The following is a 287,347-nucleotide window of genomic DNA, read 5'->3' as shown; positions in this document are numbered from 1 at the left end:
GTTTGTTAAAACAGTACACTACTTCAACTAGTCTTCAAAAAACTTCAAAAGGTTCAAAGCTGAAGACTCCTGCTGTGAGTTTTAAGCTTTAAGACAATTCTGTGTTGCGTTCTTGATTTGAGCAAACTCACCAACAATGAAAGGCAATGGAGCACTAAGCACATCAGAAAGGCCCAACGGACACAGTGGGATGTAAGGGCATTGCCAATGGAATGGGAACATCAACTGCAAGGAGGGAAGAATTGGGTTAGCACTATTTTATCACCAACTTTAGTATGGAACATGAAAGAACACTAAAAGTGAATCGCAAGCATATTCAGTGATGCATACTGAGCCTAATAGCCTAATTTCTTTCAAAAGGAAGAGAAGGAGACCAAGGATGTCAGCCTTGCAATTTGACCTGGGAACAATCAGGGTGACATAACAGGACAAAAATACCTTAAAAATGCTAAGACATACACACATAAAGAAAACAGGTTACAAAAACTATTCGGCTTCAGCAACTTTGGGGCTGAGAGCAACTTTTCTGAGAGTGAACAGCCAACTCAAAAAGACTGTGTTGTGATGCAGTCGGATTGTTGTGATATTTTTTTCTACTGCCATTTTTCATCGGAAATAATGCCTATAGCAATAAACTGTTTATAAATAGAAAAAATGCAACTCGTTATCACTCTCAAGCAACTAAGAACATTCTCTATTCTTTAGGTTCTAGTTTCCAACAAAGTAGCAAAGGTATATGATATTTACTCAACACTTTTATGTAGTATTAATAGATCAAAACATGTGTGGAAAAGGCATCAACACATTGTACAACTTTTACAAACTTTGAAGGTACTAAATTATGCTGCCATAAAAAGAAAAAGAAGAACAGAGAAAATAAGACAAGAGAGAGAGAGAGAAATGACACTTTGAAGCTGTTGGTTGCCAGAATTGTAAATGACATTCATTATCGTAAATGACATTGACATAAATTTAGAATCTATCTCTATGAAGCATCTTCACAGTAAATATTTAGTCGAATCTTGATAACTTGAACTTAAAAGGGTCCTGAACCACACCTCGGGATTGCTGAAATAACCTAGTCTATGAGTACCATGCACTGCTGTGAACATCTCCGCCAAGTTTTGCTGTCAGACGCGGCGCATTGAGCTTGCAAGCAGAGCACGAAGTCACCTTTCTCACAAACGCTCTCTTTTCAACAGAAGCCTGCACCTCAGTCTCTTCTGGATGCTTTATTTCGTAATAAAGTGGATTCCCATATGCGGTTGCTATAGGCAGCTGCAGTCTGCTACATAGTGTAGATGGCGCGGCCACCACATGGTGCCTTGACGCATCCACTGGCTAAGTGCAGTGTGGCTCACTGAGGACAACTGCGTTTGGCTTATGTTAAGCACATCGCAGGCACCAAAATCGGAAGTAGTGCCGTCTATATTACTATCTAAAATGAAATTTGAGCTGTGCGCCACAGCAACGTTTAGAAGGCGAAGCATTGTGGGCATGCCCTGCTTCACGTAGCCTTTGCAGTGCAAGGCATTGAAGAAGGAGTGGAAGCACAGTGAAGGCCATGTTTGATGGCCAATAACTCTGCCGCTTCTGCTGAATGCATTGAAGTACTTTATGTGGCAAAGTATTTCTGAAATAGCCTATTTTAACTTCAAATGCATTTCTGCTCTTCAAAGAGTGGTTCAGGGCCCTTTACAAAGATATTATGGAATGAAACGAAGTTCGAATTAAAGGAAGCTCACTGAATGGAGAGTTTATGTGCATCAATGCACAAGACGGTGCATGTTCAAGTAGCTAACACATGAGTTGCAAGTTACGAAAGTGTGGCTTCATGCCAGAAGATGATCTTTACTGCTGTGAAGCAGCCACATGAAGGCAAAATACACATATAACTATTGTTAAATTGTTTGAATCTTTGATTTGGGCTATATAGGCGAAAATACAGTTGCAACAGGAGACAGCAGCAGCAGCCGTCATGCGGCCGCACTGCCAAGAGCGTGTTCAGTGGCACGGTATGTTTGAATCAACTGTCACAAGTGCTTAGCATTTGAATTATCAGGCGTTCTCATACATTTAAATAGACATAATTTTGACAGGACCACAGCATCTGTTCAAATAAGCCAGAAGTTCAAATTAAATGGGTGCGAATTAACACAATCTCACATAACCTTTATCAACATATCTGTTCATAGTAGTTATGTGTATTCTTCATATGTTGTGACCTTATAGTACTTCTGCAGCCCACTGAATTTTTTTCTCACTTATTGATGTATATGAAGTGTGAACTACATACTTGTATAAATAGATCATAGTACAGTAACTATTATTGTTTATATACATTTATTATGTATGCCTAGTTATGTACACATTACACTTATCTTTACTTGAATGCTTGAGGTATGTGATTCTCCGTTGTAATTACTGTCTTTTTATTGCCATTGTTGTAATTTGCTCTTTTGCACATTCTGTCATCTTGCTACCTGTTCTTTTTTTTTATCGTGTTACTACGCTTATTTACTAGTACGCTTATAAGCTTGCTACTACTGTATGCCATGATTCCGAGACACAAACCCAGTCAAGCCTTCTCAGGCTTTTTGTTTGTGCCCCACACACCAGAAAGATGTTGACTAAAGATTTATTTATTTATTTATTTATTTATTTATTTATTTATTTATTTATTTATTGAATGATTGGTTGATTGATTGATTGATTGAAATGTGTGTTCTATACATAATGAACAAGCCTCAATGAATGTTCCCTCTTGAGTGTATAGCAGCGTGCCTGTTCCGTGCATTTCAGACTGCCATGCAGCAGGCAGCTGCCCTCACACCACACAAAACGAGGCACCTGCATGCCCCAAAACACCTGCACATGTATGCAGCCCAATGCCTGTGCAGGGCCCTAACACCATGCCCCCAGTCGCAGCCTCATTTCTAATGCTGAATGAACATGTAACCACATGTCATTCTTGCACTTTTTGTCAGTGTTCGTTCTCAGTTGATTATTTATTTATTTATTTATTTATTTATTTATTTATTTATTTATTTATTGGATACTCTCAATCCCATTCTCGGTCTCATTACAGGGAGGGTAATGTTCAAATATCACTAATATATAGTACACTGTAACACACACAAATTCACTGATACACAATGGGCAATCAACAGAGGAAGAATCAGCAAGCAACAACAAATGATCAATACAATGGAAAAGCAACTAAGGAAAACATATTTAGCAAAACTCTGAATACACAGTTTCCAAAATGCACATATCAAGTGCATGTTCAAAAGTGGCAGCATGTTCATTGCTGACAACAGCACCAGGCAAACTATTTCACATTTCTATTGCATTAGGGAAAAAATATAAACAAAAAGCATCTGTGCACGTGGAGTAAGGCTGAATAGCTCTGCTGTGGTTTATACGGGCACATCTCCTTCCTGGAGGTTGCAAAACCACAATTCCTTGTTTACTGTTGTGTGTCATTTTACAATATTAAAAAGAAATTTAGCCAATGCTTACGTCTGCACTCATCCAGTGATTCTAGATTACAAGATTTTAATGTGATCCTCCCTACCACCATGTTATCGCTTTCCACAAGACATGCCTACAGTATCTGAAATTTCTCTCACATTGTCGCTGATTCTGTACCAAAGGGGGCATGTCTGATCAGATTGCCCACACGTCGCAATCACTCTAATGTATGGTGAGACATGTATCAAGGGCAAACACACTTGACATATAGGATTAAATTTGATGGCCGATGACTGTGCTCACCATTATCATTGTGCTTTGAATACTTCCAGTCTTTCTGGGTGTATGTTTGCCCAATAACAAGTTAGGCTCATAGCTCACAGTTTTGATGTCTGGTTCTTAGCTAACACTACAATGTGACAAACTAAAGGGAAAAGTTTGAATGCATTCTAACATCCCTTTATTCAACACATGCATGGCCACTGGTCCTTGACTCACATCACCTTGTCCTCTTTTCATTCAAACAGCTCATCACCCATCTCTGTATTTGAACTGACTTGGAATAACCACAGTCATGCCATTGAGCAAAGGGACAAATTGCATGCAGAGAACAGTACACCATGAGGTGCTTACCGCCACCAAAGCTTCTGACACACTGGTAAGCACATCAGGCCGCAAGGAGTGGAACAGCATCTTCTGTTCAGTCAACGCCAGAAGTAGAACACATAAACAGTTGTCAGGTGCCAGTGTCTTTAGAAACTCCTTGAAGGATGCACCACTGAAAAACAGAGTGATGCATAACATTTGGTGTCGATGCAGCACTGTTAACAAGGCGAAACTTCTGAGCAAGAGAAACAGCAAGCAGCTCTACCTGAGTGGGAGTGGTGTGTCTTCCAGCTGAGACAGTGAAATATGATCGTCTTCCAGCTGAGGACAAATAAGAGCTATAAATCATCATGTTAACAGAGGTCGGACTGTACTGATATCCCTCACCTGTATCCATATCCTTGGTCGCTGGACAGAAGGGAATGGGATGTCCAACATGAAGTGGGAGATGTACCTGTGGTAAAACAGAAGTGAACTTAAAAGAGTACCACTTTTTTATAAGATTCTGGCAACAGTTACAGTGGAACTTGGATATATCGAGCTCGAAGGGTATTGCGAAATAGTTCTATATATCAATAATTCGACATATAAAATAAGAATTTGATACAAAATTCTTCAGTGGGATTTTACAGCTGTTTGTTATACACAATAATTTGTTATATCAGGGTTCGATATACCCGGGTTCGACTGTATAAGCATGAAACACTTCTTTACTTCATTGTTCATCAGCATATGTTACCGTTCATGTTTTACGTATTTCCTCCTCTATTATGTCTGTAATACCAGTATGCATAAGTATTGACGCATTACTGTGGTTACAGCAAAGATCACAAAGATCAGAGCACCATGCATCCTTTAGGATAAGTGTGGCAGACAGTAGGCTGACCAAGAATTGCACATTGTCTCCGCTAATCTTTTTATGATACTGGAAGGACATGGAATACTCACAAACGTAGCGCACATTCTAATTGTTCTTGCTCATTTATCACCTTCTTTACTGTCCAACACTGGCAACGTGGTCTTCCTTAATTTGCTTTCCTTTATTTTGCTTTTTCATCACTTGCAATTCTCATTTTACAGCACAAAAAATGCTGCTAGCACTATGCTGTGGAAGTGAACCATGTACCATTGGGTGCGAAACACTGGTGCACAGGGTCACAACATAGCTGCACAAAGTCGTGTGATGCATGCCCTGCCCAATGTCTGCTACCCCTGTGCACCATTTTCTCAGCTAAATATCTGCCACAGCTAGTGAAGCAGCAGCAGCTTTTTTTTTTTTAATGCCATTAGGTTAGTTGATCACATTGCTGGTTTCTGAAGAGTCTTAATGGATTTCCCTCACTTTCACTGAGTTCTTATTGAAATTCATTACTTGCAAATTGGAATGGCTTAAGCTGAACTGAAACTGAATGAATGACAAAGACGGGACGCAGCACTGTGTCTCGTTTTTTTTTTCTTTTTATTTCGTCCATGTGCTTCTGTGCAAATAATGTCATAACAACTAGCCCACCAGTCTGTCCTATTGAGCTTCATGGCACCTCCTAGTTTGTATTATACTATTAGGTAATTAAAAACCTTTTTAATTAAGTTAGATAAAATTGTACGGTTTAATATTGCAAAACTGCACAGTGGGTTATGAGTAACACCTCAAAAGAGGGCTCCAGGTTAAATATGATCCCCTAGGGATTTTTAATGTGCACCAAGAGCATGGCATACAAGCTTTTTTTAATTCTGCCCCATCGGAATGCAGCCACCACAACCAGGATCAAACCTGTGACCTCTTGCTCAGCAGCATAGCACTATAGCGGATTATTTAAATTGTCTATCACACGACATCACCACTTGCTAATGTACCTTTCTTGAAACATTACACACAGCCTCTCTCATGATCATACAGTTTCCTTCCAGTTTTCATCCCTTGATTCCTTTCTCAGACTATCAGCTTAGTAATAATGTGAGCTAACATGGTCAAGAGCCTTTAAAAGCCAGTTCCAACAGAAATGCTTCTAAACACTTTGTACATCATAGGCAAAGAGTATAAATTTAAATACCAAGTTTTAATAGACCCAGATTTCATTTATTGCATGCATTTGAGTGTTTCACATTTATTATAATTTCACTAGTCTCATTGGACACAAAAACGGTAAGGAGCCCATCGTTGTTTTTAAAGAAAATCAGACCCCAAGATTTCACTTTCTGAACGTCACTTCACAGACAGCTTATAAAGAGCTCACCTTTCCACTGAAACACGGGGGTTCTTGACAAAGGACAGTCGGTAAAGGAAGCGTAGGAACTTTTCAAAGGTGCGGAAGAAGGGCCAGTGTGAAAGCAAGCAGATGGATTTATTAGCTGAGAAGACCTCCTCCTCAGTTGGCTGGGGCTGGCCTGACCTGTTACTGCTACTCAGCTGGGCTCTCTGAGCATCGGTCAGCTGCTCCTCAGGAAAGCGTTCATAGAAAGTGATGGATGCTCCGTACACCTGCACACACACGCATATACAAAGGGTATGTATATAGGCAATCATAGGTATGAAGCAGACAGTACCACAGATACAACAGAGCCTTCACAATCACAGCATTTTATGAAAAGTCCTGTAATTGGCAAAGTGGCAACCATAATGCCAAAATTAATCAGTTTACAGAAAATATTTACAGCTCCTTGTTGAATCGCCACAGCAAGTGCCTAGACATTTTGCCTTGACCTTGTTCTCAGTTGGCCACTTGACATCAATGCCTCACTGCACAAATAGATGTTCTTCAAGAAGCACCGACAAAGTTTTCTGTTTCTTTTTTTTTCTTTTTTCCTTAATAAACAGTAGTCAGCCCAGTAACTATGGTATGAAAACTCACTTCTTCAAGTAAGCAACAAATAATTATTTACATCATCTTTTACAACAGCCTCTTTAAAGCAAACAAAAGTGCACTGCTGGGTCTGGCATCAAGTCGACAGCGAGTGATATAGAGTAAATCAGACGCAGTGGTCACTTGCTATTACAAACCACTCAATGTGTCAGTGTACACCCATCAGCCTGGTGTAATAAATGCATGCCATGCCTTGACAGTGTTACCAAATGCCACGTACTTATGCTGAACCTTGTGCACTGCCAATGCAGACTTCCAGATCTGCCTAACTTGACAAAGTAAGAGGAAAGGGAAGGTGAGAGAGACACTTATTATTCCCTAGAGAAGCAACAGCTTAATATCATTTAATTTAGGTCTATACCATGTTAAAGGTGAAGAAATGGCAATGGAAGAGGGATGGAAGAAGTGCTTTGGTGGCACAGGAAATAGAGTAATTCCTCGTTATAACAAAGTCAGTGGGATGGTGAACAAAATTTGTTATAAGTGGTTTTCCAATATGTCACCATTTAAGCAAAGCTAAAATAGTCGAGATCTACTTGCATTACAACTGCGAGGAAGTCAAAATACAATGTATTCAGTGAAGCAAAACTTTATTCAGGAGCAAAAAAGGCAGTGAGCATTGGCTGTTTCCAAGCTCTTACCAGGTGCGAGCAGCCCCTGCTCTAATTTGACAAAGCACTGCATGAGGCCGGGGTCGCCGCCCATGCATTCAACCTAATTTCACAGCAGGCGTAGGTATCCCACATCTGCACCATAGTTGGCACTTCACATGGCTCTTCATCTGCCAGCTCTTCGTCCTCGTCGGGCCCACCAACAGTGCCAATTAGGATCTCCGCATCTGTCGCTGGGGCGACCAGTGGGAGCAGCAGCGTCAGCCAACACGCATGTCTCAACGTGACCTTCTACCTCTTGGCCAGCAATATTATAAACAGCCTCGTACAGAACGCTGCAAGTCCAGTCATTGTCAGGCCGGTCATCGTCAGGGTCGTCGATGACAGCACAGGTAAAGCTGGTGTGTGCAAAGCAGTTGCGACCTTTGAAGGTGCAAGTTCTTTCCATGAAAAGTTCAGCAAATGGACCGCACCAAGCAAATCAATGTGCATCTCTTGCTGGCATCATATGCTGTGAGCACGCACTGCAAAAGAGCCTTGTGCTACAGCTTCTGGGTGGTCTCAATGATGCCCTGATCCATCAGTTGCAGCACCGCGGTTGTGTCTGCAGGCAAAAATTCAACAGTAATCACCTTGAGGTTGTCCATTTTCCCGTGGCTCAGACAATTGTCAGTTATGAAAAGCACTTGCCGATTCTTTGCGTCGAACCGTCTATCCAGAAGGCACAAGTAGTCTTCAAATATAGCAGCAGTCATGCTCACTTGTTACTTCTGTAAATGCATTCCTTGGGATTAGTTGCATTTCGGAAGCACTGTGGCTTCTCCACCTTCCCCAGTATCAACAAGGGAAGCTTGTCCTCGCCTGTTGCATTGGCGCCAGACAGCACTGTGACACACTCCTTGCTCCGTTTTCCTCCAAATGAGGATCCGCCAGTGGTAGTAAACGTGCGATTTGGTAGCACCTTGTAGAAAAATGCAGCCTCATGTAGGTTGTATATGTCTTCGTTTATATACTTTTCAAGTAGAGCTTAAAGCTGATAAGCTGGCACCATATGTCCACAGTGTCACGGCTCATGGCTGTGATTTTGCCAACGATCGACTTCGAGGTCACACCGTGTTGTTTCTTGAACCACTCAAGCCAGCCATTGCTGCACTTGAAATCTTTATGGCCCATTTGGAGGGTAGGAGCTTCGGCTTTTGCAGTAAGTGCAGGTCTATGTATGGGGAGATTTGCACTCCTGGCATTCTTCAGCCACTGTGGAAGTGCACCTTCCACTTTGGGGTATTTTGAATCGTGATTCCTCTTTCTCGCTTTGCCGAGAAGCTCTTTTCAAAGTCATCCAGCACAGTTTCCATGTTTTTCAATACAGTTGAATAAGTAGACGGCGGCATGCCGAATTCCTTCACGATGTCAGTTTTCTGCCAGCCATCCTTTTCCACTTCTTTTATAAGCAGAACTCCCTGCTCCAAAGTCAGACACTTTTGCCTGGAGACTGACGGAGCCATTTATCACTGTAGACCCAGACCACAAAAGCACATGCGAGGCACAACCAACGAAGCACTCTGAATAACACACCCTCACATGGCCTGCAGCAAGGATCCAAAGGCATGCGCCGTCGACGCCAAAGTGACTGAATGCGGTGGGCGACGCAGAAGGCAGAAGCTTCAAAATGTCACGAGGGCATCTCGCTTTCCTCATCAGTGCGCGTCCGTCATGGCAACGGTTGCAATGGCAGGCTTAGCATCGGCTTCATATGTAGCGGGAGAAAGGCGATCAGAGTTGTGGAGACCAAGAAGCAGGAACCGAGGAAGGGGACCCATTGGAGGAAGATTGCGCTCTGGAGGGCAGGCCGGAAGAGGGCAGCTCTGGAGGAGCAGTGACATCAAAACTGGCTGCGAGGAGGCAAGGAGTTGACATGAAGGCAAGCAAGAGGAGTGACTGACTGGGGTCCAAATGACTTGCAGACTGGAGAGCGAATGGGGAGGGGAAGGCAGTGGCCACTTTTATAGGGAGGGGTGCAGAGTTCATGGAAGACTACGAGAGTAACATGCTGGAAAGCGCCGCAAATGCAGTGGCTCGAGTCTGAGGTTATGTTTGTTGTGCTCAAAAAACGATCAGCTGCTCATTCTGGGTACACAGCGCAATCGTGAAAACTGAGCGGTTTTGCAGCAGGGGCTTTGCATGATCACTGGGCAATTTTGCCCCGAGGTGTGCAGCCGTGAAGTTTGCAAAATGAGTTTTTTGGCACACCGTTGTCGATGACACTGTGCTAATTCTACGGTTCAAGTGACAGTGTTCACGCACTGTTGCGTCTGTTTTTTTTTTTTTTTTTTTTTTCTTTAAGATTGTTTGTCCAAAGTCGGATGACGCAAATCGAGCATGACCGGCTCGAGAAAATCGCCAGGGGAACACCAGCTTGCATTGACCCGCCATGTTGACAGCTGGACTCGCCGGTGGCTTCACTCGGATTTTTTGCATTTTCGGCAAGTTATTAGTCGATTTGCACTGTCAAAAGTGCAACAAAGCTAAGGGCGGTGTTTTATTGCGATGCAGGCTGACTATGGCGAGCGGCAAGGAAATTTCTAGACCAGCTTCCCCAAAATCGTCTTCCCAATTTGTTAACATAACTCCTCACAACAAACATGGCACTTATAATTGGAAGGACACTTCTATTGTGCTTTTGGCATGTTTCAGTGCCAGCAATGCTCTTTAGAGTGATAAAACTTTGCTCATCGAGCGCACCTCATTGAATGCTATGGCACAAGTCTGCCCGCGGTTTTTTGCCATTTTTCGGCATCCAAGAGACTGCTGTTTTCTGGCATCGCAAAGCATCAGGAAAACTTTATTTTTGTGTAGATTCTATCACGAGGGACACCAGCGATGCGACTGCGACTGAGACAGCTTCCATTCACTCCACAGTAAACAGTTGGGAGCACTTGGTACTTGCTTGGTACCTGTTACTAGGCAGTCATCGGTTGTGGGTTTGGTACTTTTGTGGCCTGTTCTGTGCCTGCACGAGACTAATTCGTCGGCGGTATTAATTAGACACTGCATGCGCAAATTGATGACCGCTGTTTTGTGGCTGGCGATGCCTCCGCTCGCCGCTTCACTTTAAGTGGGTCAAGCTCTTTGTACGCTTCGACTAATGCGACTTAAAATGCATGCGTTTGAGTCGGGACAGGAAGAAATTTCGAGTAAAGCGATTTCGTTACAAGGAATTACTGTAGTTCAATGTATTCTCTGCTTTAGGCAACATGGTGTTGCCTTATCCCCCACTGCATCAGGCAGAAAAGTGTGTTAGTCTGTCCATATTTTGTGACACCACCTGACCGTCATCTGCTACTGACACTACATCAAGTGCGGCCTGCTTTATGCACAATGCCAAGCTGCACTTGGGGCACATATGGAACTGGTCACATTAAAAGATGATATAATTCATCTGCTGCACATTCAAGCATTAGCTAAGGCTTTATACCGTAGTAACAGAGTCAGCACATACCTAGTAAAACAAAAGAGAAAGTGAAACACAAAAATGTAGTGGCCACATTCCTTTAATGTCAGCAAACTTACACCGCCTACCTTACAATTCCCTTGACAAACACCCAATATAATAATAATGCAGATGGAAAGTGTGCCTGCCCACAAGTTTCTTTTATCACATATGTTTTCAATGCCTTAGCCAACCAAACAGATCCGAAAGTGACATCCCGTGGGCTCAAATAATGTAACGCGAACGCGAACGCCATTTCTTTTTACACTTCATCAGCAGTCAGAGTGATTATCGACAACAACTGCCAGCCGTGAATAGTGGACGATAAAAGTTGCATAGAATTGAGTGGAATGAATCGATACATAATATACTACATAATATACAGCAGCAGCCACTTGAGAACAGGGACTCCGTTTGCTTATATATGTAAAAGATGTTCTGCGCATATGCTCTCATTGTTTCTTGACAATAGAGCGCAATAGGTATTATGAATGGTAATGATCCCAGTACCTTGTCTGCTGAGCCAAGGGTTAGCACAAAGGTAGAGAAGGTTGGCCTAGGCTGGCTGGCCTTCTTGGGCCAGGCCTCCACGGTCGCACCCATGGGAAGGCAGAAGAGAGCCACCTGCTCGGGCAGGGGAAAGCTTGCGTAGTCTTCCCGTGGGAAGCGCTCCAGCACAGCTGAATGAAAAGTAGTGAGCACCGGGACAATGAAAAAAATTGAACAAACACAATGCTTGCTAGTTTCTGTGGAATGAATGAAGCTCTCGCTTTGATGCTGTTGGCTGGGCAATATTATCACACCTTTTCAACTCAGTGCAAAGAACTGCACTGCACGTGGGTCACCCCCCCCCCCCCCCAACTGCATTCAAATAATAATCACACTCTACATAGCTTGAGCAAGTGCTCATTGAAATGCCACAAATAATCTTGAATAACTCAAACACCTTTACAAAAAGAAATTTTAAAAGTCAGTGCAATGTTCAAGATTGGGGGCTGTGAGGTGCACTTGCTGTGAGAAATGGTCATGGCGATTGCACTGAGCCTACCATGCATGACTGCCATAGTCATGTTCAGAAATTATCACTAACAGCACAAATAGCAAAACCTTGGTGCAAGTATTTAGTGTACTGCTGACAAGTGTTTCAATGTCAGTAGAACACCCTGTTGTTTGCATATCAGCAAGTGCAACTACATCTTTGCAACACTCTTGTGATACCTGACAGCAGCACTGCCATGAACTAGCATTAACTTGCTTGAGATCAACTAGATGTATATAGTACAATTCCCTTGTACAAGTTCCTTTCCACAGGCATTCAGCAGCAGCAGTCTCATTTTCATTACTTAAGCACTCCACACAAAAATAAAAGGGCAGGGGGAGGGCAGACATGCAAAGTTGCTTATATATCTTATCATGACTAACTTAACCCCTTATGAGTAAACTTTTTCATAATTAATTTTTTTTACTTGCAATAGCATGTTATACTGTATGTATCTTTACAGCCCCTTATATATATCTTACAGCCCTTTATATGTGATATATGCATCCAAGATGTACAATCACAAAATTATAATTGCTACAGCAAGTCACACTTATTGTTTTCACTGGTTGGCATCATTTTGTCTCAAGCCTCTTGCATGTCATATGCCTAACCATTCCAAAAAAAAAAAAAAAAACCCAGAAATTTAAAGCAGGGAACAGCATAAAAAGACACAAAGCTGTTCGATGCTTCCGCCTTTCGCTATTCCATAAAATCTACCACCACAACCCTTTGTTGAAAGAACAGCTTATCACCCAACCGTCATACATATCATCTCGCTCTGACCAGTTTCAAAGTTGGTGTGCCGTCTTCACGTACTAAACTTTGTAGTAATGCATTCATCCCTAGCACAAGCAAAGATTGGAACCACCTCCCCTGCCACCGTTGCAGCCATCCTGGATACCGACACCTTCAAAACCGGCATTCATGAAACGCCACATTGAATATGTCTTTGTATATTGCATAAATGTTTTGTTATGTTCACCCACTCCTTTCTGTAATGCCTTCAGGCCTTGAAAGTATCTTAAATAAACAAATAAATAAATAGATAAAACTTTAGAGGTAACAGTAACCATTCACTGAGCACATGTTAGATGGCACCACAATACCTCATCGTAGAAAACATAGAAATTTCACAAAGGCACCCAATATTGGTGCGTTGTAAGGCAACCAATATTACCTTCAAAATGCACATGAAGTGACAACCGCTGACCAATAGCACATGAGGCAGTGGCACACAATGACTTGATATGGCAAGCCTTTTCAGTTGCTTTATGCAGAGCTATTCGTTTCTATTTTCTTCATCAAAAAGGAGACAGCTATCTGAGCAAAGCATTTGCTGTGTGCCACTTTAGAAAGGTTGCAACTTTAGAGGGAAGAGACAAAGTGATTACAAGAAAACAGGTGGCTTACCTGGCTCGTAGCAAATGAGACTAGGCCTGTTCATGGACTTCTTGTAACAAAGAAAAACATCTGAGCCAACCTGCAAACGTGAGAATATAACCCCATTAATAGGATGTATTGACAACCTTTCTGTTTTGTCTTATTCTAACTTTAACTGTGAGGCTTTGTGAAAATCGGGAAGCCCAATGAGGTTGTGGTAGTTGGGTAAACAACTACTCAAATGCAGTGGCTCTCAGGGTACACAGGTTACAACAATGTGAACTATCATATGTAATGTTACCCTAGAAGTCACAGCAGCTATTATCATCACAATTCATCCTCTCCTTAACTTTCCACCCTGAGAATTTATACAAGAACTGTCAGAAATGAGCGCAGCTTGTTCACACAAACTTCTGCAGCTAATTAATGTCATTAATGTGACTGGCTTGTGCAATACCTTCAATTGTTTCCACAAGCTACATCCTTTGCCACCAAACAGAAATACATGGTGAACCATGGTAAATTAGCAGCAAATTCAAGCTTTCCTGTGCCCATTTGTGAAATTTCGCAAACATGCAAGATGTGGTCCCCAGTTTTATGTCTCCAAATTGATAACGTACAAGCAACCTTCTTCCTATGGAAGTTCCTGTTTTCTTTCCATCTATGATATGCAGAAGTTGCTATTAAGGTCATGGACATTTGTACATGTTGCAGTTTTAGAGTTAGAGATGGAATGAATTTCGTTTTTTTTTTTCTCCCCAGTATCATACATGCACTCTTATAATTGTGTAATAGTTCCATTCAAAGTAAGTATGCTTGAACTTCATAATTTTGCTGGTGCTCAAAGATTTAGGTATGACAAGAACCGAGCATTAAGAAACCTGATGCACTCACCATGCCTTTATTGAGATTGCGGTCAATCTTGCAGTACGCATGAGGTGGCGTCTCACCCTAAAATTAAAGAAGGAAGACATTGCCTGCTTTGTAACCAGGAAATATGAGTGCTATACCTTCAATATTGGCCAGCATCTGCTGAAGAATTGCAGTACAACAAACACAAATTTGGGCACACTTTTCCTGAAATTAAATGTGTGATTCAAGAACTTTGATTGTACATTCCTTTAATTGCAATGTTGTCCCATACACCTGACCCACTTCATAGGCCAATTTCTTTTTCCCACAAAAGTTTCTGAGCTTGATTCTGAAAGAGCAACTTTGTTTGCTAAGCTCAAATACTTTCTATCTTTTTTTTTAATGCACAATAAATGTTGCTCTCCACAATTTCTCAACATCGTAACCACATTTTACAAGAATGCTTTTCCTTGTTGCTATCAAACATTAAGAGGTATATACATATATATACCAGCATTTGAAAAAACACAAGCAATCATTGTGTGAATGCTTTTGTGAGCTGTTAGAAAATACTTTCAGTTACGTGAGGGTTCTCCCCAGGTATTTTGAGGGGTGGATATCTTGTGACCAAAGGGAGAGGAGGGGTTACAGCGCAATGAATCCATTCTATCTTCTATTATGTTTATTTACAATACGACCATTCTGCCATTCTTAATTGTAAGTTCACCAATTTTGCATTTTGGCCGCGTTAACGAAACTAACACGAGTTAAGTTACCACAAAAAGTAAATGATGTAATATACAGGCAACTTGAGTAAAAAAAAAAAAGCTTGCGTTACCCTGTGTGAGCTAATTCCTCTCTTCTACTAAACTACGTAAAGCACTCACAAGGCTTTGGACAGTAATCTACTGGTCAAGAAATAATTCACTACCTTTGCAGCAAGAAAATGCTTTGTTCTGCCCTGGTCTGTGTCTGCCTAATCTCATCAAATGGCTCTAATATGTAGAGCATTAATTATAAAGCTTGAAACATAGATCACCAATCCTGTTAACTTTTTTTGGACAATGTCACCAGGTTGTACGCCAAACGCTCAATTTTTATGAAAAGTTGCTAAGTGACAATGATGATGACTTGCTCATTAATTTTGTATTTCTTTAATTTTTTTTTTGTTTTGTTCCTAGATGACTTCCTTATTACTTTTTTTTAAATGTGGCTTTACGTTACTCACTGTGGTGGCAAGCAAGTTAATAGTCAGAATGTGAAAAGGCAACATTTTCTAAAGCAATATCAGGTTTCTTAAAATCAGGTTTTCTAAAACAATACGAGATTTCAAGATTTTGCTTTACCTAGAAAAGCAGCTTTCATGCAACCAAATGGTTCGCTAATAAGACTTTTAGTAAGCCTTTTGAAGAAGTGACAAATGGAGGCACATGTTCCGCCTTTAGGATAAAATCAAGGCGAAGCACTGAATTTAGCCAAAGTTCCTTGAGGAATTTTACCAAGCAATTTATGGGCTATCCACATAGTGTGTAATTTTACATAGATAGTAACGCAAGTGCCTTAGTGAACTATAGGACATAAAATCATTTTATTGGAAACTGCCAATATTCGCATGGCCGAATCCACCAGCGCAATACAGAAATCTCGCAATTTACAAAGGTCGACAGTTGGCTTTTTTGCTGGTCCAAGAAGCAGTCATTCTGACAATGCCACAAGAAACACTAAGGGGACCACAAAAAAACTCACTCAAAATGTTGGTAACACTCCAAGAAGACAAAGTTGTCATTCAGGTCACTGATAACTTTCTCAATTTAGCAATTTCCTTGCAAAGTTAGCAAAACAGGAAGTGCTTACCTTGTTAGCGAGAATGATACAGAGGTCAGTGACAACCAGCTGATTGCACGGGGCATTTTCAGAAGCCCTGCGAAAAGTGAGGAATGTTCGAGAGCCACTGTTGTTGACATTGGCCGGCCGCCCATAAGGTGTCTTCTTGAGAATCTCGCTGTCAGCCATGACACGCTGCTTGTTTTCGTACAGAACCCTGCTCCAAAACATAGAAAGGAAGAGAGAAAGCAAATGATGCTAAGAGAGAAATAGAAGAAGGAGCAATACATAAAATTCCCACCCCAGTTACGCAGGGCACTTTCGATCGCGATCAAGCCAGATCGGGATTTAATTGCTCGATCACAATTGGCTCCTTTGCGCAACCTGCGAAAGGGAACAAATCGCGGTAGACAAAGTCGATCATGGGCTCGATTGTGACTGTAAGTGCCTCATGTGACAGGGGTATTACATGCAAGCGCACCAATCTGGTTTCTTAAGGATGCTGCTGTGACTGCTACTATATGCTGCTGTAGCCTGCTCTACTATTATCCGCCGCGTTGGCTTAGTGGCTATGGTGTCCTGCTACAAAGCATGAGATCACAGGTTGAACTGCTAGCCACCACGGCCACTTCTCCGATGGAGGCAGAATGCAAAAATGCTTGTGCATTTAGATTTAGGCACACGTTAAAGAATCCCAGGTGGCTGAAATTGATCGGGAGCCCTCTTGCTACAGCGTGTCGCATAGCCTATGGGACATCAAACCACATAAGTTACATTCAGATTTCACTTCGCTATCCTATTACCATGGTCAGGCACAATCATTGTTAACCCTCAATTACAAATGCAAAATTTGAAATGAAAAAAAAAAAGACTAGTGTTAACATCTAATATTGCAGCTCGCAAACAATGACTGCAGGTACACATAAACAATAGCAGCCTGCTTACTCTTGGCAAATTAACCAGCTGCTAAATATACTGTCCAAGGCATACTTTGAAGACGATGTTTCATGAAAAGGCTGCAAGGATGAAAAAAATGTAGAGTGCACAAGATGCATTTAGATCAAAAACTTAGAAAATAATAAACAACTAATGCTGTGGAACCACTTTACTTAAACGGGCAATTAATATCTGGTCCTCCACTCAAGTGTATGAATGCCTGTGAGATGCGACCTCTGAGCTGACTTTTAGTATCTGTAGAATATAAAAGAAAATGTGAACTTCTACAGAATGTTTATAGTAGGTCATTTATTTATTTATTGGCCTCACGGAACCAATGGCCTTATGGAACACTTCAACCGTATGCTCAGCAACATGCTTGCCATCTACATCACCTCCGACCACACAAATTGGAACGTCATTCTGCCCTTCGTGACCTACGTGTACAGCACCGCTACTCAGAGCACCACCGGCTTTTCACCCTTTTTCTTACTGTATGGTCATCACCCGTCACACACCATCGGCACTATTCTACCATACTGGCTGGATACATCTGAATGTACTCCTATTTCTGCCACAGCAAGACATGCTGAAGAGTGCCGCGATCTCACTAAGGCCTTTATCTCTGATGAGCAAGAGCACCAGAAGAGCACTCACGATGACACCACTTCTGCACCCACCTTCCTTCCTGGATCACTTGTGTGGTCCTTCTGCTACACCTGGTCTCTCTTCAAAACTACTACCCAAGTGTGAAGGGCCCTACAATGTCATCGAACGCGCATCCCCTGTCAATTAGGTGATCGAACACATTGAACCGACTTCGGACATGTGCCGTCGTGGACGAGACATTGTCAACGCCAACCGCCTCAAGATCTACTATGACCCACTCAGCGACAAGCTGTTAGGTCGCTGGGTGGCTCTCTTTTCGTTCCCGGGAGTAATTGGAGAGGAGGATTAGAACAGTACAGTGGGTTGTCCTCTCCAGTGCTTTCTAGTGGGTCGTTCCCTTCAGCACTCTTGCTCGGGAAATGCTGCTCGTGCTGGGAGTCCCTGCCCTGCTCTAATGGTAGGTGGCTAATAAACGCCTTTACAATTTATTTATTTATTTATTTATTTATTTACGCTCCTCAAGCATTTTACAAAGATAACATAAAACCAGAAAGTTTCACAAAATTGAAGCACCAAGTTTACTACTTGGCAACAAAATTACATTGCAGCTACATAAAGTGCATTTGAAAGAGCAGGTAACATTCACAAAATCTGCACATTAGCTCAGAGTTTGTATGAAACTCTTACTGCACCTTTGTTTATAGAAGTTTTGTAAAATACCTAATTACAAAGCAGTGGCATCTTCCAGAGTGATATGCTATATAGCAGTCTGTCGGCTTTGGGTACTCTATGATATGCGGTTTACAGAATGGTAGGATATATCTGCATTTACTGTGGACTTAATTATGAATTTGATGCTCCAATTCATTTTTTTATTATTCTCAGACATTACATTACATATTTAATTAAGCATGAAGGTTCAAATTTTAATACTATTTTAGACCACTAAAGGTAATTTTCTTCACTAATGCAATAAATTTCATTGAAATCAGTTGAGGAGCTATTGTGATAGAACACTTCTGTTTCTTGCACGAATTTAAATAAGGAAGGTCCAAAATAGAGCTTCCTCATCACACGGACATGAGTGAACCTGAAGAAATATGTCCTATCAAGTTTACCACACCTCCTAAAGGTTCCCCAGCTGTTAAGCTTATCAGAGTATTCAGCCAATAAGAATTTGACCTAAAGAAAGCCTGCTGTCCAGTACAGAAAGAGGAAAAGTTGGGAAGGTTATGTAATGCAGAGAGAACAGATAACCAGTCGTCCTAGAGCCACGTAAAAAGTGCCAAGGGAAGCGAAATGCACTTGAGGGCAAGAGAAAATTGGATAGAACAGAGAGACTACGAAGTCTGTGGGCACTGAGAGGGTACAGTTGATGCAGGACAAGGGCGGTTAAGGTTTTTTTAGGAGAAGCTTTTGTCCAGCAGGGGGCTAAAATAGCTTGCTGATAATGATGATCATTCACATACATGGTTGTCCAGTGTTAGGCTACATTCACACTTGGAAAGCGGCAAGCAGGCGGAGAATCTTTTCCGCGCATGTCCAAGAGGTTCACATTTGTTTCACCACTGCCGCTCTCGCCCACATCCATCTAGTCTGCATATGTTTGTCCGCGTGGTAGCGCTGTTCGTCACACCATTTCAAACAGTATGTTAATTCATTGACTCATCAGCTGTTAAAAGTTATCACTTCGCACTACTGCGCGTGCAGTCTTTAACTTTCGTCTACCATGGAAGAGGAAGAAGAAATAGTTTTGATACATTTAGTTAGTTGTTCTTCCTAAAAATGGACAATGAACAATGGAAGATGTTAAATTTTACAACCAGATGTTTACATGCTAGTGCAGCTTCCAGTGAAGCGGAACGGCTTCCCGATTTGCCATGACGAAAAAAATCGCTCCGAGATCGATCAGGCTCGTCGCCTGGTTTTCCGCCAGTTTTGCCGCTTAGATGGGTGTATTTTGTGAAGTTCTTGCCACTTCCTCCTGCTCCGAGACCAAGTGTGAGCATAGCCTTAGGGGAACATGTTATTAATATTCAAGTATGCACAGTAGCTGCAATTTTAAGTCAAGCCTGCAGGACAAACTTTCATTTGTAGTTATCTGCATTAAGTGTCTTTTCAGCCACTTTATTTCAATAGCATTGATAAAATGTTGGCGTATTATGTTAAACACTCTATAGGTGCCCTTTCCCACCCTTCCCACCTCCACCAAGAGTGGATGACCCAGTACACAAGGAAGAAGGCAACACCTCACCCAATGTCCACAAGTGGAGGTTTGTCCCTGCCCCGGCGGTAGCAGAGGTATATGCTGGGACTCCTTAGGCTTCCGTGGTTTAGGTCAGCTGGGAAGCCGAACGGAGTCTGCTCGATGCATTCAAATCCGGGTGGTGGCATCTCACCCTCAGTGCGCACAATCACAGCAATGTCTGTCACGGGCATAGACCCAAAGCTGGCCCCTGAGGGCTGCATCGCCACGCAGTCCTCTTCCAGGGGCCGTGGATTGGCAGGCAGCCCAGCTACTACAAAGTAGTCTGCCACACGCTTCTCCTCCATGGTGCTGTGCAGCCTTGTCTCTGTGCTACAACTTCAGGTGGCAGGCAGCAAGCTGCACAAAGTCTCACTCCTCCTTTCTTGCAGTGATGTCATTTCCTGGTGACAAAATATTTGTGATTTAAATGGCTAACAATGATTCCATATAACTTTTTCTACAAAGCATAAATAAAACAAAGATCTCTGGAAATAATGAGCAAGAGATCCACAATTCAGCCATCTATAGGAACAGACAAAAACGGTATGAGGTTTCGTAGAGCTACAGCTAAATTTATTCTTCACTTATAGTCTCTTCTTAAATTCCACTGACATGTACCATATGGAGCAAGCTTCGAATGAAGGGCAGAGATGGTCTCTCAAATGTGCCCTCACAAGCACTTGTGTAGAGGAAAGGAACACAGAAGCACAACAAGGCAAATGCAAGAGACAGGTTGCTCTTTGTAGGGAAACTAGGCCTCCCTGTGATATACTTTTCAATTTTCTGCAATCCTGCATCTTGTAAATTTCTAGTCCTTCCTTTTCGTGCACTTGATTTTGTGCAGCCGCTGTAATCCACAATTCTGGACTGGCTTTTTCTGATTATTCATGTTGATTGGGTGCCACACAAGACAGTGACAAATTGCGAAAAGAAATAAAACTGGAATACAATTCTGGTCACAGATTCCCTTCAGGCATGTACAGGCCCAGACAACACCTGAAATGGCCGAATTGTGACACTGGCAAAAAGGTTTCATGTTCATTCACAATACTACATGTATTAAAATAGTTGCCCTAAATGATTTGCTCCAGAGTAACTGCAGCATGACATTGTGGGAAGTTTGCGCAATAAATCTTAAATTACAAATATTTGCAAAAATACAACCCAAGTCACACAGCGAAAACATAACTGCTGGTAAGGTATAGATGGAGAAACTGTTATAAGCACCAGAAATTATCACCATTACTTGTCACTTTTCAAAATCAATTGACCTCTTCTGAAATATGTATGTTCACTAATGACTGTGTGCTTTGGTTACCTACACTTCCCATCATCATAGGCAGCAATAACATAATTCCTGATTACAAACACCTCTGTTTATCATTTCAAGGGTTCCATCACACAACTTATTGCACTATATTATGACAGCTATAGCTGATTTTCACAAGCAAAACATGCACAAATCAGATGAAGTCTTATCAATAGTTGAATGTTATGACTCTGATAAACCAGTTAAGAGCCTGTCATAGCCATCCTCTGAAGTGGATTCCTGCTCACCATGGCGTGTGAGGGCAGCACAGAGAGCTTGCATATTCATCTGCATCAAATTTTCAACATTTTCTCAACCTGTTATTTATAAATCACCTTTTATGGTCTGCAGGATACCATATTGTGACCAAAAGCATTAATACAGCCAATTTTCTTTATGTAGCTGAAAAATGGTGCTTCAAGATAAGCAGAGCCTGAAGCCCTTTCAAACTAATCACTCCTGTCCAAACTTACCTCAACGTAACAGTTATGACCACATCAGAGATGTGGTGAAAAGATGAGAGTTTCGCTCACACATTTATCGAAAGAGTAAAGCTAGTCACCATCACACCAAAAAGTCATCTATACAGCTATACAGATTCTCCAACTCGGAACAGTGAAATCAGCTGGCATTTTGATGCAGGCCTCTGGTTAAAGTCTTATTATGTACAAAAAAACTTCTATCTGACACATCAATACACTCACATGTGCCACACACTCTACCAGGCATCAAAATTTGCTAACTTGTGGTATAAAGAAGTTCTGCATCTGTTGTGTCTAAGTGTGAGAGCCTTATGTCATAACCAATAATACAGCTGGGGTTTGTATGTGATTAAAGGGACACTATAAAGTCATTTAAGTGACGGATTACTTTTCCAAAACTTTATGTGCACTTCTGTGGGAAGGGACTGCTTACTAGTAAAGAAAATTATGGCTCGACATCTACTTCTTAAATTGTGCAACAAAATCAGAGCACCAATGATGCCACCGTACCATCTCTTATTTAGCAATGACTTTCATGCATTACAGTTATATTCAAGTAAGAGATGACTACAAAGTTGCCAGATTAAGTTGTTGTTTATCCAAATGTAACTTAGTCCTTTCTTTTTTTATTGGTAAAGAAGTGATTACCTTCTGGGACATGTTCTTAAAATGCCTGAAACATAGAGAGCTGGTATCAAAATTTTCACGTACTGTTTCTTCCTGCCTTAAGTTTTTGCATTCTTTCTGGCATATAAAAGATGTGCTCATAACAGTGACCAATCTGCAGTTTCATAAATGTAATATAAAAATCTAGTTCAGCCTAATGTTTTTCGCAAGTGTCCCATAACATTCGTGGTAGTGATCAACGATAGGAACAAGCGCTATACCTCTTGTTGACAGCCGTGCCCTACAGTTGTACTATGTGTCGTCGTAGCTCAGGCCTTGCATCTATTACAATGTGCTAGTACAATGTCTTAATCTATGACTAAGAACCGACTAGACGATCTTTTATTTTTTTTCAGTAACAAAGCCTTTTGTGGGAAAAGGAAACGAAGAAAACTACACATAATGTGTTTCTCAAGTAAAAACTAACTTAAACTAACTTAATTAAAAGCATAATAACATGCAAAAGTAATGGACTCCTCCCCCTGTCCTCTGGTTTTGACCTCCATTTTCGCATCAGCCAGGAAAGATGTCATCATTGTTTCTAGTTAAGGATTTCTTCAGGCATACGAGTACACCTTAAACTAGAATGAATGGCAACTGTCTTGTCATGTGATGTCCAGTTGCAGTTTTTAGAATTGTTGAGCTTCTGCTACTTTTGCTAACGGCAGTACATGTCAAAGCTTGCACGCCACTCACCAAGCAGCAGCATCACCAAAGTGGGTGATTTGCTGTAATGACTTTAAAATTGAAGGAAAGAAATTATAAAGATAGCATGAGACAAATATGAACAACATCCAGCTGTTTAAACCTGCTGTCATCTGTCACGATTGTACACGCAAACAAGCAGTACGCAAGGCCCTACTTCAACTTCCATTTCTACATGCATATGTATTGCCCTTGAACCATCCACAACACTGCAAAATTAATGCTGAACATTATCCCTACTGCGTGGCAAAAACTGAAGGGTTTTCTTACAACAGTGACCACACCCACCTGTTATCTTAATATGCAATTTCTTTAATCACTCTCTCCATGCTCCTGTACAAGTTCTGTAAAGGTGCATCACACGAAGTAATATATGTCAAATGATGGTGCTAGTAGAACAGAAAAGCAAGCGAAAGATTCATCAGTGTGTGAACCCTCCAAAAGAACTAGATGCCATTTTTTATAGCAGCAAAACACTTCCCTGTCCCATGTGTTTCAACTCACTAGTGATATTTAATATTTCACAAACTATTAATGTTTGTAATTGATAATGAAGTATATGAACACAAATTTCGTAATTCTTTACACCGTATTCTTTTTTAGAAAGAGGATAGTTAAGCCAGTGTATAAATATCAATGCTAATTCACAGCACTATTTGGATCATGACAGTCTTCATGAATCCTTCAGAAAAATTTGGTTGAACAGCACGCATTTGACATATATTACACCTTCACGGCCACGTGGGTTTAATAATTAGTAAAACTACGTATGCTCACAAATGAAGCGCTCCTCTGTCTTCCGCATTACAAATATCCACCAGGTTAGGTTTCTCTCGCAGAGGCATCTTGTCGTTCATTCAGGGAACCTCCATGCTGACTTTTAGACGGCGATCCAGGCGATCTCTGCACAAGTTTTGAAAGCAGGCTTCAAGCGCTGAACCGGTTCACCTCACTTGGTCGAGCCTTCTTGTGAATCGTATCAAAAGCAAGGATGCGCTTGTTCAAAACATGATCGATACCCCACCTTTATCTCTAAAGAATGCCCGCAATATCTGCGCGCATGGCGACAACAGGCGCGTTTTGTACGTACGTCAGCCGCGTCGGTGAAGCAAGAGATGGGCGAGTACCACACCTCGCAAGTACGGCGGTACGCAAAGCGGCAGCTAACTCACGTTGCTCAAAACACGCGGTAGATAGCAAAAGCTAAACCACGCCATTAACATGTTGGGGAAATTGTATTTAAGCAGTTCCCTAAAAATAAGTGAAGTCAAAACTAAAGGTGCGCACTAAATTTAGGCAAAGAAATGCGCGAATAGTTCATTAAAAGCTCACAAGTGACCATCGGGCGCGTACTTTCGTTACGCCAGAAGAGCGAAAACCAGAGTCCCTAAACTTGTAGTGTACACGCAATTGCACAGAAGCTTTTTTGAGAGAACGAAACACAATTAATCAGCCAGTCGAAGATCAAAATATAGCAGTGCGACACACGCTGCTCATTGTATGACATCGCTGTTGACAAATATTGTGGCCGTGCAGTGACCCTTTGAATCAGACTGGTGATGTAGTGTATGGGCTGGACTGTCATCTAATCACTTTAGCACTTAGATTAAGGTCTCATTGTAAAGTTAATGTACGCGAATGTCATTTTTGCATTGGTACAAACGCCGAAAATAAGCCTCGCATTTCTCGCTTACTTGTGTTTGCCTGTTTATCCGCATCTCACGGGCACGACGCAAGAGCACTTCTAAGAGGCCATAAAGAGAGGTTGTACCTCATAAGGTCACCGAAGACAGTTTTGCGGTTATATATGGTGCTTTCACTCTGATTTTTTTTATACACACAGGATCTCACGAGTATCACCGCACAGGGCATGAGTCATTCAAAAATCACCTTGCGCACACATGCCTGCCATGTTTGTTGAGTTCCGTTGTCTTCAAAGGTTTCCGGTTTTCGGCTTCGGCTACTAATCACACGCAGTACGTTGGCGCTGCTTGACGGGCTTGACTTCGTGCCACCACAGCCACTAGGGTCACTAGCGTTTCTCGGCTGCGCAATGTGTCATTTGCGCGTGTTTTAAGCAAATTTCTTGGTGGTTTTCCGCGTGGGATTACTCTGCATGCTGTAATCACCTCATTATTAGCTGTGACGCTGCATTTTTTTTGCTCGAGCTAGTCTACCCGCACGTTATATAATTTCCTGACGAAACTCGCTGCGTCGGCACGAAGTGGACTGGGAGCGTAGAAATGGGCCAGACAGAGTGCGTCGACCATTTCTTGGAGAAAATAAGCAACCTAGAACGTCAGCTGTCCATCAAAGAGCACATAACTAGGCTAGAAGGACACATGTCGCTGGTCAAGGACTTGCACGACAGTGCTACCCGCATCGAAACTGATGTGCGATGGGTACTGGGGCAGCTTGCTATTATGCTCAGTGACGTAAAAGTAAGTGCTGGGCAAGAGGACGCAAAGGACGCTGTGTTGCTCGACCTGGCGTTGTTGGCCAAGGATGGTACCGGCGACCGCTGCTGCCCGTGCCAGTGCCATGCAAAGAAGGAACCGGTAGCATCAAATAGTGGTGATGGCACCCAAGACTGGAAACCACCAGAGGGTTCAAATGTGAGAGCCATACACTAGTTAACTTGACTGGCTTTCTGGAAAACTTGAGTTTATTTGTATGTTGTGTAATACATTGTTGAACGGACAATGGTTGTAAATATACGCACCTAGGCCGACAGAAGATTGGCGGCATTTGCTACACCCGGCGACTGTGCTACCGCTACAATCAGAACTGTTTAAGATAAACTGTAGCAGAGAACCCCTCTTTCACAGCCCTACGGGGAATGCCAGATAGGGTACACTTTCACGGTGGAAAACTCTTTTCTACAATACGATGAACAACACACATCGTCGTTGCTAAAATGCCACAGCAACGTGCACTAATGTTGCAGCAGGAGGTCCAACCATGTAAAGCCACACTGATTGATAAGTTTGTTGAGTATGCAGATGGTAAAGGAGAGTGCCAGAGTGAGCTCGGCTTTGATAAAATGTCTTGTGCTGAATTCATGTACAGACTAGTTGCATCAAAACACTGGTATTTGCCAGTGGATGGCTATATCATTAGAAAAACCCACGCAAGATTTATGCTTGAATAGAGCTTAGTTGGGCAATTTTATGCATTGCAAACATACATCAAGTTTGAAGTTAAAGATTACAGTACGAAGACTCAGAGGTGCATATCGGTTGGCGCTCTTCTTGTAACTCTGTGACATTAGATTGTTATGTGATCATTTAGTGCTAAACTTAATGTACAGTTGCATGCAATGTGAACTGCAACACCGGTCCCATGGCCGAAGGGACTCCAAGACTGCACAGCAGCTCTGACGAACGAAGCATTGGTGTAATAAATACCAGTAATTACAACCGTGTCTAGGTCTGCAATCTTTCATATGTCAGTGCAGCCGTGCAGTATTGGAAAGCCTTTGACCACAGGGCAGCTCATATTGTGTGCAACTGTACTTCAAGACTTGCAGCTAAGCATGAATGGTGCAACTACTTGAACATCCTACATACACCTTAATTATTAAGTCGTCAAATCACTTGTGCAAGCAGTTAGACATAGCCTCACCTTATGTTTATCTCATGCACTCACTGACTTTGCTCATGATGAATTTCTGGTTACTAGGCTTAAAAATTTTCAGTCCTGCAGGGAGCTAATAGGAAATGATTGATATAACTGCCAACGTAAAATGCTACTTGTGCAAACCACCAAAGTAAATAAATGTGGGAACAACACTTTTGAAATTAGGTGGTTACATAAGGCAAGGCCTTCTAAATCACTATCTCCACAATAATACAAAACTGTAGAGAAAGCATCCTTTTTAAAAAAAAAACATGCGCTTTACAATTGGCACCATTATTCCACTTTAACCTAACACCATTCTATGCTAATGCAGGTATGTTACTGTGTTTCTATTAATGCGCAGGTCACAGTAGCAGATTTGGTGAAGGCGGCGGCACAGGAAGCTGTTGACTCTACCGATTATGTTTTCAATGAAGAGTATCAGATGTACTACAGTGTCTCAACAGGTTGCTACTATGACCCAGTAAGTCTTCTGACAGGACCTACTGCATAATAATGCTATACTTATAATAGATTGCTTATCAACACATATTTAAAAGTGTTGATTTGTGCACAAAGCCTGTCGGTATAGTGTGTATAATGCGGTATAGTTGGCATATAGTACAAAAATATGAGTGTAGTGCAGGACACATGTCTTCTGTTTTACCCATACCTTCTAAAACTTTGAAGTTAATTTGTTTCTTTTTTTTCTCCTCAGTCAACACAGCTTCTTTATGAGCCAACTTCAGGTACCTACTACCGCTACAATGCAGAGGCAGGAAGCTACGAAGTGCATTCTCAAGTACAGCCCAGCAAAGCACGCAAAGTTCGCAAGCCAAAACGCAAGGTTGGTTGCTTTTACTCCATATGTATCGTGCTTGGGTTAGGGACCAGAGGCACTGTGCTCACCAGTAATGCATTTTCATCTTTTACCATCAGGTGCATGGTTGCTGGCTGCTGAATTTGGATTCTTCATTAAATTCTGCGTTTGATAGTGACCGACATTTTCTACTTTGGTAAAACAGCTTCTACTATGAATACTGTGCAGGCAAGCACTAGAAGACTAGGACTATATGTAAAGTACACGTAAAGACGCATACAGGGTTGCACTAGCAACTGAAGGTTAATGCATTTCACATGTTCACGTAGGTACGTTATCAGAAAGAAAGATGAAAATTATTGTCTTACTGCTGCATTCAGGAAGCATGTTTCTTCATAAAAAGCAAATGTACTTACACTCATGGGATCCTTATTGATTATGGCTTTTGTTTCTGTAATTTATTGTGTACATTTACATTTGTGGGAGCTGATTATGTTTCACTTCGAGAAAAAAACATAATATATCCACAGTCATTGCAATATACTGATATGTGCCCATCTTTGTAACACTTTTTGCTTTCGCTCTCTTAGCTGGTGTTTTGTACAGTGGCCTCTTTGTTCTATGTATTTACGGCCACATGACAATGGCACACCATAAATCACTCCTTCCACACAAAGAATGGACGAGCTCTGAATGGCTTCTGGCATCATTTCAGCATTTCTCAGTTAGGATCAGTGAGTAAACAAACAGGGTCTAGGTCTTCTGGTGCTGAGAAAACAAACTTTACACTGACCTAACTGCCCACTTTTTTAATGCAATTATCATTCTTAGGATACTTCACCTACTTTTTCATATCTGTGCTGGTACCCAATCATTTTCCTTTCACGTCAACTTAGGTTACTGGGTACATGCACTCCTGGTTATGTGCCACATTAACATTTTTAGGATCCTTCACACACACATCACAAGCGGCCGTAGCCTAAAGAGATGTTTATAGTGCTACAAGTGCTACTGTGCTGTGTGGTGATGGTATACGGTGACAGTATTTGACTGTGATTGTATGTCTATGCTCCCTTTCTTTCTTTATCTCCACTTTGCTATCACTTTACCTCCCCTCTCTCCCCAGCAGAGGGTAGCAAACCGGATCTACCCATCTGATTAACCTCCGCCTTTCCCCCTTTCTTCTGTCTCTCTCTTCACACACATCCCAGTATCTGTGCCGGCATCTAACCGTTTTCCTTTCACATTAACTTGGGTCACTGGGTATGTGCCACTGGGAAAAGGTCATTCTTCAGCAACAAAAGAAAGAAAATCCCTTAAAGTTTCTTGAGTTCTGGGAGGCATCAAACCCGTGTCGTACACAGTAGACTTCTGTTAATTCAACTCCAGTTAATTCGATCCCAACCAAAGGTCCTGGCTGGCACTTATGCATTTCTATGGGCCTGAAATTTTGTTGCTTCAAGCATAAGATTGGCCTTCACTGGATAATTCGAACTTGATGAGTCGGCATGCACGAGCGTTACCCTTATGGTGATCCTAATAGCAACCCCTTTAGTGGCATCATGCCTCGGCAGAGCGGAGGGGAGTGTGAATGCATTGAACACTAGTCATTTAATGGAGACTTAATGTAGGAGATTTAACATCTGTTCGACATTATTTTTCTACTTTGGACACATAGAAAGCAGGCGCGCATTTGATTTAGAGGCACCCGTGGCAGTGGCTTAGCGGTTATAGTGTTACGCTGCTAAGCATGGAAGTCACGGGATCAAATCCTGGCCATGGCGGCCACATTTTGATGGGGGCAAGATGCAAAAACGCTCGTTTTCCGTGCGTTGGGAGCACACGTAAAAGATCCCACATGGTGGTCAAAATCAATCCGGAGTCTTCCATTACATGTGGTTTTGGCATGTAAAACCACAGAATTCATTCATTCGATTTGGGGGTGTGTTATGATTGAGCAAGTACTGCCAAATTAATGAGTGGTGTGTTTTGTCTTTCTTTCTGCATCTTGTTTAATTTGACCCACCAGATAATCCAATCAGTTTTGTCAGCCACATCAGAGTCGAATCAACGCAAGTTTACTGTATATTCAGAGACTTGCCATGTGCAGAATTCCACAGGGAAGTGTGTGAGAGGAGCCCGGCTGCAGTAAATGCCTCAACCATGATGCGTTTTGGAGGTAGCAATAAGGTGTGTTGCTACATTGCTTCAATGCTAATCACATTAACATCAACAGTCATCCTGAGATAGTTTCTTCTGGGATTTTTTTTTTTCAGTCTCTGTGAAACCTTGTGCACATACAGAATGACCACTAGCATCAGCTATTTCCTTGATGCGCTTGTGTAGTTGCTGTCTGGGTTTCATACTTTTTTCAACATTTTACTTATGACACAAAAGATTACAGACAAATGCAGAAGTAACATAGCCAAGGTGTAAGTTTGAAAAGGAGGTGGAAGAAGAAGCTTGCTTAATAATGTAGCTATAATCCGGTAGGGTCACTATGTCCACATGCAGACTTTACAATTTAAGTTGGTATAATAATAAAGTGAATGAAAGCACAAGAAACAATATAGTAATTTGTGTATCCTTTAGTTGCCTATTTTGTGCCTTGTATTTTTCTGGACTGCAATAGTTAAATCAGTAGTGACATGTGCAATCACTGTTAGCATGAATGGCACACAGATATATGAGCACGAACAAATTATGAAAGAGTTAGCAGCAATTACTACGTGGTTCTCTCATAACCTGCTAACACTAAATATTGACCTAGCAAGATATATTACTTTCATTCCAGGAGAACAAGTCTTGGTTATAGTTTGCTGAGCTTGCACGTTACTAACAACCCCATAGAATGTGTTTTCACATTTACTTGGGTGTTGTAATGAGAAATTACGCTGCAGAAAATAGGTTAAAAATGTATGTAATGCATGTTTGACACTTACTTAAGTGAGAAGTTACTTTTAATATAACTACGTCATTTCTTGTATATTTTTAAACTTCATCCCCGCTTAAGTTATCGTAGTGAAAAATGGGACTTTATTTACATACATAATGTTCCTAACACTGGTAATGCAATTAGAAAATTTCACTATTGAGAATTATAGTAAACCCTCATTACTCGAACTCGGGTATCTCAAAATATTGGTCAAGTCTATATTTTCTTCCTGGCTCGGTGTCGGTTTCATGTATTTTTCACCTCTTGAAATTCTCTTGCACCATACTCTGGATATCTAGAAATCTCGACTGCAAAAATGGCGGGAAAAGGTCATTGCCCAAAAGTCTCCATACTTTGTGCGAAGCTGCAATATTGTCAAAGAGAGACAGGACCACAACTTTGTAGCGAATTCCACTTCTTTCTATGCCACTCTTATCATCTACTGATCGTGGATGACTGCGATCGCATTGATAATGCGGGCAGAGTGCTGCTCTGACCCCTGACAAAGCATGATGAGCGCGAGAATGTACCTGTGACCACCGCAACATGCATGCTTACGTATGCGCAGAGGGTCGTCAACTTACTTATTCACCATGCTCTGCATTTCTATGTTTGTGTATTCGCACTCTACGCCAGCTGCATTGAATGTTTGGCATGTTCTTGGCATTTTCTCAAGTAACAAGTTCAGGGCTGTGATTCTGTAGCGATGGCTTTCCTAATGCCATTTCTTATCACACTTCTTCAGTAGTCTTAGCAATGCTCCGTCAGCATTATTAATGGGGTAAGGCAGCTGAAAATGGTGGATGAAAGAGTGACATATAATCGAGTGGAAGGCATGGCTACAAAATTGTGATCCTGTGGCAGTATTCTCGGTTAATTACAGTTTTGTGATACGAGCACTTTTATGATATTTTGCATCGCTATAGGCTTTGGACATGTAGGTGCCTATGTGCAACAGCGTTTGCTTGGCTCTGTGCAAAGATCGCTGCTGCCTGTAGATGCCCGTGTCGGGTATCACACAATATCTCGCAAAAGTGATCTACCGAAAATACCTCTCATGATATAGTAAGCTTTTGCGAGAAATTTAGCGCTACTGGCGCCTATTTTGAAAGGGTCTGTGTGATCTATATTTGGCCAAAGGCTTATATTTTCATGAATTCGCTAATGTAGAAACTCCGCTTATCTCATAATTTTTCCCAGCTCATAATTTTTCCCAGATTTTTATTCTGCTCGTTGTCCAAGCACTGCATTGTCTGCACGTGCTTGAATATTATTGTTCATGTTTCAGCAGAATTATGCATCAGTCTTTCGGTAAATAGTATAGTCAACACCAACTTTCCATTACCCTTAAGTTCGTTTTCTTTACTAACGCATAGCACAAGACACACAGCCAGTAGCAACATTAATCTCCCCACCTGTAAAAACACATATGACAAAAGATTAATTAAATCCAATGGCGCTAAAATTGGGAACTCCATTCCACTCGAAATGAAACTTGCATGTATTAATTTAAAATTTTCATGTAAATTTGATTTCTAAAGTCTTGTAGTAATTAAACTAGTAATGTGAATACTATGAAGTTTGATATCTTTGTGTCCTATCTGTATCATGTTACTAAATGCTTTCAACAGAGATCATTTGTAATATTGAATGCATATGCACTTTGTAGTTTCTTCTGTATGTTGTTCATAGTGTTATTGGGTATTGCAATTCAGTTAGTAAGTACACCTATTTTATGATTCCTGCTGCAATCTGTGTTCTTGTGATTATGAAGTCACAAAGCATAATTTTTATGATCACTTATAAGTTACCTATTTATTACATTTCTGTTCATTCACATGGCTTGATGACCATGTTGTGTGTTCAAGTTAACCGATAATTAGCCATATAGGCTTACTGTCTAAATATTTACGTATTCTTTTTTTTAATATAATAAACTCCCATTTTATTTGATAAAATGGCATCGGGCACCAATGCCAGTTGTCACCCAATTTGCACTTACCAACCTGACCTTGCTCGTATTCTTACAGCATGATTAAACATATGTAAATTTGTGCGAGTGTAATCCTGCATTATTTATTGAAAGGTGTACTTATTTCATGCTTGCACGTTTCTGGTAGAGAATGTTTTGCCACTTCTCAAACACTATGCATGCAAAATGCTGTAAAGACATAGTTAAAAAAAAAAAAGACATACTGAAGTGTAGTATAGGCTGAACAGAAAGTAAACAAAACATGCTGCTTTCACGTGCACATTGTGCGTGCCAATCCACTCCAGAAACATGGCTCCTGAATAGACCAAGTATGCATGACGATGCGCTTAGGGCTTATAATTGTGTGTGCATGATTTTCTTTCTTCTTTTTTTCTTCTTCTTTCTTTTAATACTAATTGCACAGTATAGTGAGATGATTTTGCAGTTGTTGTGAGGGTGGACAGCATGAAATTGATGTGAATAAACACATAAAAGAACAATGCAAGGATTACTCTGCCAATACAGGTAGGCATGCAGCACAGTTAAAATTATCAAAGGATTTGTTCCTTAATGTGATATCTGCCGAATATTATCCTGAGAATTGAACAATTTCATTTTTGCACAATCATATTTGATCACAAGGACAATAGAACCAAGCGTACAAAAGAACAGCAAGCAAGTCGTTATGGTAGGCCACTGTAGAATACCTACTGCTTCCAACAGCGCAAGAAGCTCGAGCCGAGAGACGAGTCCGCTGAGGAGCAGTCTGTGGAAGAAGGGGAGGTGGAAGACAGCTGCACCGACGAGAGTGCCAGTGCAACCGACGAGAGCAGCAGCGCAGATGAAGAAGATCCTGCCAGCCAGCAGCCTCCGTGCATTCGTCTTGTACTAAAGGAGCCACAAGACTTGGTGCAGCATAGGCTGTACTTGGTGACACTTCCAGGCGCCACTTTGGGAACCCACGCTGATCACGCACTCTGTCTTCCCAATGTGGACAGCGTAGATGAGGCATGAATACCTGTTGTTTGAGATATTCTCAGGATTTCCTTGTTTTTGCCTGGCCACACTAGTTGTCTGCAGCAAGTACCATGATGCTGTTTATAACGGTGGGGGCACCAGTTTGGTACGTCGTAATGGAAGAACCCCAGCCGATTTATTTCCTGTTTATAGATGAAGCCGCCAGTGGAAGGCTTCTCTTCTCATCAGTTGCATCAAAAAAGCAACAAAGCATAGCAAGGAATAAAGTTACTTTACTTTGGTTAACAATGGTACATGGTTCTTCAGTTATCAGTGTATTTGCTCTGTAAATTCTCTTTTTTCCTTTCTTTCTCCTTCTTTTCAATGTTTTGTTTTTTCAATAAAGAATTTTTTAAAAATGCAGTGATTTTTGAATAAACTAATGAACACAAATTCAGAAGCCATCATGTGTCAGCATTATATCTTTCTGAATAGGTTTGCGTGCTTTAAACCTGGCTAGCTTATATGTACATCTTCAGAGCCAAAAGAAATATTTTAGCCTGAAAAGTATGCTAAACTACAATATGCGAGGGCTAGGAAAGGATGTCTTGCTGTAGACATTTCATTTCGCTTTGCCACTATCCTCTTGTAATGTGTGCAATATGCTCTCCATGGTCACCTAGTGCCCATTTTCTTCACACACTTGTCGCAAGACATCTACTGCATATGGTACTAGCCTAAAACAGTCATTTTGTATTCCAGACTCATGCAGAGCTACGCTATTCTGAAGATCAGGGGGGTTACCTGCTCAAGGATCTACAGAGCCAGGCTGGAACTTCATTGAATGGCGTTCCATTAGAGCAGGTTTGTTTAGAGCAAGTTTGCTAGAGAGGACTGATAGTATAATTTGTTTTGCATAGTGTAGAAACAGTGCCAAACATGAAGCGTTAAGAAAAATGTTGCAGTTTTGCCCGAAAGAAGCATCGATTGCGACGGCAAATTAGTACACAGCTATATGAAGAAAGCATAATGGTTTTATCAGTTGTACAAACTCATTAACATTCACTTACTAATTAAATTAACAAGCATGGTGTCACGTGCGCACAAGCAAAGAGAAACACATCTCACTCTGTGAGTGCGAACACTCGCTGTCAAAACGCTGACTTGAGGAAGAGCGGCAGCAGCAGCAAGTGGAATGACATTCGTGGTGCTTGTCACTTCAACGTGAACTAAGCGGTGAGAACACAGCACATGGGAAGCTATGAGCCCTCGGCGAACCTAGACTACTCATCGCAGATCGCTTTCAAAATAGGGCTCGTGTGGCTCCGCTCAGCCAGGTGATACACAGCCGCCACTGGAGTAGAAAATGTTGCCTAAATGCATGTTTAGCTGAACACCGTAGTAGGGTTAAATGGACTGCACTGAGACAATTTGGGCTGTATTGCCGTCGCTGTTGAACAGTATGTCAACTTGTAAATTGTGGAGCACTGTAAGAATGTGTTGTCACAAAGAAGCAGTTGATTTTGTAAGCGTGGGGTATTCTTGAGTTGAAGAATGCTTGCGTAAGGAAGACGTGTGTAAATTAGCTGATAAGTAAAGGGTGTGAGCACAAGTAGCTGTTCTTTGTTTCATTAGCTACATTGCAGGTGCTACATATTTCATTCAGCTGCATAAGTGCCCAGTTTTAAATCAATGTACTGTCTTTCATCTTTACTTTATGCGGCATGTATGGTGCTGTTTCTAAATTATTGTCCTTTCGCAGTTGTAGTGTGCTGCCAATGCCACTTTTGTGGTCTTACAGAACTTGTTTCCAGAGCAATAGCTCTGTTAGGGTTGTACACAATGTGCAATTCGCAAGTAGGTTTGGGGAAAGGGGCAAAACACTAAGAGCAAAGCTTTTGACTCGTGAGCGTGTGCAGGTCATAGTTGGTATAGTCCTTACAAGTAGACTGCTCTGCAAGCTAAATTTACTAGGGTTCTTCTTATTCGTATCTGCGACTTGAAGAACTTTGTTTAGTTGATGGACCTTCTAATGCAGCCTAAAGCTTTCTTTGCCATCTGTGCCATGCGTTACTACCTCTGGAATGGCATAGTTTTGTAGCTGATGCCGAATTCAAGGTTCAGCATTTTTTTTTAACAAATTAAATATTTTCCTATCCCCCTAATTTATCGACACTTATTCTAATTAGCAGAGCAATTGTACTAAGGAGGAATAGTCTTTGTATGCCTTAAAGCCCAACACATTTATGTTTGTGGTTCCACATATATACCTAGGGCTGGTCTCTCCAACGATAATCAGCATGAGGCACCTGTGCTGAGGCTCTTCACAGTTATGTGGCTGTCATCATTTGCAACTTTATCATGGCTGCACATAAATTTCCCACATTTGTTGAAGATGGCAAGGAGAGGGACTGACAAAGTGGGAAAAGAAGCACCTAATCACATGACAGTATACCTGTCTGGATTCCTCTTTTACTAGAAAGTGAAGCATTCAAAAGCTGGCTGGCCAAAAACACTTTTCAGGCGAGTGTTTCTCAGTGGTCCCTACAGCTTTCAGTAAGTTGTCTGCTTACAAATGAACTAATCTTGGGGTGTCATTTAACACATTGGTAATTACTTTATTCATTCAAAATACAATTAATAAGTTCCATGGAAAAATACTGATGACTAAGATACACACGACTGGCAGCAAGGCAAATCTGCTTCTCTTTGCTCATAGTTCCGAATTATTTCTTTAATAATGATGTTCCCTTTCATTTGAGGCAACCTTTCTAATGGTGTCATTACAGTGTCGTAAAGGAAAGCCATGCCATTGTAGTCACTGTGGCTGTCTCGGTTGTGGCAGGGCCAAGAATCACTGGTGCAACACATGGACAGACTGAAGCTGGGCTCAGTCCAGTTGGAAGCACACATCCACAGAGGCCACAACACGTGCACTCGCTGCGAGCCAGGGCTCATGGACTCTCCCTCAGAACAGCAGGAGTCACAGAGGGCCCCATCGCCCAGTTCCGAGGCCAAACGCCGAGCGCAGCTCAAGAAACTTAAGGCTAAATACGGTCTGAAGGTAATTTTCAGTCACTAATACCTGTTGGTCGCTGTGAGTAACTGATATTTGTGAATGGTATACCTGTTATTCACTGATACCTGTGGCACATTGTGCAGAGACTGCTTTCTTGCTCACTGCTTACCTGTACAGGTATTTATATTCGACTGAAGAGGCAATAAGCAAGGATAGAGTAACAAAAGCTTTGTCAGTAACAAATTATGTGCTTATAATCTCACAGTAATCATAATGGGTTATAATATAGAAAGAGTAAACAAAATGTTTTTGAATACCTGTGTCCAGCCTTTTTATGTCACATGCAGTGCTTTTCTGACTGACTTCTCTTTGCCTTTGTATATACTTTCTGTGGCTGCCATGGCTACCATGCTTCACTGCACTAGACTGCAGATTTGCTGGGCAAGCACTGCAAAGGTTAGGACAGATGTTGTCAACTGGTTCCTTCTAGCTAAGTTCCCTACAGATGCTATTTCATTGCTTGTATGTATGAAGTAGCTGAGAGCACAGCCAGCATGCTCAAGAGCCTTTGAAGCAGCATAAAGCAGTGGTCCCAACAAACTTATGCTTAAGACCTTTCCAGTCTTCCTTAATGCACTTGCAACTACAGTTGTTCCTGCAGCAAAATTTGCCTTCTAATAAATTTAGCAGCACTTGCTTGTGCAGCACTTTTGTGCATTGAACACCTATTTATATCCTGCGCCGTAGGTCATGTTCTGGCTTGTCGGTTGCTTGTGGTGCAGTAGAACTAGTGTACATGTTTTTACACTTTTAAACAGTGGACATTCACTGGTTGAATTATAATATCACTGCCTGCCTACCTTTTTTCTCTCTTTAAGCATGAGGAAATGAAGATTTCGCACCTACTGATTGGATATAAATTCAGAAAAGCTGTATTTTCATGCGCAGTAGTCTAAACTGAAATATTCCGAGAAGCTATGCTTTCAGTGGTTAGCAGTGTGCATATCTTTACATTTTTCTTGTGCATCTTAGCTGTTAGTTAATTTTGTTTTTGTTTTTTGACAGCAGAATAAAAGCTAATACTGTAGTCTGAAAATACAAAGGCAGCGCATTGCAATGGTTACTTTTCTAACAACCATAGAGTATTGCACTGGTAAGCAAGCAAGAAAAGGACAACATCATCACAATACAATTCTCTTGCTTCAAAAGTATGCAAGTGTAAGGTCAATGTTTGTTGCTTTTGATGCTGATGCGCAGGGCATGGAGTATGTTGTGAGAAGTCCACCAAGAGGTTATCAGGATCGTGCTCAAGAACGCAGAGAAACTCGTGGAAGCAACTTTCCTCACGAACGGGACTCGGAGCCAGCGAGTGTAGACAAGTGCGATCATTTATTTTCACTCTTTGCTCCTCTTTAAGCATGTGGGCCATTAACCTAGATGTCACACTGTTTCACTCATGCTCCTAGATAATAGTTCTTTTGGTTACTTGATATCTAGAAGAGAATTACACATCAACTACAATTGACTTCATGTGGCTGAACGTCTGATAAGACAGAATTTTATGGATGAGATTTTTCACTTAGAGGATGCCTAGAAGCTGGTTACACAAAGAGGAAACTGCAATAGAGTGCCTTTGAGTTAAGCTCCATTCTCTAATAAGCTGAGCAGTTAACGATCTTTACTCGGAATATTTCTGCTAAGCTATATCTCTGATAAGACAGATTTCCAGGTTCCCTTTGTCTTTGACTCAGAGGGAATCTACTGAGAAGTCACCTTGCCATTTACTTGGCCATTATTCTGGTGGAGCATGTGACAGTGTGCATTGGTTCCAAGGCTGCTTTGCAAAATATGTGCGTCATGTGCATTTACTACCATTTAAGCTCTGACTTGTGCTGTTAACACATACCTTTGTGCAGACCATTGCAACAAGACAACATAGGCTTCAAGCTGCTGCACAAAATGGGCTGGAAAGAAGGTGCTGGCTTAGGAAAAAATCAGCAGGGAGCCACTGAGCCTGTGAGTAGTGTGTCCTATGAAAACACTAAATCAGAGCATTAAGTTGAGCTATACCGATCAACTACATACCCAAAATACCAAATGCACGATTTTTGCCAAGAGCAGAGCCAACAGTTCGAAAGAATGAACAGAGCGTAAACACGTAGTCTGTGACGTCACTGGCACTACTGCAAGCTTGTGGAATATACAAGAAATGATGCAACTTCTTTCTGGCAAATATACCAAGGGGAACATATCTTGAAAAAGTAAACTGTTGTTGCTTCAAAGACTTGCCCCTCATGCAAATGCTTTGTCAGCTGCGGCCTTTTTCTATTTAGTGCCACCTTAAATGTACAGTAAAATGGATTTCAGTTTTCGATGTTCATTGCTGAACATGTATATTAAGTCAGTGCTGAAATGTGCTACTTGACTTCAGAGCTCTAATTTATTTTTAAAATGTGAAAAGGAAACAGATGGTAACCTTATTGGTACTTGCTTTGAAGCGCCTTGCAAAGAGTGAATAACGTGTGATTAGTTGATACCCTCATATTTTTCTAGCTTTGCCAAAATTCATTGCATAGTTATTTGAGGGGCTCCCATTTCACATTTGTATCCATGAAGCTTTAAAAAATTCGAAGTTGTGGCACGAGACTTCTTAAGAAGGATGCTGATCAGCGGCAATATGTGGAATTCGCCCTGGGTGCATTTGAGTACTTTCTTCTGTAGTACACAATTTGAACTTAAGATGGTGCCAGAAATATGCTCACCAGGAGGTGAATTGAAAACGTTGTAATGAGCCACAGCATAGTCTGACGTGCGTGGGAGCCAGCACATTTACGCACTAGAACAAAATAATTTTTGTGGGCTGGTATTTTGCTTGGAATCCGGAGATGACACTAACCTAAGACTCCAGATTCTCATGTGCACTTAAGAGAGACTTTCACATGCACTCATGAGAGACTTCATGAAAGAAGGCACCTTTTGCCAAGTCATTTGCATGTCTCTTTGTGTAACTCAATTTTAAAGGGACCCTGAAATGCTTTTGACGATTTTCTACAAACGTATTGAGTCGTTAGAGTAGGTCCTTCTGATCATTAATTGACACATCTAAGTGCTCCGCGTAAAGCGTGTAATTTATTATAAGGTTTTAAATATGCACATCGCTGCCGATCGCAGCGCACTGCTCGGCGGAATTTTAAGCCGCCCCTACCCATATGACCGAAATCACCCATACGACGTCAGTGGGGCGAGCTATCCGATTGGCTGACAAGGGCGCGTGATCGATAATTTTTCCAACTTTATGGTAAACAAATGATCTTCGTAATAGTTGGAATGTTAGTTAATTTGTTTTTATGAAAAGAAAGTAACATAAAGAGAATGCACAAAAATAATATTTCAGTACAGTTAAGCACTTCCGGCACACAGCATGTGTCGTCTGCTTGTGTTACAACGTACTCCATATTGAAGAGAGCTCCGCGTACAGAGTCGGTCTCAGTCTTTTCGCGAGCACTATGATTCGACTTTGTTGCCTTGTGGACTGCAAACGTAGCGGCTGGCAATATGTCAAGCTGCGACATCGTGTCCTCTCCTCTGTACGAGCGAACTGGCTGCTGTGCATTGGACTGCAGCTATCCGATCGACGCCAGGATTTTCGCGTTTGTGGCCGTCACTTTACACCGGAAGATTACTGACGCAATAGCGTTTCCCAAGTCCGGTATTAGGGAAAACGCAAGCGCAAGGGGACAGAGTCTGGCCGCTTGACTTTGCGGTAACGGGATGAGCCATGAGATGAGCAGAAGGGCAAATGCGAATGGTCTGCACGGTGCAGCCACCTGGTGGCACAGAGCTCAACCATACACAGTAGCAGCAACGAAGTGTATTCTTCTTTGCTGCTGGCGTGTATTTTTCGCAGGAGTGTAATCATGAACACATTGTTTTTATAAATGTTTAAAATGTTTTACACTTGGTTAGAGCAATATTAGCGCTTTGTTTGGCTGGTTAAGCGCTGCACCAACAAGTGTATGGACCGTGCAGACCAATCAGGCCACTCACGTACGTCTACACTAAAGTTCCTTCATCAGCTTGAGTTTATGCCTACAGTCATTTGCCGAAATGACCAGCTTGCCTGTGGTTACCGGAATACAAGACACGTTCGGCGCTACGACAGAATGCTCGCAACGCACGCTGCTTCGATAGCTCTCGCTTGGGGTCGACGGCCAAGCGGCTAGCGGAGCAGTCTCGCGCGGGCGGGGGCGGGCTCCAAAACAACCGGAAGTGGACGATGTGACGTCGCATCGTGACGCTGAACCAGTGAAGGCGGAGCTTAGCCCCACTCGCTCGGCGAACGAGTTGAGGAGGAAAAGCATAGCTAGGGAGGAGGGTAGCTTCTAATCGCTTGTAGCTCCATTAATACGTAACGCTTCACTTAAATTGTGGTGCGAATTTTCTACTTAAGCTGTACCCTACGCGTCTACAAAATTTGTCCGAACCGTTTCAGGGGCCCTTTAAGCAATGCTAGCTATGCCAGTATAGTGTGACTGGCTAAGCAGAAGGCATCACTTTGTGCTGCTTGCATGTACTGCAATTAACGTCACACAGACCCATTGTCACTTTGTAATTTATTACTCATTATCATGAGCACAAGAAATACAGTACAAATTTTTCAGCCATAGTTTTTCAAGAATTCTGCACTTAAATTAGTGCAAGAATTGTGAAACATGGCATGGCTGCTGTAGATGCAAATTTTATAGAGCATACAAACTGTCAAGCTGTTTATTGACAGGGTGCACAAGGAATGAGAGGTCGAACTTTGTGCGGCAATCAGAACCCTGCGAGCAGTCAGAACCGGCCCTGTGTGTAAAGCGCTGGTGACGTAACTGACTGACCGGCATTTCTTCTTCATTGTGTGTAATATGCTCGGGATATGCCTGACTAACTGGCGGTTCTTCTTTGTTACAAAACGAAGATATATATAAAATGAAATCTCATTTAGCGTTATTTCTAGGCTTTACTTATGCTTAATTTGATGCAAGCACTCATTTTGTTTTCAGTCACTATTCAACTTATGATGCCTTAATGAAGTCAGTAAAACTTGTTATGGGGTACTAATACCAGCGGGAGCACTATGTCAAGTAACTAGTACTTGTATATGACACCATGTCATGACTGAATGACTACAAAGGCAGTGAATTACATACTAACAAGCAAGCTGTAATATTCTCTGCCATTTGACCTGGCCCTGAGGATGGGGTTTATCTGTAGGAAAATTACATTCCTCAAGCAGACTTAAACAAGAACAAGGTGAAAGCAGGAGCCAAGATTTTAATTGGACTTGCCTTGAAGAAGGTCCACTTGTCGAAACGTTGGCTCCTGCTTTCACCTTGTTCTCGTTTTGCTCATTGTCTTGAATTTCCATCTCCCGCCTTCCCCGTGTTTTCTCAAGCAGACTTACTAACATATCTTGTTTGCATCCTCCCCTTGGTCATCACAAGTGTGATTTGTGGAGTATGGGTATGAAACTTTTGACTTGTCATTCATTCATTCATTCATTCACTATGACAACATTATGATAATACTGTACTATATAATACTATAATACTATAATTTACTTTGATAGTACTTGTTTGTACGAACCGGTTTAGCTTTCATTACCAAGGGGTGCGCGTGCATCATTATACATCGACTTGCTCTGTCTCTATGGTCCCTCAGCTGTTACAAGCGTGTGCAGCCAGAAGAAATGTGCATAGCACTCATCATTTGTTTTATAACCACATACCTAGCCTTACTGCAACACGACATCAATAAATTTTGCTTTGTGCCATGATGTCACAATCATCTCAATGATACGTCTGGCATTTTGAGACATACTGTAGTATCAAATTAATGTATAAGCATTTCTCAACCTTTGTACAGTAAAATCTGGTTACTACGAACACCACATTAACGAACGTTTCAGATTTACGATTTTTTTTTAAATCCCCACCAAAATGCCTATATTTTCAATGTAAAAAACTTTCAGTACTATGAATTTCAGATTACCGAATATTTCAGATTACCGAATATTTCAGAATAACGTACGCAATTTAATCCCCTAATCACCAAGATGCTTCGTTATTATGAAATTCCGTTGAAGTTGAAGCACCTCCTGAACAATATTCAACTGAAGCTGCCCACACAGTTAAACATCTGTCAAGGTGCAGAAATGCCTACAGGGTCGTGGTGGAATGTTAAAGAAAGCACAATCAGAAACTGCTGGCGAAAGGCAGGCCTTTTAAAGGCTTTACCTGCGCCACAAGACTGTGAGGACACAGAAGAGCTCAACCCAGAACTGTGGAATGAGCTTACCGAGAAGCGCCCCGTCGATGCCGCGGTGACCTTCAATGATTACATTGACAGCGACAGCTACGTCCACAGAGCTCACCAGCGAAGACATTGTGAATAAAGTGCATGAGCAAGAAGATTGCAGTAGTGTCGAAGACGATGCCGACACTGGATCAACACACGGAGAGGAAGAGACTGTTTCCAGCTCGGATGTTTTAGTTTTACTAGAAAAAAACGCGATCCTTCCTCGGGCACTGTAAAGATGTCCCCGATGACGTTCAGAGGAAGGTCAAGTATGTGGAGACGTTCATCCTGCAGCGCTTGCTGTCTACACGCCAAAAGATTACAGACTTCTGCTAGCAATAAATTGTAGTTAAACTGTGCCCAGTGTTCTCGTTTATTATTTACGTATGAGCACGCGCAGCTGCTGCAAAGGCATGTAATTTTTGTTGTTGTGTTACATTACTGACATGAAAATATTGGTTTTTCAGTACAATAATTCAAATTAACTAATTAAATTTGGCAGTCCCGCAAGGTTTGTTGTAACGACATTGTACTGTACTTCCTTAGTCTAATTGTTATCCTTTCGTGAAGTGTGTGGTAGAATTTGTACAGCTTTAAAAATAGGTCTCACTGCCCTTTTAAGCTTGAGAAAATGGAGGATGGGGTTTAACAGTTGCACAACTTCTGGATTGCAGGTCAAGGTGACCTCCAGAAACACTCGCAAAGGTTTGGGCCACAGTGGTCCCAAAGTGGAAGACCAGCGGAGCCACATTCTCAACAAGACACGGGAGCGGTATCAGGCTATCGCTGAAAAGGAAGCCACCACTGGGTTGAGTCCAAAACAAGAAAATACTTGACGCGCCTTATCAGCATGCGCTGCACCTGTTGTTGCTGCGAGCCTTTTAATTTTATTATATAATTTTCGGATGGAATTGGGGGGGCTCTTACATAATGTACACCCTTGCAGTTTTTACCAACATAGTATGAATTTAAAATTGGTTGAAAGTGACAGAGCTCACATGTACATGGTGATTGTGTACATAGTGCATGTGATGAAAATAAATGCTGTGGTGAAAGGCGCGCATGTGTGTGTTTCAGTTATGATAACGCCCGCACTCTTTTATCCATATTATAAAATTAGTAGGTGTGGAGGTGTCTTTCCCATCAGTCACCATTCATGCAATACTTAATACAGAAGCGCATCTGTCCTCAGTGCTTCTGGCTGCCAGTCTTGTGGTTTTTTTCATGCAAGTACCATACAAAACAGAACTGCTGCCATACATAAAAGAGCAAGAAGGCTCAGTTGGTTTACTGTGAATTTGTTAAGCTTGTAAAAGATATTGTTGCTTCCATGTCATGCTCGTATTAGGCTACTGATATTAGTCTGACACAATGCGCAGGGCATGTTATACTAGTATACTTGGATAAACATAAAATGCTTGTCATGTGGAATCATTTTCTTAATTACATTAATTGAGGTTGTATATCATTGTTACTTTAGCTACAGACAGTTCACTGTAGTAGATTTAAAATTATGAATGTTGGAGCAGTACCCTCAACTGTGATGCAGTTGTAGTGACTGTATAAGTTGCAACACAGCAATATGAAACATCTATTAGATTAATTACTCATCCTGCTGCAACAAGACTAAAGCAAAACAGCACATATGCAGCAAACATTGTGCACATTTGCTGTGCATATGCATAGCTTAGCCTTAGACATGGGTCAACCAGCCCTCGTGAATATAACCTGGTCACAACTTGTCTAGAGTAAGCTTGTCGAGCTGTCAAAATTTTAAAAGGCACACTTCAAGCTCACTATGTGCAATTATATGCAATTATGTGCACTGCTATTTCAAAGTTTGGGAACTACACAGCATCTGAGGGTTAAGAAATTTCTACACCCTCATCAACTTGAAATAAATAATAGAGCGTATGTTAGGGCGTGTTGGTATTCCATAACTGAGATTTTTTAGCGCACGAAAAGGGACGCCGTGTCTGCGTCTTGCCACTGTCTTTCGTCCCTTTTCGTGCGCTAAAAAATCTCAGTTATAAATAATATGTCTGTTCGTTTCACCTGCATCGCCTGAACCACTTGACGAGGTGCTGCACCCTGCCATTAGTTTCTGTGGCACAGCAATGGCACCCTCTGAACCACGCTGTTAATTTCAAAAGTGCAGGAGAAGTGCAGGGCTGGTTCACGATTTTTCACTGCCCTCCCTACCGACGGTGCCAGCCTAGTGTAGACATACAGGTGCGAAGCAGCAGTGCAGCAGATGACGCAGCGTACAGGTCTAAGTGTCGTTAAAACCCTACTTACATGCATCTGTTGTGTCTGTTGTTTATGTGCATTTTTGCACATGTGTACCCTAGCATGTTGTGTGTATATTTGCCATAGTGCATTTAAGCTGTCCGTGCTGATCAAACCAACACTATTTCAGATGGAAAAAAAAAACATCTATCCTTCAATATCTAAGTGCTGGTGGTTTTCCTGTATATTTATCTCTAAAACCAAGCTGAAAAAACTAAAGAAGGAAAATATCCTGCATGTTCGACCACGAAAGCACAGCAAGTTCAGCTCAAGATGTGCTATTATACTGGGTGTTGCCCTTAGATATGTGCTGTCGGATTTTCTGATGTGTAGGAACTGTTGCTGTCTGTTATTTTTAATATTGTTATGCTAAAGCTACAAAGCGAATGGAAGAAGAGGAGAACGAAGTGCGCTTGTCTTTGCAGCGGCTCGGTGTCGGCGCAGCCCCTTTTCATCAATTCATCTTTGAATAAACGCACCCCATCGCAACAGTTTTGGTGGACGGTGCGGGGTAAAACAATGGCGCCCCCGAAAAACGACGATGAACCGTCCGCAAAGCGCAATCCATGAAGCTTCACCGAAGTTGCCAAATTGCCGGTCTGCCACCACACATGGCTTCCGATGGCAACAACCCGCCACCTTCTTCCAGCTACCCATGACAGCCCTACATCGAACCATGAACCTTCGCCGGAAAAGCCGGGGAAGACGTGGACGGATGGCTCAGCTTTTACCAATGTGCAAGTCGGTTCAATGGCTGGAACGCCACCAGCCAATGGCTGGAACGCCACCAAAGGGACCCTGAAACTATTTTGACAATTTTGTACAAACGTACTGATTCATTAGAGTAGGTCCTTCTGATCGTTAATTGATGCATCTAAGTGCTCCGCGTAAAGCGTGTAGTTTATTACAAGGTTTTAAAAATGTACATCGGTGCCGATCGCAGCACACTGCTCGATGAAATTTTCAACTGCCCCTACCTATATGACGTCATTAGCGCAAGCTATCCGATTGGCTGCCCAGAGCGTGTCATTGGTAATTTTTCCACCTTTATAGCGAACAAATGACGTTAGTAATAGTTGGAATGTTAGTTAATTTGTTTCTATAATAAGAAAGTAACAAAGAGAATGCACAAGAACAATTTCTCCCTACATTTAAGCACTTCAGGCACACAGCAAGCGTCATCTGCTTGTGTTATGATGTACTCCATTTTGACGAGAGTTCCGCGGTCAGAGTCAGTCTCAGTCTTTTCTCGAGCACCATGATTAGACTTTGTTGCGTTGCGGACTGCAAACGTAGCAAATGGCAATATGTCAAGCTGCGACATCGTGTCCCTCTGCAAGGCAGCAGACGAGCGAACTGGCTGCTGCGCATCGGACTTCCGCTATCCGATCGGCACCAGAATTTGCATGTTTGTGGCCGTCGCTTTACACCTGAAGATTACTAAGGCAATAGCGTTTCGCGAGTCCGGTATTAGGGCAAACACAAGTGCAAGGGGACAGGGTCCGGCCGCTTGACTGAGCCGTAACGAGATGAGCAGAAGCACAAGTGTAAATGGTCTGCACGGTGCAGCCACCTGGTGGCGCAGAGCTCAACCATACACAGTAGCAGTAACGAAGTAAATTTTTCGCAGGAGTGTAATCATCAACACATTGTTTTTGTAAATGTTTAAAATGTTTTACACTTGGTTAGAGCAATATTAGCGCTTTGCTTGGCTGGTTAAGTGCTACACCAACAAGTGGCTGGACTGTGCAGACCGATCAGGCTGCTCACGTACGTCTACGCTAAAGTTCCTTCATCAGCTTGAGCTTATGCCTCCAGCCATTAGCCGAAATGCCCAGCTTGCCTGTGGTTACCGGAATACCAGACGTGTTCGGCACTTCGACAGACTGCTCGCAACACACACTGCTTTGATAGCTCTCGCTTGGGGTCGACTGCCAAGCAGCTGGTGGAGAGTTTGGAGAGGCTTCGCGCGCATGCTCCTAGAAAACCGGAAGTCGACGACACGACGTGCCGTCATGACGCAGAGCCAGCAAAGGCGGAGCTTGGCCCCGATCACTCGGCGAACGAGTTGAGGAGAAAATGCATGACTGTGGAGGAGGGTAACTTGTAATCGTCCGTAGCTCTCTTAATATGTGACGTGCCACACTAATTGTGGGGTGAATGATTAACTTTAGCTGTACCCTACGCGGCTACAAAATTTGTCCGAACCGTTTCAGGGGCCCTTTAACAATGTTGCCTTCTTCCTGAAGGGAACCGCGTCTGTATGGCTTGAAAACCACGAAGGAAGCATGACGACGTGGGAAAAGTTCATAGACGAAATCGGGAAGTGCTTCGGAGATCCAGCAGCTAAAAAGCGTGCAGAGCAAACCCTAATGCAGCGAGCCCAAGTTCCCGGCGAAACCTGCACGATGTACACTGAGGAAGTGCTAAAGTTGTGCAAGGCCCTGGACCCTCAGATGACAGACGAGGACAAAATTGGTCATCTTTTAAAAGGGATCACCGAGGACGTGTACCAGTTCCTCATCAGGAAAGATAGTCTGGACTCTGTAAGTGATGTCATTCGGCACTGCCGTACATTTGAAGCCCTGAAAGCTCGGCATATCACACTGAAGTTCGGCCGCCTGGCCAACGTAACTAACATCGCTAGTGTTGACGTGGTCCCAGCTCCAATAGACTTTGCGTCAGTTATTCGGCAAGTGGTGCGCGAAGAGCTTGACCGATGTGAGGCGGCTTCCCTCTCGACTCCGCGGGCTCGAGAGCCCTTTTCTCACTGCGATTTCCGTGAGATCTCCATCTACGCTGCGTTTGTAGACGCCTACAACTTCGCCCCTTGTTCAAGAGCACCAAACCCTATTACGAACGTGCATCCCGGTTATCAGTTCCACGACGGTTACTCACCCAGACCACCTGAAGTTTCTCAAGAGTGCGACGGCCGTGCCAGTTATCCTGCTATGTACTGACAATTTCGGTGTGTCCCGTGAGTGCCCCATCTCCTTTCGATGTGGTATTCGCGGTCACATCGCCAGATTTTGTCCTCATCGTCGTTGCACGTCACCACTATCCCATGAGCGACCGCGCACTTTTTATCGGCACAGCAATCGACACGGCAACGGGACATGCTGGCCTTCTGACTCTGATAGCAGGACAAACCACCAGGCGAATTACCGTAGCGACTCACCAGCTTCTGTGCGGAGCTTGACGCCGCCGCCTTCACGCCAGTGCAGGTCCCCATCTCCACGACGACGTCTCACATCACTGCCGCCGGGAAACTAGGCGGCGCATCCAACGGAGGTGAGGTCGCCAGTCATCAACTACACGCCCCTATGCCTCTGCCAGTCACCATGTGTCATAACAAGATTCTTGTTTTAGTGTACAATGTTGTTACGTTGGCTTTAGTGGACACAGGAGCAAGTGTCTTCGTTATCAGCCTAGATTTCAAAACCCAACTAGGCCATAAAGTGATGTTTCGCTGGGATAACGCTAATGCATTTCATGCCTAGAGTGGAGAGTTGCTCCGACCTATTGGTGTGTGCACCGCGAATGTTTATTTCTCCGATAACGTGTATCAAGCCGAATTCGCAGTGCTTGCTCAATTGACTCAACGTAATTCTCGGCCTTAATTTCCTACAACAGTGCGGTGCCACTGTTGACTGCAGTACTGGCGAGCTTTTCCTGTCTCCTCTTGCCGACCAACCTGCTACCCGTTCACGCGCTTCGCCTCAGCTGCTCAACCAACAGGTAAAAATTGGTTTGTCATCCAAGATGGCCTGCTCTACAAGAAGAATTATGTGGCTGATGGCGCCTGCCTCCTCTTAGTGGTCCCTAAGAATTTGAGAACCCACGTGCTCCGTGCTATGCACGACGACTCAACTGCTGGGCACCTAGGTTTTACCAGAACATACCACCAGATTCAGGGCCAGTTCTACTAGACTAGTATGCGATGGGATATAGAAAAGTATGTGGCCAGTTGTAACAAGTGCCAGCAATTCAAGCGCCCTAATACTGCTCCGGTCAGACTCCTTCACCTTGTGGCACCATCATCATCTCCTTTCGAAATGGTTGGAGTGGACCTTCTCGGCCCATTCCTGCGCTCAACAAATGACAACCGTTGGATTATAGTCTGCATCAACCATCTGACGCGTTATGCTGAAACCGCAGCGATGCCAACGGCCACGACTCTTGATGTTTCGAGCTTCCTCCTGTCCTCCGTTATACTGCATCATGGACCACCTCGTGTTATTGTGAGCGATCATGGTCGCCAGTTCGTGGTCGATGTAGTCAAAGAGCTGTTGTGTCTCTGTGCTTGCCAGTTTCGCCACGCGACCCCGTATCACCTGCAGACAAATGGTCTCTTTGAGCACATTAACAGAACTTTGACCAACATGCTTTCGATGTACGTCGATTCCAGGCATAAAAATTGGGGTGATATCTTGCCTTTTATCACGTACGCCTACAACACTGCAAAGCATGTAACTACCAGCTACAGTCCTTTCTATCTTCTTTATGTCAGACCACCCTTAGCTTCCTTGACACCATTCTACCTTTTAATCCACATGTGGACTTTTCTATTGCCCAGACTCTCTGCCGTGCTGAGGAAGCACGCCACATAGCTCAGCTCCGCACCTTGGCATCCCAGGACCGCTCCAAGATCAGCTATGATTCACGCCATAAGAATGTGTCCTACGACAAAGGAGACGTAGTATGGCTTTGGACACCACTTCGCAAGCGTGGCCTGTGCCAGAAGTTTGTGGCTCATTACACCGGGCCTTTCGTCATAACCAGTCACCTAACTGATGTGACCTATTCAATTGCTTCTCTCGTTTCCAATGGCTACTGGTCTAAGAAGACGCAGCTTGTCCACGTCGCCCCCCTGAAACGCTGTCATCCCCGTGACTCCAAGTGGACATAAGTTACTCGCCCAGCGGGCTTCGTCTGCGAAGGGAGGAGTGTTACGCTAAAGCTACAGAGAGAACGGAAGAAGAGGAAAACAAAGTGCGCTTGTCTTTGCAGTGGCTCGGTGTCGGCGCAGCCCCTTTTCATCAATTCATCTTCAAATAAACACAACCCATCGTAACAATATAGAACTCCTTGGAAGCAAACGATATCAGCGGTTCAGGACCCGTCACTGTGCTTTACCCCACCTCTCAAACTTTCGCGGACTGCACACATTACGCGGACAAACATAAAGCCTGCACCACATCTGCGCCTCGGCATTCGTTCATCATGTTGCACTCTGCCTGCACCACTGAACTCAAGCTCCACAATTTCTGCACTTCTCATTGCCTCGCAGTGAACTGGTTCACAATGGTGCAGGCATATTGAATGCACCTAATGTCTGCGCCCGATTGAATGCTGATTTAACAAACCTGTTACAATTTTTTTTTTTCACATATATAAGCCTGTAGAATGCCTCTCTGAAAAACAGTACTGCACATCATTTCTCTCACTTTTACATTGCACTTTCAGTGCAGTGAGATTGTAGATTGCATGAGCACTTAGGCAGCCTCCGTGAGAACAAGCCACATAGAAGTTGCAAGCAAAGTTCCATCATTATGCCATTTGCTGGCCTGCACCTTGCACCCTCATTGGCAGCCACATCAGGCATGTTCCAGTTGCACTCATGGGGCCCTTAGGAACCACTAGTGGGCCAGATGCAAGCCCCGTGAACTAACAGCAACAGCTGAATCAAGCTGCAACTATTATTTTGATATTAACTATATGGACACTCAAGGGGGCACTCACACCATCGCCATCGTGCTGTCCTGGTATCGACGGTGCATGCGTGGCCTGAGCATGCTGGATTAGAAGGCCTCCAGAGATACACAGTGCATTTGGCTGAAAAAGTGACAAAGCCAAGTGGCCACACTGTTGCACTCTGCTCACTTGGTTCTGCCAGAGCCAGGCCAGGATCCTGGCTTTCACTACAGCTGTGAGCTTCGTGCACACACATAGGAATTCCTGTCGAGGAGCTGTGTGCATACCACACCTGGTAAGTACGCTGGTCTGAGCATGACAAATGGTAAACATCTAGCTAAATCAATTTAATCCTTTCATTGGGCACCAACAAACATTGATGGTTTTCCATTGGCCCTATTTCATGCACTATCGCGGTGCAATGCCTGCAATGTTGCTGCCGACAACCATCACACCAGTGTTGTGGCATGCCAGGACACTGATCCTGCTGCTGTATGTCTCATGTGCTGCGTTGCGCCATGTTGCCTATACGTATTGTTAGAATACCATGTGATGAGCTTGAGTGCAATGCTAAACCTTTCCACTGCTTTCAGTGCTTCACCTTCGAGCAAAACTGCCATTTTTTTTTTTCGCTGACTTTTGTAGCCTTTGTAACAGTAATGAGTCGGACATTATAATAAACAATAAGTGAGGCAGGTCTTTGCAAGTAGTTCCTGTGCACTAGTGCCATCGCAGTGAAGTTTTTAAGTATGCAAGCAGGTGTGTTATTGCACCTTGATCCATTTGCACTTAGGCAAATGAATAATGCATGATAAAGGCCATTCTGGGTCATCATGATGCTTGTAACGTGCAATGTGCACATGCTCCGTTTGTTTTTAGGCTATCTCATGAGGATTTGAATGCTCCCTTTTAGATCAGTATAAGTAACTAGCCCAGGCCCCCCATTTCTGGGCTTTAAATAAGCTACCTTCATGTGCTTCATTAATATAGCTAGATGCTGTTTTGGTGTATGGTGGTTAGTATTGTGGCCTCTCTTCTAGTATACTCGTAACAATGCAGACGCATTGTGTCAGTACACATTGCGTCTTTGCTGTGTTGAAGAGTACAATGGGACGGTGCTGCTGGAAAGTCTGTGGTCTGCTCTGCTGCAACCTGAAGCCCTACGTTTGTTCATATGACAGCATTTGCTATCATTTGACTTGCTCTATGTATGGAGAGGAAGCCACTGGGCTGCAAGCATAGATAATTCTTATAAACAGTTTTACCTATCTCATTGTGTTGGACCTTATGACAACTTTATTTCAAGCACAGAAGAAGGGCACAGTTCTTATTCATACAATGTTTAATTCCACACATTTAGATGCAGGAAGAACTTTACAATATTCACACAAGCTTAACAAAGTTGCAGTTGGTGTCAACAAGACTCCTCTTTTAACAAGTGCCAAGGATGCCACCACATCCCACTTCACATTCACAGCAGCACTTCAGACCACCTCCTAATAACAAGAGATATCTCTCCAGGTCCAAATGCAAGTCCTTCTTCCGATGATATGCAAACACTAGTGTCAATCAGACAAGAGCACATATTGAAAACATGGAATGTCAATCTTACAGACGTCTTCCCGACCTTGTGTATTCACTAGATGCAGCTCGAAGTTCATCCAGGAAGCTAAGAGGAGACATAAAAAGGGTCATACAACCAGTAAAATCATAATCATGCTCAAAACTGCATGCTTCACACAAAAACTTGCAATTCTATGATGTTAACTTCAGATCTGCAACAGGACTGTATACATAAAAAAACACTGCAAGTCATCTGTATGCGGTAAAACTACATCAAAACAATTTTATTTTTTTATTTCTACATATTAATGTGAGTCAAACCTAGTCATAAATGTATTAAGGAGTGCATCGTACAAACTTAGTGACTCACAAACTAGTAGGAACGTGGTGGCAAAAGCACTGTGAAATAATTTTGTGCAACACCAACCAACTTTAGCTCATTTCCCTTCTCTTGCTTGTGCAAGGGTGTGCTTGTACTACAGGTACCACCAGTGAACAGGAAACATATAAAAGAAGGAATGAAGTGGATGAAGTGAGTGCCTGCATTCACATTATCACTATATCCACTTGCTGTCCTCATCTATATATAGGCATGTGGTTGTGTGGCTTACTACTGGGTGACAACCTCCCATCACTTTCTCTGCATGACTTCCACTTCCGCACATGACACCATGTTACTTTTGTCAGTCCTCGAAACAATATAAGGGTGCACAGTTAAGGGCACACAGCTTGTGTGTTAAATCACAGATGATCCCCAGAAGATCATGCCCAGACTTGCTGCTCTGCAGTTCTTGTTAAATGCGGCACTGCTTGTGCTGTCACACATGACAATATGAACCCCGATTTTAAGAAAACCATACTGTGACACAGGATGCCTCATTACAGCATAGCACTTTCTTAAGAAAACTTATAGGTCCTCACATTATACCTAAGAAACTGCAATGTGACAGTATCAGAATTGGCACACCCATGTTTTCGACTGCACTGCTTTAGGAATTGGCTCACTTTACAAACTGCATAAAACCCGTTCGAGGACAAATTGTGCAATGGTATTAAGACAGACCCACCCATGAAGTTGCTAACACCACCTCTGGCATTGGCCCACATTATTTTGCATCAGCACAAACAGTGAACGCTGGTGAGTGTGTTGACAAGCTATTGGAATGCTGTTGAGTTATTGCATTAAAAGAATTAAAAACATTAAACCAATGAACATCCCATTAGCAACTTTAATCAAGAACAGCTTGCACTAACATCACATATAAAGCTCTTTTTTTAAAAACTCCCTTACCTTGAGAAATTGTGGACACAAGTTCCCCCCAACATGATGCGAACTGTAGGGTTCGCTACATTGAGCTTGTATACAGAGAGGGACTCCTCATAAGTCACTCCACCCGCAATGAACACTGTTATGTCTTGGTAGCGCAGAATGTTGCTGCTGTGAAGTAAAAGACATGTCTCACTTGATGCCTCGTGACAATAACCTTCAGAAAGCTCACAATACAATGAGCAAGAAAGTGCAACAGGAAAGAAACCCTAAAGTATGGAAATAAGGAGATTTATCTGAGCATTTATGGTCCGCTCAGACCAGCATATCCTAACAATTTGCACACAGCCACTGTGTAGGAACACTAATGCGTGCCCTCACAAGGCTCATTTCAGCAGTGGAAGTCAGAATGCTGCCTTCGCTCTACTGCAGAACCAACTGAGTGGAGCGTGGTGGTGAATCTGTTTCTGTGACGTTTCACAGCCAACCTGACTGCACGGCCCCTGGCATCTCTCTAAGACTCACTTGTAAAAAAATTCAAAAATAATGTATTTCTTTGCAATGCCCTGGCGCATGAAATGTTCATGGAACAACACTCAACTAAAAAGGTCTAATATCATGATAGTTGCTTGTGTGTGAATTTGTTAAAACAGAGCTAGAAGTGAAGCTAGAAGTGTATAAAGGTACAGCACACTATGCTGACAGTGTATACTTAGTCTGCAAGAAAGCTGTAAATTCTTTTATTCATTACGAGATATTGAATACTGGGCTTTCATAGCTTAATGCAAGCCTTTTATCCTCCCATTTTACTTTTCTTGCAAAATAAAGAAAAAAAACTGTTCCCTCATAATTCTGCCAAGCATGTATAACTCAGCAGTAGCTCCGTGTGTTCCTACACTTGTAAAGGGCTGCATATAAAGCACTGGCTCCACAATTTCTAACATCACTACAGTGCACACTTACGGTTTACAGTTCTGTGCTGGCATTGTTTTTAAACAGATAGTTGCTCTAGTCTCACCTGTCCGATGGAGCATAGGCTTGAGGATAAGCACTGTCTCTTAGCCGACCTCGCATCAAGTCTTCTAATATGTCGTAGACAAGTGGCACATGCTGTGTGTAGATGTTCTCGACACCCTGTAAACGACATTCAAAACGTTTTAAAAAGATTGAGCATGAAGCTGCAATAAAAACATGCACAACTTCACTATTAACTCCTCAAGGCTAATTTCCTTTTTTTTTTCGCACAGTGCCATAATGGCTCATTTTATTTGGAATTAAATGCTTCAGTGAGATGCTTAAAAAACACAAACATAACAGCAAATCTTGCACAGCAATGAATAAACGTTTATTTGCAGGCATGATTCACCTACATTTTTTTCTTTGAGCTCTGTAAAACGGGACACATTGTTTTGACTTACAGCAGTAAAGTTTCAGCAGTCCTTCACAGCTGCCGTGCAGACTACTGGAGACTGAACACGGTCAAAATTAATGAATAGAAATCTAGGGGTTTTATGTGCCAAAACCACAATATGATTATGAGGCTTGCCACGGTGAGAAAATGCAGATCGATTTTGATCACTTTGGGTTACTTAATGTGCACCTAAATTTAAGTACATCTGCGCTTAGGCATTTCACCTCTATCAAAATGTAGCCATCGGGGCCGGGAACATAACCTAGGGTGTTCCCGGGTGTCTAGGGTGTCGCTGCAAATAATAGTATGACCCTGGAATGTATGGAATGCTTGCCACTACAGTTGAGTCCCGCTACAACGAAATTGACGAGGCACACGAAAAATTGCATTGTCGCGGAAATTAGTTGTCGTGATATTATCAAATACATAGGCGATACGTGACTCGCTGATGAAAAAATCAAGCTTTAATTCCAAAAATCGGTCAGGTTATCTTGTTTACTGTTCTCGCCAAGTGATGGCACAAAGCGACTCTCGCATGCCGCCAGAAGAGCCATTGCCTCATCGTTGTCCTGGGACCTGATGCAACGTCTCATTCTATCGAATACGTCCATGACCTGCGATGTAGTCAGTGGTCCAAACTCAGGTTGCGCGGCTGTTTCATCTTCGTCCGACGAAATAGTCTTCCTCGCTCTTCAGGATTTCTTGGTCTGTCAATTCTTCACGCACCACCACGCACAAGTTGGCTTGGATGTACTCGTTGGGATGTACATCGGCATGCATATCTCCACTTTCCTGCAGGACTGCCCCTGCGTCTGTGACTTCATCAGACGATGACCCTCTCCATCGCTACCTTTGTTCTCAGAGTCTGAAGTCTCGGCAGACTGCGCAGTGAACTCAGCGTGGCAGGTTCACTGCGTTCATGGCGGAAGCAGTTGCAGATTATGGTGCTTCTCGTTGCGCACCACGAAGTGGCAATCATTCGGAGTGCCATAAAGAGGTCCACTTTTGTTTCGCAGCCCAACTGTGCGTTCAGAAGCAGCCTTTGAATAAGAAGCTCACGGTAGGCCCTCTTGACACTCTGGATAACCCTTTGTTCGAAAGGTTCAATGATAGAGGTGCAGTTCAGTGAGAAAAACTTTAACTGCATGTTTTCCAGCTCGGTGTCCTCTATGATAAACAAGTGTGTAAAAGTAGACAAACCTTTCGGCCTTACCTGCCCATGCTGCGGTCGAAGGCTTTGACCCACTCTCCGAAAATAGCCCAGGTCATTCATGCCCAAGTGTTAGCCACGTACTTCACGGGAAGGCTCAGATTTCCTTTGAAGCAGCATGGTTTGGCACTTTTTCTGATGACCAAAAGAGACCACCTGTCCGAACCGTCCACATTAGCACACAGGAGCACAGTTATTCTCTTCTTACTGTGCTTGCCTCCGTGGCAGCGCAGCCCCTTAAAATCCAGGGTCCTGGTGGGCAGCATCTCGTAGAAGAGCCCACTCTCATCGGCATTGTAAATATCCGATGGTGCGCAGTACTTCAGGATGCCTGCAAGGCTGGCTGAAATCCATGCAGTGGCACCGTCATTATCCGCCGAAGTGGCTTCCGCACGAAACTTTGCCGATGATGCTGTGGTGCGACTTGAATCTGTCCGGCCAACCTACGCTGGCGTTAAAGTCATCTATTCCTAGAATGCAGGCATAATCCAGCACTTTTTGCCACACATCATCACCACTGAGGGCAATTTCCTTGGCTCGTGTCTCCACGAACCATGTGTAAACTGCCTTGTCCAAGGCCTCGTTCACCGGCTGAGTCACTTTCTTGTGCATCTTTGACGTCCCTGCAGTTAGCGCTTTTGTAATAGCATCCTTGCTCTTCAATATTGTTGAAAAAGAGTTCACCGGAATTCCAAGTTCTATGCGATGACTGATTTTTTCGTTCAAGCTTCAGCCTGGGCGATAACTCGAACCTTCTCTTCTAGCGACAAAAACTTGCGTTTCTTTGTCAGCTGCGACATGCTTCAGCTGACGATCCAACAGCTTCGAGAGACAATGACCAAATGGTGTGTAATTGTTCATTTTGAAGCGTGGATTGCCTGAACACCTCATCGCACCCGGTACCTTGCAACTGCTACATATAGTAACTGTTGTACACCATGTGGGGTTCTCACACCCATGCTCTTGGGACAAAGGATCGACAACACAGTAGTGCAAATAATCACAAGGGCACTTATTGCACCTTTCATAGATCAATGCCTGCTAGCCGAGTTGCTTTCCACAAAACATGGCGATGGGCGCGCGACAAATCTAGGAAGTCGGACTCACCGCGACCGGATAGCGAGCGAATATGTTCGCCCCATGCTGGATCCCAATGCCTGGTCGTTCGCGTGTACGGTCACGCGAACGGTGGCGCGTTCAAAGGCGGCCACGCGAGGCGTCTCCGAGAAGCATGGATCGGCGCACGCGCCGCACGGTACGTCCGCACTGCATGCTGTCCCGAACCAAAGAGGAAGCGCCTTGTCTTTCGGTGCCCAAGTAACCCCACCTGTCGGCGGCGTTAGCAGCACAACACTCGCACCCTCTCTCGTACTGCGCCTAAACCACTCCGACCGCCGCGGGCGCCAGGCCATGCGGCGAAGCCAGATTACAGGAGACGCGCTGTGCGGGAAAAACATATCAGGGGACGCGCGAGAGTCGCGCATCCCCACAACCGGAGCCATTTTCACGAAACTTTGTAGAAGATTAATAATTAGAAATACTATAAAAATAAAATTATTGCGTGTATGCTATTCGTACGTGCACCATTTTCCTAACCAATATGATCCAAAACATTTCCTCAGAGCTCAGATGCTCCTCCATAAGAGCACATTGCATCGCCATTACCAACGCAACATGGCAGCTTTCTGTTTTGTTTATGTTGTGTCATGGCCCGAGCAGCTCCAGTTTTTTTGTTTTTTTTTGCGTGAATGTGTCTCTTTTTTTCTTAATGCTTTCAAGGTCAATGGTTTGTCAAAGCATGAAAAAAGAATTTTAGGGGTTTCAATGAGCTACAGTTTAAATAATTTTGCTCACGTCTGCTCTGTAAAAACTTCGTTGAAGTGAAAATGTGCCTGCAATGTAGTTTGTCTGGGAGGGAATTTAGGTGCATAATTTCTATGGGACACTGACGGGGAGTGAAAAAAATCTTCATTGTGGCAATAATTTCACACTTCATTGTGCCGTGATTCGACTGTATCTGTAGTTTGGAAAATCTAACTCAATAAAAGTGATGACAATGATAATGATAAAATGTCTATTGCAAGCTATGTTGTGGAAAAAAGCACCACTTGATGTATTTTGCATGCAACAAGCCATTCACAAAGTGGTGAGATACCCATCAAAAGGCAGGTTCGTCATAAGCCGAAACGTGATGATTGCTCATGACAAGCTGAGGTTAAGATTTAAACAGGGTGTGTAAACCATAGTCCTGCTGTACATGTTAAGTTATGCCTATTATACCTTTTAAGTCTTTTGGTAACTTTCACCCAACACTGCTGCGATTTTTGAAAGCTACCGGATTGAGTGGCCATCTGTGATCTGGACTGAGTGACCACCACTGATATAGAGGGACCAGGAAACTGTTACCACATCGGCGACATCCACAGTGGACTTTCTCTTCTCTTAATCTTTCCCTCTTCTTTCTCTTCCCCCAGTGTAGGCTAGCCAACAGGGTTAAGTCCTGGTTAACCTCCTTGCCTTTCATTTATCCTTTTCTCTTTCTTTTCAGCCAACATAAAACTGGTACGATTTCCCAAGCCTAATAGGAAGTGTTTTTCATTATGAGCGATCACCGACCTAAACATATTCAAGCATGAGAAACACACTAAAGGAGATGTAAAAGAACTAACCTTTAGACCTTTAATGACTTTCTTTGTAAAGGCACGCACATTATCAGCACTGAACTTATCGTTAGGCTGGAGCCTGCGTTCCTGAAAATCAAGTGCTGCCGGTATCATCTGAAAAAATAAATAACTGATTAAAACAGATGAAATAAATTTTGCTAGATGCCCTATGTCTCCAGTGCAAGTATCAAATGGCAAAAACTTAATTAATATAGGCCTGACAATCAATAATGTATAGTAATTACAATGCAAAACAACAATACAAGGCACATCGGCCAGTTCTAAATCCATTCAGAACGTCTCAATCTTTTGAATGTCCACTGAAATCTCAGCTCAGAGGCATTCTTGCATTAAGCGCTATGCTGTCTTGTATTGCTGCCAGTAGCTTCGGAAGTACAGAGGCAAGAGAATAGGGGTGGCCACACCAATTCACTGACTCCACCGTCACTCTGTGCAGTATTTGTCCAGTATTGACATGGGGCAAACATTAGACTGGTGGGAAAGTTACAGCAGGACCCTTTCTTGCCTTGACTGGGAACCCACCCCACAATCCACGCAGATTAGCTCAGCTGATAAGTAACACATTATGGGTTGGGGAAAGAAAAGGGGGGGGGGAGCGGGGCTGGAGTCCCGTCACATTGAACAGCATTGTTTTGATGATGCACCATCTAGGCTGAAATGTGGCAGCGCACAACACTATAACGCGCCTGAATCATCGGTTCTGAACTCCCACAACTAAAACGTGTCCGAAAAAAATTATGCAACCATTTCTTCTTTTACAACTCTGTTCTCACTAATTAATAAATTTAATTCTGGGGCTGCAGGCGTCAATAGCATGATATGATTATCAGGTATGCTGTAGTGGGGGACTCCAAATTAATTTGAACCATCTGGGGTTCCTTAACATGAGCCCAATGCACGGTAGTACATGAGCAGTAGTTGCTGGTGCTTGTATAATTCAATAATGTACAACGCTATTTACATCATTCAGACTATCTGATTAAACAAGGCTCTTGCACTATAGAATTAGTGAGAACATTAACTAGAAAATGTCCATTCCAGTCAGATGCCAGAAAGCGCCTGACATGCGTGCATGATTGCGTTGTGCCGGTTATTTTGGTTGGTAGCGCCAACTTTGGAAACTCTCCTATGTCTCCAAATGAGGGCAACACTTTTTTTTCCTTCCTTCACGCTTGAAGTAATTTTCACACAGTTTATGGCATGAAGTGCCAGTAGGACGGTGCCATTTTTGTGCCGCACCCGTCTTGTGGATGAAATTCACAAAAGTTCTGTGAACCAGACAATGATTTTAGCACCGTAAATAAATATATTTCACCTTCAGATGGTCAGAAAACCATCCTCGGAGGAGAGTACATTAGAAGACAACAACTATGAGGACCCTATAGACTTGCAAGAGAGTGCTTCGTGTACTGCCACACAGTGCTCAAGTACTGTTGAGAGCCTCAGGAGTAAGTAAATTTTCCGTAATCAATCACTTACCATGCGTTTGTTTACCCGAGTGTTTTTTCTGTGTGGCATCTAAATGCACAAAATCGCTCCTGACTGGAACAACCACCAATTGTGAAATTGTGCGTGACCGCAAAATACCAAAAAAATTTGGGATACACTAGAGCAATAACTTGTCAACAGTGATGATACAGTGAAAAACAGTCAGCAGCAAAAAGTAAAACAAAGTATGCATCAAAATAAACCTTTCCATTTCTAATTTGAAGATTTCTAAGCTTTGTGAGTGACTCTGATACTCACTCGTAATAGATTTTCAGGGATGCCTCTGTTTTTCAGGAGCTGCACTAGGCCACTGATGTCGTTGCTGCTATGTTTATCAAAGTGCAAGGCATACAGAATGACCAAACGTAGGCTGTCGATGTCACGCACTTTGCTGCTGCCAATCAAGCTTCGCACTCGCTGCAGAAAATGAGAAAAAATCAACGTCAACTGTTATAGTCAACTTGAATTTTGGGAACCATGAACAACAATTGGAAATCGAGTCAGAAAAAAGAATTAAAACACCAGAAAAGATGGCAGACACAGATCTCAGCACATTGGGATTTTGTAACATAAAGTGCAGAGAAGTCAAACTTTAGGGGTGCATCTGTGAAATTACTTTCTTTCAAATGAAGAAGGGTGAGACGCAGAACCATGAAAAAGTACAATGAGTCGTACATCGTACTGTTTCATCCAAGTGCAGTAGGAAGAAACACAGAGTTAGCGGAACCAAAAACAGCATAGAAATAGTACTACTCATCTGCACTACAAAATCTGACCATTGGGCAGATATATAATCAATGAATGCATGGTAGACTCCTTATAAGCTGAATTCTGCGAAGTCATGTTCTTTGATCAGCTAAACATTCCAGGGTATAGCACCTATATATTATGTGTACACTTCTCTTAAGTTAAACGTGTTAGGGTTTCAGCCTCCTGTGCGTGTACTACAGTAGACTTCTGTTAATATGACTTCAGTTAATTTGATCTTTCGGGTAATTCGATCCTGACCAAAGGTCCCAGCTGGTGGTGCCCATGCACTTATATGGGCCCAAACTTTCGTTATTTCAATTCGAATATTGGTATTCATTGGATGATTCGAACTTGACTAGTCAGCATGCACGCACCTGACCCCCATGGTTACTTGAATAGCAACCCCTTTAGTGGCAGCATATCTTGGCAGAGCTCAGGGAACAACAAACACGTAAAAAAATCTCCCGTCTAGAATGCCTATTTTTGGTTTGCCCTAGGAATATTTTCAAGCAATAATGATAGCTCACAATGTCCTATTAGGATAATTACCTGATTCTATCACATGCCCTTTTCTTTCTGAGAAAATTGAGGTGGAAATAGTCTGCGCAGTTCTATCGGATGCAAAACCAGAAGCGAGTTTGCGGTGGTTGTGTGCTTTACTGCATAACACAGCTGCATTGCGGCAAAGCTGTCTTTACGAAACTGACCGCCACTGCGCAACACATATTAGACCTTTGCCTATTTTTCGTGCTAAAGAATCAGGCACGCGTTGGATTTCTAGTTTGTTTATGAGCTTTAATGTCATATCTACATTAGTTTTCTACTTTGGACACATAGAAAGCGAGCGCGCATTTCGTTCGGGATTGTGTTACGATCGGGCAAATGCTGCCAAATGAATGAGCGGTATGTTTTGACATTGTTTCAGTGTCTTGTTTAATTCAACCCGTCAGATAATTCCATTAATTTTATCGGTCCCTTCATCGTCACTTTATTGTAAGTCGACTTATTACAGCTTACAAAACACCAGAAGACGTAGATAGCAGCAACAGTGCCGGCAGCAACATCTCAGACTCCCCATTGAGCCACATGACAAAAAAAAAAATTGGGACAAATAATTATTTCCTATGCGACTGTTCCAGTGCCTGTTGGCGGCAAAGTAACCTTTACAAACACATTTCTGGCTGTTTTGATGAAAACAATCGTACAACACAAAAAAACATTCCTAAAGTGACCATCACAAAAGTCATCAACACTGCTACTGCTGTACACATCTTGGTTAACCAGCATTCCAGCATTTCGTAAATGGTAATACAGGTGTACCAAGCTAAAGCCTACTAAGGAGGACACATTTACGAGGTACCTTGAAGTTTACTTACCATAGTGTGTTTCGTGAAGTCAGTAGAACATAAATATTAACTTCCATTCAATTAACATACAAAATACAAATTATTAATTTATTAGGTGTTGCTAAGAACATACCTTGAGAAGGTCTGAGTGGTCCCTGGTGGCCACAATTTCTTGCTCGACTTCAGACACCTCTAGTAGGCTGTGGGCACCAACTAGGCGTGACAGTTCGCCAACCAATGTGACATGTTTGGCCACCGTCCCCTGAATCTTCTTGAACTGAGGGTAGTGCTCCACAAATGCCTGTCCAGCAAGGGAGAAACCACCAACTTGATGAACTCCTTTCCTGTTCTTTCTCTATTTTTTTTTCTTTCATAGTACTATCTTATCTCTTCAGAAATCGCAATGCAGGACTACTGTTATGCGTAATCAGTCAATACGGTTGAGGCTGCACACAATGCTAAAGTGCCTCAGACAGTCAAACTTCGCCTTAGGTGACTACAGCTACACAGAATTTCACCAAAATTTCCTTAGTCATTTGTCACGCACTAAAGTTATCTATCAAGTTATCAAGTTATCAAACTCTATCAAGTTATCAGGGCATAAATGAGCACACAAAACTGCATGCCCTGCCAAGCATGTGTATCTGTATTCGTCATACAAAATCAAGGACCACTATTTTGAACAGCTCAGTCATCCAGTGGTTGAGCTTATCATGCAGTGAAGGGTAAAGAAAATAAAAAAAGAATCCGATTTCAAGTATGGTTTTAAACATATTGCAAGGTAGTTTGTTAAGATGTCAATATCACAGAAATTGTGTCATTTTCACACAAATATCATATGTCAACAGTGTGCAAGTTCGAGGTAGCTGGTCCCATAAAACATGACATTACCACATGGCTGTTGTGTGCAGACATTGCGTGTATGCATTTGTCTAGGCTGCCGCACAAAAGGCTACAAGCTGGTTTAAGTGCAAGCTGAACACCTGCCTATTTGCTTGACTACCTGCTTTCTTAAGATGCCTCCCATTAAAAAAAATAAAAAATCATAGCAATGTCAACATTGGGAGTGAATATAATTTAAATATTTAGTCACTCAATGAGCAATAACTAAGATTTCAGAAAATGTCAAGTCTGCTGACTTGCAGCTCTAGTATTATCAACTGCTGAAAACTTTGCATGCCACATACCTTCATGTCAGCTATGGACTCAACTTTATCATGACTTTTTGTCTTGGCTTGGAACTCTTCCATGAGGTCCTTGATGTTAGAACCAATCTCACCAAAGTTCTTATACATGTTCTGCACAAAGAATGAACCATGATTACAACAGGTGCTTCCCTATAGTAAACACTGCACAAAGCTTACGTTGCTGTAGAACTCGTCATTATCTTCTGACAGCACCATGTCCTGCAGGTCGCGTGAGATGCCAGGAACTTGTGAAAGGTTGACTCGATTGTTTTGGATTTTTAGCAGCTCGTGAACCATTGCCTGATATGTCCACTGCAAAAGAAAAAAAAAATTTCCATAACACATGACTGGGTAACAACCCATCTTCTAATTGAAAGCAGTTTACATCATTTCTAACATCACAAGCACTCCATGAAAGCAAATTCAACAGTAAAATCTTAATGTGGTGATGATCAGTCTTAACTGCTTCAAGCTACCAAATGGAAAAAGGTACAGCGATTTTGTCTTTATTTCTGGTCCAAACCAACGAGCATCCCAAGAAGTAGGCGTGCTTTTATAAACCAAGCAAAGTGCTTGAATTTGAGATCCAAATGAAGATACACTCTAAAATAAGAAAAACAAATCAAAGTTCTTGTGCCTAGGATGTTTTGCTGAATGGTCAGTAAGAGACTGAATACGCAGAAATATGATACTGTTAGGCAGAATTCCTTTTACAGGAGTGAGGAAAAATGAAGGAATCAAATTGTACCAATTATTTTATTCATTTTCTTTCGGAAGTTTGTGACCCTTATGTGCAGTATTAAACAATCAATCTGCAGCTTACCTGATTTAGGAGTGGTGTCACTACGTCACTTCTGCGGTCCAAGATTAGCAGCAAAGGTGGCACCTCCGGTTTCCTGAAGTCAAAGAGCTTGGCTTCTCTTTTCATCCATTGCTGCAGATCAGATGAAGGTGAAATAAAGGCTGAAACATGCTGACCACAATACGACATTGATCTATTTCTGATGAAAGAAAAACAAAATTACGAAAATATACGAGAATGAGCATGAAGGCACAGCTCACTCCATGAAGTGTACACGTGATTACTCGAGATACTCGTAACATGTTGTCACCGTTAACATTTTACTTTGATTACATGAAGATAAATTCTAGAGTGCATGTGTTTACGGCCAGTAGGCAGCAAATGTTAAAAGTAATACCATATGCTGTTGCCACAAACAACCGATACAAAGTGCATTTGTGTTGCATCGAGCAAGAACATTAAGAACCAAAGGCTTGATTTTTGTTAGTTATGACCACATAAAAGCAATACTCAATGAATTCAAGAAAAGCACAGGACAAATTAACAGTACTTTTACTGGCTCTAAGTCTAGAAATAATAAAAACAGAAATTAAAGGGAACGGCATGACAATTTCCCAAAGGTGGGAGCCAAACCTGCACCTTCTTTCTTACGTGTGCATTGCTCTACCATTGAGCTGCTGTGGTGGCCACTCTCCAGTGAACATTTTTGGGTGTCTGTGCATGTGTACTAGGTCCAACCCTGTGAGCATTAGCCAGTGTAACCCATGGCCACTCAATGCTAGAGCATAGCACGCCTAATGTGGAAGGCATGGGTTTGGCTTCCACATGCAGCAAGTTGTCTTTTCATCCACTTTTATTTCCCTCCTTATTAATTGTATATTTCTACAAAAAGAAAAGCAATTAAAAGCAGTTTCTTTCCTTTATGCTTTACTTGGCTTCCTTGTTTGTTGCCATCATGTGGTTACAACTAATAATTTAGCACTTTTAACTTTGTCCTATGAATATGTTCACTGTACAACAAAACTGGTATGAAGTGAAAAGTCCCTGTTATGGCTGCTAAGCATTATGAAAAGCAAAAGTGAGCTCTACCACCCTCTACCACCCATGCCACAACATAAATGATGATGACACCAGTCACCCTTTCTTTTTAACTATTTATGTCACACTTTTTCTCTCTCATAATCCCGTTTGCACTAGTACACATTTTTTATCACTTCCACGAACAGTAACATCATTACCTAATGACCCAGTGAAAGGAATGCCTGCGCACTGTGTAATCTTTTTCCTTGTGAAGTTTCTAGTATCTTTTCATATTTGGATGTTTGCTTTTTTTGGCATTCTTTTAGCAACACTTATCATGTTTTATAAATTTCTACACGGGAGAAAGGGACCCTTCAACCTCACAGCTAGGTTTTCATACATCTACAGTGCCAGTGTTTAAAAAATTCTCTTAGAGCTGCATCACTTTCACTTCTAATAAATGAACTACAATTTAAAGTACGGCTCTTGTGATGAGTTCAACTGTACACATAGTGCACCAACTAACATATGCCAAGATAAAAAATTATTAATAGTAAAAAATGAGGCCCCCTATGCAAATGATACCAATTCCACATTGTTTGCAGTCACGCATAACAGATGCTAGTACTTATTGTATTTAGTACAATCAGTCGATTAGTAAGCATTAATAGCAGATTTTTTCAAGATATTGATGTCACATTGCAAACTAACATGATGAAATAATTCAGCATATTGTAAGCTAAGTTGAACTCGCTGCTTTCACCATGTCACAATTAAATTCTTCAGACACTTGTTGTGGTTCTAGACTTCCTGATGTTCGAGCTTCTTAATCCAAAGCATGGCAATTTAATGTATACACAAACATTCACAAGTCTTCTTAAATGGCCCTGTTGCAGACAGGTATATTTTACAGGAAAAGAAGTAATGATTGTAATTACAACTACTTTGTTTGAAAACATTGTAATGTCAGAATGTGCACCAAATGGTCTACAACAATTTTCATCCCTTCGGAGGACATTCTAGTAGATGACGCACAGTTGGCTGAAAATGGGCCTTACCGAGACACCTTCAGCCAGCCGCCGTGCTGGCTCTGAGTTGCACTGATAGCGCACCACGGGAGCCTTGCGCAGGCTGAGCAGCAGTGCCACCAGACCCTGAACGCTCCTCTCAAAGGCAGCCGTGCTCCAGCGCTGACCCTACGTGCACGGGGGCATAGATTTAGGCAGTTGCATGAGGAATGTTGCAAAAGTGAGCGCGACAGGGCGAGGGACTGGGGACAAAAAGAAAGCAACATTTTTTTTTTTTACAGAAAAGACATTACAGAAGCATATGTTTAAAAAACAAGTACTTTTTGATAAGACAATCAATTTTGTGCACAGATCATAACGAACTAGCAATACTATTCCACAGCTCAGCAACCACAGGATCATCATTGCATATAACCCCTCCTGACAGTCGTATCAGAAGCAGACCCTTACCCGGGGTTCATACAGAACATTCGACTCAAACTTCAAGCACAGTTCAAGCATTTCAAGGATGCTGAAGGCCGAAATTCAAGGAGGGAGAAACAAACCTAATTGGTGCACATACACTGAAACATACTGAAATCTCCTTCATAGCTGCAATTTCTTGCAGCTGAGCAGCTGCTGAGTTGAAGATATACCTCAAACCCTTCAGTGGAATTTTTCAAAGTTTACTTTTCCATTGCAATGATGTCAATCGCCTTCTAACATGATGGTTAGTAGTGTCGGACATTCGCTAAAAATATGCACTGCATTTAAGCCAAATGGCTGAAACTTGCGTTCCACCATGCATATATAGAGTCTATAGGGCTCAAAAATGCAGCCAGAGATGGTTGGAAAATGGAGAATGCTGCAGTATAAACCAACTAGCAAAACAACAAATATAGCGATATGGCTTGGTTGCTTTAGCTAGCTTCGTCTAGCTCCAAGATGGCAATGACAATTTAAACAAGCCTGTCCCTGGTGGATCTGGATATGCCACACTGCATCATTTAGCAGCACTGAAAAGAAAATTTCAAGGATCATTTTCCTATATACAATGTCCATGGCATAGCCCCGATGCGGATTTTGTTACACTGAATGTTCAAAAGTCGTCACTCAGCCCAATTTTCAAGGAATTCAAGGAGCACATTTATTTTCAACGCGTTTTAAGGACCCTTGAATCTTTATTTTCCAAGCTCAAGGGTTTCCCAGGATTTCAAGGAGGTGTACGAACCCCCGAGACCCATACCTGAAAGCAGCCAGTCAGGTTGAATGAAAATAGGTGAGGTGCCAAGGCCACATAATCACCAAAGAACTCCTTGACTTCCTGAATGCACTCTTGGTCATCAGCCTCCGCAAGCTCTTTGATGTCACTGCGGTTAACTGTGTTACTAAAATCTGCAGATCAGAAACATCAGGGCACACATTTAGTTCCTCTAGAGATCCCTATTTCTGTTTTCGCTGGTCGGGCATGCACTAGTCATGGGTGCAAATGTGCACTTTACTCTTCAAAGAAAGCATTAGGTCTACAGAAAAAAAATTATGTAAAAAGTTCATCTATGTCACTGGCAAGCTGGCTAGCATCTCCAAGTAATCATGAGCTTAGCAAACTTGCAACTATTTGCTAACACTACCAATAAAGCATAAAACCACGGACATCAAAACTGTATGCTGCTCCTTAACAAAAAAAAAAAAAAAAAAAACACCAGGTTTTCAGAGCTTGCTTGTGGCCAGAAAATTGAAGCCAGCTCTTCAAAAATGTGATGAAGACATTCAGAATAAATGTATGCTTGGAGATAGCGGCATGCTCTCAATAAGCTGTTATGCCAGTAATGTCCAGTAAACACTACTTATCAAAAGTAGGGGTCTAGCAGAGCCACTGTTTGGGCGAACAGAACCTATGCAGCCAAACCAACTAGCTTTAACTATCATGCCTCCATGCTCAGTTTTACTCCTTGAGGTAATCACTGCACCACTCTTCCACGAAGGGTAGGCCTGTGAACCTTTATCACCAATTATAGATGCCTGGTTCCTTCTTTCTATCTGGCATTATCAATTGTGACTGAGCAGTTCACAAAAAAAGAAATTGCAATCTTCTTCTAAATTGAAGGCAAAACTTAAGAACCTTTAAATTTGGCGAATGGGGATGGTTTGAAAAGGTATGTTTACTGAGCTGCACTTCATGCAGAATCAGCACATGCTGTATTAAAATTGCAGAATGCACTGCATCACTTACATAAGTAACATACATTGTAATGGGCATGCACTAACTCGAGAAACAACACGACAGAGCTTGTTCTGTGGTGGAGAAGAGATACACATTGACTCACAGATATAGTATTGACCGTAGCGGGGATTTCTCAGTTCCCGGACAAGTAGCTCCACATTCTCTCGAATCGGCCGCAGGAATGCTATGCATTTCATGTGCTTCATAGCCTCAGTACCAGCGCACACGTCAATTCTCTCAAAGAGGTACACTTCCTTGAGCAGCATTTCTGACTGAGCATATACGACACTCACTGTGGTCGTCTGAAAACATTCAACAAGGTGATTGTTTGGATTAAACAAAGCATGCATGTTTCACAGTATAAACAGTGCTACATTTAGATGAACACTGTAATAATCAGCAAGACAGAACTACAACTGCATTACCTATCTTGGTGCACAGTGTGAAAGGAAACAATTGATTTGCATGCTAGACTATAGGGTGATCATTTCAAAGTTTTAAAGAATATTTCAAAAATTGCCTGTGGCAGAGAGCATAATTCTAGTCCTTGAGATGGATTATTCAAAAAGGCATACATTACTTGCACGAGGAATCAAAACACATAATCAACTAATTAATGAAGATTCACTAGTGAACTTCTTAATTAATCAATTTACAACACATATTGCAGTTTACAAATTGTAGCCGGTTAGGTTGCAAGGCATGTCCTTGTGGAACAAATTTTCAGGATGGCACGGGTTCTAAGATGTATGCCATTAAACTTGCAGTAAAAATGCACTGTTCCACTTACTTGTTTAAGAAAAAGCATCTTTATGCAGAGCAGAACAAAAAAAAAAAAAAAAATTAAATTTGGGTTTTTTTTTTTGTGCCAGAACCACTTTCTGATTATGAGGCACAGGTGGTGGGGGACGCCGGAATTTTGGACCACCTGGGGCACCTAAATCTAAGTACACAGGTGCTTTTGCATTTAGTCCCCCTCAAAATGCGGCCGCCATGGCTGGGGTTCAATCCCGTGACCTCGTGCTTAACAGCCCAACACTATAGCCACTAAGCAACCACAGCGGGTGATTGCAACACAAAAGTAACTGGAACACACATGTATTTAGTCACATATTTGGCAATGAATATCTCGAAGCTGTGTTATCCTTATCATTCATTAAAAGTGGATAAGCCTTGCGAATTCCCCAGTTACAATTCGTAAACTGCAATATGTGCCATGAAGTAATTCATTAAAAAGTTATTTAGCACTTTGTTAATTAGTTGACTGTGTTTTGATTTTCCCGGCAAGTAATGTCCACTCCTTTGAATAATCCAGCTCAAGGACTAGAATTATGCTATCTGCAACAGACAATTTCTAAAAAAGTAGGTAAAACTTAAGAATGATCGATTGGTAAATTACATATATATTACTACATACTATGCCCTTGCTTTCTTCAATGAAATGGTAGTACCACATTGATGTGACACCTTATTAACACAAGAACTACACAACATGTTGCATTACAATTGTACCTTTGCAGTAATTGTTGGAATATTATTTGGGTGATGACCTACCACAATTTTTTTTTCAGCCACCACAGGTGGATTCTAATGCAGGCAAAATGCGAAAGCTTTTGTGTACTGGGCATTGGATACTTCAGATGGCCAAACTAATTTATGACCTTCCACAACAAAGCCTGCCCTAGCCCATGTGCCGCTATGCGACACCAAGCCCTGAATAACAATCAGGTGTTTCCCTGAATACTGGCACCCTCTGCGAATTTATGTAATGATAATAGCACAGAAGAATAAAACAAAAGTAAGCATGCTGTCACATGGCAGTTCCTAATTTCCACATAGGGCTGCCAATAAGAATGCAGCAGAAAACAGTTAGTATACAAATCATGTGGACCTACCACAAGGAACAAGTTTTCGATAAATTTGCAACGTCCATGCCAGCTTGCGTCATGCGCTTTGCTAGCTGCTTTGTGTCACCTTGCTAGCAGCATCACATGCTTTGTTAGCCACTTTGGTTCCTTCGGGTGTCAGCGATGTGATCTGACATAGGCAGACATTGGTGTTGAACAAGCATTGCTCCGAAGGTCTCATTGTTCTCGACGATGCCAAAAGTTAGTCAAAAATTTGTTCCTTGTGGTTGGGGGTATAAAGTGCTAACAAAAACACTTACAGAAAACCAATACACAACAGTTATACAGTCACGTGGGGCTGGGCTACAACTGTAGTAATGACACCAAGTTAGTGCAACACAACGTCGAAGGAAATACAAGTCAAGCAAATGAGCTGGGCATGCACAAATTAAAAAAGAGGAGCCACTTAGGCTTTACTTTCCCTAGGGCGAGTTTGTTCACCTGAAAAATGGCATAGAGTGCAAATAGCGAAGGTGCAAAAGGACACAAAGGGCAGAGTGGGCGAGAAGTTCTGTACTATATTATTTGGTGCCTTATTGTGTCCCATCCACTTGCACAGTCTGTCGTTATATTTATAACACGACTGCAATATGTAAAAAAGAAAGAGAGAGACAGAGAGAGATGAGATTGTTGTACAAATGTAATTTGTCCGAGCCTAGCTCTAACAAATTTTATATAGTGTATAGAATACATTATTGATGATGTGTAGTGTTTAGTGATGTGATGTGATGATGTGTAGTGTTTAGTGATATGTAGTGTTTATTGCCAAGGGCCAGACATAATATGTTACTAAGCCAAAATTAAATGCAAAAAGTAAGAAAAGTAAAACACTTCTTTATCCTTGATTAGTCGAATTCACAATGTGCTATTGTGCTGTGACTGGGAGCTGTACTCTAGTTCGTTCTCAGCAGTCAATGTTACATCAGCTGTGCAACTAGTGCAGTCATAGAAGCCACACTCCACACGTTTTGCTGTGCAGTTATCTATATGAGATGCCTTCTATGTAAAAACTACTTCACATTTATAACTACAACTTGCGGACATAAGGGTACGTCAAATCACAGATTATTTATATTCCCTAATGCTTCCAATATGTGACGTGCTACGTTTTGGTGCACTGTAGCCACTGTTCCCAGGAACGTGTCGCTCTAATCTTTCAGCGGTAAATAGATTAAGATGATTGCATCATATCTTGCAACATAAATGTGACAGATTTACTGTTACACTGAATTACACAATACATAGCTATACCTTGCCTTCATACGTAATGCACTATTTTTTTTGTCTGTGAATGGGAGGGGTTAGAGAAGATTCTCGAGCCTTCATAGTGTTGCCTGCTATGCATGAAATTGAGTACTATACTTGGGCTCTATGCCCAAACTACGCACCTAGCTGTGAGAGAATCGCACCACTGTCACACGTGCTGACAAATGTGAAAAGGGAGATGTACTTTCTAGTTTATTTTAGCATGTCCACATTCTAATGCTTCTGCCAGCACTATAAAAACACAATATTGCCACGACCTCGACACAGCTGACAGCCACATGGTGCGATTCAGTGCCACATGCTAGGCATGTTGGGTGGCTCGCAGAAGGAGAGAACGACGGTGCCAGGACAGCGTTATATAAAGAGATCTATAGCGTCGACCGAAGTCCTTTGTGGCTTTGTCTGTGACAAAGTTGCACATGGATGCCAGCAACATTGGCCTTGGTGCCGTCCTCGTACAGTGGCAAGATGGTGCCGAGCGCGTCATTGCGTACGCAAGCCGCACTTTGTCTCCAGCTGAAAGGAACTATTCCACTACGGAGAAGGAATGCTTGGCTGTTGTGTAGGCAATTGCTAAGTTCCGACCATATTTGTACGGCCAATCGTTTCGAGTTGTGACGGATTACCATTCATTGTGCTGGCTCGCCAATCTGAAGGATCCATCAGGCCGTCTTGCACGCTGGAGTCTTCGCTTGCAAGAATACGATATGACGATAGCGTTCAAGTCCGGGCGTAAACACACCGACGCCGACTGCCTGTCACGTGCTCCACTTCAACCGTCGCCATGCGACTTTGATGAAGAGGACGCATTTCTGTCCATTATCTCAGTATCAGACATCAGCAAGCAACAGCGCAATGATTCAGAACTCCAGCCTCTCATCGACTACCTTGAGAACCGTCTACCAGAGCCACCTCGTATGTTCATCCGCAAGTTATCCTCATCTTTTCTCCACGATGGCATTCTCTACAAATTGGTTTTTCACTCGACCACAACTGCCTGCCTCCTTGTAGTGCCGTCTTCACTATGTGACGACATCCTGCGGGCCTCTCACGACGAGCCATCTTCGGGCCACTTGGGATTCACACGGACGTTTTTACGCATATGCCAAAAGTACTTCTGGCCTAACCTTCGCCGTGACGTAAAGCAATACGTGAAGTCATGCCACGACTACCAGAGACGCAAGACACCACCCGTGCGTCCCGCCGGACTCCTCCATCTCGTGGACCCTCCGCGGATCCTTTTTCAGCAGGTTGGCATAGATTTGCTTGGTCCATTCCCCACGTCAAGGACTGGTAACCGTTGGATTGCTGTTGCCACAGACTACCTTACACATTACATTGAAACCCGAGCTCTCCCACAAGGCACTGCTAATGATATTGTGAACTTCTTTGCACATGGTATCGTACTCCGCCACGGTGCTCCAAGAGTGGTTATAACCGACCGGGGCACAGCATTTACAGCGCAGCTCACCGAAGATATCATGCTTCTCAGAGGTACAGTTCAATGCAAAGCCACTGCTTACCATCCCCAGACGAATGGGCTCACAGAAAGGCTAAACAAAATGGTCGCTGATATGATTTCCATGTATGTTGACGTCGACCACAAAAAGTGGGACGACGTTCTCCCATATGTTACTTTTGCATATAATACTGCCGTTCAAGAAACCACCGGCTTCACCCCTTTTCGCTTGGTGCAGGGCCGGGAAGCTGTCACAACGTTGGACGCAATGCTCTTACCCACCTACTGTTCTAATGTTGTCACTGATGCTGCCGAATTCACTCGATGCACCGAAGAGGCGCGCCAGCTCGCACGAATGCGTATTCGCTACCAACAACACAACGACGCCAACCGATATAATCTTCGTCACCGCGACGTCACTTATCAACCCGGTGACATAGTATGGGTGTGGACACTGATCCGCCAGCGTGGTCGGTCGGAGAAACTTTTGCGCCGCTACTTTGGACCTTATAGGATCGTTCAACGACTCGGCGACGTCACATACGAAATGATTCCTGAAGGAGAAGGCACCACTTGCCGTCCCCGACACCCACGCCTGTCCGATGTTGTTCACGTCTCTAGATTGAAGTTATACCACTCCCGCTGAACGCAAAGTTCCACACCTCTCTCTTACCATCTACGTCTCTCTTAACAATATCCTCGTGGCAATCTCCACTGCATCAATGTTCCGCATCGAGATGATGCTTCTAGGGAGGGGGGTAATGCCGCGACCTCGACTGGTGCGATTCAGTGCCACATGCTAGGCATGTTGGGTGGCTCACAGAAGAAGAGAACAACGAAGGTGCCAGGACAGCGTTATATAAAGAGATCTATAGCGTCGACCAAAGTCCTTTGTGGCTTTGTCTGTGACAATATCGCACTTCTAACAGCATGAGCTACAGTATTTTTTTTTTTTTTCATAAATAAAGTAAGCCATTCGGTTTTACCAAGTAGCTTTCTTGGCCCATGCACAATAGTGTCATCAGTTTAATAGAAACAGAGACATACCTTTTGTGCTAGTTTGTCAACTAACTTGACACATTCCAACAACAATATTACTATAAAATGTAGCAATGGAAATATTTCTCTGACAGGTGCCATCATCAATGTGTTGTAACTGGGTTTGTATGCTGTCCATGACAAGTGTTCATATTAGTGGGACTTCTAAAATCACAAATCAGCTTGCTGTTATGAAAGATTTGGTGGTCTTAGTTATATTTTGAAAGGGTACCATGTAGAGGGCACCGGAGGAGCATACACACTGACAGTAATGAGTCAGACGTGTACCGCACGGTGGTTTTAATGTCTTCAGCATATAGATGCTGTTGACACAAAGATATCATCAATGACTGTTTGATTACTCAATTTGATTGTAGTGCCACTGCTTCAGTATACCAAACCTTAACATGTACACCGCGGATATTTTTCAAGGAAAGCAAGCTCAAGCCGTGCATATACGAAACTAACTATGCAGCAAGTAGCATTACTTTTATATGTAATGAATAGATAAGTTTCATATTTTCGCAAAGGCACAAAAAGGTATACATTTAGAAACCAAGAACGGTCTCTGAACTGCCAATGATACAGGATGCTTTTTTCTCAGAACAGATGTGCTTAAGTAGCACGGCGTGCGGCCTTTTATGAACACAAATTAGCATATAGGTTCCAACAGCCTCCTACTGTCTTTTGACTAAGCAAGTTAGCACCAGAATTACTAAATATGCTACAGCGTATTACCGGCATTAATGGCATCACCATTTGGAGAGTCGCACAATACGCCCCTTGGAGGTCATCTTGCATCGTGCATGCACACCAGTTTTCTGCGACGTTTACAACATAGTGAGGTTTAAGAACGACTAAACGGCTCGAATACGTGGTTAGCTTACGGTTTCCTTATCCATCATCAACACTTTCATTCCCGGCCCACTTTCTTCTATCATCTTGTCAATGTAGAGTCGAATTGCAGCGACGGCACTCATCTTGATCCTTCGTAACCGGCTGTCAGTTCAAGCCGGTTAAAGAAGTCTGGAATGTTACTCAATATTCAAAAACTTAAGCAACATTTAGAATGTTAGGTGTTTCGACTTGTCGCTGGGAGAGTGGAACACCTGTCTTCATGGAGACGTGACGCAGTCGATCCCTTGACGTTCGGTAGCAAACACAACCGATGCTACAAAACGCGATATGCACCGAGAAACGTTTTGCACATTCAGATCACATCTGTGCGCTCTGAGACAGTTATAGCTGCATAGCGACAGGAAAACACTTTTCGCAAAGTGTGAATAGAGCACCGAAAAGATGAGGTGGAGCCATTGCCAACCATTGATGTTTACATCGGTTTACATATGTACCAAGTTGATGCAGTGATTTTATGCACAAGAACTTAACGACTCGGCTGCACTGCGTATATATCCGGGTTTTGCCCCTTCTCCCTTAGTCGTGAGGCGTTTTAACTTTAAGAAAAGTTTAATTTTTTTGTTTTGAGAATGAGCGCCGACTCGCACGCTCTCGGGCTGCTCTTGCATCCAGCGACCGGAACGACATCGAGGTCAGCACAAACATACGCACGCACTCCGCTGGTACTCCGGCTGCTCCGGCGAGCTGTCCGAGTCTTTTGAGTTGTGTTGCCGGGCGGTGCTGTATAGCATGCTATCCTGTCCTTTCTAGCGTGCAAACGTGATTATGGAAGTGTGTGCTCCTGCTTACTGTATCGGTGCAGTTGCTTACGCTTAAGTTGCTCACGTAGCCGATGCGATGGAGGTGTATATCTGGAAAGGTGACTGGGGGCTGCCCAGCATCGACACTGCGTGTCTGGAAGTCATGGTAATTCATTCGCATCTGTCCCAATCGAACTTCACGTACGCGCTGTGTGCAGAAATTTTGCTGCTTACAATGTGCTAATTTGTTTGTTCCTTTCTGCGCAGGCGTACGCAAAATTTTCCGGGGCGCCACTGAAAACTAGAGAAGTCCGTCGACCGTGGTTCGGTACGTAAGTACCGCTGGCAAAAATTGCTTTGCTTGCGTCTAATTCTTGCTGTTGTCCGAAGCGATGAACTTGTGTTCTGGAAATTCGCCTTGCTGGCTACCATCGTTATGACGAAATCGCATTGCAGGATCGTTGCCCGTGATGCGGCATGGACCTGAGACGAAGCTCACCAAGTTTCAAGATGTCGTGGCCTACCTCCGAAAACAGGCAGGAAACACGGCATAGTAGTTACGGAGCATAGTGCATTTATCTCCCCCGCCGTTTTTTCTCTCTCTTTTTCGATTACAGAATTATAGCGCGGATGTGCAGATGACGCCACAACAAGCCTCAGATGCAAAGGCTTACATTGCCATGCTAAGACAAAAACTCAAGCCCGCTTTGGTACGTGTAACTTGTTCACTAGGATGTGAAGAATTCGCATGTGGCATATATTTTGTGTCTCACATGGTTCTTATTGCTTCATGCATAGATCACGTAGATCATAAGAACTTTAACATGTCATTAAGATTGTCACTGTCATTTAAGTTTTCGTTAAGGGCAACATTGTGGTATTGCGTAAGTGGGCAGGGTGCAAAAAAAGCATTAAAAATATTGGCATAGGCCTACACAAATTTGTACTAAAGAACCATACAATCAAATCAAAAGAGACATTGAATGGGAGGGTATGTGATAAAATGTTAAATATTTAGCCTTAATTTTTGTGGAATTAGCTGAGAGTAGTTTTACACACTCAGAACGACAGCAAGCTGGGCTAGTTGGTAAGGATTCATAATTGCAAAAAAAAAAAAAAAAAAGGGGGTAACGCGTGCAGACACAAGAGAAGTGTAGTGGACAACATGAACGCCGTTCATGTTCACTTCTCTTGTGTCCGTGTCTGCATGCCTTACCCTTTTCTTGCATTTTTCACACTTTATGGCGGTATGCTCAACATTTAGCTTGGTAAGTTATTTCATTCTGCAATCATTGTATTTGTAACCAGTTGGCTAAAATCTTGTGACAAACCTGTAACTGCTCTATGCTACGAGTGTTGAAAGGTGATGTGCTATGTGTTATATGTACTTGCTAATTTGCATGCAGAGCCACTTCCGGCACCATATCCTAGGTTTGTCTCTGCAGGATCAGACTCAGTATATATCAGCATGGACGAATCTGTACATGCACGTACTATCACATTTATTGCACCTCTATCTGCACTCACCTAGGCTCTCCACTAGCTCACACATGTAGGCTAAGTCCAAGGGGTGCCGGCTTTTAGTGCTATATACATATAACTGTGCGTATCATACTTTTTGGAGCAAAATGCAGCACCTTACAAATAGATTGAAAATGCACATAGCACTATGTTCCATTTGTCTATGTGCTCCCTCGTTTTATTGTACAATGGCCTCATAAATAGTGATTTCAACCTCCTTTGCCTGCGAAGTATAAATGAAAGCCAGTGCTACTTCTTGGAGCTTCATGCTAGCTTCAAAGCAAATGCCTTCTTCCATTCCAGCTTTACCAGTGGTGGGTCGATGCCCAGAACTTTGTGGAGCTGACAAGGCCCTGGTACGCTAAGGCGCTGGGCTTTCCCTTTAACTACATAATCCCTGGACAGATGCAGCGTGCTGCCACTGCTGTACTCAACTCAAAGCTGCAGGGCTTTGACCTTGAAGGCGACCAGGCACAAATTGCGGTTAGTGTACATTCTTAACTGTCAACTTTAAGGGAACTGAGAACCAATCATAACACATTGTGGTATCACGATGCAGGTCAAAAAGTCATGTTTCTCATTGATAGAAACAAGCATATTACTATTCCTTATAGCTCAAATTTATTTGTAAATAAGCTTGTAAAGTTGTGTAAAGTGACACACGTGCCCCCACAGTGAACTTTTGTCATTAAAACTGTTCATGGTTTACATGAATGCACATCAGTGTTCATGCATTAGTCATTTCAAGAAGCACTCTGCTTTTCATCTTTAAAAGTTGTTGTTTTGATAACCTGGCAAATTTAGGTAACTTTTAATAGATGACACACAAGTAATACCTTGCTGTACTTTCTTGTGTTGCTGTGCTTTGCCATACTGCCATGACTTTCTCTGGAAAGTGATACTATAGATTACTTTATGCTTGAAGTGAATTTGTCTCTCAACAGAAGTCTTTTAAGAAGAATGAGTTTCAGGTTTGTTCATAGCCATGCACCCATATATTTTTTTTTGGGCTTCTAATACTGTTGGAAGTAATGTGAATGATTCCTTTCAGCTTTTCAAAGAAGCGCAAGAGTGCATGACCACACTATCTCAGCGGCTTGGAAAAGAACCATTTTTCTTTGGCCAGAGGTGAGTGACTTGTTTGCCAATTGCTCCAGAAAGAAAGCCTTGCAGAATATTTTAAGTTAGTTCATAAGTATTCCATAATTTGTAGTTTTCAAATGCCTTTGGTTTCCAGCATTGGAAAACTTTCATACTCTTATAAGTAAGGGCTGTGGTACCTCATCTATGCAAGAATTAAGAAAAGGAGTAAGGCAGTGTGCCATATATCGTGTTGTGTATTTCCGAACTACTAGACTGTAGTATTAGCTTCAAAAGTTTACAAGGCACAGGGCCTGTGAGAAAGCATATATTTCTACAGCACAAAGTGTAGAATTGAGATTTTGAACCCACACTAAAATACGCAACCAGTGTAATTTTGTACTGTTTTGCTTTACACAAACACAAAATGTGTGATAATTCAGCACTTTTGTGGAGCTGTCACTTGATACTTATACTGAGCACTTCACCCAAGTATGGACACAAAAGGTACTGCCACACTTTAAAAAAACTTGCAAGTAAATGAAATCATTGTAACATGTAACTACCCTTCTGATAGTTTTGCTAAACAGGCAATATATATTGCAAAAAATTGGTGGTGTCAAATAAGTAAAAAAAAGAAATGACATGCAACTCTGACTGCTTACATCAGGGACTTTACATAAACTTTATGGATCTTTTGCCATGTAAGCAGTTCCAGTGATTTTTGCACACAGCCGTGATGTGTGCCTTGAAGTTATTCAATCAATTCTTTAAATCACACAATGCAATACAGAACAGGATAGTTTTGCTCTGTGATTTTTTCATTTGTTTGCTTTCTTGCTACATTTGCAACTTTACTTTTATATAAATAGTACATACTTCACAGCAATTAAATATATCAGCAAAAACATCCTTTGGCTAAAGACTGGAAAGCCCAAATGAGTAACCATAGAAAAAAAAAATGCATTTGAGGCACCACAAAAAAATTAATCTCTTTTTCCCTTGCAGTAGTATATTTTCTCCCATGATTTGAGAAATGTTCCATGTTTTTACAGTGCTGATAATAATTGTCAAGCTTCTGGTATAAAACATAACTTTTACAAGCTACCAACTGCATGAATTTGCCAACTTGTGCCAATGCTATTCCAGCCCCACTTCATTGGATGCCATCGTGTTTGCCCACCTGGCGCCTTTGCTGCGTGCACCATTTCCAAGCTGCGCCTTGCAGAACCACCTCAAGGCATGTGACAACCTGGCAGCATTTGTTACCAGAATTATGCAGCGGTACTTCTCTGTCAAGGGTGGGTTCTTCTGCATCATTGCATATGGGCAGCGCCACTCATTTGTCACCTCGATTTACAGCATAGAAGGTGATGCATTTGCATGATTCCCTTGAAAGATTTATTTTGTTTTTATGTAGCAGGCTCGGCCGCTAAGCATCTGAGCCATGAAAAAAAGCCAACCCTAGAGCCCATGTACACTATTTCATAAGTTGACTTCTTCAGACACCACAAAATGTCATGCAGCAGGGTGTACTGGTGGCAGTCAAGCGAGGTTGTCGAGAGCGCACAAACCTCTTTGCAAGGTTGCAGTACCCATGAGCAGTAAATGATAGGGCTAAGCAGAAATTATAGATACAATGAATGAACAGTTATGAGGATCTGTTTTACAAGTATCTGCTAGTGCTATACTTATTAAGTTATTGGCTGTGGTTACTGCATGCAGAGTCAAGCCATGTTATAACTGCAGTGTAATTTTGTGTGTGCATGCACATGTGTTTGTTTCCACAGTACTTGTCATCACATTATAGGTATGTGTGCAACTACAGTATCCTTAACGCCAACCATTTACATGGTGGGCCAACTGCCTTGATTTTGTGCTACCGTGCGTCACACCAGATTGCAGCTGTATAAAGAAAACACAGCTGACCCGGGACAGACTTTCAACCCACTTGGTAACTCTTAGAATGCAGGCAGATTTTAATGCATACACATAGAACAAAATGAGCAGTTTTTTTGTGCCACCTCTGTTTGCCTCTTCTGTTCGCATGACAAGTTTCTCGAGCTAACCTACTTGGAGCCAAAGACAGAAATTATTCCACAGGAAAGTCCACACTTTATAATATCACTGATATTGTGAATCTGTATACGTTCCATTACCAAACTACACAGCATCCACTTGTGCAAGTTACCTAAATGGTTTGGTGCCATGCTCATGTCTGTCTAGTAGGGTATGTTCTCTATGCTATTTCAGCTTTATGAATAAATGTTCTGTTGTGAACATTATGCATGTTGATATGGAACAATAGGTGTTGGAACGGAGCAGACAACACAAGAAGGGTCTTTTGGTTCTTTTTATACGGTGTGGGTCTTTCTGATCAGTCTTGCTCATGCTGGAGGTTGACCAGTGTAGCCAGTGCAAGCCAGCGTCAGCATCAACAAACAAGGTCATTATCACTTATGACACTCCTTTGTCAGTTGTGCAGTCACTGAGGAAACTAGTGAGCAGAAGCTGCACCTTAATGTCTGGAGACACCCCATCCATCGAGGCACTAGGCAATTGTGATTTCATTTTATATGTTGTCAGCAGCCAGTTTGATTCCATGCATGTCATGGGATCACAATAAATTGTGTGTCCACAGTGCTAACATGCTGCTACAGTTTTGCGCATGTCAAAAGAACCTTTTTTTTTTTCCTCCCTCTCATCATTGAGTTAGGGATTATTGTTTCTGGTAGGTTGCTGATAGTAGATCAGTGATTATTGTTGCATCACAGAAAATTTGAAAGCCACTAAATTTACTACTGCAAAATGAAACCTCAGAGGGAAAATATTTTGTGCACAATTTGCAATAAGCATCATATGGTTACAGGTGACACTTGCTTCACTTTTTTGCAGATACCGGTAGCGGAGACTCTGCAGCTGCAAAGGTGTCAACAGAGGAGTTTTCCTTCTCATGGCTCAACTCATTGATATCAGTTGGTGTGGCCACAGTTGCCATGCTTTCGTATGCTCTGCTGTCAGGGCTTGTACAAGTAAGTACAAAACATGTTTATGAAATCAGGAGATAGATGAGCTGCTTTTGATTGAGTGTTTAGGTTTCTGGAAGTTTCAACCTAAGTGAAAGAGACACTAAAGGTTAATATTAAGTCAACGTGGACTGTTGAAATACCATCCCAGAAATCTCGAAATGCTTGTCTCGTGCGAAGAAGAAACTTATTTTAAAAGAAAATGCGTTCTGAAGCATCCGCATACCTCTAGCACTGTTCAAATCACCTGCCTTCTGATCGAGGAGTATTGACATCATGGTCTCATAGTGACATTGTGCCGTCGGTTATGTTATTTTTTCTTAGAATCGAACAGAAGTAGACAACCAGCATTTTCTTCCGTCATATAATATAATGAAATGATCTAATACGAGTAGTTGAGTACTAGTGATATAAATTATGATGAGGAGTGCCTTCGTCATCGAGCTAGTACCGGAATGTCGCTGGGGGGTCTCAAATTGTGTCATGCATTTACCTAAATTCCTCAGTTACTAGAGCTCTGTCCACGATTATATTGACGCCTTAGACATTCTAGAGCATTGCTTTATCACTTTAACTTGACTTTCTGGTAACCTTTAGTGTCCCTTAAAGAAGTCTAACCAACTTATGTAGAAGCAACGCAACCACAACACTTGTCAATTACTGTTTCAGTTGCTTTAACTGCCATGCTTTAACTTATGGTGCTACATGCCACAAAAAGAACTGAAATTTCAAACCAAACATTGCATGCCTTCTCCTTGAGGCAGCCCCACTCCCAAGCCAAAGAGTCACGGTCACACATACAAATGCCTCTTCGCCATGCATGTTTCATCACTAACTGTAGCTAGTCATCCAGTGTGGAAGGTGGAGCTCCATGTCTCTCAGCTCCAGTATGGAAAAAGACAAGAATGGATGGAACACTACTTCAGAAGGTTATGTTGAGAGAGAGAGAGTGCCTCCATTGTCAGCGGCGCTCGTCTTCTGGTGGCTCGTTAACAGGACAGTTAATTTGTGTTATCTCCTCCAATAATAAACTGACTTTAAAAATTATTTCGGAGAAAAACTTCTTAGATGGCATTTTACAGCTTGCAGTGTATGTATAACCAAAATTTGTGATGGGGCCTGGTGAGGGGCCCTTTGACCAAAACAAGATCAGTAGTCCAGCGTGCTACAACAGAAGAAAATAGAAATGATACTGGCAATTTTTACTCTGTCCATGACTTATTGTAAGAAGGCATGAACAATTTGTGTCTTCATTAGCCTTGAAACACTTGCAATCAGAACAAGAATCAAGTGAAAATAAAGGTCTGTTGCTAGACAAGGCTACTGTGACGACCTGTAATGTTCGATTTCTTAACGCTTGCTTTATGTTTGCACGTGGGGCACGTACGTTTCTTATTGAAGTTAAATTGTCGCTACTTGACCATTCTTGTCTCATCATATTGTATGTATACTTGGGCTTTGTTGCCAGTACATGCTATGGTTGACAACACCTAAGTCATTAGAGAGTTTTAGAATAGGGGCCCCAAACGTTTTGGGGCCCCAAAGAAATAGCGTCGACGCCACTGCGCATGCGCGAGACGCAAACTGCGTTTGGGTTTTGCGTTGGGAACGCTATTTCACCGATTTAGCGGGAGCCCAAATAGCGGCCCCAAAAACTTTGCGTCAGCAAACATGGCGGCACCCATCGAAGCGACGCCGCTAACCTAGCACTAAACTGGGTTCGATTCGTGGTAACGCGTGAAGTTTGCAAGCTAAGAGAAGTGACTGCGGTTATCGCTTTCTCTCAACTAGCGTGTGTTATGAAGATTGATTCATTAGACGCCGCTGATTCCGAATTCGCTTGTGGATTTTATGGCTCGTAGGCCTAACCCGGCTAAGCTTAGCTGGTGAAGGCACGTAAAATTGGTTTGCTCAAAACTAAGCGCAACTAATTGTTTGCTGCTTACAGAATAACCTCCAAATTGTAATTAAACGCGAATACACACAAGTCAAAATTACTATTCCTAACATAAAATTGTATATTTTATTTAATTATTTCTAATAGCTTTTATTTGACGCCGTAGTGGCGCTGTCAGCGCAAGACGCTATCCGCAAACGTAAAACCCTATTCTAAAACTCTTCACTCCTTCGTGCCCCAACGCTAACACCCGCAAAGCTCTTTGGGGCCCCAAACTATTGGGGCCCCTATTCTAAAACTCTCTATTATTTCTTTGAGTTGTTTATGAACGTAGCAATCCTCAACTAACAGGAAAATGAAGAAACTGTTTTATAAATGTTGTACTTGCAAAATTTAGCAGGCAATTTCAGAGATCACATCACAAATCTTGGAATCCATGTTTGTTTTCAAGTACCAGCCTTTTGCAAGCTAACTGGCAAAAAATTACGGCTTGCACTCAAGTGCCTGGGATCCCTTTCAGGTCGAGTATACGGAAGAAGAACCACCGCCCATGGACAGTAGAGACAAGGCAACAAAACGTGCTTCAGATTGACAGTACCCTCACGAAGTGCATCACATAGTGCAGTGGTGTTCAGCGCTGTGCAGGATCCTGGTGCATTTTTGCATTGCAGACGACTTGTCAAGCATCAGTTCACCATACTGCAACCTGACATCAATGACCTGCAATGCTTTTGAAGCGACACTGCAGCATGCAAGAGGCACAGATAATTTGTGTGTGCGTGGGGGGGGGGGAGTCGTTTGCCTTGGAACGGTGCCTAAATGTATGTGGCTTCATTTGAGCCACAGAAGCACACCAGCGAGAGGTATTTGCTAATGCCAACTACAAACAGTGCAAGAAACTTGTTTTTGTGCAAAGAGTGCAGATGTGTAGGCAACAAGGAGCAAAGAACTTTCCAGTTAAAGCACACAGAGAAAACCGTTCATAATACTGCAAGCATCGACTAGCAATGTAAACTGTGGAGGAGGCTAACTGGAATTGGTACAAGGCCATTTTGAAAAAACTTGCGTGTCTCTTGAACACAACATGAAAAACTAGATGCTGTACATAATGCTGTCAGTTTCATGTTCAAAAAGCAAAAATACTTTTTTGCTGTTACGGCAGAAAAATTTTTTGTTGCAGCATAAATATATATGCTGTCTCTCCATGCACAAGCAGCTAGCTATATCCACTGCAATGAAGTTCTTTTGACAGCATTGGAAGTCAGTTCATTTGAGTAAAAGCATTAACTTACCTGAAGCTTTAGTAGTTTGACTCACACTTATAGTGACCTCCACCCATCGTTTTAGAACAGCGACCTGAACCTTGACCACGTGCTCAGATTTTGTAAGTTTATATTTGCTCGAGAACATACCAAGCTCCAGAACTTAAACCCGTATCTCAACAGCAAAAAAGATAGCGATATGCTATGGAGCGGAGGAAAACGTTGCTATGTTGCTTGCGGAAGAAAACGTCAACCTGCTGTGAGTCAACTTGGTAGAAAACAAAATCTTCAACAGGGAGCAAGAAAAGTATCTTAAAATAGACCAGTGAAATTTACTTCTAGCCTTTGCACTGCAGAGAAGAAACGGCCAAATAGATGTGCTGCACAACAATTCCACTGCTCTACTTTGCCACTGACTAGAATCAAAAAGATGTCTTTGAGACATAAAACTTTTTTACTCTACATGCAGTGGCTATATCACTAGATGAAGTACTGTTGTATTCATGGTATATTTACATGTTACAGTGGAAGCTACATCATTCATGATGGACCTCAATATTTCGGTGCCACTCCATACTTGCTGACGATGCATCCAGCACTGTAGTCGGCTCGAAACTACATAGTTTTACTCTCTTTAGTGTCCTCTGTTGGTGCCAGGGACTAGTGCTTAGCTTTTTAACCAAACTTTGCAAGCAACTGGCAACACTGTGCAGTTGGACAAATTTTAGAATTTGCTAGCAGAGAAGCAGCGGTGACTTGGAGGGCTACGAGATTAACATTTCTTTTTGATCATGGATAGGGCAGGTTTAAAGGAAAGGTCACATTGCAGTGACATAGTCAGCAAACATTCATATATACTGAATTCATTGAAATAGCAATATTTTGTTCTAAGCAGTATTCTGTTAAATCCAAGGAGGCACTTAAGGCAGCTGTAGTGAGGTGAAAAATTCATCCTAATGCAACACAAGTTAACAGAACACACGCATGAGCATAGAAAAAAAAAAAACACTTTTTACTTGTCATGTGGCATTTTTATTAGCATTTTATTGAATTTTTTTTATTTTATTCTTTAAAAACAAACGGCCGAAGAGAGAGTTACGCATGGTAGGGACGCGCCTGACACTTATAATGAATGAAAAAAGTGGATGCAAATAGTGTGTGGATTTCTGTGAAGTGCTGTTAATTTTTTACTTTTGTGTATGACATAGCTTGTTATTTTGCATCCACTAAAACTACACTTCACTGTGTTATTAGGCATTCCTGACCAGGTTCAACCATACAAATTTACATAGCCACACAAGTGCAAACGCTTACCCCTACGTTTTCATTGTACACTGCCATGACACGCCTTCCCGTCTTATTTCCTTCCATCTGTATCCTTTCTTCTTTTTCCACTAGAACCACTTTGTAGTTTGGGTCTGACCCGCCACGGTGGCTTAGCGGCTGTAGTGTTGTGCTGCTAAGTATGAGGTCACAGCATCAAATCCCGGCCACCATGGCCACATGTTGATGGGGGGCAAAATGCAAAAACGCCCGTGTCCCATGCATTGGGGGCACGTTAAAGATCCCCTCATGGTCAAAATTAATCTGTAGTCCCCCAGTACGGCACGCCTCATAATCAAATGTGGTTTTGGCATGTAAAACCCTGGAATGCAATGGGTCTGATTGCAGCACAAGTTGGTAACAGGCTGTCACCTATTGCAAATGAGCCTTTGGAATTAGCCTGTTTTCTCACACGTCTTCTGAAACAGCTATCAGCATGATATAGTGAGGCCAGACACATTATGGTACGGCAGTGACTTTTTTTGGCTTTCCTGCAGTGGCCCAAGTAGAGCATTTGAAAGCAGAGGACCGTTGGCACTCCTTCAGGCAGTTCTGTGGCTTTTTTCATTAGCTTATAGTTCTGGCTCCATTGATGAGATGACGAAGTAAACTCTCATGTTTGTACAAAAGCTGCACCGACTTTAAAGACACTCTTTGAGATAAACCCACTGCGGTGGCGTAGTGGGTATGGCATTGCTAAACTCAAGGGCACAAGATCAGATCTTGGCAGAAGCGGCCACATTTCGCTGGGAGTGAAATTATAAAACGCCTGTGCACTATGCATTAGGCGCACATTATAGAACCTCAGGCGGTTGAAATTCATGCTGCCTCGTAATCATATTGTGGTCTTGGCACATAAAATCCCAGAATTGTTATTCTTCGAGATGAAGAAGGGACCCTGGTATCTGCCTACCTTACTTGACATTCAAGTGAACGCAAGCACACTGGGTCCATAGATGGTAAATTAAGGTTCTCGTACTGTTGGCTACTCATAGAATTGAGCTTATAGGTCTACTGTAGTTCATTTTAAGACTGTCAATTAGGACCATATCATTTCAATTCAGATAAAGCAATTCTGGTGTCGGAAGGATTTAGTGTACTTGGTGGTTGTAGTGCTTTTCAGTGTTGGCAGTCGCACGACCAATCTCATGTGCCTTTCATATGTCGGTGAGCTTTTGACCATTTGTTAGGCTTCAGTTCATATGCAGTTATACATTTAGTCATTTACAAATGGTACGGGATTGAGCCAATACGGCTGTAAATGTGGCAAGTGCAGCTGACTAGAAAACATTGTTCTATTTAGAGTCACTACTCATTTCGACCATTTTACTGCAAATAGCAGTTATGAGCTGGGGAATAGGCTGAATGTGTCCAGCCATTTGCAAGAATTTTGAGTTTTTCTCATACAATGTAAGAAAAAAAAATGCAGGTCCAATGCACATCTTGGAAGCCTTTATAAAGAAGTGAATCAAAGGTTATAAATTTGTCAATTTCATTCCTGCGTCCTTGGCATAACGAAAACTGCCATGCATGCATATGCTCTTGCGCACCCTTGCTATGCGATGTGACACACATGCCGCTCTCAAAGAGCTTGTTGGCGTTGGCACAGTAGTATGATTGTGGCCTATAATAAAGAGGAAAAAAAAGTGATTGTGGCCTAGTGGTTAGAGCATCAGGCTGCTGTGCTGGAAGACCGAGGTTCGATCCCTCCATCATGCATGTAATTCTTCTTTTTTTTTAATGTACGTATGAGTTATTTGGCAAGACAGCAGCAGCACCCAGCAGTCACAATGATAAAATTCCGGGAAGGTTCGCAAAGGAAGCTTTGCTTTAAATATTGTTCGCTGGTGCGGGGAATCAAACGATGCACTTATGCGTATTCAAGCCAAGTGTCTCGCCCACTACTCCACACCTACTTTCTGATGCAGTAAACTGCTATATGAGCTGGGAAATGGGATGAGCATATCCATCCCTGGCTGAGCAGATTCTCTGGCCTGTGAAGACTGATGTGCAGTAGGGTAAAAAAAAAAGGCTTCAGCACGGTGGTTGTGAGGCCAGACATGGCTAGCTTCGTGCTAGTTCGGTGCAGTATGTAAAAATAACATGCTCACCATCGGAGTTGAGAATGGATGGTTGCAGCTGGAGTTTTTTACTTGGCTGATCGAGGCTAAAAATGTAAAAGCTTGAGAAACGGCAGCCAGGTTGCGGATGTGTGCTCTTCAAAAGTGCCAGGCACAAGATTGTGCAGTAGCCTGAAAGAAGTGAACTGCCAAAGGAAAAGAGCTGCAAGAGAACTCGTAACTGCTGTTTGCAGTAATTGAGTCTTTCACATGGGGCAGCTCAGTGGCGTATATCCCTGGGGATTGAGATATTCGTTTTGTGATGTTTCAATATAGCGAGCTGGTATTGCTGTACTGTTGGCACACTACTGCCAGCTGCAATATGTAAATGTGATTGCAAAATATAAGAAAATGTTTTTCATTGCACTATTGTTTATGCCGCAGGTAGAATATGCAAAGTGTCAATTTTCAGGTGCCTAGTTTATTAGGTCACTTGCAGAGAAGCAGTGTATGTTGAAAGGCATGTAGAAATAAAGGAAATGTTTCATTAAATGTCATTTTCACTTAAGCATGTCATCAGTCTGATCCCACCAACCAACTGTGAATTTGGAAAAGTTGCAATGTGAAAACAAAAATTATTTTTAATTTTATTGATTTGTCACGGTAATCTGCTCTCATCTGCACAAAATGGTTTGCATGAATTGGAAAAGCGTTCCCAAATTTGCTAACTTAAATATGGATATAAAAGGCGACTATGCCCCTTCATAAGTTGCAATCACAAGTTTTAATTCTCTGAACTACTACTACAAATGTTTGAAACGTCAGATTAGATGTTTTTGGAAGATTTCTTATACGTATTTTGAATAAGGCGAGTTGCCAGTTAAGAGTTTTAGACTAAAATCCTCTGTATCGACAAGAACACAAACACCTTTCAGCATGTGCATTCACGCTGGTAGTCCAAAGAGCATTGTGGGCATATTTGTGACATCTGAAGCTACAACAATGCCAAAAGTGATTTAAATGCGCTTTTTCCAACAAGATGGCCATATTTTACGAAAGCTTAGAGTGGGTTCCTCTAGTATGGCACCACAGAACTACATTCCTCGCCATGCCCAAGAGGCACTTCACTGTGTGTGCCACCACGTGGCTGACAGTGGGGAAGAAAACATTTTTGCTGCAATGCTTTGTCCTCATTACCATTCTGTGTACAATCGGTGATCATGAAAATGCCGAAAATGAGGTGTGTAGCACGGCCCCTTGAAGGCCATGTGACCTTTCTTCATTGGCCTAGAGCCCAAGACAATGAAGAAAGGTCACACGTTGCCTGGCATCCAACCTTTGTTGTGCTCACCACCATGTCCTGTATAGCTCAGCATCCAAGATTGGAAGCGCAATGGAATCACAGAGAACACATTGCCTGGAAAACTTCTCAATTGTTTGTTGCATGGCAGCTCACAATAACATTTTTAACAGTAAATAACAGATACAATTATAAGATGACAGTGTCTGTTGTGCATTTGCTCACGAAATGTGAGGCTACTCACAGCAAAACATGAACAGCACAAATTGTTGTGAAAAAAAACTGTATTTTCCAACACTGTACAACATACATATACAAGACTAGCAGTTTCATTTTTACATTACTTACACTGTTCAGTTTTTTTTCTTTAATTTACATCTGTACTTTTGGCTACTGAAAGGCAGTTAAATCGACCAGGTTCTCACGACGCAAGTCACGCAGACTCCAGAAAAGCAGCTCTTCGCCAGGCAGTGCATCCCACGCAAACCAGTGCCACCCTGCGCAATTTTCAAGCCTTCATTATAGTTCTCAAGTAAGTAGTTTGCCTATGTACACACATTAGTAAACTGTCGTAATAGTTCTGCAGAAGCCTGCACGGTTGAAAAAAGTAATTAATAAAGTGAAAATCAGACATCCACCCGTTTGTACGTTCATTGTACACTTTTGTATACAAGTACAGAAGGCAAACCTAAAGAGGCCCTGGGAAATCCTTGTAGGCCAACTTCAATAAAATTTATGTTTGGCTAAACTGGCTATAAATGAGTGGTGTATAGGTACTATTGAAGCTAACTTGGCAAAGCTCCAGGGATGGTAATTGCCTACTTTTCTTATTAACATCCTTTAATTAACACCTGAGAAGACTATGCATGTGCCCACTGTTGATCAGGTATATAGCAAATCTTGTACCATAGTCTCCAAAATTTTCAATGTGCTGTGGGCGCTGCCTGTTCATGGAAGTCATGCTAAGGAAGTGCCGCGCTGGTTCTCAATGAGCCTGTTCCGATTATCAGTCTACGACAGTCCCAGACTGCCCGAGGCAGCACTTTCAGCCAATGAACATTGCGTACGCAACATCTTAGTAGTCCTGGACAGTCGGGGACAAAAAAATCAGCGAGGCCCAATGTTTCAGGTTCTGCGTCATTTATGGCGAGCAGTAATGGCAGAGTTTTTTTCAACTTCATTATCAAGAACGTCTGTTTTTGCTGGCTTTTCCTGATGCATCGGCCCGTATTTTAAACGTAAAATTTTGCAAACAGGCTGCTTTTCATCTTGTGGGGACACTTGACTTTCATGCGTCCCCTGATATTGTTTTCCCTGCATGGCTGCCGTCTCCTGTAATCCCGCTCTGCCGCGTGGCTTTGCGCCGGCAGCGGTTAGTGCTGTTACAGACTAGTACAAGAGATGGTGTGAATGTTGTGCTGCTAATGCCACTTAACGGCGGGGTTACGCGGACTCAAATGGGAGTAGGCTGTTTCTCTTTCGCTTGGAGTTGGCGCATAGCGCGGACATTCCACACACTCGCCCAATTGTTCACAGGACCGTCCTGCATAAGGCTTACGAACAGGGCACTGGAATGGACGAACACAATCATTTGAACGCACCACCATTTTCGTGACTGTACACGCAAACGATTAATCGTTGGTGTGCAGCATGGGGGCAAACATATTCGCTCGCTATGCGGTTGTGGTGAGTCGGACTTCCTCATTTGGTTTTGCGCCCATCGACACGTCCTATGCGTAGTAATTTGGCTAGCAGGCATTAGTGTATCAAAGGTGCAATAAATGCTCTTTTGATTGTTTTCACTACTGTGTTGTCATTCCTTTGTCCCAAGAGCATGTGCGAGACCCCACAATCTACACTATCTGAAACTAGGCTTTTTAAGTGGTCCAACATCTTGTTGTAATTGGTTTTGACATGTGTTCACTCAGAAGGTTCCCAAGCGACAGTATTTTGTGTAAGTTCATTCAAAAATCCACTTGTTTCAAGGAAACTGACTCTGGAAAGTGAGAACAGCTGATACTACTAGTACTAATTTCTGGATAATATGAATATATTTACTGTTACAATCTGAACTTCATGCACTGATCACCTTTTTACTTAGTAAGTGGAGAGGGCAGGTCATTTGAGCTACATATGTTTTGTGCAATCTTCAGAAATCTGTGTCGTCAAGAATCCAACTGATCTCCTACCACGTCCTTCCAGGTTAAAGGATGCTCACACGTGTTGTGGTTATCACAACCCAGTGATTGCCTTTCTCGCATACATTTCTTCTTTGTCTACCAAAATTCTTCACACCATTTCACCTAAGTTCTAAAGCAACGCGTGATCACACTTTCACGTAATGTCTCTGAATGACTGATGGCTCACAGGACAGCAAAATTTGCATTTTTCAAAAACTTTGCATTGCCATGTATGGCACTACAGTTCGTGAACAACAACACTGGTGTTAAATGGTTAGGCAAAGTATGCATTACAACTGGCACGATACTAAAGTTTTGAACGCCATCATGAAGTTCTTGATTTTGGCATAGCGAAAGAAATGCCAATAAAAATGCACATTCAGCCAAATTGTATACTTGACCCGATTAGCCACACTGCTGTCAAATGCAATGCACACGTCCATCAGTTTGACACAAGCAAAACAATTTGCACTACAGCATTTCTTCTTGCACTTTATCTAAGACATTTTTGTTTTGTTCTACAAGCATTAATGTTAGCAAACTATCCACACTGCTAAGGCATTCAAGATATATTAAGTTCTGATTAAGTTCTGATGTTATTTTCCATACCCTGTTCAGGCTTCAGCTGCAGTGAGAGCAGTGTGCTGGTAGTACTGAGCAAAAACACTCCACAGTACATTAAGTGCACCTCGTAACCTGTGCCATTTCTCAAATGCACAAGTAGGAGACAAATATGTGCACCGTGAAACATACAGTACAGCCCACTGTTGGTGCGAACACTCTAATGTATAATACTGTACAGGTGAAGTTATGTCAATTCACTACTCAGGCATGTACAAAGCTGCCAGCGTTGCCAAGTGAAAGTAGTCTGCTGAAAAACAAGCCAATCACACACTTGCCAGAGAAAAAAAATTCACATGTACTCGACACTCATGCCCCTTAAGAGGAAGCTTTAGCTTGGGTGCTCCTATGTAAATACATGTAAAAGGAGAATTCGTTTTTCTCGGCAACCACTGCATCAAATTTGACGAAGTTTGTTGCATTTAAAAGGAAAACTTAATATCTAGTGACTGTTGGTTTCGAATTTTTGATTTAGAATGTTAATGTTTCATTAAAAATTGGCAAAAATAAAAAATTTTCAGAAAACGAAACTATGAAGTTTACAACTCAACAACAAAAATGATAATACAATTCTGTGAATTGCATATACTAGTACATCTAAAGCGGACAAAATTTATATGTTACACATGAATATAAAAAAAATTAGTAATATGGAAATACAGCTTTTGCAGAACCCTTGTAACCAATGTAGCAAATTCACGTAAGATGTAAAATGACATATCAAATTTGTCCGCTTTGAATGATTTAATGGATGCCGTTTACAGAACCGCTATATCTGTTCTTGATGCGGAGCTATGAATTCGTAAACTTTGTGCTTCCATTTTTTTCAAACGGTTGAATATTTAAAAACCTTTTTAACAAAATTCAAACCCTAAATTGAAATTCCGCTTCCAACAGTCACTATAATTTAACTTTCTCTCTCAAATGCAACAAATTTCATTAAAATTGGTCCAGGAGTTATCTCAGAAAAACGTTTTTGTGTTTTACATGTATTTGAATAGGCCGCGTCGGAGTTGGGCCCGAGCTAAAGCTTCCTCTTAACAGTGGATTGCTCTGTACATAAATGTTTTGTTCCTTCGTGGCCTCTTCATTCGTCTGACTTCACATTACTCATGCCATAAACAAACGTTTTGTGTGCGGCACAGCACAGGTATTTTCACCTCCTACCTGTGCATTTGAAAGATGGCCCAGTAACATGCACACAGTCAAGTCGTCTTGGAGGCTACAGTAGATTCTTGCACTGTGCTGCTGCACAAGTGTTAACGCAATTTAACTTAAAGTGAAAAAAGAATTTTCGTACATAATATGTAAATTAAGCATAGCATCACAGAATCTAGGAGTACCAAATTACAACGATGAGTTGGTTGTTAAAACTTCATGTCAGCACTTCTCTGACAGGAACCTGTTTTGTACTGATGCACGGTTCCCGCGACATCAACTGCTGCAGTTACTGCAGAGGATCACTTCACCTGTACATACAGCATCCTTGGGTGCAGTAGGCTCTGCTGCTGTCTCAGCCAGCTTGCCCACCATGAATATGTTAACCCAGTGGTATCCCTCGGACACTTGCACCATCTCCACCACTGAGCAGACACATGGTTCAACAAGAACGAGGCCAGTCTCCTCCTTTGTAGCGCGCACGGCGGCTGCCTCCCAAGATTCACTGGAATGTAAGAACAAATGGACAATGCGACAAATTTTTCAATGGGGGCGGCTGTATGGGGGAAGCAGTGCAATTATACACACGATAATGAAAGAGAAGACGTACACAGCACAGGTGTGTGTCTTTCTTTTCCCAACATCCCAGTCCTAGTTATGCTGTTTCCACAAATCGTACTGACATGACATTTTTGACTTGTCATATTTTTCTGTTGAATGAAAATCCAACCCTTCTAAACCTTAGAAGAAATACTTATAAGCACCAAAGCAACCCAAATGATTTACTAAGATACTTGTTTCTAAGAGCCAATTTCGTTTTCAATATAACCAGAGAGCTTTCACTGGGGTTAGTTGGTAGTATGACACAGTAATAGGCACTGTTCACTGCACCTATACTGTTACATAAAGAACAAAATATTTCACCTTTTGTGTAACAATATACTGCAGTGAACAGAACGATACCCAGAAAGCGGGTGCACCACAAAGCCACTATATACACTGGCTTGCTCTATTCCTGTGATAGCTGTGGCTGCAAGCGCAGCCAGAAGAACATGCGTGGCAATCTCATTAATTTCTTTACGAGCAACACCATCATGCCTACCCTTATTGCTGCAAATTTTGCTCTGTCACTGTCGCAATAATGTCAATGACGATAGGTCCGTAATTTCTTGACAACCTTAGTAACAAAATGAAATATCCTGTGAGCGTTTTCTGATCATCTTACTTAGTAAAAGTGATCCTTTGACGCATGAGAAATGTGTGATAAAGTTCCTACAACTTAAAAAACTATGTGCTCTTTTAAAAGGGCCCTGCAACATCTTTTTTTTCTTTATATGGTAAATAAATCTGTCGGGCTGCTACAGATTGCACTGATGAACACCTGAGGCAAATATTACTTCACATGCCATAGGGAACCTACAATTTCACCCCTTTCTGTTAACTCATTAAAATTTCTGCCACTTTTCTCATTCCCTGCGATGAACCAATGAACACTTTTGAATCAAGAATGGAGAAGTTTCATAAATGCTAAAATCGCCAAATCAGCCATTAGCTTTCACTGCTGATCTTATCAATTAAAGTCAGTATGTGAACACTCCTGACCACGATATTAACTTACAAACGAACATTTAATCAATGAAACACAGTAAAACCTCGACATAGCAAATTCTTATTTGACATTAAAGCACCTTCGTTATATCTGACATTCACCATAAGCATATATTACGTATGCAGTATTCTTTCCTATGTATTTATGGTCAGTGTTTTAATGGCTATTTAATAAAATGTCCTATACTGGTCTTCAATGTATTCGGTTGATTCTTTTTTTTTTTTAACTATGCTATTCTGGACACCTTGGTTCAAATCAACTTCCTGTAAGTAAGTATGTCGCCTTGAACAAAAGCAACACAATAGACTTTTTTCATAATTGTGCAGCCAGCTTTCCTGCTAGGCAGTTTGCCCTAGTAATGGTGGTGTACTTATATTTGGAAACAATGTGTACAAGCACCAATTACTTGTATTATGACATGGAAAATGTGGGCATGGGCATTCCTCTCATGACGCTGCCATGCATAGGAAACAAGCCCCACCATTTGCAGCTAGAACTCCGTTTTCATATTGTCACGTTGTTGTGACAGCATAGAATAACACAGTGTCAAAAGTGTGACTTCAAAACGTTAACTCTTTATTGGGCGATACCGTGCCCAACAAAACAAGTGGCAATCAAAGCACAATGATACCAGTGAGCACAGTCGGAGACTGACAAAATCTGATCTGCAGACCAGATGCTTCAGCTATTTATACATGACTCTATAAACCTGCCAGCATAATCGCTCGTGCTCGTGTAAGTTCTAGAGTATACATATAACAATATTGCGGTCGTGCACATAATTTGATTACGTGAGACTCGGCAACAACATAGATAACAGATGGAACAATCAATAACATTAGAGAAACTTCCAATACAAAAAGGCACCTTGCACTAAGTGATAATCTTTAACATTTGTTAGCCAGTGAAATGCGGTCACCAAATAAAAATAAACAAGTAGTATGCACGTTAATATGAACAATGACTGGTGCCTCTATAAGTTAGGCGTATTTGCTGTGCAGAGAAGCGCAGTTGCGAATGATGGAAAGAGTCTACAAAATAAGGTGTGCAGTCAGTGTACAAGCAAATCTGTTGGCTGCCGAATGTGCAAAGAAATGCACCTGCACACACATACCCAAAGTGCAAGAAGTCCCCGGGCACCATGTAGAGACCCCTTGCCCATGAGCACTTGCTGCGCAAGCCAAGCAGGGTGCATCCTGGATGTTTCCTGCTCAGCAAAAGGACCTCCACACGGACCTTTGGCTCTTTTGACATGCCTGTTACAAAGGAGCAACAAAAGAGATGCAGCACTGGTTACATTTAACTCATTGAGAACAAGTTTGGCAGTGCCAATGTTAACAGTCTGGAATTCTTTTTACGCCTAACAATAGGGTGTGGAGTCTTATTTTGAAGCTTGCATGTGGCTCTTATTCACTCACGCAGTTATTCATAAAAATTTACTTACTACTTTTTCAGCTACTCACATAAGCTGCGTGGGAAGGCACAATGTGAAGAATGTTTTACAGGAGGCAAAACTGCCATTTGCCTGACTAGCAAACTAATGCAGGTACCTTAGGTTTTAGTGTCCTTTGGAGGCGAACTTCACAGTGCAAGAAAAATCTGTCCTGGTAAATGGGAGTTAAAACAAGGTCAGCTGCTGCTCTGACCAGCAGCATAGAAGATATTTAAGACCCAATACAGTTCGGGAGATGCCAAATCTTTCTGACTTTTCAAATTAGCATGACGCAACAATTGAAGTTCTGTTGCCTTTATGAGAAAAGGGATATGTCTATGCCAAAGGACTGTTTTCAGCAATAACTCCAGCATTCTTCCCTACAAAGGACAAAATGAAAACTTATGGCTCCTGGCAGCGAGCATAATCATGTGGGCATTAAAGGGACACTAGGTTCAAAGCTGGTTTTAAGATGGCCAATGCATTTTTTAAATAATTGCTGTAGCAAAAGGATTCAACCCCAAAACTAGAATGGCACATTTTCTATGCAAGTGGGTATGTAGTCAAGTGCATTTACAATTTTTAGCCACACTGTATAGGTGTTAGTTGCGTGACTCGTCTTTCACAGTTTAGTGAATGCCAATTATTTTAAATTGGTGACAGGCAAGCATATGCTCCAAGTGAGTACAGTGTTCATCAATCCTACTGGGCTTGCTGAGCCCCAACATCCTGGTGAAAATAGAAGACAAGATGGCAAGAGAATACCAAGTCCTCTATTGTTTCTTTCTTTTTTTTTTTTTTCATCAGGGGGTGAGGGTGGGGCATCGTTTGCGAATCTGTACAAATTATATACGATTTGGAAAAATATGCATATAAGAAATAAAGAAAGAAAGAAACTTAGCTCTGGATTCAATTCATAACACAAGATTTCAAAAAGCCCACACTTTTAAAATTTGCTTGTCTATCGCTGCTTAAAATTTGAAAAATTTTTCAGAATATTAGCACAGAATAAAATTTCATACAAACTAAAACAGAGTGCCCAAAACTAAGGGCCATTCACTGTATTCTGGTTATTGAGAAGGCAGACATGTACACAATGCTTGGTGATAAGTCTGTATTCTGCCTGAAGAGATCTTCCCATTCATTATGTGCTTTGAATTTCCATCTCCTGCCTTCCCTGTGTTTTCCCTAGGTGCCTAATATACGTAATATGCATTCACAGCACGACATTAAATTCTTAATAATTAGGCATAATGTACTCGAATGCAATTGTTAAACTTAGGCATTCTGCAGCTGCCCTGTATGTGTGCGAGAGCAGCAAACACTGGCCCATCCTCCCAAAATGTTTTAGTTGATTACATGAGTTAGGGGACCTAACTGTACATACTCACATGTATTACCTACTTGATTAAAGTAACAAGCTTTCTTGAAGTGATAGGTCGGATTGATCTTACGGTCACAAAGCAACACCACCTTAGCAATCAGATATGCAGGGTGGAGGGCACTAAAGTAACTTTCACCACCCTGGTTTTCTCAACATGCACTTCAATCAAACATGGATGCTTCTGCACTCCACCTCCTCCAAGACACAGCTGCTGCAGCCAGGAATCAAAGCCATGACCTTGCTCAGCAGCAGAACATCATAGGCACTGAACTGCAGTGGTGGAGAGTTCCATTATTCTCCTGTGGTAGGTAACAATGAGCTGTCTCGCTTACAGCAGGAGCTGGCCTGGCCATAGACGCGGTCGTGTTGATGACAACTGAAGAATCAGCAAAGAAGGCAATTTCTCTCATGTTCTCAGCACCACGTGCCGGGTGAACTTTATCCTCGTTGCCACCACAATAACAGTAGTGCTACACTTTCATTGGCTACATTACATTGTCTATATATGCCTCTAACAAGTGCATCGCATCACTAACAAATAAGCTGAACGAAGACCTTGTTGAAATCTCAATGTGGTGCGAACAAAATAAGCTGCAAATTAAACATGAGAAGACCAAATTTGTCATTTTCACTTCGAATCAGCAATAGCCTGAACCATGCTATTTCATGCTATTTACATTAACCATTACTCGATCCATGCAATTAACCATTGTACTTATTTAGGAGTGGAATTTGATTGTCACTAAGTTTAACCTTCACATAGCTAACAATAACAAATAAATGCAGCAGATCCAACGAGATGGAATCTCTATACAGCGAAGCTTTGTGTGAGCACATAAAGAGTTAAAACATGAGTATATGCACGCACGCATACACGCACATTCCCACAAGCACGGGCATACACAAATTGTACTGAGCCTTTTGTTAAGTGGAGTTGCTGACTAGCGAGTATGATGGACACCTTAAACGCGCCATGGTTTCAGAGGCCGCATGCTCATATGTAAATGTACGTAGCGCAATTGAAATGCATTCTATCCGCAAGAAGCATTTATTTCCCCGTTACCATGCAGCCGTGGGTGCACAAAGGCAAGCTTTCTGGTTCTTTTTTGTACTTCTTTCGCTCACATGACCGGTGCCGTCACTGCTACGGATGCGAGCACCATCTGGTGGTGCTGCAAGGAACTCAGCGGTGCATGTACTTGTGGTAGCTTTGACGGGGCGGCTGGCCGAGACCTACGGCGTGAGACCTAACGGCCGGGCGTGAAGCGCCGCAAAAGAAGAGCCGGACCGCTCAAGTTGGGGATCAGACAAAGAATGAGTTTATTCCAGTGAGGAGAAAGGAACCATGACAAGGTACACATACAGCGTTGAGCACAGATTAGTGCTAGCGGTCATAACCATTCAAAACTGAAACAGGATACCACAGTGCTCCGCTGTGACTGGGTGACCTATTCAGCAAGGTAACCGCGAGGCCGCAGCTCCCATGATCATGAAACCCGGCAAAGTTCATAAAGAAAAGCTTCACTTTTAAAGGATGGCATGGAAAGTATGTGCTCTAATTAAAGCTCACTGATGCTTTTCACTATCAACTCTCATGTTGCTTTATTGCGCTTTTGTTCTCCCTCATATTAACTGCAAAATAGTATCCTAGGGTAACACTTACAGCAATCACCTAATGTCACTGCAAGCAAATGAAAATTAAGCAATTTGTATAAATAACATTTTCCTCACACAACACCTGCATAAATCAATTATGAGCAAATTATATTCTGTACATAACTGATATTGTTAACTATAACCTTGCCATTTTTATTTTCAGGTATTAAACAATAATGTTCAGCCACCCCATCAAAAAAACACCTATTCTTAATGCTAACAATACAAGTTTTGTATAGAGTATGAACGTCATGTTAGAATGTGTTCAAACCAACTATAGCAAATGGTTGGTACATTTTTCAGCCTTATCACTCTGGAACACCCTACGATTTCCTCTAAAATTGCAAAAGGCTTGAAGATTTCAAACAGAACTAAAAAGCTTTTTTTAGCTACTGAAAAATAATTTTAACTTCCTATACTATAGCATTCACTGTTTTTACATTCAATTTGCCATGTCTATTTCTTTTTCTGCAGTATTGCACTCATGTTCTTTTGGTCACTGAATTATTGTACCTATACATTTTTTCACTTCTGACAATTTATTCATAGCCATATGACGTATTTTGATCACTCGTACATTGTAACATTTTGTAGGATTTTACAGTTACAAGTTTCACAAGTGTTGTCACTGCTGTTACATGTTTAAGTAATTCTTGTCATCATGCACAGGAGATCCCAATTCAAGCTCCAACGACCTCCTCCTGTATACATATCTCTTGTAACTTCTACTTCAGTACTGATATAAATAAACTGACTCTGATACTCCCTATCACTGGTCACTACAATGACATACAAAAGAAATCACACTTACCTTCATCTTTGCTCAAGTTCACAAACGGAGTGAGAGCACTGACCAGTTGCTGCTGTTTCTCAGATGGCAACATCTTGACTTGACGAATAACACTGTCCACAATGCCATCAGTGCACTTCTCCAGGGCCTTTAGCTGCCTGTCCTTCTCAGCCAACTTTATCTTAAGCTCAGCACAGAGAGCTACATAGTGGCGCAGTGAATCAGCCAATGGTGGTGCTGGTGCCAGTGGTGCTGGTGGTAATACTGATAGTGGTGATGATGTTAGTGGTAATCCTGGTGTTGATGCAGTGTATGCATGATCCACTCTCACTGCACAAGTACAGAGTGTAAAGAAGTGTAAAAAACATTAAAAGGAACGAAACTGTAGACACAGTATGCACACAAACATATGTACATGCAAGAGGAAAGCAACATTGGTAAAGGAGCTATGCATGCTAAAAAAAAAATTTACTGTTATGATCTATACAATATAACCTTGCAGAAAGGATACATCGAACCAATAAAAACTATACGAGCAGTTTTTACCTTCTGCTATTGAGGGGTAGCTAGTAGGAAGGGGCACAATGTGCGCCTAGTTGCAGCATAATGCAGAATTGACTATGCTTTTTTGCAAGTGCCATATGTCAATGCCAATGGCTTGGCCATTGCTGGGTTGCTTGCTTCAACCAAATGTGAAATATCTGCCTCCATCTTGCCTCCACATGTCATCAGCAGACAAACTTAATGTTAGAATGTAAGAGAGACAGGTATATGTGCAACAAACAGCAATCTGAAGATGTGTGACCTGCTCGAAAGTGTTCCACAGGTGGCTTGCTTTAAAATATTTATTTTGATTAAAGTCACAAAAACAAATATATTTTTTACTAAAAGTCTCATTTATGGCTTAATGCAATTTATACACTGAATCTTACCAGCTCCCTCATTAGGTTCGAAGTCTTCCAGCCTGCGTACATCTTTTCCAAACAATGTTGGAACAGCATTCCAGATGAGGCGCTGGTAGGTGTGTGCATTCATGAACTGCGAGTCGTGGAAATGAAGCTGGCACAACACTTTGGTGTACAGGCTCTTTTCGGAGTGGCTCTTGAGGTCTTGACGATTGCAATTTGCGAGCCACTGGTTGCGCCTGCATGCGATAGGAAAGTTTGAGACATCCTCCCTCTCAAAGTCCATGTGAAACAAATTGCACTGCACATCACGGTGCTGATATTCTGGTAATAGGCATAACACGTTAAGAGACTGAGAGATGACTGTGTGAATTAAAGAGAATGTGGGTAGGGTTACATTCTTGCTGGCTTGTGTAATGCAAATAAAAAATAAAGAGAGGGAAAAAAAGACGGGGACAGTCAAAAGTGAGCCCAAGAACACATTTTCACAGTAATCATAGCACAACATTTTGATACAGAAAAGTGATGTCAGTCAGCTCTGAAAGAAATAAACTATTTGGTTCGATGAGACAAGTTTGAAACAAGCTCTGACTGTATATTCATAATGTTTAAAGAGGCAAATGACTCCATTACTATGAACATATAACCCTACGATTTCAAAAACAAAGTGGAAGAGAAAAGTAGGGTGGCCTTGCCTTTGCTCATCTGAAGGCAGACGGAAATAACGCACACGTCTGCGTTCTCCGATGCTCGGGCAACCTGGAGCTATGCACTTGTGGTTTTGAGGCTTGCCAATTTGATCAGGGAGCAACGCCGTATGCTTCAAGATGCTTGTCATTGCTTGGCAGAGTGCAGGGAATACAAAATTAGGCAATCAGAAAAGACTTAAGACCACTGTCACGTGCATTCAAGAAAATTGAACACCAACGGAATACTTTTTTTTCATGACATGCACAATACGTGTATTAATCCCGCTATGGTTTTATTGTCAAGCAAAGATCACAGAATGATTCATGGAAAGAGTGAGAAGACATGGGACAGATTACTCTCCATAGAGAGCATAAAAATTCGCAGTTGCACCATAAAGGCGAAGCACCGATTGCAATAGCAAATTAGTAAATAGCTGTGCAAAGTAAGGATAGTAATTTTATCGGCTGTATAAACTTGTAAACATTCGCTTACTAACTAAATTAACAATGATAGAATGTGTACACGTGACTCAACGAGGACATAGAAAGAAACAGACACACAGAGACAGTGCCATTTTTGCGTGTCTGCTCCTTTCTACAGCCTTGTTCAGTCGCGCTTACACATTCTATCATGGATTCAAACCAACTAGCCCGTCAAAGTGTTTTAACTAAGTTAACAAGCACGGTGTCACGTGCGCACAGGTAAACATGAACTCATCTTGCTTGATGAGCACGAAAAATTACTGTGAAAATTATGGAGTGAGAAATAGCAGTTTGGGCGTCCATCCTGGTGTTAACAACACAATATGTATAAGGGACACGAGACGACGAAAAGACGGCACCACAAGCGCTGTGGCATAGTCTTCTCGTCTCATGTCCCTTATACATTTTGCGCTGTTAACACCAGGAAGGAGTGAGGAATCGCGGCAGCAGCAAGCGAATTGACCTTCATGCATCTCTCGCTTCAGCGCGAACGCAACGTCGAAAGCACAGCGCATGCGAAGCTACCGGCACTACGCGCACTATGCAAACATTGCAGATTGCGTTGAAGATTAGGTTCACGCGGGCGTGCACTCTAGCCACGTCGCCGATCGCTTTCAAGGCACACGAGCGCCGGCAACGCGTCCCTACGGCTTCCGCGATTCGCGTGGCCAACGCCGTAGTAGATGCCGCGGTTGTCTCCACTCTGTACGGAGCGGCGGGCGAGGACAACGAGGCACCGTAGCAGCCGCTAGAGAAGAACGCCCCTCGTCCCTCGCCTCACCCCCCTGCCTCGCGCGCCACAGGTGAGGGCACGCATTCGGGCCGGGTTCCTCGCTGGCGCACGCGACATTGAACCGCGTTCACCGGCTCACCCTCACACGCTTTCACTCATACAGAACCTCACGGTGATGGCTACCGCAATAAAAGACAGTAGACGGCATCCTAAACTAGCGAACGGCATTCTCTTGCATGGGCGCACTCCGTAGCAACATAAGGAAAGAGATGTGTTAACCGACACATTAAAGCACCGGCCACAAATTGGTATGCAATTTAAAAAAAAAACAAGTTAAACGTACAGTGATAAATATGTAGCTTATGCAAAAATTTCCTAGCTATGGAAGGTTGTGAGCCAAGCATTGAATTACCGTCTAACGAAGAGCGGGGATCATGCAATTGCCTTATCCTCGTTGTGTTAAAATAAAGTAAGCGTCTGGCAGCCGCAAAGAAGCTACGACGGCAACTGGATGCTAATAAATGAAGTCGTGCAATCACCAGCAAGCTGACGCTTAAAGAACTGAACAAGTAGTCGTCTGTCTTTTACACATGCGTCTAAGGCTTCAAACTTGTTTTGGATCTAAACGTATCCGTATATGTGTGGTACGTTTAACCAATCAACGAACACTCAGTGTTCAGAACTACTTACCAATAACTTATAAGTTTATTTGCACAAAACTGTTTAGACGTGACATGTAAGTTAATGAAAACAAATACATAAACTCCGGCTTTGCGCGGCTTGCTCTGAGGCTTCAATACAGACGTGACAGACGGCTTCTGTTCGATGAGCCCTGGCGGAGCAGACGAAGAGGTTCCACAGGGAGGTTCTTTGAGAAAAGCTAACGAAGTAAGCCACGACTTTGCTCGACATGATATATGCTAGAAAATGTTACATTTCTAAGCATTACATAAAGTGCTGTGTTAACGTGCGCCTTTTTGAACAGGAGGTAGCCCACGTATCCACGGCCGTTTGCATTGTGTTGTACCACTGGTTCTACCGAAGCAGCGCTCGATAGATTTCACGAAGCGACCAATCGGAGATGTCCACAGAATGAACCTGTGCCTCTATCCTTCCTCCTTTATATGAAATGCAAAAGTTTTCGCGCATTTGCACGCATATGTGCATGCTCAGCATGCTAATCCGTGTACTTCCCAAGCAGTCAGCGCAGTAACATGTGCGATCATGCTTCCATTTGGTATGCAGTACGCAATTGATCTGCCATATGTGAAAACGTTATTTTCTACGCGTCTGTTACGCATACACACACAGATACTACAGTTTGTCAGTGGAGCCTTGCGGTTTTTTATCTTTCCGATTTCCGCGCATGACAGGCTACATGTGCTTGACGAGCGTGCATAATTTTAGTCTAGTCCTCGTGCACTGCTACCGCTTCTTGACGATGCCCGCCACCTGCCAGGCGAGTTGCGCGCATTCCGAAGGTTCCGTGCGCCGCGCGTACTTTGTCAGAGGCGCGAGAATGCAGAGCTGCCGGCGCTGCGCGCCTTTAGAATAGAAAGCGTCGGTTACGGTCTAGCATAGCGCAACCTCGCAGTACTTTGTGCGCGGATCAGCTAACAGGTGCAAGCTTGCAGTGACTGGTTTGGCGACACTAATATATTTCTGCTAGGGATAAACGGCCTAGTGAATGCTTCACGCAGAGCACGCTTGTGCGGGTTGGTTACCTGTTTGTAACTTCAACAGACCAACATTGCATTTTATCTTCGCCAAATATGTTTCGAAAGGACACGCATCGGTACTACGGCTTGGCGATTGGTCAATAAACATTTTGTCTACTCTAGTTGTGCTCTTTTTGGAATTGCAATACAAGATCATGTATGCAACTCCAGAAAACCAACAAACATTGCATTTTGTCTCTCACCTGGTTCGAAAGTGCACGAGATCCATCAGTAGCAAGGCTGGGAGTTAACATTTGAGCACTTAACATTTGGTGTAGTCTGTTTCCACTCTATTTAAAGATATTATATTCGAAAACACTCATTTAAATCACTTCAGGAAAATGAGGCAGTGCATCTTTGAATTCTGTCTGCATGCAATCACTTGTCTGCATTTTATTGCATAAATGCATTGCATGCATTTCTTTCCAGCACTACGATTACATAAGAATGAAAACTGTGCTCCAAGTGCTAGGAGAACATGTGCTCTAGAAGGTACCGTCTATTCTTGCTCGCACAAAGCCCCCTCCCGTGCCAACAAGCTACAGTGAAGTCCACTAAAGGTGGCCCACACCGTTTGTAAATTCTCTGATGCATAGATGTCCGTGCTGACTGTATAAAAGAAAAGCACCCAGAAAGTTTCAACGAGATAATCAGCTTCACTATCGTAAAATGGTCATCGGGTTCTAGAGACATTTTCTATCTCGTCGATCAATAGAAATACATGTGTCGTACAGTCCTTCCGCCTTTAGCATCTTTAATGCAGTTTGTATTTAATATTTGTGAAATCCTTAGCTACAACAGCACAAAGATGTGCTTATTTTTCTGCCACCACTCCACATTTCACTATCAAGTGTCCAACTAAACACTGCATGGCTGCACACCGAGAAAATACGGTTTTCGCCTCTACTTGCTGTAGATGGCACCACACATACGGATTGAAAGTGCAGCGCGTGAGGCCTACAGAAACATTCGTGCAGTTTTGTTCCCACTTATTGCACTGCACTTGTCATTTACCAACAATCCACATGCAAGACAATTTATTGGGCAGCAAACATGAGTCTCGTTTTTGTGCATCACATCATGCTGTAATTTTTCGTTTTGCAGATTGGGCTAGGTGTTATTTCATGATGTAACTTCTTAGCGCGAAAACGAAGGATGCAACAGAAGGGAAAAAACATAAGCAAGCGCTAACTTCCAACTAAAGGCTTATTTCTGATACAATATAACTTATACATGAAAAGCCTTGTGCGTCAGCCACATTAATATCGCATAAAGGGACAGAAAGTGAGAGAGCCATAAAGGAGAGATGCCTCGACCTGCACCACTAGTGTATCGCAGGTCGCATAAGGGGACAAAAAACAAACCAGCAAGGACTGCCGCATGTTATGAAGAAGGAAAAAAAAATGACAAAGTTCAAGTAATGTGCGAGAATCTGCCAGCCATTGCCTACACACGACACCTGCAATTCCTTGCTTGACAGGGTGATAGACAGCACACTCACGCACTGTTGGCATGAGTGCAAGATGACAAGCCCAATTGCCAATTAAGAGTCAAAATGCTCTATGAAGCATTGGTGTCCATTTTGCAGAGTGTAAAAAGGCTGCGATATATACTTTCTCTTTGTAATGTGGTAACCGATGTGTTGGACAGACCGGGCGTTGTCTAAATTCCCACCTTCGCAAACCCAGCTAAAACATTCATAATGTATTGCAAGGATATGTGGGGATGAATTGCAGAAGCTGTGTGTGTAAAGCAGAGTTTGAAAACTGCATCATTCCTATATTCACATGCTGACCAGTGGATGAGAGAAAGTCAAAACTACAGAAATGGCCATTGGAGATAATCAGTGCACAAGTGTGCCGTTATCGCCTTGTCAAGCAAGGAATTGTGCTAACTAGGTGTCACATGTGTAGGCAATGGCTGGCAAATACACTCTGGCATGTTACTCGACCTTAGTTTTTTTCTTCATAGCGCCAAGCAGTTCTTGTTGGTTTGGCTTTTGTCCCTTTATGCAATTGTAATGGTGGCTCATGCACATGGCTTTTTATGTATTGATTTTACTTTATCAGAAACAAACCTTTAGTCGGAAGTTTGCATTTCTGCATGTTGTTTCTCTTCTGTTTTGTCCTTTATTTTCGTTCTGCGAAGTTACATCACCTAATTTTCTATCAGGGAATGACGATTCACGGCAATGAATTCCAGCACTGACATTACAAATATGAAAAATAGGCAGACTTGACGAGCTTCACTATTATCGTGCGAGCTGGCAACTGTGTGCCCCACCAACGCACATACATTTTTGCTACTTGAGCAGTACAAATTTCTCTTAATGATTAGTGTTAAAAAATGAAAAGCATAAGTATTTTTGGCGCAATCAGATGCCTAAAAACGACAAGGGTGCTACAGTGTCCAGATTTCTCATTCACTGCTAGTAGCCTTACTTGCAAAATCATCAGAGCATATCTTTTCAGCTTGCAGCTCAATGGAGTTTGTTATGCACAACCGGGAGGGGAAGAGCACGGCATCCATCCTGTTGTTTGGCGACGTGACAAACTGTAGCGAACTCCGGCAGCTGGTGCTAAGTGGAAGCCTGCAAGTGTGCCTCATCAGGGCATCTCTCGTGGCAGACATTTTCCAAGTGCAGTGTGCAGTAGCAAAGGCATTGGCAAATCATTCCAGTGGCCGCATGAAAACAAGAAGCTTGCTCTCCGAGATTCTCTATGTCCTGGGGCCCACTGGCAGCATTGGCGACTCATTACGCCAGATGGGTGCGCAGGACACCGACTCGACAATTGTTGTTGTGCGCCTTGACGACCCAGGAGACAGTCATCTCAAAACACTCATGGAACGCATCAAGGGCCGTCAGCTGCCCTTGGACAGTATTCCACAGTTCACCAACTCTCAGGCACTTGCAAAACTTTTCAAGGTGACTGAAGAGGAACTCACAGTGGGCAGCTTACTGGATGCCGTGGTGACACGAATTGCTCTAAAGGATACAGTGTAGGGGTGGGTCAGTTTGATAAAGTATATAATGTACATTTCAGGAAACAAGCAACTTGCAATTGGAGATTTTTTTTTAGAGAACAAAGAAGGGAAAGCCCTGCGATAGGTACAGGAGACTAGATGAACAATATACAAGTGAGCAACTGATACAGAAATATGTAGAGTAATAAAGTTTCACTGGGATGCATGTGCCTGAGTGATAATGCTGCACAATGCTCACCGGTCCATGTGCCATGTTCCACACAGAGTTTTTGCGTACAGCCATTCAAGTCTGTGAAATTAAATTTCAAAACATAACTCAAATAAATAAAAGCAGACACTCTACTGTCCAGGTCGTAGTGCTCCTGACAATAACATTGTGGCAAGATTTTTCAAAACCACGTTTAGAGATCACCACGTTTAGACATTCACCCACAGCGCATAGCAGCACAACAGTCCTTTGAGTTGGCTTGGTCAGCAGTACTGTCCGAGTTCATCCATCAACAATTCCATGTATATCATGTATATCAATTCCATGTATATCAATGTGATTACAATTGCACAAAGTGAAACAGCATTTCTATATACATGCGCAGCAACACCTGCCAGCACTTATTTCCCACAGGTCCCACAATGCCCAGAGCTAGGGGTGTGCTAATATTTAACGACATTCAAACATAATAAATACTATTAACTTCATTATCTTCTCAAAAGAAAAAAAAAAGAAAAAAAAAACATGGTCACATATATTTCATGTTGATGAAAATAATGAGAACATGCAAATGCATTTTGTGTTAATATGCTGATGCTCCTCATTCATATTCAAAATTATATAATGCTGTTTATGAATCAATAATGAAGTAATGTTGCAGTCAAAAACTAAATCTCTGCTTAAAACTTTTTCATCATTCACTTAAAAATTTCCACATCTTAATGCACGCTGTCAAACACCTGAAACTTTACCTGTGTTTAGCAAGCATATAGAATAGCCAACAAGGCCCACCTTAAGATGGAGTAAAGGGGGGTCAACGTGCTCTGAGGTCTTTCAGTTTAAAGACCAGTGCAACTGTGTTCCCTATTTGAAAAATATTTCAACGTAATTGAAAAGTACGCAAAAACATTAAGTTATATCCAACTCAGTACCATAACTATTCCATTTCGTTCGCTTTCGAAAACCAGCATTCACACAATCCTACCAGTAGGCATTCTGGCACTGCTTGATGCTCTACACTGCTTGCACACAACTCTTAGAGAGGTGGAAAGCAATGCCATTCCACGGTATGGGCACTAATGACCACTGATGGTAACAGCAGCAAAAAATCAAAATCTAGACTCACTCACATAAATTGACAAAGGTACGCAGTTCTAATGCTACATATGCAGATCATCCCTACCACAACCAAGGTATCCGTGCCTTTGGCTCTAGGTAATGGTGAGGCTTCCATACAGTTTCCCAATTGTAGTCCTCAGGAACAGATTAAGTTACAACGCTGCTTTGGAGTCTGTCTTAAATGCATCAGCACAGTACTGCCGTTCCTGCCAGGTGCACTATGTGAAGAAGATGATCTCTGGAATCTGGCCATCTTCAACAGAAGTGCCATTGTTGTTTCCAGCAGCATAGGTGAACTGGAACGTAACCTTGCTCCCACGAGGGCAGTCGAGCGTTACCTTGCGCAAGCCCTTTGTTCCATAATGAGAGTCTGGTCCCTGCAGGGAGAGGAAGGTTGCTTTGTCATTAGTGTGCCTGGTTAGGCTATCAGTTCGAACATGATAAAAACAGCCCACTGTTTTTCATAGAAGAGACACACTGAGGTCAGCAAAAAAAGAGGATGAAAAGGCTGACATGTTACAGTACAGTAACCGCACTTTCACAAAGCTATACAGATTTAATGCTCATATCTCAACGTTAACCAACCATTCCAAGCCTTAAACAGTGTAATCCCAAAATTCAACCAGCTGCACGTTAAACAAGGGTAAAAGGCTGACATCTGGCAGAAATACGTCCAGTTTGGAAGAAACAAAGAAAGCTGATTCAATTCCAACTAAGAATACTAATGGGCTACCTAACGTTCTGAAGACGAGGCGAAGATGCAACGGCAATAAGTTTCTGCAAGGTCACCATTGTGACACTGCACAGTTACATATACATGCCCATGCATGTTCCAGAAGGTTTGATTTTTCCAGTCATTTCATATACGCTACAACCATGCCTACCTCCCCACTTCAGAGCAAGTGTTCTGTTAAAGTTAACATGGTGTTTGAACACACTACAGTATTTTCCTGCAGTTCCCCATGTGATGCCACTGTGGCGAAGATGGTGGTTCCTGTGCCATCAGATTCTCATGTACAAATTATTTTCTTCCACTATGTTCAATGTGTAGTGTAGCAAAGAATTCGTGTTCTTTTTCAATGGGCTAGCTGTCGTTTGGGTTTCCAAGGATAGAATAGTGAGCTCAGAAGCGCCTTGTCCTGTCGTTCCTCTGTATTTCGTCTTTTCATCGCATTTTAAAAAGTTCTGAAGTGGGCTCATGGGCAACATCTGCACCTAGACCATGCAAGCTCAGATCTCCCTTGCATATAGAGGATGCAGATGCAGCACTGCTGAAGGGGAGTGTCATCTGCTGTTGACCATCGGTCTTTGTTGAAAAAAATTAAATTCTGTGGTATTACATCCTAAGACCACAATCTTATTATGAGGTATGCTGTATTGGGGAACTTTGGATTATTTCTGACCACCTGGTGTTCTTCAACATGCACTCAATACATGATACACAAGCATTTTTTGTATTTTGCCTCCATCAAAATTTGACCTCTACAGTTGGGATCGAACCCACAACCTTGATTTATTGTAGTGCTTCTAGCAGCAAAGAAACAGAAAATGCTATGCGAAAAATTTTTTTAGCACGTTGGCAATGACTGCTGCTTCTCTCCCTCTCTTTTTAATTATTCATTATTTTTAAAATCTTACAGTGATGGTGGGGAACAGACTACTCTCATTCAGTTCATGAGGCCTTTTAATTAAAATTAAACCACAATACGATTATGAGGCACATCGTAGTGCCGGACTTCAGATTAATTTCGTCCACTGGGGGTTTTTAGCATACACCCAATGCACAGTACCACACAGGTGTTGTTGCATTTTGCCCCCTTCGAAGCGCAGCTGCCGCAGCTGGGATTTAACCCCGCGTCTTCTGGCTTAGCGGCACAATGCCATAGCCACTACGCCACCACGGTGGGTCATCAGACTTTCCTACCAAAGATTTGTAGCATGTTGAATAGCACAAATTGAAGGTTATCATCCAGTGCATATGGATATTTTAGTAAACTGAAAGGTGTAATTTGGAAGCCTAGAGTTTAGAGTTCAGGTCAGAAATATAAGAAATATTTTAAATAACTGAATTTAGAAATAACATTCACTCACAGCAAATAATAATAAAAACAAATTCTGGGGTTTTACATGCCAAAGCTAAGATCTGATTATGATGCATGCCATAGTGGGGGCCTCCATATTAATTCTGGCCACCTGGGATTTTTTTCATGTGCACCCAATGTAAGGTACATGAGCAATTTTGCATGCCGCCCCCACATGGATGTGGCTGCTGTGACGGGGATTGAGCCCATGAACCCACGAGCCATGCGACCACATAGCCCCTGAGCTACTGTGGCAGGTTCGCTTAAGCAAAGTAGCCGGCAAAGAATTGGAATGCTTAAAACGAAGTGCTATGCTTGTGCACTACACTTTTGACAGTATAGTATAGTTATGTCAGTTGTGCTCACCATATTATGTAGTGCTAGACAGCTAAAAAAATAGTGCAAATATTTACTGACCTTGAGTGTGGCACAAGCTGTGTAGTTGACATTGGGAGTCACTTCCACTGGGCTCTTGAAGAGCACACGAAATCTGGTTGGTGATCCATCGCTATTAAAGCTTGTATCATGTGAGCCAAGCACTTGGCCAGAGCCTGTCTGAATGAGCTGAATGTTGACATCATAGTCCGAAGGGCCATGAATAGACCCATATAATCCATAGCCGAGCACAAAGATCTTCCTGTCCACTGCAAACCTGAGGCAAGGGAAGGTAAACATGATGGTTCAAAGGTCAGTGCACCCAGCCAGGCCTCAAGATTTCTCGACACAATGAATTATACCAGTGTCAAATTGCCGCTTTCAATCATGGTGGAGCCCGATTTGGATCAAAATTCTTGACCGTGACTGGCTCCCTTCCACAGATTGAGTGAAGGAGCCAATTGCGATTGAGAAATCCAATCCGGATCGGGCTCGATTGCAATCAAAAGTGCGCTGTTTGACACCCATATTATAATAATAACTTATATTAAGCCAAATAGATTCAGCTTAAATTTGTCTGTACTGAAAGAACTAAATAGGTCTCTTCTATTTGGCCGCACTCTGTGCTAGCTCAGGGAGTGCAGCAATTTTATCCTCAATTTATCAGAACAGCATGTGTGCCACATGCTTCAGTTTGGCATTGTGTGAGAGACAGTTTAGCACGAGCCCACAGTTCTCTACCTTTGGAAGTGCAGGCATGGTGTTAACCCTTGGTAGCAGACATAGTGTACCAATAGTTGATTAGCGATGCACAGACGGAACTGGCTCACACTTAGGTTACAACAGTCAGTTTAGTTTGCATAAGGAAGTGAGTTACAAGTTCGATGTCTCAATAATTGTCAGGACACATTGGTAAAGGCTCATGATGCGCTAAATTCCTTTTGTTTGAACAGCTATTCACGGCTGCCAGTTTGATGTTAGCATGCAGTACAACCACAACAGAGATCATTGCAATAACAGAAGGAAGCTTTTCTTAGCAATCCAACATGCACATTCATTGGAAAGACTCAGCCATCCTGAACAGCCCCCATCTGTGACTTCACTCATAAATATAAAGGAGCGCAACCTGAAACACGGGCAAAGAAAGAGGATGGGACGAGCGCTGTTTGCTCGATTTGGACTGCACTACATTTGTCTCGATTTGCTAGTGCCACAAGGCATACAGCTGCACTTGCACAATGTGATTGTACGTGTCAACACACATGACACTCTCGAGAACTGCTTGAGGGAGTGCGGCCAAATTGCAGAGACCTAATAATTTGTTACCAGCTGCAAGGTCAGGCAAAGTCACCATTTGACAGAGACTGATCTTAGGATCAGTCTTAGACCAGTTGGACAAATTGGATCTTAGGTGAGCATTGCTCTCTGTGTTATCCACTTGCCAGCAGTGTCACCCTCAGGTGCTCCCAGACATGGCAATGTGAAACAAGCAGCACCACTTGGCCTACAATGAAAATTTTCACACCATTTTTTGCAAAACTAGTGAGCAGCAGTGAGCTTATATCCAAACTTTCTTTATTTATTGATACAGTCCAACCTGGATATATTGAATCTGAAGAGGAACACAAGAAAGTTTGATACATAGGTAATTCAATATGTAAAATAAGAATTTCAGACAAAATTTTCCAAGGGGATTGTACAGCTGTTCGATGTGTACAATAATTCATTATATGTGGGCTCGCTATATCTAGGTTCGACTGGACACGCAATCTTCTAGATATCACGCACATTATTGTAAGTTATGCAAGCCATGATTACATTAAATTTAGCATGCAACACACAAGCAATAAATCTTGAGCATTGTAGCTGCTTATTGGCAAATGTATTGTTACATCAAACCTGGGCGTGTATACAAAGTACATATACAATATTCACTTGGTCATTTGGTAGCTCTTACTGTTGAATGTGCTTAGATAACTTTTAATATGCTAAGTTACATTTTTCGTTGCCTATCTTTCAGAGGCTATATTTTTCTACATTCAAAAGAAAGCCCGCAATTAAAATAAAGGGGTTGTGTGCTATGGACTAAACCTATACTTGCATGGCCTTGCGACACCATATATACGAGATGTTGCCTTTAATAAAGGCATCTGCTCTGTGTGTGGCTTCACATAACATGACGAATAAAAAGTGCATACATTAATTCCCACTAGCAGGACATTAATGGGTTGCATTTTGTTATCACACAAATTGTTGTGCAGACCAGATTCCAGGTGGGAAGGAAATGTCCAGCACACATTTAGTGACCACACTAAACAGATTATTGCCTGGTTGAGTTTTCATTTATTTTCAAATGCCATGGATTCATTATATCTAATGGATAATGGAATAATTTGTGTCAAGCACTGGCACTACCTATGACATCACAGGCAACAAGTGCTGGAATTTCAAAGTCCATCTTTATACTTTCATGTTGTTTCTCAGCATGCACAGTGTACTGCTACTGGTGAAGGTCTCCTACTAGTACCGATGGAGGTGTAAGCTACAAATTCAGCTGAACATTTCTTTGTAACATTATTTTCAAGGAAATGTTCAAAAGAGTGACCTCAAGTATGTTTCAGCTACCCATGTATCTAGAGCATGCTTCTAGATATTAGAATAACATTTAGTTCTTTATCCCTCACAATAAACTTGTTACAGCACGTTTGACACGTCTGAGTAACATGTCTGTGCATTGGAAGCAACAACTGAGCCAGTGGCTTTACACCAGGCTAAACCAGGTGAACCTCACCGTATACGGTCAGATGTTCCAGAGTAGCCCCAACGGCTCTCAGTCTGTTGAAAGCGTGCCACCACCTGTTCTTTGCCCAAGATGCAGCAGCGAGGGCTGTCCGGAAACATCACGGGTGGTTTTGGGTTCACCGTAAGGTGTAGAAACAGGGAGACCAGCTCCCTGTCCGTCAGCAAGCCACTCTGTGCTGGCCCTAGTGCAAACTCCTCGATGCTCATGAGTGGGAAGCGCACCAGAAATAGTGCCCGACCCAAAGCAGCACGCTTGTTGTCTGCAGTGACAGGACGTCCTGTTCGCACACACTCTGCCTCCGCCCAACGCACAGAAGCAGCAAACAGTTTCACCTCCCGGATACGGAGTGTGTCTCGCTCGAGCACAGCACACAGGGTGTCCCGGTCAATGTCCACAAAGCCTTCTGCTGCGAGGGCTTCTGCTGTGCACTTGTCGATAGTGTCGAGACAGAGTGCTGCCAGCTGAGGCTCATCAAATAACCGTGCTTGTGCTAGGAGCAGAAAGGCATTGTCACTACTCAGCTGTCGCTGTAGGAAGTCAACACACGCCTTCTCCAGAGCAGGCACTGCATACTTTTTTGCTGTGTAGAGGGTGGTCATGACGGTCTCAGCACCAATCTGTACTTGGTCAGAGTACAAGAACTTGAGTAGGGCCAGGAAAGCAGCAGGTTCCACATCAGGAAGCTCCACCTCTTCCGCATTTGTCGCCAGGGCCCCATTAAACATTGCGTCAAAGACGGCACTTCCCACGGACAGTACAAACTTGTGAGCAGGCAACCGTTGCTGCTGCGCACCCCGGCCAACCAGGAAACGTACGTCACTGAGGATTTCCTTGTTGAATAGAAAAGACAGCCGTTCCTGCACGGTGCTTTTCGAAGCTTGCCAGTTGAACAGCACCTATGTAAGCAATGAGACAATGAGGTTAAAAGTTGTTGGAAGTGTGATCACTTGAACTGCTCATAGTGAAATCCCATGTTCAAAACTAGCATGTTGAGTACATCTGTACCCAACATTCATTAGACAATGTCAATCTCCCATAAGCAATGGTGATTGTTAAATTTGCTATTTGCGATTACAGTGTTAACTTTCACAATATTATAGGACTGATGGTATTGTCTCACAAGCAGATGGAATGGTGCCTATTTCTATTTCACATTCATGTGCTTAGAGTAAACACACTTCTAGTAATGGAAAAGTATTGCACCATTGTGCTGTAGCCATCAACACCTGGCACAAACTTGGCACTTACTTGGCCACTGTTTGATCCAATAGGCCCCAGTGTATCGTCACCACGTGCTCGCACACCGTTGGTTGTAAGACACTGTGCGGCATCGCTGCCTCGGCAGTTCATTGGTGGTGAAGCATTTGCAGGGCTCTCAACAGCATGTTGGTCACAGCAGGTCCCAAATGATTTGCTCTGTGAAGGGAGCATATCAAAGAATAATGGACATTCTTTCAGCTCTTGTAACAAGCACTCAATTAATTGTAGCAGACAAAGTTCAAGCCAAATGAAATGATCATGTAATGATGAGTGATAAAGTAAAAAATAAGAGTCCCTTATTAAAGTAAAAGTAAGACAAGTTTATGTCTGCAAAGTTCTAGAATTTCCATGGCACAAATGGAGTGCATTAAACTTTAAAATATGTTAAAAGACTGACAGCAATTACCAATTAACCAGTGAAATCAAGACTGGCATTCCACAAGCAACTACCAACAGTTGAGCATCTGAGAAGATATGCTCAGTTTGAAAGCCTGACCTGGACATCAGCTATTATTCACATGCGTTTCTAGAGCAGCCAGTCAGGTAAGGCAAATGGGAAGATATCTAGGTACAAACACCAATTGCTAATGATCTACCAATAATTTCATTGCCCCTGTGCTCTTTACACTGAGCATGCATATGCAAAATCATGGTTAAAAAAATCACATGAACAAAGGGCTGACCACCACTTCCAAGCAGGTGGGTGTGTGTGTGTTAAGGAGCATTGTTTAAACCTTGTTAGAATGTAGAAGACCACTAGCTCAAATTACCATAGCCCCGGAAAACAATGCCTTCACAGAGTAGCTGTTAATCTCACAAACACAGTCAAATACGCACCAAGGCAACTTCTTGTACACCTACATCAAAAGGTGTCGAAACTGTACCAAAAGTAAATAGAGAAAATTAAAAGCAGGCTGCAAAAGGAATCACTGCAAAAGTTGATGGCATGCAGTACTTTTACAATATTTCTTGTCATGTAAGCACTGTTACATAACACAAACAGGATTATGTATTAGCATGCACTTGCGCGAAAACATGTTTACTTAAAGAAACACCCATGTACAAAGGGTGCTATTTTATAAATAAATATTGTGAAGGAAGGAAACGTGGGATCTGGAAGGCATTCGTAATATGGAAAAATGGAGATATGCATATGAGCACATACTGTTCCTGTATGAACAGGAATGCGCACGTCTGTCATCCTGTGCTTTTAGTGTGGTCAACAGTGTTTCTCCCCTAGTGTATCAGGATGCAGGGCCAATTTAGGTCCTATGTAGGGACACACTGGCCCTACATTGGGTAGTGTTGCCTAAAGAATGGCCCTGCTCAGTGCTACTTGGGTTGTTTACTGTTGCTTGTGCACCATTGAAACAAATAAGCAAACAGGTAATAATACAAGTGGCTGGTTTTCATTGCCTACTTTTTGTCTCTTTCTTTAATGTAAAGTTTACACATTGCTTTGCTTTAGCCATACATACCAACCAGCTCACATGAAGACAATCTTGTAGCCATGGACATGACAAAAATTATTAGAAAGGACATAGATTTTGCCTTGTTTGATATTCTAGGGGAAGATAACCAGGAGTACCAGAAAACCTTTATTGTGTGCAGATGCAGCCCTAACACATGTGTTAGCAATTTTGTTGATACTTTGTGGATTAAGCAACAAAATATGTCTGATGTGCCATTTATCAGCAATGTGATAAAAGGGAAAGGCAGAAAAAAAGGGGAGGAGGAAAATACACTGTGCCGGAGCTGTTTGGAACAAAATATTATGCAGATCCAATACGCACGTTGGAAACTGCGAAACAAAGCTTTCTTGAAGCGGTTAATAAAATCCTATAAAAGTAAATGTGATGCATTTGAGCATAATGTTGAGCGGTGAATCCCGCTCAACATTATGAGCTATTCCATTAAGAGGTCAGTGTGCTTTAGAGATACCCATGAGGTGACAATATACGTGCAAGTTTTATGTCATGATATAGTTTGATTACGCAAAAGAGAGGTGCACTCACTGGTACTACTTTGTAAGTAAACACGCAGTGCTACTATAAAGGTCGGCTTGCAGGGGGGCTTGCATTCGGTATCCGCCGAGATACTGGCCGACAGACAGACGGACGCGAAACGGTGCTAGGCTAAGCAGGGAAAGCTTCGGTTTAAAAAAGCAGAAATAAACTGCCCTACCTGGCCCGCCTGGCTAGCGGCTGTATCACTTTCACTCGTCATGTTGCTGGGAGTGTCCTCTCCAATACCAGCCATAATGCAGGTTCGGTGAGCTGAACACCAGTTTCCTATACGAGAAATAAACAAAGTAGAGGAATCTGGTTAACGTTACAGCTGATGTGCACAAGCGTATCGCTCCAAAAAAGAGACGATGCCAAAATATGGGTGTATGTACGGTCACCCACTATTCGCGCTTTTACATTTGCGTATGATAAATAATGAATCTTGCGTGCGGCAGCTATGAACGCAATACCTTAAACGACAGTGATTACGAACGATGCCGGGCAATCACATCATTTGAACGATGCATGGAGACTCCATTCTCCAGCCTCCTTTACAAGTAACGGAAGCAATGCTCCAAAAAGGGGTGAAAGGTATCTACCGAACCCGCCGATCGAAGTGATCGCGCAGCAGTCGATAGCCTACATTATCATGCAAACAAGAGTTTACATGACAAGCCTCTCAATGCTGGTGATGCGGGAAGCAGCTGTGCTAGGTGTTCTGTGGTTCTGCCCGCCTGTGCAGATGCTGCAACATCTAGCGAAGGCACAGGATGCTGTGGATCGCTGTGGATCCTATGATGCGAGCGATGGGATTGCACGGATAGTAGAGTCGAAAGGATGTTATAGTGGTGTTAGCTCCTGATTGGAATTAGCTTTTGAATTAAACAAAAATATTCACGGCACAGTATAGTTGGCTTCGGTGATTGCATGCAGAGTATAAAGAGGTACAAGAAATGTAAGTGTATTAAATACTAAAAGGCCTTTAAGATCGGCATCACTTATGCCAATCACGGAGGCCACAACTTGCTGACGCGATTGCTCTACGTGCCGCTAGGTGAAAGCAGCTTCCCCTTTGAAGCGATGGAGGCAGCTATTATAGCTGTCCACGTACTTCAACACATTGTCGAACTGTATACGTCCATTACGCACTTTATTGTCGTTGTCCATTCGTTGTCGCTGCCTCCCGCCTGTGGCTGCCTCGCACATGCATTTTACTTTTGTGTGGATGCCGTGAACAGGGCAGCGTTTATTGTCATCGTTAGAGCAATTCCCGCAAGTAGAAGGTTGCACCTTATGTGAAAAAGGTAAACCGTTAACTCTAAAGCTTCTAGCACCCAGACTCCGTGGCCGACCGCTTTCTCAAGGGTTCCGCAACGTTCAGTCCGACATGCTCGCAAACGCCACGCAACTGCGCCTGTGCGGAAATAATTTGGTGAAACGTGTTCCTGTGCTTGTGCGCCTGTGCCACAAGGAGGCCGAGCCTGCACCAGTGAGCACTCCCACAAATGCAAGCGCTGGCGAGAAAAGCGACTCAAGTTCATCTGACATGGATCCATTCGCTCGTTTTCCTGAAAACACCAACCCAAAGACTGGTGAAGTCGGTGGCCCCACCGGGCCCGAACCAACTCGTTACGGAGACTGGGAGCGGAAGGGAAGAGTTACGGACTTTTAGCATAGACTGTGAAGGCGAGGCAGGTGAATCGTATTAAATTGTGAAGAGCACTGTAATGTTGACATCAGTGTGTCTGTGTCATCGTTTCCATGCCGTTGTTGCCTTGTGGCACGTGCCCGTCAGCGCATTAAACGTATAAACTGGACATTCAGTTGAGAGCAGCGTGTTTATTTACAATCAGAACGACAGGAGAGCCACCTTTTACCAAAAGAATACAGCGAAAGAAGAAAAAGGTTCCCAGCTGGCATTGAGCTACTGCAGAAGCCGCCAAGCTGACGGCAAGAGCCGCACCCACAGGAGTGAAAAAAATAAAAGGCCCAGCTATGTACAAGGACAGACCTTCTGTAATGTGCAGCACAAAGCACACCGGGGGTCTTTTGCAGTGTCAGGCAGCTGGAGCTCTGGATTAGCACAAAGGTTGCCTCCCGCGCTCCCTTGGGAAAAAAAAAAAATCTGGTCCAGTGCTTGGGAAAAAGCTTTGGGGCCAAAATCTTGGAGTGGGCAAGCACTGCCCAGCTGGGGGCCACCCAACCTTGTTGCAAGCTTTCAGTTATGCAATACACTATGGCACTGGGCATAGAAACAACAGAGGTAAAGGATATGACGCACAGACATGGCTTTTGTCTCACTTGTTTCAATGAAGTAATGTTGAGGTAACGATCACATGTTAGTGCCATAACAGCACCTGAAGCTTCAACTTCCAGTAATAGTAACAACGGCACAATACTACATTAAGTGCCTGTAGCTTTGCAAATGTATGGAGAATTTTCACTCTTATTGCCTTGATTTCCATGACAGCAGCACCAATGTGTATGAGAACTGAAAGCTTGCAGCTCCTGCCACTACTCCCCCAAGGACCGGGCTTGCTCCAAAGAGAGGCGTTATGACCAGAGGCACTCGGCAGGGCTGGAAGTGTGCCCAAGAAGGGCACTCCACCAGCCCACTATCTTCCCCTCTATCCTCCTTCAGGGTGCGGGGGTGGTTGGGTCGTGGCTGCATCACTTGACAAAAGCAGCAAAGACACCCCACATGACCTCGTTGGCATTGGGCTTGGCTGCCTCGGCCTCCATGTCGAGCTCGAGCAGCTCGCGCACCCGGCGCATGGCCAGCTCGTAGTCATCGTCTGAGAGTGGTGCAAAGGCATTCTCCAGCACGTCAGAGGCATGTGCCAGCACCAGCAGTGCCAACAGCCGCCGGTCCATGCGCTGGGGGTCATTGACCCAGCGGCTCAGCACTGCCTCCTGCACTCGGCGCACCAGCTTGCCCTTGGACGTCTGGTCTACCAGCGGGTGCGTCGTCATGTCGAAGAGCAGGAAGTTTTGCTTCTCTGTGGTCAGAACTCCCTTTTCCACCAGGTTCTTGGCTAGACGCTCGCGGACATTGCGCAGCTGGTATCGCAGCTTCAGAGGATTCCACGTTTCACCTGCATACAAGCAGACCCAAAAGTGAATGTGCCTTTGTACAATGACTGACTTTAATTCCACAACTACAACATGCATTGTAAAAAAGAAACAAAAAACTGCGGAGTAAATATCCAATAATTATATCAGTGTCCCGGATCTGCAGATCTCCGGTGCAGTGAATAACGCAGTGCTGAGAAACATCACTATGCAGTTTTCAAGAAAACATCTTGGCAAAACTACTGGCATAGCAAAGCTTACGTTCAAAGAAGCGACATTCCTACCTGGACAAATGCAATGCTTCCATTACTAAAATACCTCCTTCACACAACTGTGCAAAAAACAAGATGATTGAAGGAAAAAGCTACAGTAACAATTTTAAAAAGTTTGATTCAAGCTACACAACATTCTGGCTTAGCTGCATTACGTGACAATTTTATTTCGTCATCATTTTACGTGTCATGATAACTCTTACAAATCTATGGGCTGCAGTGTACTAGTACAGATGAGGACATAAAACACCCCATGACAAAGTCTCCCAGCAGATTGTGTCTACATATCAAACCCTTATGGCCAGCACGGATGTGGCTGTAGAAATAAACTACTTGGTATAGGATCCAACATTGGACCTCTTAACCCTGCGACATGCTTAAACCAAGTGCACAGCAAATGCCATTGGGCACTAAGAAAAAATAGTGTTCATTACAGACATGGGGAACAGTAGTGATGCTGCTGTTCCTTTAGGCCTTGTCCTCGGCAGCATTACACGGTACTCCTATTCGTTTTAAATGTGAAAAATGCCACTAAAGCATGAGCTGAAGACTGTCAAAATCTGTGGTGACATGAGAACTGCTGGAGGACGGTTCTAGTTTCTTCTACCTGACTTTCAAAGCCTCCACATACTGGGCCAGTATAACATAAAGCTATTCCAATCTGTTTTTCTTCCAAATCCGCCATTAGCCTTTCGTGATAGGAGAGTGTAGCGCACTGCTATGTGCCACAATGGTCCGGTCACAAAAGACGACGACATGTCCAACTCGCTGACAGTGCGCGAGCAGTGGAATTGGCGGAATCGGGCTTTTGCTTGATTGAGCGGGCTCAGCTAAAATATAATTTGTGGTCACCAGGCACCAGCGACTTCATCCACAAATTAGTGGCTCCAGACTTTGCGTCATCGCTGTAAGCTCCTGCTGCCGCAGCCGCTTTGCTAGGCCTGCCGCCACAAGGAGCTTGAGCCCTGCTGTATTCACAGTCAGCCAGTCCTCGGTTCAGCTATCCAGTCAGCCATGGCCTCGGATTCCCCCAATCAAGTACTGCCGTCAGTGCCACTACCCCGCAATCCCGAGGAATCTGCTCTCAAGCTCCCGGAATTCTGGTCGCCGGACTCGGAACTTTGGTTCATTACCATGGAATCCTTGTTTCGTCACTATTGCCTCAGTTCGCAGTTGACCATGTTCGACCACGTCATTGGAGTGCTTACACCTACTACTGCTGCGATTGTTCGCGATGTTCTACGCTCCCCGCCCATCAACCGCCCCTATGACCACCTTAAAAAAAAATAGCAACGCTCATCCAGTGCACCACTGAAACGGAGCAGCATCAATTACAGCAACTTCTTACATTGGAGGAGCTTGGCGGCTACAAGCCTACCGACTTATTGTGCCGCATGAAAGCCTTGGCGAAGACCTGGCGCCTTCAATTGATGGCGCACTTCTCAGGGAACTTTTCCTGTGGCACCTTTCACCGCAGGTGCACATGACCCTGACTGTGTCTTCATTCTCGACGTTGGAATCTCTGGCCCAGTTGGCCGACAAGATTATGGATGTTGGTTTTGCCACTGTGGCCGCAGTTCATTGCCCTCCTGATCCTCCATCCCACGGCACAGCCGCTGGCGACAGCTATGCGCAGCAAGTAGCCTGACTGACAGCTGAGGTCGCTGCCATCAAAACACACCGTCCATGTTCTTTGTCATGACTTCGCCGCCCCAGCCTCGGTCACCCTGCACACCGTTCTCCTCTCCCGTTACACTTTGCTGGTACCATTGTCGCTATTGCTCTCACGCAAACCAGTGCCACCGGCCCTGCTCCTACGCAGGAAACGGTTGGGCCGAACACCAACGGCGACCGCTGTTCCTGACCCCAGATTCAGTCACCTTTTCCACATCCCTGACCACATCACCAAAGTCTGCTATCTCGTCGACACTGGCACCAAGATTTGCCTCCTTCCTCCTACATTGGCTCAGCGCTGCCATTTTCCTGACTAGCCTCCTCTCACCGCAGTCAATGGATCGACCATTCGGACATACAGATGGAAGTCAGTGACTCTTGACATCAGCCTCACACGTACCTTTCACCGAATCTTTGTTATCGCAGCCAGGTGCCAGTCCATCATCGAAGCTGACTTTCCTTGGCACTACAATCTCGTCGTCGACGTGCAGCACAGCCACATCTTGCACTCTGAGATGAGCTTAACCGTCCAAGGAGTTTCCTATTGTGCTCCACTGTTTCGGCTTCTCCAGGCGCACATGGCTGTTTCCGACACTTGGTCAGCTGTCCTTGCCAAGTTTCCGGATGTCTTCCAACCCCCTTCCTTTAGTCCTCGGTTGCTTGGCGCTTAACATCACAGCGTGGCACTTCATATCACCATGACTGGCCCTCCTGTGTTTGCTCGGGCGCATCGCCTCGCGCTGGATCGTCTAGCTTCGCCAAAGAAGAGTTTCAACGCATGCTTGACCTCTGCTTCATTCCTCCTTCCTCCAGTCCTTGGACCTCGCCACTCCATGAGGTGCGCAAAAAGAATGGTGACTGGCGCCGCTGTGGCAATTACCATACTCTCAACAAGGCACTGTCCTAGACTGGTACCCAATACCTCACATTGAGGACTTTACGTCGGCACTGCACAGCTGCACCATTTTTAGCAACGCCGACCTGGTGAAAGCCTACCACCAGATCCCTGTGGAACCCTTAGATACCCCAGACCGCCATTACAACACCCTTCGGCCTATTTCAATATCTGCGCATGCCTTTCAGTCTTCGTAATGCGGCCCAGTCATTTCAGCGTTTCGTTGACTAGGTATATGTGGCTTGACATGCTGCTTTGCCTATCTTGATGACATCCTCACCTACCACACTACCGTCGAAGCTCACAAGCTCCATCTACATCAAGTGCTTGCAAGACTCTGCAAGTTTGGCCTTGTCGTTAAGGTTCTGAAGAGCAAGTTTGGCGTTACGGGGTTGGATTTCCTCGACCATTGTGTCAATGCATGCAAAATTCGTCTACTCCAGATGCATGTCACAGCCATCCATGAGTTTAATCAGCCATCCACCACCAGGCAACTGCGTTAATTTCTTGGCCTCACCAACTATTACCGCTACTTCATTCCTCACAGTGGCAATATACTGCAGCCTCTACACAACCTTCTCTTGGGCCTCAAGACAACGAATACTGCCATGGCCTGGAATGACAACGCTTATTGTATGTTTAGAGGCATTAAAGAAGCCATTGCTTCTGCAACATTCCATGTCCACCCCAAATGCGACACCCCAACATATGTCATGGCTGACGCATTGGACACCGCTGTTGGTGCAGTCTTGCAGCAGTTCATTGCTGGTGCTTGGCAGCCCATCACCTTCTTTTCCAAGAAGCTTGCACTCCCTGAGCACTGCTACAGCACACTCGGCTGAGAACTGCTCGCCATCTATTTGGCTGTGAAGCACTTTCGACATTTTCTCAAGGGAAGTTCCCTTCATGTCCTTCGACTTTTGCCTTAGCATCCAGCAACACCTCCTACGCTCCCCACGAAATCAGAGAGCTTGCTTACATTTCTGAATTCATCAGCGACATTCGTGATGTCAGCGGAAAATCCAACGCCGCCAACCATGCAATGGACCACGGCTGACTGGTCATCGACTTCACGACCATGGCTACCACCCAGAGTGTCGACATCGAGCTCCAGCTGCTTTGCACAAGCGGTACCTCTCTAGTGTTTGAAGATATCTTGCTTCCTCACTGCGACGTGCCCCTTCATTTGTGATATGTTAACCGGATGTCCGCGTCCTTACATGCATCGCCCATACTGCTGGACCGTTTTTGATGCTCTCCATTCTTTGGCTCATCTTGGCATTTGCACAACACAGCGACTCGTCACTTCTCGTTATGTGCGGCCCAGTATCAACGTAGACATTTGTCGCTGGTCACGCGCGTGCCTCAACTGTCAAGTCTAAAGTGCATCACCACATTGCGACTCCTCTTGGCACATTCCCGCCCTTGAATGCCCGCTTCAGCCATCTGCACGTCAATATCGTTGGCCCCCTTCCACCCTGTGGGAACCGTCACTACCCGTTAACTTGCACTGACAGGTTCACGTGATGGCCTGAAGCGGTGGCCCTCCTGGACATAACGGCAGAGTCGATAGCTTGAGTACTCATCACACTCTGGATTAGCCGCTACGGTCTCCCTTCCATTATTACGACTGACCGTGGTCGTCAATTAGATCCAATCTATCTCAGCTACTCGGCATCAATCCCATCAATACTACCTCCTACCACCCAATATCCAATGGGATCATCGAACGTTTTCACTGCCAAGTGAAGGCTTCACTCACGGTTTCAACTTTTCCTGCATCATGGATAGAGCGTCTTCCTTTTTATATGCTTGATATCCACACCGCTCGTCGCAGTGCCTCTTCCACCAGCACCGCCAAGCTTATGTTAGGCACCACTCAACGAGTCCTTGGCGGATATTTAGAAGACTCGCCCACCGTACCTGAGACTATGCCTACCGTCTACGCAGCGCTACGCATAGCTCCCCCCACCCCCCGGACAATGACATTCTTCCCGGTGTGTATACGTCAGCCCTGGCCTTGAGAACTGCATGCGCGTCTTTATGTGCCACAACGCTGTGCATCCTCCATTACGGTCTCCATATGATGGCTCGTTCAAAGTACTAAAGCGTGCAACTAAAAACTTTCTATTGCTCATCAATGGCCGGGAAGATACGGTCCACGACAACCGTATGAAGGTGCCTGCTTGGACTCAGATGCTTTAGTCACTTCTGCTATCACACTCCCTCCCAACCAGGCCAGTCCTACTCGCCGTGTACATTTCATACCGCTGCCATCCACGCTTTGCCATGCGTCCAGCTCACGGCTTCCTCGCTAGAAGGGGGGCCCTGTAGTGCACCACTACATGCCACAATACGTGGTCCGGTCACAATAGACGATAACACACCCAGCACGCTGACGGTGTGCAAGCAGTGGAATTAGCGGAATGAGGCTTCCGCCTGATTGAACGGGCTCAGCTAAAACATAATTTGTGGACACCAGGCACCAGCATCTGTCTGGTTTTTCTTCACCCACAACAGTATGGTTTGGGTCCACCCCATATGGACTGGCGTTACGCCCATATGGGCAGAGCCTGAGCCATTTTGACCTATCAGGGAGGGAGCGCTAATGGCCAATTTGGAATAAAAACAGATTGGAATAGTTTTACATTATACCATCCCTACCTACAATTCCTTTCTTGGTGACATAGTGGTACCAAACCCATGCTACACTAAATGAAAACAAAAGAGACAGAAAATAAAATACTAGATCATTAGAAAATACCGCTCCTGGCTGCCTCAGCTGACAAAGTAACTGTGCTGGACTTGCAGAGGTCCTGTATGTACCACAATCATGGACATGTCCAAACTTTCTTATGTTGCTAAGTTTGCTTTTCAAGAAATTAGTTCGTTCCATTTGCAGCATTCAGCTACAATCAGGTGGAAGGTGTCTGTTTTTTCATGATATGTTGACGTGCCACTGCAAAGCAGATGTGCATGCCAACATCCCTTGCCATTGGCACAATGGTCACCTGACCCTTGGCCTGCTGCCATGAGCTTTGATGCACGTGCTAGGCCTTTGATAAAACCCAGCATCTGCTCTCCTACCACTTAGGTAGTCAATCCAGGCCTGCAAGGTCTCGGGGGGTCGAGTCTCCTTGAGGTGGCGCAATGCTTCATCTAGAAGTACATCGCCTGTAGGTGTGTCCGAGCGTAGCAGCACCTTGCGCAGCAGCAGCGACCGGCGCCGCACCCCACATCGCTCCAGCTCAATGCGGCCTCGCAATGCCAGCTCCACCAGGATGCACCCTCGCAGGCCCGACGAAATGCAGTCATTCCAGAAGGATGTGTAGCCCTGCATGTGCCAGCGACCTCCAAAACGTCAGCAGCTCACCACCACATACAGTACAGGCAAACTATTGTATCACAACTCAAAATACATTCGTGTACACTGTGTTAACATCGTATGCATTTCATAAAGTACTTCCCTAGTCCAAGCAAAATAAATCAAGAGCACATGTCTGCAGCTATTTCAGTTCAAAAAATTAAAAAAATGTAAAGGAAACAATGACACCCTATATTATAGGAGGGTGAAATAGTTTCTATAAAGATGATGCTGTGCAAGGTGGTTCTGCTCTTTGGCTAGACAGTACTTGTACACCGCTGTTACTTCAACTGAGGAACCCAAACTGTTCTAAATTTTTTTGTAGGTTCTGTGTGAAAGAGGTAAGCTCACACCAAGAGTGGTGTGAAACAATAGACAATGACATCCTGATAAAGTTTGACTTATTGGAACGCAACACACATGATATGACAGTTGCAGCAGTGAAGCCTATGTAAGGATATTGCCTAATTTCTATTGGCAGTTTGGGCTATATTTAAGAAATTGCTAGAAGTAATTGAATTAATGGTAGGTCATCATAAGAATGACATTAAAGGCTGCACTATTCAGATTAAAGAACATAATACGGGATTTTTGTTAGTGCGTGATAAAAAGCTTTGGTAAGGTAGCAATTATTAGTTTTGATCTTAAAGCCGAAGCATAGAAACATAGCAGTGTCTTCAGTTGCAGCTCACTAATTGCGTTCTTGCATAATCGCTGTGTTATACAGCTGTGTGTATTCCATTCATGTCTTCAGTTGCTGCAGAATGTTCATACATTTTTTAAAGTTCTGTGTACCCACAAACAACACTTCATTTTGTATCTATCTACTGTACCTCACTCACGCAATAGCACAACAATGGAGCCTGTGAAGGACATTAAATAAATAAATTCAAATGCTTCTGCATTCATCCTGACCAGAATGTGGCCACCATGGCTGGAAATTGAACCTGCAACCTCAGTTCAGCAGCCTCAGCCATAGACTAACGAGCCGGCTGTTCCGAGCCAGTCATAAATGAGCCAGCTGTTTAGTTAAAGGGCTCATCTAAATCGAGCTCAATTTTTGGTCCAACATTCTATACTGTCACATCATCTTCACATGTGTCAAAAAGTACTTGTCGTATGCGACTGTTACTTCAGTGTAATGTCTCCAGCAGTTTTTAGAACTGTAACAACAGACGGTTAATCTGAACTCCACAACAATACAACAAAATCCAATTTGATGACAGTTGATCACGATCCCATTTTTAAACCACCTCTTTCATTAGTCTTTCTTTACAGACAAGAAATTTGCCCTGCAAGGAGGTTGTAGCAAGTTTTGGCAAGTATCATCACCACCATTTCAAAATATATGAATATAGCAATAACTCGAAAATGTGCTCCTCTGGTTTCGAGAGACATTAGCAAGTTTTAGTTTTAGCATGTCTGTATATGTATCACTATTGGCAGAATACTACATTACTAGAAATAACGCGAGAAGCTGCATTGGTGGCACCATCTTGTAGTTTTTATCCAGAGAGGGACAGCAGCTATTGCAGTGACCAACCGTATTCTGCTTAGTTGCTGATGTAATCTATCAGCAGCAACATAATTTTGTAGTCAAGTATTTGATGGAAACCTGTCTAGTGAGAAGGTTGAAATTGTTGAAAAGTTGTTGAAATTGGATGCCAACCACAAAAATAGAAAATATGAGAGGTTCTGGCTTTCGTGTGGGAGCCAAAATGTCTTATTTTTAGTTTTAGTGGACGGCATCCGATTTCAACAACTTCCCAGCAAAGTAATTGTTAACATGCAGCTCTTTTTATTTTCCTTCGAGAAGAACGCACATGAATAGCAAATGTTTCTTGTGCACTGAGGTTTGACAATGCATTACAGGACCTTGCCACCAGCGTTTTTACTGCTGTCCGCATCTCAGGAACGATGTGTTCCGTGATGGGTAACAGTTAACGGACAAGCCAAAACTCTCTTGAAGGGCAACACCAAATCAGTTTAGACAAGTGAAGTATTTTTCAAACACTTCACTTCCGTTTATTTTTGGGAGGAAAAGTTGATTACCAGCAGAGAAAAATAAAAGCCAAACTTCCTGTTTACTTATTTTCCATGCAAACCATAGTGCCGGTGACATTTATTAATGCCACACACCGAGCAAATTCGAGCTGGTTTTGCATGGCAGAAGTACTCAAATGTTGCTGGGTTAAGTCCGATTCCTTTAGAATGCAATGCTTGTTTATCACTAAGAACTTGGCTAGTCCTGAGCAGATGCTGCTGAATTTCATGATGGCATGAAAGCTGCTGGGACCTTCCAAGTTCGTGTAGCCATGAGTTTCAATTTTGCATGGCTTACAAACATCCTCTCATGACAGGAATGACGTTTCATGGTTTTCCATAAGTGCAAGTTACACATCCAGCTCTACTTATATTCCATTTGACGGTTTCTTTAGGTGTACAGCTCATTAGTGGGTTAGCTTAGATGCAGAACATTAACGCCTTCACTTACTCTGTGCATTCCTTAGAATTTTATCAATATTTCTGAATTCTTTTCCAACTTAAAGACCATAATTATTTCAAGAATAAGAGTAATTCTGCTATTTATTTTATTAAGGCATATCTTTGGGTGAATTGGTATTTCATGAAAAAGAAAACTTTTGACTCCATAAAGGAAAAAAATGGAGACAAGTTTGAAACAGCACAGACGCTAATTTCCAGGCAAGTTAATTTACAGCAGTTCAACATATATATGCTAGGTGTTAAAAACAATGCATGCACACAGCAAACACCGTGAGGCCCCACTCTATCTGCTGACCTCTAGCCAAGAGCACATTAAAAAAAAAGTGCTACGCAAGGTTCTCCATCTATTGGCCAACATTTGTGGAACTGCATAACAGAAAAACATGCATGTCTATCCTGCTCTTATCAGCCAGCCCTAAAGACCAGACAATCCTGTTGATAACGAAGGCTGAGTGCCTCTTGGGCTACTTTCACCATGATTATATGTCTCGCTTGTGCAGACTTGGCCTATTTGGTTTTTTCCACCCTATCAATTATGCATATATTTTAACTATGCATACCACCATATGGTTTAGCATACCCAACTAATCGAAAGAACAACTTCAATGCAAGCAATGGTTACGTGGGGCATCAAATTAAATTCTTTCCAACACTTATTGCCTTCCTTTGATTTTACAAGTGTGCTATAAACCTTGCGAATTTTCCATAATTCGTTCCCCGAAATTTGGAATAGATGGGCTGCCGTTGCCTTAGAGATGCTGCTCAATTTTACAAAAGTAAGGCCGGCTACAACAACCAGTGGGTTTTACCACTCAATAAATGGCATGAATCTATTTACAAGGTATGAAATTCGAAACTGAAAATGTATTATTGAGTTCCATCAGCTCCCATTAATTCGACCTTTGTGGGACAACATTTGGCCAAATTAAAAATGGCGGTAAAATGAACACATTCAAATATTTTTGTACTACTTGAGGCTGAAGTACGACTCAATCAGCATGCGGTAACAAGCACCGACATGTATAAACGCTGTGCGCAACTAAAAGGAAAAGTAAAGCTTTGAAAATAGAAGTAAAGAAGTGCCATCAGATGAAAGTCTTGTTTTTTAAGCCTTCGTAGCCGCTGCATACTGAGAGGAAACTGGCCGGGGTCAAATTAATTGCAGCGGTATGTTTTCACATTCGAACTATGCAGTTGTTTTTTTTTTTTCATAGCTGCCCCCCCCCCAATGTATGGCCTCTCACCGGGACTTTTCAGTACGTTCGAATTATGCGAAAGTTCGAATTAACCAGCGTCGACTGTATTGGGAACAGAGTTTGTGCCTTGCTCATACACAAATGTCAGCATTTCTGGAAAACATCCGTCCAAAAATATATTAACTCTTAGGTACACATGCTACTTATGCTTGTACAGAAGTTTACGCTTCGCATGCGCTCAGCTGCAAGAGCGCTATTTATATGCCCAATTACTGAACATCAACAACGAAAGTAGCAATAAAAAAACAGGCATTGCAGTCGCTCGTCGCGTGCTGGTTCTAGTAACGCAAGGAAAGGCCGCAGGCAACGCGGAATTCCCCACGTAAGAAGAAACGCCGATACAGGTACGCCGCTCAACGAGTTCGCGGCTGTCATGAGTGTGCACGCCGCTTTCGAGTTTCAACACACCGCCGGACTTCATCAACGTCTGCCAATTGCAGCGTCGAAGAAACGACAGGGCGGTGATACCCGCGACACACACTTGAAAAACGCGCAGCTGCTACGATGCGAGGCAGGCGCACAGCCAGGCAGCTGGCAGAGGAAAAACAGGTGGACGACAACAGGCCCTCAGAAGCACCATTTTTTCGTTCAGAAGCCTCACGGACGTCACTCGCGTTCCCTACGCAGTGTCGCTAGTGTGAAACGACTGTAGCTCGAAAGGTTAAATCACATGAATTCATTGCCGTGCAATTCAGCCGGCAAGGCATGTAGGACGAAATCTTTCTGGATCGAACGAGAGTTTCAACAAATTATTGCGATGCAATGCCGCTGCCACTCCTTAAGCTACATTTTGAGCGGCGCCAGAACAGCAAAGTTCGGGTACAAAAGGAGCAAAAGCATCCGCAATCACTACGTAACCAACTCGGCGGCCCTGACATGAGGGCGGCTGCAGAGAGCGCTGCGCGAGGTTCCGTTGTGAAAGCTTTAGGCAAAGCGAACCACCGGAAGGAGACCCCAGCACTGTTATCTATACATTAAAATGCGCCAAAGCGGAGTGTACTTCACAGCATAGAATTACTTGCCTCTTTTTCTTTAAGCCCCAAAAGAAGCACTTCTTCCATCAGCGTTAGGCGAGTCTCCTTTGAATCGACATCGTCTTCGCTCTCTGGTCGGTTCACAGACTCGTCCACGTCTTTGCCCCGACCGTCCGGGTTCGAACAAGCGTTCTTTCTTTGAACAAGTCCCTCTTTGCGCAGCATTGTACCTGATCGGTGCGAACTGCTCAGAAAGTGGGCATACACAGTCCTTCCCTTATAAGCAGGGTTTCACTTGCCAACGCGTTCTGCACAAACACATAGCACACACTCCAATCACGTATACAAGAAAAAAAACTGAGCAGCAGCAGTAATGGCGGACAATGACGTCAAGAATCACCGCTTGACACCGCCTAGTAAGCGGTGTCGTATCAACAAAGAAAAAGAAAATGAGACATTTGAAGTTCCGGCATTTAAAAGCAAATTAATTTAATGCTTTTCAACTCTTTTACGCATCTATGAACAAGCCAACGAGAATTACAGCAAAACAGCCAACAAAAATTTTATTTAGCGTTCTGATGAACACATCGCCATGACATCGCCGAAACCGAAAGTTGCGGAAGTTGTCGCACTGTTATGAACATAAATGTCGCCACACGCATGCATGCTGCATGTAGTATGTATGTAGTGTCCAGCCTATGTGTGCTGTAACACCGCAAACCAAATGGGCCGAAAGCGTGCTGCACACATATTGCACATCAGCCATTTTTCGTAATTATTTGGTACGTATCACTGCACAACGGACGCACGAAGCGAGCTCCTGAAACAGTGGTCATGCCGCAGACAGCGTCGTCGCCCGTAGAAGTGCTCCAACAGCAGTTAACGGTATGCAGAAGCGAAATAGCCAATTTGCGGTAAGTGTCAACGTTTCGTTTATTTTTATGATCATTGACTGCCACGGTTTATGGTGGAGACGATTGGTCCATCTCATTATTGTGCTGATCTTTTGCAGGACGAAACTGCGGGCAATGAGCGCACAGTTCAACAGACAGTCTAAGGAAATTTTGCAGGCACTGAAAATGCGGAGTGGCACTACTGAGGCTACGCCTCATCATGCACGAGTCTGCGGTACATTTGTCTCACTGATTTTTGACAGCGAAGTTGTTACACTTTCACTAACGTTGAAATGAGTACTACCATGATAAAAATTGCCTTAGCATTTTTGCAAGTTGTATTTGTTTGCACAATTCCGTCTTGCAGACTGGTATTCCCTAGGAGGAATAGATGGATGTTCATAGTTGAGCATGGAATAGCAGCTGTCTTGAATAATCGAATGTGCATGCCTATTAGACCAAAACTCTGGTTACTACTTCCCTGTGTTTCTGCTCAGCTACGTGGTTGTAAGATACGTCTTATTCAAACATGTTTTGACTGTCGCCTCACTTTTTATGCTATAACCTTTGCATGCACCTTTAGGTGGCCGTATTATTTTTGCAGTAGTGCCATGGCAACTGGCAAATACTTATTTTCAGAACCGGCGAACAGCAGCGATTTTACATTCCAGCCTATAGGATATGTTCAGACAGCATTTCCCTTCAAGAATGGAACACCTCGCCAAGGCTGCATTTGCCCCGACAGCCAGGCAGTTCTGATATTGGACAAGCAAGTTTTCACATGCCCCGAGCATAGTCTGGAGGGCCTTGACAAGTTCTCTCATGTATGGTAAGTAGTCAGTCATGGCGCACATTATGTGCTTGGTTTGTTCAGTGTGGCAGAACACAGTCTGCTGAAATTGTGAGTAGCATGGTTCAGACTACTTGCGGTATTAAAGTATTCACCTGTCAGTGTTTGCCCTTAATCTTGTTTTCTTATATATAAGTGCCAAAAGCTATAAAGGTCCTTGAACAAAAAAGTTATTGCATGCCAGCATGAAAGCTAGCACAAAGAGAACGGTACTAACAGGACAACTATGATGAAATGTAAAGTTGTCGCATCCAGCAGCAACGTGTATTGGATGAACACGTCAATGGTGCTTCTTTGTCTGGTTCAAGTATCCACGCAGTGCAACTTTTTTGATGAGGAAACCCCTCCCTTTTCAAGAGTGGAAGTCCATCTGTCATGTTGTGTTCGTTAGTTGAACATGCATGCATGCTCCTCTAGTAGAAGGATGCTGTGCTGTTTGCTACAAACTGCTTTCTTGCTAGCATATCACAATACAAGACTTATTCACCAGTCTTTGCAGATTGTATGTATGGAAGTTTGAATGAAAGAAACTTAAGAAACTTAAATTTCCTCTTAAGGTTGTTTGACAGGGAATGACAGCTTGTTGCATACATGCATGAGCACTCGGAGGCTACCTTTCGGTAAAAATGCACAGTTTATTCTTTTCTTAGGGTGAACGTAGTTATTGCAGTCACATTTTTAGTATTACCTTTAGCAGAAACACTTGTAACAAAAGTTTTAGTGTGTGCACTTGGTGGTTGTCACTATGATGAAAGTCCCAACACATCACCTCCAAGATTTCTTCAGCGCAGCGCAGGCAGCTGCAGGCGCCACATTTTCATGGAGACCATTCTGATGAGCCGCTCGCTCTAGATCATGCATCACTTCCAGCAAGCACTAAGGGCAGTCTTTTTTTTTTTTTTTTTTCCCAGTTTGAGCATCAAAATAGGCTATTTTTGCTAGCTTTTCATGACTTTCACTCTTGTTTCAATCATAAGGTCTTGCACAGAGGTGCCTTTATATCTACAGTATCTTAAGCTAGGATATTTGCATGGTTCAAAATTTTATTACTGGACTCTTGTGATGCTTTTTTCTCCCCCACCACTGGCAGCACTATATTAGGTCCCTGATGCTGTATGGCTCATATAAAACGCATTGTCTGCTAAATCAAACAAATGTTATGCAAAGCATTTGGTTAGTGGCTTGCTATCAAATATTGTTTCGGGCTCTGCAAAGCGTTACTAGATGGACCAGCATGTTTATGTGAAGACAATATCAAGGTGACTACAACTACATTACAAATTTTTTGTATTCTGGTGAGAAAACATTACAATCTGTTCCATTCCTGCAATAGAACATGAATTGCTTTGGTAACATTTTAAATCTAATTACATCTAACATGCCTGTTTTTGAGGTTCAAGCGGTGCACAATCCTCTTGTTCTGGTAGATGTTTAATTGCTTATTTACTCTGTCATTCTTTTTGTCTTTTCGTCCAGTGCGTCAACTCAAACCAGAAAAATTTAGGTACACTTACGGTGATTGCCTTGGGCTGTATACCGAGTTTCACAACTATGATTGGTCTCAAATCCGTGAGATCAGGAATGTTGACTCGTGCAGAGTTACCAACATCAGTTGCACAAGGATTAATAAAAAAATTATACCGCAATGTCATCCGAGAAAGCCTACATACCCTTGATGGTTTTCTTGCTACTTAAAACGCTACTTGAAGAAAAACAGTGATATCACAAACTGTACGTAAAATCTAAAAATGAGCGTTGACACCAAAGATGTTAATTATGTAGACAAATTGTGAAAAAACTTATTGTACACATTGAAGCTGAATACCATAAACTTGTTGAAAAGAACTTACTTCTATATAGAGCCGAACTCTCTTTAAACTTTTGTACAGAAGCAAAGTAAAGATAAGGTCAGCGCTTCTGTGTTGAAGATGTACGAGTGCAGGATTTATGCCAAACTTTTGCCAACCACTTTAGCTCTTGCTTTGTCCGCCCTTACACAGCAGAATCACTGTTATCACCTTTGATGACAACATTGATTGCTTAGCATATGAAAATGTCTATGAACATGAGGTTTTATTGGCGATTCAGCTTAAGCCAAAATTACCAACAGGTGTCAATGAAATTCCCAGCTTCATAACCAAAGGATGCACCTACATTTTTAGTCCTGCTTTGGTGTATTTGTACGACTTGTCCTTGCGCACTGGCATTTTTCCTTGCCATTGGAAGCTGTCAGTAGTTGTTCCTGTATTTAAATTTGGCAATGCTTGTGATGTGAATGATTTTCAACCAGTGGTCACTTATTTGTCTTGCAAAAGTTTTTGAAATGGTAATGTACAAACATGCGAGTTCATATTTCAGACAGAAGATCTCGTCTTTGCAGCATGGTTATTTAAAAGGGCGATTTGTTGATTCAAATTTATGTGCCTTCCTTGGATACAGTGGGCCTCACACGTTTAATCGCGGTCAGGTAGACACTATCTACTTTGACATGACTAAGGCTTTCGACATAGATTCTATGAGGTACTTCTGATGAAGAAAAATACGGACTTTGCCCCATGTACTGCCTTGGCAGCCGCCATAATCTGGTCAGATTTTCTAGCTGTGTGTCCAACAAAATTGTCCCATGGTTGGAAGTGCCTCAAGGCTCCAACCCTGGGCTGTTGTTGTTTCTAGTTTTTACCAATGATTTGCCGCTACATGTCATGAACTCGAGGGTTTGTTTTTTGCAGATAATTTAATTATTCTGCAAGATAAAGAATTTAGAGGGCTACCGCGGTATGCAGGCTGACATAGGCTACACCGAGAAATGGTACTTGATGAATAGGCTTAAATTGAACATTAAGAAAACTTCTGTTATGTCTCTGACTAGAAAACACAACTCAGTTAAGTTTGATTATACTCTTTTGGCAGAAAACTATCTCGTGCTGCCCATGTACGAGACCTCGGTGTCTACATGGCTTGATTTTTGGTTGCATTTATCTTCAATTGTTTTGCACACATTGAGACTTATTGGTGTTATTTCTAGGTTAACAAGAAAATTTCATCGATACGAGTGTGCGCACCCTTTACTGTGCTCTGATGAGACCATGTCTCGAGTTCGCGTCAGTAGCCTGGAATGGCACCTCCCTTAGCTACTCCAATCAAATTGGCAATGTTCAGTGTAAATTTGTACACATCCTTTACAAGATATATTGGTTAGCATCGTTTTCATAAGTGAGTCTTTCCTAGCAGATCTTAGTATGTCAACTCTTCAAGACAAGCAACTTGTGCGTTGCATGCAATTCCGTCACAAAATTGTGCGTGGCTCCATCGATTGTGACCGGTTATTGATGTCACTACGATTTCGTATGCCATTTGTCTCACGTCTTGTTTGCAGATCACTTTCAATCCTTTTATAACGTGGACGTATTTGCCTGAACTCCTGTTTTTTCATCACTTTTTTTTTAGATGTTTTGTCTATATTGTTTGTGATCCTTTTTTTCTGTAATGTGTGTGGTTCATGTCATGGTTAGTATTTGAGCTAGTGTGCACTCGTTTCGGGCAATGGCTGTTGATGAACACTCAAAATAAAATAAAATTGAAAAATTGCAGCCTGGACCAATCCAAGAACAGTAGAATGTCGCATAGTATTTCAAAGCGCTGGCTGCCACAAGGGAAGGATCAATGAAACTGGCATGCTGTTGCTTTTATAAGCTTATAAGCAACTTGTTGCTATGTGGTGTGATGCACATTCCTGTCTCTGCAGCCTAATAGAGACTGGTGCACATGCACCTGCTGTCGCCTTTTAAGCAATATTTGTAATCTGCTGTGCAATACACAATAAGAAAAGATACAAAAATTAGGACAGAGCGCTGTTCCATTACAAATATCGTTCAGTGTGAACTAACTACTCCGCAACAGAGTGCTTCAGGGACAAGTTTTTTCTTGTTCCTATGCAACGTGACACAGGCACCATCGTCTCACAGTGCCAGTTGGCGTTAGCACAAAAGAAGTATGCATGTGTCTGTGACCTATCCAGGTAGGTAGAGAGAATAAACTGTTTAGAAACACCCAGTCGACGTTTGCCCACTTTATTCTAGCCGTTATCTGCCAAGTTTAGCTGCATGATGGCCTGTACATATGTAGTTGATGGTGGAGCCTGACAGCCACTCCTTAAATGTCGCAAGCCTATGGGTGGGTGCGAGTTTGGCCAGGCTCGCCCCTATAGCGAGACATGGTACAAGCTCTTCTGCTGGGAACACTGGTTCACTCCCAACATTGGAAACATTTTACTGAAGGGGCCCACAACAAGGCAAGACAAAAACCTACTTGCATACATGCATACTGCCTGGTATGAGGCAAACAAAGCTTTGCATTTAAAAAGGAAAAAAAGATAGCATATTTAGTGTCAAGAAGAGTAATGGACAGCAAAGCAATCATTTCGGTGGTTGAAGCCAAGAACAAAGTTCATACGATTTGCAACAGTTCAAAATAAATCTAGGCCGAAACTGTGAAAGCACAATTTCTAATTCAAAGGCCTCTATCCAGACTGCACTTGATTAGTCGTGTTTGATTGTGTCTTGCAGTCAATTGTGCTATGAAGCTGTTCCGTCGGCTGCACAATAGCTCCATCGTCTCAGTCTCTTCCATGTTCCTTGTGCAGGCTGCTGTCAGTGTTCAACCACAATACCAAGAAGGAAGACTCGGGGGAGTTTGCATACCGAAGCAAAGTTCAACCACCCCGCCTAGGTGGCCAGACATGGGGTGTCCTGGCCAGTCGCTCCCCACATCGACCTTGCCCTGTGGGGCTGACCTTAGCCCGGTTACACTCAGTCCAAGGTGTAGCCTAAAGACCTTTCAGATGCATTAGCATTTATGTGCATCGAAGTTTACTTGAGCATGTTGGACAGAGAAGTTACATTTAGCACGGCCTAAAAGGAAATTACCATCCCAACAGGCTGCAATGACAACACGAAAGCAATACCTGGGTTATGACGAATGACATAGCAGAGGGATCTAGAGCAGTTTCGACCAACTGGGTCATGTGTTCATTGTGCAGCGATCATGTCTGTGCTCTCTGTATCATTTACCTTTCTACATCCCCCTTCTGCCAGTGTAAGGTAGCAAATGATATTTTATTCTGCTTAACCTCCCTCCTGCCTTATGTGCCTCTCTCATGACCACCAGACATTTTAATGTTCACCTATGTCTAAGTACATGTTTATTTTTGTCTTCAACCGTATTGAAATGAAGCCACCATGGCTGCATGATTTATGATTTTATCTATAGATACTACAGTCTTAGTGGAGAGACCACAGCAGCGCGGTAATCACATGAAAGCAAGGAAAAAGACATTAAAAGCCTGTGACCTTGCATTTAGCAGCAGAACACTGGCACCATTGAGCCAGTTTGGTGGACAACATTGTAACATAGCAAGTGCATATTGTGCTGTAGCAAAATCAATACGGGATTGCTAGATACTTTCAACTGTCTTCATATATTTTTGTACTAATCCTCCCGATATACGTTAACAACTTCACTTGCCACCTTTGGCCAGAAAAACTGTGCAAAGAAAAATTGTGGAGCATGTTTGTGCAAATCGCCACTTTTTTTCACTTCATCATTCAATTGTTCCCAAGTCCTCTGGCTTAAACAACATTCTTATGATTACCACCACCCTTATAATATAATATTAGTAATATTATAATATTTTAGTAAGATTCTCACATTTTTTTCATTGTACTGAATGGCCGACCCCTGAAAAGGCACGCATAAGAGCATATGCATGACGATCTTGACAGAACGGCAAGCAGCAGCGTGTGCAAGATAGTGAGGGAAGACGGAACCTTCAAGCCCAGAGTTAAGAGAGTTTATAATTGTGCTATAACTGTACATTCCATACATGCAGAATATTTGTCTGTGTAATTTTGATACCAGGTGATTGCAAGTGTTCAAGGGTAATTGCTGGCATGTGTTCTGTTGTGTAAACATGTCTGTTTTCAAGCAGAATGCCACTGCATGCTTTGTCCTGCATCGGTGAACCTGTACACAAAAAGATAGCATGGACACTATTTGCAAACGTGAAAATACATCAGCTGCCAGCCCTTCAAAGTTTATATACAGAGTTGTCCCTCGCTGCACTATTATCAGCATACACAGAGACAACTTTTGTGAATCACAGACAGCTGCCTTTTTCCAAGGACTGTGTTCCAGACCATACCCCCGGAACAGTAGGCAGCACAAACACCCATTTTTGTTAATTGCAGCAATTTGTCCTCAGATTAGGCAACCCTTATCACTTGTACCTCAGTTGGGCTTGTACAAAAGTATACATATTAGCAAGGATTTGCCTCGGTACTAAAAAAGAAACTGGTTGTGGCTGTATCTCGGGAGGTAGTGGCAACCAACCAGATTGGGCATAATATACGATTCTCCAATCGCCGTTTGCTGGTCAAGGACCTTATCCGGTATTTCAAGAGAAGCACTTGGTAGTTGTCTAGGTGTGCTACCTTTATTTGAGCTTTATGAAATTATTAGAACCAACCTTTTCGACAGTTGCTAAATTATGTATGTAAACTTTTCACAGAAAATCTGTTTCACTGCTATGTTTTTCTTTACGTTATCACCATTGACAGTTGTGAATGTATGCCCACAAGCTGTGGTGTTATTTTCACTCACTTTTGCAAGACTAACGCACCAGATGCGTTGATGTCCGCAGGCAACAGCTGGCACAATGCCAAATATGCACTCAATAGTAGATGCATCCCGTACTAGTCGCGCAATATTTCCTTTAAAAGTATCCCCAGAAGTTATTGCCTAAGGGTGGTGGTTCAGAGATAATTTTACTATGAGATAAAGACACACTTGGCAATTGAGATATCCACGTATATATGGCTGACATTTCTGGTGCTATCAGTTGAACAGTTGGCAAATACAGTGCAAGTCTCACGAAAGGTAAATTGCCTCTGAAAGTGAGCGCCCAAGAATGGAGAAGCCGGACACTAGGTAATGCACAAGGTGGCACATACACACTTATACCACAGGAACACAGAAGGGATTTGTGGAGATTACAAGCTTTAAAAAAATGGGGGGAAAAGTGTTTTGCCATTCAAAAAGTGTTGTGTGACCAACCTTCCTTCGGGCGCACCGACTATACAACACGGGTTTTAATAGCAGTGCACGGGTTTTGATCGACAGTTGTATGCATGTTGCATTGGGCATTTTGTTTATTCAAGATGCCTTACAGGCCAATCAATGGGCATCTAGAACTAGGCATTACTTCACTGATAAGAGTGGCTTTTAAGGTCATTAAGCGAGGTGTTGCTGCTTCAGAACTGGAGTCTACCCATCTTCTAGAAAAGTTTTTGCAACATTTGTAGACTTAAGCTACACTTATGTACTAAATACACAATTGTTGGACTTGCTATCATACTGTTACACAGGTGTTGCACGACCAACCTCATGGCTTTAAATTAATAAGACTGCCACTAGCATAAGCATTTATTGCACCATTCGACAAGTTTGCGAACACAGAGAACCATCTGCAACTCAACAGATGACCACTGGAGTTGGCCTCGGCTTGTAGCATGCTGCAAGACTGTAGCTGAAATTCTGCACCACCGAAAGCTGGAACCCCTTTTGTAACCCCTTCAGTGCCCACGAGATGGCCAAAATAACCATCAGTCTGCTGTTTTAATGCTGCTAGTTGCCTCCACAGTATGCAAAGAGTTTGTTTACAAAGGCTTTAGGTGAATGTTAGCCGTGGCTGGCGACAGCTATGCTTGTTGTCTTCAAGTACCAGGTATTCATTTCTAAACTATGCAGGCTCTGAGGTGCACCTGTCTGGAGTGGATCTTGTGGACGGAACGCCAATCCTCGACATTAAGCCCTACTTGCCTCAGTACGACAGCCCCCAGCAGGGGACCTTAGACGAGACACCAGAAGTTCGATGGGCAAGCTGGATTGAGGAGGCCGCCACACTGGCAGTTGACTTTACCCCGAGGGCACGAGAGCAGCTCTCTCATTTTCACGGGCACAGCAGCCACCCGGCTGATGAAAGACCCTGCGCTTGGTGCTTGCACCACTTTGAGGACTCGCATGCTGCAGCCAGAGCTTTGGAATGCCTTCTGAAGGCCGACCCACGTTCTATTCATCGCAAGGACAACTGTTCAGATAGGCTGTACTACTGTGTTCTTGATAGCATCCATGTCACTGCGTGGTTTGATGAAGGGAGGGCCGAGGTGCTGAAACTAAGGCCTCGTGCAGAAGATGGAGGAGACGAGCCTGCTTGTACAAGCTAGCTCCCAAAGAGATGTTAATAAAAGAAAGCTCCTACGCCTTAATCTTCCAAAGGTAGTAGCAGTTATAAGCTGCAAAAAGTGGGTTACCTTAAAACAAAGGCCCAATTAAAGAAAATGTGCACCTCACCGTGTTAAGCCAAATACAGGTGTTGCAAGCAGCACATTACAAAATGGTGGCACAACTGCAATATGCCATACTACCCGTAGATATGCCCCACCCCCGAAAGAAACCCACACGTTTCTGGCTTGCCTTGATTTTTTTCCAGAACAGCAAAATATAGCCCACTTCTCGTAATCCCACTGCCTCAAGGGGTTGGTGCCTTTGCCACCACCACCAATGGCAAACACTGGGTCATAAGGAACAATGCTGACAGAATAAGTCTGGCTCATCCTCCTTTGTTGCAATGGTGACCTTGGCAGAAACTAGGTGCCATGGGAGATTTGCAAACAATGCTGTATAATCTCCAAACTTTGTCACTTCATCTTTAGTCACTGAGCAGCAAGGATGTCTGGATGCACATGAGAAGTCGCCACTATTTTGTTCGACAGTGATGGTGACTGCCCTTTTGAAGGTTTTGAGGAAGACTGAACACTGGCATACAAAAAAACCTTCACATCCTTTGCCTACAATTTTTCTCAATTGTATACCGTAAGGTAGCCCACTCCCTCCTTTTACACAAATTACTCTAGATTTTATCTGGGCTATACCTCTGGATATCACGGTAGTGTTGCCCTGGAGCCTACAATGAAGCCTCCATTGAATGTAAAATAGTATTTTAGAAGTCAAAATTTCGTCTACCTATTCTAATTTCCTCGCAGTTGCCCACAGCCTTCATGAACATCAATGGATCAGCTTAACCGTGATGCTTGTCGTTATGGCCTTTGTTCCAACCAAAATGGGTGAAATTCAGCATTTAGTAAATACAATTCGCCATTAATTACCTGACTATGCTCGCAGTCAACATTTAGTGACTATGAAGGGAAAGCTATGGATGCAAAGCACGTACAAGCGAGAGCTTCTGAAAAGAGCCCGCGTTTTCATCCACATTAGTTTGCTGGGGACGAGAAAACACGCATTATTAGCAACAGCTAAATAAGACAAACGCATTACTTAATCTAGAAGTTTACTTATTTTGCACTTTTTTCTTCCCCGTATGGGCAAGCGCGAAATGTCGCACATGGAAGCTGCATTGATTCACCATCTGTTCCGAGCAACCAAAAGCACTGTCAAACGCTGGCAGATTACTTGGCGCGGTAACACATTTGCAGAAGCTCTGCCTACATAGCCGAAGAACGTTGTCCACAAGTGTACCTACATAACCTCAATATCCCAAGCCAATGCTACAGAATGCTACCTGTTCTGTTAATTGATCATGTTATATCGTAATTAACATTGTGCCAAATGGAGTGACAAGAGCAGTAGGAGAGAGTGATGGCACTTTTTACCCTGCACATATCACATGGGTATCCACTCGCACAAATTCGCAATTTATAGAACTTTTCTCAACTTATTGCTTTCCCAATTTTGTTTTATGAAACAATATTAACAGAATAGTTCACAAGACGTTCAACTTTATAAATGGAGGTTCACTGCACACCTGAAGGCATATGGAGCATGGGAGACTATGTATTTACCCCTCACAAATTCTCACTTTCAATGACCATTGTAACTAAAGCTATTGAAATACCATTATTTGTTCAATTAGGTGCAGTTGGGGGAGGAGGGGGCAAGAAAGAAAATGACCAACCCTTCCCCTATTGGAAAATGGGGGTAAGTGAAGCTTGTCCTGAGCACATGTAGCCTTCATCAAAGTTAAGTAACCCACAGGTAACGGTGCCGGGCTGCTCCAGCCTCCTGCTCCCTCAGCTTGAGATCTTCTCGATGCTGTCTGATTGCCTGGGCTCGGGTGGCTCCAACAACTGTATACCTTTCACAGGCGAATTCTCGCCGCTGCTTGTCGAAGGCTGCCTGCTCTTCGGGGGAATGCAGAACGTGTGGCTGTCCTATCCATTTTCCAATACTAACTGAAAGCAAACAAAGCGAGCGCAGAGCGCTTTCTTGCCCTTTCCCTTCCCGGTGGAAGCGAAGCGATTGGGTGCGTGCGTGGCTTGAGCGCACACATATGCACCTGGAATCCTTGCTAATGGCTCGCCCTCCGGCACAGCTGTCAACTCATCAAACCGCCCTTTCTCGCAGCTACTCTGCTTTGGGAGCTACTGGGTTATCGCGAGACCACGACAACTGCATGTCCGAAATACTGAATTACCAACACTGTCAAAACGCAACATCACGACCATAAATAGAGGGAAGGGAGCTTCAATACGTGGGGTGCACATTTGCAAACATGCGAATTTTGCCTTTCAGTGTGGTTTAACAGCATCGCAGCGCGCACTGCCATAACGCCACACAATAAGCGGAGATTCACACTGCCATGAAGCCACACCGAATGGCAAAGTTTGCGTATGAAAGGTGGGAGGAGAAAGGATTCTGGGCAAAAAAGGAATTTGTTATTTCGAATAAATACATGCATGACCCCCATCTGCCCTCTGAGAGGATGCAGAAGGGAGACAGTCAAGGCTCATCTATTTCAATGAACATCGAGCATGTCAGTAGTATCGGGGCTGATGCAGACAGGCGAGCCGAGATTGAGGAATATAGCAAGTTAGGCAGGCCATGTAATGCATGTAGCCTAAAACCACTAGTCTCGTAGCGGACTTAATTAGGCAGACTGATTAAAGGACAGATAAAAATAGAGCAGTCATGTTAATCTGTGCTGCAAATGAAATTGCTCCCCCTGCAACCACTGCACACTACGTTCGGCTGCACTGCAAAGCAGTGAGAATTCCCATGCTCCTATAACTTGACACACAGTCAAATTCACCTACAACGATTCAGATTTTTACATACTGGATATAACCGTGAGCAACCATGGTATCAATATTTTTAGCAGTAAAATAAACCGCTTACTACAATGCTCTCATTCCGCATTTTTTTATTATAACAATTAATAGCTACTAGGGTGTGCGCACCCAATGGAAAAGAACGCAAAACCCAGGAAAATGAAAAGGCCGTCACACCTGAATTTACTGTACCGCCTGCATTCTGCCCTCCACCTCTTTGAAACGCAAGCCGCCAAGGTGGAGTCGACGGGTGGAAGGGAGATGGAAGCGCGCAATTCCCTTTTTCCCCAGATATCTCGTTTTCTTTAGGGTGCACACTGCGGCTATGTATACGGTTTTTACCATAGAACACACAAAAGTTGCCGCTGCTGCTATTGTTACATTCAAATATTGTTAAAACTGTTGATGCTACAAGGGGGTTCATTTTTGTCTTGACATCTGTCCCCTTCATTACTCTTGTGTGATCCGGTTACAAAATTTTCTTGGCAATTTGATTGCTGCGATAAGTGTGCTGACTGAATAAGTCACTTTTCCAGTACTGCTACAGCTACCCACTTTATAAGAGGTGATCACATCAAATCAATTTCCTGGAAAGACTTCTAGCCAACACTAAGCAGGACCCATCATAAAGTTTTAAAAAGTCAGTTGAAAAAAAAAATGGCATGGCATTGTTCAGCTATCATAAGAAATACAGAGTATTACAGCTATTCTTGCATAAGTAAAACAAGCACCCAACGCGCTGCTAGTATATGCCTTCAAAGAGCACAAAAGCTTGCAGAGAGATTGCAACAGAACCATGCTTCTGCATGATACATTCAAGCTTTTGAACGGGCAGGCATGGGCACACTTACCTTTGAGGCAGATATTCTTTTGCATGGAGACCAGGCTCATGTTTTCCCAGTTTCAAAGATTATGCCTGCAGATACTTTGCTCAGAGCAGGACACAAACTTCTTTGAGGTCAGCAGATGTCAAGGACAGGGCAGTTAGCAGCATGCTTGAGTCTATTTCATAAGCAATTTCGTTAATTACGACAGCTGTGTGAAACTGCAACAACTGCAGTAAGAATGGTCATTTTTACCAAGTTAAACCACATTATGAAAACTATAATAAATAGTACATGTTGCGGCCAGTCAGTGACATCTACAACCGCAGAGAAGCTTGCACTTACCCATTTCAGGCAAACAAACAGCCCAATTTCAAATTGTTGCACAGATTCCCTGCAGCAATGGCATTTCACATTTTGCAGGTCTATGTATGTAAAAAATTTGGCCCTCCACACAAGCGTACTGACAACATTTGAGTGCATTTAACTTGCTCCTGCACATAACCTGAGCCCTCAATTGCAATTATGCTACCCTGTAGAAACAAGAGCATACAACATTGGGAATGAGGAGCGACCCTATTTACTATGCAACGTGTTCAGAAATATTTCTGCCTCATGCATGTTCAGTCACAGCCAATTTCAATGCTACTTCGGACAACGGTTCCGCTTCAGTGCATCGAGTGAGTGCATCTATAAGCAAATTTTACCTTTAGCTGCAGCTTCAGGGCAATAAAGCAACCATAGCAGTGAAGCTTGCACGTGAAGGAAAAATTTGTACATAACTCACATATAGTGCACTTCTTTTTTGGGGATGTGTTACATATGCAAAGATGGTATATGCACAATCAAGAGAACCTTGTGCTTTGAGGCAGGAGACAACAGTCTCCTCTGGCAACAAAGAAGTCCTGAAAGTTGCTTTTCTATACCGAAAACATTCAAGGAACCCTCCTCTCTATGCAGAGAAAGGCACTGCCGTGCCGCCATTTGGAATGGCTTCACAGTCACAAATGACACAATGAAAACGAGGCTGAACGAGTCTGTAGGCAAATGAGTGTATAAAAAATCCAGGGTGATGAGGTGGATCTTATTGAGAGGACGAAAAAAAAAAAAGAGGGGAAGGCGTGAGGAATGTACACTCGCTGGTGCCTTCAGATTCACCTCCGGTAGGGATGGTAAGCACCATCAGTTTGGCCGACTGCAGCACCTGCCATGCCATTGGTGCTGGGTGCGTTGTAGCCACCTGCACAGAGCCAGATATTGCAGTGTTGTTACAGGTTATTCCATTTCTCAAAGGCAGAATGCCAACTGACCTTTGGCACATAAGCATGTAAAGCTCGTTCCACAACCCCACCAACACATCAGAAAAACACCCAGGCAGCCCAGTAGTGATCTAGAACATTCATGAGATATACATGTGCCCTGATGCCAGACATGCAGGCTGGTTGAAGCCACCTCAAGTTTAGGCAATCTTTAATAAGACTAGATAACATCTAATTAGGCTTTTTGTAGCAAGGGAACATTGTTCCCTTCCAGTTCTTGAATTTTGTGCCAAAACACCAGTGCCGAAGTGACACTGCAAATTTTGTAGTATTTTTTCATATTTAGGGCATTGTGGCGCAGCAGAAGTTCTTGAAACTTGCCGTATTCAGTCTTTGGCGCCCTAGAATACAACACAGTGCTTCTTCGGTGATCAAAATTTTGCTAGGCATGAGGAGACAGTTGAAATTCGAGACGTTGCCATCTTGTGCGAGAACTTTCCACCACCACCACCGATCTTGCGTTGTTGCGACTTTCCTGGCTTACTAAGCCTTTTATCATGGTAACAGTCACTTTTTTGGTAGGTCAGTTGCCACTGCAGCTGAAAATGTAACTGAATGCAGATCAAGTGAGACAAACTGCACTTACCAGTAGCTGCTGGGGTAGCTGTATATCCATCACTGTAGCCAGTGCGCATGGGTCCATAGCTTGAGGGCTGCTGCTGTCCATATGATCCTACAGAATCACAAAAGATATGAAACTACACAGCTAATAGCCACATTTGTGCTGTGGTAATCAAGTAATGTACCATATTTGCATGATTCTACAGCACACACACTGTGTTTAATGTGCAGTTATATTACAGCCCAAATATAAAAAAAAATAACATGCTGCCATGCAAAGTAACAAAACTGAGTTCAGGGGTACAGTGTTGAAACAATATTATGGAACATAAAAGGCACACAGACACGCACACAGCGGAATCTTAGCAGCTAGTGTCAAATGACACCTATTGATGCCCACTGACCACAGAAAGCCATATTTAGTTCAATTCAGCACCAGAAATGTCACTTCTGGAGGCTCGTGCAACCATTGCCTGCGGGAGGGCAATCCATGCACCAATGACCCACCTTGCGATGTTTCCAAGCGTCTTAAGGGGGAACGCGGCTTTCACACCGTAAAAAAATTACCAAAAAATCTATTTTTTTAAAATCACATTTACAGTTTCTATAAGCCATTTTCTATCTGATACCCAAATATCTTCACTGTAAGCCACTTAGAAGTGCTCTAAACAATTCGTTTTATCAGCCAAGGTGGCGAAAAATCTCGCGAAAATCAGGAAAGAATGGCGTTTTTCACACCACAATATCTCCAGAATGGCGCTACCGAGCGCCGCAATCTTGGTCTCATTGGAAAGCGCGTTTCTCAGTCTTCAAATCTGCCACTTCAGCGATCTCCTCCATACAGAAACAAGTGCACAAAAAGCAAATGATTGAAGGTAGTGCCGGAGTCTGCAAATGGCCGCTCCCGCCACGCGACTCCAGCGCTGTTCGCCATTGTTCCGGCGCTCGCGTCGTCTGCTCGGCTCTTTGCACCTCGCGAGTCTGGACATCTCCACTCGCTGTAATCTCGACATGTCAAAACGGGCGCTACGTGGACATCGCAGTAGCGTGGCCGATCCCTACACTTGTGGACGTTTCAGACTCGCGGTTAAGCATTCCGAGCGTCGGCGACGCGGACTTCGCGACAGAGATTCACGCGCGGAATCCTCGGACATGCAGCTAAGCCTTTCAGCACTCTGTGTTGCTCCTGCGCACGCAATCCGCGGGCACACAGCTAAAAATTTCCCACACATAGTACTGCACGTCACTTGGTTTGAAACCTAGGCACCGTGCTCTTTGTAGAGCAGCAGCAGCAAAGAATGCCCTGTAAAAAGAAAAACGGGGGCGGGGGGGGGGGGGGGGGGGGGGCAGCACACCAAACCAGAGGCCACATGTACAAGAAGCCCCATATCACACCCCAGACTACAAATTTGGTGCCTTTTAGATAACTGAAGAGAAGGTCAAACTTTGAGAGCTGTTTTCTCAAAACTGTTCTTCTGCCTTTTTGCTCAGTTTCTGGAGCTGATTTCTTTGTTACCGTTCAAGGGGGGACGCGGGTCTTGAAATGTCAAAAAATCGCAAAAAGTCGATTTTCGGAAAAGTGCATTTTCGCTACATTTATACATTCAAGAATCCTTCCACGAAATCTAGAAGCTAAATCTAATCGGAAAATAATAAAAAATCGCGCTTAAAGGGGCCAGGCTGAACGCAAAATCTGCAAAATTTGGTCAAAAATGTTCAAACTTCGCGCCATCGCAATTTGCGAATGTGGTGGCCGCCACCTTGCGCTTGTTTTGAAGCTGTTTTCTTTGTGCGCATTTTGCACCAGTTCAAAATGGCGTTGGTGAAGGGAAACCGACGCTATCGCGTTATTTCTGAAGGATGCGTCGTGCCGCCGATTGGCCAAAGCGCGCACACCACCCGCGCGCCTCGCTCCTATTGGCCCGGCGCTCATTGGCGCGCGCTCGACCGCTCTCGCGTTTCGCTACATTTGTTTATCTCTAGTTTCATTGCACCGTTGTCTACATTTGTTCAGCTGCTTGTTGCGCGACGTTATATAAGGTGTTCATTTCGCTGCCCGGATGGCTGGAAAAGATCGTCGTCTCAAAGCTACTACGCGTCAAGCGGCTGTGGAATGCGCGACGGAAGGCGGCTAGGCCTGTCATACTCGCGGAGTTGCCGGTTGCTGGTCTGCCTGGACATTCTACCGGATAGAGTTCTGAGCAGCAAACCGGCACGTCTAGCGTCAACACTTCGTCCGCCCACGCCACGCGTGTTGGCACAGTATCATGCAGGCACCGTTTCCTTCATGACTGAAGAAAGTAGCGAGTGCCGGAAAACGTGCCTGGCGTCGCAGTCTGCAATGGAATGAACGAACGTTCAAGCTGCTGGGTGTCGACACGAGAGAGGACGACAACGACAGCGGAAGTGAATTTGCAATCGTGGATTTATCCGTCGCACAAGAGTTCCTTGGACTCGTGCTGCATCACGGGTGTGGCTAGAAAGTGGTGATGCTTTCAAGGACCCCTTAAGGAGTACGGGCTCTCAGCAATGTTCTGACAATGTTCTGTCGTCACAATGCTGCGAGAGCAAAGGGAGAGCCTGAACCTAGGCACCACTACAACTGGCCAGAACATGTGGCAGAAGCAATGCTGCCTGTATATACGCGGCTATCTGAAAAAACCCTGCTCCAGAGATGTTCACTCAGTGATTTGGAGTGTCTCAAAGGAACAGCATGCATCTTTCTTTGCCGTGCAAGCTGCTGTTGGGGAACCTGTCCTACGCTTCAACACTGGGAACCTGCTTGCGTCCACTGCAATTCTACAGCAGCTACACATGAATATTCCTGGTACTGCATCTCAGCAAGCAAAGGGGAAACACGGCCATCGAAGTGCGAACTCCAACAAGAAGCCTCTTTGAGCACAAGGAAGCTGGCCAAAAAGCGGCATAAGGATAGGATGCATCCAGTTTATGCCCCTGGTGAATTTCCTTGAAATTTTATTGTATTTTTTTGTAAGTTTACGATATGGCTATTCCTCTACCCTGAAAGTGTGCTTGATGTGAAGGTAACGTAAAATATGGCACTCCAAAAAGTCTGTCTTGCGAAAAAGAAAATGCAAGAATGTCACGACCTTCATCATGCATTTAGCTATGCAGTCAATACTTAACAAGCCTTCTATCACGTTTTTTAAGTTCCTCAGGCTCTCCAGAAAGTAAAAGGGAGAAAAATTCTGCTCAATAAAATTGAATAAGATGTTCTCAAGATATTGCTGTGAAACTTTTATGGAAGCATCAGGGAGACAGTGCCAATTTTGTGCCAATTTTCATCAAAATTCATGAAGAAATAAGGAAGCTGATTTTCAGGGGACGTGGCTTTGAAAATCAACTTCCTTATTTCTTGGCTGATAAAACGAATTTTTTAGAGCACTTCTAAGTGGTTTACAGTGATGATATTTGGGTATCCGATAGAAAAAGTGTTATAGAAACTGAAAATGTGATTTTCAAAAAATTGATCTTTTGGCAATTTTTCGCTATGCAAAAGCCGCGTCCCCCCTTAAGGCTACCAACGGACCTGCTGCGAGAATGCCTATTTGAGGCAGTGAGATAAAATAGTGACAGTGGTGGCTTCGATCAGTGCAGTTTCGAACCTGCAGTCATAAAAAATCTGGGAAATCGGATGGCGAAGAGTTTTCACGTCCGAAATTTCGCAAGTTCCTATACACTGACTTTATTGGATACCATGGCACTAGCGCGAAGGTGTCAGAGTTATCGGGCGTCCGAAAAATTAATTGACTGCAGTTGCATAGCCCTACTGAAAACACTGAATTGTGATAATGAGAAATATCGCACTTTTGTGCAGTTGGACCACTGCTTAATGCATGACACATGCGCACACACACCCTGCCTTGAAGGGGCAGCTAATCAAAGAAAATGGCAAACATACCATAACCACTGTAGGACTGGTCCCCAGCTCCTCCATAGCCATAGCTGTTCTGGCTATTTCCCCAGCTGTTGTAGCCACCACCATAGCCTGCATTAAAGTTATGCATTAGCTTCGACATTACACAATAAGGAGAACATGTCAAGAAAGCTTAAAAGAGGCCTCATACAAAACGAATCAAGCAAGGCTGACTGACTGCACTTCCAAAGGAACAAATACATACAGTTGAATCCCTGCACAACAAATACCGGCTACACAAAATGCAATTTCTGCTAAGCAGTGAACCACAAAACACAATTTATATGGTCAATTTGCTAACTTGTCATCAGGCATAAACCACACAAACAATTTGAACTGCCAGGATTCTCATCTGGGGACAGCGCTAGCAGCTTTTGATAGTCCAACAGTCCATCATAATCAGTGACGTCCAAGGTATTTATTATGCAGGACTTCTTGAAAGCATGCCAAACACTGATAAAGCAGTGATCACTTCCAGCTGGTGGTCTGCAGTCGATCCCCCTCCCCCCCACCCCCTTTTTTTTATGTTGCTGCTGGCCCTCCGCTCCTTTCACTGCTTTGCAGCATCTGGTGAAATAGTGCCATTTCTGATCTATGGCCCCCTTAGGAGACGGGCATTTCCAGCGCCGAGGTGGAATGTTCGATATATTGAATCTGCTGAACAGAAATCCAATACACACGTAGAGTAACGCTACGCTTTTGCATAGGATTTCCAGGGAGATGTTAGTACTGTTTGATATAAGCAATAATTTGATATTTCTGGGTTCGGCATATCCGGGATAGACTATAGTGGCTAGACAACAATTAAAATTTTCCCCTGGAATACTATGTGAGACAAAGGGGCACATTCCACAAAATGTTTTTAGAACAACTTGACCTAAATGCTGGAATTTACGAATTTTTAATTCCATGCTGATATTGGCAAGAAACATTCAAGATTTAAATCATTTTATCTTAAACTTGTTATATCAATTTTTTTTTACTATTACCACAATGAGCATAATAAATAATGCATTTCTTTTACCATCGTGTCTTTTACATGTCTCAATATAGTTACTTATTTGAAGAACAGTGAGCGGTTAAAGTGCATGCAAAATAATGTCACACAAGTCAAACTGTATTTCACAAACGAAGCTACAATGTACAATAGCTTGGCAGGGAAAAAAATGAAACAGTAAAATTTACAGCTTTTCTTAGAGCGAATTCAAAGGTTTAGGGCTCACTCACACCGGCGACTCGCATGTGCCGTTCAACTAAATTAGCCACAAATGGTTGCACAGAGACAGTTTCGGTTTAGTTGCTCACCATTTGATTTTTCAGTAGTGCAACTGCAGTTGCAAACCTACTGAATGAATAAGCGACGCAGAAGCAAAACACGTCTGTACAAGCTAACATTTTTTTTAGTGGTGATGGCAGTGCGAGCAGACACAAGCATTTTTGTGTGGCAACAGGCAAGTCACAACTGCCGATATGCAACATAAGTCCAATGTCACACAACCTCTGTCAATCGCCGGTGTGAATGCACCTCCAAGTCGGCTCGAGCGAAGACATTTCTAATAAATAAGCCCTACCAAATTCACATGCATCAAATGCCTCACCCTGGTAGCTGGAGTTCATGTTAGAGCCACCCCCGTTGGATGAACCCCAGCCCCACTGTTGCTGCTGTCCACCCCAGCCGCCACCACCGCCACCAGGGCGGCCACCCTTGGCCATCCTGCTTTCCTTGGGCTCCGCCCGCTTGCACTCAACCTGAAAAGTAGCATATTTCATGGCAAATTGGGATAACCAGTGGGAAGCAACTAAACAACAAAAACAGCACCTACATGGAACCCCTCTAGCACTTTTCAAATGTTATTGGTAACTTAGCGAGAAAGTTGCTAAATTTAGAAGTTTTCAGTCACTTCAAGAACAGCTTTGTTTTCTACGACTCTTAATGACTCTTTAATCACCTTCTTAGTGATAAAAATAAGCAATAAATTGAACTGGTAAAATTTCTCAGAAACATTTCCTAAGTTCAATGCCTCGTTCCCCATTATCCACGAACTACCGTATGTACTCGAATCTAGCGTGCACTTTTTTTCCTATAGAACGGGTCCAAAAATTGCATGCGTGTTAGAATCAAGCACGAACCTAAATCTGCGTTATCATATCGCCATTGGCATTTCAATATCGCCGTCTTGTACACGCTTCAAGCCTAGCTGCCGTAGATTCCTCTGTGTGCTGTAGTAGTGCACCGTCCGTTTCCCGTTTTCTGCGTTTATTCTATCAGCATGGAAGTGCCGACTGCGGAAACATGCGCTGCCGCAATTAAAAGGAAAGTGATCAGGTATGTGGAAACGGACAGATATAGGGCCGCATCACGCGCGTTCAGAGTTCCCTAAACTTGCATGCAGGACTGGTGCAGAAAGGAGAGGCATTCTACTCCAGCAACTGCTGCGTAGGGCGCAGCCCATATCTTGAAGCGATCTGCGATGGAGAAAGTCTATGCATCTAAGCGCACTGCACTGTGTTCTCATCGCTTAGTTCACATTGATGCGAGAAGCCGCACAAAGGTCAATTCGCTTGCTCCTGCTACCGCACTTCCTCCAGCGTTTTGATAGTTTCCATGTTCACTGAGTGAGATGACTTCATGTTTGCTTGTGCCTGCGCTATGCCATGCTTGCTAATTTAGTTAGTAAGTCAATGTTTAAAAGTTTATATGGCCGATAAAACTACTATACTTTCTTTAATTTTGTAAATTAATAAGTAATTTTGCAGTCCATTCCAATTGAAACTCTGCTATCATGACCAGGAATCGAACCCTGTGAACATGATCTCAAACCATAGGCCACAGAGACTGCCCGAAGGGTTACAGGATTTGCAACTGCTGCATAGCACGCCGTAGCATGGCGATAGCTACGCTCTTGCTCTCACACCCTCCCGTCACCCTTACACTTGTAGATAAGGTGGCTCTAGATAAAGCGCTTCGCACAAGCCACCGACCTTAATTCTGTTCGCATAATCATGAAATAAATGATTCCATTCTGTCAGCGTGGTTGCCTTGCCGTGAACACGACAGCAACAAACTCCAACACCACCAAAGAGTAATATTTCTACTCTGGATATACAGTCAACTCCCGTTAAAACAGACCCTGATATACCGACAAAAAACGTCAGTATTATCCGAAGTCCGCAATATCCGACGCACCTCACTTCCGAAACTTTCGTTTCGACGTCCAACAAATTTATTTCAAGGTGTGAGCGACGAATGTCCAAAGTAAAAAAAAAAAAGTTGTAGTTTCGCCCGAAAGGCGCCACATCCACTGCTGTAGTAGAGGGGGGAGACCCTGTGCCTGGAAACTTTTTAAAAGTTCTTTGTCCATTTCGGTGAAACTTGCCGAACTTATTTCAATGTGCTAGTTTTAAACATACATCTAGTTTTCTTGCAGAGTAAACAACTTTCCAGAAATTGTAGAAATTCAGCTTTATTGCATAATTTGCTTGGAGGTGAGCTATTTACCAAACTATAAATGGCATAATAAATATCGACATATAAAAATGATGTGGAACTAACAAAGACTGCAAATAAGCAAGTATGGTGTTCTAACCCAATTTTATATCAAATGAGAACATTGCAAACTTCAGTGAGAGAAATCCATCTAACTAATAAAAAAAGAAAGTTTAAAATTTGCTATTAAATGCAACAACGTTATTTCATTTATTTGCACTCTACACAGCTTTGCCTTTCTGTGAAAAAAAGAATTACAGTGATAGCACAAGTAGAAGCAGAGATAATGCGCCTCTAATACGGCATCATCATCAAAATTGTGGTTTTGAGAAAACAGAAAACATTTCACAACTGATATATTGAAAGAAAGTTTGAAAAAACGGCACAAAAGGCAATAAGTAGGCACTACGTATAATTCATGGCCGTTCCGGTCAACGACATAGCATGCACTGCAAGTACGTTCATGTCAAAAGGATTACACGTTTTCGGGACCTCCACGAGCTCCGTCCCGACACAACTTCACCGCAGATCTCGCAAACCACATTCAGTTTAGTAGCGACCGTAATCCTGATCGCTCCGCACCAGCTACGCAAAACCACCGCAAGTGTTACACGAGAAAACGCAGAGAACAACGACACAAGACCGACGACAACATACCGAGTAGTGGGCTTCGCGACCAAGGCTGTTGCGGCAAGGTTCTGATTGGTGTTGTAAGAGTCGCAGGTCGCTTTTTTCGTCGTCACGATAGATTGCATTTTTTACAAGCACTGCTCTAGGAGAGCACATGTAACTGGCAAATGGAAGCCTCAGGAGAGGACCTGAGGTTATAATAAAGCAGGCGGCGCAGGATCTCCAGGGCACCCAAGGGGTAGCACGGGGGGATCAAAGTTGAAAGCAGGGCAGCCCCTGTGGGTTGGGGCCGCGGAGGCCGAAGCATGCCAGGGGGTGGCCGCATAAAAAAATTGACTGTCCGCAATAGCAGACAGCCGACCTTATACACCCTGGCACGCAGAGGCCTCGGCGCGCCCCAACCAACGGACCAGTCCGGGTTCTAGCTTTGGCGTCCCCGTTTCCACTTTGGTATCCTGGATTATTTCGCCAATAATGCGAAATAATGACACCATTGTTACATTTAGTAAAAAACACAATTGAATAAATATAATTACGTCCAGCTGCCAACTTGTGACGCTAAGTTCAGCACTACCACACCCCGAGACTTCTGCAACACAAATCAGAACTTTGCCGGCTGTTGCACTATCGACGATTGAATCTTCAACAGAACACTGAATCTTTCGCTCCGTGGCCGTTGTTGATGCAATTTTGTAGAGTGTAGCTTTCTCATGTGCTCTTATCTTATCCACTTCCTCTTCAGTTACGACGACTGTGTTCAATTCTTACGCGAGTGTAACCGGTGTGTGGATATGCGCGATCCGGCGAAGCAGTTGTGGCGGTGACGGTACGACTCCAGCGACGAGCTGTCGCGTATCCTGTGCAGACTGCGATAATGGCATCGCTTTCGGAAGTTTATTGTGTCTCGTACGGTTCTACCCGCAACGATTTACGGAACAAAACTTTGTTGGACCTCCAGCATATCCAGCGTCGCAGTCGCGATACTAAGACAAAATGGCGGCCGTTTTTGTCGTTTGAGCGCTTGTGGTCCTTGGAGCCAATCATGACTCACCATCTTGGTCACATGGTCAAACTGACCAATAATAGGTTGCACCGTGAATTTCTTTTTCTTTCCTTTTTTTTTGCGACCACAGCGCCGACAATGTTGCCGACCACCGAATAAATAAAGCCAGAAGCATGAGCTTTCGAATGATACCAAAATGGCACTGGCAGAGTGCGTAGTTATCGAGTTATGCGTGACAAAAATTGGGTGAGATTTGTCCCCAATTTAAAGGGCAACGCTTGCGGATTCGCATATGTACATCACAGTAACGAAAGAACTACGCTGTATATTGTAGCGGTATTTTGTAACCAAATTTCAGAAATAGGCGCGGAAACGCGTCACGAACACGAAAAATAAGAATAGAAAATTCACATTTCTGGCCAATTTTCGATCCAAAAGTTCCGGGTCCCCCCTAAGAAACATAAGCGCGGCAGCAGCAGCGAGCGAATTGACCTTCGTGCTGTCTCTTGCTTTAACACGGACTAAATGTCAAAATCACAGCACATATGAAGCTACCAGCAGTAAGCGCACTTTGTCCACATCGCAGATCGCTTTCAATATATCGCACTCGCGCAGCTGCGACCGGAGTAGAACCATTCCCCAAGTCTTTCCCTGGCCTCTCCGCCCCCCCCCCCTCCCGCCTAGCGGGCGAGATGCTGCGCTTTCGCCCCGCTTTCCTCCCTCCCTCACGCGCAAGATATTGTACCGTGATCATCAGCTGAAGCTCCCAAGTCAGTCGCCAGCCTGCATCGATAGCCGATAGTCCGTTGTGCCACGGCCCGTTAAAAGCGAACTTTGCTACATTAACAAAACAGGTAAAACTAAGGCTGAAATATGGTCCGTTATATCCGAAAACCTATTGTAAGCGGGTCTGTTGTAATGAGCGTAGATTATTTTTATGGCGACACTACAGGCACATGACAAATGCTTCAGAAGGTGGACATACCTGCTTTCCACTGATCTCGACGTAACGCTGCCCAGTTAACTGGTTGACCGCATCTTCTGTCTCAAAGCTCACGAAGCCAAAGCCTGCAAACATATAGGCATGTCAGCAATGTGATGTGTAGCCACTGGTAGCAAGTACCGCACTCGAAGACCCTCATCTCGATTGTAAGCCTTACAATTTTCCAGTTGTTAAAACACTTCAAAGAGGACATCATGGGCAAACAGTGTGCCCGGTACCAGTAATTACCCTCGCAGGCCAGCAAACGCTGTCCCTGCAAACAAGTGCCTCCTGGGAGTTGAGGGCGGGGTGCCATGCCACTTCCCAATTGTCTCAGGGGTGGAAAAGGTAGGGCTGCTTTTGGGGCAGTCACTGACCGGGCATGGTTTTGACCAGGCACTGCTTTTGGCCAGGCTCAGGCACTTGCTGGTCCAACCGCACTCGGGGCAGCAGACTTGCCAGAGACCCGGTTCACCCCCCCGCCCCACGCGCACAAGATGGAGGAAAAGAAAATGAGAGGGGAAAGTTGGGCCTAACAGCCAAGCTAACTATAATTATATCCTAGGGTTAATTAATCTCCTTATTGACTACAGTCTCACGCCATTAGCGCCAGGGAGCAGTCCGTCCATCAAGAATGCATTTTGCAGGAGTTGAAGGCGGCCGCACATTTTCTCAGGCGCTTGCTCGCACACTGAAACAAATCGTTTGGGGCTCGCACCCTCCTGCAAAACCAGAACAACAGCACTGTCTGGCTCCCTCAAGAGCGACTTCATCTTCACCATAGCCTGCTAGAAAAAGAGGGGAAAGCCGCGTTTTACGCAAACTCACCTCGAGAACGCCGCTGCTCTTGGTCATACATGATAAGAACTTCTGTCACCTGCGAAGAGAGAAAAGAGAACACAAGGCACAAGCTAAGCCTTAAGCCCCAATGACTTATTCCCGAGCAGAAGGCACATTGTGTTATGGCCTACCTTTCCATACTCGGAGAAGAAGGCATGCAAGTCTGTCTCTGTCACAGTGGCAGGAAGGCCGCCAACAAATATCTTAGTTGTGCTGCCTTTGGTTCGACCACCCTGTAAAAGTACCAAAGCGACTCAGAAAGAGCACACGGCAATGCATTCAGAAACATCTGTATCAACACCCATACAGCAGCACAGAACAGGTTGAACGTACAGATGCTTCCGAGGTGGCAGTTTTCTCGGGCAATCACTTTTGAAAATGCTTTCACTTTTGTGAGTTTTCGTGCGACTGGCAACGAACACATTCCCGACTATGGGCCGCAGCATTACTAGCAATATGCAAACTGTACTAAGACAGCTGTCGAGGCATTGTGCCAGAAACCCACTGACGCCAACGCTTCTGGCACTAGTTGTGCAAAATCTTGCGAACGCCTCTCCAAAATTTACTGCCCGAGAATGACACCCCAGCCAGTTGTCAGCACAAAATGCAACTCACCCTGGCCCCTGGGCCTCCTCCTCCTCCACCAGGACGACTGGCACTGCGTGGATTGCACGATTTGGGATCCACCTGGAAAAATAATCTTCATAAACATATGCCCTGTAGAGATTCAGGGGAAGCTAACTACATTGACACAAGGAACACCATATTAAAGCCCCAAGTTCCACAGTGCGATTTGTTAAACTCTTGCAACCTGACCAAATTAGTTGAAAAACTATGTTTACAGAAACAAAACTGGTGACAATGTGTGGTTTTTAATGGCGCAAGGGCCAGGTCTGGCCAAAGAGCGCCATGAAGTGATTATGAGTTTTCAATGAAACAACGAACAACAAAGCATAGATGTAACACGGCTGTGTGAGGGCCTAAAAACATTTCTTGTAGAGTGCATAAAATATATATCTATTAAAATTGTGACGCCTTGAGAGATGAGCCGTGAACATAAAAGACTTGCTTTGAAAGAAACGTAAAACAATGACTGGTTTTATACAGCTTGCATGCGGCACAGATGGCAGGGGCAGCAACATAGCCCCTTTACAAATAATAAAAAATAAAACTACTGACTGTTCGCCCATCCAGTTGATGCGGTCCTCCAGCCAGCACGGTAGCCACGCAACTGGGGTCCCGGAAAGTGACAAATCCAAAGCCACGAGACCGGCCCGTCTCATTGCACATCACCACACTGTCCACTACTTCCCCAAAACGGCTGAAGTAGTTGAGCAGGCTCTCTGGATGAAAAAAAAAGCAAATTATCATAGTTTGCAAAAAAAGTTTCTGAATCCCATGGAAGAAACAGCTGACAAAGAAGAACACTAGCTATGCAAGACTACAAGTTTTTACGAAAACAGCAAAATCAACAGATTTCACAAAGACAGCGCTTACTCAATTTTTATAAATGGCTGCGGAAATGCAGCATATGGTTGCACTGGCAGGAAACCAAGCACTGATACAGCTCTGCAGACGAGGAGCCTAACAGCTGTCACATGTCAGACAGGGCTCATGCCCGTGCTAGGACAAGCAAACAGCTAAGATAAAAATGCTGGTGCACAATTTACATTGGCCCATATATTTGCCTTACATTTAAGGCAATGATCTGCCACAGTGGCTTAGCGGCTATGGTGTTGTGCTGCTAAGTACGAGGTCACATGATGAAACTCCGGCCGCAGTGGGTGGATTTCGATGGAACACAAACCAGAATGCAAAAACACCTGTGTCCCGTACATTGGGGGCGTGTTAAAGATCCCCTGATGGTCAAAATTAATCTGAAGTTCTCCACTACGACATGCCTCAATCAAATAGTGGTTTTGGCCCATAAAACCCCAGAATTTATTCACCTTTAAGGTGATGAGAGCCACCAGGAGTGTGGATAGCAAATCTGGGTTATTTTTACATCCCACGGCTGCACTCTAGGATAAGAAGACACGGTGAATTGCTCTGAACTCATTCGCTGCGATGAATGGGCTTTTACATTCCATCTAAATGTAGCCACCGAAGCCAGTTATCGAACTTGACATTGTGTTCAGCAGTAACATAATTCTAAAGATACCAATGCAACATGAATTAAATCAAGAGAATGATAGTACCCCAATGATGTAGCTCATTAACCACAAGCAAATAAAATGACTGCTAATTAAAAAATAATTTAAATTCCGACAATACAGATATATCAAGAAAAAGCTTTTTCGTGGAAGGCTACTGACAAACAGTGAATTATTTAATATGGCGCACTTACAATCCACTATTGACAATGCGAGATGGCTTTTCACAAGGTACACAATAAAATTACTGTTTCTGCACTGTATTTGCCCTACAAGGAGAACATAACAGACGTGGAATTACCTTGCGTGGTCTCCCAGCTGAGGCCCCCCACAAATATTTTCCTGAAAAAAGTGAAGTAGCAGAATGTGGCTTTATAAAGCTGCGAAGTGAAGGCAGCGAGAATAGAATGCAAACCAACAGAAAGTAAGTTTACAGGTGAATTGAATTACAGAATATTCAAATTTACTTCCAACAAAATTGTTACATAGTTATTACAAAAAGCTAGAGTGTGCCTGGGTACCCTTTATGACAGCAGCAGACTCCTACCACAAGAATGTACACTGATGATTGTAAAACTATAAACTAAAATACACCCTGAGGCACTAACAAGATTACAACACAATTATGCTAATACTAAGAAACCCGATGTATACATTAATTTGTGCTGCGACCGTGCAGCCCTCTTTGTCCATTTGTGGTTTCATGCCGTTTTCGCAAATATGGAATACTGAGATGCTCAACTTTTTTTTTTCAATAACATGGAATGCAGGCATTACTGCCATAATGTTGCCTAAAAAATACAATAATGAAAATACACCAACAAAATAAAAAATGCAGTTGCATCCATTCATTGCAAGATAGTGTCCTTTAAAATATTTGGCAAGACCCACCTGTCTCCAAGATGTCCAATATACACTGCACTAATGACGAGTCATCACACATGGCTCACAATATAGCATGAACAGCAGCCCACACACATGCACATATGCATAGAACATAATCAAATTAGGTTGCACACCTCGAAATAGATCCATCAGTTCGGTTACCTGATAAGAAGTTGGTATTATGCTACTCAACCTATTTAGAATTTACTCAGTATTTTGTTCTATCCAGTGTTCCTTTCTGTAGCCAGCCTTTTTGTTTTTGTATTTAACAGAATAGTAGGGTAATGCATATCGTGGAAGCCTGCACATGTAAGGCAGTAATTAAATGTTAGAACTGAACTAACTTATCACATAAACTTAACCGCATTTTATAACATGTTAAATAGTCCACATGCGCCTTTGCACAAACAGTCTACACCAAAGGAACATAAATGTAAGTAAAAGCAAAAGTTAAGGTGCCCACTTCAGCACAGATGAACGCCACCTGCCAATGGTGCATGTGCTATAACGAGGTTCAACGACACTTTTTTTTATCACAGCAGCTGCAACTTCAAAGCACTGAATCTAGTCCCCCGCACCGACTGTTCTATGGATTATATAATGGCATTCGCGCTGCGTGAACGCGTTCATTCTCGTTACTGTTTGCCACAGCTTACTCTACGGCTAAAGCTGTGTGCTTTAACACAAAAGAGCGCGATAGGCTCCCACATCGATACTGCCAAATTTTAATCCAATCGGTAACATTTATTTATGGGGCCTAAAACTAACTAATTATTGGCAATAATTATTTCTGAACGTGTAATTTGTAATATTATATACGGTACTCTAATAATATATTAACTGGTCAATGAACTAGTATTCGCATCTACGCTGCAGCGAGCGCCATCACGGGCCGGATTGATAAAATATATTACGTCAGTTGAGTATGCGGTGACTGACCGGCGCTGGCGTGTTGGCCAATCGCAAAAGCCATCGATACCATGGCGAGGCCTCCAAGCGCTCCCTATCAAACCTATTTTCCGTACGAAAAGGCCTCGTGCATTCCGCTGCAGGTTACCAGCGCCCAGTGCCAGGGAGCAGTAATGAAAGCGATTCGTAAGGTTATCAACAGCCAGCGCACTCCTCGCGCAGCTGAACCAACAATAAAGCGTTGGAGGCTTCCCCGTTGAGGAGGAAAGCTCCCGCCAAGCGGCATCCCGCCGCCTTCGCTCGAAAGAACGCGCTCGGAATCTTGCAAACGATGACGCAGCGCTATCCGAAGAATTCGCAAGCACGTTCAAAAACTTCATTAGAGCTCTAAACGACGTGTTTACAACAAACGCAAAGCGCAATTCGCCACATTGGGCCTCAAGCATTGGCACCAATCAAGCAACGCCACTATGGGCGCCGCTCGGGAGATAGGACATGGAATGGCCGCCGCGCTGACTAACGTCGATCGAGAATAGCGGAAAGGTTCTCACCCTTGCTCCTCGTTTTCCCGGCGGGCCATCTTTTGGGGCGTTTGTGAAAAACAGGCTCAGAACACTAGTGGCTCTCAAATACTGCTACTTTGCACCAGCACCAAACTTGCGACACGTTCGGTCCAAACAACGAACAGGAACAAAAGAAAGATGCGAAGAAAAAAATGTCATCTGCGTCGGCGCGTGCGCACGCAGCGTTGCCCGACTGACATGCTATTTCTGCTAGTGAGCCACTTGCCGAGAGGAAGCCTATCTAAATACATGGGAAAGAAGAAATTGACTTTCTCGGCAATTATAGCACCAAATTTGATCAGCCTTGTTACATTTAAAGCTAACGTTAAAACCTAGTGGCTTTTTGTAGTGAATTCTTGATTTAGGCAGTGAATGTTTTAATAAAAATTGTTGAAAATCGAAAATTTTCAGCCTGAATATTTTGCTGCGTATGTTCGAAAAAAAGGTTTTGCGCTCACGGCTACGCTGTTCGTGCTAAAATCTTGCAGGGTGATCGATTTTTGGCGTCAACTTCGTTTAGTATAAAACCTTGCAAAATTAATAGCCTGGATTTTAAGAAAAAGTTGCAAATTTGCCTGCGCTTATAAAGATGAGAGCTGCTGCCGCGACGGCGCAAACATAAACTTGTTTCGCCGCCTGCCGCCAGCTGCAGAAAGCAGCGTTTCAGGGTGGCGCCGTCGCGCGTTCCAGGAGCGGACAACACGCGGCAGCCCACCCCGAAACGCTGCTTGCTGCAGCTGAAGGCAGGCGGCGAAACCAGTTTATTTTTGCGCCGTCCCGGCAGTAACTCACATCCCCATAAGCGTAGGCAAATTTGAAATTTTTTCTTAAAATCCAGGCAAAACAACTGTGCCAAGTGTTATACTAAGCGAAGTCGACGCCAAAATGCGATCTTCTTGCAAAATTTGAGCAAGAACAGCGCAGCAGTGAGCGCAATATCTTTTTTCGAACACGCGCAGCGAAATATTCATGACAGGCACGATATGACTTTCCCTGGCATGGCAGTGTAGCAGTGCTGCGTTCTATTTCATGAAGACGCACACACACACACACGCATATATATATATATATTGAAGCAGTTTATGCTATAATCATTTTTTGCTTTGCAAGCGCAAATTAGTAATTACGCGGCGGACGCTACATAGCCAACCAGAGTGGCGCGTTTTTGCATTCAACAAACATGAAAACACACTGGTAGCAGTTATGCATCAGTGCGCACTTCACATAACTTTATTTGGAAAAGAACATCGATCCCTGATATCAAAAGAATACATTGTTGCGCCAAATGGAAAAAAAAAAGAAAGAAAGGACAGGTCGAGCGCTGAGGGCTATAACATATAATTGCAGGGTTATAACATACGAGTGACAAAATGCGATTAATTAGGCTCGTTTGAAACTGTTAGCTAGCAGTGCAACATGGAATTAAAATGCAATCACAGCGTTTCTCCTGCAGTCTGTCACGACAAAAATTAATTTTCTCTTTTTCAGCCTGAAACACGCCGCGCCTTAATGCCTACGCCGACTTCTTCAAAGATGACAGTGTTTTCTCTACTTGCGCCATGGTGTCTTCTGGTGATTTCACAGAGTGTCCCACGGTCCTGCTGTCTTCGTAAATTTCATAGTCATTACCACCCTCGGCGGTTTTATCGCCAAAAAAGTGTATAGCCTTGTAGCCATCCCGCACAAGTTGGTCAAGGCAATAAGTCTTGTCCCAACCGCGCGGGAAAACGTCGAAGCTGATCTGTCCTCCGATGGAATACTGCAGGTTGTAATCGGCAAAGTTTTCCCGCAAAGCCTTCACGAATTTCGTTCTGATGCCATGTTCTTTGTCGTACATTTCGAAGGCATTTCGTTCGCTGAGGCTGCAATTGCGGCCAATTGGCGACACATTGAGCATGCCAGATCGAAACTCGACGAAAGTTCCGCGCTTCTGGGGCAAAGTCAAGTTGGCCACGTAGCGGAGGCAGAAGTTGATCAGCTTCTGCAGCTTCTCCTCTCCCATGAAGTTAAGCAGGCTCTGCTTGCCGATCAGTTTACCGTTCCTGTGGGCGACCAAGCCGTTTTCCGAAAACACGTATTCAAACTCGGCTACGGCACTTGGACCTCCCATTTGCTCTTCTATCTTCACCAGGTCCGAACCACCGACAAGAGCGACGGCGACATCACGCTTCAGTCTTTTGAGAAACTCGGACATTTCGTTGGTGATCACTTGCCTGCTCTTAGTCAATGTTCCATCCACATCAAAGAGAAACACTGTTCCCGGCAGCTTAGCCATTCTCCGTGAGTTGATGATATAGCTAAATCAATATTAATACAGTTCTTCACGGCGCATTGAGGAAGACGGGAAGCGCACACAGAAAACCGCGTACCGTCAGCACTCGAGCAAAGGTTGCAGTAGGCAATAGTACGATAGTACTCGCCACGTCAAATGCGCCGCTGCGAAACCGCCTCGACTTGAGCTGCGGCTTACAGCCGGCTCGCGTGCATGTGCACAGTCAGCACGTAGGCAGCATCTGCATAGAATAAAGAACGAACTTGGCATCTGTCACACAACGTGTATGACGTTTTCCCGGCTCTCGAGAATATGGATTTCAAGCACGAAGCAAGAAATCCCATGTTTTCTTTCGTGTAACACGCATGTCGATATCCAGCGCATTCGAAAAAACACTATAAGCCGCCCCTGCTCTGCTTACACAAACCGCCCTCATTTTCCGTTCTTTCGTTTGTGTTGTTGCGTATACGCTGGGTTATGCTGTGCATGCTGAGTGCAGACAATTGGTGCAGATCAAGGCGGTTATCCGTTGTTGTTCCCAGTTCGCAGCATGACTATCTGCCAAGGTTTTCCACTCCTGTACTGTAATAACAAACTACTACATTTCTTACGAAATTAATGCTGCCGGCTAGTCATGGGCTGGTGTTGTCAGCCTAGTAACGTTGGTGTTACCACTACAATTATTTTTAAACACACAAGAAAATAATGTGAAATACAGCACACCTAGCGGACGCCAATCTTTTGAGTGTCGTCGTCGATTTGCTGTCGCTGATGCAAAGAGGCCCAGCGTGATTATAGAGGGTGATCCGGGTGATCCTTATTCTATGGGCCTGCTGGCACGCTGCTGTCCTGCGGTGGCGTAAAGTTTCACACGGAAAACCCACACAGGACGTGACAGCAAACTATTCGCACTGGACTGGACAAGGAGGACAATGCTGTCGCTCAAGCACGTCCACAGAAGTGGCCTCCTCCAGGTAATCACACGGAAACGTCGATCTCGTTTCATTGGAGGTCGACTAGCTGACCGCAAGGAGAGGGATAGTGTACGTGTAGATAAGCGCTGGGGAAATAACGCACGTGAGGAAAACTAGTTTGGCGTCAGCGTTTGCTAACGATCTTTTGAAATAATGACACGTTGTTATAAGTAATAAAGAACACGATTGAATAAATATAGTTACGTCCAGCCTCGCAACTTGTGACGCTCAGTTCAGCACTACCGCACCCCACGACTTCTGCAGCTCTAGTCGGAACTTTGTCGTGTCGCCTTAGAATGACTTGGTGCTAAACGGCGCTCGGAGAAACAGCAGATTTCAGTTTTGAAGATTTCTCATTTTGTGACTGCGATTCATTAGCACTCTGAATATGTAAGATTGTTCGTGTATGCGCTTGCTTTTCTGAAATGCCAGATAAAGCGTTCTTCCGTGAACTCGCCGCACTGTGCAGGCCTTGTCTACAGCGTGTCGTCACAACAGCACGCTCGTCATCGCTGACCACAGCGGGGGCCAGATGCTGCCGTCGACATTGAATGCCATAGCCGCGGCGAAAAAGATCGGTGGCGAGGTTGCGTGCCTTGTTATTGGCAAGGATGTGTCTGGTGTACGTATGTGTGTTCACTGTTTACTACTTCTGCAATAATTTGATTCTGTTGTGAACGAAAACAACTTTCAGGATCCAGTGCACTTGTTAAAGGACCCCGACAAGACATCTACAGAGCAGGTTATATCAAACTTGGAATCAGATTAATTAATATAAATTATCCCTTCTGTCTTTTGGCTGTTTCTATTGTAACAATTGTGGAAACCTTGTGTTAACTAAGTTTAGGTTATTCCAAAGCACAGCTCTAGATTCCAACCAGGGGTGTTTGTATAGTGAAATTGCCTAATCGAATCAAATGCAAATATTCAAGAAAAGCAACCTTAAACTGCTGAATCAAATAAAAAAAATATATATTTTTTAAACATCTAAACAAAGTGAAATGTCAAGTTTTCATGGAGGCAATTTGGAGAAAAGAAAGGCCGATTTACACTTGATACATGCATGTAATGCTGTTCACAACAAGATGCCCGTTTGAAACTTTACAATTGCTACTAAGTACAGTGGGGCGTGGCATTTCCTGAGGAGCCAGACATTTTCTGCGCATGCACAAGTAAGAGCGGGTGCGACAGAGAAAATGTGGGGAGCTTTTGCTCCTTGCATATGTGACTGTGCCTAGGACTACGGAGGAGAAGTTTCTTTGCGCGTATTGTATGCATTTGTCCCTTGACATGCCGGCATTGCGGAGTTGGCTTGAGTTTGTTTACGCTCGGACACTGGCTGCTGGCACGGTGAAACAGGTGAAGCAGTGGGCACCGACGCCTCTCCTGGCGATCACTGTGTCGGACAGGCTCTCTTGCACCTGCGGCGCTCATGCTAATTCAGTCGCGCTCAACCATACCTCTCTCGTGCCTTATGGTGATCTACCTTCAAAATAACATCACGGATGTTTCCGTGGGAGCAGTAGGGACCGTAGTAGAGGTTGGGCCGCATGTATTGAAAATCTAGAAGGCAAAGCGCCTTAGCAACGGTGGTTGAATGTGAATGGCTGAAAGGCTGCCAGTGATGCTCGACGCTCCTGCAACCGCTATAAATATATGCCGTGCCCCCTTAAAGCCTTTTACACTAACCTAACGTAATGTTAACCTAACCTAATGTGGCTGAGACACAAAGACAATAATGCGCGTGGCATAACCACTGTGAGAATACGCCGTGCCACCCTAACACATTTTAAGCTAATCTAAGCTAACCTAACGTATCGTGGGCGAGACGCAAAGCCAATAATCCTCACAGCATGACATCGAGATGTCGCCTGCAGCGTTTCAGGCAGTCGCGTTCGACTGCGGTTGATAAAGCACTGTGCGTTTATTTCACTCAAAGCGGACCATTAAAAAATGCTCCTGAAAAGTTGAGGACAGCAGCATACGAAAAGCCTGCCAAGAGCGAAGATACTGCTCCAGGAGAGCAGGCCCGACCTCTACTACGGCCCCTAGTAGTCCCCCAGGAAAATCAGTGATGTTTTTTTGAAGGCAGAGCGCCGTAAGGCCCGACAAAGTTATAATCCGGCATGACTGACTCAGCAACAGTGCCGCAAGCGCGATTAAGTCTGTCCGACGTACCTTTATACACAGCAATCACCCAGTGCATGGGGCATCTATGCTGACTACTTCACCTGCTTCACCGTGGCGTCGGAGCGTAAACAAACTTGACCCCACTTCACAATGCCGGCATGCCTATGGGTGAAATGCATGTAATACGCGCAAAGAAACTTTTCCTTCACAGTGCTTAGGCAAAGTCAGGTATTCAAGGAGCAAAAGCCCCCAGATTTTCTCTCTCGCACCTGCTCTTAGTCGCGCCTGCACACAAACGTCGGGTGCCTCTGTAAATGCCACGCCCTGCTGTACTGACTAGCAATTGTAAAAATGCTGCCCGGTCCAACTTCTTTCAGCTATCCTGTAAACCATGACAATCACAGTAACGAAACTGGGGACTGTACGTCGGTGTTTGCATGGAATGCTTTTTGTTCATTGAAGGAAACGTGCGATACTACTGTGCACTGCATTTTTAAAAAGATGCAGACATAGTGAGACTGGCCAAATAATAAGTTGCTTAGCCTAAATCAAGACAATAAATTCATAGGCTGCCCACAAGTAAGGCGTTATTATTGGATGAGAGGAAATTATTGAGCAAAATTATCTGACCGGTGTGTTTACCTAGGAACTACAAGGGGGACCACAAAAAATCCGGACTGTCTCTAAAAGAGAAAAAAGTTATAGCATTTAGGGCGCAGATGATTTTGTTCCTTTCAAAATATTCTACAACAGAGCCAATATACTTGTCCTATGCTTTCTCCCTCTGTTTGAAGCAACTCTGGAACTCCTCAATCTTCATGCTGTTGAGTGGCCCCTGAGAAGTCAGCTTCATCTCATGAACAGTGGCAAATTAATATTTTCTTTATGAATTTTCTTTACACGTAAAGGGGAAATTGCACGGAGCGTGGTCCAATAAACAGGGTGCATGGGGAACGCCGGCCAATTCTTTTCGAGTTGCATATGATGTGATTTTTCAAATCTTTACATAAAAGCAAACAAGTTTTCTTTGTTTTGCTTTTTGACCTGTATGAGCAGGCAGAGAAAAAACACGATGACATTGCATCTTGTGCCTAATTCCACACTCAAAATTCACTAATTAAAGGGACCCTGAAATGATTTTGACGATTTTCTACAAACGTACTGAGTTGTTAGAGTAGGTCCTTCTGATCATTAATTGACGCATCTAAGTGCTCAGCGTAAAGTGTGTAATTTATTATAAGGTTTTAGAAATGTGCATCACTGCCGATCACTGCACACTGCTCAGCTGAATTTTCAGCCGCCTCTACCCATTTGACGATATTCACCCAATTGACATCAGTAGGGCGAGCTATCTGATTGGCTGCCCAGGGCGCGTCATCAATAATTCTTCCAACTTTATGGTTGACAAATGTTGTTCACAATAGTTGGAATGTGAGTTAATTTGTTTCTATAGAAAGAAAGTAAGAGAAAGAGAATGCACAAGAACAATTTCTCAGTACACTTGAGCACTTCTGGCACACAGAAAGTGTTGTATGCTTGTGTTGCAACATGCTTCATTTTGACGAGAGCTCCGCGGTCAGTGTCAGTCTCAAGTCTTTTCGCGAGCACCATGATTCGCCTTTGTTGCGTTGTGGGCTGCAAACGTAGCGACTGACAATATGTCAAGCTGCGACATCGTGTCGCTCTGCAAGGCAGCAGACGAGCAGTGTGGCTGCAGTGCACCGGACCGTTGCTATCCGATCGGCGCCAGGATTTGTGCGTTTACAACTGTCACTTTACACCGGAGGATTACTCCCACAGTAGCATTTCATGAGTCCGGTGTTCGGGTAAACGCAAGCGTAACGGGACAGGGACTGGCCGTTTGACCGTGTCATTTCACGGGATGAGCAGAAGCGCAAACGTGAATGGTCTGCACGGTGCAGCCACTTGGTGGCACAGTGCTCAGCCAAACACAGTAGCAGTAACAAAGTGTATTCTTCTCTGCTGCTGGTGTAAATATTTCGCAGGATCGCAGTCGATAACACATTTTTGTAAATGTTTAAAATATTTTACACTTGGTTAGAAAAATATTAGCTCTTTGTTTGGCTGGTTAAGCTCTGCGCCACCAGGTAGCTGAACCATGTAGACCGATCAGGCTGCTCACGTATGTCTGCGCTAAATTTTGCTTCATCACGTTGAGTTTATCATCCATCGAAACGCCCAACTCGCCTGTGGTTACCAGAATACCAGACACGTTCGGCGCTGCGACAGAATGCTCGCAACGCACGCTGCTTTGGTAGATCTCGCTTGGGGTCGACTGCCAAGCGGTTGGCGGAGAGGTTGGAGAGGCTTCGTGCGCACCAGAAGTAGACGAAATGACGTGCCATCATGACGCAGAGCCAGTGAAGGCGGAGCTTAGCCCCGATCACTCAGCAAACGAGTTGAGGAGAAAATGCATGGCTACGGAGGAAAGTAACTTGTAATTGTCCGTAGCTCTCTTAATATGAGGCACTTCGTACAAATTGTGGTGCGAATGATTAACATTAGCTGTGCCCTATGCGTCTACAATATTTGACCAAACCGTTTCAGGGGCCCTTTAAGCTAATGCAAGCAGCTTCTGAAATGTTGTCAATTGTGTAGCAACGACTCTGGTTGATTTTGTTTATCAAACCTTTTTTAAAATCTCATAGGTATTCTTGTAGCCCAACCCATACACAAACTCATGTATGACTCAGTGCTTCTATCATAAATGTCATTTGAAGCATTTGTATGGTTTCTTCTGTAATTTTTTTCAAGGAGGAATCCAAATATCAAGAAAGCTTGCGGTCTGTTACAAACAGATGTTGCAATTTTGCAAGAATAGCATGAGCACAATTGGTACAACCATCATGGCAAAACCGTAAGACATTTTGTGATGTTGGCTTGGGCACTGACTCATGAAATGTCTACATATACCCATCTAGCTGGAGAACAGAGCATTGCAATTACAAAGAACTCCATAAAGCTGTTTCTTTTTTTGTACCCCCTCGTAGTTATGTGCAACAACTGCAGCTTTCCTGCAGCAAAATTACTCGGTACACCACCCACTTCCATCAGTACTTATGCCTCAAGGCTCCAATAACTTTTGTTCTCTCTTTTATTCCACCAGAAACAAATATTCATAAATTTTGAATATCTATTTATCGAATCATATACAATTCAAACAGGAAAGGCTATTCGATTCATGTCTAAAATTTTAAATATTCACTTGCCCCTAATTTCAACATATTTATTCTGAAGACATTGATGTAACGCTGTTGTGGCTCAACAACAGTGTTGTTAACTGTTGCTTACAGTAATCTAGCTAAGGCGACACTAAAGAGAATAAAGCACTCTTTCAAAACTCTATTTTCATGAATTTTGTAGTAATAGATTGATTAGTAGAAGAGAAAATGAAGGTCAAACAATTTTTTAAGTTTTGCGCAGATACCCTACGCTGGAATGTCAATGGGATGTCATGGATTTCAAAGTGTCTTTTTTGCATTTGTGGCCCAGTAAAAGTTATTGAAACTTACTAAGTGCACTCTTTGGCTTTCTTAGAATAAAATGCAGTCCATCTATATTAACAAACAATTAACTGGACCCCAGCTGGTGCTGGAACTTCAAGGTGGCATCACCACCTGTCTTTCAGGTTTGCGTCTTTTCTTGCTTACCAAGCCTTGGTAACATGGTAACATTCACTTCTTTGAAATTGTAAAAGCATTATTTACTAATGCAGCTTAAATAATTTTTCTCTTTAATGTCCCTTTAAATGTTTGATGTTAAATGTTTTGCAATGTAAAGTTTAGCAGTAAGTCCACTTTATTGCGGCTATCTTGGCCAGTAATAGAGTAACTAGCAGATAGATCATAGAGATTAATATATAAGTATGAGGATTGTATGAAAAGAATGTTGACATTGCAGAAGCAGGGGCTCACAGAAGATGACTTTGTATGACTCACACATGTGGAATTTTAATGTTGCTTGTTTAAATAGACTGTCTAGTGATAAAGAGCAGACGAAAAGTTTTTTTGTAGTCTGTTAGGCAGTTATCCCGAAGCATCCCTGCAAAGCTTTCACAGTAAACTTGGTGGTGAGCCTTATTTTCTCTACTGCATTTAGTGGTTCTGATTTTTGAGCAGGCTGTGGCAATTTGGAAACCTGTCACATCTCAGCCTGCCATGGGCTCCACTAGATTGAAGCTTGTTTTCTGCTCTTTGATTTGCACTACAATGCAGGTCGCAGCTCAAGTTGGCAAAGCTGAAGGGCTTCAGAAACTTCTCTTGGCTGAAAACGCTGCCTTTGAAGGCCTTTTACCAGGTTAGCCGCAGGTTTCTTTTTACACTTGGCCATCTAGAGTGAGTAGTTAAATGTTAAATAGAAATCTCATTAGCTCTTCCTTCTTGCTCGCTCTTCCTTTATTAATTTTTTTTTTAAAGTGAAGCTTTCTGTACCTCTTCCCCCTACTCTTCGGGTGCTGCCTGCTGGCTGTTTTGCATGGTTGGCGGGTGCTGGACATAGTGCAAACAAGTACCGGGTATAGTATAAACCGAGCGGCCCAAGGCTGTAGGTGATGTACGTAAGCGCAGGCATGAGGTCTAACACCAACATGCCGTCGTCATTTCATTGCCTTCATGCTATTGTGGCGACTCCTTCGTTGTCATGTCATTGTCACTGCTGTATCGTCTTCACTCTGTCAACATCACTATGTTTTTGTATCGTCGGCCAGTCACTGTCATAATACCATTCACATAGTCATCATCATGCCATCATTTTCATTCTGTCGTAGTAACTCCAGTGTCGTCATCCCACTGTCATCATGCCTTCGTCATCAATTCATAGTTCTTATGCATGGTCATCATTCCAGCATCACCCTACCATTGACATCACACCGTTGTCATCATTCCATTGTTGTTGCCATCATTACTCCAACATTGTCATCCCTTTGCCATCATGCTTCATTGTCGTTGCTCCAGCATCATCTCTTTGTTGTCATTGTGCCGTCATCGTCATCCCACTGTTGTTATGCCGTCGACATAATTCCATTGTCATCACACCATCATTGTCATGTGTCAGAGGTGCATGGTCGAGCACAGATTTATTTGAGCGAGGTGTTTTCCAGTGAAAACGTGTCGAACTTGGTTCTGTGGTCTGTACTTGCAAATAGTTGCCAAACAAGAACAGTGTTCTTTGCAAACGCCAATGAAAGCTTTGGTTTAACCAATTTCCACAGCGCATGGGATACGTATATTTTTTGGGGGGCAATAACTGTAAGTTTGATGTAGCGTTAATTGCTATGATAAAGACTGATAGAGGAAAATAGATGATGGTCAAAGAGACCAAGCGGACTGTGCATCTCTTTCCCTATTAACCATGTACTTGGAGCATTCCATAAAAAACTATTTAAACTGTTACTATATAATCTCTCTTTCTTTTTTTTCCCCACTTTTTTTCCCACTTCATGCATATTGCAAAGACCACTGGTTCACTATTGTAACACTCACAACATGGCGATTCTTGATACAGTGAAGTGGCTACATTTCAGCATGTGATAAGCACACATCTTGCATCATTAATGTCTGGCTGTAATGGGAGTACAGATTGCCTTTGAAAACTGTCAGATGTACCGTAATATTCTTCGGAAAATAAAAGTTTCGACCTCACCAGAATGCAGTCATAGTGGTCTGGCATACTGTTTACACAGGCCTGTGGTTACTTGTGTGCAGAACGTCTGGCACCTGTTGTTCTCGCCACATGCAAGCAGTTCAACTTTACCCACGTGGTTGGTGCGTCAACTGCATTTTCAAAGGCAAGTTCCTTCTTTCTCTTCCTCTTCATTGCATCACAACTGTACTGAGCTCAGTGTTTCTAATGGTTACATGCGAGGTTGATCGCAGCACTACTGTCTATGCATTACATCAGCAGCATTTCAGCTGGCATCATAAATACAGGCAGTACAGGCATTGCCTTGATTTGTCTGATGGCTATACAACTATAGCTTCAAAGGTGCACTTCTTCTTGTGTGACGGAGGTAAGAGAAGCCAAAAAATGTTTTAAGTTGTGTACCTGCTGTAGAAAATTCCATATTAATAAACTCCCCACACTGTAAATCATTGTGAAGTGGCAAATTTTTTCCCATAGACTGTGATTGTCTGCTTGCTCACTGTAATGCCCAATAATGATGGCGGTGCCATCACACTTGTGTGATGTGTGAAAGACAATGTTCAATCAAAATGCATGGAAAATTCTGAACAATTTCACTACTAAGCTATGTTAAAATCGAAAGTAAAGCCAGCAGAAGAAAATATAACTGGCAGAGCCAAGAAACAGTCTTTGTTGCAGTATGTGAGCCTTTTTAAGTTAGGTGAAAGGAGCTCTCTGTACATCTCTCCAAGCCCCCCTCACAAAGAACTTCTGAAGAGTAATTTGCTGTTCTCGCCATGTGATCTATTGCCTGCTTTTAATGTACCCTAAAAAAAGTGCAAGGTGCATATTTGCTGGGCTAAGTAGCCAATCCTCAAATTTGATTGCAGGGTCTGCTGCCTAGGGTAGCCTCAAAACTAGACGTGTCTCCCGTTTCCGACGTGCTCGACATCAAGTCCCCTGACACCTTTGTTCGTTCCATCTATGCAGGCAAGGTTTTCTGTGTTTATTGAAAGTTTACTCTATGATGCCGCTGTCAGTGGTTTGATATCTAGAGAGCCACTTCTTATGCTATGTGCATCATATAGCACCCTCTACTAAATTATAGTGCTATTGAAGCCACAAATTTATCCACAGGTAATGCTATTCAAACAATCAAGGCAAAGGACCCAGTGAAAGTGCTACTTGTCCGAGGGACCTGTTTTGATGCTGTTGGCGATGGCAGCTCTAGTGTCTCACCTGAAAGTGGTAAGTTCGGGCTGAATTGTATGAGAAAGTAATGCTGTGAGGTCAATAAAGCCTGCTTCTGTAGTTGGCATAGAAGACACGCTTTCATTAGGATATTAGTTAGGTTCATGTGATCAAGTTCACAGCCTGGACTACTTGGCTTTTCATAGTCACTTTGATGGTTTCACCATGCAGCACCAACTGCTGAATTTGACACCAGCAAATCTGCGTTCGAGGGCCAGGAACTGAGCAAGAGTGAACGGCCAGAGCTGACCAGTGCGAAGAAGGTCATCTCTGGAGGTAACGCTTTTGTCACGTTAATTTCACAGTTTTAATGTTACGTTCTAGCAGTACTGCATCTCTGTGACCTGTGGTGCAGCATAACCTGTGGTCTGTTAGAATAGCGGAATAATAGTAAAGCTGCAACAAGATTTTGACTGGTGAAGTTGAGGTATTGAAAGATATCTAGAAGGTGGGTATAGTTGGTACAGCACAGAATTGGAGAGCAGACTTGCTGTGTGTATGCTTGATACTGTGAATTGAAAGTTTTCATGTCATTGCAGTAGCATAGCCAGGAATTTTTTTGTGTGTGGGTAGGCACGTGCCCAGTGACTCTCTCTCTCTCTCTCCCCCCTCCCTGCCTCTTTTCCCGGCGATGCTCCTCCTGCTTCATGCAACTGTTTTCCAATACAGGACGAGGCATGAAGAGTGGAGAGAACTTCAAGATGCTCTATGATCTGGCGGACAAAATTGGAGCAGCTGTTGGTGCCTCTCGAGCTGCTGTGGACGCTGGCTTTGTGCCCAACGACCTGCAGGTTGGGCAGACGGGCAAGATTGTGGCTCCGGTGAGTTGAGTTGGCATTCATGTGCTCAATAATATAGCTGGGTGCAGAAGTGCTTCGAAGTGAATTTAGATGACATTGCCTAATGCACTGTGCATTGCAGCTGGGAAGATTCATTTTGTACTCAGCAAATGGGCATTGGACAGCAGTTATTATATTTGATACTGCATAGTTTAGCATGGGGCAGCTGCTTAAAGCTGCAACTCTGCAATCTGCAAAAAAGCATTGTCATATTTTTTCATTACAAAACATGCCCTGTTTGCTGTGTTTATACATTGTGCCAACGATGAATCTCGTTATTATCAGTACTGGCAGATTCACGTTATGCAGAATTAATGCATGAAGGTACTTGGAGTATGACACTGATAACACATGCAGTCTTTGCATTCTTGTCATTTTGCCCTTGTCAGTAATCAGCCGCAGTAAGTAGGCTCACATCAATTTCACCACCACAGTTTTTCTTTTAAACTCTTATTTGATTTCAATGTCGGACATATCTGAAATCTAACAAAGCTGTGTGTATGATGCTCTCACTATGAAACTTCCCTGCATAAGACACAAGTACTAATACTACTAATAAACAAGCAGATATGTACATACTATATAAACTCAAACCTCGTTATAACGAATTGGGATGTAATGAAATAATGAATATAACAAAGTACAGTAAATGAAATTCCCCTTAAAATCCTTAAAGAGAGCAATGTATTTAAAACCTCATTTTAACAAAGTAAAATTATCCTGCCAATGGATATAATAAACTAGATTCGTCTCCGAAACCAAAAAATATGCGACCGTTGCGCAGCAATTACATCGTTTTCCATGGGGTTTCGCACTCGTTCACCGCGACAGTTTAAAACTCTCACATCCCTATGTTGAATATGTCATCGAGTAAAACTGGTCTTTTTCACCACCGTGCTTAGCTGCACATCTAGTGAGCTGCACATAAGCATCAGCTCACTATTGCACTTCTCCACTGACCTCTCTCCAGTGCGTGCATGGCTGTGCAGCTACGCGCGGTGGTGCGAAAGATCAGCGCATGCACAGCGGGGTATGGCTTCCGAGATCTTTCCAGTGCAATTGGGGAGTCACGAGCAAGTCGCGCCATGCTGCACACCTACACGCAGCGGTGTGAAAAATTAGTGCATTCACTTCTTTCTCTACGGCGTGCCGCGCACGCAGCCGCAGCTGGGTCTGACATCGCACTGGCATAGTGCACTCTCGGAGGCCACGAGCCAGCCGAGCCAAGCCAGCGCGGCAGTGTTCGCTTAGCGCCATGTTGTGTGCCGCGTGTTGCTCAACCACGACGAGCCCAGTTTAAAGCGGGTGCGAAAGACCATCATAGTGGAACAGAAGGCAGCTATCTAAAGGCTGCAGCATCAGGTGCCAAATCGCGTGTTGCACACATGGAAGATTCTTTTGTTTTTTTTATTCAAATTTCATCACATGCGTGGCCGTGTAGCGATTCCACAGACTGCAAAGCAGTCTTATTTCCATGTTTACAATTGTGCACCCCATTGGCCATATATTTCAATGAACACTTAATAATGGATATAACGAAGTAACCGTTATGACAAAGTATAAAATTCTGCTGCTCCTTCGACCTCGTTATAACAAGGTTCAAGTATACATTTGTTAAGCTGCATCACTGAAGCAGCAATGTTTTCTTGATTGCTACAGCTTTTGTAGAGCATACTAATTCGCACTGCAGCAGCTTGCAACAAATGAGCTTATTGCATTATGCTCTGTAGCTAGTTCTGCTTGAACAATGGCATTCATTGCCCCATTTTCTGCTGTGGCCATCACAGGAGCTCTATGTGGCAGTGGGAATCTCTGGTGCCATCCAGCACCTTGCTGGCATGAAAGACTCAAAGACCATTGTAGCCATCAACAAGGACCCTGAAGCACCAATCTTTCAAGTGGCCGACCTTGGCCTTGTAGCAGATCTCTTCAAGGCTGTTCCTGAGATGCTCAGCAAGATAGACAAGTACGTCACCAAGTGATAATGGGTACACCGTTACTAATAAACACATTTTCCACATACGAGTCGAGAGCTCGGTCTTATGAAAGGCCAGTCTGTTGGAGCTTCGTTCTGGACCAGTGGGTCGTGGCACCGCACTGTGCAAGATTTTAAAAAGGGACCAGGGCAAGTAAATAAAACAGGGACTGTTTCCTTAGTCTTTCAGCTCCTTCTTGTTCCTTTACAGCTTGCCAGTCATCAGAACTGAAGATTGTTGCACAGTGGGGTATGCAGCAAGACTCTGCAGTCAAAATATGCGAGCATGTTGCAAAATAGATGCGTGATATTCAAAATTTCGTTGTAGTACATTTATTGTGTTCAAATTACAATGTATCGTCGCTACATGCAGCAGCAAAGAAAAAAAAAATGTCAGCAGTTAGCTTGTGCAAAACAAATGTTTACGTACATGGTTGTTTGATAAAATGTGCTTTATGAAAGTAATCGTCTTCTATTGATCAAATAAATTTTATGTGACTAAAACCAGCAGTTGTTTCTTGATTTCTGTGGCTGGCGGTGGTGGTTACACTTGATGTGCTCAAGATATTCTTCACAGTCGTACTTGCTAAAGCCAGGGAAGGCACAGACCAGAAAGACTTCCTCAGTGTTGTACACTTATATGTGGCATTTAGCCCAAGTTGACAGCATCCAGGACATACTATATATATTTGCAGAATGATCGCACTTAAAAAAAAAAAGATTGATGCAAATGCAGGGGTGTGATCATTATGCGGGGTAAATCCCCCCCCCCCCCCCCCTAAATTTATCCTGCATTTGCTGCGAGATGACAACAGGCCAACAAACAGGCGGCTGCTGTTGTAACAGTGCTGGACATCAAAACAAAAGTGGTGGCTGGCAGAGCAGGCTGGATGTGCCAAACAATTTTTTTTTTTTCTTCTCGTGAGTACATTACATACATTGAAACTGTTTCTTCTGTATCAGTGATGAATAATATTAATATCTGCAAGTATGCGACAATAATGTAGCCATGCCCACTTTGAGGGGACAGAAACAGATGGGCGTGCTCAGCTGCCAGTGACAGAAACACATGGCAGACATGCTGCGGCATTTGTCTTCACTGCAATCCTAATATGGCACATTTCCACTAAGGGTGGGCGAATATCTTAGCTGTGTTACAAGCGTCTGCACATGAATAGAGTATACTTGCAACATATCAATGTAAATGTGGCTACTGTCGTTGCCGCTAGCGATTTGTTACGTGCCCACGAGTGCAGACGAGAGGAATTGAAAGGTGCCTTGTTTTTGTTGTTGACCACAACCATCATAAAGCCTACAAATAATGAAGCCAAAGAAAGTTTGGTTGTAGATTTTTTTTTTTTTCGTGGAAGTACAGAAAGTGATGAAAGGAATGAAATAGTGCACCTGCTTAAGAATTTGTTTGGTGTGTGCAGACTGCTTGGTAAGTCTTGAAAAGTTGTGCGCATAGCATTTGACAGATGGTAAGCACGATCATCATCAGCTAGACTTGGCACGACATATCGCTGCGGCAAGTTCGGGGTGCGATCACTGTGCAGGAAAGAAAAAACATCGAATTCTGACGACAAAATTCAGGGGTGCAATCGTTACGCGAGTGTGACCATTATGCAACTAAATGCGGTAGCAAGCAGACGAGGCCTACAGAAAATGAAGCCAAGGAAAGCGTGGGTGAAGTTGGAAGCTAAAAATTTTTACAGGATTGCCTGTCTGGTTGCAATAATTGTCTAATAAGTCTCCAACCAAATGGTACATTTGTTAAAACCCGATGTTCTGGAGCAAACTCGGCTGCTTCCTCCGGGGGTTAAATGATGATGATGGCGGGGTGCACCTTTCGGAAGTCCTTGACAAAGGACAATTTCACCTGGGCTGGTAACTTGTTCTCTAGAGTGTTTGACCCAAGGGGAAGAAGAAAAAAAAGAAAGGCATGTGGACTGGGGTGTGGCGATGTTGGCACTATAAATGGAAGGCTATCGTGCTGCAGTGCAGAGCCCTTACAGATACGGTGGCACAGTTGCTCTTCAAATGGTCTATGTTTAAAGAGCAACCTCCCCACCGCGTGTGCCCATGGCCAGCGCTTTACAACGAAAGAGAGAGAGAAAGGCACTCTGGCACAATAGCCTCTTGTCTCCAGCACCAACAGTGCCAAGTTTTGGTTTGTGCATGTATTTCAAACACCACAGCAGGCAACTGCTGCGGTGCAAGATGATGTTTGCATTGCAAAGAAGTTGTTCTTCAGAAGATGGCCTTATCCGCTGTGAAAACTTGTCACTGTCACAATAAATACACAAGCTCAGAGCTAGAGGAGTTGCCGAAGTCTGATGATGTTTTTCATGTTGCAATGCATTCTAATACGAATTCTATAAACACAGCCCATTTACTTGGCTGTTAAAACAGCTAAGCCTATGCCCGGTATGCAAGGAAAGACTGCCAGCAAGAAACACAAAGTTGGGAGAAAAAAGCCATTGCTTTATGCAGCTTGGGCGTAGTATCACGGCTTGCAGCGGCCCACAAAACGTGGGTAGAGGCAAGCGTCGCGTATGTGGTTGCGCTTGAGCACCCAGGTGAGGAAGCGTTCGAAACCCAGTCCGTAGCCACCGTGTGGGCAGGTGCCGTATCGCCGCTGGTCCGTGTACCAATAGTAGTGACTCGCATCAATACCTTCTCGCTGGTAGCCCTTGAGCAGCTCTTCATAATCCCAGATCCTCATGGAGCCACCCACAATCTCACCAACGCCAGGCATCAACAGATCAACCTATAGCAACAAAATGAAGAAAGAAAAACAAGGGGTTATCAGTACAAACTTTCAACTAATGGGATTATGAAACATTCTTCCAGCGCACAAATAAACACGGACGAGCAGAGAAGGACAACAGGAACACTGGCGTTCCTGTTGTCCTTCCCTGCTCGTCCGTGTTTATTTGTGCGCTGGAACGACGTTTAATAAAGCTATTCATAACCAACTAGCCCGGCTGTCCATGCTTAACTAAAGGCATACCTGGGGATTGCTACTATGCATGCTTCAGCCACTTTTGCATATAACTGAAAACTGACATTGTGGAGCAGCTACAATTATAGACTCATTTCTCGCAGTTATCATGGCCAGTACCACGACTACAACACCAAAGCCACTAACATCATGTGTCAAGAAAGCTCCAGAGAGCTCAAGGCTGGTTTTACGAGTAGAGTTCATCTCTAGATCCAACAGATTTGGGGTGCTACTCGGGATCTTAGCTAGGTCAGTAATCGGGGCACTTGAGAAGAAAAACCTATCGTAAAGCAACAAAGAAGCAATTTGGTTAAACAATGTAAACAACAATACAAAAGGCAGAAACAAGTGTCCTATAGTGTTCTGCAAGTGCTGCTGTTGCTTATGGTTTGTGTTACAAAAACTCCTCAATTCACTCCAACAATAAATTTGCAACCCAATCTCGAAGTTTTATTGATGGCATTAACCCAAACAACCTGTTGAAGTGTCCCACAGATCAAACATAATGAGCTTGGACCTCCAGTACTAAGGCACCCAATGCAGTAGCTCAGAGACTGGCATTCTGATCCGGAGCACAAATTTGTTTCCAAGATGGCACATAATCTGCAGGCACCACTACCATGACCTGTCCTGACGTCCACAATGACATGCCATGACATCTACTGCACATCACAAACCATAACTTTTCACAAACGTCAGCACAAGAACACAGTGAATTTGTCACCGAGACAAAGATGGCAACAGTGATGATGATGATGGGTGAGTAGTTCACGCTTACGTTTACTCCTGGGCACAGTATAGATTATGAAACTGCTCTTACAAGCCATCATTAGAGGAAGTAATACAGTGCTTCTGAGAAATGCAAGAATAGCTAGTACCCGCACAGTATATACCAAACAAGACACATACCGACTCTGTCAAACGGGGGTCGTCGGCACACCGCTGCATGTAGAAGGACTTTATCTCCGCAGGAAAGCGGCACAGAAGGATTGGCTGCAAGAAAACAGAATAAAATGGGGCATGTAAGCTTGCAAATAAGTTTCAAATAACATACGAAGCACTCTCATGTTCAATTAGTTGTAATACAGTTTATAGATGCATTTTTCTTTTGCCAGAAGAGTTGGAAGGCGTAACACTTTACATTATTATGTTAAACAGGGGTGCTACCAGTTTTTGGAAAGACACTTAGTCCGCCAACTTTTCAAAAGTCAGTGCCACCGTGCAGTCTCAAAGCTACTTGAGCCATTGGCTCTCGTGCTGCAACTCAAATTGAGCATGACAGTACATTCTATAGTAGAAAATCAATTAGCAGTGTGCAAGTGAACATTTTTATTCTGGGAAATATTATATGTGATGCAAATTCTGAGCATAGAAACATAAACCTTGACTTCATTTTCTAAACAAAAATTATTAGCAGATCGAAAAACAGGCAAAGTGACTGCAGATGCTCCCTGTCGTTTTTCAGCAGACTGTAGAAGGTCTCAACCCTGTAACCTGGTGCATTTATCATATAAAAACCCCTCTAAATGGTATCTGTTTCCTACATACAGTAAGAAAATGAGAGGCAAAATCTGGCACAACGCCTATTGTTCCATGTTAAGAGAATTGTACTTATTGAACTAAATTCCCACAAACACAGCATAACGTGCATTTTAGTATTAACTAACACCTCAATTTCTCATGATGCAATAGCATATGAATGCTGAATATTTCCAACAATTCAGCTGCATGTTTTTGCTATATTACACATGTAAATTTTTATGCTTGTGCACATGTTATTGTCTTCAAATTTTACTCAATCTTCTGCTGGCCAGTGAAAATTTCAAAATTTCAAGAATTCCTGAAGAAATAAGGCCGTGCACAACTTTTTTTTTCCTAAACTGCAAAACTGCACAAGAAAAAGCTGAAGCTGTGCCTATCCTTAGGTACAGAAAAAAGGATGTTGAAGCACTCGGACACCTGTCAAGTCGCAAAGCAAAAAATCCTAGCATAGCCTAGCTATGTAAGCTAAAACTAAATTTATCAACCATGATACAAGCTATAGACAGAAAATTGGCTGGAGAACAGCAAGACACAAAAATGAATTCCTCTGATGGACTTTCCCTAATGGAACAGTACCCTCTGCGGTGGCTTAGTGGCTACAGCATCCTGCAGCTAAGCACAAGGTCACAGGTTCAATTTCTGGATGTGCTGGCCACATTTTTAATGGGGTGTCAAATAACAAAATGCCTGCGTAGTCAGATTAAATAAGTGCACATTAAAGGGCCCCAGGTGGTGGAAAGAGCAGGCGATGCCTTCCACTTATAATAACCGCCAGTGGCGTGTAGCCAGAAATTTATTTCGGGGGGGGGGGGGGGGGGGCGTTCCCATCGACAACCACCTCCCCTCCCCTCCATCTCTCTCTCTCTACATATATTATATATATAATCTCTCTCTCTCTCACACACACACACATATATATATATTATATGGCATATTGCTATTTGATCATACGCGGGAATTGTTGAATGAGACAGTCCGAAGCAGTGCTGCTTCGTGTTTACAAGCCTTTGTGAAAATTACGGCATCTGTAGTTCGTAGTAAAATAAAGGCCAGTAGCTCCGAGATATTTTAAAGTGCTGTGTCTCCCGACACCCGTCTATTCTGAAAATTGCCAAGACATTTAGTTAGGATAGGTGACTGGTCACGGCCATCTGGTGCTGAGTGATCGGGCAGTGATGAGACACACTCCCTATGTCCATATCTATCCACCAACTTAATTCTTGACGCCTTTTATGCGCATCCCCCCCCTTCCTTTTTATATCCATCACTCCACTGCCCTTCTTAAAATTCTTTTCCGTTAGTCAATGCCGCACTCTTCAACATTCACTGCATTGTTGAATGGTGAGGCAGCCTTAACATTCCTATATTTCTGTTTCTGCATGGACTTCGAGGCCATTCACCTACCTACCCTCCTACCTGTTTGTTGTGGCAGTTTTATATCTTCTCTGGCCCAGCACCCCCGTCCTTGATATATTTTGCCGTGCACAAATCAGGGTTATGCAGGTTCTCCTTGTCCAATATTTTGCCCCAATCTCATTCTTAACAGGGTGTACAAACCAGCCTAACAACAAGCTCTTCTCAATTTTGTTAACATAGTGAAAGTCAGAGACAAGGGAAAGAAAAAGAAGAAAAACAAGGGAAGGGGGGAGTGCTTATCATGCGTTTCCTAGGCAAGCAAGTCACAATATTTTCAGAATGCTTTTCTTCTGCGCAGTGTGGTCGACAATCTCTTTGACAACACGAAGGCATGGTGGAGAGCAACAATGCCTCCAAGTTTTATGCACGTGCTCATCCCATCTTTATCTCTGTGTGGAATTTTTAGCCCTTCAGCAAATTTGCTTAAAAAGAGTCGGAATGGGGTAGAGTGTGCTATAAGTGGGGCTGCAAAGTTCGGTGCATGAGAAAGGGGTTCACCCCCATGAAAACACCCCCCGCACCCCTTCGGACCACCACTAGCCCTCGCCTCACTTGCCCTTGCTTGCTCACTAGCCCTCACCTTGCTGACAACACCCCCCCCCCTCCCCCGACTACGCCAATGATAAATGCAGTGTTCTCTCAATCTCTCGTAGTCCCAGTGTTGCTTTGGGTTGTTAAATCCCATGGATCAAATCACACGATGGAACACTGAAATGGTACGAATCTGCAGTGAAAATCTTGCAGAATGCACATTTTTAGAAAAGCAATACAGGACTCTTAAGCACATTTTCTCCCAACTGCATTCCTCTATGAGCTAAACATAATGTGAATGGTATGGGGATGCGCGACTCTCGCGCGTCCCCTGATATGTTTTTCCCGCATAGTGCGTCTCCTGTAATCCGGCTTTGCCGCGTGGCCTGGCGCCCGAGGCGGTCGGAGTGGTTAAGGCGCAGTACGAGAGATGGCGTGACTGTTGCGCTGCTAACGCCGCCGACAGGCAGGGTTACTTGGGCGCTGAAAAACAAGGCGCTTTCTCTTTGGTTCGGGACAGCAAGCAGTGCGGACGTGCCGTGCCGCGCGTGCACCGGTCCAAGCTTCTGCGAGACCGTCTCGCGTGGCCGCCTTGAAACGCGCCACCGTTCGCATAACCGTACACGCGAACGACCAGGCGTTGGGATCCAGCATGGGGCTAACATATTCGCTCGCTATCCGGTCGCAGTGAGTCGGACTTCTAGATTTGTCGCGCGCCCATCGGCATGTTTTGTGGATAGCAACTCGGCTAACTGGCATTGATCTATGAAAGGTGCAATAAATGCCCTTGTGATTGTTTGCACTACTGTGTGGTAGTTCCTTTGTCCCAAGAGCACGGGAGGAGAACCCCACAATGGGACCAACTGTGTCCCACTGTACACACGTTTATCATAACTATCTCTTTCTTTTGCTACTAAAAAAATAAGCAATTTCAACTAGTAATAAAAACCCTTTGGATTGATGATGGAAGTGTCAAATTTAAAGTTATAGGACACGTAGAGAAATGACCACATGAAGTGTTCTCGGAAAACTATTTGGCATTGTTGATTTTAGGCCTTGAAACAAAAAATGTCAAGGCTTTGCATACCAAGTCCACTTTGTTTCCTGCCCTGAACAAAACATTTCTCAGAAGGGTCTGGGTGCGAGCTAGTTGGTACAGATCATTCATATTTAAAACAGCGCCAAAAAACACGGACAAGGGAGGACACAGGACAAGCGCTGTCGGAACGGTCCTGTGTCCTCCCTTGTCCATGTTTTTTGGCGCTGTTTTAAAGATATGAACAAAACATTTCATTCACATGCTTTACATCCCCAACATTTTTCCACTTGAAACACCAGCTCAACTTCTGAGTGGATGCCAGTCCCACTGCAGCGACTACTTCAGGGTCAGTCTTGGTCACACGCAGAGTAGGCTGTGAACTTCCGAGCAAGAAAGTGACATAACGATCAAGACAAGGAACTCTGCAACAACATACCCTGTTGATCTTGTCTGTCATCTGGCGCTCCGGAAGTTCTGGAATGTCTTCACCAAACTCGTAGAAGGAACCATCTTCTTTGGTGATCTTGTGTTCACGTAGGTACTCTATCGCCTCCGAGTACTGTAGCCTCAAGAAAGGCCGCTCTGGAACAGCAAACTCCTGCAACCAGCAATGCACAAAGTGCAGTGGAACATGAAATAAAAACAGCAGGCCATTAAAGTTGACACTGCATGTTACACTTCAAGGAAAAACTTAGTTGGTGTTATTACTGACTATAGCACAAGTTAGATATGAAGGTTCACAGCCAAGTTTTTTTGTTTTAGTAAGTATGAACATGTTTGACGCATTGCATCTTGATGTGTGCTCTGTAGTAAGCATGCAAAACACATATCCTTATTAATCCTTCTTCATTTACACTTTTCAATTTACACCAACAATGGAGCAGTTTCTGGTAACAATGCAAGTCCAAACTAAGTCCAGGTGTTCAATGAATTTTTGCCACTAGGAGAGAAATGAACCCATGTTATAATTACTAGTTGCAACTGGAACAAATGACTCACAGGGTTGAGCTCTAGAACAATGGGAGCAGCTTGAGATTTGAGGATGCGTTCACAAACGCCCACCACCAAGTCTTCTATCTTGTCCATGAACTCGTCAAAGGTCAGGAAGGGGCACTCTGCCTCAATGTGCGTAAACCTGCAAAGCCCACCTTAGGTCAGCAACTGAAGACCCCCCCCCCACGAACACGCACACAAGAAGAAAGGAAAAGACACCAAACAACATTCGCCAGACTACACAGTACAGCACAAGTGAACAGGTGGAACTGACTATTAAAAACATGCCGTACGGCTAAATAGTAATAAGAATTTGTAGGTTTTTATGTCTGGTAGATGCACAGTGAGTTATGAGGGGAAAACATAGTGAAATGCTGCAGTATAATTCATACCACCTGGTCTTCTTTAACATGCATCTAAATCTGAAAGTACACAAGCATTTTACATTCCACCCCAGCAAAAGTGAAGCCACCACCATGTACCACGATGGAAAAGATGCTACACCAGCGCTCAGCTTTTTATGAAAGGCAAATGGACGCTACTTCACCTTCGGACCAGCGTTCAGCTACGTATGACAGGCATGTGAATGCTACTTCACCGACGGACGCGGTTGCCTTTGGAAACCTGGACGTCCTCCGAGACATTATCTGCTCTGTGGTGCATGATGAGCTTCAACGGCTCAGCTGCCTGCCTAAGCCCACGCTGGGTTCCGTTTCTGCCCTCGTGAGAAGTGAAGTGCAGCAAGCGATCCAAGGTCCCGTTCCAAGCAGCAATGCGCCGCCTGTGACAGCACAGTTGCAGCGGCCGTCGTATGCGGAAGTTTTGGGGCGAGTCTCTGTCCGCGCTCCGACCCATTTCATCCCCGCCACGTCTTACGCTGCATCATACGTCCCACCGCTCCCATCAGTGCAACCGACTTAACGTATGGAGGATCAGCGCCCGCTCGAAAGGCAATCTGACGTCTGGCGTACCCCAGACAGAAGGCCTCTGTGCTATCACTGTGGAGAAGTCGGTCATGTATACCGCGAGTGCCCTTACCGCTGCCTCAGACTGCAAGGTTTTGCTGCGGATGCGCCAAGGATGGAACCAGATATGGCAAAAGACCTAGGGCAATTGAAGAGTACCTGAACCAGCAGAGTATGCCACTGTTCCCGCGGCAGCAGTTGCACTCGCCGTCCCCCAGGCGATCTCCCCAAGCTCCTAGAAGCCCTCGAATGGCAGTGCAGGGACGATCGCCAAGCCCTCGCCGGGAAAACTAAGAACAGCGACCTTCGGGGGCGAGGCCGCTGATAATCGCCCTTCCTAAGACCTCCCATTGACGCGAGCACGGTCTATTCAGCACGATTCAGCAACGACAGCAGCCGAACTCAGCTACAGACTCTCGCTTGACATACCTACAGACTCTCGCTAGACATACGGCCGCCACGGTAGTGCGCTATTGGACACGGGTGCCGACTACTCAATCTGGTGTGGAAAACTAGCGACGAAACTTAGAAAGGTTATCACACCTTGGTCTGGAACGCAAATTCGTACTGCTGGCGGGCATACCGTAACACCGTTGGGCATGTGCACGGTCAGAGTACAAATTCGTGGGTGCACGTTTCCAGCCAGCTGCCTTATACTCCGCGATTGTTCTCGGGACCTCATCTTGGGCGTCAACTTTCTGCGAGAGTATGGTGCCATTATAGACCTCCAGGAGTGTACAGTGACTTTTTCGACAGAGAGAGCAGCGGACAGCCACGACAATTGCCGACGTAACACGCTTTGGGTTTACGCCGACAGTGTAACTTTACCACCACGCGCAAGTGTCCTGGTAGCAGTCGTATGTGACGATCTGCGTGACGGCGAAGCTGTTGCAGAGGGCAATTCCTCCCTTATGCTGACTCATAGTGTATGTGCAGCCCGCAGTCTCACGCTTCAAGGTGGACATTCTGCGCTCCTCGTGATGAACTTCAGCCAGGAACATCAGCACCTGTTTCGTCATACATACTACTATTGCTTTTGGTGAGCCCATAGCAGACGTTGCTGAATGCTTTGCGTCTATGACAAAGGACAACCCAGCTCAGACACTCAGCAATATCGACATCAATTCAGACCTTTCGGAGGAAGAGCAAGAAGTGCTGCGCGAGTTGCTACTTCGTTTCAAGGAGTGCTTTGCATCTTCTTCTAAGGTATGCCAGACGCCCATCACGAGACACCGAATAATTACGTATGACGATGCTCGTCCCATACGGTAACTGCCTTATTGCATATCGACGAAAGAGCGCGACGTAATTAATGCACAAGTGAAAGAAATGCTTAACGATGATGTCATAAAACCATCCCAAAGCCCTTGGTCGTCGCTGGTGGTCCTCATCAAAAAGAAAGACAGAACACTTCGGTTCTGGTTGAATAACATCACCAAAAAAAAAAAAAAAAAAAAGATGTTTATCCACTTCTGCGGATCAATGATTCGTTAGATCGACTGTGGCGAACCAGGTATTTTTCATCCATAGATGTGAAGAGTGGATATTGGCAAATCGAAGTTGACGAATGAGATCGCGAAAAAACTGCCTTTGTTACCATGGATGGACTGTACGAATTTAAAGTACTTCCATTCGGCGTGTGTTCTGCACCGGCCACATTCCAGAGAATGATGGACGCTGTTCTAATGGGTCTGAAGTGGCACAGTTGTTTAGTATACTTAGATGACGTCGTCGTGTTTGCAGCGACCTTTGAGGAACATCTGAAACATTTAGAGGCGGTACTTGAGGCGCTCCGCTCCGCTAATCTCACACTAAAGCCAGAAGAGTGTCACTTTGGTTATGAAGAGTTGAAGTTTCTCGGGCATGTTGTGAACGCCGACGGCGTCCAGCCTGACCCAGACAAAACATCTGCTGTTGTTGCTTTTCCGACTCTTCGTGACAAGAAAGCAGTGCGCCGCTTTCTTGGTCTGTGTGCGTACTATTGTCGCTTCATCGCTAATTTCGTCCGGATTGCCGATCCACTCACCCGCCTCACGCGAGAAGACACACCCTTCGTTTGGACAGATGAGCAGGACGCAGCTTTCACCGAGTTACGGCAGCGCCTATAGGAATCCCCCGTCCTCGCTCACTTTGACGAGGACGCTGACACCGAGGTGCATACCGACGCAAGCAACATCGGTCTTGGCGCTGTAATCGTTCAACACCAGGAAGGCGTCAAGTGAGTGATCGCTTACGCCAGTCACACCCTTTCACGCGCTGAAATCAACTACTCCACCTCCGAGAAGGAGTGTCTAGCGGTTGTGTGGGCCATCATGAAATTTCGGCCTTATCTCTACGGTCGCCCTTTCAAGGTGATGACAGACCACCATTCCTTGTGTTGGTTAGCCAACTTGCAAGACCCGCCCGAGCGACTTTCTCGATGGAGTCTCCGTCTGCAGGAGTTCAATGTTACCATCGTCTACAAATAGGGCCGCAAACACGAAGATGCGAACACGTTGTCGCGCGCTCCCATCAAAACTTGCAATAAGGACATGGACGAAGATGGCGCATTCCTTGGGGCCCTTACCGCATCTGACCTGATCATACGGCAGCGCAAGGACGCCAAAATACGCCCTCTCATCGATCACCTAGAAGGCAAGAATGTTACAATCCTACGGCACATTTGTCGCAGTCTCTCGACCTTCTGCCTCTGAAAGGGTGTCCTCTACAAGAAAAACTCGAGTGCCAGCGACAAAGAGTATTTATTGGTCGTACCTGCCGCCCTCCGTGATGACATTCTCCTAGCCTGCCATGATGAGCCCACGTCTGGACACGGGATTTTCATGTACTCTTGCAAGAGTACGCGAGACGTACTACTGGCCCAGACTTTCTACCACGGTGAAGCGTTATGTACAAAGCTGCTGTGAGTGTCAACGCAGGAAATCGCCGTCTTTGAAGCCGGGGTGGTTACTCCAACCCATCGCACCACCTAGCGCGCCGTTTGATCAAATTGGCATGGACCTTCTGGGACCCTTTCCCTTGTCAGCCAGCGGAAACAAGTGGATTATAGTCGCCACAGACTATCTAACACGCTACGCCGAGACGAAAACTGTACAACGTGCCACGGCCTACAGAGTTGCCCAGTTCTTTATTGATCACATAGTCCTCAGACATGGTGCCCCATCACATGTGATCACCGACAGAGGAACTGCATTTACAGCCCAACTGACAGAGGACATATTCGAGCTGAGCTGCACGCAGCATCGCAAGGCCACTGCCTATCATCGGCAGACCAACAGGCTGACGGAACAGCTGAACAAAACCGTTGCTGACATGCTGTCTATGTATGTAGACATCCAGCATAAAACATGGGATCAAGTCCTGCCAAACGTTACATTCGCGTACAACACCACCATTCAGGAAACAATACACCGTTCCGTCTTGTCTATGCGTGCGAGGTCGAGATTACGCTAGACGCAATGCTTCCGCACGATGCCGAGCAACTTACTCAACACGCAGAGGAAGCTCGTCAACTCGCGTGCATACACATCACGAAGCAGCAGAGTACAGACGCACGACGCTACAACCTTCGACATCGGCAAGTCGAGTACCAGCCTGGTGACCAAGTCTGGGTGTGGGCTCCAATCCGTCGCCAGGGGTTGTCTGAGAAGCTGCTTAGTAGATACTTTGGACCCCACATAGTGATACGCCGCGATAGTGAAGTGAACTATGAGGTCATTCCCGACGGTGCCGTGTCGCCTCGGCGTCGACAGCACCACTCAGAGATAGTGCATGTTATTCGCCTCAAACCGTATTTCTCGCGTTAAGGCGGTGCCAACCCGATCTTATAGGACTTCCACACTTTCACTTTCTTGTAGTAAGCATCACAGTTTATCGTAGTTTAGTAAGCATCGGGTCGATGCTTTTCTTTTGGCAGGGGAATAATGCCGCTAGGTGTCGCGAGCCAGCGCTGAAAAAGAAGTGACTGGAATGCGCGCTCGGCAAGAGGTGGGCGCTGAAGAAGTAGAGGCTGAGGATGCTGGCTTGAGTTTTTGTACGCCATCGTGTACAACTGTCTGTCTCGCCGACGCTGGGTACATCTTCAATTGTCTTTTCGTGACAATGTACTGAAGTGTTTACCTTCTTTGCATAAGTCCCTGAATGTGCATGCAATGCAGGATGACAAATTGTGTTATAACATTAAATGCAGTTACTTATCTTGAAGACCTAAAAAAAATCAACCTTGTGATTACTATACTTTTGTAAATAGAATGATGTCTCATCTGCCAGTACCTTTGTATGCTTACAAATGTCCCACGTTTGATGCAAGACACCAGTATTTGGTCTATCGCTGGTTAAAGTGGCAGGTCATTCATGACTTAAACACAACAGCACCGATGATGACCCGTGGTGGCAGTGATCAGCACTGTCACAGAAGATGTAATACCTAATGAATGCTCTGCAACAAGTCATAATGCTGGTTGCACAGCAGCAAAGGAGGTGACATACTCAGACAAATGACGCCGTGTTCGAGACTGCTCCGCTCGGTAAGACTGGGCCACACAAAAGACATCTCCAAGAGCAGGCACGACTGTTTCCAAATACAGCTGCGAGGACTGTGTTAGGTAAGCCTGCAATAAGTGAAGGAAGAACAGTGAGGCCAGGAGTTCTAAAGTACTAATGGGAACAAAAAATATATTTTTTAGGATCTCAACAATACACGTCAACCATTCAGTACAGCTAAAGCCTTGCAAGGACTTGCTTTAGTAAAAAGCACATCCAGTGTGCTTCATAAGTAATTGAACATAGGGAAAAGGGATCTAAGCTAGAGCTATTTTTCTTCCAGAAAAGAGTTCTAGAGTGTTATTTACTTCTATACTTCTGAATTTAAAGCAGTTTCACATTTTGACACTATAACAGAAATGTCTGCCCCAGGGAAAATTAATATGAACGTATTTTAGACCAGATTTAGATAAGACGGCATTGTTAAACAGCATCTCTGTTATACTTTCAGAACTGGGCATACTGATAGCTGGAGATTGGTGTGCCAATTGGCTATACAGTCAGCGCTTATCAAAACAGACCATAATAACCCAGAAATAAATGTCCATTATATCCAAAGTCTGTTATATCTAAAATTAGGGTCACGGTATGTAGTTAAATGGCACAACTTCGTATGTATACCACTGTCTAGTATTGTTTGATAATTGGAACCTAGATACAATTCCAAACACAATTTTAGAAATAGAAATTAAAATATATAAGTTGATAAATGGATTTACACTATAGTTGTACAGCACCTTGCTGCCTGCCTTTATTTTAAAGCTAGCTGCCGACAAATGGCAGTTTCCCAGCACAAGAGCATAAACACTACCCTACAATGGCAAGATTTTCCTGTAGGCAAGAAAAGTCGGTTCAGATGATATCTCTGCCATTGCGGCCAGCTCAGAGATAGTTGCGTGCAGTGCACTGCTATATGCACCCATCACCACAGCAAAGCACCGTATTTACTCGAATCTAACGCAAACGTTTTTTTCCCATAAAATAGGTCCAAAAATTTTGTGCGCATTAGAATCGAGTACGACCCTAAATTTGCGTTACCATATCGCCATCAGCATTTCAACATGGCCACCTCATACACACTTCGAGCCTAGCTGCCGCAGCTTTCTCCATGTGCTGTAGTATGTGTGCTTAGGCCATAGAGCTTCTCACTATAACACCTAGAGGGAAATCTGGCACCACCGTCTATGAGAGTTTCCAAAGAGGCACTGTGCTGTCATGGGAATGACGGTATATGTGTCTGCAAGGCTTGTGTTGACTGGTGTTGTAAAAGGCTTTGTCTAAAACGTACATATGGCTACACAAATAATGCGTTCTTAACCCTTTGAGGGTCGATTTTTTTCTACATATGCGACCCGCTGAGGGTAGATTTTTTTTATTGCAGATTTTAATTCTTCTTAGGGACTTGTTTCGAAAAAAATTCACCGCAATTTTTCTAGAGTGACCGTAAAGTGAGAAAAAAATATTTTGCGTTGGTATATATGTACTCTTCATTCATGAATAACAACAATAAAAAAGAAAATAAACTTACAAGAATTAAGAATTTGATGCATTTTTATACACATAATTCAAGGCCTTGAAAATGCGCACACGAGAATATTTCGCTAGACTTAAATGTTCCTGCCCTTACACTAATATCTAATGTGTACATCCATAGCATAATCGAACTGCGTAGGTGCACACACTCAAGAAGACTGCGTGGTTGTGTGCTCGTCAAAAAAGCAAAACGTGTGACAAACTTCCGTTAATCTTCACCTTATTGCCAACCAGAGGCAATTAGCTTTTGTGAGTGTCAAAAAAAAAAAAAAAAACGCAGAAATGCATGTACAACAGCATCCTTCCTATGCGCACCCCTGTGAGCACTGAACGAGCGAGAAAGAGGCTGTCGTCCTTTAAGCGATTAGTAAAGAGATAGCCATCAGTTTTGCAAGCGCAAGAAGCCGAAACCGCCCGCGAGAACAAAACCCGAACCGCCACCCGCCCACACGCACGCGCGCCAATGCACGGGGGGTACTATATAGACGCGCGAGAGCGAACTAGCGCTAAAACAAACCATGCAACGAAAACTGAGAGCGGGAGGCACGGGAAAAAATTCCCTGTATTCCCACATAGTGGCAGCACATGACAAAAAAGAAAGTTAGGAAATGGGCGCGCTATTTAAGCGTACAGCCGGCACCGTAAATATACGGCATCAACCATTTTCGGACTTGTTCGTGGCGCCGTATATTTACGTCATTGACCCTCAAAGGGTTAAAGTAAAATCTTCATAAACCGATTTCATTCATGCATATTACATCTTCCAGTGAAGTTTACTCCCTACAATGCATAACCAAGAGAAGAAAAGCAAGAACAGACGACAAACTGTTCCAAAGCAGGCGCGAATCTTGTCGTCTGTCCTCCAACCTTAGCGGCCCATTGATACTTTTTACGTTTCATATACTGATTGTACATGCAATAACAAGTTCTCATAATTAAACAAAACATGTTTTTGTGCAATAATAAAGCTAAAACAGCTTTTTACATGCCGTTTTAGTTGAAAATGAGTCGTTGTGACAGAGTGAATGGTGCTTGCTAGGCGTGCCTTGAAGGTGTCCTGGCTCTCCGAGAACGATGCCAATTCGAAGTCACAATATACTGGCATTTCCACAGCACAGCAGCGCCATATTTCCCTGTAGGTAATATAGTGAGAAACTTTATGGCTTAGGCAATGCTTCCTTTGGCCTAGGTTAGTGCACCGTCTGTCTTCCTGCTTTCTGCATTTGTTCAGTCAGCATGGAAGTGCCAACTTCAAAGACATGCAGAGTTCATCACGATGCTGCGATTAAAAGGAAAGTGATCCCGTATGTGGCGACGGACGAAAATCTGGTCGCATCGCGGGCGTTCAGAGTTCCAGAAACTTAAGTGCGGGACTGGCGCAAACAGGAGAGGCGTTCTACACCAGCAGCTGCTATGTACGGCGCAGCCGTGCGGCCCCTATCTTGAAAGCGATCTGCGACAGAGACAAGTCTATGCATGTAGGCGCACCGCACTGTATTCTCATCGCTTAGTTCAAGTCAAAGCGAGAGGCCGCACAAAGGTCAATTCCCTCGCTCCTGCTAGTGCACTTCGTCACTCCAGCGTTCAAAGAGTTTCCACGGTCATTAACCCTTTGAAGGTCGAATTATTTTGAAAAAAACTTTCGCAGGTGGTCAAATTACTTTATTGCGGATCTTGAATGTACAAAATGTATAAAGTCGGGAATAAATGGTAAAAAATAATTAGGAACAGTATTTTGGTGTCGGCATCACTCAGAACTGCAAGATGTTCAATAGTATTTCCGAGCATAGTACTCCTTGAAACATGGGTCTACGCACAGCGCCTTATCGCAGTCTGCACACCTAAAATGCGTGTCTGTTCTCTTGGAGCGAGGAGCTGTGTTGGCGCACACATGACATCTCTGCGTGCGGCCGCCTTGGGCAGAGGTCTGAGGCACCCTCTCGTGTAAGCGTGTTGCCGCGGAGAGCGAGAATACCTCGTGAGCGGTGATGATAAACAAGCTAAGAGCAGTGCCAATCAAGATAGAAATCAACTTCCGCCGCCCCTGCGAGAGCGTGGCGACAGAGAAAAACCACGTTTTGCGCGCCTCCGTTGCGATCACGCGGCGCAACCGAAACCGCGAAAGCGCATTGCCACTGAGAGCGAGAATACATCGCAAACGGCGCTGATAAGCAAGCTAAGAGCAGCGCCAATCAGATAGAAATCAACTTCCACCGCCCTGCAAGAGAGTGCCGACAAAGAAAAAAAATGACGTTTCGCGCCTCCATTGCGATCACGTGGCGAAACCGAAACCGCCAAAGGGGCATTGCCGCAGTCTGAGCGACGAGTTGAAGCTAGCAATCATCTCTGTTTATCTCCCCACGAAGGTAGCACCAATTTCAAATGCATCTTGTAAGTGCTAAGAGGTGGCAGCACCACCCGGTGAGCACGCATCGTCATTATGGCGCAAAATTTCAAACGGAGGGTGGGAACCGTACCCGTACGGCAAAGACCTTGCGGGACAGAAAACCGCCGCCGTACATGTACGGCAAAAACCTTCAAAGGGTTAAGCAAGACGTGTTCATGTTTGCTTGTGTGAGCGTGACACCAGGCTTGTTAATTGAGTTACTAAGCGAATGTGTAAAAGTTTGTACATACGGCTGATAAAATTACTATCCCTACTTTTCGTATAGCTGTCTACGAATTTGCTATCGTAATCGATGCTTTGCCTTTCGGGCGAAACTGCAACTTTCGTTATTTATCGCAACTTTAGTGCACTGGGAGTAAATATTTTGTTTTTTTGCAAATGAGAGAAAGTTGTATTTCTGTGTGAAAGAATGAGGTGCACGGTACTATAAAGGACTTTTCTTTTGTTAGGTCACGGTAAACAGGTATACGTTACAATCAACGGGCGTTTTTTTTTTTTCTTTCTTTTCTTTTGGAGGGGGGGGGGGCGTCATGGAAAGTGGGTGCGCATTACAATTGAGGGTGCATTAGAATCGGGCAAATACGGTATGTTGTATATGCACCATCTACACAAAATTTGCCCCACATTTTCCCCATTGTGGCTAGTATATTGTTAAGTTAGGTGCGGTAAAAGTGAAATTTGTTGCAGGAATGGTCTGTTATATCTGACGGTATGCTTATGCAGATATGTAAGAGCTTTTGCAGAACGGGCGTGGAGCATATAATATGTTCCTCGCAAATAACTTCCACAAGTTGAGAGTCAGCACTTGTCTTGTGTTCTTGTCTACATCTACGTCTTTTCAAGCTGCAAAAAAGTGTGTTTTACTCCTAGTATATCACCACAGTGTTCGCTACAGAAATAATGCACACAGCATACCTGTTCCCCAAAGTAGTCAAATGCAAACAGCGTTGAGCCTCCTTCCACCTGCGTCTGTACCATGGTTGGCGGGATGACCTCTACATAGTGGTTGCTAAAGAAGTAGTCTCGGAAGGCGTGCATCACAGCCGACTTGGCGGTCATTATTTTAGACAGCTGGAAAAGAAAAAGAGGCTTTGATGTTAACAACATCGTTAAAAAATGGCCTCTGCCTACCTCACAGCTTGCGGCCTCATTGACAGTTGTCGCTGCATGGCCAATACACTAGAGAAACACTATCAGTCAACTGGCCTTTGTGACGGTATTACTTTTATGTGGTGCAACATCTAGTGCCACAATTTCACACTTGTGCCACCCAAACCATTCATTAAAGCACTCTATTATTTGAGATTCAAGATACTATAAGTAATACCGATCAGAAGTAGGGCAATCCACAGATTCTTTTCCTTACTTTCTCTACTGGCTTAGCCAGACAATGCACACTAAATGATACCTTCAAAAGTAATCGATCAAGATCAAGAACAGTCTATACATACGCTTGAAATGACACTGACCAACAACTTGATCCTTCACACACAAAGTCATTTGCTGTACTGTAGTAGCTCTAAAATTCACAACCAATTCATCATCCACAGGGAACACAATGATTTTGTTAAAAACATCTTTCAGAATGCTATACCTGTACATGTCTGAATGAAGATGAACAACAAAATAAGAGAAGGCTTGCTTGTATTTCAGTCAACAGTGACTTCACTATGTTGCTAAGAAGCATGGCTCATTGGATATATGTGCCAAAATGATTGCAAATTTTTCATTTATATTGACATCAATATACCGCGATAACTTTCTTAACTCTCCTCCTTTTTACTGTGCCACCACCGTGGTCAAAACTTTGCAATGTGGCATGATAGTTGACAGATGTCTTCATCTTTTTCCAATAATATGACATAACGATGAATTATCTGCAACAACGAAATGACGATGAAGAACTTCCAAGAAGGTGTGCATGAAGAAATAGTGAACAAACAGCTTAATTTATCCCAGGACAGTATAAGATGAAGTGCTCACAAGACACAACACCTAAATGTTCCAGAGCAGCGACAAATGCTTTAATACATGGCACCATTATGATATGGGTGGACAAACAGACATATCCAAACATCCATTTCATTGAGCAGCCAAGCCAAAAAGTGAACTTCCCTTTTTCTTTCTCTCAAGACACTAAGTACAGTAGAATCTCGTTGCAACGAACTTCGCGTGACTGCCGAATTTAATTTGTTAATTTGGATTTTCGTAGTACTGAAAAACCAATATTTTATATCAGTAATGTAATAAAACAACGAAAATTACATACCTTTGCAGCAGATGCACGTGTTCGTACATAAATAATAAACAAGAACGTTGGGCACTGTTTAACTACAATTTATTGCTTGAAGAAGTCTGTAACCTTCTTCTGGCGAGTAGACAGCAAGCGCTTCAGGACCAATGCCTCCGCATCCTCGACCTTCCTCTGAACGTCATCAGGGACATATTTACAGCGCCCGAGGAATGATCACACCTTTTCTAGAAAAACTAAAAGATCCGAGCTCGAAACAGTGTCTTCCTCTTCGTGTGTTGATCTAATGTCGGCATCGTCTTTGTCACTATTGCAATCTTCTTGCTCACACACTTTATTCACGATGTCTGCGTTGGTGAGCTCCGCGGATGTAGCTGCCGCGCTGTCGCTGTCAATGTAATCATCGAAGGTGACTGCTGTGTCGATGGGGAGCTTCACGGTAAGCTCATTCCACAGTTCTGGGTTGAGCTTCTCAGCGTCCTCACAGTCTTGTGGCGTAGGTGAGTTCTTTAAAAGGCCTGCCTTTCGCCAGCAATTGCTGATGGTGCTTGCCTTCATGTTCTACCACGCGACCCTGTAAGCATTTCTGCAGCTTGACGGATGTTTACCTGTGTGAGCAGCTTCAGTCGAATATTGATCAGGAGGCGCTGCACAAGACGTTTCCGAAATTCGGCCTTGCCACATCTTATAATGCCGTTGTCCAAAGGCTGGAGCAAAGAAGTACAACTTGGGGGCATAAATTCAAGTTGCACATTGCTCAATCGCACATTCACAATATACGCCACGCAATAGTCAACGATGAGGCGAATTTTTCTGTCTTTCTTCTTCATTGTATCGCCGAGCTGCAGCAGCCACTGAGTGAACAATCTTCCCGTAATCCACACTTTTTTGTTGGCTCAGTAGTCGCAAGGCTACGAGACGTTTTCAAGCAGCACGACTTAGCAGACTTGCCAACAACCAGCGGCTTGAGTTTTTCCGTGCCCGTGGAGTTGCAGCAGAACAGAACCGATACGTGGAGATGTGATTTCTTTAAACCCTTGCACCTGTCACCTTTGAAGTTCATTGTTTTATCATGCAATAAGCGATAAAAGAACGCCATTTCATCACCGTTGAAAACGTCATCTGGAGAGAAAGACTTGATCTCTTGAAATCGCTCGTTCCGCCAGGCAACCGCACTCTCGGCATCTATTGCCTTTTTTTCGCCACAAGCGACCTGCCATGTAATGCCATTCCTTTGCAGAAAGCGGTAAAGCTACCCGACACTTGCATCAAAACCGGAGATGTCCAAGGTGGCCGTGAACTGTAGCGCCTCCTCTTGAATAATCGGGCCTGACAAGGGCAGATTGTTTTGTCTGGCATCCTTAAACCATGTGAGGATGGCGTCGTTGACATTCTGGTAGTTGCCAAGCCGCAAACATTTTCTTGAGGAAGCCAGCTGTGACTCTCAATGCAATTTCATGATCTTTTCCTGATCCTTGAGCATCGTTGCCATTGTTGACCGTGGAATATCACGCTCCCTGCGCAGGTCGACTTGCTTTCTTCCAGCATTCAGCTGCGTCAAAATGTCCGCTTTTTCTTTGAGCAAAAACTGACGTCGCTTCTTTTTAACGCGGGGGCCAGGAGAACTCATTGTCAGCAAAGTGATCGCACAGCACAATCACAGCACCGATAACTTCGCAGCTCCTGCCGGTCGCAATCAACATGGTAACGAGGTAATATGTGGTAATCAATGTGGTAATAGTAACGAGATTTTACTGTACTACAACTTCTGATAATTGCTAATCACTAATTTTGCAAAAAGCTTCTAAATAGGCAAAAGTTGATTATTATGTTGTACAAGTGAGATTAAGGTGGAAAACAGCTGCCTGACCAAACAACCAGATAGATAATGAGTGTAGATTGCAGAACAATATGCTTTTTATTGGGCGATCAATCATAATAAGGAAAAACAAAAAAAGAAACAATGTCGATTCGGTGCTTTAGCAAGGGAATTCAAGGAAGTAGCTGTTTTGCAAACATGACTCCCTCTATTCTACAGCACTGCTTTCAACTCCAGAGTGCTAAATACATGACAGTGAAGGCCATCCAGCCACTGCTGGCATTGGAAAGATGGTATTTACTTTTCTGGAATAAGGAGTGCATTAACACAACTGATTAACTAAAAAATTAACCAATTAAATGCTGAAGGTATATCCAAGCAAAACATTTAGTTGACACGCTTTTAAGAATGAAAGATAATTTGCAGGTATGGCATTATCGCTGCTTACCGTGTCTCCCCGCAATGCCAAGTGGCGGTTGTCTAGCAGAATGTCAACGTGAGACTCCTGAAAAAATTGTAATAATGCTTAATATTACCATCAACCATAGATGAACAGAAAATTATTTTGGTGATGACAGGTAAGCAAGCAAAAACAAACTTGTCGCTGGTGTTTTGTTTCTTTAAGACAGCTGAGAAAATTAAGCAGTAAACATTCAACATGCGACTGCTACTGAATAAACTCAGCAGATCAGTAAAAGCATTTGAACCATAGCATCAAGTGAAAATAATGTTATCCTCATAGATAGTCCACTGCAAATGCAACAAGAAGCACAATGATGTACAAATATTTAAAAAATGAGGAGTTATGCAATTTAGAGCTGTCCCTTGCATGCACAATACCATGAAAACCTATATGCTGCATGCTGCAAGAGTTATAATAGAACTTCGTTGATATGATCCTGTTTTGTATGATTTCCCTGCACCAACGTTTGTGACTGAGAACATAAAATGTGACTGAATACAGTTGTGCTTCCTTTTTTTACCCTCTAATAAGTTCCAGAAAAATGCTATCTTTTGGCACCAACAATCAGTACAGTGCCTAAGTGCGGTTGTATCATACCTTTTCCAATTGCTAGATCCCATCTGAGCAAGAAAAGGCGTGAGGCACACAAAATCGAGAGCAGTAGGTGCCCACCACAGCAGCTTCCCCGCAGTACTCACCTGCCTGTGTCATGTGAAAATATCAGCATGCACTCAGTCTCCTTTTCTGGTGCCAGAATACAGTCAAATCTTGTTACTATGAACCCCACATTAACGAATTTCTTAAATTTATGAATATTTTAAAAATCCTTGCCAGATCGCCTATATTTGCAATGTAAAAATATTTGAGAACTATGAATTTCAATACAGTGCATATTTCAGAATAATGCAGGCAGTTTATTTTCCCCTTTACTACCGAAGAACATCAGTATAACGAATTTGGCCAAAAGTAACAGCGCCGCAACACTCACGTAAAACAGAAACTGCGAGTGCGGTAACTATCATCATCACCATGTCAAGTGCCAAGTGCTTCACCAAGAACTTCACGACAAAGGTTTGGCAATGTTTGCGCGAGATCCATTGTTAAAGGGACACTAAAGGTTACCAGAAACTCAAGTTAAAGTGGTAGAGCAATGTTCTAGAACGTCTAAGGCGTCAATATAATCGCGAACAGAGCTTTAGTAACCGAGAAATTGAGGTAAATGCATGACACGATTTGAGACCCCCCAGCGACATTCCGGTACTAGCCCGATGACGAAAGGTCTCCTCATAATTTGTGTTACTAATACTCAACTACTCGTATTAAAAATATCATTTCATTCGATTATAAGCCGGAAAAAATGCTACTTGTCTACGTCTATTCGATTCTAGGAAAAAATAACATTTTGACGTTACCCTTCAGTAATATGGGTGTTCGAAAGGTTTCGTTTTCGCTCGACTCTGCGCCGCGCACGCTTTGGAGTTTCAGTAGTTTCGTTATCGCGTCGTGCTGTGAGGGTTCTGCTCGCGAAACTTTCATTTGGAACAAGCAGCGAGAATGCCACGTCCATGTGATGTCGTGGGAAGCCCTCGTTGCTTTCCCGCTCCGGAGAGCCGGTGTCGAGGCCGCCGTCGTAGTACGCAATGACGCCGGCAGTGCGAGCCCTCAGCAGCAGGTCGCGCTCGTCGGTGCTCAAATCGCTGAAGTTGAGCCCACCATCGCGAGCCAATCTGTCGGTGTCAGGGTCCATTGCGACGAGCGTCGAAGTTAGCGTCATAGAATGAAGTACCAGCTTATGGGCGTCTTGCGCTGGAGTGTGAGGTATAGTAGCGGCGCCTGGTGGCGGTGCGGGAAACGACATCTGGGTCGTGCCAGCTTGGGTCGTATTGAGCCCTGGCTGTGGCGAAGCACGTTTCTAGGCCGAGTTTTGCGTCGATTCGCACATTTTTATGCCCTGTTGCGAGTGCGAAAAGGCTCGTCGCTTCTCATAGACCACGCCGACCACGCTGCGAGCTCGCTGCAGCCTATAGTTTAACGAAAACGGACTCTCCGTGTGCCGTGGGACGTAACGTGGGACGTAATTCGTTTCTCCTTCCGCTAGCCACCATACTCCCGCTTTCGCTCTGCTGTCGGCTCTGTCTTGGCTCTGTTTCTGGCCGCGCGTTCGCGTTTTGCGCAGAAAAGCCGTAGCGCCGTCTGCGGACGCCGTTCTACTCACCGATGGCGCAACGTCACTATGAGACCATGATGTCAGTTCTCCTCGATCGGAGGGCGGGCGATTTGAACTGCGCTAGAGGTACGCGGACGCTTCAGAACGCATTTTCTCTTAAAATAAGTCTCTCCTTGGCACGAAACAAGCGTTTCGAGGTTTCTGGGATGGTATTTCAACAGTCCACGTTGACTTAATAGTAACCTTTAGTGTCCCTTTAATGCAGCTAGCGATGGCGCCAAGAAGCGAAAGCAGTTTTCACTGCAGGACAAATTGGAAGTATTACAGGAAATGCAACGCAGGGAAAAGGCAAATTGAAATGTGCAGGCAGCGTGGCATTGCCCTGTCAACCATCACAGCCATTTTTGAAAGACCAAGACAAGATTGTCAAGCTTCACCGGGAATTGCAGCTCACTCCTACGAGGAAACGGCTATGACTGGGAAACTTTCAAAATGTGTACCAAGCTGTTCTCACGTGGTTCAAAATTGCCAGGCTGCAAAACATTCCCGTGACTAGCTCAATGCTACAAGAAAAAGCTGCCAGCCCACTTGAAATAACTGGGTTCGACGCCAGTGTGGGTTGGCTTTTTCGTTTCCACCAAAGGAACAGAATAATTTGGCAGCTAGTCTCGGGCAAGGGAAAGGCTGCTGACAGAGAAGGCACGGATTCCTGGCGCAATGATCGTTTTCTAGAGGTGGCTGAATTGTACTCTGAAGACGATATTTTCACCGCGGATGAGACAGCATGTTTTTACCAGCTACTGCTAATCCGGATGATGCACTTCAAAGGGCAGTGCAAAGGAGGGAAGAAGTCGCATCTTCGCGTAACAGTCTTGCTCTGCTGCAATGCAACAGGCAGGAAGAAAATTAAACCGCTCGTCATCGGCAAGTACCCGAAGCCTCGCTGCATGTAAAAAGTCATGTTGTCACCATACGACTACTGCACCAAGAAATGAGCCTGGATGACCAGAGAACTCTTTTTCAAGTGGATCATCAAATTCGACGACCAAATAAGGAAGGTTGACCAAAGACAACTGCTCTGCTCACATTGCGAATGTTCGTTTGATGCACGTTCGCTTGGAGTTTCTGCCACCAAACAACACGTCCTTGCTGCAGCCCCTAGACCAGGGCATTATAAAGAGTGTGAAAGCAGATTTTCGTAATCGCCTTGTGCAGCGGTTGATTACCAACTTCCGCCTACAGCAGCCAGTTGCAATCAATATTCGTCATGCAGCAGAAAAGTCACAGGAGCTTGGTGGAACTTGAAGGCATCCACCATTAGCAACTGCTGGCAAAAAGCAGGGCTTGTCAAAGCACCTTTGCAGCTTGAAGATGATTTGAAGGTGACCGACAGAAACCCAGGAGACTTGTGGACCGAGGTTGCGGAACTGCTGCTTGCCCTCTCTTCCTTCGACGACTATGTGGAGAGCGACAGCGGACCTTACAACCCAAGAGATTATTAAATGCGTTTGTGACGTCTCCAGTGACAATGACAACCCGAAGACGACTGTGGGTCACCGAACACAGGAGATGAGATCATGTTGAGCATTGATGTTTTAGTGCACATGAACAAAGTCCACACTTTCATCGCTCAGTGCAATGACGTACCTGATGAGATATTGCATAAAGTGGAAGATGTAGACACATTCCTAATCGGTCGTATGTGCTGCATGCGCCTAAAGAAAATCACTGATTTCTTCAAATAAAGCAGCTCTGAAGTGAGTGAAACATTTGTATTTGAGAGTATACTTGTCTGCACACGCGTCTACTGCCAAAGTACGTCATTTTGATTCCTAGGTTTGCCCACTGGCTTATAATCGCAAGTTTTTCATTACAACAATATTTCAAAATAACGAACCATTTTTGGCAGTCCCGTGTGATTCGTTACATTGAGATTTGACTGTATGCCCTTGTGGGTAGTCACAGCTATCACTGCCAACCCTAATGTAATAAGCATATTCACCTATCCGTTTCACAGTACATGTAGCATAGTGCTTTTGGAAGTGTACTGTGTGCCTTTAAAAGGTGACAACCCAAACATACCAAATGTACCCTGCTGCATGCTGCAGGCGGCACAAAGTGAGTGCCTGTTTTGCTCAGGCGGGATCATATTCTGGCATCACCCACCAGCTCGATTTCATTTTGGATTCCTGTTGCTCTCTCAAAACACTACACAATAGGAAAACAACACAGCACATCTCAAGTCGCTCGTGCTCCCACCAGCTTGACACATGTAGGCATCTTTCATCCAGCAAAGATGCTCGTCGAGTGAGCCCATCAAAACTTCCTGCCAAAATGCCTGGCCTGAAGAAGCTGCTAACCAAAGCCAAATGTGAGGAGTGCAAACATAAGCTAGCTGAAGCCACAAAAACAATGTTTGTCTTGGGCTGCTCGGGCCCCACCAGCTCGGCGCGTGGCAGCGTCTCGTGCTGTAGCGGTTCGCGCAACGCTTCGCATTACGCAGACATCAGACACAATAGAGCCTGCCAAATTTTTTAGCGACTTCAGATCGTATGTTATCTCGGTTAGTATGTTTTGTGTCACTTTTTTTCTAAAACATATGAATGAAGTTCTACTGTATACAACATAATTTTATACAAATGCCGTTCATACAAGAACAGGAATGATCAGCAATGGTTATTTAAAATACTGTCTAAGTGCATCACTCTTATTGCATATATACTTCAGGAGGACTGACTGTTAGGCTAGTTGGGCTTGCTTTATAATTATGCTAGATTAGTGCAAATTAATAATGGACACAAAGAACAAAGTGGACAGGGACAAGCACTAATCACACTTTGCGCCTGTCCTTGTCCACTTTGTTCCTTGTGTCCCTCATTAATCTGCGCTAATCTACCATAACTCTTACTACAGACAGACAAATACCTCGTTGAGGACATTGTCGAGGCCTCCAGCCGGAGCATCTCCAACAAGTTCCCAATAATCGACATGAAGCTCATGGCCACCAGGTGCCTGCAAGCAAAAGCCACATGGTCAGTGAGCAAAATGACAGAATGACAAGCAACATTTATTTCAAATACTGTCTATGTGCATCTACAGAATTCTAACATGGATGAACAGCTACATGTAATCAATGTATTTTTTTGTATTATTAACCTATTGTCTACTTGTATTTGTACTATCTGCTGACTTCCCAGCTTTGCACACAAGCAATATTGCTTGTGCAGCCTGGATATGTACCAGTGATGTGAAAATATGTAACAAAAGATTATCATTATTAAATCTGAGCTCACCTCTCTCGCCATTCATGTAATGGTAGATCAATCAAAAATATAAAAATAAAGCCGTTTCTTAAGTTATTTAAAACTCAAGCAACAATTTGTATTGAGCTACAACAGAACACATTGATTTACCATGTCTGTCTGACACTAAAGGCCACAATGCTCCCACTGTTAGCCCAATCATAAATATATCTCTGCTTCCAAGCCAAGTGTTGGGCAAAGGTGGCATGTAATGTCATTAGAAACTCACTGTTTTGCCTTCAAGCACAGGACGAAGCTCTCCATAAAGGTGGACGGACGACTCAGTAGTCAATACAAGGGCCTCGTACGTGTGACACTGGAAGAGAGATATACGAATCTGTAGCTCCCAATGATATGCCTAACTTGAAAAATAAAGCAAAGTAGTCATATAACAGCTTGTGAATTGCCTGACAATTTCAATAATGAACACATTTCGTGCCTTATGCTCACATTTCAGCATGGTGATTTAGGATTTCAAAACTCTCCCTGTTGTTTAATTTAGATACCGTATGGATTCATGTAAGGGCTGCACCCTCAACTTAGCAGCCAAAAAATTGGAAAAAAAAAAAAAAAATTCCATCGGAGAAGCAATCGCGTTCGGTGCCCAGATGCAGCACGCGCTGCGCACTTCTAGGTACCCCCACTAGATGGCGAGAGCTGAGCGTTGAGCTCTGATGCAATGAATGGTACATTCGGGGATTCGGGATGTGCAGCAGTCGGCGGCTGCACCAGCACCATTTTGACCAAAAGGTTTGGTCATGTGTAAAAGCAGCACCTTGTCAAAACTACGAAATAAATAAATAAATAAATAGTGCAGCTCTTACACAAGTCTATACGGTATCTTTTCAGAAAGCAAAGCCCACCCAGATTTGGGTGGGTGCATTAATAATAATAATAATAATAATAATAATAATAATAATAATAATAATAATAATAATAATAATAATAATAATAATAATAATAATAACAACAACAACAATAATAATAATAATGGTGATGATGATAATAATCTAGCATAAACATTGCCTCATGAGGAGAGAGAGAGAAATAACATTATTTCCAAAGGAGCTAAGGCCCCAGCCTGGCCTTCCTGGTAGACTCATGCCTCCTGGCCTAGCACGTTCTTGACGTGCTACACCAGCAGCAGCCCCCATAGTCTTTCAGTCACTCTTTCACTCGCTATTTACAGTCGTATACATGAGTGCAATTGGCGCAGTATTACCACCACTGGTATTGCTTAGAATTTCACTAGTTTACCACTTTACTTAATCCTTTTCCCCCTTCCATCTTCAGAAAAAGACAGCTTCTCCAAACAAATTATTTACTCATTATGCCCTACCTGCTAGGATGCTTGCATCATTACATGGATCTCGTTTCTTACAAGTTAATGCAACATGTTTATAATGCTGATGTAACAGTATAAGTAACATACTGTTTGGTGTGGTATAAGTGAATTACACTTTAGAGTAAACTTATTTGTTTCTTTTTAACACTAATAAATCACTGTTCTGAGATCTCTACACAGCAGTTTGCAGCACACATAGGGGTGACATACCAACTGATCCGTGAGAATGCATTGGAGAAAACCCGTGCCATCCCGCAGAAGGATGAACATGAGTGAGCGGCCCTGCCTTCGTAGGTGATGGACCCAGCCAAACAGATGTACACGTTTGCCCCGATGGCCTTTTGCTTCACGGATCTTGATCTGGGTAAGACACATCAGTAACCAAGGAAGTCATTGATTTATGTTCCGAGAATAACTAACTTTGCTGTTAGCTACCCAGTAGACATAATATTGACAAAATGAAACTTGTGCAACACTCCTTAATGCACGCTAAAAGAATACACTGCATCAATGTAGTATATTCTTAGATTAGGTACTCTATACAAGCATCATAATATTTGCTTTGTGCTGAGTGATGACTCTGTCGTAGAAAACATTGCAAACTATTAAGTCACATATAGGTTTTTCACTCATCTTTCAGTCCTTCCTCAATCCAAATCGCCCTCAACGAATGATTGTCATGATTTGCCAGGAACTACTGCCTGCTTTGAGCCAGAGTTCCACACAGAGATTTTCCCACACTTCTGTAAAATAGGATAAAAGGTACTGCCCCAATGAATTCTTTCAATGGACCAAATTGCATTTTCCCGTTGTTGAAATGCGACAATATATATTTTTTTCATTATCAATGGCTGACTACAATTTACTGATTATAAACGAGATGTCTTGTGTCATGGGAGATGGCATAGCAATTTCATAAATCCTGAACTGTGCCTACATCAATTACAGAGGCTCTATTCACTTTAACAGCGCATAGAGACTTACAATAAAGTAGACTCTATACCTTTAGCTTGACTTAATATTTGTCTTCAGCATGCACTTACAGTTACCCAAAGAAGTAATATACTTTTTATTAGGGCGCGGATGTTCCTGCGTCGAGCATTGGTGTGCCTCGGCGGTGTAAATGAGTGAACGAGCACAGCCAAGGATGAAAGAGTGAACACTGAGCGTAGCGGGGGATGAAGTATGGCGAGAGTGAAGGTAGTGCGAGGAGGAAAGTGGAGGAAGCCACCTTGAAGCACCATCAGATGGCACTCATGTCCGTAGATCTGTGGCACTGGTTGTATGGGGAAAAAAAAAACCAGAAAGCTCATCTTTCCACATAGCATTCACTGCAAGCGTTTCCCAGTAAACATTACAGTTGCATAAGCTGCAGTGTCCGGGAAGTGGCAGCTGTGTGGGCAGTCTACATATAGTGCAGGGCATCGTGGCTCTGCCAGTCGGTGCAGTGATTGGAGCGATGCCTCAACATATCGCAAAATGAAGACATGTATACAGCTGCACTAAAATTTCACATTAGGAAGTATCGTACTCGTCGGTGATTTTTATGATTTACTTTATCTCCATTGAGATATGCTTAAAAAGATAAAAGGCACAGTTTATTGCAATAATGAAGCGAAAACCATTTTACGCCGGGAACTGTAATAACTTATACGAATAGTGCAGGCAAATTCCACATAAAGAAAGAGTTGAAGAAATTGCAGAGTCTGTATAACATGGGTGGATAAAGGGCAATATCCAGGAGGGGGCAGTGGGGATTGGGGCAGCAGGGCATGTTATGTAACGCCTGTAGCCTCGCACTCAGCAACAAAATGCCTGAGCCAATGAGGCACAAAACCCTGCACATGCAAAGGGACAAGTAGTGCTACCCTATGTCAATCAATGTCGAAGAGCATTCAAGAACTGCATTTTTCCATCCTAGAAATGAATGTATCAAGAAAATCATATAACCGTATCTCAAAGCCCCAAAATATGGCATGATGACTGCAACAAATAGAGCTTAGAAATGAACTGCAAAGCCATAGCACATGCCTCAATCTGTACTACCGTAACTATTTGAAAATGTTCATTATAGGAGCAGAAAGGGAATCATGCTGGATGAATTCCTCTATTCTGCTGAGATGAACTTGTTACTGTAATTTTTTGGGGTGTGCGATTGCTACAAGTCTAGTAATTGCCTCCCATAACCTGCCTGTTGACAACTTTCAGTTTGTTTCATAGTTATCCTGTAGTGTTCGGTTCAGGACTGCTTGAATTATGCATTAGGCTACTTTCTCTACAGCTCCTCCAGATCACTAGTGTATTCTTATGAGGCTTATGATCTGTTTGACAGATGAAAGGGCCCGCTGAAGCCATCTGTCAACTCTTATGGCTGGTGTTAGAAAAATGCATAGTATTCTTCGCTCACTGGTGCCATAAATACATTGCATCCAAAACCAGAGATCGAGTCGTATCCATACTTCTCTGCTTGTTGCCTGTGATAACCATGTACAGCGACTTCTCAGCTGCAGAATACTTAACTGCAACAGTACATATATCCAAAGCATTCTTGAGCTCGAAACAGAATGTTGGCCACACAAAACTGTGACATAACAAAGAAAAATATGCTTAAACAAGGTAAACTATTACTTACCTTGACTGCATCTGGTAAAGATGGATCAAGCTGTATCTTCACCTTCTTCGCTTCTTCAATGTTCTTCTCACGCCGCGCATCATCTTCTGCTTCTTTCTGCACTCGCTCAGTATTCTTAAACTGCTCCCGTACCCAGATCTTCCGTACCTTCTTAAACTGCGACTGAGACACTAGGGTCCACTTCTGAAAAAAAAATATGGCAGAATCAAGTGAGCACAATTTTCGCTAGTTTCCACATGCAACAGATACAAATTATGGTGCCCCCTCACAAGGCCCTGTCAGAAATTTTGGTTACACATTAGATGTTGTAAAGTGCTTTCCAGGAAGTGTTCCAACGTAAGAATTTTGAGAAAGGGTTCAATAGTAGCTGGTATAGCAGATGAAATGTTGCAAAGCCATGGTGTGAGGAGGTGAGCTACTCTCCCTCCCTCAAGCAGTACCTGCAAGCAACAATGGGCAAATTAAACCATAATAATGAAACCTACATTTTATTTATACACTCAGCAGCTTTCATGTCTGTACGTGTGGCAACACTAATCACTGCATTTTTGGAACATGTAAAGGATTACCTGAGAGCTAATGTCACGTATGTCATGCTGTGAGAGGGAGTTTATTGTCCCCTCCCAACATTTCTGCTGAAGAAACAATAGTACAAGTTCTCTTCCTCAACATGATTCACACCTGTTTGAAGATTTTGCAACAGGATAGTGCACATACAAATTTTCATACTGAAATCTATTGAAACTGCAAATAAGCAACTGTTTATATGGAGGGGGTTTGGCTAACAATGGTGTTACCGCTCCTTTGGGCTCAATGGTCACATGACCTCAACGATGGCGATTTTTTTTCTTAATGGCTTATGCTAAACATTGGTATACATTCAATTCCACTAGCCTAGGAATGAGTGAAATAGAGGAAATCATTTGCACTTGCCCTGTATATTTAATCAAGATTACAAAATGTTTTTATCAAATACAAGTCTGGAAACCATGCTTACCTCTCCATTTTTGCCATCACCATAGAATAGAGGGAATGGTTCTTCGGCAGCTATCCTCATCGCCTACGTAAAGAATACTTTGATCAGGCGTTTGACCAATGCCAACCAACTGTACCTTCAGTTTATTACAGGGAACAACGACACAAACCTGTAGTAAACTCTTGACTGGCTTCAGCTCACTGCCATCTCCCGATTCATCATCGCCGTTCACTTCAGATATATAAAGTGGATCTTCTGCAAGGTCAAGGCAAATGCACATTAGCTCAGTGTGGTTTATAAAACTAATGTGTACCCAAATTACTGCTAGTATAAGTAGCACCATCAAAAATTAAGGAGCAGGAGCAAGCCAAATTTTTTGAGCAAGCAGCAAACCAGACAACTTCACTGTACACAGCGCTAGATGTGGCTGTTCAATGGGACTTCAAGAGGGCCAGTTTGTATGAAATATTGATGTAGCAATGCACTGAAGAAACACAATTAGCCAGAAAGAAACACGGATTTGATTGTGAAATTTGACCACTAACAAATTTTACCTTTTTGTAGTAATTTGTAGCCAACTGTTTAGTAGCCATTTCTTTTTAAAGGGATACTGAATAAAAAATTTGTCACCAATATTTCTGGTTTCAATGACAGCTTTTGCACTGAGAGTGACCAAAACAACAATCTTTCTGAACAGAAATGAGCGAAAAGTAATTATTTTAATGAATATTTCTCAAATTGCCGCACCTAGTGGCGTCCTCTGAGGGCTGCGGGGCAGAACCGGATATTGCGTCACAGTTACCTGCCTCACTGCTTCCTGCCAATTACGAGCGATAGCAATGCCTCGAGGTGTCATTGAAAAGGCAGCGCCTCAAGCCTGACGCTGTGCTGACTGTTTTCTCAAGGGAGTGCAAAGGAGCATTTGAAAAGAGAAGGAGAATATGCGTGGCTCTGCTATCGCAAACACCAGAGATCAGCGGAGCTGGGGGAAGGCCAGTAAAGTAGTGCCAAACCACACACAAGACACACGAGCGCCGGCAACACGTCCCTACGATGTCCACCAAAGGTGTCTGCTACGGTGTCCGCGATTCGCGTGGCCCACGCCGTAGTAGACGTCGCGGTTGTCTCCACTCTGTACGGAGCAGCGGGCAAGGAGGACATCGAGGCACCCTAGCAGCCACCGGAGCGCAACACCCCTCCTCCCTCACCTGACCCCCCCTGCCTCCAGTACCAGTTGCTACCTCTAATGGAGTGCCACTGGAATGCCGTTCGTTCCAGTTGTTGGCGGTCATTCACTAGGCCGCTCATCGAAGTCAGAGTCACAATCTCCGCTCATGTCATTACTCTCACTAGAACTTAGCATTGTGCACGGCGCAACGCGGAGAAAACACAACAGCTCGAAGCATGTCAGTTCGCCCTGTCGCTGCTGAAGGTAGATGTGACATCAGATCCGCCGGCTTGTTGTCAGGAGCGCATTGTGTGTGGCCCGGTGGCCACTCACAGAGTGTCACAAATAAAGCCATCCACTCAAAAATCACCCAAATAATGACTATGTACAAGAGCAATCGTGTCTTAGGAATGCAATTGTGGTGCTTTCACAATTTTGTTGAATTGTTGATTTATTCTGTATTCCTTTAAATGGACGTCACGAAGAAATTTTCTGGTGGTTAGCTGCCCGAAAGAAGTTTAAAGAACAAACAAAAACAAATGAACAAGTCGACCACATTCTTGTAGGTTCATAGTGCCAACGCAAATTTTTGAAGTTTTCACTGAGCACACACCTTTTATAGGATACATTTGCACCTTTAATAATGATGGTTTACTTTCAGGTGAGGCACACAAGCAGCAGCAAACTTGGAAAAGCAGAGACTGACAAGCAGCGCCTAGTTTTTCGATCACAGTGACTTCTTCAGCAAACTTTGCTGTGGTCAACTTCGCCTGCTTCAGGAAATTTTCTTAACTTTTTCAAAGCCTAGTGCCCTCCATATGGTGTCTTGCATTGCCACAAGAGGGCAGCACAATTACCATCACAATTTCCTTTTTGCGTGTGCCTCCCCCCCCACCTCCCCCCCCTCCCGCTTTTTTTGCAATGTTCTCCCAACCCCATCATTCAACACCTTTCAGAAGATAATTCATTTTTCGTAAAGCTTGATGCAAGATTAATAAAATTATAAAATGAGCCCAAATATGTAAACATTACGAAGAATTCAGGACAGTTGGTAGGTGTGCATTTATTTCAAATGATTCATGTGAATTTGATTCTTAATCCTGTCCAAGTACTTTTCTACATGCTCTCTTGTTTCAATGACGTGGCTCAAGTACAACAGCTTGATGTTGGCCATCATGGACATGGCCAGAAGAAGATCCATAGTTTCAGCTTTGTGCATCAGCACCTCAAAGAGCAAGGCCCTAATGTGGGTTGTACTGGACAATTTTAAGGGCTAAGACACAGACAAGCATGCCAAGGGCTTAATCTCGCAAGTCTGGTAGATTTATATTCCTGAAACCAGTCTGCCTCACACAATCCTTTCCGATTGGCGTCTCAGTATTCCTCAGGCACTTTCATGTGTCTGTGCTCGTGTTCGTTTCTCAAATTCATTTATTTTCCAGCTTTCATTTGTTCTTTTTACTTGTTCTGCACTTAGCAAATACCTCTGCTGCTATTCATGCTTCATTATTTGCTAGTATATTACGCATTATTTATGACAAACCTTTTACTGGCATGTAGTTGATCTACACAGTTTGGCTGTGTTTGGATTAGTGCAGTACAATTATTGAAGCAAATAAACATTTGAATTCAACAGGTATCATGCACAAATGAGGTTATGATTGTCATTGAAGTTTACCTGCATTGAACTTTTTATCATACACGATAAACAAAAACATGAGTTACTACAGCAGGATTGAAGCATGGCTGAAAAAGAAGCTGAGCTCAACCTGCAATGGCTCTAGCATGCTCAGAGGTATCCATGTGGCAGACATATAACATGCTTTCTCACATGCATATGCATGACAGCATCCTTTCAATTTCGATCACAAAGAAGTGGGTCTATTGAGTAAAATTTTGCATAAATGTCATGGCTAGACACAAATGTTTACAAGCAAGCAACGTTTTGTGTATGCACTACAGTTAACTTTGGTTGTATGTGCTTATCAAATCAGTTGTCTCTACATATGAAAGTGAAGCAGTTGATGGTTGTACACATGCCCTCATACCCCCCTTTAATAAACTGTATATATATATATATATATATATATATGTGTGTGTGTGTGTGTGTGTGTGTGTGTGTGTGTGTGTGTGTGTGTGTGCATTACAGCTTTTGCGCTGTAATGCACTTAAAGTGCAAGAACAGTTGAAGCAGCTATGTCGGATCGTAGCAGAACGAAAATATGACTGATGTTACATGCATATTGCCCGGCTACAAATTTTCGCGCACAACCAATCGCACATGCCGTAAGGCCATGCGATAACACTCCTTCCGAAAGTGCCAGCCCTCGATCCAACGAACTACACAACAACGGTCCAAGTCAGACATAAGGTCATTCAGAGCTGTGTTGCTGAAATAAATCTCTTTATGATTGAAGCAAATCTGATCTGTCTTAAGGGTACTTTCTGTTCTGTGAAAATGAACATCGAGTTGTACACGAGTTGGCAGCGCACGATGCCGACGGTTTGCCATGACAGCACATAGTAATACAAATGTACTACTACAGTACGAGAAGCTCTGGAACTCACTCTCCTCTGTCTGTTGGTTACTTCCACTCATGTTGTGCGTCAGCAGGTTGTCTCTAATTACAGAAAAACGGATTCGACCAAAAGGAAATCGTCCCTCAAGTGAGGACGAAATACCAGATTTGGGCTCGTTTCTCTGACCGTAGCGCCAGCTGGCGCCAGCGAGACAGATGATGCAACTAGTTGAGTGAAGTCGTCATGAAGATGACATAAGTCTGCAGTAATCAGCGAAATTCCACTAACAAGTGTTAAAGTGCGTCACTGCGTTCCAAAATTACTAAACGTGTTTAAAAAGTGAAATAAGCGTAACATGCTGCAAACTTATTTATTGCATCAGGAACTGAACATGGCCTCCGAGATTGGGTGGGGCACGCTGCCTAATTCTGAAAGCCATCATGGAGGAAGCTCTATGTCGTGAGGTTCCTAGATAAAACAAGTAACTTTATAACGTCTTTTCTTCTTTGTATAGGTACCTTAGCATACCGTTGTTCGTCTAGTGGCCACTGCTAACAACAAAAACAAAAGAATGTTTGCTTGCATTGCGAGACGACGCCACAGATTTCTGTTCAATACAAGTTATGATAACTATGCATGGCGCGTCATTTTTGAAATTAGGGAAGAACGTTGTAACAGCGGACCTGATTGAAGGCCATATTTTGTGACTCGTGATGATTATTTTCCTCTGAATCTATTCATGGCGAAGGACGAATTTTAATCGTGGGTTTTACGTGTCAACAGGACGTGGTTTTGAGGCACGCCGTTGTCGGGGACTTCGGATTAATTTCGACCATATGAGGACCTTTAACGTACGCCCAATGCACGGTACTCGGGCGTTTTTGCATTTAGCCCCCATCGAAACGTAGCCGTCGCGAATTCAACCCGCCAAAGCCACAACTCCACCACTGCGGGTAATATGACGAAGAAGGTTTTCGTTCATGGACGACCGCATGCCAAGTTTCATCCTAGACGCCAGCGCTCGTTTCTCCCCTGGCGGAACGATTTCATCTCCAACGGGTGTAGGTTTCCGCCGCCGCTTCACGGTCGCGCCCGCGTTCTGCTCGCGCTGCGCGCGAAACGTCTCTTGTTTGCGACGGCGCCTCTTCGGATCACCGGAAATTATTATTGTGTTGTTAACTATCACGACAGCAATGTAAACACGAAAGGGTTGATGCCACCAGTGAAATTCTGCCGATTCACAAGAAAACGGTACGGAGAAGCAGACGACAGACATGGATTACTGCGGTGCGCCAAGCGAAGTAAACAACTGGCAAACGAAGCGAGCTCGTTCATTGATCACTCCTGAGTGTATGACGGTTTTTATATGTAACCCACAGGAATTTAATAATTACTCGGTCCATAATCCTTTTATTGATATAAAAACTTTCAGTTGTTCGACGAGCGCTTGTCCTGTCAATTCTTTCTCGTGTTTCGTTTGTGCGTGCGCTGCCCAAGAATGGAAACCACTTATGTTGTATGCGCTAGCAGTGGCCGAAGTTCACGCGTGCCGAGAAATTGAATATGTGCTCGGTGCATTGAACATGACCGGAGTTCATTCCCGCACCACCACAGCACCGATCGATCGAGTTACTGGACGATACACGCCCGCGTGTTGGTCGCGCCGACATTGCTGAAGCAGGAATGATTACTAATACTTTCAACTTCCGTCTCTTGAGCACTGTTAAAAAATGGTCACGCTGTCTACCTTGCTGCATCTATTCCATATTGTAGGGGACGTACTAGTTAAAGTTGTGTGCGCATGTCGCACTTGTGCTATGCAGCGATGTATTTTGTTTATTTCTGCAGTGTCGATGGAAGTCCGTTGTCGCCATCAGAGACAACACGGATTTGTAGCAAACATATTGTGAGAAACTGCAAAAATGACTTTAGCTCGTATGTGCCGTATGTATGTGACGCATCGTATGTGCTGACAATTTTTTCCGGCGGCACATACGATGTCGTTTCCAATTACCTGCTCAGCGTCACTTACATGGCTGAGCAGACGCTGCCCTTTCGCCGCATTGCAGCCATAAAAATAATTCTTTCGAAAGGCCGGGGTACTGAGCGCGTGCATGTATATTTCTTCACTGTGTGTGCTACCGTAATAAGCATGCAGCGACAAGACGCGCAACGTGATCAGTCTTTATTTGACTCGAAAGGAAAACAACACTCAACAATGATAACTATGGGGGTCGAACACGATGAAACAAACGGATACGATTAAAGGAATGATTTAGGTTAAGACAATGAGCTGGAAGTGATTTTTCTCGACAATCATTTACTACACCGGACAGACCTTGCCCGCCGGCGGGGAATTGGACACGTCACGCTCCGAACTTCAGTTCGTATTTCGTCATATGTCCCCAGCGGCAGCGATGACAGCGCTCATCCTGGAAGGCAGTGAGGTGTAGAATGACTTGATCAGGAATGCGTCCATTCGCAGCACGTCTCAGTCGCTGACGATGGTGGATCGAAGCCTATCCTCGGGCGATTGATAGAGGGGATGGTGCGCCAGCGATACTTTCAACGATCCCCATGCAGACAAATGATGTTGGCGCCCGGGGATTGAGGCGGCCACTCCAAGAGAGTGACTGCGCGCTCTTCCAGCAGTTCTTGCACAACACGAGCAGTGTGGATCGGCGACCTATCGCGTTTTAGAATATATAGTCGCCTTCCAGGAACGGGCCGTCAAGAATGTATGGAATCGGTACGTCGTCTATGACTGCCCTGCACGTTTCAGCGATGAACTTACCTTCGAAGCGTATCAGTGGGCGTCGCACAACGCTTAGTAAAAAATACCGGCTCATTTCACGCAGTAACAATGAGATCGGCGCATTGCAACTGACAGTAGAACGCTTCCCGACAATGCGGCCAGCGCGCGCCGCCGTAGCAGACGACGCCGTTCGAGATCCCGCCCCTCGAGCACCTGCGCGAGCTACTGCCGCCGCCTGACTCAAGCGCTCGCCGCATCGGGATACAATGCGTTCCGAGTTTTCCGCTAAATGTGAAACAGACTGTACATCGCCCTTAGAATAAAACGTCCACGCACACACACGTAGGCACACACCGCGCGCGGTACGAAACGTACCCAAACACGCGCAGTGCAAGGGGCAATCAAGGCGGTGCGAACGAGAGATGGGAGAGGCGTACCACCCGCTAGTTGAATTTTGCCCCGCATGCGGCGCTCTCAACGCCGGCGCAGCAGCGCCGCTCTCGGTGCCGGGGCACGTGCATTGTGACTGCACGATAATTCTCTCATTTTAGCAAGCTCGCTTATATCACGCAAAACATTATTGTCGAGCGTGCACGACCTGTACTTTATGCCGGGGGATAATTTTTAAGGTTCCTGGAATTTAAAAAAAAGATCGCCTGTGGCAAACAGCATTCTTGCACTGCTTAATCGATCTTTACTATTCGAAGAGGTGGACACTAATAGCAGGGAAATAGAAACGCTCATTGCACTTATTAACAAGTCACGAATAATTAATCACTTTACGGCACATATTGCAATTTAAAAGAAATCGTAACCGGTGAGTTTGCAAGCCGTATGCACCTGAAATTGGCCTCCGGCATGGAGACAATTTCGAGGCATTATCTCAACAAAGTGTGGGACGAAATACATGGGTTTTCCAGATACTTTTGTGCTTCAATGCACAAAAGAGCGTTTGTTTAAAAAGTAAGCGGAACAACAGTGCCTCTCTTACGGCGACTTTGATGGCGCATATATCCCTAAACTGGTGTCATTCTAAATTCATTCCAAGTGGTCCTCGCAATTGGTTTCGAAGCTTGGAAAGCACGATGCGTTGCATAATGCCGCTTTTCGAAAGTCAGCTTCGCATTAATACAGCACTGTTACGCTGTGAAGCACACATGAAAGTATTGCAGTGTAGCATAACAAGCGTGGGAAGGGTCAATTATGCATCGGACACTGTATGTACTCCTTAATTATACACACCTACGTGCGCCCGCCATCTCCTGTCACAGTACGAGCACAGATATGCCTAATAAGTGCACTGGCAGGAAGTTTCAGAAGTTTTTCGGATGTGCCTGTGGCGATTTCAGCCCTTAAGGACAGTGAAAGACATGCATTCATTTTTTCGAACTGCCCTATCTTTGGGACGCTTTCGTGGCCTATAGAGAGCCTGGAAAATCGGACATTGACTGTACAACTGACCAAGAGGACACTTCAAACGGTCTGTGGGGCGAACGCGCGGCGGAAGCAGGGCGAGAACACTGGACATATATGCATTGAGGAATGAATAATGGGAAAGGAAGCGTGCCGCCGCTTCTTTGAAGAAGCTTGTACTCAAAAAAAAAAAAAAAGAGAAGTGTTGGCTGATCGACGCCGAGATGCAGGTGTTCCTCATTCAAACCAAAATAAAATCTTTAAAGCAATGAATTAAACGCAACAGCTGAGGCGTTGTGCGCGGGCTGAGAGTATATATGTCAGGACAGTTGAGTTTGATTTACCAGCTATTGCGCGAGAATCTCGCTTGTCGCAAAGTTCCGGCTTCATACCAATTAATGAGCTTGCTCTCACTTGATAGAAATAGCTCATATTCGAAAAATATTTTCTTCGGTATGCATCTCCTTTTTATTCGCATTTCAGAGTGTTTGACTCGATTGCAATGGGTTTTACCATTTTTTTCGAATATATTTTATTTGCTGTGTATTTTACTACCCCTCACTTCTGTTTTCTTTTAGAATAAAGTAAACACTACTCGATCCTTAGTATTCAAAGTGGACTAAGCCGTTTCTTTATTTTTTAACATGCTTGCTAGATATCGAGTGACAGCATTGGGTGACATGGTGTCAGCCCGACTTGACATAAAACAATTAGTTGTGGGTCACTCAGGGAATCTTACAAAGGCACTCAGGGAAAACCTGGAAAACTCGGGGAATTCGGAAACGTCAACTTGGTATACCCTCTTCGTCGTTGCGCGCCTCACTGCAAAGCATGCGGCGCCGCAGCCGCTCGTTCCACTCAACCATAGTCTAGTACACTTTGGTCTAGTATCTGTTCTTATCAGCTTAATATCTGACAGGTCCTATTTGGACCCCTAGGCTACTAAACTCATTTTTGTAATTTGGCGGATAAAGCGCGCGCCTGCTTCACTTCCGCCGCGGGTCGGCCCGTTATATTTCACTATCTCCTGGATCGGCCCACGGATTTTGCACACGCCGAACAAAAATGCACGGAACCCTAGCCACAAACAGCTTCGCTGTAAAATTACTACCTTCCTAGCTGAAGCTCTGCACATGATGTGGGCTTCTTCTGCACGTGCACATATATATTGCTTATCTAGACAGTGGGGATCTTCGATTATTCGTCCCAGGCAGTCTCAGAATGCTCGAGGCGGTGCTTTCAGCCAATTAGCGCTGTGTATGCGGCGTCTCGTGCATTCCTAGACAGTCCGGGACGACAAATCGAATAGGCTGCATCAATTGAAGCAATTATATCTTTCAATTAAGTGTTAATTAACCTAGTTACGATAACCGTGTATCATGAATATAGTTCAAATTTTATTACAATTCAGCGCTACTGGCTGAAATATGTATATTGAAAACAAGAACAAAGCGTGCGTACATAAATAGATATATTAAAGAGAAATTGCCGTTGACCTGAACGTGGGCTTCTCCTGCATAATTATACGTAGGCAGTGAAGCAAGCTTTGAAGTGCTAATCGAGTTATTCACGAGCATGCATCTTTTCTTTTTAACAATTAACTTCAGTGCTACCGGCTTGAATATGTTTAGTGACAACGTCTCGTTTTACTTCTTGGAAGTTGTGTCTATCAAAACTTGTTTAAATTCCTATTGTGCGCTATATGAAGCCATGAAATTAAAAAAAAATGCTAGCGTCACCTCATCACACCTTTAAAATGTCAAACGAGCAGTTCCACTCATAACAGAAGCCCACGACAGACAATAGTAAACTATAAACAATTCATAACCAGTGCGCATGAGACGCAGACCTATCAATGCGTTTCTATGCACACGGCGCATTGATGAACTTTATAACGACGCCGTTGGCTTGTGTCAGCGCGATACCTGCTTCCTGCTAACATTTTACGCTCGCAGGGCAGGCTAAAGAGCTAGTACACGTACCATTTTCCAGAGACTCGTGATTTTCGGTTCCGCTGCTGGCGCCTGCGAACAGCCTGTGACTGTGCTGGCAACCATGTGCTACTGTTTATGATGCTCGCCGCCCGTTCCCGTTGCTGCGACGATGTAACGAAACCAAAGGCATCGCCGTTCCTTGCAACAGTTGTGACCTTTGCAAAAACTCAGTTTACCTTGTGTGTAAGTGAGTGCTGTAACGGCGTCATAAATATTGTCCTTCAGTCGAAGATGGCGCCGAAGAATGCTTATTCATGTCTATTTAGGCTTCCCACATTACCTGAGGACGGACTGTATAAAGTGCAGTGGTAGGGCTGGCTTGCTTCGATTTTCGTCGCCTGTTGTGCTCCGGGGCTTCTTCAAATTGCCAAAAATCGGGGCCACTGGATCCGAAGAATGGCTCTAAAGAATTTTCGGACTCCACCGGGACCCGCTTCATAAATGAAAAGGCGGCGTTACTGGCTTTTGTCCAAAACAGACTGCTTCCCTCCCACCCCTCTGTCGTGAAAAATGCTTTCCACTCGCAATGGCTCTGATAGCAAGGTAAGTGCCAAAATGTTTGTGGTATGCGTAGTTGTAGATTCAAATGTGCATCAGGGCGTATGCATCCGGTACAGGTTGGCATGCTTCAAATGTCGATATTGTGTGCCCTTCAACGGTTGATGTTCTTGGTGCAGTTCTGTATAAGCTTGCTTGTTCGTGAGGTTGTTCGAGGTGAACAGGTTCTTAGCACCAATAAATGTTTTTTTATATACTGTGAGCAAAACATTACGTGTCTAATCAGAGAAGATAGGCCATTTTCTTTTTTCTTGGCGTGATCTTTAATATAGCGCGGTACATTGATAACTGTATGGCGAGTTTAGTGTGCGCACATTGAAAGCTTTTTTTATAGCGTTTACGCATATACTGTAAACTACACTTCCATGAACATCCCACTACACATACGAGTAGTGCTTTTGCATATACGGCCATGATAATTGCTATATTATCTTCAGCGGGCACAATTGAAGTAACTCGAATCAGAATTTGTAAAGGATATTTTGAAAGAGAGAGAAAACAAAATAAGAAAACTAACATTTTTGCAATATTTTTATCGCAAGAAATTTAAGTATATTCCGGAAAAATGAAGCTGAGTTTTAATGTGTGTACAAATCACATGAGGATTAACTTCTTCTGTGTGGTGAAAAACTTCGTATCATATCAGTAATGAACATATTAGTTTGTCACAGTTCTAGGAGCTGTTTTCAATAAATGGGGTGAAACGATTAGTTGGCAAACAATGGAATTGTTACACATATGTGTACACATGTGTACACATAGAGAGAACAAGTAAATTTTGTTAACTTCGTAGACCAAAGACATCCTTAAATATAGACTCAGCACTAAGACTCTTTCCAAATTTGTTTGTACCAGTCTGCAAGAGCAGATGCCTACAAAAGTATGGTTGTGTACTGTGTTGCGGTCAAAGCTGTTCAGTCTACTATACATTAGCATTTTACAGTTGAAACTCGATTTAACAAAGCGATGACCATGCTCAAATTATTTTGTTAGATCAAGAAGTTAGTAAAATCAAGCAAGGCATTTTTCGGTTCTTCGAAATAAAGAATTGTAGCGTAGCAACACGCGAAAGCTACTGTGGCATTGTATTTGCTCCTAATCCAGCCATCTGTCGCATAATAAATCACGTCCTGTCGTTGTGAAGTTCGCAAACTTCAAAACCAAGGAAAACTACTGTCTCTGCGCAGCCAATTCAAGCATAAGAACATCAATCTAAGTGAAGAGTTTTCCTTTGTTACACGAATTGCGCGAAGAAAACTGATCGCATTCAGTAAGAGCCAAGCCTCTTCTGAACCTTTCAAATTGCGATATAATAAGTTAATCCTGAATGGAAAATCATACGTGTACAATGCCCATAGGCGCCGACTATGAGGGGGCTTCGAGCCGCCTCCAGAGTTTTCTGGGGGGTGAGGCTGTGCCCCCCCAGATGATGCTGAAGCCCCCCTCCCCTCACCCCCACACACCTTAAGTCCCATTACCAGAGCTTTGTCACTCACATAATTTGAGGTTTCTTTTGACTTTCATCGACCTTTTCATTTGAAATTTACTGGGGCTAATAGCTTACTGCATCATTGTTGGCACGGACGTGCACAGCTTTTAATTCATACTTTCGGTTTATTTTTGCAAATCTTTGGACAAGAGCATTAGAAGCACTAGCGGCAGCTGCCTCATCCGTATTTTCTCACTTCAGCATTGTTTTAAATAACCACTGTGAAAGCATGCACACAAACAATATGTTTAAATATACACACAGGACAAAGTTTATTATATTTTAGGAAGAGGTGGAGGTAGCCAATTAAAAATTATTTCTAAAGGTATGGATAGCCTATGCCTTGAGAATGAATATGTTTCTGTATGTTCACCATGCTTCAAATTACTTAGCATGCTTTTTTGACCATGGGAAATACCTATAGGCTTCAGTGGCCCCTTCAGCAGTCTTTTATCAATGGTGTGTGAAATGCACGTAAAAGTTGTGTGTCTCAGTATTGCTTCTCTTTCCAGTAAGCAATGCTAATGACTCCTGAAAAAAAAAAACATTTCTAATAATTTGCAACGTTTATTAGGGATGGAAGCATCGTTATTTGCATGCAAAGGTCATAAATATGTACAGGGGGTCCCAATTAACTATCATGCACCAAGATTTAAAGAAAAGAGCGATGCGTTACTCGAAGAAAATCTAATGTATATTGTTTACAGTACAGTGGAGTAGCTGCCAGTAATTTTTTTCTTTACTGAGGTTTAATTAGGTAATTCTAATTAATTATGTAACTCGAGACATACTGTCCTAATTATCAAAATGTCAATGAGGCATTTGAAGGCAGAGCCAAAAGACATCTAACTGCGGTCTTTTCAGCAACATACTAATTGCATACAAATTTTTTTCCCGACTGATAAGTAAACCCTGCAAAATATGGAGAATACCACCAGATTGCACTCCCACCCGGATCATAAAGCAGTGCCCTCGAACAGGCTACCTTTGAGTTATCCAGAACAAAATAATGGAAATAAAGAAATACATGGTGATCTAGCTGGTGCCTTATCTGCCGTGCACTGGCCGAAGTAACACATCACGTTTGATGTTAGTTGGAAACAAGCTGTGATAGCTGTTGTTTTGGAATAGATAAAGTGCATGGATGTTTTTTTTTTCACAAAATGTATCACCACAAAAGCAAACTGACAGCGTCAGTGCAGAGATTTGAAGGTGTGTTTTGCTTCATCCCAGTAGCCATGTGTTTCTTTAATGAGCAGAAGGTAAACATGATCCTTGTCTTGGGTTCTGCAAATGGCAACAAGAGGAAGGCCGCATATATATATATATATATCAGTCATGGAAGCGTGGCAGCAGACCAAACGCATCGACTATCATCAGAAATCATGAAAACCTGAGACAAACCGGCAGCTTCAAGAAACAGCGGCGGAGGACTCCATCTTTGAGTCCTAGCCTATGCACGAATGTTCTAGCACTTATGGCCTGAAACCCTCCTGCTAGTGTACGAGACGTAGTCGCCCAGGTACCAATTTCCAAGTCATCAGCTTGGAGGATTCTAAATGACGGCCTTTCACCCATACCACCTTAACCAGCAAATACTTATGAGATAGGGACCTGTAGAATCATCTAGATTTCTCGAATTGGGTCCTCAGAAAAGCCGATGAGTCACCGGACTTTTTGAGCAACATCATGTGCACAGATGAAGCCAATTTTCTCAAAAACGCCTAGGTAAATTTGCATAATGCACACTATTTGAGGGTCTCCAATCTACACTGGGTAAAGCACAATCGGCACCAGCACCAACGGTCACTCAATGTGTGGTTTGGAATTTACGCCGCTGCTATATCGGTCCCATCTTCTTCGATCACACACTGACTGGACAGCGTTACGTGAATGAAATCCTTGAAGGAGTGGTGGATGAGTTTCCCAGCGAAGTCCCGCTGTCACGTCTCTCGTTTCTGTGGTATCAGCAAGATGGGGCACCTGCACACAGCAGCAGCCGAGCATGAAACTGGCTGGATGCGACTTTTCATGTGCAACAGATTGGAAGGCACGGGCCTGTAAATTTGCCGGCCCAGGTCACCTGACCTCTCTCCACTCGATTTCTTTCTTTGAGGTTATGTGAAAGATCGTGCTTACATGATCGAGACGGATGTCAGATTAGTTCAAGGCACGGATAACGGATGTCTGCTGTAAAACTTCAGCATCGGTCATCGAGAAAGCCACTGAAGATGTGATAAAACTAACCCAGTACTTCGTAGCGGCAAAAGGAGACCTATTCAAACACGTCCTTTAGGTAGCAGCTGGTGTTCAAAGGAGCTTACGAATTCATAGATAATAAGGGCACACTGAAATCTGATGTTTTTTTTTTTCTTGTGCAGATATCCTGATTGCCAATTCAGCTCATTTAGAAGTGGTATATTTACTTTCTTGAACGCACTGGTTTTACCTTTTCTCTACACGTTGGTCACTTCCCGGTCTATTTATTTCGCTTTTATTTTTTCACATGAACCTGTTTTTGCAGTAAGTATACACTTTCATGAAAAATAAAATGGTCACTTTAATCTGGCTTTGATCCGAAGCAAGTTTCTGGCACAAAATATAGCTTCGCGCGCACTCTTTCGATGCGGTGCGAGCAAAGCCGGGATTTCGAAACATTCTATGCCTATTACATTGCTTTTAACATTTTATGCTGCGTGGTCAGAGCGGTGCTTCGGCCGGCCACATTATCAACGTGCTTTTGTTATCAATGTGATCAGTCTGCCTTGAGAGACGGCTATTAAGTTTGACATAGAAATGGCAGGAAGGAATAGCTGCTAAGCCATGAAACCTGCTGTCAGTGCTCCTTCCGTACCATTATCAAGGTGATGTGCTGTCTCTTCGGGTTTGTGACAGGCAATGCAGTTGCTTTCAATCAGCTCAATTGAGGGCACTACTTTATCATGCGAGTGGGAGTGCACTCACATGGTATTTTTCATATTTCATGAGGTTTCTTTGCCAGTCGGAAACTGTACGCAATTAGTACGTCACTGAAAACACCGCTTTTAGATGTCCTTTTGGCTGTGCCTTCAAATGCCTCATTGACACTTTGATAATTAGGAAAGTACTTCTTGAGTTAGATACTTAATTGCAATTACTGAATGAACTCTCTATAACGAAATAATTACTGGCGGCCATTCCACTTCACTGGAAAGAATATGCACTAGGTTTTCTTCAAGTAACGCAACTGCTCTTTTTTTAACTCTTGGTGCATGATAATTGGGGAACACTGTATAATTCACTCAGTAACCGAAATGAGGCCAAGTCAGAATCACTCTGAATCAGAATCAACAGCAGTCATATGCAACAGCACTTATACTCCGACTCACAAACAAACAAACAAGAGAGAGAGAGAGGCTGCAGTTTCGCCGGAAATTCGATGCAGTATTAGTGATAGCCAAGTATGCGACAATTACACAAAGGAAGATTACACCAACGAGAGGACTCGCGCTGTGAAAATGAACGGTCTCCTACTATGAGGTCTTATATGTACTCATATAACGCCGTCAGTTCAGCGCTCAATTCTTCGAGGTCACACGAAGTTTGTTCAAATGCAAGAAAAAAAATATATATATATATATATATGTGTGTGTGTGGCGGGGGAGGGGTTCGGAAAGCTGGTTGGCCCCCCCGCCCTCCCTCCCGAAAAAATGAAAACTGTCCGCCTATGACAATGCCAATTCAGATCAAAACTCAAGCAACGTAGTGATAGTGTCGTGCGTGCATATCCTGTTCCGCTACGTCCTCAGATCTAGGAAGGCGCGAGGGGCAGTGGTTCATTTTCATCATTTGCTGAAGTTTCAGCTTTATATTCTAATGTCAGAAGCACCTCCAACAAATATGATTCTTTATCTTCTGCAATTGACGCATGTTCTGGAAAAATCATTGCGCTTACTGAAACATGGTTGCCTGCGCATGTCACTGACACAGAAGTGTTTCATGGTGCTGTGCAATTTCGTGTTTATCGCTGCGATCGAACTGCACCCAGAGGAGGTGGCATCCTTTTGGCAATTTCAAATGACAATCCATCTTCTGTTGTCTGTGTGAGTGAAGATCTAGAGGCTGTGTGGGTTTCCGTAACTCTTGGTCACAAAAAATTCATCATAGGCATGTGTTATCGCTCACCCTCTGCACAACCTACGTTTTTCCATGACCTACATGACAGTATAAACCTTGTTCGCACATGATTTCTTTCATCTCCCATCCTACTTCTGGACAATTTTAATCTTTCAAACATAACCTGGAACGATCAACCTTCTTCACTCTCTCCCTTTTCATCACAAGCTAAGGATTTTTAGACTTGTGCGCAGTTTCTTCATTGTCACAACTAGTAACACAACCTGCATGTGTAGCTTCTAATGCTACAAGCACCCTTGGCCTGGTTTTGACATCCCACCCTGATACAATCTCGGAGATTACACACCTACCTGGTATAAGTGATCACTGCCTACTTGCATTTTCAAATAACGCTTTAAACCCCAAATGACATAAAATCAGAAAAACTATACATATTTACAGAAATGCTAACTTTACCACCATAAGTAACGAATTAACTGCATTTTGCAACAATTTTCTACCGAATTTTGAAAATTGTTCGCTTCAGGACAATTGGGACACGTTCACCACTAAAGTTCAGGAGCTAACTGAAAAGTTAACTAACTGAAATGATGCGAGATGGAAACCTCATATCATTACCTACAATTCTGATTTTCCTTGGTACAATACCCATCTTAAGCGCCTTAAGTGCCTATCACTCTGCAAAACACTCACCAACTGCCACATGCTGGACTGCTTATAAGCCCACATTTGACACGTACCTAACAGCACTGAAGGATGCTAAATCTTACTTTTATCTAACGTACTTCCATCAATGTTAACGACTAACGTTAAAAAGTTTTGGGGTGTAGTCAACCCCTTGCATGATGAGCGCCTAACCCTGGAAGACCCATTGGACATCCTTTTATACCTAAGCAGCAGTGCGTTGCTGCCCTCAATGACGCATTTGTGAAAAATTTTTCTGTCCCCTACAATGACCGCCTACTTCCCACTCGCCAGTATGATTATGTAGTTATGCCTCCAGTGATTGTAGATACGGCTGGTGTGGCGAAATTAATTGATTCCCTAAACCAACACTAATTGCCTGGTTATGACTCTATTAACTCAAAATTTCTTAAAATGCCAACGCCATTAGTTCAGTTATACTAACACAACTTTTTCAGCAATCACTGGATACATCTACTCAACCTAGCCAATGGAAAATTGGGTAGGTGGTTCCACTGTATAAATCAGGTAACAAAAATTTAACAGCTAATTATCGTCCCATCTCACTCTCAAGCACTTGCCTTAAATTGCTTGAACATATAATTTTCAAACATCTTGTTAATTTCCTGGAATCCAATGCATTTCTCACACCAGCTCAGCATGGATGTAGAAAAACATTTTTATGTTAAACTCAGCTTGCAATATTTACACAGAAATTGCATCGTATTTTCTATCGGTCGTCATTTGCAGATTGCATTTTTTTTAGACTTTGCTAAAGCATTTGATAAGGTCTGTCATAAACTTCTACTTTATAAACTTAGTCAGCTGAACCTTGACAATAGCATCCTGAAGTGGATTGAACTATGTTCACAATTAGCTTCTGCTTTACTCTCACTTTAAAGCACATGCTCCCCTAGAAATGTGCTGAGACTCCACAACCAACATGCTCATGTCAGTGATAGCCAAGTCATTGAACCATGATATCCACCCATGATAATTACCTCAGAATGGAATCTTATGACTTGTGGCTAGCTATTTCGATTGAGCTTTAGATCTCCAAGCATGACAGACGGGTAGGGCAAATTGTTAGAGAAAATCTTCATTATGCTTCCATCTAACAAAAAGAATTAGTTTTCTATTACAAACTGCATTCTATGAATGGCTTTAAGAATAGGACATTTATCTAAAATGTCGACATTGGTCACAGTGGCTGGTTTGCACACCCCTCTGTTTGGGCCTTGCATTAAAAAAATATCTAAACAGAAATGTACAGTCTTACCTTTGTGTAGTATACTGTTCTATGAAATGAGCTTATACTGCAGAGTAATGAACTGTTTGTTTTTGCACATTAACATCTAGTGCTGAATGTAGTTTTGATGATATACGTGACATCAAACAAGACAAACTAGTACTACCTGTATATGCTCATTTTTCGTGTAGTCATTCAAGCAACAACAAGTTCATTTGCTGAGACTGGTGGCAGTAAAGTGATTTAGCATTTTGTCAGTATAAAGGGTTTAGTACGAACAAGCCGGCATAAAAGACAAGTGAACAAACCTTTGTGTTACCTCAGTACTCTTAAACATTATTCAGTCTTGACAGCTCCTTGACTTCTGGGAGCCCACCTGCCGTGGTTGCTAAATGACTGTGGTGTTGTGCTGCTAAGCACGAGGTCGCGGGATCAAATCTCGGCCATGGCAGCCACATTTCCATGGGGGCAGAATGCAAAGACACCCGTTTACTTAATTTAGGTGCACATTAAAGAACCCCAGGTGGTCAGAATTAATCCAGAGTCCCCTACTACAGTGTGCCTCGTAAGCAGATCAAGTTTTGGCATGTAGAACCCCATAATTGAATTCAATTTTTTTTTACTTCTGGGAGCGAGATTCTTGGTATATAAGTAGGATACGTCATTTTTGGGCAATACCTGAAAATTCCAGTCTTTTGCACCTCGAACAACTTCTACAAAAGCACGGTAAACTTGATTTCACCTTGAAGTCGGACCCATTTGTGAAGGGCATGAAGAAATGCAGTTATCTGAAGGCTGCGTGTTGCCTCTGTGCCACCATTCTGTGTTGGAAACGAATGAGGGAGTCTCACTTGACCTGGAGTAGTGCCCCTAGTGCATCCGCATAGAGAAAAAGTAAAATAAAAAAATCGGGAGTGCTTCTGTTGGGAAATAGCAGGACGTTTCAATAGGCCAGTGCATTGCAGTGAAATGTAAATGATAAGGACAACAGTCGATTACTGTATGCCAACTCGCACGCTTTTGGATCCCGTTTAGAACAAACAGTTCAGTCATTCATTCACTACATCCCTCTGTTGAACTACTTCAGTGCTGATGTACATTCTCTAAAGTATTTCTTTAAACAACAGACACATTTAGTTTAGCATACGCTATAATATAGCGGGTCGTTACTGTGCATGTGCAGAACACTAAACAACCCATAGCGTATAGCGTACGCACATTATTTCTCAAATTTAGCATTAGCATCTTTGCGTGGTTTGCGTAGTTTGCGAAAAACATGGCGGTGGTCCCGGTTGTCTGCTTCGAATTTAATTTGGCGTTGCTTTTGTAAAATTCACTTCGTTTGTAGCAAATTACTGTGCAGACAGCTTTCGCTTAATCTCAGGCCGCTTTGACGACAGAGTATTATAGATAACCTTGTGGAGTTTTCGAGATCGCTTCTCGTTTCGAACGAGTCGAAGCCTAACGAAACGTTCGAGATGTCAGCACCACCTATCGCTACAGTTGGGAGATAGCCCCAACAACGGCATATGGCCTCTGAGATCTGAAGGTATTGCAGGACGACTAAAACTGTAACAAACGTGCGCTGCTTAGCGTACGCTATACTATAGCATATATTAGAGAGTTTTAGAATAATGGCCCCAAACGTCTTGGGGCCCCAAAGAAATAGCGTCGAAGCCACTGCGCATGCGCGAGATGCAAACTGCACTTGAGGTTTGCGTTGGGAACGCTATTTCACCGATTTAGCGGGAGCCCAAATAGTGGCCCCAAAAGCTTTGCGTCGGCAAACATGGCAGCACCCATCGAAGCGACGGCTCTAACCTAGCACTAAACTGGGTTCGAATCGTGATAACGCGCAAAGTTCGCAAACTAGGAGAAGTGACTGCGTTTATCGCTTTCTCTCAACTAGCGTGTGTTGTGAAGATTGATTCATTAGACGCCGCTGATTCCGAATTCGATTGTGGATTTTAAGGCTCGTAGGCCTAACACGGCTAAGCTTGGCTGTTAAAGGCACGTAAAGTTGGTTTGCTCAAAACTAAGTGCAACTAATTGTTTGCTGCTTACAGAATAACAACTAAATTGTAATTAAAAACGAGTACATACCAGTCAAAATGAATATTCCTATCATAAAATGATATATTTTATTTAATTATTTCGAATAGCTTTTTTTTGATGCCGTAGTGGCGCTGTCAGCGCAAGACGCTATCTGCAAACGTAAAACCCTATTCTAAAACTCTTTACTCCTGTGTACCCCAACGCTAACACCCGCAAAGCGCTCTGGGGCCCCAAACTATTGGGGCCCCTTTTCTAAAACTCTCTAATGTACACTATACTTGCGTACGCTATACTATAACTGTCTAATACTTCCTAGAATGTGTTGTCCGCGTTGTCTTCTATGTGTCTTTCTTTTGTGTGTGTGTTTTAACTTGCAGTAAAAAACACCTCCTAGAATGAAGCCCCAAGAACAACATTTATGTGCTGGCCTGCTGTCAGATCGCGACTGCCTGCTGCCCCAACCTAGCGAATGCAACACTGATGTTGTTCTGCATTGCGAACTGTCGCTGTGATGTTGAGAGGATGTTTTCCTAACTAAGGTACATTCAAAGGCCTGACAGGTCCAATACATAAACACAGAAATGTCAACAAGAGCTTGTAAGATAATGAAAATTGTCACACCTCTTCTGAAGCATGCCTGTGGGCACTACTGTTTGTGTTTTTTTTTTCTCATTAAAGAAAGTGCAAAAGATAAAATAAACATTTGATTGCCTAGCACGTTTCTATTTGTTCTACTTGTTTATATGGTTTCCTTAAAAGTACAAATGATGCTTGCCAACAACGATTTTTATAGATAACCTTGTCACATTGACTTGCGAGCTGCTCTTATTGTCATTATCTATTCCTCTGAGTGATTTTTCTTGTTTAAATAGAAAGTTTTTGTCCATAAGTGGGTGATTGCCTCTGTAAATAGTTTGGTAAAGTTACCAGGAAAATCCTGAACTTTGGATTGTCAGCCAACAAGAACCCCTGATTCCTCTCCAGTTTTTGCCTTTAAAAATAACACCCAAATTAAAAACAAACACATCAAATGCAGAAATAAAGGACTCTATTTGTTCGCCCACCAGTAGGCACTGTAGCAGCTATAATAAATGTGCATTTTTCATTTGATTCTTCATTGCAGGAATAGTCAAAGCTTGCTATTGAATAAGAGGCACTGCCCTCTGCTCTTACCAACAGTACATCCGACTGGTTACTTTCTAGCTCCCTGACAGGGCACTTTGCATTCAAGTGTTCAGAATACATTCGCCTGCTTCATTCAGAGTGTTCTCAGATGTGCTCTCGCTTTTTAGTTTGCAAAGCAACCAAAATGCAACAGGATTCTGGTCACATGACTCCTTCAATTATGTCTAATTTTTTCTTTATTATGTACTTCTCTCTCTACCTTGCGGGCTTCTGTATAACTATTACGTCATACTCTGGGAGCATATTAACTTTCGGCTCAAGCAAGGTTTCTCTGTCTTCAATCTTGTAAGGCTCTGCATCGCTGCAAATCGAGCTGGAATGTGGTAGGAACCAGTTAATGGTACTATAAAAGTGGTTCGTAAAGTCAAAACACATTTACATATGCAGGGATTAGTTCCAACAAAACATTTTCGCTGTTGCCTTGCAGCCAGTTGTGCTCATTGTGTGATATGCTGCTGGTATGAGCTTTGGAGGGGCCATGCAGGGTGCCATGAATCAGGAGCTGTCCATAGCACCCGTGTCTTGCCATCGCTGCTTCCTGGCCAAGTCTTCCAAGGACCACGTTGTTGTGGTGCCCTCTGGTGGAGCCAACCAGGAATACCATAGATTGATCCCTGCCCTTTTTCGGGATGTGTCTACCATTTCTACAAAGTCACTGCTCAAGGTAAATTGCTTCCTACTGTGCTCCATGCCTCTTTTTCACTCCAACACATGGGTGGTAAAAAGGATGCTGCCATGGCCTTTTGTAAATGCATTGTAATGTTTTCAATCCCTGAACTTCACAACAGCAGCAAAAAGAGAGAGAGAGAGAGAGAGAGAGACAGAGAGAGAGAGAGAGAGAGAAATGGAAGAAGAAGTCTATAGAACGCTGTGATAACTCCATACATTGGTTGCCTACTGTATATTTCATCAAATTTCACTTTGCGTGATGCTCTTCTGTCATGGTTCTGCCATATGTGTTATCGCCATAAGAATGTGCTATTGATCTGGTGGGTGCATACTTTGCAATGCTTATCTATATTTATTTTTCATGTAGTCTTACTCCATCTCTATTTATTTCCAAAACACATTCCCTCACGGACTGCAAAATTTGCATGTACCATGAAGCCTTAAAAAGATATATATGAGAGAGAGAGAGATGAGTCTATACCGCACTTTCACATGCACTAAGTTAAGTGTAGGATGTCTGTAGTCAGGCACTCAAGTCTGTTGTCATCAGGTAGTGCAGAAGCGCTCAAACTGCTTTCTGGGCTAGTGAACTGTGAGGCCAGGCTCCCACGATCTTTGCTTCTGTAAATGGCTTGTCATCCAGTCTAGTCAAGGCATAGTGGAGAACCTGACGTTGGTTATCAAAGCGAGAACAGTGGCACAGAAGATGACTGATGGTCTCTTCACACTTGCACTTAGCACACACTTGTGAGTCCGCCATTTGTGAGTGCCTCACATTTGTGAGTGCCTAGTCTTGATAAAGGTATAAGGAGTGTCAGTGCGCCAGCCTGGGCACTTCAAGCAGCGTCATCGGCGAGGTGATTACCAGCGATGCTACAATGTTCTGGCAGCCACTGAAAGATGATATCATGTCCTTGTTCAGAAGCGCAATGGCAAGTTTCGTTGATTTTAGACAGCAGCTTTTCATAATTGCCACGTCGTACACCTTGCAAGCTCTGGAGGGCTGCTTTCGAACCACAAAATATTGCCCATTTGTTAGGTGGTTCTTTTTCAATGCATTCAGCAGCAGCATGAAAAGCGGCAAGTTCGGAACCTGTAGATGTCGTTACATGTGAAGTCTTAAACTTGAGGACGACCGATTGAGATGGTATAACAATGGCAGCCGTCGAATTTTCCGAGACGAAACCGTCCGTGTAAACATGAATTCGGTTAGCGTATGAACAATGCAAAAGTTCCAATGTGATCTGCTTGAGAGCTGCGGTAGTCAGGCTAGCTTTCGTCACTATTCCTGGAGTAGCAAGGTACACAGGAGGCTTTTTCAAGCACCACAGACGGGATGGCGTTCTTGTTGCGGGTGAGTGCCTCACCGGTTAGCTGCAACTGATCTGGAGAACGCTGCGTTGGGTCCTTTCTCCGGCAAGCGAACAAGATAGTGGTTATCCAGGGACTCTGGATATATGGCACCGGAGTGCATCGATAGCTATATGGGTCATTATTGGGTGGTCCCTCGCGGTGGCAATTGTTGCTACGGTTGAAACACTTGAGGTAGTCCCAGACATATTTGAAGGGCTTGGCCTTGAATGCTCTGTAGGATATGGATGTTAGTTTTGTTAGCATTGGACAGCACTGGTGCGCTATATCTCAAGTATCCTAGGAAGAGCGTCCTGCATAGTTGAAGCATAGATTCCACGGATGTGCCCCACGTTTTACCAGCAGGAAACCTTAGTATATGGGCGATAGAACTAAGCCTCCTCTTCAAGTACGAGATGTGGGGGCTCCATGAAAGGTCTCTGTCGATAATAACGCCTAGGAATCGGTGAGATTTTGCGTATGAAATTGCTTGGTGGTCAATAGAAATGGGGTACCAGGTCATGGGCTTGTGGTAAAAGTGACTAAGGTGTACTTCTTTGTCGAAATGATGAGGCCGTGAGCACGCAGGTATGATGATGTTAGGGTCACTGCTTTTTGGAGCCGTGCATGCACCTGGAGACGTGTAACTGCCGAGGCCCATGTGCATATGTCGTCAGCATATATTGAAAGGTTTACTGTATGTGGTAGAACAAAGTGGGGCTAAGAACCCCACACTGTGGGACGCCACGGCAAGTGTAAGGGTCAGCGGTTTGGCCATCTGCACTGTGCACAAAGAAGGTTTAAGTTGAATGTAGGGCATCTTAAGCCACAAAATAGTGCTGTGCTTAAAAGTTCATACGTGGGTTCATATATGCAGGATTGACAGAGCTTATGAGATATAAATGTGTAAAAGGGCTCATGCCAGCCTGGCGGCATTCTTGGAGGAGATGGGCCTGGTGTCGCACATAACTCCACCATGTAGCTGAATGACACATTGCACAGTGCCGTGTTGTGAATAGCTGTTGCATGTATATTTCTGTGTGTCTTGATTACACCCTTTTATTTATTTAAAAACATTATTTATGATCATCACTTTATAAATATATCCCCTTTTCACTTCTTTGTATTTTCTTTAGGTCTAGTTTATGGTAACTTTCGTCTCCCCTATCTTTTCTCTTAGGCTGTACCTTTCTCATGGCCGTGGGACAGTTCATGTGTCCATTAAGAAGTGAGGCAAAACAATGCCCGCAGTCCTTAATTTCCACTCTCCTTTTGTCTTTGTCCTCAATACAATAAACAACTACTACCACTCACTCAAATGAAGTGCAGGAAAAGTTTTGTGGTTTCCTTCTGCCCTCAAGTTTCTGTGTGAGGGTGCTCTTATTCTTTCTTTTTGTGCACCCATAAAGGCTGTGAACTGAGGCTTTATTTATCAATATGCGTAAATTAACTATAGTTATACCATTTTTGTTTGTTTACTGGGTGATCTAACCCCTTTAGTAGAGCTATATGCAGTGCGTAAATGCAGGTCATTTACCTTTACTTTATAGTTGGCTGCAGTGTCCAGTAGCGGCTGGCCAACAGACAAGCATATTGTCTTCCTGGCCTGGTATTTGAATCATTCTAAGCTCTCGCCTGGCCGATCATCATCTTTGTCAGTGGTTATCACAAATGGCTAGCTCTTAGTATCACTGTTACAGTAGCCCCCACACCAGTGCGCAGTGTAATGAATAAAAAGAAAAAATGGCATGAGGCCGTGTGAAATAATACGCAAGAAAAGTTTGTGCAGAGTCCTCACAAGTGTTTTGGGTGAGCAAGTGTAGATGAAGGGGAAGCATATGTGGCTGTTCACAATGTGCGGCATGTGACATTACAAATATCTACAGTATGTACGGTCTCTTTGAGGAGGCCAGGTCATGATGCGTATAGAGCACCCATTGCACAAGAAATTCCTTTGCTGTCTGCAGAGTCAATAAGCCAAAGTTTACTCAGTTTCATAAGACCTTTGCTGCTGCAAATGCTGCATGCTCAAGTGTAGTTTTTATTTAATTGAAAGTGCTTGGTTTCTTGTCAACCAGCAAACTTTCTTACGTTCATTTCTTTTTTCTTGCAGAAATGCACTCTGTATAAGAAAGGAACCAGCCATGTAGCACACTGCCATACTGTGTCTTCCCAAAAGAAATCAGTGCATCTGCAAAAGCATCTGAAAATCTCTCAGGGGGACCCCTGTAATCATTCAGTCTGATATAACTATTAACAATTTTTCTACTTGATGGAAACAAATGTTGACACTATGTTGCCTAATATGTTTTCCAATTAATGAAGTAGGTATTTTTTCTGTGCATCTTTATCCAAATTTAAGCTACTCTGAATCAGTGTTGCAGAATCGGTGCCCCCATTCCATTCCGGAGAATCAGAACTTGCAGCAATTCCATTCCTTTCAGTTCCTTGGAATGAAAAAGCTTAGCCCATTCCCAGTCTGGGAATGGCCGGGCAGTTCAATTCCATTCCTGTAATTCCTCAACATAGGAAAGGCATCTTGGTAGTTTATTGAGTTACCGATGAACGCGCCATGAAGCTGATGTCATAAGATGCGTTAAGAACTGCAAAAATATGCAAAAAATGTTACCAAAGTGGAGGGATAGTAGCTTGGTGACATATCTCGTGCAGTACAACCACCCTCCTAATTCCCATAGGGGCAGTTCTCCCGCTGCCTATAGTATTGGCATGGCAGCATGTTTTAACGGCTTGTAATGTTTTCATATTGCTTAAGCTTAAATGTGTTAATGTTAAAATGACGACATAGCTTATTTTTGCTTAGGTGTTCTTGTGATTTTTAAATGCTGCGAGAAAGGCCGCAAGCAGTGCAGGGTCAGAAAGAAGCTTTATTTGGTTTTATTCGTCGAAATTTTTCAACAAAATGTCATCAGCTAAATGGGCACTTCACCGTTTCATTTTGAAAACCCGAAGTGTAAATGACGGCTACTTCAACGGTTAGTTATAAAAACAAAAAAAGTGACATAGAACAATTGCCTTCTACCCCTAACTATGTGTTGTGCTTCACAAACATGAGCTGCTCGAAAGAGGTGCTTGACAGCCGATTTCACTTCGCTGTCATTATCAGGGATGCTGTAGAAAACATGCGTTCCATGTTAACTGATGTTGCATTCACAGTGAAAACTGCCCTTGCGAGGCAGGAAAGCAAGGGGAAGCGGCTAGCGTCTGCTTTCCAATAGATCAGGGGCTTAACCGTGTCTGCACAAGTTCCCTCTGTAAGGTAAAGAGAAATTTTTCCTGCAATGGATCCAGGCATATTGTCTTTGTGAGCATTTTCATTTTGCCTGATGTTTTTAAGCATCAGTCTGCTTGGCCCTGCTTCAGAGTCTGCATTCGTGATGGTGCTGGCGCTGTTCTGCCCTAACAAAAGAAGCCCCCTCCCCAGCACAGCAGAATGCGTCTGCTGGGTTGTTGCAGCTGAGCACCAAGAAGACTTAAACTGCAGGTCTAGAAGGGCAACCATCAAAAAAACAGAGTCCATTTGCTTGCGAACCACTTCTCCAGGCTACACTGTAGGCCTTTAGCCACCTCTTTGCAAAGTGTACCTTTGCTTAAGATTTCCGCAAGGGAAACGTCAATATTTCAAATGCGGGAAGCAAAAGCCTGGCTGTCTTGTGCCTTTTCTGCAGCAACTCCATGCTTCCTCTACAGAAGAGAGAAGCTCAATCAAGTCTCTCACCAGCCTCAGTTCATATTTAGCCAGCTTGGCCCTCTTGCATGCATGCAGAGTTTCTGTCAGGCCTGGATGACTCAAAAATATGGTAACGAGCTCTCTCATCATTTGTAGCTGCGAGTTCCACCTCGTTGCATTGTGAGATTCCAAATGCAGACCGGCTACAGTCAACACCTCTTTCGTGTCAGCGGTGCTCTTGCGAATAGATGCAATGATGGCGCTGCATTCTTGCACGACTCCCTCGGTATTTGGGTCCCAAAATAAAGCGAGTATGACAATTAGTGAATATTGCCACTGCAAGTACAGGTAGCGCAAATGGCAAACATGCAATGAAATAAAGTTTCAGAAAAGGAATGATGACATGTAATTTACGGTATTTCACTCAACGACACATTCATACTCTTCAAGGCTGCATTAGACAAAATAAAGTGCGGTCAGACACGGCCATTTTCTCCAGCCCTACAATAAATTGAGGGCACATTAATGCATAGGCTGCACCTTCCTGTTCTTTAGGAATAAATGTTGTGCACATAGTGCCATGGCTACAGCACTACGGCTGGTATTATCATAGTGAAATGGGCTTTGTAATTCAAATAAACATACTAGCAGTAGACTGCTGCCTCGCTGACTGGTCTTATGTGCCAGGCATCTGTGTTTACGGGTAGACCGATTTGTAATAGGAGTGACATACACAGGATATCATTTTTCTGGGTGGGGGAGGGAGGTGTAAGGCAAAAGAAAGGAGAGGGATATCGGAAAAGGAGAAAAATAGCAAGGAGGCACTAAATACAATAAGACAAAAATAGCTTGAACAATGAATCAACCCAATCCAAATCTTTTAAAATGTAACTTTGGGACACTGCGGGTGTTCTTTACATAATGTGCCAGTTTTGTTTTTGTTTGTCTTTAGAGGTATTTCAAAATGGTTGATTAACGTGGTGAGAGCAGACCTCGAAGTCGCGTAACCTTGGCGCCTGGCCTACGGCAGAAAAATGACCCACAGCCACTATTTGATGGGAAGCAGAGTTTGTGACCTCAGCCATGGCAGCAAATCCAGCATGAATCCTCAAGATGAAAAAGTGAAGCACGCTCGAAAATTCGGCTAAACATTAGCTGGGGGTAGTTGCATAATAATGCTTTAAAGCACCTAAACTTTAATAAGCACAGTTATCTGCCCTTACTTTTCAAACTGCAATTATTATATTCGTAAATTTTTTGTCCATGCATTCATGGTAAATTATTTAACAAGGCTTGGCCCAAACAATTGTTCATCAGTATAGTAATAAATGAATGATGTATCAATGCATATAAGATTAAACCAGTCTGTTGTTTAATAGCACATGCCTGCCAAATGGTGAAGTTTCCTCAAGCTGCAGGCTATGGGCAGTGCAGCCAAATCAAAATTGCTCCAACTGATGGAACTCGTTTAAAAGCTCCTTGGTTCAGCGTTCCAGGCAGTCGTCGAAATTGTCATCATCTTCGTCCTCTTTAGTCTCCCACCCAGTAAATGCAAAAGCTTTTATCATTGATGAAGCGTTATCTGTCACCACGCAAAGGACCTGGAAAATGAAATAAAGAGAGTAACAGAGGTGAAATTGAATGAAAATGCATATTTCACCTTGTCAGCGATGTTTTACTGCAGCAACGCAGCATCATACTCGGAGCGGATCCGAGCATCTGTGTGGCTCCCCATCAGACGAGTGAAACTGAGGAGGTACATGTGAGCTGTGAAATCACTGTCCACGAACGTTGCTCCGACAGCCAGGAAATCCTCCGTAGACCACAACGCCCACACGTCTAGTGCGATGCAGACATGCTCCGCTCCCGCCAAGGATGGATGATATTTTGGCCTGCAGCGCTGATACTTTCCCGGGCAGGAACTCCTCTCTGAGGTCATCTCACGATGGCGACTTGCAGCCTGGGACGGTGACCTGAATCTGAAAGAATACAAAGCAGTTAGTTTGATGAAAGGCGGCTTATAATATTGTCAAACTTACCGTTATGAGTTGTTTGAATAACTCCCTCTCGACAACATGAAAGGGCTCCATGTCAGTGGAAATCAGTAGATTATGGCGTAGTCAAGAGCAGCGTTTCAATGAACAGGCACAGAGCTGCGCCAAGCGGTGAAGGCCGACATTATCTTTGACTGCCTTGCCAGCCCTTTCTCTTGTTGCATGTGCTCACATTCGTGCATTCTTTTTAGGTGCCGAATCAAATTAGATGAAATTCCGACTACAGCATGTATAGTTTCAGAGCAAAGCTTGCAGCATGCAGCTTGTTTGTTTTCTTCACGGGTAATTTCAAAAAATTATTTCCGATGTGCCATGTTGGCGGACTTATGGCGTGCGTGAGCTGCTGGGCGCAGGAGCCAGCATGGCACTGCGTTATGGAAGCGCCTTTTATTTGCAATAGAAGGCTGCAAAGGAGGGTGGGGGTAGCCAGAAAGCCAAGGGGGATGGTTTGAAGCACTGTCTAGCAGTCACAGTATGAGCGAGCTACTAAATGAACCATTGGTCATCTCTAGCCGCCAGCAGGTGCCAGCGGGGTGGTGCCGCCACCCGGACTTCTCCCACTCTAGAACAGAGCTCCCTAGATCAGAGTGAACGTGGGTTTTCTTCGGCATGAGTCTTTGCGTCGGGGCTCGAGGAGGCACTGCTGTGGGTGCAGTTACATGGTCCCTACTTCTTCGGCTGGCTTCCCGAACCAATGCTTTCAAAAGTTTATTCTCTCTCTCTCTCTGTATGGAGGGAGAGGGTGCACAATTCACCGTGTACGACTGTGTGCTGCGCTGACCTGCAGACCTTCATCGACAGAGTTTTGGGCAAAGGCGTCCATGTGTCTAGACAGGGGGCAGTATTGCAAATGGGTTTAGGGGGGGGGGGGGAGAGGAGTACAAGGTGAGACGGCGCACAAGCTGGTATGCAAAAGCTTGCAGTGAACACAAGCATTGCGCCAGCGTCAATACGCATCACAACTTAGAGAAGCGCTTTTTCGAATATGCATCCGTGCCGCCGATAGTGACAGAAGCAAAAACAAAGAAGTGAAGAGTGAGGAGACAGCAGGTGGTCGGGGTGAAGGTGTCGCCCAGGTAAGGAAAGAAATCACAAGATGCAAGGGGAGGGGTTGAGTATTCCACCATGATAGTTCCGTACGACGGATACCAACGGCTTAGAGCCGTGGTTGTGCGAAGAATTGAGAGAAACTTTGGAGCAACTCAGTCTATAAGGACAGAATTGTAGTAGGTGCATTGCTTATAAATGTACTGTGCTTGTAATCAGCCAAACCATTTAGAAGTACTGCTTTATTGTTAAATTCGAGGCTCTAACTTACTAATGTTTAAATGTGGGCTGGTTAGTTCTCCGGCATATTTTGACAAAAGAACAGCGCTTAAATGAAAAAGCACTCTATTTTCGGAAAAAGACGTAATTCCATTCTCATTCCATTCTGGGCAAAAGGCACTTAATTCCCTTCCCATTCCATTCCTCCAAGTGCTGTTGCCATTCCATTCCCATTCCATTCCAGGGTTGCGAAAATGTGAAATTATTTCAGAATCATTCCAATTTCGTATTGGTAACTCCGGAACACTGCTGTGAATGCTTTAATGCATATGGTGTGTTTCACCTAAGAGCCACTGACGAAATGGTGTTTAACTGAGCTAGTTGGTTCATTCTTTGGGGATTGTAGCAGCAGAAACTGTAGAGCACAGACACAGAAAGGAACAAACAGACATGAATGTAGCTGCTACAGACATAGACATAGATGCACGGACATAGACATAATGTAGACGTAGATGTAATGTAGACGTGCTATGGACTTCGATGTAGCAGCTGTGTCCACGTCCATAGCATGTCTATGTTACGTCTTCGTTTACGTCCGTAGGTGTGCGCCTATGTTCGTAGCAGCTATGTCCAATTCTGTTCATTCCTTTCTTTGTCTGTGTTTTGCAATTTCTGCTGCTACAATCCTTGAAGCCAATGACAACTCTGTACACAGCTGGTTTTTGTTATATTGTATGGCCTTTGCTCTTTTGCTGCTGGAATTTAGTAGGTGTGCAGCAAAAAGCCAGGGGCTCTAATGTTTTCTCTTGGTGCGGACCTCTATGGATTATCTACACAAAGAAAATGTCAATAAGTTGGGGCTAACAAGAACACATTATTGTATTTCCACTGTCACCAGTTTATGTGAAATTGGTAGGGTTTTGGCTCGTGTGCTTAATTTGGGGTCTACCCCATCTTTTTGATGATCGGGCATGAAGTGACATGACATTGAACTCGAGATGTATTACTTGTAATAAATGCCCTACTCTAGACCATCCTGTTTGCATTTCATTTGTCCCCAATGGTACATACTAAGCCCCCTGCAAAAGATTGGACGATCACATGCAGATCTTACCGCATCATTTTCCTGCTTTAATCACCTTTCCTCTCTTACTCCCCTTTCACTGTCCTTCCTTCTCTTCTCTCCTTTTCTTGTGCTTAACATGCTGGCACTACTCAGCTCGTTCAAGAGCTGTCCAACTCGCTGACGGAGCACAGCCTACTGATGCGCCTGGTGGGGACACCCAAGGACGGCCTCCTTCACCGGAGCCGCATGTCTGCTCTGCAGTGCCGTTGCTGCCAGATGGCACACTGCCTGAAGGCACATTTCGTGGATGTTTTCCGTGGGTGCGCACCTTCTTCCTTTTTCCCGTCTCACTCCAATTTTTACGTGGCTGTTCTCCTATTTCTGTGGCACATACTTGTTATTGCCTACTGCAAATGACCTTTTCTCTGTGTGGAAAGCATTTTAGCGCATAGGATAAGTACACAGAAAGAGATGAAAGACTTAGCTGTTTGCTGTGGTTACTGTAGTGTACAAAATATTTGTGCCTCTGTATGGGGCTTTGGAACATTTTCATAACAATAACCTGGAACTGTAGCTTTGTGTCTTCCATAAAATGAATTCATTCCACGCAAGTTCTAAGTTTCAGTGCCAATCAAACTTGCAGTGGGCATTGCTGCAATTTCTTTTACAGTTGAATTTTTTTGTGATTTCATTTTACGCCAAAGTTTTTAAATAATATATACTTTGAAAGCACTAAATAGCCAGCATGAATTTCCCAGATTAGAGCAGGCATGGCTGATTAAGTTGTATCCAGATATGATATGATGTTGGTGTGGGTGTATGGGTACCCGCTAGACTCGGCTGTAGCTATCAAGGATAACGACACCAAACCATGATTAGAAATGAGGTTTAGTATGTATTTCATTGAAACTAGCCTAGCTCTACCCACCAAGCACTCCAGGGCATGTGCTTCTTGGCTCAGACAGTGCATTATGCACCATGGTGGTGCACTTTAAGAAAAGTTTGCACCCTTTGGGGCTTATCTTGTCCGAAGGTAATAATCGTTATCTTGTATGCCTTTTCTTTCCATAACGCTGTGTGCCCAGTACTTTCAAGTCACAAATGACATAAGCATATCTTTGTGACACAGCATTCTTGACAGGAAGGTTGTGAGTGAAGAGATTTAAAGAAGGGAAATGCAAGCAAGATAGATGACAATTATTGTTTGGGGACAAGATACGTCTCGAAGGGTGTAAACTTTATTAAGATGAAGTGTAGTTCATCCACTGGCTACTGAGATGTTTCCCGTAATCTTAATATATAGGTCCGTTTTGTTCACTGGGCTGTGCTGAGCATGTTCTCCTGATTTCAGAGGTGTGCCTTAGTGCAAGGTTGACATGCTTTCTCTCATCATTGGACAGCGAGCTTTCACCTAGGTTTTTTTCTTTCATCCTCGTCTCATGGTCACTCAGGATGGAAGCTTTGTCACAGCCTGATGTTGTGGAGCTGGGCAAGTCCCTGCGTATCTACATGGCCTGCTTGCACTCCATGGAGCAAGAGCTTCTCCAGACTGCCCACCTGTTCCAGCTGTTCCCCTTACACCCCACCCCAGGTAAATCTGATTCTCATCTACCTTGCCACTTGCCTTCTTTAACGGGAGAAAGTTTCAGTTTCCGTGCCTCTTCTGAAAATGCCTATTACACTTTGATTCAATCACTTTTGGATTGTGTTTGATTTGGTATAACGCATTATAAATTCATGAAAAGGAATGCAGGCATATATGCAAAAGTAGCGTGAAGTTCGTGATCCTCCACCCTTATGAATTTATACAAAACTGATTTGCACATTCAGTGTTTCTGCACTTTCAGTTGCATTCCCTTAGCTCTCACTGTGCCATCTCCTAAGTCTCCTGGTTAGCTCAACTGGTAAAGCAACTTCTTCAGAAAGGCAGTGGTGCTGGGTCTGAATTCTACCCAGAAAAAACTTTTACTTTGTCTGTGAAGCTTTTTTTCCTGAGGAAGACAATCGGGTTTCCTTTGTAGCTTCATGCTACTTTCAGGCAGTGTTGCCATACTTTTCGTAGCATCTAGCTCTAAACAAGTGGCTAAACTTTTGCTAAATTTTCCTGTGAAGTCACTAAAATTGTGACTAAAACTGTCAAGTGAATTTTATGTAGGCATCTTGAAATTCTATAATATAGGCCAGCATGTTGTAATAGATCTCCCAAAACATTTCACATTCGTCTAGTGTCCATGCAGGTGAGTAATAAATGATGGATTTACCAGTAGGGTGTGGAAGACGTTTACTTTACTAATGTATTTCAAAAACAATGTATTATGACAACTGAAATGCTGCATTCAGATTTTAAGATTAAAATCCAGCACAGTTTAAAAGAACACTGGTCACGTGAGTTTCCTAAAACTTTTGTAGAATGCATGCAAGAGAAATGTAGAGAATGAAGCTAGCGAAAGGATGTGTTCATTGTCTGCAGCTAGATGACTTACACAGTGCGCTACCATTATAAGAGACAGTGACAGTCCTTAGAGGAGAGCAGCAGTCAGGGTCACTTTAATTTTGCGAGTAGAGATGTCATGTAAGACATACTTGCACTGGAACCATGTATGTGTGGCATAACATAATTGCATCCTTTAGCTAACATCAGCTTACACTAGTAGAAGCAAATCCATTTGGGTTTAATTTCATTTCTGGGCAAGCTTGCCAAGAACTTCAGTAGTGTAGCATTGTAGTCAAAACAAGATTGAAAGCACGAATGCACTTGCTTGAATATCAATCGGGATATAATGTGTGTGTGTGTGTGTATGTGATGCTGTTGGAAAACATGTGGAAAGAAGAGATTGTCCGAGGGTGACAACCGAGTTTGTAAAGTGGAGTTGGTCATCACATTGCATCTGCCGATCATGATGGCCGAACACCTTGGGCACTCTTGCACTTTCTCATTGCAGATGGTTCGGTGAAAGCTCAGTTTGTGCACACGGGGACTACTGGTGGCATGGAGCAGATGTTCAGTGCTGTTTGTGAGTCCCTGATGTTGTCCACGGCTGACAAGTACCGGCAAGAACGGGAAAGCTGGAAGCAGCTGGCAAAGTGAGCGTTGCATCAAGTGTGCTCACCATCGCTGGACTGTAGCGCACACAAAATACGAAGGACACAGGCTGATGTAACAAACAAGCACTGATGCTCTGCTTGTCTTTCTTGTCTTTTGTGCGCTCTGCAGTTCAACCGTGGATCATATTACCAACTTGACCAACTGCATTGGACAAAGCTTTTCACCAGTCACTATCATTGAAGCCACAGTCATAACTGTAGGGATTATTAACTGGAAAGAATGTCTTGTACTAAACGCCTTTCTGCTCTCTAGTGGCCTGATTCTGTTAGATATAACTCCAGAAGTATGGAGACCAAGAGTAGAAATGACACACACTCATTAGGTTTCATTGCTTTATTAGAAATAATGTTTGCCCAATAAAATTGTAACTAGTCGCATGACGATTCTTTCTTGCCTCTGCAATCTTTCTACCACTAGCACAGCTAACGCTTCCTCTTATTTGTGTGCTCTTATGGGGCACTATCTGGTTACATTATAGGGTGTACCCTTGATGTGTGTTACATTTTTGCACCCAGGCTTACTGTGGACATACGTGCACTCAGTGATTCGTTGCATACGGATGCGGTTTTAGGCTCCATGGTTGACTACGTCATCTTTAATCCAGGTGCGCCACGTTCCTCTCATCTACCTTTTTCAATACATGTGGCTGTATGGCTCATCTTGGTGAACTTGTGATTTTACTCCTTCAAATACCCTTATATGTATCGTACTATTTTGTCCTGAAATAATCTAAACTAATGGAGCCTTCGTAAAATGTGTTGCTTCTGAATGTGCTTATTTAATTTTGTTTATTGTAGCCTTAAAGGCCTGGCGGCATTACATAAGGTGAGGTCTACAACAGGTAGTACACCATATATGAAAGGAAACACCAATGGCACAAGGAAAATAGGTTAGGCATATGAATAGCATTTAGTTGTTATGCAAGTGCTGAAAAAGAAGAAGAAAAAAGCAGTGAAATAAAATAAGCTCTAAAAGAACACTAAGAAACTGGAAAGTCAATAAGGCAGTGGTAACGAGGGTGCTGAACCGGAATTTTTTCGGATTCGGTTTGTTTTGGGTTCAAGCTTGTCAGGTTAAGTTCCAGGTTCGGTTCCCGAGCACCATTCTGTTCTGGTTTGAACTGGTTTGAACTGGTTTAAACGAGTTAAAATGAGTTCGGAGAAAAAAAAAACAGGAGTGTTTTTTTGTTTTACTCTTTTAGTGCTGCGTTTTCGTTTCTCTGTACTGTCGGCATAAAAACAAATTCACAATGTAGGTTTCTTTTTGTAAATGTTGTGACTTGGCCAACTTAACTGTACAATCCACTGTGAAATGTTTTTCATGGGAAGCCAGTGAATAAAAAACTAATTGAAGCGAAATGAAAGGTGCGCAGGGACACTTAAAGCTGCTTACGTATGTGAATGTGAAAGCATTACTCTTTATGGCCGCAAGTCTTCTTATTAATTTATTTTAGTTAATATAATTAAATTTTATTTTATTCTTGGCTCATAAACCAGCAGTTTCATATGCCGCATTTGTTTTGTGATACTGGTAGAGCATCGCACGCATAATGCGAAGACGTGCGATCGTTTCCTACCTGTGGCAAGTTGTTTCTTCATCCACTTTTATTGCCATTCATTTATCATTTTTTAAATTCAATCAGTAAGTACAAGTAATTTCCCCTATGTTGTGCTTGGTACCCTTGTTTGTTGAGGTCTTATGATATGGTTAATAAAAATCGGGCCCCTTTGTTAATACCCTTTCCTCTCATTTGCTATTGAGAAGGGCATTCAACGGGGCTTTTGCATTGGGGTTGGGGGAAGGAATAGAAATATCTATCATCGCTGACTTGTGTCCATGAATGTGTGTTATAGAGTGATTGTAATAGAGGTGTGAAGATAATCTTGGTGGTTTGAGTAACAGATGTTTTGATTGCAGAAAAAGGAGTGCAAGCGGGGCATAACTGGGGCTTTGCAAACACATTTGTAAAGAGTAAAAGCAAATCATGCATTAATCAGGTTGCTTTCAGCCATTTATGTCTGATCCCAGGCTGTTGCTATGAGTGCAAAAAAGAGACAACAGGACCAAGTAGACTTATCGTGGGATGATGTTTGTGAGCAAGGATTTCCTTGCCTTTCCAGATGACAAACTGTCGAAGACTCACCCACCCAGTGAAATGGCACAGTCCAGCAACCTGAGGCTGCTTGGGCCTGCCTCTGCCACCAGTTCTGAAGAGAATCTGGTGAGCTCGATCCCAGTAATCTGTCTCTAGAATAATGTTTCATTTCTGGCAAAGGAAAGCATGCTCATGTTATTGGCCCCTGTCTGTTGGCTTACCCTTTCTATAAGCTGGTTGTGCAGAGATAGCTCTTTTTCAGCAGAGAATTTTAATTGTAGCCCAAGGTATTCCACACTGTCACAAGTTTACACAAGTTTTTGCATTTATTTTTTGTGGAGTGCCTTCTGCTGTGTCAGGGCCAAAGAAGTGTAAGAATTAATGGTAGCAAGAGCACTCAGTGCAGCACTTATTTCTCTTGTACTTTCATTCATTGACCCTGCGTACTTATCATTCTTGTTTATATTACCTTGACATTGAGATGATGTAGTTTGCTTAGTGCCACTTAAGTTGTGTCAGTCTATGAGAGGAGGCTTCATTTGACCATTATTATAATCGTCATGGCATGCAGAAAGAGTAGCAGTAACAGCACGATGATGAGCCTCAGAAATTATGTTGACGACGCAGTGCCTTCCATCTTTGTCACTATTTCCAAAGGCCGCCTTAGTGCAGCTTTTCATCCATCACCATAGCACTGTCAACTTGTCATTATTTTTCAGTCCCATCCTTGCGCTGTTTTGTGAGAGATGGGCACTAACCAGCTCAGATTGTTGCTGTTCTGAGAGCTTGTAATGAGCCCAGATTAACAGCCAAGTAATGCATTTTCCTTGACATGTCTCTTTGCACCCTTCACCTTCCCCTCTAACCTGAACCTTGTGATCGAGAAGGTGGCCAAGAAGAAGCGTCCTTGCCAGCTTGCCTGCCTCGTCTCGTTCATCTTGCTCATCGTCTGCATCGCTGTGGCTGCCATCGTCTTCTTTCTTGTCTTCTCGTAGCCTTGACTGTGGCATCGCAGCTCTCCAGCACCTGTCCACTGAGCCTATCTCTGTCCTCTTCCACCCTTTTTCAACTGCACCTGTAGAAAGATTATTCCATTTTCCTCAATTTGCTCACTTCAGCTGTTCCGTCAGAGTGTACTCCTCTATACAGACATTGTCTGGAGGCCTCCTCCCTGAGGCACTGTTGTAGATAGATGTGTGCGTGCATGTGCTGCTGATCTGGAAGCACAGGAAGAGATCATTGCAGAGGATGGTTGATGGAGGCACTTATGCATCTCTATGCTCGCTTCTAATCATCCCTAAGCCTTCTTTCCTCTTCTGTTTGTACAAAGGACATCTGCTCAAGAAAAACTCAGTCAATAAGAGGAAAGTCTTACCCACTTTAGTGCTGACCCTAGATGCAGTATGGCCAATGTGACCTGGAACAGGTAAAGAAAGTGGCTTGTACTTTTTCTTTTCTGCCACTATGTTAGTTTCTTGTATACCATATGTGTATATATATAAAAGAGCCTAGCATTCTTTAACTTTTATTTTCATTTCGATCCAGTAGTAGCCACACACTGGCAATTCTCAGGACTGCTAGTTCCTGTTTATGTAAGCTTTTGTATTGTTTGCTTTGCTCTTAGCATTTATGAAGCAATGGTGGACTGTAATGAAGAAAAAAAAATTCAAGATTTCTAAACAGAAAAAGTATGCATTTTCAGGACACACAGGAGAGATTTATTATTCATACATTTTGTGCCATATTGCATAAGTTATCTACTTAAATACCAAAGCAGCACTTATTTTTATACATATTTTTTTTTCTGTGGAGGCGTCTTATTGACATGGAAGACCTGTGACCTGACCTTTCGTTGAGCAGGGGGTACACTGTGTGTTACCTTCCTTCACTTAATCATGTGACTATTGCTTAACAAATTATGTATATATATATATAAAAATACTAAAAGGAATTTAGATGACAGAGAAATAACCTAAAATGAACTTACAATATTTTCTTAGCTCACCGTCTTTTCTCAGAGATTCATGCACTGTGACCTCCTGTTTGTGGCCACGCATGCTCTTCAGGTATCAATTTGCTGTTCTTTCGATATAGATGGCCCTTTGGTCTTCAGAGAGATGCATACTATTTACGAAGACACAACATTAGTAATAGAGGAAGGCAGGAGATTGCAAAATATGTCTATACTGCTTGATAAGGATTTATGCTTAGGAAAGTGCACATGCTTGAACAGGGAGGTCAACATATTTCACATGCATATTTATATAATATAGTCACCTTTACTGATGCATTCTCACATCAGTTTGGTTTAAACATGTTTAAGCCATAGCTTCACTGAGGTAAGCGTCCCTGCTTCCATGCTCACTCTTGGTAATGGTTCAGGTATAACACTTGCTTTGGTGTTTGCAGAGTGCACTGTTTCTGCTAGTTAGGACTATTGTGGGCCTCATAGCTATGCGTCGTTTCTCACAAGAAGAAGCCTATGGCGTATACTGGCTTCTAAACCTGGGGAATAGTCTATGATCTCACTCTGAACAGATACATACCATTTGCGTCGAGCTAGCAGCTTCAAGGCATAGAAAATAGTCTTGCCCCTAGGATTCCAGAAAGTGTACTTCGAATGGTCACAGTAGGCACATAAGGGCAGTGCTTTGTCTTTCTATTGCCTGGCTAACACGCTATGAAGGAGTTGCTGTTTCTTTTCTTAACTCCTGTAAACTCCTGTAAATCGAAAATGCATCAGATCATAGCTCTCACATCTATTGACAAGCAGTATGGTTTGGTATGGTGCGTACTTGCATTGATCAAGTTAGAAAGCTGGTAGTTGGCAATATACAATTTTTTATGACCTTATTATAGGCTACCTATGATGAGTTTGAAGCAAGTCCAGGTAAATCGTAAATTCTTGTTTTTTAGAGGGCAAAGTCAAAAGTTAGTTGAGATTACATGCTGTTCATTTGATGTCTGAATATTGACTCTTGTTACTTGTCATGAGGTTCATAAAGACACACCCACAAGTTTTCTTAGTGCATGTTTCTGAATATTCCCACTTTATGTGCTTATGATAAGACAAACGTGATAGCTGTGGGTATAGTTCTGTTTGCAAGTAGATTTAACCTTATTGGGGATGTTTTTGTAAGGTAATAACATTTGTGAATTAGTTGTGAAGAAAATGTGGCTATGTATTATGGAGTCTGATGGGGACAAAAAGTTGTTATGGCTTATCTTTTTTTTATACATAAATAGTTTTTGTTAATGTAGTGCAATGAAACATTGGCAAACATTTCATGCCCTGTAGAATTTCTGTCCTTAGGTGAAATGAAAAAAATTCTTTGACTGACATGCACATTCCCCTATGTTATGAGTGCCTGTATTTTAAAAGCCACACCCTTCGTTGAAGTAGAAAACAACACTGAACACTTTCTTAGTATTTTGTTTGTATGCTCTGTATAAGAAGGTATTGACCAGCTCTGGATCATGTACCCAATGCTAATGAACCTGCCTATGTTTGGTTCCTTGTGATATACATGATACTATGTGTTGCTACAAAGTATTTTCCTTCCATGGCCATGCACGCAATGCTGATGGTCTTGTTGGCTAGTAGTTTCAGAGGAGTGGGCAGCTGCTGTGTGTGTTTCTCACAGCGGTGCCCCTTGGGTGTTGCAAGGCTCATCATACTTTTGCTGCTTTGCAATTTTATCTTGGCAATCTGTATGCGCAGTTGGTTTCGTTGTTGGAGCGCCAAAGCCTGTGTACCTGCAATCTCGAGAACAATGTCCTCCATAATTTTTGTGCCCTGTTCCCTCAAGATTTTTTTCTCTCATGGAAGTGTTGGTTGAAGTTGTGGTTCAGCTGCTTCTCATAGCACACTGGTTACCACCATCTTGAAAACTTCTTGTCATCTGTTCCCTCTCTTAGCTTTATTCTTGCTCTACTGGTATTTACTGGTCTTTACTGGTCTTTCTTCTCAGATGCCTTCCTGTGTTGTCAAGGAAGCTTTGTACATAAAGAGCTGTATAGCAGTTGTAGGCATTATTATAGTGTGCATATAGCGTACAGTCTTCCTTCAGAAAATAGAACCTGTACAACCTGTACAATAGTAAATACAAATATTATATATATATATATATATATATATATATATATATATATATCGGTATGTATGTACATGGTGTTTTCTTCTTTTTTGACATCCACCTGCTGCCAAAGGAGAGTGACAGCTGCGTTAATGTATCATTTTATGCTAACATCTTATTCCTGGGCATGTCAGAACATGAAGGGAGTGGGTATGACTGTTTTACTAGATTGATTATTCTTGCTTCTTGGCTTGTGCATTGTGGCTTTTCATTTTATGCTGCCATCATCCAAAAGGCTATATCTGAATGGCTGTGCTCTTGAAGAAATGCTGCGTTTCAAAACACACTACTTTCTAGATGTCGCATGTTTGCTTTACAGCAATGATGCAGAATATTGGAATGGTCTGAACCCATGGGAACAAGACAGACAAGTGCCAGTGTGGAAGTTTTTTTGCGCCTTCCTACATTCTTAGTCACTTTCACATCATTTTAAAATTAAAGTTAACTGTACCAACCATTCTGCTTGTTAGCCACAACAGTGCAGGGGCTTCACATTTCTTTGTGTGAAAATATTTGAAATGTTACTAAGGCCCCTGTTACATCGATATTGGCACTGCAGTTTGTGAGTTTGCTATTATTTGGTAAGCTATGTGGGCTCCGTGTTGCCATGCCAGCTTTTAATGCAGCTTTATAGCAGTAAAATTGCAACACATGTGTGCTTGTTGCTCAGCAATGTCTTGCACGATTACAGCTAACTAAAACTGCAATGAGACATGCATCACATACTTAAACTTCCTATCATGCCAAATTTATATAACACTATAGAATCTTTATGATGAAGCAGCATAATCGCATTCGAAGAGCTAATTTATGCAGCAAGAAAACCTGGCATAGCGGCCAGTTGATTTTTTGGACGTGTGTGTGATGTAAAGTGTGCCCAAATAACCTGGCAGTGCTATAAAATGAATTCAATGGCTTTAAGAAAAGTAATTTCCTTGCCTTTTGAAATGTCAGCAGAATGGAATGCTTGTTAATAGACTTTTGCTCAATCTTGCACTTTAGTGCAATAATATCATCTACTTTACATTCTGAGATAGCTGCACATCTTCTGTTAGCCCAATAGCAACTGCTCGATGTGTGTTGCATCTTGTCACTAGTGGGAACGTTGGCAGTCTAGGGTTATGTCATGTTGCGTGAATTCAGTTTGGATCTTTCTGCCTGCATACAAGCTTCTACCATTATGGTCTGTAAGCACATGGGCAAGCTTGTTAAAAGGATAGGCATGCTGTAATTGTTGCTGGCAAGTTGACTGCAGACCCGCTGGTTGCTTCTTGTGTCAATTGAGCCCACCTCCAAGATTTCTGGCACGATTGCCTCTGAGGCATACTGCAGCACTGAAAGTGCACCATGGGAATAGCTGTCGTGAGCTGACATGCTTACCCTGACAAAACTGTCTGCCGACTTGCCAAGCTTGGGTGTGATCTATGTAAACAGCAGCACAAAATGAAGTTGATGTTATCAATCAAACTTAAATACCTGCATGTCTTCTTTGTGGGATGAGCTACTTCCATGTTTCTCCATGACCACACCAAATCTACCACCACGTTTTGTGAAAAGATTTGCTGCCTGACATCAATTTGTGTCAATTGTAGTGGTATGGAACATTACTCGGTCAAATTTGTTGCATAATACGAAATATACTGTGCCTAAGAAAAGTGTATGAAGTTGTATCAAATTGAAGCTTTTGTGTCACTGAGGCTCTACTAAAATAGATCTTGAACATTTTGATGCACACATTTCTCTTATACTGTAGTACTAAAATTTCTCATTTCTGTTTCTGTTTCTGGTAAAAGTTTCAAATGGATGGTATGATGATTGTGACAACATGTGTAACAGTGATTGGGGTCGTTTTCAAAAAATGTGAAGCTTTGGACTTGAACATCAATAATTTTGTGCTGCTGTTTTTTTGCTATTTATAACCGCTTGAATGAACAGCCAAGTGCTCCAGATGTATGAAGAGACCTCAGAAATCATGCAGTCATTGGACGCACTCTGAGCTTATTCAATACATTTGCATGAGCATAGCAGGACAGGGACTGTAACGAGGGAGCTGTCTTTTTGGTGCTTCAAAAATATAACAGGTGGTCATGATTGTTAAATGATCTGATGCTGCTTGTGACGATCGGATTCAAGGGCTTAAAGTGGCCCTTAACCACTTTTTATCGAAGTTGAGAAATGCATTTGAAGTTAAATTAGACTATTTCAGAAATACTTTGCTGCAAGAAGTTATTCAATGTGTTCAGCAAAAGCGGAGTTATTGGCAATCAAACATAACGTTTGCGGTGCTTCCACTTCTTCTCCAATGATTTGCATTACGAAGGCTACAGCGGAGCGGGGTGTGACCACAACGTTTCGCTACTGAACCTCACCATGGCGCGCAGTTTCAAATTTGATTTTGGATGTTCTCACAGTCGGCACTATTTCCGATTTTGGCACCAACGACGTGCCAAACGCAGATGTCCTCATTGAGGTGCAGTGTGCTCAACCAGTGGACTCGTCGCGGCACCCCGCGGCTGCTGCAGAATCTACGCTACATAGCAGATAGCAGCTACATGCAATTGCAGCATTTGCTTTGTGCACAACAGGGCTAGAGTGCGCACTCGTGCTCAAATGCTCCTGTTTGGCTGTGCTACGCGGTGCATACTGGCTTTGTTCTGCACCAGCTTGACCGACGGATAGTAGCCACATCCAACTCGTGCATTTTGAAGCTCTATCAATAACTCATTACAAAGCGAAGTCTGCCAGGGAATTTAATCAGGAGTGGCCAGGAGTGAACGTGCACTGGGAAGTGTGCACTAGTCTAACCGTAAGTTCGTGTCGTTAGACGTTTATTGAGTGTTCATCAAAACTAGACGAAATTAGGGAGACTCTACGGCTACGACATCGATAACCATGGTGGCAAAAGTTTAATTCCTACGCGGACGGCCGAGGAAGAGCGTGAACAGATGATAGTTGGCTTCATTCTGAAGTACGCAATTATCAAAATTCGAAAGCAGATTTTCGTTTACTTCAGCTTGTTTGTTAAACTGCGTCAATAAATATACTCAGTAACAGTAGGAAGAGGTGCACTGATCCAAACGCCCTTCTTGATTGGTGTCAGCTATTGGCCAATAGCAGCCATGTATGGGAAATATTAAGAAATATTAAGCTGTATTAAGAAATAAGGTGTCCAGAAAAGATTGAGGAGCAGACTTCTATTGGAAAGAGAGCGTTCGAGAGAAGCATGACTTCGCACTCTGCTTGCAAGATCCTTGCGTCGCACACGACTGCAAAATTTGGCTGAGATGTTCACAGCAGCATACGCTATCTGCAGCCTGTGATTTTTTCACTAAGCCCGAAGGGTGGTTCAGGGCCCCTTTAAGAAAATCGAAAAATGTACAATTTGTTCATTTAGACTGTCTGTAAGTGTAACAAGTTAACAAATAGGTCAAGTTCTTGCCAGTGTTCGCCACCTGGCTGACACTTTTGTGCTGTGTTGTACTAAACTTTGTCGTAGGCTACATTTAAAAGTCAATTTACATAGGTGTAGTCCTGGCTTTCTTAACAGTTTTGTAGGCCTAGCAGTTGCACCGGGTGCATTTAAAAAAAAAGTTTCAAAAGTTTCAAAAAATGGAAGTTTCAAAAAATATTTAAAAAAGGTTATCTTGTTGCGTATGAAGCACGGTTTTGAATGTAGCACAGATGAGATTTTTGTGTCTTAAGTTGCAAAAAAAGAAAAAAATAATAAATATAGCGAAAGATTAGTTGTTCATATTTATGCAAATGCGGCGTATAGGGAGTATTCAGGTGGCGTCACATAGGCCATAGTATTGTCCTATTCACAGCTTTCACTGTGGTTTGCTGAAGATAAGCTAATCGGGATAACACACAGCTTTTCTCGATGCTGACTGTACAACAACACGGTGACCTTCATGATGTCAGTGCATACCCCTATACTGTTTGGATATAGTTGTCTTCCTGGCGACACAGGGCTGCAACTAAAGCTTCAGAGAGCAGATTTATGCATGCCATTTGAAGTAAATACTCTCAGGTTAGGCAGGAGTCACTTGCACACGCTCTTTCAGGCACAAAAATGTTCAAGTTGTGAAATTTTCTCAAGAGTCACGCTTCAAAATTTCAAGAAATATCTCTTCCATACAGGGATGGTTGTGTGCCCTCTCCAATGTCTGGCATGCCCATTAACTGGCCAGTTAAGGCGGGTTACTTGTTGAAACAAGTCAGCGCTTTCCTTTTGCAACGGACCTGCATAAATGAAAACAAAACACCCTGTATATATATACACATATACATTCATACATACGTACGTACGTACGTACGTACGTACGTACATACATACATACATACATACATACATACATACATACATACATACATACATACATACATACATACATACATAAGACGCTACAATTAGATACTGCACTTTACTTGAAGCGCTCGCTCAGTGGAACTACTGTTCAAAGTACGTAAAGAATTCTTGTTTTAGGCGTAAGCTCTGTTGGGCACCGATTCCGTTGTCTTTCCTTTTGGTTTTCTGGTGCCTTTTGGCTGCTGGGGGTTTTTTCGCATTGCGAGAATCTGTGATATAATTTTGAATGTGGCAGCTAGTCCTGAGTGCTCACAGCCAGCTCCTGGAAGTTTCAGAATTTTCCTCTGCCAACATTTTTCTGCTGCCGCATTTTCTCGAGTTGATTCTGCCATTAAACACGCAACTCGTTGAAAGAGTGAATGCATGCACATGTGGTAGAGTCGACTCTCATCAAGGTATCTTGAGTTGCTGTTGGCCATAAGTGTCATGTTGCCTGAATGTTCTGAGAGGACTTTGTATTGTCCATCTGTCGTCAGTGTTTCCTTGGCTAGTAACATCACTCATTGAACGTTATGTGTGAGAGAGTGTTTCCGTCTTTAATGCATGGTTAAAACATGTTTTGTCATTTGTTGGCCTTACGTTTATGGAGGATGTGCAACAGTAAACTCAATTTGTGCACTTTAATTTAGCTCGAGGCAGCCTGGATATTTGTATCACTCTAACATGCATGAAGCTATATTTAGCGGAAGCTGTGCAAACGAGTTCCAACACATTTGTCATGATGGATGCATTCTTATGAAGTGAAACTGCACCCAGCTTTTGTGCTTAGCTTGTGTGTTCTCATGTGATGCTGAGTTGTGACTCCTATTGTGTTCATAATTGCTGCCACGTAGCATAATACCTTTCATATGTTCTGTGGACTGCATTTAACTGCAAATTTATTACACACGGAGTCCTTGACAGCTTTTCTTACCTTTGGAAACAGCACTTGATTTTACATAGGTTTAAGCAAGATTACATCAAGTCTTGGTTGTGCATTAAAACACTTAGTCTTCTTTTTGCATGTGTCTAGACAAGCAACCAACCAATTTCAGATTATTTTACCAGCTCCTTTGGAAACTTTCTTGGCATGTTTCACTTTGTTGCACATAGCTTTTAGTGAATGAATGCTCTGCATGGATGGTGTATAAACTCTGCACCAGCAAGTTCTCTAGGTGGCTGCAGTGCTTTTGCAGTTTGATAGACAGCAGTATGTGTGCATGCATGCCTCTGTATGTGTGTGAACAGGGTTTTACTTCGTGTTTGTTCTTTCCTGGCCGAATAGCATGTCATATATGAATACTAGTCTTTTTCAGAAGAGGCTTGGAAGAAGCCGCCTATGTGGAAGCTGTATGTTAACTGCCTATGTTTCATCGTACATGCATTCTGTCTGGTTCTCTCCAAGTGAGGATGTATTTTTAACACCATTAACACAGTGTTGTCCACTCTGTGTGTGAAGAAATGTATGTGCCTTACTTATGAATGAATTCATTCACTCTCTGTGCAACTCTGGGGTAAGCTGTTTTTGAGTCATGATTGAAGCATTGACCCAAGTGCTTCTTATCATGTTGCTTGCACGTGCAATTCTCAACTACTAGCTCTTCTATCTAATGAACGCTGTTATTCCCACGGCAATCCTTAGTGTTCTCACGCAGTAAAATGTCTCTGCATATGCTCTGCAGCTCTACAGGGAATGCATTTTAACCATGTCATAGATAGTGTTGGCTTTATATAGCGGCCAGAGTACAGACACAGCATTTATAGAAAAAAAATATTGTCACTGTTTCATGGTTTGTTTATTATTTTTTACATTGTTCCAGTGTTATCAATTTTTCTTGGAAGGTATGGCAGGCTGTTCAAAGTGTTTCAAAGTTTATGCCAAAGAATAGTTGCGCTCTGTTGTGGAAGTTGACTACACAACATGTGGCAAAGCTTCAGCACAATGCATTTGGCTGCTCAAAAGGAAGAAAGCTCATCTCTGTGATTTGTGAGGCAGAAAGCAGTTGTGTGATCTCTTGCCTATGAGTTGTCTTTCCCGTAAAACAGCAGTCTTTTGTAATGTGCTCAGTGCTGTTTGCCCGTGTTGCTCATAACTCAAATGAAGTGTGCACGCTTTTGAGTGGCCCTTGATGCGATGACTCACAAGTGGCACATGTTGCAGGCCCATAGGACTGGTAGTGTGTGCTAGGCATCATGCGTGTGTTTGGCCACACCTTGTGACACAAGGTATTTTGTTGTAAGACATTGTCAGACACATGGAAAAAAGAACAAGAACAATGTTATGAATATAACCAGCTTCTGTGAAATAAGATGTTGTTTTCAGGATTAAGTTTAGAAGCATAATTGCAGTGCCATGGTTATAATGTATATGCTGATTCTGAGCCTCGCAATTTTTTCTGAGGCCAATGTAAGGCTCTGCTACCAAAAACAGTGGTGGCTTTTTCTTGAAGGGTAGATGGCCTTTTTAATTTTTCTAATCAAATTGTTTCCATGGCAGAAGAATCAATATTGCTACTTTTGTGATGTGTGCGTTTAAGGTGATGCTGTTGCTTTATTGTACTGAGCGAAGTGTCCGCCTAAATCTGAGAGATAAATATGAGAAAAATGGAATAGCTGATTGTTTGGTAACACAGCTAAAATGCAGGTGCAGTGATTGATAGTGAGGGTGCTATATAAATTTGAGAATTGAAAATTGTAACTTCTTTACATGCCTGATAGTTCTTGCTATGTGCCTGGTGCATCAGTGTATGAAAAAAGGAAAAATTAATTCTATTGAAACCACCTCAACAACTTATTAACTATTGGTTAAAGGTCATGTCCAAGTAATTTGTCCTCCACCCTGCTTGGTCGCTCGAGTGTGCTTTCTGTGTCAAAACAAAAATTAAAATGCCTGAACCCTTAGAGAGGAACACAGAAGTCATGCTATGAACCTGGGAGCTCAATGTATCACTGTTTATCTTTATCAGCACCTACCCTGGCAAAACAAGTTAAGGACCGTGCAAAGAGCAATGGAATGAAGAATGCTAGGCATAACATTAAGACACAGGAAGAGAGTGGTTTGGATCAGAGAGCAAATGGGTATAGCCAATATTCTAACTGACATTAAGAGAAAAAAAATGACACTGGGCAGGTCATGTAATGCGCAGGTTAGATAACCGTTCGACCATTAGGGTTACAGAATGGGTACCAAGAGAAGGGAAGTGCAGTCAAGGACGGCTAAAGACTAGTTGGGGCGATGAGATTAGGAAATTTGCAGGCGCTAGTTGGAATCGGTTGGCGCTGGACAGGGGTAATTGGAGATTGCAGGGAGAGGCCTTTGTCCTACTGTGGACGTAAAATATTATTATTATTATGATGATGATGATCCTGGCATTTTATGATTTCAACAACTTGTAAGAATAGAGTTGCAGCACTTGCTACATCATAAGATGATGTTGAAATTCACTTTGAAAAGTCACTTTGAGCTGTTATTCACTCATTCAGTCATGGGCACTTGGTCACTATTTTATGGCAATTGCCTTAAGCTCAGTAAGAGCTGGCAGGTAGAATTGTTGATTGCTGGGAACGCTCACTTGCTGCACAGGAGCTATTTATTTATTTATTTATTTATTTATTTGTTTATTTGTTTATTTATTTATTTATTGTACCTTCCGGACCAATGGCATTGCAGAGGGAAGTGAGGAAAAGAGTTTGACATAATATTCACAAGGAGAGCATCACCAATACAACCAAACACTGCTATACACAATATTAGTGGAGCGAAGATAGAAGTGCATAACCGTGATGACGTAGGGCCTGTGGAGGCTGGCATGCATGTATGTGAGGGCTAGCACTGAGTATGAAGGCAAAAATAAGCACTCAGGGAAGTACCCACTGGGGAGCACTGAGAATTGCATTGCCTGAAGCACATGTGGTTCATGCAGACACCATTCACTTGTAAACTGCACGTAGCTTAAGTCATTTAGGGTCCCTATGAAGCCATTGCCTGTTTTAACTGTCATGTACAGCTTTAGGCAAACACTTGATGTCTGACCTGATGGCATGCTTTGTTGTTACGGGTACATATGTTGTTGGGAAACGGCTATAGCCATGTAATGTACTGGCCAATGGTCTGTGCCTGCTCGGCCTAGCATTAACATAATTATCCTTTTGCAGCAAGAGCGCTGCTGGCTAAACTGCCATCAGATCTCTGCCATATGCATGTCATGCCCTTTGCTTGAAGTCTATCATTAACTGTGCACTGGTTATGATGTTGCACCTTGATGTGCATTTAGAGTATCTTAGGATTTGCAGAAATGAAGTTTCACACTAGAGCAAGAGACAGGGGTATCTGAGGCATCTATCATTGACATATGTTTTACAACAATTGTTGCATATGGTCTTTAAATGTTTTTCAGAAACACACTTTATACCAACTCCTGGCATGGTGGGTTTGGTACATCTCCTTGTTGATCTGTTCAGTGTTCGTATGTTTTTTATTATCGACTGCTGGTTACAATGTGTGTTCTGCTGTTAATTGTGACTTTTCATGAACTTTCATAAGTACTGCTATGCCGATATGAGATTTGTATCAAGAAAAGAAATTGGTGTTGCACTTTTATAAATTTGGCTTCAGTAAATTGACCTTGTGCAATGAAATATCAATTAACTTTACCTTGTGAAAGCATAATGAGTCTGCACATCTTGTGTCTGTGTTGTGTCTCATGCCATGAGCATTCCTTTAGCTTTGTAGCAGGGCTAACTAACTCTGCAGGTTGACTTATCTGGATAACTTATTCAAGTTGCATCATCTAAACTATTTTTGTTTTTATTTTCGCTGTCAAAAGCAAACAGCCAGTCATTGCTGCAAGTGATTCTGGAGGGCATTGCCTGATACTGAAGCCTATCTTTGCTGCAAAACAACAGCCTAATCTGTAAGATGAGAAACACTTGTTATCAACAGATCACCTTGCTTGCAACCTCATCATTTGGCCATAATATCCAGCCAGAACCACCTTTTGCATGTGGTGTCTGGATGAAGTGAGTCCACTATCTATGACAGTTCTGCTTGCACAAAAATGTCTAGAAGTATACTGATGGGTTCTCGCTGCATGCATGATTCTACATACTGGCGAGGTGAAGTTGGCTCCGCCAGTACTAGTTGCATGCGATAACCTGTGATATATATAAGCACTTGGATGTAACTGCAAGCTTAGAATTGAAGCTTGAAAGTTGCATTGAAATGTGGTATTGTTGAAACAGAATGGCTCAATCTCAAATAGTGGTTTATTTGTAGGTTTCTGGTGACACTAGAATACTGGCACCTTTTTAAAATGCTAGTGCTTTATCGAAAAACTCTTTGTCATCTCGTGACATTGTAGCCATGCTGATCTGTTACAATAATTTCGCAATGTTTATTCTTGGATGTTGTCTAAAACAGCTTGATTATGTTACCTTTGACAACAAAATAAACCAGGCACAACACCAGGATATCTTTGTTGGATTGGGGAGGAGGGAGGTAGGAAAACATGATTATCCATTTTTGTTGGTGGGTGCACTAGGGTACTCCATCACTTGATACTACATCCAGAGGAAAAGGGCGAATGGGTAGGAAGAAATGTTGAGTTGTTGGCCACACATCTCTTGCCCCCTTTAGAGTGCTGCCGCTGAAAGCAGGTGCTGGTTTACCAAATAATTGACATTGTTCACATTTTATGAAAGAAGCAATGATTCAAAGCAATATTGAATGTTAGGTTTTTGTTGTAACCAAAAAAACCTTGGCTTTATGCTTTTACATATGCTATTGATACCCTTGTTGTTATTTTTGAGACTCTGTACCATGTGCATGTTTTCATTGCATTGCTGTTACGTGTGTGTGAAGAACAGGGCATGCTGAGCTCCTTTCTGGATGGAAGCCTGTTACTCATGCATTCTTTAACACTGCACTGCCAGTGTTCTTCGTTGATGCTGTGTCCTTTGTCCTGTCCACTGTGTGAAAGCTTTAATGTGCCTTTTTAATCCATTTTAACAGTTCTGCCTATGGACTGGCATTGCTACAGATTTTGGTTTGAACTAAGTCTTTCCTGTTTTTCTAGTTGAATTTGAACTTGGTACTTCCACAGAAATTTGACCATTAGTTTTAAAGTAAGCCTAAGCATGTTTCTTGCGCAGGCATACATTCTTCTCGTTGCAGAATTCAGCTGCAGGACCCAGTGCCATTGTACTTGGGCAGTGTGCTGGGTGTGAGCTATTTAATATTTATTATAGTGTACTTGTTTCTTTACTTGGTGCACATAGTAACTATTATCAATTACTTAATCTAGTAGAACTCAGCATGTGTGTGTTAATTATGCCCAAAAGGAAATGGCTGGATGACTTGTATGGGGTCGTCTTGCTATGGCAGAGATGTCAATTTATGCACAGTGGAAGCTGCAGTGCAACAGGAATATCTATCTTTTTTCTTCAGATGCATGCTTCCTCTTGAACTGTAGCTGTCTTTACCATAAGTGAGGCTTAAAGGTGAAACCTGTTGAAGAAGATGAATCTACTGGTTGTTTCACGGGATGCGATTTCTCGTGCAAGCTTATTACTGGAATGCTTGGTAGAAGCCATTCGCACTGTTAATGAGGTGCCACGAGTTGTTAGCATTAGTAGGCTGTATCTTGCATGGCTTCCATTGGCAGCTCAGTCAGTGCTTGAGCTGGTGTTGATGTTTGCAGGACAGCGTGATCCAGGGCTTCGATGATAGAATAACATTAGCAGAAGAGCAGGACAATGCACTGGGGAGATATGTTTAATTTCTTGAAGCGTCTGAACCTTCACTGTTAGGTATTTTATATAGCAACCAGCAGATGCAACAATTTCATCAGAAAGTAATTAGGATGCCCTCTTAGCATTGCTATTAAAATTTTGTCTCTCTATTATGCACTTTGTGCACTTACAGTTTGTACTATTATGCTTTCCATCTTTATTGCCTTTCACATCCACACTATATGGCAACATTCAATAGTTTAATAATGTAGGGCATCTACGATTTTCTTTGCTCGTTCTTCTGTCCACGCTGTGATGTATGATGTACTTAAATGGCACAGCTAATGAATCCATTGTTAGATCGTGCTGAATGATTTTTTGTTGTTGTTTACTGATTACTTTTATGGCATTCCTTTCTGTCTTTGCCAGATGGTACTCTGAAAAATTAACCATTTGGCTCTACACAATAAAACTATTCCCATCTGTTTTTATTCCACTCTCCTGACGACAAATTTACGTAACCACTGACGCTAGCATAGGGTGGGAACCCGCAGCGTTGTTTGAAAAGCCCTATCAAATGCAATTTTTGTTTACAGGCGGTCACTTTTTTTCCTTTCAAAGTGAATAGCATTGCCTACATTGAGCAGCTTTCCTTATCTAATTGGCTGACACAAGGCGAGGAGCATGCTCAAATGGAGAGGGTTCCAATGGGGCCGAGCCAGCACAGTGAAAGTAGATAACCTGATGAGGAGGGTGGTGCCGGCTTCTGCGATAGGTCTGCTTTACCTTACTTAGCTTGCGGTGGCTTGTAGAAAATCACGGTGGCGTGTCATGGAGGTTTAGAAATGCTGCTAAAATGGATCCACACAGCACAGCAGTGTCATATATCGCACAGCAATGTTGTATATGTGCAGGATGCGCTTGATAAGGTTATACTGTCATGCAAAAGTTTTTATTACATGCAAATAAATACATGCTCCCTGGCAGCTCAGAGTTGCCAGTGCCAGAATGATCGGCGGGCAGCCATTTTCTATTCCATTCGGAATGGGGCAATGCCCAACTATTCAGAAAAAAAAAAGAAAAATTCAGCTTTGATGGCATATTAATGCATCTTTAATGTGTATACGTAACTTTGACGTGGTGAGTTTTCGCGTTTTTATCACGTCGCGTGACGGACAGGCGAAGTGGGCACAGCCCGAAAATGCTTGGCAAATAGCGGTAGACTAATGCCAAATAAGGAGTCCAATCAGAAATAATTATTTTTCTTTCGTTTGGTCTAATCATGCATAATTATTGTGCACATATTATATCAGATGGGGCGTTTTCGCGGTTTTCGTCATGCCACGTGAAAGACAGGTGAAGGGGGGTGGCCCGAAAACTTTTCGATCAATCATGGAGTGCTGATTGCAGCATTGTAATATATAAGTTTGGAATAGCTTTAGGTTATAGCACCCCATATGTACATTTATGGCATCCTTTCTTACATACGCCCCACGTGCGGTTCTAACGCTATAATTTAGTGTCACTAAATTTTCATCGTGCTCGTGATGAAGCCATGCAAGTTGTCGAAAGTGCATGGGTCAGCTTGAAGAAACAAATTAATGCCTGATCGTCTACAGCTTAAGTTTGAAGACTGTCTTCGGGACCTTTTAAGGGGACCTGAATCACTTTTTATTGAAGTTAAGAAATGCATTTGAAGTGAAAGTAGGCTATCTCAAAAATACTTTGTCGCAGAATGTACTTGAATGCATTCAGCAGAAGCAGAGTTATTGGCAATCAAACACGGCCTCCGTTGTGCTTCCATTCCTTCTTCAATGCCTTGCACTGCGAAGGCTACGGCACACTGGGGCGTGCCCACAACCCTGCGCCTTTTAACTGTAACCGTGGCGCGCAGTTCAAATTTCATTTTGGATTTAACGTGGACGCCACAATTTCCGATTTTGGTGCCTACGACGCGCTACAACAAAGCGGCTAGATAACGGGTTGCCCATCTTGCTAAGGCAGATATAGCTGCATTACCCATCGTTAGTTCACATTATCATTGCAATGTTTATTTTCCTAGTACAGTCTCCCACTGCTCTGTATTCGTACGTGATCGCGCAATATTTGCGCAAATACTACAATGCGTGAGATAATGTGGCTTGTAGGCATAAAAGAAACCTACCTTGAAAAAAAATTTTCGGCAACTTTTGTATGCACTTTCGTTGTGATTCCGTATAGGCTCACTGTAATTGTTTTTCCATTCCCAGTAAAAATAAGTTACCTGTTGAACTTGTTTGTTGTAAGTTTTCAGCGTTAGCAGATGGTTTTAGCTGGCTTTAGATCGTTTGTATTGAGTTCTAGTCAGGCTATGAGAATAATCTCACTGAACCATATGTTGCATTTAAACATTTTCACCTTGAACTATAGCTATAGTGCAGAGTAAAAAAAAAAATACATATAAGGCTGTGTTGTTTGTTTTGAAGCCAGCCTGCGCTAAAGCACTCTGGTCTCGCTAATACAGTCTGCATCTCACTCAAAATAGTGACGAGATTCCGTGCCTCAGCTGTTTAAAGCCACATCTGGTTGGTGCGGAAATGTACCTTATATAATGTAATTTTTTTGTGTTCTTTTTCTTTTTTCTGTGAATAAAGACTTGCGTATGTCTGACAAACTGCACACGAAAACAGAGAACGAGTGAAACTTAGGAGTTGGGAAATTTCTGTTTTAACGATGAATCCCCAGGGACCAACAGTGCATGCTCGCTAAGTTATAATGCAGCAACTTGAGCCCCATCTAAGCACCATGCTAGCGGATATATATATATATATATATATATATATATATATATATATATATATATATATATATATATATATATATATATATATATATATATAAATAGTTAGTTTCTGTAGAGCTGAAGAATCGCAGTGAACCACGGGCAAGTGCAGGTGGTCTGCATGGTCTACATACAGTAGTGGGGCGGGTGTGCCATATGGTGACCTCTGGCATTGGCACGGAGGAAACCATGTGTCGCGTACTCTGCACGTGTTTTATATAGCGTAGCCCACTGTGTAGTGCAGAAACAATTGATTGGGTCAACTGAGTGCATCGCACCGGCTCTTTCCCGTAGAGTAACAAAACGCATGTGCCAGTTGCTGAGTGTTTTAGATTGCTGCGTCGCTGCAAGTGATGATGCTGTATATAATACGTGCTGTATAAGACATGCTGTATGAGGAAGCTGTAGTCGTTGCGTAAAATTTGGGAGCGTTGCTTGGTTTTGCTCTAAGCAGGGAAGTGTGCAACATATGTCTCACATTTTTTCTGTTGTTGTTTCTGGATGGTTTTAGCGTTTAATAAAAACGTCGCTCACTCGGACTGTGACCAACTGCTGCTTTGTGTGAATTATTCTCACTGTGTGGAGAGTACTGGAGGAGTTGGCCCAATGCCCGGTCAATACTGATGCTGACAGGTACGTCATACGCTGCAAGGGTGGCAGCATGAATGATGCCTTCGAAGTAGTGGAGAAACTACCTGTCGCTTATATGAGTGGGAAACCAGGGCCGGGATAATATGTTTTGTTTAAGGGGTCGGTGAACATGCAAAAATTTCAAATACGAATCGAACACTACCCACTATACTTCATCGTGCAAATCTTTTGCAGTGTTGCCGAAGGTACAAAGCATACACAGGCAATATCCTTGCGCAGCGGATATGGTCTGGTTAAGGTGGGTGGATAAAGGTGAATAGCAGAAGATAGGGTGGGCGGAAGGTCATTAATATAAATTAAAAAGTTTTCTTTTTGCTTGATACAGATTACAGTGACATGTGACCATACGTTGGGACCTTTGCGCATGCACGTCGTATATCACAAATTCAGCAGCCGCTGAGCAGGTGAATGCCTCTGGAGGGGCATTATTGGCTAAGAAGTTTTGTAGCTTGCACAGTGCTGGGGCAAAGGACTTGTTGACTATTTGTATTCGAAACGGAACTACTGGGTCTGGTAAAAAAACAGAGCTCGAAAGAACATACGCGTACACGCGCACACCCACACACGCAATCGCTTCAAAAAAGAATCCGCCAGAGACAGAAATGTGTACTTGCGTTCTGGTATGTTTTTTTGCGCTCTAATTTGTTTTACCAGAGTGTGCTACAAACTAGCGCAACAGCACGTTCCATGAATTATTCAGTGTCTTCGAATATTCAAAACTAACGAAATATTTCGCAACAAGCAAATGATAAAGTGTGGTTACTGTCCTCCGTTTACTAAACAAGGTAGCGCAAAAATGCGAAAATGACAAAAGTTGTCAATGGCAAAAAAAAAAGAGGTTAATGCAAGCTTATTTATTTATTTATTTATTTATTTATTTATTTATTTATTATACCCTCAGGGCCAAAGGCATTACAGACGGGAATAGGTAATATAGATTACAAAGACAATGAATTTTGCTACAAAGACAGTGAATTTCGTTAGAACATAATTTTAACATTCTCCAAAATAAACAAAGGTTGTTAGTGCATCGCAAAATCGTTGATTATCTTCAATGGCTGCAATATCGGGAGGGAGGGGATTCCATTCAACAGATGTCTGCGGAAGGTAGGACTGAAAAAAAGCTTTAGTATTGCATTTTTTTATGCCATCCTTGTGCCGATGATCAATGCGATGGGATATTTATTCCGGCGGTGAAATAAAATCGTTGTATTACATGACGTGATGATATACCTTGTGGAATAGAGTGAGGTGACTGATTTTCTGGCGAGATATTAAAGGTGGGAGAGAAAGGTTAGCTTTCATGGCTGTGATACTTGCGGTACAGTTGTAATTTGAAAAGATGAAGCGAGCGGAGTTATTTTGTATAAGCTCGAGAGAAGATACAAGATTTTCATGCCCAGGGTTCCAATAGATGATGCATATTCAAATTTAGGTCGTATTAGTGATTTATAAAGTAGGAGTTTTAAGGACGATGGAGCAGCAGAGAAGTTGCGACGTAAATACCCTAACATGCGATTAGCGTTATTAGTAACACATTCAGTACGGGCATTCCATGTTAAGTTTCGTTATATATGTATGCCTAGATATTTATATGATGCGACGGAATCAAGAGAAGTGCCATTAAGAAGGGGAAGTGTTAGAGCAGTGGGAAATGCACATGAACTTGCATTTGTTAATATTTAATTCCATTTTCCATGTTTTGCACCAGTTAGAGACCAAATTAAGATCAGTCTGGAGAGTATTAAAGTCGTTGAGGTTATGTATTTCTCGGAAAATTACACAGTCAGCAAAAAGGTGGATGGCAGAAGATGGGGTGGACGGAAGGCCATTAATATAAATTAAAAACAGAAGTGGTTCGAGGACGGATCCTTGTGGTACACCAGACAGCACGTTAATAAGAGGTGAGTTTGTGCCATTAGTGAAAACAAACTGCCAGCGGTTGAGAAGGAAAGATTGAATCCATCTAAAGACATGTGGAACAAGAATAAGATGACTTATATTATAAAGCAGCAATTGATGGCACACTTTATCAAAAGCTTTCGAGAAGTCGAAAAAGATGCGATTGGTGCAAGATGACTGGTCAAGAATTCAATGCAATTTATGAGTGAATGACAGTAAATGTGTTTCGCAGGAGTATTTTTGACAAAAACCATGTTGCGCAGAAGAAAAGAAAAGTTATCAAGAAAGGTGGCGATGTTCTCAAACATGATATGTTCTAGTAATTTGCAGCATGCGCTAGTGAGTGAAATGGGGCGATAATTTTGAGGCAAGTGCTTATTACCGGATTTGTGAAGTGGGACCACCTTCCCGATTTTCCAGTCGTTTGGGAGGCTTGATGAATCGAGCGACTACTGAAACAGTTTTGGTAGTATAATTGAACTATAAGTGCAAGTACTTTTTAGGAATTTAGAACTAATTTCATCATACCCCAGAGATGAATCATGTTTTAAAGACTCGATTAATTTATCAATGCCAGGAGCATCAATAGTTATTGGTGACATAATGGAAAATCCGTGGTGTGAAAGATCTCTGTCGGATCTCTATGGAAGATACATATCTGGAAGATCAACTGTTGTGCTCGAGGAAAAGCTTTCAGTGAATGTTCTATTACATGGACCAGGCAGGATTCCGTAAAGGCTACTCAACAATAGACCATATTCACACTATCAATCAGGTGATAGAGCAATGTGCAGAATATAACCAACCCTTATATATAGCTTTCATTGATTACGAGAAAGCGTTTGATTCTGTTGAAACCTCTGCAGTCATGGAGGCATTACTTAATCAGGGTGTAGACGAGCCGTATGTAAAAATACTGAAAGATATCTATTGCGGCTCTACAGCCACCGTAGTCCTCCATAAAGCAAGCAGCAAAATCCCAATAAAGAAAGGCGTCGGGCAGGGAGATACAATCTCTCCAATGCTATTCACAGCGTGTTTACAGGAGGTATTCAGAGAACTGGATTAAAAAGAATTGGGGATAAAAGTTACTATAGTAACTTGCGATTTGGTGATGATATTGCCTTGCTTAGTAATTCAGGGACCAATTGCAATGCATGCTCACTGACCTGGAGAGGCAAAGCAGAAGAGTGGTTCTAGAAATTAATCTGCAGAAAACTAAAGTAATGTTTAACAGTCTCGGAAGAGAACAGCAGTTTACGATAGGTAGTGAGGCACTGGAAGTGGTAAGGGAATACATCTACTTGGGACAGGTAGTGACTGCAGATCTGGGTCATAAGACTGAAATAATCAGAAGAATAAGAATGGGTTGGGGTGCGTTTGGCAGGCATTCTCAGATCATGAACAGCAGGTTGCCATTATCCCTCAAGAGAAAAGTGTATAATAGCTGTGTCTTACCAGTACTCGCCTACGGGGCAGAGACCTGGAGGCTTACGAAAAGGGTTCTACTTAAATTGAGGACGACGCAATGAGCTATGCAAAGAAGAATGATGGGTGTAACGAGGGATAAGAAAAGAGCAGATTGGGGTGAGGGAACAAACGCGAGTTAATGACATCTTAGTTGAAATCAAGAAAAAGAAGTGGGTATCGGCAGGACATGTAATGAGGAGGGAAGATAACCGATGGTCATTAAGGGTTACGGACTGGATTCCAAGGGAAGGGAAGCGTAGCAGGGGTGGCAAAAAGTTAGGTGGGCGGATGAGATTAAGAAGTTTGCAGGTACGACATGGCCACAATTAGTACATGACCGGGGTTGTTGGAGAAGTATGGGAGAGACCTTTGCCCTGCAGTGGGTGTAACCAGGCTGATGATGATAATGATGATGATGATGATGAATGTTCTATTCAGTGCGGTAGCACAAAGATCATTTGGGATTATGTTGCCGGAGGTATCTTGCAATGTAATTAAAGGGTCGTGTGCAGGGTGTATAATGCGCCAGAACTTTTTAAGATTTGTGTTCAAAATAGATGGTAAAGTAGAAGACAAAAAGTTGTTCTTTGCAAGTTTCAGGGTTTTCACATATTTATTGGAAGCAGTCTTGTATGTCGACCACTGCTCAATAGAAGGTGAAAGTTTGGCAAGACGGAACAAATGTTTCTTTTTGTTAGTCGCCTGATGTATGAATTGTACCAGGGTGCTTGAGGGTTAGAGGTGACGACGCGCTTAGGAATATTTGTGTGATGGTGTACCTTCGTTTTGAACAGTAGCCAATTTTCTTCGACGGAGCGAGTATCGAAATTTAAAAGAAAATGACCAATAAATGCAGATAGTTCATAATTAATAGCAGCAAAGTTAGCCCGTTTGTAATCTAGGATGTTTATTTTATTTTATTTGTTTTAGGACGTGGCATATTAATGACGAAATAGAGCAGAAGATGATCACTGATACCTGGCAGATATGTTAGCCTTCTAGCTAGCTCTGGATTTGTGGTTAGGATTAAATCTAGAGTTGCAGTACTTGTTACAGTCCTAGTGGTTTGCCTTACTGAGTTAGCGAAAACAATGTACATAGATCTAAGAATTCTTTATCTTGTTACAAAGGCGGCGATGAATAAGGCAGTTGAGCAGTCCAAAAGATACTTGGAAAGTTAAAGTCTCTGTGTATAAAAAGCGGTGATGTAGGATAGCGTGTGTGAACCAAGTTTATAGCATCATGGAGTTCGCTAGTAAATATGGACGAATAAGATGGAGGGTGGTAGCATACGCCAATAGTAATTGTCAGATGATCGATGACTATGAAGACTATGAAGCGAAAACTAGATCCTACTCGCTGCAGGTTTGAATGCATGTAGACGGAATATCTTTTGAAATGGCAAGCAGAACATCACTGACACGTCTTGCTGTCCTATTGCAATGATACATCGAGTAACGATGAGCGTCATGAAAGATTTCAAAATCAGACACGTGCGCTGGGAGCCAGGTTTCTGTTAGTGCAACAATGTGAGGTGTACATGTATCAATGGCGGAAGATAAGTTAGTATGTTTATTAAGAACACTTCTGACGTTGGTATAAAGGATAGACACAGGAGATAACTTCCCACTGCCCCTCGCGATTCCCTACGATACAACTTCCGATGCAGAATCGGTATCTAATCCACTGGCTTCATCATGTGTGACAATCCCATTGGCAGTGTCAGCGGTCACTGCCCCCTGCACACCATGTGCGCCATGTGTCACGACCTCGTGGACAGTGCCGGTGATTGCGTTGTACATAAAGCATCGGTTATGGAAGCATAGCTTGTTGTATCGTAGTTTAAAAGAGCGAGGGCCAGCGTGGGTGCTACCAAATTCAAACAGTTTTTTTCGAGCCAAGCGTGCTATAGGCAAGAAATCTTCACTGATAGTGATGCCTTTCGACTTGAATTCATTATGCAAGGAGAGTATCCTTTCTTTCATTTTTGAGTCAGTAAATTTGACTATGACAGGACGACACTTATGTGAAAAAATGCCCAAGCAGTGTGCACGCTGGATTAAAGCGCCAGAGCACGAGTCGACGACCTCAGTCAGTGCTTCCAATAGTTAAAATTCAGTATCTGCCGAAGACTCTTTAGCATCTGATATAACCCGAAATATTGAGTCCTCACGTCGTGATGTACCTTCAGCTTCGTCAAGACGAGACTGCAGAGAATCATTTCGATTATGCTGCTCACCCATTGATTTCTTTAAGTATGAAAGTTCTTGACTAATGTTGTCAAATTTTGTGGCCTTTTCCTCGAGTTCATCAAGGTTCTTGTGCATGCCATATAACTTTGATTCAATGTTCTTTTGACTATTTTTAATTGCTTTTATGTCCGCAGTTATTTCAGCCTGACCTTTCGAGCTTTGCAGCGTACGAGAGTGTACTTCTTTCAGGAGCTGAAACGTAACCTTCATTTGATCAGCTGGATCGTCTGGTAGGCTATCCACATCTAGGAGGGCCTCAGAGCGAGTTGTAGGACGAGGCTTCGACTCAATGTCACCCAAGTGCAATAGCAAGAGAACCAGCGAAAAACAATCACAAGCAATATCACAGCAAACCCGTGGGCATGGGAACAGTAACAAACAGCGATCGTTGCTCCTTTTTGCATGCAAAGAATAGTGCGTACACACCTGCACGGTGAAAAAAACTAAGCGTTGGAGCCATGCCGTTGTGACTGCTCCCATGCCCTCTGATTTCCCTGCTGAAACCTAAAAGACAACCTGTGATTTAAGTTTGCTTGTAGTTTGTTATTTAGCGTTTCTGGAGTATAGTGATTTAGCAGCTTTATATGTTGCAGTACAAGCTGCGATGTTTTCCTTGCAACGTGCCTTGTTACATGTGTCTACGGCACACAAGTCCTTCAACAACTTTATTTTTTCCTTTTTTTTTTCACAACTTTAGATTTTTGATGCGAAATCGTCAGATGGTCCATTGAGCGAAAAAGCCGTGGGCATCTGTAGCAACGTAACTTCACATTGGCTGCGACGCCACATCACAAGCACGTTCCCATTGGCAGCGAAGCCTCGCGTCCTCGTGTCGCTGGCGTCCGCTTGCTGGCTCGGGCCTCGATGAAGCAGAGCGGACGAAAGGGCAAACCTTTGCTGCACTATTGCATGAGGGGCGAGGGCATTGCCGTGACGCGACGTCACCCTCTCTCTCAGAAGTCTATTGTCTGCATGTTCCTTGTCCGCACAAGCTATTGCCTGCATTCTAACTGCACCTCGATGCAGCCAAATCAAAACGCGCCAAGAGTCTCAATGCGCTCGCTTGCCCGCGAGTTCATAACTCGAAGGACTGTTCAGCGGCATTCAACTGAACATTAATGCTTTCACACTCACAACTCATAACAAATGCTAATAAGGTGTCCTCGGATTTCTTTTTCTCTGTCTTGGAAAGCTTGCTTGCAACCAGGCTCTGAAGTTGTTGGGAGGCTATTCATGCAGCTTTTTGAATGACAATTTGTACTCTCATGCTAAAAACTGATCCTTTGTCCCTGACAGCTGTCTTTTGCACTGTCAGTACATGCGTGACAGCTAACGATACCAACATTCAACATTTCTGGTGTAATATGTGTTTCTGCGTTTGACCATTCGGTATTCAATTCAATATTCGACAATTGCTATTCGTATTCGATTCGTATTTGGAAATGTTTGTATTAGCCCATCTCTAATTTTATTCAATTTTGTTCCTAAGTCGTCACCATTGTCGGTGAATTGAGAGCAGTGGACAGTAAAATTGGAATAGCTTCAAAGAAATCCTTAATAGTGTTGCAGTGCAGTCGAGTTACTGTAATAGTATAATGTGTAAGGAATCTTCTGTAGTTTAATCGCTGTTAATTAACCAAATTGTAGTTGTTAATTTTTGTAGTTTACTTACGATACCACAAGTACACCAAGTTCATACAAAAGTTGTTTGAGCTCTTGTAGCTATACACTAACACTTTATTAGCAACGTTTTTAGGCTTTAAAAGGAAGGATGCGAAATTAAAGGAAATCCCAGGCAGCTCCGTTTGCGTACATTATTTCACAATATTAGTCAAACACGCTGGGGATGAACAAATCCTACCTTCAATTGACGTGGGTGTGTGCAGGAGCGAGGGAATGTAGTGCTTGTCGATGGAGTTCAAGGGATGGGGGAGTGGTCATTGGCTCACTGTGTCCACCTTAAGGTGGATACACCTCCACCCCTATTTCCAATGCCACTGGTGCTTGGGCGGCACCAGAAGTGCGACATTTCATTTCACTGATCATCACAGTGCAGGCCTTCGGCCTTCACGGGGATGAGACAAGGGAAGGGGGCAATACAAACATGGTGTAAAAGTTGGGGCTAAAGAAAAAATAAACATACAAATAAAGCAAAGAACCACGAAAGTTAAACAATGCTGATTTTGTACGAATTGAAACAAGTGAACGAAAAAGTTGGAAATTAAAGAAGCAACACAGCATACATAAGCGTAAAAATACACTAGGTGGTAAAATTAACTCATGTAAACTATTCAGAGTGGTTAACGATGAACGATGAAAACTGGGAAAAAGAAAGTGAACACCTACTGCCACGCAATTGCCTAAGGGGAGATGGCATTGCCGCGACGCCACGTCACTCTTGCTCTGGGAAGTCTGTGTTATCTGCGTGTTCCCTGTCCACAAAAGTTCTCGCTTGCATTCTAACTGCGACTCACTCGGTAAAGCCAAATCAAAACTCACCAGGTGTCTCAACGCTCGCTTGACTTAAATAAACTATTCAGAATGGTTCCTAATGAAATATAAATGATGAAAACTGGGGAAAAAGAGTTACTGGTAGTTATTTTTTTAGCACAAAATTTCTTGTGATCAATACAGGTAATGAAGTGACCAGGGAGCAAATCCCCCCCCCCCCCCAAAAAAAGAAATGCTTGCATCAGGGAAGAAGTGGTCATGGTTGTTGTGCGGCCACATAATTGTGCTACTGCGAGCTGTGGCTTACGGGAGAGGAAATTCGCAATGGTGGTTTAAACAGGTGGTGCCTTAAGTGTGGATTGTAAAAGGAGTGAAGCAAACTCTATGACGTGATACGTGGTTGCTTGACTTTAGTGTTGGTAAACCGATATAATATCTCATCTTTCCAGGTGCCACTCTGGATCCCTCGTATTAACAATTCACGTAACGCTTGTTCGAATTAGTGAAAGACCTTCCTTTATCTTGTGCAAAGATGATTCAAAGGTGCAATTTTGCCACCCTGCGTAGTGAAGTCCGTAGAGAAGGGTGTAGTTTCTGATATGGGGGCCCGGGAGCATTATGTCAGAGTGCGAGGAGATGGCTGATCCTGCTTTGATCGAGCAGACCGGCTTGCCTGGCGTCCGGAATCGACAGATTCAATTGTGTTTGCATGACAGTAATTTTCCTGGTAAGTTTGCAGAATGCTGAATGATCAGCCGTCACTCTCCAGGTCAATGACAATTCAGACTGGAGCATGAAAAGATGGCTACATGTATAGGGGAAAAAAATTCACCGACGATTTGAATACTCCCTAATGCGAAATTTGAGCACAGCTTTATACGTGTTCTCACTCCGCGATATATTGGCTGGCGTGGTCAATGTAGAGATGAAATTAGCATTGCTCACGTACTCTCTCAAGCCTTTCCTCGATATGTGGTATTGGGTATGTCTGGTCCTTCGTGATTAAGTTGAGCCTGCGGTAGTCGATACACAGGTAGCGGCTCCTTTCCTGGGACCTTAACCAAGAGGCGAGGTATAATCACTATCTCCTTGCTCGATTACGCCTAGCTCTACACCTAGAGCGAAGTCTGACGCGACTGCCTCGCTAATGGGGAGATCGCGAGAGGCAGCGTGTGGGTGACGTGTGGGCGCGATTGACAGCATATGCCGCAGACAGACCTCCGCTCGTGCAGCATTTTGTTTCCATATACAGTATGTGGTATCGGTCGCGTCATCGGTGAACAGACGACGCGCTAATCTGGCGCCATCTCGTAGCCATCGCATCCGCAGAGCCTGTCTTGCGCGGCACTGCGCTTCTCACCTTTCGCCATACCCTCCTCCGCTTTTGACCTCACGGTTCCGCTGCACCCTCCGCCGCTTTCCGCCTCGCGCCCTCTTCCCTCTCGCCGGCATTCAGCGCTCCGGGTTCGCTTTTTGAACCTTCGCTGTGCTCGTTCGCTCGGTCACGCCGAGGACGACAAAGGACGCTGACGCCGACGCTCGCCGCAGGAAAGGGCACCCACGATCTGCGCTATAAACAATTCAGCGGAGCCCATCTATCGATGATTGCCGACGGTAATGCGTTAACATCGAATCAATACAGCGAAACAGCGTAGTGCCAATGTCGAAACGAGTTACGTACGAGCCGTGTACTGGAGCGGGATTACTTTTGCGCGCTTACGTAAGAACATTCAGCGCTATCTAGCGCCGCTGCCGCGAAGCCTCCGGAGACTTCGCGGCTTTTGCGATCCCTTTGTTCTGTCAGCATTGTTTAACTTTCGTGGTTGTTTGCTTTATTTGTATGTTTATTTTTTCTTTAACCCCAGCTTTTACACCTCCACCATGTTTGTATTGCCCCCTTCCCTTGTCTCATCTCCGTGAAGGCCGAAGGCCTTCACTGTGATGATCAGTGAAATGAAATGTCGGACTTCTGGTGCCGCCCAAGCACCAGTGGCATCGGAAATAGGGGTGGAGGTGTATCCACCTTAAGGTGGACACAGTGAGCCAATGACCACTCCTCCATCCCTTCAACTCCATCGACAAGCACTACATTCCCTCGCTCCTGCACACACCCACGTCAATTGAAGGTAGGATTTGTTCATCCCCATCGTGTTTGACTAATTTTGTGAAATAATGTACGCAAACGGAGCTGCCTGGGATTTCCTTTAATTTCGCGTCCTTCCTCTTAAAGCCTAAAAACGTTGCTAATAAAGTGTTAGTGTATCGCTACAAGAGCTCAAACAACTTTCGTATGAACTTGGTGTACTTGTGGTATCGTAAGTAAACTACAAAAATTAACAACTACAGTTTGGTTAATTAACAGCTATTAAACTACAGAAGATTCCTTACACAATATACTGTTACAGTAACTCGACTGCACTGCAACACTATTAAGGATTTCTTCGAGGCTATTCCAATTTTACTGTCCATTGCTCTCAATTCGCCGACAATGGTGACGACTTACGAACAAAATTGAATAAAATTAGAGGTGGGCTAATACAAACATTTCCAAATACGAGTCGAATACGAATAGTAATTGTCGAATATTCAATTGAATACCGAATGGTCAAACGCAGAAACACATATTACACCAGAAATGTTAAATGTCTATGCTGTCGCCTTTTGTCTATCTTCGCGCGAGTGGGGTTTCCCGCAGAAATCCAGTCAGATCAAGGATCCTTCTTTATGAGCGCACTCACCTCGACGTTTCTGGAAACGTGCGGTATTAAAATTATTTCTAGCTCAGTGTACCACCCACAGTCAAACGCGGTGGAGAAAGTCCACTCAGTCATGAAACGGCTTTTGCGATCGCTTTGTTGTGAGCACAAAGCTGATCTGGATTTTTGCTTGCCTGCAGCAATGTTCGCGCCTGGAACTGCACCGCACGAGGCCATGGGCCAGCTTCGTCGCTTTTCGAATCATTGCGTCTATGCGAAGTTGTTGCGCTTGGGTCAACCGCTGAAATGGAAGATGGTATGCAAGCCGGCTGATCACGCATACCTCCACCAAGCGCAGCAGGTCCTCTTCTCGAAGGCCCGAGTGCCTGTTGGAGACCCTCCGGATCATGGGCAGAATTTGCTCAATCTGTCTGGATAGAAGGGCAACAGTATAGTTAGACCTGCCATCCGCTTGGACGTGTAGGCCGAGGATGCGAGTCAACAGGTTTTTAAACTTCAGAGCTCGTTTACGGTCGCTGCCTTCGGTCCCCTCTTCGCATTGTTCGAGAAGCCTGGGAAGGCCGGGCGGACGACCCTTCAATTGTGGCATACGTGCTAGAGCTGTAAGACCGACTGCACACATCTCAAGAATTAGCAGGACAGTAAATGCGCAAGGCCCAAAGCAATGCTAAGCATTACTATGACAGGATGGCGCGAACGCGACGCTTTGAAGTTGGGGAAAAGGTAATGATCCTGAAACCCTAATTGAAAAACAAACTACAGGTTCAATGGGAAGGACCGGTTGTATAATTCAGAAATTATCTGAAACAAACTACGTAATCACGGTACCGGCCGGCAAAACGAAGGACACCACAAGTGTACCACAGCAATCTACTTAAACCCTACCGGCAGAGGGAGACAATTGTGAACATGTCGCTTAACCAACCTGACGAGATGCGTGTCGACTTTCCGGAGTTAACATCAATAACGGGGGCAAAAGACATTCACGAGACCATCGACAAACTAGTAGAGCAGGCGGAGTTGAATCCCAGTCAAAGTGCCGAAATGAGGGAACCCGTGTGTGAATTTAAAGACATATTTTCGGACACACCAGGCAGGACCACTGCGATCGTTCACGATATAGAGCTAACCTCATCGGACCCAGTTCGTTCGGAGGCTTATCGCGTTTCACCTCGTCAACGTCAAGTCATGGCCGCTGAAATAAACAAGATGTTAGAGCTAGGCGTCATCGAGCCAGGAGAGAGTGATTATACCTCGCCTCTTATCTTGGTTGAGGTCCCAGGAAAGGAGCCGCGACCGTCTATCGACTACCGCAGGCACAATTTAATCACGAAGGACCAGACTTATCCAATACCGCATATCGAGGAAAGGCCTCGAAAAGTGAGAAATGCTAATTTCATCTCTACGCTCGATTTAGTCCGATGGTACTGGCAGGTTCCGTTGACCGAGAGGGCAAGCAGGCTTGCGGCGTTTATTTGCCCGATGGGAACCTTTCGGCCGAAATTCCTGAGCTTTGGAGTGAAGAATGCGCCATATTGCTTCTCTAGCCTTATGGACCAGGTGCTACGAGAAATGGAGGACTTTGCACTTCCGTATCTCGATGAGATAGCAATCTTTTCGTCATCATGGGCGGACCATATGCAACACCTGCGAACCGTGCTGTGTCATCTACGAGAGGCCAACTTAACTGTTAAGGCTCCCAAATGCCATTTAGGGCGCGCGGAGGTAGCTTAATTATCTAGGTCATATAATAGGGTAAGGCCATAATTGTCGGCCTTCCGAGGTTAAACTGGCCGCAATAGACAACTTCCCGCAACCATGCACGCACCAAGCGGGACATCAGGTCATTCCTTCGTTTGGCAGGTTATTACCAAAGATATATCCCGCGTTATTCCGAGAGTGCAAGTTCTTTAACAGGTGCTCTCCGAAAAACAGAACCGCAAACGGTAAAGCGGGATGACGTAAAAGAAGTAGCTTTTAGTATACTGAAAAAAACACTAACAAGTCAGCCAGTGTTGAACGCGCCCGACTTCTCTAAGCCATTCATTCTTCAGTGTGATGCCAGTGACCGGGGTATGGGGGTGGTGCTTTGTCAAAAGAGAGATGACAAGAAATGAACACCCCGTACTGTACGCCAGTAGAAAGCTTTCAGCTGGTGAGGAAGCATACAGTGCATCAGAAAAGGAATGCGCCTGCGTGGTATGGGCAGCGCAGAAGCTAGCTTGCTCTATCGCTGGTTCAAGGTTCACCATAGAGACTGACCACTGTCCCCACAGTCCATGTCCACGAAAAACGGCCGTCTTTCGCGCTGGAGCTTGGCTCTGCAACAGTACACCTTCGATATTCGCTACAAGAACGGAAATGCCGACGGTCTGAGTCGTTGCCACTAGAGTAGCGAAAGCCTCATGCTTACTCTGGTTTCCGTGGCATTTTTACGTTGGTATATTTTTCATACGTTTTTTATTATCGCGAAGTTGTAGTTGATTGCTAGCTGATTTCAGTAATCACGTCTTAACGCTTTCAAGAAATGGCTGTTCTTAGTGTTTAGGGGGGGGGGGGAGGTCGCTCGAAACGGATGGGAAAGCAGTAGTGTTTTTTTTTTTTTTAAGTCCGGTGTGTCTTGAGGTAGGGTGGCCTTGTGCGACTATTGCTTTGTGGTTGTGGGTCCGACACGTTTCCTGAGTGATTGCTTGCCCAAACAGGAGACGAAAATTTGCGAGACAGGTTTGCAAGTCCAGTTTCACTGGACCGGAGCAGGGAGAAAAGGCATACAAGAGCGCCACGAGGACTGATGAATGACTCCAGCTTCAAGCTACGAACCAAGGGTTCGTCACCCCGGAGGGAAATTCTGCTGCTGAAACGCCAATCCCTCGCCCAGTGGCTGCTGGCCCCTACGCGTCGGTATCTTCCTCCCCCGCCGGAGATGCTGTTACGATTGGCGTGTAACACCCCGGACAAAAAGGATGCTCAAAGACCATGCCTAATCGAAACGGAGGATGGATCCCCAATTTGCTATGGTTGTCTCGAGTGGTTGCCGGTCTAACAGGCGCCCCGCAGTGATTACAGGCCCCTTTGTGCGTGTGCGACTCTAGGGGAAAACCCTTTTCACGAACTGTGCGACTCTAGGGGAGAACCATTTTCACAAACTGTACGACTCTAGGGGAGCGCCCTTTCCGCGAACTGTTCGACTGTAGGGGAGACCCTTTCCGCGCACCAAACAGGAGCCGCGGGGTGGCGCCAGAGGAGGCAAGCACGTAAAACGTCGCCTAGGAGAAAGGATCAGCTGCCCATCCCCGACCAGACTCAGTGCACGTCACGTGACTCTGACGTGCGCAAGATCTCGCCTACGATTTTAGCGAGCCTATTTAAGCGGCCCTTCAATGTATTTTCAATTCATTCATTCATTCTCTTCTTTTACATCCTTCACCAATCATTGAATAAACAGTGCAAGTTTCGCACTAGGAATCGTCTCGTCCCTGCCTGGTCGCCATGCAGTGGCGTAGCTAGGTCGTCTGGCACCCGGGGCCCATAGGTCTTCTGTCACCCCCCCCCCCTCCCCTGGTGTAGTCAAGGAAGGCGAGGATATCGACAATTTCCGGGTTTCAGCACCAGTACAGCCGCCTTCGATACCGCGCACGTTCCCCGGGTCCCCCTCTCCTTCGTTTTCTTTCCCAGAGATCGCGAATGCAGCAAATATACACGCTGTTTTTCCTGCGCCAAATAACACAGGGTGCTGCACTGATGACTTGTGATAAGCCCATGTGCACATCTTCTGTCAGACTGTAAGGCTTGGCAGCCAATACAAATGCGGCATCGTGGAAAATATGGCTCACGTCACAAGTAACAACAAATATATTTATAATAAAGTTTTAATTACCAATTTTAGCGGCAATATTGCATTTGCAAAATTGAAGCCCGACATTCATATCTTGCCCAACAACAACTTCACAAAAATCGTCGTAGGTACTATGGCACGCAATATTTTGTCTGTGGGCAGCCCTGAACGAAAACGAAAATTAAATTGTGTGCACATGTCAGTGGCGCTGATCTCCCCACCCTATCAGAAAACGCTACCTGCCTCCCCGCTGTGCGGGCGCCAATGCTATGACAATTACGAGTTCTCTTCATTCTGATCAATAAAGCCTTGTTTTCATTTGCTGCTATACGGACAAACGTGATTATCCGAGCTGCGGTACCACCGCAAGATTGGGAACAGAGTAGAGCACGCTTCGCGTCGATTCTTGGCGTCACCATAAAAAAAGAAAGAAAAGGCCGCGATGAAGCACGTGCCAGCGAAAGCTTGCACTACTGTTTGTCTGCACTCGCAATAGAGAGGATTAAGGGATCAACGTCACTGGTCCACTATTTCATATTTCTTTCGCTGCTGCCATATACTGGGCGCCGCCTGCAGTGCCAAGGTACTGTAGGTTGTAGCACCCAAAACGATTTTGTTTAAGCAGTTTTTGTTGAGTTAATAATATGACTTTGAGTCCTCAATTCTCGAATTGAAGTGCTTCCTCTATAAGTACTAATTAAGGGATTATTAAGGATATGGTTATTACTTATCTGCCATATTTTTCGCGCTACCGAGTTCATAGTAATCACAAAAACACATAACTTCATAGAATCTCGATCGGGAAATACCCTTACAAAATTAACCTTTTTTTAAATAAAATTCTGTGCAGCGGATACAGACACTGTACTTGTGACATGGAGTCACTCAACAACAACAGTTTTCTGAAACTTTCGAGGGTAAGAAGGAAAGCGTGAAACATAACGGCAGGTTTCGCAGCGGCTTCTCGGAGCGAGCGGGAGATGGGAAGTAAAAGCGAGCCGATCATCGTGGCGGGCCCGCGACTACAGCCTGTCGAGTCATACTCCGCCAAACTCTTCGGCCGCACCGAGTCTGAAGACGATCCAGAGAATCCCATTCGCGACTTGGCCGCACTTATGCAACGTCGCTCTCAACGAACGCTGCGCCGTAAAGGAGCTCCGGGCGCGCTGGTTGAACGCCCTCTTGCTGCTGTCTTTGTTCGTCTTCGCTGCGCGTTCTGAACGGAAGAGGGACCCGAGAGCCCCAACGCCTTACAACGCCTCACTGTATGTTTAGCGACTCCTGCTCCCGGCATGAACGCACAGCACGAGCGCACACCACATTAAACGTTCCGCTAAGGCGAGTAGTTTAGCGACCATTTCGCGAATTAAATTTTTTTAGCCCGCACATTCGTGCAATTATTTCGTGGGGTGTTGATAGAGCTGCAGCCGACAATTCTGCGGCGCAACGCATCGGGTGCATGAGCTCGGGCTACTGGATACCGGAGCATTCTTTGCAATTTGCGCCCAGTCAAGCCGACGGAAAGAGGGGTGTCTTCAAGCGTATATGACACTCCCCCCCACTGGCCCCTTGCACCCCCCCCCCCCCCCCCCCCTGTTGCGACGCCACTGTCGCCATGGTCTACCGGACGCCTGCAGCCTGCCGACAACGCCACAGTATACCTAGAGTTACATACAGTAACTCTAAGTATACCCAATAGTAACGCCTGTCGAGGTTCGAGTAACCGGCGTCGCAACAGCCGCCGATAAATGCGTGAAATGCGCTAAGAATGCCAACGAATTAAAAGGCGATGGCGACAGCATAAATGCGCCTGGAGTGTCCTTATAATTGCTATCGCAATAGTGAAGCTTGGCAGGCCGTGTAATGCGTAGGGCAGGTAACTAGTGGCCCATTAGAGTTACAGAATGGGTGCCAAGGGAAGGGAAACACAATCGAGGACGGCGAAAGATTAGGTGGGGCGATGAAATGAGGAGATTTGCCGGCGCAAATTGGAATCGGCCAGCGCAAGAAGTGGGTAATTTGAGATCGCTGTAAGAGGCCTTCGTCCTGTAGTATACAAAAGAAAAAGAAAAGGCTGATGATGATGAAGCGCGAACGCTGATGATGAGGGATGCAACTGTATATAAGTCGGTGTATGTTCTCGCATATAAGCGGCGAATGCAGAATACGGGGCCGATCAGCTGTAAACTGATGTATTTTCTCGCACTCAAAGAACTTGGATAACCTGCGGAAGACACAGTGTGGAAGAAGAACTTTTGAATAATCAGAGACTTCCTACTAGACAGACAGGCTCATGCAAAAATTGAAGATGTTAGGTCCCAGCCAATCCCTATGGACACTAGGGGCACGCCACAAGGAGCAGTCCTCTCCCATCTGCTCTTCAATATTGCCCTTATAAATTTGCCTGAACAACTCGATCGTATAGAAGGAATTCGGCACGCCCTCTATGCAGATGACATCATGGTCTGGGTGACGAAGGGCACTCTGGGGCAGATGGAAGAGGCGCTCCAAGAAGCTGCTTCGACAGTCCAAAAATATGCCGAGGAGTGCGGACTGCGCTGCTCTCCGGAAAAATCGGCACTTCTAATCATGCGCAGACGAGAAGATGAAGCCCCAGACAAAATTAGGGTGCACGACGTTGCGATCCCTGAAGTGGAGACAGTGCGTGTCCTGGGACTACTGGTTAACAAAAAAGGTGTCAACGCAGCAATGATTACTCAACTCCGTACGTCATGCGAACAAGTAATGCGTATGATCACACGTATCACCAATATAAGACGAGAGGGATGATGGAGAACGACACTCTTCGGTTGGTCAAAACCTTTATACTCAGCAGACTTGTGTGATTTAAAGCATTTCGATGTCATGCTCAGAACAGCATATAAGAAAGCACTAGGACTGTCGGTCAAAACATCTACAGAGCGCTTGCTCCAGTTGGGGGTGCACAATGCAACAGATGAGATAATTGAGGCCCACCTATTAAGTCAATATGCCAGATTGGCAGGAACGAAAACGGGACGCAAGGTACTGGAGGACTTGAATATCAGATGTCCTTACAAACTGGTGCATTTTCTCGCATATAAGCGGTGAATGCATAATAAAAGGCGATCAGCTGTATATTGGTGTATCTTCTCGGATATCAACGGCAACCTCGAAGATGAGGCGATCCTGTGTGAATTAACTGCCTTGTGTTATTGGAGTTAATTGGCTCTCCGCAGTAGCTGTGCCCTTCATTACGGCCACTGCTGGTGGACCACATAAAACACGTCAATGGGGCCAGACAAATGGACTCGGCACCAAAACCGGTGACCCAGCTGGACTCCGACAGTGATGACTCGGACTAAAACATGCAGTATCTTTCGCTCGCTTTTTATTTGTTGTTGCTTTTTCTCGCGCCCGTGGTGAATGACGAGAGTGGGGGACGCGTGTGCGTTAGTTGGAGGCAAACGAAGTTCGCGTTACCAATTCAGGGAAAGATATATTGTTTTATTATACAGGGTATGCAAAGTGAAACAGTCCGCACTTCGAACAAACGCAGAAAAAGGTTCGCCGTCGCTTGACTTTGGAGCAGTCCTCCGTGACGCAGCTGCCGCTGCACTCGGTGTCAGATAACAAATTGTCCTCAGTTTCATCGAGGCTGCTTGTGATGCGGAACATTTTCTTACGAACCTCGGCATCGTCTCGACAGCCAACGTTCGAATATACTAAGAGAGCGCTTGGTGATGGCGCGGGGTTTCTTTTCCGGGCTCCTCCGTCCTGCAGATTGCGGTGGCGCTAATATTTCTGCCTGCGTGTAACATATATAGGGTGTCTGTAACATATATAGGGTGCTTTAGCCAAGCTGTAAAAATAAAAATAAATAAAAGATAAAAAAATCGTGGTGCAAAATACGATTATAAGACCTACGGTATCTGGTCGTCAGAGGTCTGAGGACCGAGCGCCGTAGATTTTAAAATTGTATCTTGCACTGTGTTGGTTAAATCTTTTTCTTTTTTTTTTCGTAGAAAATCTTGGCTAACATTCCATAGCCGGGAACTCCCGGTATAAAAGCACAATAATTGCGATACTGTCGGAAGTAGTTGGCAAAAAGAATGTCGTTAATGTCGTAATTAGCGGGTTGGCTGAAGACTGTGGCACAAAGTGCGCAAAAATATAAAAGAGGTGACTGGTCGACCAAGAGTCACGGACGAAGGCAGACAATGTTATCGGGGTTCATTGGAAGAAGACCAATATTTGCTCCATGAAATGCGAATGTGTTCGCGCGCGCGAAAGGAAGTATGCGTTCTCCGGGGCGTCTCTTGATCCATTCTTTGCGAACTTGCTGTGATGCGCCGACATGCTTTATTTTCTTTGTAGAACAGCTCGGTGTAAGGAATTGGTCCTCGCAGCCAGCTGCGTTCGGCAACGTTCGGCAACGTTCGGTAACGTTCGGTAACGTTCGGCTGTGCGTGGGACTTCCTCGAGAATGCGTATACGGCAGGCGGACGCAATAATGTGTGGAAGAGTGCGCAGTGCCGTCCAATCGCGATGTCGGTGTACACTGCGGACCTGAGCAGTTCACTGCTCGTCTTTTGTTGACGGTCCTTTATTGAAAGCCACATCTAAATTCTTTCTAAATGCGTAAGCATTCTTTGACGAGTACCGCAGCAATAACTGTCCGTCGCGTCACGCCTTATATCTGCAAAATAAATCCGTAATTGGTAAAGTTAGCACGTGTAATCGTTATAATGGTGTAATAGATTATTGGTAGCGTCATAAAAAAAGAAAAAAAAAACTTCAGACCGCTATTTGAACCACGGACAGCAGCGTGGCGGGCAGATGTCTGTGTGAGCCACATTACATTAATGTAAGAGAGAGAGAGAGAGAGAGAGAGAGAGAGAGAGAAGTAAAATAAAACAAATGAAAGAAATCCTGGTTACTTCACCGTCGCAGCGTCAAGGTCGTGACAAAAAAGGGAAATGAAGTTAACACATGCATTCGTTATAATAGTGTAATAGCAGATGATTGGTAGCGTTAGAAAACAACAACAACAAAACAATAAATAAAAATGGTGACGTCGCCGTCACACCGTCGAGGTCATAACCATAAAGGAAGAAAAAAGAAGAAGAAAGAAGCTGTGGTATGACAAAAAAAAAAGAAAAAAAAAACGAAATAAGGAAAACGGTTGTGACGGCATTTCGCCTCAGTTCATACGACGTATCTGCAAAATAAATGCATAATTGGTCACGTTAACACGTGTAATTTTTATAGCAGTGTAATAGTAGATGATAGGTAGCAATGGGTAGACATGCGTAAGCTACTTAAATAAGTAAGCAAGAACGATGTAGCAGCCGAGCCAAGGAATACTTACGCATTAGTAGACAATTCTCAATTTCTGTAACATTTCTTTCCTTTCTTTAACTGGATTATTTATGCTGTTCGTCTTATTGTTTATGGATGACAGAGGAAACTGAAACAAAGTAATGTTCGCATCATTGATCTCTCTCTCTTCTGCTTCAGCCAAACCGAGACACGTAAGACTGAATCAAGTTTCTAAGTCATCAAATTTCTGAATCAAATTTCTGCTATCATCGCAAGAACTATGTAGTTCTTGACGTATTCGTCATCATAACTGGAGTAGTCTTTTCGTTCGCCGCATCAAACACCTTCTTGGTATTCATCTGCCAACGCAACGTCGCCTTAAGAGGAAGCTTTAGCTCGGGTGCTCCTATTTAAATACATGTAAAAGGAGAATTCGTTTTTCTCGGCAACCACTGCACCAAATTTGGCGAAGTTTGTTGCCTTTAAAAAAAAGAACTTACAATCTAGTGACTGTTGGTATCGAATTTTTGATTTAAGTCCTTAATTTCTTATTAAAATTTGGCAAAAATCGAAAAGTTTCAAAAGAAGTAACTATCAAGTTTACAACTCTGTAACTCAGAAACGAAAAACGATAATACAAATCTGTGAATTGCATCTAATAGTACATCTAAAGCGGACAAAATTGATATGCTATGAATCTCAAAAAATCTTGTAATATGGAAATACAGGTTTTGCCGAACCTTTGTAAAAAACGTAACAAATTCACGTAAGATATAAAATGACACATCAAATTTGTCCGCTTTCAATGGTCTAATGGATGCCGTTTACAGAACTTCGATATCTCTTCTTGATGCAGAGTTATGAATTTGTAAACTTCGTTCTTCTATTTTTTTCGAACTTCCGAATTTTTGAAAATTATTTTAACAAAACCCAGGACCTAAATCGAAATTCTACTTCCAACAATCACTAGAATTTAATTTTCTCTCTCAAATGCAATAAATTTCATTGAAATCGGTACAGGGGTTATCTCAGAACAACGTTTTTGCGTTTTACATGTATTTGAATATAGGCTGCGTCGGTGTTGGGCCCGAGCTAAAGCTTCCTCTTAATTTTAATGTTATTTAGTCACGTGTATAGCCACTGGCATTGGGGGCTCACCCAGCTCACGTTCGAACTGTTCAGAATAGTCTTCCGCCACCACTTCGTCGGAAAATTTCCTTCAGGAGGCTGATAGTGAAATGTGCTGATAGTGACAGTAAGCTCACGTGTAATGAGTTAATCACAGAAATACAACGCAACAACGCCAGCTCCAATGTCAGATCAACGTTAGATCAGATCGCGTGCAACGACGTTAGCTCATAATAGAAAACGGCTTTGGAGAGGGGACAGTGCCCAACTTTATACGAGCGGCTGCGGTAACTACGTAGGAATGGCGTTGTGCTGCTGAACACGTGGTCACAGGCTCGAGTCCAGTTTTCGGGACGTTAAACCCCACAGTATGAGTTAATTGAAACTTTACACGAAGTTTG

The 287,347-nt window shown here is 43.3% G+C and overlaps 14 protein-coding genes and 1 non-coding gene across 31 annotated transcripts in view; 7 read left to right on the top strand and 8 right to left on the bottom strand.

The window, feature by feature from the left end:
* The window catches only part of Crag (DENN domain-containing protein Crag), a 104,168-nt gene extending 79,085 nt beyond the window's left edge, over positions 1 to 25,083 (bottom strand). For 5 of the 8 annotated variants that reach the window (XM_075680590.1, XM_075680595.1, XM_075680596.1 and 2 more), the window contains exons 1-12: positions 24,790 to 25,013; positions 23,873 to 23,998; positions 19,940 to 20,334; positions 16,171 to 16,357; positions 14,359 to 14,415; positions 13,495 to 13,564; positions 11,553 to 11,722; positions 6,315 to 6,559; positions 4,468 to 4,534; positions 4,346 to 4,401; positions 4,108 to 4,252; positions 132 to 225 (exon numbers count right to left, since the gene is read on the bottom strand). In XM_075680590.1, the coding sequence (XP_075536705.1) occupies positions 132 to 225; positions 4,108 to 4,252; positions 4,346 to 4,401; positions 4,468 to 4,534; positions 6,315 to 6,559; positions 11,553 to 11,722; positions 13,495 to 13,564; positions 14,359 to 14,415; positions 16,171 to 16,357; positions 19,940 to 20,238 (1,390 nt within the window). In that variant the 5' untranslated portion in view covers positions 20,239 to 20,334; positions 23,873 to 23,998; positions 24,790 to 25,013. Of the gene's footprint in view, positions 1 to 131; positions 226 to 4,107; positions 4,253 to 4,345; positions 4,402 to 4,467; positions 4,535 to 6,314; positions 6,560 to 11,552; positions 11,723 to 13,494; positions 13,565 to 14,358; positions 14,416 to 16,170; positions 16,358 to 19,939; positions 20,335 to 23,872; positions 23,999 to 24,185; positions 24,352 to 24,789 lie in introns of those variants that run through there. The other 3 variants (XM_075680592.1, XM_075680591.1, XM_075680594.1) reach the window with 3 other exon arrangements.
* Positions 25,084 to 25,120: 37 nt separating this feature from the next.
* Positions 25,121 to 43,814, top strand: LOC142571907 (angiogenic factor with G patch and FHA domains 1). Of its 3 annotated transcripts, XM_075680608.1 has the most exons (10): positions 25,121 to 25,710; positions 27,078 to 27,197; positions 27,432 to 27,560; positions 33,164 to 33,448; positions 34,160 to 34,261; positions 36,243 to 36,461; positions 36,842 to 36,872; positions 37,674 to 37,795; positions 38,333 to 38,432; positions 43,430 to 43,569. In XM_075680608.1, the coding sequence occupies exons 1-9, from the start codon at positions 25,339 to 25,341 to the stop codon at positions 38,426 to 38,428; spliced, it is 1,476 nt and encodes a 491-aa protein (XP_075536723.1). In that variant the 5' UTR covers positions 25,121 to 25,338; the 3' UTR covers positions 38,429 to 38,432; positions 43,430 to 43,569. The 3 variants fall into 3 exon arrangements, with proteins under 3 accessions (XP_075536723.1, XP_075536724.1, XP_075536722.1); XM_075680607.1 differs by lacking the exon at positions 36,842 to 36,872 and having other exon boundaries at positions 25,124 to 25,710; positions 43,430 to 43,814; XM_075680609.1 differs by lacking the exons at positions 33,164 to 33,448; positions 36,842 to 36,872 and having other exon boundaries at positions 25,123 to 25,710; positions 43,430 to 43,814.
* Positions 43,815 to 52,062: 8,248 nt separating this feature from the next.
* Vps45 (vacuolar protein sorting 45) lies at positions 52,063 to 75,720 on the bottom strand. 3 transcript variants are annotated; one of them, XM_075680606.1, is made up of 14 exons: positions 75,255 to 75,720; positions 75,106 to 75,188; positions 68,801 to 68,999; positions 67,720 to 67,868; positions 66,525 to 66,662; positions 64,468 to 64,578; positions 63,822 to 63,956; positions 63,645 to 63,755; positions 62,591 to 62,758; positions 60,620 to 60,778; positions 58,859 to 58,966; positions 54,587 to 54,702; positions 53,593 to 53,739; positions 52,063 to 52,407 (listed from the first exon to the last, which is right to left on the bottom strand). In XM_075680606.1, exons 2-14 carry the CDS (start codon positions 75,166 to 75,168, stop codon positions 52,347 to 52,349), a joined length of 1,665 nt encoding a protein of 554 aa, XP_075536721.1. In that variant the 5' UTR covers positions 75,169 to 75,188; positions 75,255 to 75,720; the 3' UTR covers positions 52,063 to 52,346. The 3 variants fall into 3 exon arrangements, with proteins under 3 accessions (XP_075536721.1, XP_075536720.1, XP_075536719.1); XM_075680605.1 differs by lacking the exon at positions 75,106 to 75,188 and having other exon boundaries at positions 53,593 to 53,736; XM_075680604.1 differs by lacking the exon at positions 75,106 to 75,188 and having other exon boundaries at positions 75,255 to 75,719.
* Positions 75,721 to 75,926: 206 nt separating this feature from the next.
* Positions 75,927 to 88,751, top strand: LOC142571913 (metaxin-1). The gene is made up of 9 exons (XM_075680623.1): positions 75,927 to 76,191; positions 76,293 to 76,353; positions 76,482 to 76,561; positions 76,643 to 76,735; positions 77,850 to 78,029; positions 78,598 to 78,674; positions 79,776 to 79,927; positions 81,522 to 81,658; positions 84,070 to 88,751. The coding sequence occupies exons 1-9, from the start codon at positions 76,123 to 76,125 to the stop codon at positions 84,139 to 84,141; spliced, it is 921 nt and encodes a 306-aa protein (XP_075536738.1). The 5' UTR covers positions 75,927 to 76,122; the 3' UTR covers positions 84,142 to 88,751.
* LOC142571910 (uncharacterized) lies at positions 85,947 to 107,769 on the bottom strand. Of its 4 annotated transcripts, none has more exons than XM_075680617.1 (7): positions 107,294 to 107,769; positions 101,925 to 102,069; positions 101,257 to 101,468; positions 100,346 to 100,654; positions 96,177 to 96,318; positions 93,765 to 93,958; positions 85,947 to 89,991 (listed from the first exon to the last, which is right to left on the bottom strand). In XM_075680617.1, exons 1-7 carry the CDS (start codon positions 107,481 to 107,483, stop codon positions 89,885 to 89,887), a joined length of 1,299 nt encoding a protein of 432 aa, XP_075536732.1. In that variant the 5' UTR covers positions 107,484 to 107,769; the 3' UTR covers positions 85,947 to 89,884. The 4 variants fall into 4 exon arrangements, with proteins under 4 accessions (XP_075536732.1, XP_075536735.1, XP_075536734.1 ...); XM_075680620.1 differs by lacking the exon at positions 107,294 to 107,769 and adding an exon at positions 103,825 to 103,999; XM_075680619.1 differs by lacking the exon at positions 107,294 to 107,769 and adding an exon at positions 103,547 to 103,752.
* LOC142570319 (EKC/KEOPS complex subunit Tprkb-like) lies at positions 107,539 to 107,856 on the top strand. The gene has a single exon (XM_075678710.1). It carries the CDS (start codon positions 107,539 to 107,541, stop codon positions 107,854 to 107,856), a length of 318 nt encoding a protein of 105 aa, XP_075534825.1.
* Positions 107,857 to 107,863: 7 nt separating this feature from the next.
* On the bottom strand, positions 107,864 to 119,361 carry LOC142571909 (BTB/POZ domain-containing protein 2-like). 3 transcript variants are annotated; one of them, XM_075680615.1, is made up of 6 exons: positions 118,160 to 119,361; positions 117,868 to 117,974; positions 115,672 to 115,839; positions 114,412 to 115,319; positions 111,663 to 111,897; positions 107,864 to 109,541 (listed from the first exon to the last, which is right to left on the bottom strand). In XM_075680615.1, exons 2-6 carry the CDS (start codon positions 117,940 to 117,942, stop codon positions 109,383 to 109,385), a joined length of 1,545 nt encoding a protein of 514 aa, XP_075536730.1. In that variant the 5' UTR covers positions 117,943 to 117,974; positions 118,160 to 119,361; the 3' UTR covers positions 107,864 to 109,382. The 3 variants fall into 3 exon arrangements, with proteins under 3 accessions (XP_075536730.1, XP_075536729.1, XP_075536731.1); XM_075680614.1 differs by having other exon boundaries at positions 118,289 to 119,361; XM_075680616.1 differs by lacking the exon at positions 117,868 to 117,974 and having other exon boundaries at positions 118,289 to 119,361.
* Positions 119,362 to 119,508: 147 nt separating this feature from the next.
* On the bottom strand, positions 119,509 to 132,097 carry sau (Golgi phosphoprotein 3 homolog sauron). Its single transcript, XM_075680625.1, has 3 exons — positions 131,750 to 132,097; positions 126,690 to 126,936; positions 119,509 to 120,784 (listed from the first exon to the last, which is right to left on the bottom strand). Exons 1-3 carry the CDS (start codon positions 131,924 to 131,926, stop codon positions 120,360 to 120,362), a joined length of 849 nt encoding a protein of 282 aa, XP_075536740.1. The 5' UTR covers positions 131,927 to 132,097; the 3' UTR covers positions 119,509 to 120,359.
* A 196-nt stretch (positions 132,098 to 132,293) lies between these two features.
* LOC142571911 (tRNA (adenine(37)-N6)-methyltransferase-like) lies at positions 132,294 to 141,757 on the top strand. The gene is made up of 5 exons (XM_075680621.1): positions 132,294 to 132,615; positions 132,714 to 132,829; positions 133,234 to 133,423; positions 138,087 to 138,262; positions 141,248 to 141,757. The coding sequence occupies exons 1-5, from the start codon at positions 132,536 to 132,538 to the stop codon at positions 141,721 to 141,723; spliced, it is 1,038 nt and encodes a 345-aa protein (XP_075536736.1). The 5' UTR covers positions 132,294 to 132,535; the 3' UTR covers positions 141,724 to 141,757.
* A 4,727-nt stretch (positions 141,758 to 146,484) lies between these two features.
* On the bottom strand, positions 146,485 to 162,863 carry LOC142571912 (heterogeneous nuclear ribonucleoprotein 27C-like). Its single transcript, XM_075680622.1, has 11 exons — positions 162,706 to 162,863; positions 160,662 to 160,702; positions 159,387 to 159,550; positions 158,823 to 158,894; positions 158,339 to 158,440; positions 158,196 to 158,244; positions 157,371 to 157,453; positions 152,864 to 153,014; positions 151,251 to 151,337; positions 147,354 to 147,440; positions 146,485 to 146,688 (listed from the first exon to the last, which is right to left on the bottom strand). The coding sequence occupies exons 1-11, from the start codon at positions 162,732 to 162,734 to the stop codon at positions 146,603 to 146,605; spliced, it is 951 nt and encodes a 316-aa protein (XP_075536737.1). The 5' UTR covers positions 162,735 to 162,863; the 3' UTR covers positions 146,485 to 146,602.
* A 1,061-nt stretch (positions 162,864 to 163,924) lies between these two features.
* Pmm2 (phosphomannomutase) lies at positions 163,925 to 165,603 on the bottom strand. Its single transcript, XM_075680589.1, has one exon. The coding sequence runs from the start codon at positions 164,990 to 164,992 to the stop codon at positions 164,231 to 164,233; it is 762 nt and encodes a 253-aa protein (XP_075536704.1). The 5' UTR covers positions 164,993 to 165,603; the 3' UTR covers positions 163,925 to 164,230.
* Positions 165,604 to 165,775: 172 nt separating this feature from the next.
* On the top strand, positions 165,776 to 178,305 carry wal (electron transfer flavoprotein subunit alpha wal). Its single transcript, XM_075680588.1, has 9 exons — positions 165,776 to 165,963; positions 166,433 to 166,585; positions 172,329 to 172,410; positions 173,817 to 173,899; positions 174,624 to 174,723; positions 174,871 to 174,981; positions 175,156 to 175,260; positions 175,654 to 175,805; positions 177,611 to 178,305. The coding sequence occupies exons 1-9, from the start codon at positions 165,922 to 165,924 to the stop codon at positions 177,803 to 177,805; spliced, it is 1,023 nt and encodes a 340-aa protein (XP_075536703.1). The 5' UTR covers positions 165,776 to 165,921; the 3' UTR covers positions 177,806 to 178,305.
* A 1,956-nt stretch (positions 178,306 to 180,261) lies between these two features.
* Positions 180,262 to 214,619, bottom strand: AsnRS (asparagine--tRNA ligase). The gene is made up of 14 exons (XM_075680587.1): positions 214,462 to 214,619; positions 210,895 to 210,980; positions 210,747 to 210,809; positions 209,750 to 209,932; positions 207,328 to 207,477; positions 206,002 to 206,088; positions 205,396 to 205,482; positions 200,289 to 200,345; positions 196,686 to 196,841; positions 191,777 to 191,898; positions 186,330 to 186,465; positions 185,767 to 185,928; positions 181,712 to 181,795; positions 180,262 to 180,568 (listed from the first exon to the last, which is right to left on the bottom strand). The coding sequence occupies exons 1-14, from the start codon at positions 214,490 to 214,492 to the stop codon at positions 180,305 to 180,307; spliced, it is 1,668 nt and encodes a 555-aa protein (XP_075536702.1). The 5' UTR covers positions 214,493 to 214,619; the 3' UTR covers positions 180,262 to 180,304.
* A 4,818-nt stretch (positions 214,620 to 219,437) lies between these two features.
* Positions 219,438 to 219,627, top strand: LOC142573398 (U2 spliceosomal RNA). The gene has a single exon (XR_012826305.1). It is a non-coding gene; the product is annotated as a U2 spliceosomal RNA (small nuclear RNA).
* A 1,014-nt stretch (positions 219,628 to 220,641) lies between these two features.
* LOC142571899 (uncharacterized) lies at positions 220,642 to 265,239 on the top strand. Its single transcript, XM_075680586.1, has 8 exons — positions 220,642 to 221,118; positions 232,396 to 232,575; positions 242,158 to 242,324; positions 243,456 to 243,595; positions 244,947 to 245,088; positions 245,626 to 245,714; positions 247,231 to 247,331; positions 248,093 to 265,239. Exons 1-8 carry the CDS (start codon positions 221,086 to 221,088, stop codon positions 248,198 to 248,200), a joined length of 960 nt encoding a protein of 319 aa, XP_075536701.1. The 5' UTR covers positions 220,642 to 221,085; the 3' UTR covers positions 248,201 to 265,239.
* Positions 265,240 to 287,347: the final 22,108 nt, after the last annotated feature.

This window comes from Dermacentor variabilis, chromosome 2 (assembly GCF_050947875.1).
Source record: "Dermacentor variabilis isolate Ectoservices chromosome 2, ASM5094787v1, whole genome shotgun sequence".
Lineage (NCBI taxonomy): Eukaryota > Metazoa > Arthropoda > Arachnida > Ixodida > Ixodidae > Dermacentor > Dermacentor variabilis.
The sequence above is the reverse complement of the archived record's forward strand: the minus strand, read 5'-3'. Positions and strand labels throughout refer to the sequence as shown.

What these genes read in the sequence shown, in the direction of transcription:
- LOC142571907 (XM_075680607.1), top strand. Translation starts at nt 25,339, where the DNA reads ATGGGCCAGACAGAGTGCGTCGACCATTTCTTGGAGAAAATAAGCAAC. An exon ending in AACCACCAGAGGGTTCAAAT is followed by an intron (nt 25,711 to 27,077) that starts GTGAGAGCCATA and finishes ATTAATGCGCAG; the next exon opens with GTCACAGTAGCAGATTTGGT. An exon ending in ATGTGGACAGCGTAGATGAG is followed by an intron (nt 33,449 to 34,159) that starts GCATGAATACCT and finishes TTTGTATTCCAG; the next exon opens with ACTCATGCAGAGCTACGCTA.
- Vps45 (XM_075680604.1), bottom strand. Translation starts at nt 75,347, where the DNA reads ATGAGTGCCGTCGCTGCAATTCGACTCTACATTGACAAGATGATAGAA. An exon ending in CTACGGTCAATACTATATCT is followed by an intron (nt 67,869 to 68,800) that starts GTGAGTCAATGT and finishes TCTGATCTGCAG; the next exon opens with ATTTTAGTAACACAGTTAAC. An exon ending in AAGTCATTAAAGGTCTAAAG is followed by an intron (nt 54,703 to 58,858) that starts GTTAGTTCTTTT and finishes TGTCGTTTACAG; the next exon opens with GGTGTCGAGAACATCTACAC.
- LOC142571913 (XM_075680623.1), top strand. Translation starts at nt 76,123, where the DNA reads ATGGAGGTGTATATCTGGAAAGGTGACTGGGGGCTGCCCAGCATCGAC. An exon ending in AGTCCGTCGACCGTGGTTCG is followed by an intron (nt 76,354 to 76,481) that starts GTACGTAAGTAC and finishes ATCGCATTGCAG; the next exon opens with GATCGTTGCCCGTGATGCGG. An exon ending in GCGACCAGGCACAAATTGCG is followed by an intron (nt 78,030 to 78,597) that starts GTTAGTGTACAT and finishes GATTCCTTTCAG; the next exon opens with CTTTTCAAAGAAGCGCAAGA.
- LOC142571910 (XM_075680617.1), bottom strand. Translation starts at nt 107,483, where the DNA reads ATGTCTGCCACGAGAGATGCCCTGATGAGGCACACTTGCAGGCTTCCA. An exon ending in CTGCCTTCAGATGAGCAAAG is followed by an intron (nt 101,469 to 101,924) that starts GCAAGGCCACCC and finishes TATCGCATGCAG; the next exon opens with GCGCAACCAGTGGCTCGCAA. An exon ending in GGGGACTTCTTGCACTTTGG is followed by an intron (nt 93,959 to 96,176) that starts GTATGTGTGTGC and finishes CTTACATTCCAG; the next exon opens with TGAATCTTGGGAGGCAGCCG.
- LOC142570319 (XM_075678710.1), top strand. Translation starts at nt 107,539, where the DNA reads ATGAAAACAAGAAGCTTGCTCTCCGAGATTCTCTATGTCCTGGGGCCC.
- LOC142571909 (XM_075680615.1), bottom strand. Translation starts at nt 117,942, where the DNA reads ATGGCTGGTATTGGAGAGGACACTCCCAGCAACATGACGAGTGAAAGT. An exon ending in GGAACATCTGACCGTATACG is followed by an intron (nt 111,898 to 114,411) that starts GTGAGGTTCACC and finishes CCCTTGCCTCAG; the next exon opens with GTTTGCAGTGGACAGGAAGA. An exon ending in CAGCTTGTGCCACACTCAAG is followed by an intron (nt 109,542 to 111,662) that starts GTCAGTAAATAT and finishes CTCTCCCTGCAG; the next exon opens with GGACCAGACTCTCATTATGG.
- sau (XM_075680625.1), bottom strand. Translation starts at nt 131,926, where the DNA reads ATGCTGCGCAAAGAGGGACTTGTTCAAAGAAAGAACGCTTGTTCGAAC. An exon ending in TGGGGCTTAAAGAAAAAGAG is followed by an intron (nt 126,937 to 131,749) that starts GCAAGTAATTCT and finishes TGGCACATGCAG; the next exon opens with GGCTACACATCCTTCTGGAA. An exon ending in CTGGATTGACTACCTAAGTG is followed by an intron (nt 120,785 to 126,689) that starts GTAGGAGAGCAG and finishes GCTTGTATGCAG; the next exon opens with GTGAAACGTGGAATCCTCTG.
- LOC142571911 (XM_075680621.1), top strand. Translation starts at nt 132,536, where the DNA reads ATGCCGCAGACAGCGTCGTCGCCCGTAGAAGTGCTCCAACAGCAGTTA. An exon ending in TCATCATGCACGAGTCTGCG is followed by an intron (nt 132,830 to 133,233) that starts GTACATTTGTCT and finishes ACTTATTTTCAG; the next exon opens with AACCGGCGAACAGCAGCGAT. An exon ending in CCGGTTACACTCAGTCCAAG is followed by an intron (nt 138,263 to 141,247) that starts GTGTAGCCTAAA and finishes TAAACTATGCAG; the next exon opens with GCTCTGAGGTGCACCTGTCT.
- LOC142571912 (XM_075680622.1), bottom strand. Translation starts at nt 162,734, where the DNA reads ATGGCCCGCCGGGAAAACGAGGAGCAAGG. An exon ending in CAGCTGGGAGACCACGCAAG is followed by an intron (nt 159,551 to 160,661) that starts GTAATTCCACGT and finishes TTTTTCATCCAG; the next exon opens with AGAGCCTGCTCAACTACTTC. An exon ending in AGCTACCCCAGCAGCTACTG is followed by an intron (nt 146,689 to 147,353) that starts GTAAGTGCAGTT and finishes GGCTCTGTGCAG; the next exon opens with GTGGCTACAACGCACCCAGC.
- Pmm2 (XM_075680589.1), bottom strand. Translation starts at nt 164,992, where the DNA reads ATGGCTAAGCTGCCGGGAACAGTGTTTCTCTTTGATGTGGATGGAACA.
- wal (XM_075680588.1), top strand. Translation starts at nt 165,922, where the DNA reads ATGCTGTCGCTCAAGCACGTCCACAGAAGTGGCCTCCTCCAG. An exon ending in TAGTGTCTCACCTGAAAGTG is followed by an intron (nt 174,982 to 175,155) that starts GTAAGTTCGGGC and finishes TTCACCATGCAG; the next exon opens with CACCAACTGCTGAATTTGAC. An exon ending in CGGGCAAGATTGTGGCTCCG is followed by an intron (nt 175,806 to 177,610) that starts GTGAGTTGAGTT and finishes TGGCCATCACAG; the next exon opens with GAGCTCTATGTGGCAGTGGG.
- AsnRS (XM_075680587.1), bottom strand. Translation starts at nt 214,492, where the DNA reads ATGAGTGGAAGTAACCAACAGACAGAGGAGA. An exon ending in TCGACAATGTCCTCAACGAG is followed by an intron (nt 200,346 to 205,395) that starts GTATTTGTCTGT and finishes CAATTTTTTCAG; the next exon opens with GAGTCTCACGTTGACATTCT. An exon ending in TTGTTCTAGAGCTCAACCCT is followed by an intron (nt 185,929 to 186,329) that starts GTGAGTCATTTG and finishes TGCTGGTTGCAG; the next exon opens with GAGTTTGCTGTTCCAGAGCG.
- LOC142571899 (XM_075680586.1), top strand. Translation starts at nt 221,086, where the DNA reads ATGCTTTCCACTCGCAATGGCTCTGATAGCAAG. An exon ending in GCAATGGCTCTGATAGCAAG is followed by an intron (nt 221,119 to 232,395) that starts GTAAGTGCCAAA and finishes GGGGCCATGCAG; the next exon opens with GGTGCCATGAATCAGGAGCT. An exon ending in AGCTGGAAGCAGCTGGCAAA is followed by an intron (nt 245,089 to 245,625) that starts GTGAGCGTTGCA and finishes TTTTGCACCCAG; the next exon opens with GCTTACTGTGGACATACGTG.